Source organism: Mustelus asterias, chromosome 2 (assembly GCF_964213995.1).
Source record: "Mustelus asterias chromosome 2, sMusAst1.hap1.1, whole genome shotgun sequence".
Lineage (NCBI taxonomy): Eukaryota > Metazoa > Chordata > Chondrichthyes > Carcharhiniformes > Triakidae > Mustelus > Mustelus asterias.
The window spans coordinates 50,045,868-50,311,342 of record NC_135802.1 but is presented as its reverse complement, the minus strand read 5'-3'; the positions used below and the strand labels follow the sequence as shown (position 1 = coordinate 50,311,342).

Here is a 265,475-nt window from a genome sequence, read left to right as displayed (position 1 = left end):
ACCTTTTCCAGCATTTTGTGTTTTTTATTTCAGATTTACAATATCTGGTGTTTTACTTTTGTAACAAATTCCTAAAACTTAAATAGAAACATCCAAGGAGGATGTAACAAAGATTCAAGGTATTTCAAATTATTTTAACTGTTGTGTCAACCAGATTAAAACATGCTATGACACAAATGCCAGTTCATGCAGTTAAAACAATGGGCAGCCAAGCCTTATAGTCATCTGACATCTGAAAAGTATGCTCTATTTACCATTGATGTTATATTGCATTTGATTTATCTACTTTTTACTTAATATAACTGAATTCTTGCAATAGTTATATTAAACATTCTAGTCACCTATTCCTTCTAAATTAGTATAAAATATTAAATCTGTAATTAAAGCTGTAATATTAAAAGTTTACAGTTCCTTGAACAACTAAATAAATAGCAGGAAAGTAACCAGCAGGACTGTTACCCACATTTAAATATTTCTTTAAAGCATTGGGTATCTTTTATGAAGGATTGATTTTATAATCTGTTTTCAGAAAGCTGAGCATCATTGTTAACCATTTTCATCAATTTTCCAAAATTTGTGGAGGCTGAAATTATTTAGTATGGGTTCTATAGAATTCTATGCAATGAGGGAAAGTGATGGAAAGAGAAAATGTTAACCTTTTAAAAATTCATTCATGGGATGTGGGTGTCAATATTACCTATTATTAATTACCCTTGAAGTTTTAAAGTTTATTTATCAGTGACACAAGTAGGCTTACATTAACACTGCAATGAAGTTACTGTGAAAATCCCCTAGTCACCACACTCCAGCAGCTGTTTGGGTACACTGAGTGAGAAGTGGCCACAGCACTTAACCACCTAACATTTTTCGGACGGTGGGATGAAATCGAAGCACCCAGAAGAAACCCATGCAGACACGAGAAGTGCAGACTCCGCACAATGATCCAAGCCGGGAATCGAACTCGGGTCCCTGGTGCTGAGAGGCAGCAGTGCTAATCACTGTGCCCTCCTTGAGAAGGTGGTAGTGATGAGCTGCCTTCTTGATTTTCTTCAATTAATATTAATAGATTTAACAATGTAAAAGAGCCTTGTCTAATAGGGCAGAATTCTCCAGTCCCCTCCTCCATGTGTTTTTCCGCAGCAGAAGTGACTTACCATCGGCTGTATTGTCCGGTCCCAGCGAAGTCGATGGTGATTTACATTCCTTACCTGTGTCGCTGTTGGAGAATCCACGTGGAGGTTGACTTTGGCAGGACTGGAAGATCCCACTGGCAGGTAGGGCTGGAGAATTCTGCCCCTAGTAACTCTTGACAGATAGAAAATGTGGTATTCAACACATAACCTATATGAGGACTGTATTCATACAATACCTGTACAGCAAGTGTTGCTGTTAAAATCATCAGCAAGCATCTTCTATGAAGATGTCTCCTTTTTATATCATTGCGTACATTTTGTCCAAGTACAGTAGCTGTTAGCATTTTGATTTGTCAACCTATTTACAAGTTCTGTTCTTTTGGCCCTACAGATGAGAATATTTATAAGTCACATTCACCTAGTTTGCTGTTCATACAGAAGGTTGATTTCTGTTATAAAACTGAATTTCTTGTGGTCTTTTTAAATGAAGGCTCCTGTTTTGATTTATACCTTTTATAATGTTTGAATTACACATTTTTGAGTTGGAAAAAGTACCAAAAAGATGAACTTTTAAAATATATTTTGTATTTTAATACAAAAAGCAACAGTACCCTATTCTTTGGGTACTGGCTATTGGTTAGAATTTTCAGAGGAACCTTTGATGTATATGTTGTAAGTTTTGTACACAAAACTTCAGTGTCAGAATTTAAACAAAAAAAATAAATATGAGATTAATTCCATTGCAAATGAAACTGATATTTATCTCAGTTTGATTGAACTTTGCTGAAACTTGTACCTTTTATGGAATGTGGGTGGATGATCTCCAAGTGTTGATCAAATTGAGAATGTGCAAAATTAAGAGTACCACTTCAAATGTTGCAGTTAAATCTAACCAAACTAAACTTTTCACAATCTTCATGTTGTAATTGAACCTTTTTGCTAACCACATGCTGGACTTCATTCCACTAAATTAAGAGAACTTATATCTTTCTATTGATAACTTGTATCCCTTGAACACTTATTCTGTTCTAGTATTAAAAATCTTACTCTTATTTCCCTCCTGTTACCATTACCCTCCTCCCAGAATCATGATGTTGCCCCCCTTGTCCTTGCTTTCCACCCCACCAGGCTCCATATTCAAACGATCATTTCTGCCATTTCCGTCAACTCCAGCACGATGCTACCGGGAAACTTATCGGCTGGAATTTTACCATCCCACCTGTCACAGGAATCGCAGCAGGCGAGGGGCAGACAACGGGAAGTCCATTGATCTCAGACTTTTGTATCTTTCCCAACGGAAGAAGGTGGAAGAGCGTATGTCCGAGGTGTGTAGGGTCCTTGATTATGCTGGCTGCTTTTCCAAGGCACCAGGAATCTTCCCTCTCCAGAAAAATCTTAGCAATTGACAATACCATTCTGTTGCTCACTAAGTACAATAAAAGTTCACCATTTAAAATTTTGTTAGTTTAAACTCTAACCAACATTGTTACAAACCTGTTAGGGACCGTTAACATTTAAAGAGAAATCCAAACACCCAGCAACTACCCTGCAGAATTACTCCAAGGTTTCATGTTTTTAAACAAAAATATCTTGTATGTCAGTAAAGAATGAAACAAAATAAACATCATTAGCTTTACTCTAGCTTATAAAGACTAATGCTGTACATTTAGTTATATTGTTTACTCCTCCCACCCATGACAAACTGCATCTCCACCCATGCCTGCCTACCACGTGTTCTCTTATCTCACAAATCTTAATCAGGTTTGTTCACTCCTCCTGGGACCAACCCAAAAGTATTCCAGTTATTCCTCAAGATGCACATTACATAGGGACACTTCCATTAGGTTTTGGCTAAGCAATCCCCCCAAGTTTCATTAAAGATCCAATTTTTGTGGACTCTTTAGCACCTTGTCCTGGTTTTGGACATACATACACTGCTTTTTCACTGTATGGTCCCACTGCTTTTGTACAGCTCTTTCAAAGCTGGCTGTTTTCTGCCCCAAGACCATGTGAGGAACACTTTGAATTCTTCCACTAGTTGCATGCTTAAGCAAATTTTCCAACTGCTTTTCCCTCTCAAAATCCAAACTGAACTAAAACGATGTAAAAAAAATAAAAGAACATTTTAGCAAGGCTCCTCACTGAGTCACTGTCTCTATGGCAATGTGGCATGATTTGAGCTAGTTCAACTAGAAATGAAAACTTATTTTACCTTCAACATAACTCTTTGATTCTCTAACCATATGAATGATTTATAACTCTAATGGACTTTTACAATCCACTTTCCCAGGATCGCTAATGTTTAGCTTATTTTATGGAGAAAACAACCGTACCCTGGCCCAATCAAGAGGTCCAGAAATTGGGGTTCAGTGTTTACACTTCTAACTATAATCTCGAAGGTAAGCAGAGGTTAGCAATAAACTCCAAGATTGGCTGCATTTACTTCAGTGTTTATCAGCTTCTCAACTAGATGTCTCCAGTTATCAATAGTCAAAATTTTAATTCAGAAAACTAAAAGTTATATTCTAAAACATGAATTATGAACTAGATATTTGCAGTATCAGAATAATGAGGCAGTTGGTGGATAGGACCGCTACCTACAAGCTCCTCTCCAAGTGCCACGCCATTCTTAGATCCTATTATTATATCTTTGCTGTTGCTGGATCAAAATCTTCCTAATGTCACTGTGGATGTACCTACACTAGATGGGCCTCCACTGGTCAAGAAGGCATTCTCAAAGGCCATCAGGGATGGGCAACAAATTCTGGCCTTGCCAGCAACATTCGCATCCCATGATGGAATAAAAGAATAAATCACAGTGGTCCACCTTGCTACTCACCTGCATGTAAGCAAACACCTGGCTTAACCATCTGAATGTAAGCTTGTAGTTGTTGGTCTGCATCTATAGGGGGCCAGTTAGTTCAGTTGGCTAGCATATGTTTCAGAACAATGCAAACAGCACTGGTTTAATTCCTATTCCATCTGAGTAGACTTAGGGTCTGCTTCCTTACACTGTTCTTGAGAATAAAAGATAATGGCAAAAAGTGCCAACAAAAAGAGCTCAGGATTAAGCATCAACAGGCCTAGGCCCAACCATCTTCAGTTGCTTCATCAATCACTTACCTTTCATCATAAGGTCAGAAGTGGAGATGTTCATTGATGATTGTACAATGTTCACCATTCATGACTCATACTGAAACATCCAACAGATGGTTAAGCCAAGTGTTTGCTTACATGCAGGTGAGTAGCAAGGTGGACCACTGTGATTTATTCATTTATTCCATCATGGGATACGAGTGTTCCTGGCAAGGCCAGAATTTGTTGCCCATCCTTGATGGCCCTTGAGAATGCCTTCTTGACCAGTGGAGGTACATCCACAGTGACATTAGGAAGATTTTGATCCAGCAACAGCAAAGATATAATAGGATCTAAGAATGGCGTGGCACTTGGAGAGGAGCTTGTAGGTAGCGGTCCTATCCACCAACTGCCTCATTATTCTGATACTGCAAATATCGAGTTCATAATTCATGTTTTAGAATATAACTTTTAGTTTTCTGAATTAAAATTTTGACTGTCGATAACTGGAGACATCCAATAGTCCACATCCAAAGGCAACAAGATGGTGACAATATCCAGGCTTGGGCTGACAAGGAGCAAATAACATTCACGCCATACAAGTGCCAGGTAATGACCATCACCAATAAGAGAGGATCTAACATTGCCCCATGATCTTCAATGGCATTACCATTTAAGGTGAGGGGAGAGATACAAAAGTGTCCAGAGGGGCAATTTTTTCACACAGGGTGGTGAGTGTCTGGAACAAGCTGCCAGAGGTAGTAGTAGAGGCGGGTACAATTTTATCTTTTAAAAAGCATTTAGATAGTTACATGGGTATGATAGGTATAGAGGGATTATGGGCCAAATGCGGGCAATTGGGATTAGTTTAGGGGTTTTTAAAAAAAAAAAGGACGGCATGGACAAGTTGGGCCGAAGGGCCTGTTTCCATGCCGTAAACCTCTATGACTCTAAGATTCTATTACCATCGCTGAATCCCCACTATCAACATCCTAGGGGTTCCCATTGAGCAGAAATGGAACTGGACCATATAAATACTGTGGCTACGACAGCAGGTCAGAGGCTTGGAATCCTGAAGCAGGTAATTTACCTCCTGACTTCCCAAAGTCTCCACAATCTACAAGCATAAATCAGGAGTATGCTGGAATACTCTCCACTTGCCTGGATGAGTTCAGCTCCAACAGCTCTCAAGAAAGTTGACACCATCCAGGACAAAGCAGCCCTTTTGATTGGCACCCCGTCCACAAACATTCACTCCCTCCACCACCGACGCATAATAGCAGTAGTGTGTAACATCTGCAATCTGCACTGCAGGAACTCACCAAGGCTCCGTAGACAGCACCTACCAAGTCCACTACCCTCTAGATGGACAAGGGCAGCAGATGCATGGGAACATCACCACCTGGTAGTTCCTTTCCAAACCCCACATCCTCCTGATTTGGAAATATGTTGCTGTTCCTTCACTGCCACTGGGTCAAATTCCTGGACCTCCCTCCCCAACAGCACTGTGGGCGTATCTACACCAAATGGAATGCAGTGATTTAAGAAGGCAGCTCACTACTACCTTCCCAAGGGCAATAATGCTGGCCTGGCCACTGATGCCCACATTCTGTAAATGAATTTTAAAAAGGCAATGAATCAAGAACTTGCAAGCGCACATACCATGTGTTCTCCATTTGTATCAGCCATAAGAACGATGTGCAACTACTGTTTTTCTTTATTTTTCCATTAGTATAATTTTGGTCTTGTCTAGTACTTTTTTTCTAGTTTTCTTCTTCCTTTACAGTGCATATACCATCACTGCAGCTTCTGGTTTCCAGGGCCATTCCAAGGTCTTCCCTGTCCTCAGTCTCTAACCTCAGCAACCTTTCATCTCAGCCTTTTTCCACTATCCCTTTCCAACCACCTATAAACTATCGTACCTTCCCCAGTCCAAATTCCAGCCTATGAATCTCCTCTACCTTCCTGTATTTAATGCAAGTCCATGCTCCCCGATGCCTACCCTTCCATTTCTACTTCTCCCTGCCTGTCACTTCATAGCTAATTGTGCTTTATTTATGCCTATGAACCCTCCGAACTTCTAACCCTGTTCTGCCTGTACCACAGCCTCTAATTATTCTCTACCTTCTCTCTCAGTGAATAGGATGGCAGCCCTCTCTCAGCTCCAGTCCACTTATCCTCCCACTGTCTAACCCCAATCTGAACATAACAATCAGTCTTTAATCCCTGTGCACAATGTTACGGTGGATCGACTAGTGATTTACAAATAAGCAGTCACAGTTAATCAAAACAACCTGAAGAGTGACTATTAACATAAAGGAAGATATTTCATTTTCTTTATGGGTCTCGCTCTTCATCTTGTTTCTTGATCGTAAATCCAGAGATGGGGACATACGAGAAAGGACGGTGTACGGAAAAATCATCTTGCGCCATTAGGACTACCAATCTGCAATTTGTCATTTGTTTTATGTTCCATAGGCTGTCAACAATTCAGTTTAGTTATATTTTTCAAAATTGACATGCCTACTCCATCTGGTGGCCATTTTGTATGGAACAGTATTCATATAACCACTGACAAAGATTAGTTTGAAGTAATTAGTTTGAAGTGTTTATTGTAGATAAATCCATTGGTCTGTGTGCAATGCTATGATATCCTGGTGCAATATCATCTGTCACTGGTTGAAGGGATACATTAGTGTATCTGTGATTGGCGGCTGCTTCCATACCAACCTTCTTCCAGATTTTCTGAGCTTGAATGGCTTCCTGGTCTTCACTAGAAACTGAAAATTGAGAGGAGGCAGGGCTGCTGGGTATTGAATCAGTGAGGACTGAAGACTGCAGATGTGCATTATGGACACTGTTGTATGCAATATGTATCAATTCATGTATATATTTTTAATATTATATGGAGAACATGAGTAAAGTTAAGAATGGTATTATAAATACTGATTTGCTGTCCATTTAATAGTTTAGAGGTAATTTTTGTCCCGGGAAGATTAAAGTTTAACTATAAGAAATAGGATTAAACTAACTTGCACATCTTCTTCCAAATCTATCCTTTTAATTTTTATCAAGGGGGATACATCTTCCTTCCCCTCGATTTCCTGCGGTGGGAGGAAACTGGAGCACCCGGAGGAAACCCACGCAGACACAGGGAGAACGTACAAACTCCACACAGACAGTGACCCAGGCCGGAATCAAACCAGGGTCCCTCGAGCTGTGAGGCAGCAGCTAACCAGTGCGTCACTGTGCCGGAGAGAGAACAGAACTAGCATTTCAAGTCCGGATGACTTTTTATTTAGTTTAGTTTACAACATTCAGTGACCCCTATGTTGTCATAAAGCTTAAGAAAGTTCTGGGGTGTGGTGTTGTTAGCAGGTTCCAGGCAGCATGTGTGTTACTGTTAGCTGGGTCTGTGTAGTTAGGGTTCAGAAGAAATCACAAGGGTTATTTGATAGCTCTAAGAAGCTAGGGCTCAGCAGAAGTCCTGGGAAACTGGGAACATGGCATAAGGTTACAGCCCCCATGCTGGAAAGGGTTAGGGCTCAGAAGAAGCCCTGGGAGCCATTCACTGTGCAGCTGGAGAGATTGGAGCTTGATGAAATTCCAGGGCAGGGCCAGCCCAATGAACAGAGTTTGATACCAAAGAGCTGAAATTGCACCAATAAGTAGAGCCTGGAGTGCAGACTCAGAAATTATGCAGAACTGAATATTGATGAGATTGAGATTGTGAGGTGTACAGTCATTTAAGGCAATCTGGGGAGGAGTGGGTTTGAGGAAATTCAGAAGCTTGATTTTCAAAACTGAAAACTTTGGAGTCCCTTGTGAGGGGGAGAGAGTTTCAATGAGATTGGTTGACTCACAGTGTTTACTGACCCTGGATATGTTGGTGAGAAATCCATGGGATCTGTCATGGTCGCATTTGCTATTTATTGTACAGTGTTGTACTTTTGGCAATAGTCTATCTGTTAATTCACCTGTACTTCATATTAACCCCATGAAGGTTACAGCAGGGTCCCAAATGTTTCCAACCATGGAAATCCTTTGAACCCCCCCAAGATTACTGATGAAACACTTGAGAAATATTCTTTGTGTGTTGAAGAGACAAAGCACAATTTTTGTTTTTGTGCAATAGGCACAAACATACAAAAACCTAATTCATAGAAGTTTTTTCTATTTCTTATATGGATACATTTATTATAATTAGTTCTCTGATTTAAAAGAATATTCAGGTGTTATCTTTTTGTGATTTTTCATGGGAGGAATGATGCTGCTCCTTTGTTTCAATTGGTTAATGGGAGGAGTGCTGCTGGAAAGCTGGAATTTTGTATTACATGCATTCAATGGCCTACTGTATTAATCCATAAACTCAGTTAATGTTCTGGAGACCCAGGTTCGAATCCTGCCACGGCAGATGATGGAATTTGAACTCAATAAACAAAACATATCTGAAATTAATAATCTGCTGATGACCACGAAACCATTGTGACTGTCGGAAAGTCCCATCTGGTTCACTAATGTCCAGTAAGAAGTCTCACAACACCAGGTTAAAGTCCAACAGGTTTATTTGGCAGCACTAGCTTTCGGAGCCCCAAGCCCCTTCTTCAGGTGAGTGAGGACTCGTGTTCACAAACAGGGCATATAAAGACACAAACTCAATTTACAAGATAATGGGTGGAATGTGAGTCTTTACAGGTAATCAAGTCTTAAAGGTACAGACAATGTGAGTGGAGAGAGGGTTAAGCACAGGTTAAAGAGATGTGTATTGTCTGCAGCCAGGACAGTTAGTGAGATTTTGCAAGCCCAGGCAAGTCGTGGGGGTTACAGATAGTGTGACATGAACCCAAGATCCCGGTTGAGGCCGTCCTCGTGTGTGGAACTTGGCTATCAGTCTCTGCTCAGCGATTCTGCGCTGTCGTGTGTCGGGAAGGCCGCCTTGGAGAACGCTTACCCGAAGATCAGAGGCTGAATGCCCATGACTGCTGAAGTGTTCCCCTATTGGAAGGGAACACTCCTGCCTGGTGATTGTTGAGCGGTGTTCATTCATTCATTGTCGTAACGTCTGCATGGTCTCCCCAATGTATCATGCCTCGGGACATCCTTTCCTGCAGCGTATCAGGCAGACAATGTTGGCCGAGTTGCAGGAGTATGTACCGTGTACCTGGTGGATGGTGTTCTCACGTGAGAACACAGTACATAGTCTTGCAATTCGGCCAACGTTGTCTACCTGATACGCTGCAGGAAAGGATGTCCTGAGGCATGGTACATTGGTGAGACCATGCAGACGTTACGACAACGAATGAATGAACACCGCTCAACAATCACCAGGCAGGAGTGTTCCCTTCCAATCGGGGAACACTTCAGCAGTCACGTGCATTCAGCCTCTGATCTTCGGGTAAGCGTTCTCCAAGGCGGCCTTCACGACACACGACAGCGCAGAGTCGCTGAGCAGAGACTGATAGCCAAGTTCCACACACATGAGGACGGCCTCAACCAGGATCTTGGGTTGATGTCACACTATCTGTAACCATCACAACTTGCCTGGGCTTGCAAAATCTCACTAACTGTCCTGGCTGGAGAACAATACACATCTCTTTAACCTGTGCTTAACCCTCTCTCCACTCACATTGTCTGTACCTTTAAGACTTAATTACCTGTAAAGACTCACATTCCACCCATTATCTTGTAAATTGAGTTTGTGTCTTTATATGCCCTGTTTGTGAACACGAGTCCTCACTCACCTGAAGAAGGGGCTTGGGGCTCCGAAAGCTAGTGCTGCCAAATAAACCTGTTGGACTTTAACCTGGTGTTGCGAGACTTCTTACTGTGCTTACCCCAGTCCAATGCCGGCATCTCCACATCATCACTAATGTCCTTCAGGGAAGGAAATCTTCCGTCGTTACCTGGTCTCTCCTACATGTGACTCCAGAGCCACAGCAATGTGCTTGACTCTCAACAGCCCTTGGGCAACTAGCGATGGGCAATAAATGCTGGCCAGCTAGCGATGCCCATATCCCACTAATGAATAAAAAAAATCACATGCACATACATGCTCTCACATGTGTTGTGGAATGGGCTGAATGCAAAGCTAATCATTGAAACAATGACCGTTATAGAAATGTATATATGTTGGGAATAACTTAAAATTATAAGTGTTTCTGACCCCGAACTTCTAGAATAGAAAAATAAATAAAGCACAATGCATCAAACACTCCTTCATTGTTTTTCAAGGGAAGGGAAGTATACAGCGCTGTCCCATAGGGACTGAGTTGAGACCTCTGTTCTTTTTTAATTGTACCTAATGACCTTGATTTTGAAACACATCGAAGCTGATTGATTTTGTCCTGAATTAATGTATCCAAAAGTTTCCCTACCACTGATATTCATCTGACTGACCTGTAGTTGCCAGAATCCTCTCTCTTTCAATATTGTTACTACAGTTGCAATCCTCCAGTCCTCTGGGACCATTCCCATATCTAAGGAGTATTGGTAAATTGTGGCTCTAGACAAGACCCCTTATTTTCCTTGGCAATCTAAAATATATTATATTCAAATCAGGTGACTTATCCACTTAAAAGAGCTGCCTAAATTTTAAGTACATTCTCTTTATTTATCTATTCTTATCATCTCTAATTTTTCTACTGCTTCCTCATTTACAGTGACATTGGCAGTATCCTCTTCAGTGAAGACAGATGTAAAGTACTGATTTAGTGTTTCAACTTCCACAAAAGGTCCAAAATTAACTCCACCCTTCCTCAGACTACCATTTTACTATTTAGACATTGATCATTTTGGGTTTGCTTTTGTGCTACCCACTAGTCTATTCTCACTGCCCTTTCTATTCTCACTGCCCTTTACCCACTTAATTTCTTTCTTCCTGTTTTTGTCACCACACTATTTATGCGGCTGTTCCAGTTAAACTTCTAGTCAATGGTGATTGTCAGGAATGTTGATGGTGGGTTATTCAGCTATGGTAATACTGTTTAATGAGGTTTAACATCAAAGGGAATAGTTAGACTTTCATCTTTTATTCATCTATATTATAGCGTGTTGCAATATGGGATTTGTCTCTTATCAAATAAAAAAACATCATTTATTTGCACAAAGGACCTTCTGAACGTTGTGGGAGTCAGTTAGCTAGATCGCTAGCTTGTGATACAAAATTATGCCAATGACATGGGTTCAATCCCTGTACCAATTGTGGTAATTCATGGAGGCTTACCTGGCACCACATTTGGGAAATGGTGCTCCTCAAGCTATATATACTGTACAGTAATCGTCTCTCTCTAATGGAGAGAGATGCTTCCGGTCCTTGTATTCCAAGCATCAGCCATAACCTTGGTTGCAATTGAGCCCATAAATCATTTTAAAAGCAAGTTTGCTGTCTGAAAAAGAGGAGCATTCAAGGTGTTACAGTCTGAGCTGGAGATTCGGATTAAATTCCTTTGTCAAAAAACACGTGCAGACTTCATGGCCCAAATGGCTTGTTTTCTTGCTGTCATATTTTTGATTCTGAACAGAGCCAAAGTTGTGATGGTACAGTTAAAAGTTTCAACCATGTTTCCTGATTTAAGATTTTCAATTCCTCACACACTAGAAATTTAGTGCATAATCCTGGAAATGGATTCAGTTGCTGTGATACAAATATAGTCAGATTTCAATGTCAGAAGTTCAGATGTGCCAAGCATTTCTTCCACAATTTATTATTGTTCACTTTGAGATTTTCATGTATAATTTTAGCATAATCAAAAACAAGCAATGAACAAATGAAACATTTTAGCTGTTACTTCAGTCTGATGGAACTCAATTACAATACATTCCTACGTATGGAAATTTTATTCATAATTTTTATTAAAGTGCATTGTCCATCTGGATGGTGGGTTTGCAAATGGGAGTGCTTTTCCACCCACAAACTTTAACATTCAAACCAGTTTGTACATTTGTGGATATTTAATCTGTGCAGGAAAACTATGCAGATGAGGAATTACAGTTGAGCGTCTTTTAACTGAATATTAATTATAGCCATTGGTTCAGATCTGTCACTTCACAAATGAGATACTAACAAAATCATTGAGCAACTTATTCCATTCTGACTTGGTGTTTTTTTATTCATTCATGGAATGTGGGCATCATTGTCAAGACCATTGTTCATTGCTCATTCCTAATAGCCCTCAAAAAAACGGTGGAGAACTTCCTTCTTGAACTGTTACAATATGTCTGGTGTAGTTCCTCCCATATTCTTGTTAGGTAGAGAGTTCCAGGATTTTGACTCAGTGATGATGAAGAAACGGCAATATACTTTCTTGGTGTTGGTTCAACATATCCTGGCACGAGGCTGTGATAACGTGAATTTAAGAACTTCTAATCTTCTAATCTCATTCAGGGCTACTTAATTTCCAATCTTTGTTCTGTAATTCTACAGTCAAGGCTTAAATTAAATAGCTTGCTTACTTCTATATTATTCATGCTTAGCATGATAAAAGAGTTGTAATATATCTCTCCAATCATCTTTACAAATAGTGAAAATAAGCCCAACTCTGAGTCACTCTTCATAATTCAGAGCTCCACGTTTTTTCTCAGCACCCCATTCAATGCATGAAGGTAGTTTTGAAGTTGGGTTATCATCAGCTGTCCACAAAATAGTATAAGAGAGTTTCATGGAGTTTGGCAGTGATGTGGAGTAGAAACTACCAGAGAGTCTGATCCTGGGTTTTTGCAGAACTGAGTGGGGATGCTGGTTGCTGCAATGGAGCTCCAAAGGTTTCGCAGTTTGGAGGAGGACTATGCAGATTTGGCATTGTTTGATGAAAGTCCTAAAAAAAATGAAGCAATAAGGAATCTTGGAGTGTATTGGCATGGTTGGAAAGGTCCAGGTTTTTTACATCATTCGTGCACCTGAGGTGGATGGGTCAGCCTGGAGGCTGAATGTGGTGAAACTCTGAGGTTTTGCAGCACAAAGGTGGAAGTCCAAGTTTTTGTTAGCCTTGGTTTGAAGGACACTGGGGTCTTGCTGCTTAACAACATTTTGGTTTGGAAGCACTGAGTTTTGGCAAATGGACAAAGTTTAACTCCATGCTTCCATTATTTTGTATAGCTTTCAATTGACTGATAGGGGATCTAGTTGTTTTGAATGAGGAGCTATGCACTATTGAGTTAACAGAAAAAAGGCAATGCTTTCCTTATTCCCCTGGCCCTGCATTTCTTGAGCTTCAGTGAAGGGATTGGTAGGGTTTGGAATTGGCCAATTTGGAGGTGCATGTGGTCCCAGAATTGCAGGCTTACATCTCGGCCCTGTTTTCCAGTGATATGAACATAGAAGTTAGGGTCAGAGGTAGACTATTCAGACCTTGAGCCTGCTCTGCCATTCAGTAAGATCATGGCTGATCTGTTTGCATTTCAAGTTCTACACTTCCATCTACCCTGATAACCCAGTGGCAGCACGGTAGCACAGTGATTAACACTGCTGCTCCAAAGTGCCAGCGACCCGGGTTCAATTCCCGGCTTGGGTCACTGTCTGTCTGGAGTTTGCACATTCTCCCCGGGTCTGCGTGGGTTTCCTCTGGGTGCTCTGCTTTCCTCCCACATTCTGAAAGACGTGCTGGTTAGGTGCATTGATCCGTACAGGTGCCGGACTGTGGTGACCAGGGAAATTTCATAGTAACTTCATTGCAGTATTAATGTAAGCCTTAGTTGTGACTAATAAATGAACTTTAAACTTTACTTAATCTTTGATTCCCTTACCTAACAATAATCTATCTACATCCACCTTAAAAAACTTCAATGACTCCACCTCCATTGCCTTCTGGGGCAGAGTGTTCCAAAGTCACGCAACCTCTGAGTGAAAATAAATCTCCTCATCTCTAAAAAGGCAACCTCTAATTCTCAATCTGTGCCCCCTAGTTCTGGACTCACGCAGAACAGGAAACATCCTTTCCACATCCACCTTATCAAGACCATTCAGGAACTTACATACTTACAATCAAGTCACCACTTACCCTTCTAGCCCAGTCTGTCTAACCTTTCCTCATAAGACAACCCACTCATTCCAGATATCAATCCAGTAAATGTCCTCTGAGCCATCTCCAATGCATTTTTACATTCTTCGTTAAATAAGGAGACCAAAACTGGACACAATGGGGGCGATTTTACCATTTTGATTCTAAGTGCTGAATCTGGGCGTGATTCAGATCTGACTTGGAAACCTGTTCTCAGCCATCCCCATATACATTCAGCCTAAAACAAAATCGTGAATCTGAATTGTGCTGTGGGTGGGGCTTAACTCACCTGAAACCCTGCTGCTCCGATCGGAGCCTTCAACTGCGCATGTGCAGTGGAAAAAAAAATTGGAAAACGTTCCCCTGTCACATCAGTCCTGGGCCGCGAAAAGCAGATAAAGCGGCCCGGGAGTGATGGCCCCCATAGACATTGCCCCACCCCCACAACATAACTGTCCCCCTTATCCACCCACTCACCCCCCCCCCCAACAGCTACCCAGACCGACTGCGACCCCCTGCCCCCTTCCTCCCCATTGATCGCCCGCAGAGTGGCAGCAGACACCCCTGCCCCCCCCACCCCACCAGAGAATGATTTGGCCTCCCCACCCCCCACCAGAGAACGATTCGGTCTCCACACACCCCCTACACCAGAGAATGATCTGGCCTCCCTCTCCTGCCTCCCCCCCCACCAGAGGTACATCTAGCCTCCCTCCTCTCTCCCCCCCCACCAGAGAATGATCTGGCGTCCGTCCCCCCCCCACCAGAAAACGATCTGGACTCCACAACCCACCAGAGATACGTGTGGCCTCCCTCCTCCCCCCTTCCCCCCCATCAAAGAACGATCGGGCCTCCCACCCCCCCACTACATCTGGCCTCCCTCCTCCCCCTCTCCCCCAGCAGAGAATGATCTGGCCTCCCTCCTCCCCCTCACCATACCAGAGAACCATCTGGCCTCCCTCCTCCTTCCCCCCCCCCCCCCCCCCCCCCCACCAGAGAACAATCTGGCCTCCCTCCTTCCCCCTTGCCAGAGAACGATCGGGCCTCCTTCCCCCCACCCCCACCAGAGAATGATCGGGCCTCCCACCCCACCAACCACCCCCCACCCCACCACCACCATTCTGAGTTAGAGAGCCGCCGGAAGCTCTGAACTTACCACTTCAGAAGCTGGAGCGCCCGAAACAGACTTTGCCGAGCATGTCTGTTTTGCGCCTAATCTGGACGGGCAAACGCAATGGTAAAGGGGGAAATGCCGGTAAGATTGGACATCCAGCTCATTAAGTCAATTTAAATACATGCAAATGCATTTAAATTGACGTTGCGCCCATTTCGGAAACGGTGCCGATTGTGGCCATTTTGGGGCCTTGGTAAAGTGGGAATCTGCGCGGAGGCGGGCGCGGATCATGCTATTCGCCTCATGCCTGACTTTACCAAGTTTACGCACCCGAAAATGGGCTCAACGCAATGGTAAAATCGCCCCCAATATTCGAGATGTGATCTCAGCAATGCCCTCCACAGCTAAAGTATAACATCCTTACTTTTATATTCGGTTCCTCTTGTAATAAAGGATAGCATTCCATTCGCCTTCAAATTACTTGCTGTACCTGCACACTAACCTTTCATGACTCAGCACTAGAACACCTAGATTGCCCTGTATCTCAGAATTCTGCAGCTGTTCTCCATTTAAGAAATACTCTGATTTTCTATTCTTCCTGCCAAAGTGAACAACTTCACACTTTCCCACCTTATTCTTCATCTGCCACATTTTTGTCCACCAACTCAACCCACCTATATCAGTCTCCAACCTCATGTCCTCTCTACAACATACTTTCCAATATACCTTTATATCATCTGCAAATTTAGCTACTATCCCTTCACTCTCCTCATCTAAGTCATTGATATAAATTGTAAAATGTTGAGGCCTCTGTACAGAACTCTCCAGGATTCCACTTGTCACATCCTTCGAATCAGAAAAAGACTTATTTGTGCATGCTGTGTTTCCTGCCAGCCAGCCAATCTTCTATCCAAAGTATAAGTTATCCGTACAACATGAGCTTTTATTTTTCACAGTAACCTTTGACGCCTTTTCAAATTCCTTCTGGAATTCCAAGTTCAGCACGTTTACAGGCTCCCCTTTATCCACAACACATACTCCTTCAAAGAACCCCAACAAGTTTGTTAAACAAATTTACCCTTGCACAAAACCATGCTGGTTGTTCCTAATCAACTTGAGATTCTCTCAGTGCTCAGCTATAATCTCCTGAATGATTTATTCTAGCACCTTCCCCAAGACAGACATCAAGCCAACTAGCCTATAGTTCCCTGTTTTCTGCCTCCCTCCCTTCTTGAATAGAGGAGTCATATTTGCTATTTTCCAGTCTGACAGAATCCTTCCAGAATCTAGTGAATTTTGGAAAATTTACAGCAACGCATCTACTACCTGATTAGCCATTTCTTTTAAGATGCTAAGGTGAAGTCCAACAGGACCCAGAGACTTATCAGCCCACAGTTCCATCAGTTTGCTAAGTACAGCTTCCGTAGTGATTGTAATTTCATCAAGTTTCTCTCTTCCCACCACCTCTTGATTTACAACTATAACTGGAGTGTTTTTGTATCATCTATCGTGAAAAAAAGCAAAATATTTGCTCATTTCATCCACCATTTCCTTATGATCCACTGTTAACTCCCCATTATCACTCTCTAGCTGACCAACACTCACTTTACTTACTTTTTTTTCCTTTTTTAAATACTGTAGAAACTCTTGTTATCCATTTTACATTTCTAGCCAGTGTCAGGAGGTTGGGTAAAATTAAGATTAAAGAATTAGATAAAATGAAACATAAGGATTCAGCTGCACTGAGGACTTTTAATATGTCGATTAGCCTAATAGCAGGGAGGACAGATATTTACTTAAGTGAAGTGGAGAACAATAGGGCATAGATTTGAAGGAGTGAAAATATAGAGGGTAGGAGGTTAGAAGGAGAAATAAGAATGAATGTTAAAAGAGTGACTTCTAAGACTAGTTGTTCAGATTAGGCAATGTAAAAGGAATAAACTATATATATGACTGGCAGAATTAGTCTTGTATTGGAGGAAAATAGCTGACAGGTGACCAAGACCACGCCCAGCTGGAAGCCGAGCTCTACCATAAACAAGCTTTTGTCCTGAAGATTGCTGTTTTAAACCCCAGGTGTGCTATCCTGAAAGAGAAGAAAAGATTCCCAAAAGAAAGATACAGGATGTATGTAATAATTATTCCTGGATTTGACTCATAGTACTAAAACCTACTGGGGATGTTGTTTTGGGGAAGGTAGCTTCTCAGAGTTTAGGAAAGTAGAGAGATTTGGAAACAGGGGTACTTCAAGTATACTGTGTATGTAGCCATTATTGTAGTTGATTGTAATTTTTGTTCTGTATCATTACCTTTCTTGTTTTGTATTTTACAGTTTAATAAACTTTTTAAATTTGAATGATTACAACAAGACTGAACATTTCCTCATTTGTTTTCATCTCTTTCCTCATATTATGCCAAATTGCGAAATAAACAGTTAAGACCGAAGTTCCAAATTTCCCTTCTGACATTTGGGATAACCTTGTATTTAACATCAGTGGGATTTTTTTTAAAAGGGCGGGGGGGGGAGGGGGGCGGTCGACTGGGATATTGAAAGCATAATTCCTTGGTTGTATCGGAATTTGTGATATTAAAGTAATGAGAGTGAAGAGAGTGATGAACAAGCTGAGATATTCTGCCATTTTAAAATACGGTGACTACAGATTAGCCATAGCAATGGCTAAGACTTGTTTGGGAGTAAAGGATATAACACTGGTGGGTTTCAAAAGCGTGACTAAAGCTAGATTAGTGGAATTGGCAGATATGTTAAAAGTAGGATTACCTGCAGGGGTTAATTAAGCAAGTTGATATAATTGGTGGTATAGCTCAGCATTTAAAATTGCGAGGGATGTCTGAGAGACCAAGTTCTCTGATAGGTGAGACAATTGAATTGGTAAAAATTCAATTACAAATGAAGCAATTAGAAATAAAAAGAGAAAAGGAAAACGAAAAAGGGAAAGAGAGGAAAAAATGAGAACTTTTCAAAGAGAAATGGAAAAGAAAATACTTGAATTGGAAGCAAAAGAAACTGAGAGTATTCCAAAGAAAGCAAGACAGCAGGCAGGAGAAAGAAAGAGGACAGGGAAGGAATTATAAATGGAAAAGTTAGCGAGGGCAGAAAGAGAAAAGGAGAAAGAGAATATCAGCTTAAAAAGCTGGTGGTTAAAACTGAAGGAAAGTGTGAGAGGATATATTTCCACAGAGGGACCTAATGGGGAGATGTTTAGATTTATACAGGCACTTCCAAAATTTGATGAAAAGGATGTGGAAGCATTTTCCAATTCATTAAAAATATAACTTAAAAAAACAAAATGGTGACAAGGATGTTGCTCTTACAGAGTTATCTGACAGAGCTAGTGAAGTGTCTGTGCTTTTGTCAGAAGTCTGGGGTGTATGATACAGTGAAGAAAGCTATACTGAGTGCTTATGAGTTAGTATCAGAGGCTTGTAAACAAAAGTTTTGAAATGTAAGAAAACAGTCTGGACAGACTTATGTTGAATTCAAAAGGGTTAAACAGAGTAATTTGGACATGTGGATAAAAACATTAAAGATAGACAGAACTTATGAGGTTCTTAGAAAAATAATTATTTCAGAAAAATTTGAAGATTCAGTACCTTCAGTGATAAGGACACATGTGGAGGAACAAAGGGTTAAAACTGCCAGGCAAGCTTCTGAGCATGCTGATGACTATGGATTATGTTATAGATCAAACCTTTCTTTACACCTTTTTAGGTCTTAGATAGAAAACGGAAAGGTGAGAAAAAAGAACAGTCAGGTAAGAGAAGGAATAGTTGAAAGTTCCAAAGAGATTCTACCTCAGAATAAAAAGGAAGGCGCTGAGGGTGCAAGGGATATAAAAAAGGTTAGATGTTTTCATTGTAATTAATTGGGCCATACGAAGTCAGTGTGCTGGAGATTAATGGACAGAAAAATTGGAATTGTGGGACTTAAGAAAGGGAATATTAAGTTAGAAACAGTGGAACAAGAAAAGTTGGAAGGATTTGTACACAGAGTGGGACAAACAATTGGACTGAATGGAGAGTCAGAGTAAACAGCAGGTAGACAATGTGTTTGAAGACTTTGTGTGTGAAGGAAAAGTCTTTTCATATTTACAGAATGAAGTGGGTAAATGTATTGAAATTTTAAGATATTCTGGACCAAGTCAATCACTAATGCTGGAGGATAAAGATATTTGCTGTCCAGAGGGGATTTTGAAGGAAGAGGTTCTAGTCAGTAGTATTCATGACGAGGTTAAAAGAACTCCTCTGGCTACAGTATACTTGAGGAGCAGTTTGAAGACAGGAGAAATAGTTGTAGGGGGGTTAAAAACATTGCCTATTGCAGGCATTCAATTTCTCTTAGGGAATAATATAGCTGGGTCACAATGATGCCAACTGTAGTTGAACAGCCTGTAGAAAGTCAAACTACAAAAGGATTGCACATGGTTAATCCTGGACTGTTTCCTGATTGTGTGATAATGAGATCATAGACACATAAGATGAAAGAGGAGGAGAAGGGCAGTGAACGGACACTATCTTTAGTGAGATGGGTGAAGATGAAAGGGAAGGAGATAAGGAAACAGATATGTCTAGTTCAAAGAAATTGATAGAGTTGTAGCAAAGAGATGCACACACAAAACAAATTTATCAAACAGCTTACTCAGGATTGGAACCCAATGTAATTCCTGAATGATATTATGTATAGGATAACATAGTAATGAAAAAATTGAAGCCTACTTATGTTACTGCAGCTGAAAAATGGGCAGACTTTCATTAGAATGTACTATTGCCTGAGTATAGGATAGATATTCTAAGAATAGCCCAGGAAATTCCATGAACGGACATTTAAGAATAAGGAAAACTCAAAGTGAAGGCAGAGAAACAGTTTTACTGGCTCTGGTTTTAAGGTCCTGAACCAGAACCCTAAGTTACATTAGGATGCCAGACTAGACCCCAACAATGTTTCTAAATTTTGACATAAATGTGAGGATAGGATGCTTCACTCCAGAGTAATTCCACCGACAAATTAGGGATCTTTTATTTAACAACTTTATTTAATAACCCAGTTTAAGTATAACCCCAACAAAATGAAGCAGCTTAAATCAGTTGAACAATAGCTAAATATTTAATGAATCAACTTTAATTTCTAATGTATCACTGTTTCAGTTCCAAATAAGCAACAATCTCTTTTAGACTTAAAATTCTACTTTAAATAGAGTTAGCAACCATAAATATACTTGCTATAAGGAATGTAGGCAGGTTTAAAGCTATCAGCAAGATTTTGAGTGTCAGAACAGCTTGCAGACCTTTGGATTTAAACAAACTCCACCCAAAACTGAAAGCTGTTTCTCTCTGTTATATACTTATCTTCTCCCATTAACCACATTATCACATGACCCTGTCAACCAACCTAATCAAAAACCCCAGCAGGAATCTTCATCTATAAACAAAAATCCATTAGCGCTCTCGTAAGTAAACTCTGCATGGCTAAAATGAGTAATTATCTTGTTCGCCCAGTACCTGAGCTGCATTCCTTCCAGATATATCAACTGCCTGGAAAAAAAGCTGAATTTTAAAACATTCTCCTTAAACATAAAGGTCGGAATTTTACCATCCTGCCCGCCATGGGAATCGAAGAGGTGAGCGGCAGACCATGGAAAGCTCCGTTGACCTCGGGCAGGATTTGACGGTTTCAGGATGAGCAAGGCCGGAAAATCTCACCTAAAATATATCAATAGCACACTGTCATTACACTGGCTACACAAAGATGCAGAATGGTTTTGTTGAACCTGTTACAGATATCAAGAAATAGGGAAACCAGGAAATAGGGAAATAGGAAAATAGGGAAATGTAATAAAACAGGCACCCTTAATTCCTGTTCTGACTATTGAAGGACCTTTCACAGACATTCCAGTAGATTGTGTGGGGCCGCTTCCTAAAACAAGAAGTGGAAATCAATACTTACCAAAGGTTAGGGGTGTATCCACTGAATTTCCTGAAGCATACTATTAAGAAACATTACAGTGAAGAGAGTTGCAGAAGAATTAACCAAATGTTTTACTAGATACAGGGCTTACCAAATGAAATATAATCAGATCAAGGGTCAAAGTTTGTGTCAGGATTATTTAAGGAAGCCATGAATAGCCTAAAGATAAAACAATATAATTCATCAGCATATCATCCAAAATCACAGGGAACATTAGAGAGATGGCACCAACTTTGATAATGATGAAGAATCATAGAATCCCTACAGCGCAGAAGGAGGCCATTCGGCCCATCAGGCCTGCACCAATAACAATCCCATCCAGGCCCTAGAACAAAGAACAATACAGCACAGGAACAGGCCCTTTGGCCCTCCAAGCCCGCGCCGCTCCCTGGTCCAAACTAGACCATTCTTTTGTATCCCTCCATTCCCACTCCGTTCATGTGGCTATCTAGATAAGTCTTAAACGTTCCCAGTGTGTCCGCCTCCACCACCTTGCCCGGCAGCGCATTCCAGGCCCCCACCACCCTCTGTGTAAAATACGTCCTTCTGATATTCATGTTAAACCTTCCCCTCCTCACCTTGAACCTATGACCTCTCGTGAACGTCACCACCGATCTGGGAAAAAGCTTCCCACCGTTCACCCTATCTATGCCTTTCATAATTTTATACACCTCTATTAGGTCACCCCTCATCCTCCGTCTTTCCAGTGAGAACAGCCCCAGATTACCCAATCTCTCCTCATAACTAAGCCCTTCCATACCAGGCAACATCCTGGTAAACCTCCTCTGCACTCTCTCTAAAGCCTCCATGTCCTTCTGGTAGTGTGGCGACCAGAACTGGGCGCAATATTCCAAATGCGGCCGAACCAACGTTCTATACAACTGCAACATCAGACCCCAACTTTTATACTCTATGCCCCGTCCTATAAAGGCAAGCATGCCATATGCCTTATTCACTACCTTCTCCACCTGTGACGTCACCTTCAAGGATCTGTGGACTTGCACACCCAGGTCCCTCTGCATATCTACACCCTTTATGGTTCTGCTATTTATCGTATAGCTCCCCCCTACGTTAGTTCTACCAAAATGCATCACTTCGCATTTATCTGGATTGAACTCCATCTGCCATTTCTTTGCCCAAATTTCCAGCCTATCTATATCCTTCTGTAGCCTCTGACAATGTTCCTCACTATCTGCAAGTCCAGCCATTTTCTTGCCGTCCGCAAACTTACTGATCACCCCAGTTGCACCTTCTTCCAGATCATTTATATAAATCACAATATAAAGCCCTATCCCAGTAACCCTACATATTTGCCCTGCTAATCCCCCTAACACTAAGGGTCAATTTAGCATAGCCAATCAACCTGGCCTGCACATCTTTGGAGTATGGGAGGGAACCAGAGCACTCGGAGGAAACCTACGCAGACACAGAGAGCATGTGCAAACTCCATACAGGCAGTCACCCGAGCCTGGAATTGAACCCAGGTCTCTGGTGTTGTGAGGCAGCAGTGCTAACCACTGTGCCACAGTGCTGCTCAAGATTATAGGCGGGATTTACCGCCCAACCCACCATGTGTTTCATGCTGGTGGGAGGCTGCTCACCATTGGCCAGTGGCAGGATCTTCTGGTCCCACTGTTGACAATATAGTTTCTGTTGAATGAATCCCGTGAAACCTGTGGCAGGAGTGCACCATCGGCAGGAATTGAAGATCCCGCCAGTGTGAATGGCTGGATAGTTCTGGCTTATGCATCAAATTTCAGAGAGAGACTGAATGGGGCACGTGAATTGGCAAGGAAGCATTTAAAAATCTTAGCAAGAAATGAAAAAAAGAGGCTGCTCAGAAAGCAAAGACCTGTAGTTCCACAACAGGGTTGAAAATGCTTGTTTTATTACCTCGTTCGGGTGAAAGATTAAAACATACATTTAGTGAGTCATAGAGGTTTACAGAATGGAAACAGGCCCTTTGGCCCAACTTGTCCATGCTGTTCTTTTTTTAAAACCCATAAGCTAGTCCCAATTGTCCGCATTTGGCCCATATCCCTATATACCCAACTTACCCATGTAACTGTCTAAACACTATTTAAAAGACAAAATTGTACCTGCCTCTCGTACTACCTCTGGCATCTTGTTCCAGACACTCACCATCCTCTGTGTGAAAAAATTGCCCCTCTGGACCCTTTTGTATCTCTCCCCTCTCACCTTAAACCTATGCCCTCTAGTTTTAGACTCCCCTACCTTTGGGAAAAGATATTGACTATCTAGTTGATCTATGCTCCTCATTATTTTATAGACCTCTATAAGACCCCTCAGCCTTCTACGCTCCAGAGAAAAAAGTCCCAGTCTATCCAGCCTCTCCTTATAACTCAAATCACCAAGTCCCGGTAGCATCCTAGTAAATCTTTTCTGCACTCTTTCTAGCTTAATAATATCCTTTCTATAATAGGGTGACCAGAACTGTACACAGTATTCCGAGTGTGGCCCAGTGGACCGCACCAAATAGAGAAAAAGCTTAGTGAAGTAACTTAACTGATTAGCACTCCAGATAGATGCAAATCTCAAAAGAAATGTCACATTAACAGGCTTAAGAAATATTTTGATGGAAAAGATGAGGACAATAAGTATTTATAGTAATGAAGCAGGAAGATGAAGAAGGGTTAAATTCTGAGAGCGATTTTTCTCTATTTCCATTTGGTAATTAGAAAGTACTTAAAAATTTAACCAGCTTACTAAATTATCATTCAGATAAGAGCCCACGCAAAGTGATAGAATTAATGCAACCTTACAACTGTATTTGTGGGGATAAGTTAGGATGAATGGATGTAGCTATACCTGAAGTAGATGTGAGTGAAATAGTTCAAATGAAACAACATCATATTGGTTGAATCCCGCAAAACTATCACAAGGTATAAAAGAAATTGAATATATGCTGACACCATTGAATTGAGTTCTGGTGATTGGAGTTCACCTATTGTGATGGTGTCAAAGCCAGATGGAAAGCAGAGTCTTTGGGCCCGATTTGACCATCGCGTTGTGTCTGATTTTGGGTGCAAAAACTTGGTAAGTTCGGGCGTGAGGCGCCTGCCTCCACACCAGTTCTCCCTTTACCAAGGCCTGAAAATGGCCACGATCAGGACCATGCCCGAAACGGGTGCGACGGCCATTTAAATGCATTTGCATGCATTTAAATTGACTTAACGGGCTGCATGCCCAACTTTACTGGCACTTCCCCCTTTACCACCGCGTACACCCATCCAGAATCGGCGCAAAACAGATATGCTCCATATAAGTCCGATTTGTAGAGTAGTAAGGGCGTGGAATGCCCTGCCTGCAGCAGTGGTGGACTCGTCAACGTTGAGAGCGTTCAAGTGGTTATTGGATAAACATATGGATGATATTGGAATAGTGTAGATTAGAGGGGCTTTAGATTGGTACCACTGGTCGGCGCAACTTCAAGGGCCGAAGGGCCTGTACTACGCTGAAATGTTCTATGTTCTATGTTTGGGCACTCCGTCAGTGAGGGTTAGTGAGGAGGTAAGTACCGAGTGTCCGGTGGCTCTCTGTTGCTTATGGGGGTCCTTTCGTTGTGGCCATTTTCTTTCACGGGTCGGTGGGGGCTCTGCGAGTGTGTGGGGGGACTGTTGCTCAGCAGAGTGTCTGATGTCCGATTTGCAGCACGGACCTTGGGTCTTGCGGTTCTGCTGGGTCCTAGTGCACTCAGCACTCAGCCAGCTGAAGGATGTGCACAAAGCCCATTGCAAATTGCACTGCTGCAGCCCCTCAACTTTTCAAGGAGCTGTGAATCTGGGGAGCATGTGGCTGGGGGAAGGGGGGGTCCGCTGCCACTCTGCCTGAGATCAGTGGAGGGGAAGGGGGGGGTCCGCTGCCACTCTGCCTGAGATCAGTGGAGGGGAAGGGGGGGGGTCCGCTGCCACTCTGCCTGAGATCATTGGGGGCGAAAGGGGGTCTGCTGCCACTCTGCCTGAGATCAATGGAGGGAAGGGGGGGTCTGCTGCCACTCTGCCTGAGATCAGTGGGGAGGAAGGGGGGAGAGGAGCTTGTGATCGGTCTGGGTGGTGGAGGGGGTGGGGGATAAGGGGATCAGTAATGTTGTGGGGATGAGGCAATGTCTGTGGAGGCCAAGGGGAGGCATTATCCGGCCAGGAGGGATGTGGCAGGGGAGGAGCATGCTATCATTTTTTTCTGCACATGTGCAGTTGGGGGCGCCGATCAAAGCTGTATGGTTTTGGGCGTGTTAAGCTCCACCCACAGGCTTGTGCAGCGTGATTCAGAATTGCTGATATTTTTGCAGACAGAGTGCGAATAGGGGAGCCTGAGAACGGGTCTAAAAGTCGGTTCTGAAACACTCCCAGTTTCAAGTCCGCCCAGCGCTTAGAATCAAAATGGTAAAGTAGGGCCCACTGTGTTCACTACAGGAAAGTGAATTTGTCACCAAGAAGGATTTGTTTCTTATTCCTTGTTGTTTAAAATTTAAAGTTTATTCATTAGTGTCACAAGTAGGCTCACATTAACACTGCAATGAATGTACTGTGAAAATCCCCTAGTCACCACATTCTGGCGCCTGTTCGGGTACATGGAGGGAGAATTTAGCATGGCCAATGCACCTAACCAGCACGCCTTTTGGACTGTGGGAGGAAACCGGAGCACCCGGAGGAAACCTACACAGACACGGGGAGAATGTGCAGACTCCACACAGACAGTGACCCAAGCCGATAATGGAACTGGGGTCCCTGGTGCTGTGAGGCAGCACTGCTAACCACTGTGCCACCGTGCCATCCCTAACTTTAAATGAAGAATGCACCTACAACATTTCAGAGGCTAACTAATAAAATTATTCAGAGACTGAGTCATAATGCCCAATACATTGACGATTTGGTGGCGTTTAGTCAGGGTTGGGATGAACACCTACAACACCTAAAAGAACTGTTTGAACGCTTAAGAAAAGCTAACTTGGTCATGAATTTGATTTTAAAAAGTGAATTTTCTAAAGCCCAAATCTCATATTTAGGCCATATTGGGGAATATGGTCAGATTGCTCCATGAAATGCAAAAATAAAGGACATTTCGGATTCCCCCGAACCTACGATGACAAAATAAATTTTGAGATTTCTGGGAATAAGTGGATTTTACCACAAGTTTGTGCCGATCTTTAGCAGTCTGACGGCACCACTAATGGAACTTGTAAAGAAGAATAAAAAATTTAACTGGACAGTACAATGCCAAACTGCATTTCAACACTTAAAAACTGTATTGGCAACAGTGTCAGTGTTAGTCACATCATATCATGACAAAAAGTTTAAAGTGAATGTTAGGGATATTGGCTGGGGGGGGGGGCTGTGTTTTTGCAAGAAGATGACACCAGAATTAAAAAGCCTTTAGGATATTTTTCAAGTAAATTAAATTCTCATCAACAGAAAACTCTACTAATTTGATATTGTTGGCATTACAGCACTTTGAGATTGATGTGCTAATATACGGCATGGGGCGGCACGGTAGCACAGTGGTTAGCACTGCTGCTTCACAGCTCCAGGGTCCCGGGTTCGATTCCCGGCTCGGGTCACTGTCTGTGTGGAGTTTGCACATTCTCCTCGTGTTTGTGTGGGTTTCCTCCGGGTGCTCCGGTTTCCTCCCACAGTCTAAAGATGTGTGGGTTAGGTTGATTGGCCAGGTTTAAAAAAAAAATTGCCCCTTAGAGTCCTAAGATGCGTAGATTAGTGGGTAAATATGTGGGGGTAGGGCCTGGGTGGGATTGTGGTCGGTGCAGACTCGATGGGCCGAATGGCCTCCTTCTGCACTGTAGGGTTTCTATGATTTCTATGACTCTTTCTATAGTAATACATCAGAGACAATATGAATCATTATCCCCTGAAATTTCTGGAAAAGGTTTGGAATCGGAACATCAGTTTGTTTCGATGGAGTCTATTGCTTTAGCCATTTAACTTGAAAATCATTCACGTGGCTGGGAGAAAGAATATTGCTGATGTCCTATCAAGGACGTAAAAGGACTGATGTGGACCATATTTTTAAAAACCTTGGGATATATTTTATGTTAATGCATGCATTTTTATTTTTGTAACTTTAGATAAGGTAGATCTGGTACCAGTGGCAGGTCAGATGATTGATCAGAATATAAAGAAAGACTAAAAGATTAATCAGGAGAAACAATCATCTGACCTGCCATTCATCTCTGCCAAGTTGTCTGCTTTTTCCTTAAGCTTGATGCTTTCTTTAACTTCTTTACTTAACCACGGATAGTGGATCCTTCCCACAGGATTTTTCTTGATAGTAGGAGTATATTTATTCTGAGTATTCTGAAATATCCCCTTAAATGTCTTCCACTGCTTCCCTATTGATCTATCGCTAGTCTGGTGTCACAGTTCACTACAGTTAGCTCAACTTTCATGCCCACATAGTTGCCCTTATTTAAAACCTAAGAATTAGACCTACACTTTTCCCTTTTTAATGGAATATAAAATTCAATCACATTGTGGTCACTGCTGCCTAGGGGTGCCTTCCATCTCAGGTCATTAATTAATCCATCTAAGATAATCTGCTCTGTGGTTGGTACCAGAACATGCTGCTTTAAAAGGTCCATGCGAACCAGCCTCCCATCCATTAACTGTATCTAACTTCCCACTGCCTCAGCAAAGCAGCCAGCATAATTAAGGACCCCATGCACCCCGGACATTCTCTCTTCCATCTTCTTCCATCGGGAAAAAGATACCATCTGACTCAAGAACAGCTTCTTCCCTGCTGCCAGCAGACTTTTGAATGGACCTACCTTGCATTAAGTTGATCTTTCTCTACACCCTAGCTATAACTATAACACACATTCTGCACTCTCTCATTTCCTTCTCTATGATGGTATGCTTTGTCTGTATAGCACGCAAGAAACAATACTTTTCACTGTACACTAATACATGTAACAATAATAAATCGAATCAAAAATTAAATCTAAGAAATTATCTCAGAAATATTCTAGGAACTCCCCATCCAGGCTACTACTGACAATCTGACATTTCCAGTTTATATGGACAGAAAAATCACCCATAGTTATTGCCATCCCTTTATCACAAGCCCCCAATATTTCTTCTTGTCTACTTTGCCCAATTTGTGGTTCCTGTAGACCACTCCCATGAGAGATTTCTTCCCCCTGCTATTCCTCACCTTCACCCAAACTGATTCTACATTCTGATTGCCTGATTCTGATTGCAAACGCTCCACGAACCAATCCACACCAGTCTTTGACTGGTGCAGATTTATACATGCCTTTGAGGTTCTTCTTCTTAATTTGGTACCTAGCCTCTTTTTTAAATTAATTAGATGTGGAAGTGGGCATCGCTGGCAAGACCTGCACTTATTGCCCATTCCTAATTGTCTTAGTTTCCTATCCCTATGCACCCTTAACGAACAAAAATATTAGCCTGGACTTTACATTTTCAGTTGACCAAACCTCAACAGCATTTAGGGGACCGTGTTCCAGTTTTCCACAATCCTTTGTGTGAAGAAGTGCATCTTGCCATCACTCCTGAACGACCCATCTTTAATCTTAAGATTGTGCCTTCTTGTTCTGGACTCACCACCAGGGGAAATGGGTTTCTCACTATAGCCCTTTCCAATTATTTGATCGTCTTAAACAGATCGAACAGTTAACCCCTCTGTCTTCTATATTCAGAGGAATGCAGGGGTAGTCTGTTCAACCCGTCCTCATAAAAACTCTTGTAATCTTGGTAGCAATCTGGAATCTGTACTGCATCCACCACAAGGTCAATATATCCTTTCTGAGGTGCAGTGCTCAGACTGGTATTACATTTGAGAGGAGGTATTGCAGTAACTAAAACTGAATATGATGATTGCAGAATCAACAATCAGTCATTATGGATGCATTATTTATATAAACACAGTGCATTGTCATCATTCATATTGTTTCGGTACTGTCCAGATCAATTTTAATACTTAGAAAGTGAGGTCAAGAAAGATACTGATTTTATTGCGACCGGAACCGTACTAAATATACTGCAAAAAAAAATCTTGTTACGTGAATTATTATACACGATCAAATCTGTGTGCAATATGGATTAGGGAAACCTTTCAAAATCGGAAAACAACGAGGCTTTTAATCCTCGCAGAGTGTGTCTGTGCCATGTCAGAGCTGGAGCTACAGTTTTAACTGCCTGCAATGCACAGCAAAGTAACACGTTTGGCCTTGAAAGTGAATTCACTCTCCCAAAGTAATGGGTTCAATGGATTAAAATATTAATACGGGGCATTGCGATATATAAACCCTGTTACATTAGGATTACCTCTTGCTGCAGCTCCCCCCACCCCCCAGAGCTTACCGGAGGATACACTGTAGGCCCCCAGTGCTGGGGTTTGGGATGCTGCTGCCCATGCTCAGTGAGTGAGGGAGGGGAGGGGAGGGAGGCAGGGAGGGAGGGTGATGAGGGCCCCTGCAGCCGCGATGTGCGAGCGGATTGACGTGAACGTGGATCAGCAGCAGCAGCAGCAGCAGCAGAGAGCGAATCTGGCTGCTGGAGAGCGGATGAGATAGAGGAGGAAAAAGAGGGGAGGGACGGAGGGAGGTTTTTCCAGATGCTCTCAGCCTGTCACTGCCATCCAGTGCTGCAGCCTGCACTCTGAAGGAAGAGGAGCAAATAATTATTTTTTTTTTAAAACACCCCTCCAAACATCTCAGGGAGGAAATCCTGAAACATTCCGTCGGGTGCTAGTGTGAGCTAAAAAAAAGGCGAAGATTTTTTTATATGATATATATGTATCTCCTGCAGGGTGGTAAAGAATATGAAATATGAAGCCTTTGCCGCCTCAGATTGTTTCGCTGTATCTGTGTGGACTAGTCTACCTCGCTCAATATAGCAGCGCCAATAGAAAAGCTGGTAAGGTTATCGAGCTAAAATCCGCACCTTGATCTTTTGCATGTTAGGCATTTTGCTGGGTGGACTTTTTAACATTTGTATTTGAAAAGAAAGCTGAATAATGATTTAAAAATGGGGTGGTTATTAGAGCTGTTTGTGATGATTTAGGGGGGCTTTTAACTTTAGATCAGTGATGGGCTCAGGTGGGGAGGGTTTTTTTAAAAATTTAAAAATAAAAATGATTCATGCCCAGTACATGGAAGGCACTGACAGCAAGTGTTGTATCCGGGGAACCGTGAACATTGCAGGTTGGCCCGAGGGTGACGACGCCTTGAGGAGGAAGCAGGAGGAGGAGGAGGAGGTGGTGGCCGCCGCCGGCGGCTGGAAGATGCGCAGCTTGGAGTCACCCCAGATCACCACCAGCCCCCTGCGGCTCATCGAGCGGCCGGGGAGCGGGCAGCTCAGCCTGGACACCCGGGTGAAGAGGAGAGCGGAGCAGGCAGCCACACTGCCGGTGAGTGCCTCTCGCGGTTCACTCCCATCTGTTTACCCTGTTGAGGATGTGCAAAATTCTCTGCATCTCCCCATTCCCCAGAGACCTTGGCTGCATCGTTAAAAATAACAAAAACACCGCATCAAAAACATCACTGATCAAAACGATTTAAATAAAAACAAGTAATTCTCAAGTGCGAATGATCTGCATTCATCACGGTTTCTTTATTCATATTGCTCAGCCTTTAAAAATCCTAATTGAGTTTGCAGAGATTTCAGTGCTGCTTTTTCAGGTAGCACTATTTATTTTTATTTTTTGCTGATGGTTATCTATTCTCTCTACGGGACTGCTTACTAATTGTTGGTCTTTGATTTTTGCAGTCCACGCATATAGCCCAGGCTACCTTCCAGGTTGACGCTTTCGACTCATCCTTCATTCTTGACGTTGAACTAAACCAGTAAGTATTAAAAAACAATTCAGAAGTAGCAGCAACCCAACACCGCAGACTTCTGCTTTTGATTTACACATTTCAGTCTTGACACAGGTAATTCTAAGTGGCTGGATGGATAAATTACCGGGGGAGGAGGGGGGCGTTTAGAAGATTGCAGTTTGTTCTTGCTGTTGTCACTGCGATTTTCCCGACACTGATTCAGTTTTCCGAATTATTGATTGATTGATTGATTGGCTGAGTTTCAGAATGACTCCCAGTGCTTTGTTACTGTGAAATTGTCCAGTTACTAATGGTACATTGTGGGTCGATGCAGTGTGATAGAAAGTACCAGGGAATCTACGTGAAATTTTACTTTGAGGGGACTTGACATTATATATGCGTGGCAAGGGTGATCTAGAATAGGCAGACCTTTTAAAAGAAACCTCGCTGGACCTTTAGTTTTTATGTTTATTGTATTAAGTATTTTAAAAAGTTGTTACATATAGAATGTAGGTGATATGTTTTAGCAATCACTGTAAAGAAGTGGCTTGGAGACCACAAAGGTCTAAAAGAGCACTATACATATCCGACAGAAAACATGTGAAAAGATTATGTGAGTTTAGTGCCATTAGTATGAAATGCGGAATAATTCTGACACAAGTACAACAAATACAAATATGTCTTTAACGTAGTTACAGAGCTTTGAATTAATACAGGATCCTGACAATTCCAAAGTAACCTTTGATCATTCAAGGTGTATGCAGACACATAAGGAAATTCACTTTGAAAATTGTTGTGGCCTCTTCCTCTATGGTAATGATTTCCATGCAACCCCATGTAAAAATTGATCCGTTCCCAGGGAACCCATGTCTCCACTTCTGGAAGACACCTACCCAAAGCAAAATAATGTTCCCATTGCATTAACTATTTTATAATTTTATATGGCAGTGGAGGCTGTGCAGCATGGATATATAAAACACAGAATCTGGAATCCTCAAGACATGCTGTGCAAGTCTTGCTGGGACCCTAACTGACACAAACCTGATGATCTTCCTAGTTGTCCTCCCTTTGGTCTAATTTGAAAACTTGTAGTGGACAATCTCCAACTCAAGCACCTTTCTGAAGATCATAGGATCATAGAATCTACATCCAACCCATCGAGTCTGCACCGACCACAATCTCACCCAAGCCCCATTCCCGTAATGGCTCATATTTACCCTACTAATCCCCCTGACACTAGGGGCAATTTACCATGGCCAATCAACCTAACCCACACAGTTTTGGACTGGGGGAGGAAAATGGAGCACCCGGAGGAAACCCACACGGACATGGGGGGAAAGCGCAAACTCCACACAGACAGTCACCCAAGGCTGGAATTGAACCCGGGTCCCTGGCACTGTGAGGCAGCAGTGCTAACCACTGTGCTACCGTGCCACCCCAAGATGAACCATTAACTGTTGTGTGAATTTGAGACAATTAAAAAAGCCCTAAATTGTTAGCTTGGGAGAAAGCAATCTCTCTAAACTTGAACTATAGGCCACCACTATATTTTTAAAGTTGTTTCATGTAACTATCATACGTTTTAGTAAGCTGACATTTTAGATACCATATCTGAAATTGTGAGAAAAAGATTAAGGTGTTGGAATCATTTTTCTTGGTCTCAGTTTGCTTATCAAATAACAATAAATGGGTAGTGACAATAACCAGGTTTCACTCCAAATGTCTTTGTTGCTTTCTTCAAAAGATCAGTTGTGATGAATCATATTACATTAAAGTCAAGATAAAGACAACTTCTTTTTGCTTTGATTACTGTTGTTATTTTGTACAGAACTTGACCATTTTGCCTGTTGGAGGGAGCTGAGGCTCCCTATTGGATTAGTGCAACATGGAAATGATAATAAAATGTTCATGTGCGTATATAGAAAATGGGCATTAACTGAAATTAAATGGTGGTAGCAGTGCAGGGCTAAAAGGAACAATCAGGATCTCAACCATTTGGAAATAGCCTAGGGTTTTACATGTGAATGAAAGCAAAATAGATGGAGATTGTAGGAATAATGGTTTGAGATTTACAATTTGTCTGGAGGTGGTAATGTGATACCTAGATTGGCTCACTTTTGAGTCATCCTGCGTAACTTGTTTAGTTACAAGAATGTATTTAAATCTTGACTTTTCCAATTTGGCTTCACTAAGGAGGACACAAACCTTCCAGAAATACTAGGGGGCAGAGAGTCTAGCATGAAGGAGGAATGGAAGGAAATCCTTATGAGTGAGGAAATTGTATTGGGGACATTGCTGGGATTAAAACCTAATAAGTCCCCAGGGCCCGATGCTCTGCATCCCAGAGTACTCAAGAAAGTGGCCCAAGAAATAGTGGATGCATTTGTGATCATTTTCCAGCATTCTACAGACTCTGGAAGAGTTCCAGTAGATTGAAAGGTAGCGAGTGTAACCCCACTTTTTAAAAAAGGAGGGAGAGAGAAAATAGGAAATTATAGATGGGTTAGCCTGACATCGGTGGTGGGGAAAATGCTGGAGTTAATTATTAAGGATGTAATAACAGCATTTGGAAAGCGGTGACAGGATCGGTCCAAGTCAGTATGGATTCACTAAAGGGAAATAATGCTTGATAAATCTTCTGGAATTTTTTGAGGATGCGACCAGTAGAGTGGACAAGGGTGAACCAGTGGATGTTGTGTACCTGGACTTTCAAAAGACTTTTGACAAGGTCCCACACAAGAGATTAGTGAGCAAGATTAAAGCTCATAGTATCGAGGGTAATGTATTGACGTGGATAGAGAACTGGTTGGTAGACAGGTAAGCCATTCAGCTCTGAGATGAGGAAGAACTTCTTCACTCAGAGAGTTGTGAAGTTGTGGAATTCTCTACCATAGAAAGCTGTTGGGGCCAGTTTGTTAGATATGTTCAAGAGGGAGCTGAATGTGGCCCTTGTGGCTAAAGGGATCAAGGGGTATGGAGAGAAAGTGGGAGTGGGATACTGAATGTGTATGATCAACCACCATCATATTGAATGGTGGTGCAGGCTTGAAGGGCCTGCACCTATTTTCTATGTTTCTATAAATAGCTGTTTTGTTATGTTGCGTCTACGTAGTTAATAGGATATTTATTGACATCATCCTTGAATGGAACAGTACTTCCATTGAGTTACAATAGGAAAACAATTATTGTAGCTTATTTTACTTCAAGAGGCGGCACGGTGGCACAGTGGTTAGCACTGCTGCCTCACAGTGCCAGGGGCCTGGGTTCAATTCTGGCCTTGGATGACTGTCTGTGTGGAACATGTTCTCCCTGTGTCTATGTGGGTTTCCTCTGGGTACTCCGGTTTCCTCCCACAGTCCAAAGATGTGCAGGTTAGGTGGATTGGCCATGCAAAATTGACTCTTAGTGTTGGGAGATTACCAGGGTAAATGCATGGGGTTATGGGAATAGGGCCCGGGTGGGATTGTTGTCAGTGCAGGCTCGATGGGCCGAATGGCCTCCTTCTGCACTGTAGGGATTCTATGGTTCTTTATTTAGCAGAATTCAGAATTGCGATTGTATCTGGGTTCTAAATAACATATCATCATAACGATGTTTAGGTGTTAAGATTATGATATGTGCTTGACAAAGTTGGTGTACAATTCTGGTTGCCACACTACCGGAAGGATGTTGATGCATTGGAAAGGGGACAGAAGAGATTTACCAGGATGTTGCCTAGTTTGGAGGATATGGACTATGAAGAAAGGTTGAACAAACTTGGAGCGTCGGAGGATGAGGAAGGAAGTGATTGCGCTGGAGAATGTGCAGAGGAAATTCACCAGGATGCTGCCTGGAATGGAACATTTAAGTTATGAAGAAAGGTTGGATAGACTTGGATTGTTTTCTTTGGAGTTGAGGAGACTGAGGGCCGACCTGGTTGAGGTGCATAAGATTATGAGGGGCATGGACAGAATGGATAAGGAGGAGCTGTTTCCCTTAGTTGAAGGGTCAGTCATGAGGGGACATGGGTTCAAAATGAGTGGCAGGATGCTTAGGGGGGAAAGTGAGGAAAACGACTCGTGACGGTCTGGAATACGCTGCCTGGGAGGGTGGTGGAGACAGGTTGCCTCACATCCTTTAAAAAGTGCCTGGCATGTCATAACATTTAAAACTATGGGCCAAGTGCTGGTAAATGGGATAAGGTGGGAGGTCAGGTGTTTCTCCCGTGTCGGTGCAGACTTGATGAGCTGAAGGACCTTTTCTGTCCAGTATGATTCTATGAGTGGCAAAATCTAATTATAACTGTGCCTCCGCAGAAAAAGGTAATTGAAATGATTAAGTTCTTATGTTATTTTTATGATGTCAGTGGTACCTTTGTTTCTTTAACTGCCCATAGAATACCTGCTTACATAATTGGCAGTGATTATTTGGAGTGCTCCCATTCACATTATAAGCATACCGGATGGCTTTTATTCCTATTGCCTTTTATTTCACTACATCTGTCATTTGTAAAATGATATCTTGATGTCCTAAGTCTGAAGAGATCCCTGTGGTTGCCTTCCATACATATTTTTTATAGTGAAGGTTTCAGGAGCAAAAGTGCTCATTGGTGACAAAATGGCTTCGCTGAATGCCGATCCTCATGGAATGGTTGTGAAATGCAGCATTATTTTCACACAGTGGAGTGTTTAATAGCGACAACAATTGCGAGCTCCATCCTCACATGGTAATGCATATCAAATCATCCATAATATGTACTTTTGTCAATGCTTTTTCATGAAGTTTACTAGAGAAAAGAAAAATAGGCCTGTCATCAGGCCCATCAAGATTTACTAGGATGCTACCAGGACTTGATGGTTTGAGTTATAAGGAGAGGCTGGATAGACTGGGCGCTCCCATACACACTCAACCTGAAAAAAAAGTTGCGAATCTGAATTGCGCTGTGGGCGGGGCTTATCACAACCGAAACGCTGCTGCCCTGATCGGAGCCTTCAACTGCACATGCGCTGTAAAAAAAATTTGAAAAACACTCCCCTGCCACATTGCTCCAGAGCTGCAAAAAGCAGCCTGGGAGTGATGGTCCCCACAGACATCACCCCACCCCCACAACATAACTATCCCCCTTATCCACCCTCCTCCCCCCGCTACCCAGACCGATCGCGATCCCCTGCCCCACTTCCCCTCCCCCCCCACGGATCGCCCACAGAGTGGCAGGGGAACCCCCTTCCCCCCGCCGATCGCCCGCAGAGTGGCACTGAACCCCCCCTGCTCCTGCCCCCTACACCCCTCCCCACCAGAGATCCATCTGGCCCTCCTCCTCTTCCCCCAAACCGGAGAATGATCTGGCCTCCCTCCTGCGCCCCCCTCCCCCCCCCACCAAAGAACGATCTGGCCTCCCTCCTCCTCCCCACCCTCCCCACCCACCAGAGAACGATCTGGCCTCCCTCCTCCCCCCCGCACCAGAAAACAATCTGGGCCCTCCCCCGACCCCCCACCAGAGAATGATCTGGCCCTCCTTCTCCCCCCCCCCCTCCCCCCCCACCAGAGAACGATCTGGCCAACTCCCCCTGTCCCCCTCACCCCCTCCCAGAGATACATCTGGTCTCCCTCCTTTTCTCCCTCCCACCAGAGAATGATCTGATCCTCCCCCCCCCCCCCATCACCGATCTGAGTCAGAGAGCTACCGGAAGCTCTGAATTTACCTCTTCAGAAGCTGGAGCACCCGCAACAGAATTTTGCTGAGCATGTCTGTTTCGTGCCCGATCTGGACGGGTGAACGTGATAGTAAAGGGGGAAATGCAGATAAGATTGAGCGTCCAGCTTATTGAGCCGCTCCCGTTTCAGGCGTGGTCCCGATCGCGCCCATTTGCGGGCCTTGGTAAACGGTGAATCGGCGCGGGTGCAGATTGCAGTACTCACCTCATGCCCGACTTTACCAAGTTTTTGCGCTCAAAAACAGGCGCAACGCAATGGTAAAATCGAGCCCAGAGAGTGGTGAGTGTTTGAAACAAGCTGCAGAGATAGTAGTAGAGGTGGGTACAATTTTGTCTTTTACAAAGCGTTTAGACAGTTACATGGGTAAGCTGGGTATAGAGGGATATGGGCCAAACACGGGCAATTGTGACTAGCTTTGGGGTTAAAAAAAGGGGTGGCATGGACAAGGCTGAAAAGCCTGTTTCCATGCTGTAAACCTCTATGACTCTATCATAGGCAGGATTTGGTGGCTGTTGATTGGGAGAGACTGTTCGAGGGTAAATCCACATCTGGCATGTGGGAGTCTTTTAAGGAGCAGTTGATAGGACTGCAGGACAGGCATGTGCCTGTAAAGAGGAAGGATAGGGAAGGTAGGATTCGGGAGCCGTGGATAACAAGTGAAATTGTGGGTCTAATCAAAAAGAAAAAAGAGGCATACATGAGGTCCAGGCAGCTAAAAACAGATGGAGCACTGGAGGAATACAGAGAAAGTAGAAAAGAACTCAAACAGGGAGTTAGAAGGGCAAAAAGGGGTCACGAAATGTCCTTCGCAGACAGGATTAAGGAGAATCCTAAGGCATTTTATACATACGTTAGGAACAAGAGGGTTGTTAGGGAAAGAATCGGACCTCTCGGGGACAAAGGAGGGGAATTATGCTTAGAACCAAAGTAAGTAGGAGAGATCCTAAACGAATACTTTGCATCAGTATTCACAAAGGAGAGGGACATGTTGACTGGTAGTGTCTCAGAGAGATGTGTTGACCCGTTAGAAAAAATCTCAATTACAAGGGAGGAAGTGTTAAGGTTTTGTAGGAAACATTAAGACAGACAAATCCCCAGGGCCAGATGGCATCTATCCTAGACTCCTCAGGGAGGCAAGAGATGAAATTGCTGGGCCTCTAACAGAAATCTTTGTCTCTTCACTGGACACAGGTGAGGTCCCAGAGGATTGGAGGATAGCAAATGTGGTCCTGTTATTTAAGAAGGGTAGCAAGGATAACCCGGGTAATTATAGGCCGGTGAGCTTGACGTCCGTGGTCGGGAAATTGTTGGAGAAGAATCTTAGAGATAGGATATATGCGCATTTAGAACTGAATAATCTCATTAGCGATAGACAGCATAGTTTTGTACGAGGGAGGTCATGCCTCACAAATTTGGTTGAGTTTTTTGAGGAGGTGACAAAAACAATTGACGAGGGAAGGGCCGTCGATGTCGTCTATATGGATTTTAGTAGAGCATTTGACAGGTCCCTCATGGCAGGCTGGTACAAAAGGTTTAATCTCACGGGATAAAAGGTGAGCTAGCTAGATGGGTGGAGAACTGGCTTAGCCATGGAAAGAAGTTTAACAACACCAGGTTAAAGTCCAACAGGTTTATTTGGTAGCAAAAGCCACACAAGCCATGGATTAGCCATGGAAGACAGGGGGTAACAGTGGAGGGGTCTTTTTCCGGTTGGAGGTCTGTGACGAGTGGTGTTCCGCAGGGCTCTGTACTGGGACCTCTGCTGTTTGTGATATATATAAATGATTTGGAGGAAGATGTAGCTGGTGTGATCAGTAAGTTTGCGGACGACACAAAGATTGCTGGAGTTGCGAATAGTGATGAACATTGTCAGAGAATACAGCAGGATATAGATAGGCTGGAACATTGGGCGGAGAAATGGCAGATGAAATTTAATCCAGATAAATGCAAAGTGATGCATTTCGGTAGATCTAATGTAAGGGGGAGCTATACAATAAATGGCAGAACCATCAGGAGTATCGACACACAGAGGGACCTGGGAGTACAAGTCTACAGATCCTTAAAGGTGGCAGCACAGGTGGAGAGGGTGGTGAAGAAGACATATGGCATGCTTGCCTCTATTGGACGAGGCATAGAATATAAAAGTTGGCAAATGATGTTGCAGCTGTATAGGATGTTGGTTAGGCCACATTTGGAATACTGCATCCAGTTCTGGTTGCCACACTACCAGAAGGACGTGGAGGCTTTGGAGAGAGTACAGAAAAGGTTTACCAGGATGTTGCCTGGTATGGAGGGTCTTAGCTATGAGGAGAGATTGGGTAAACTGGGGTTCTTCCCCCTGGAAAGATGAAGGATGAGGGGCGACCTAATAGAGGTGTATAAAATTATGAAGGGCATAGTTAGGGTGAACAGTGGGAAGCTTTTTCCCAGGTCGGAGGTGACGAAAACAAGGGGTCACGGGTTCAAGGTGAGGTGGGCAAGGTTCAACACAGATGTCAGGGAGGCGTATTTTACACAGAGGGTGGTGGGGGCCTGGAATGCACTGCCAAGCAAGGTGATTGAGGCGGACACGCTGGGATCGTTTAAGACTTATCTAGATAGCCACATGAACAGACTGGGAATAGAGGGATACAAACGAATGGTCTAGTTGGGCACATGAGCGGCGCAGGCTTGGAGGGCCGAAGGGCCTGTTCCTGTGAACATAGAACATAGAACATAGAAAGCCACAGCACAAACAGGCCCTTCGGCCCACAGGTTGCGCCGATCACATCCCCACCTCTAGGCCTATCTATAGCCCTCAATCCCATTAAATCCCATGTACTCATCCAGAAGTCTCTTAAAAGACCCCAACGAGTTTGCCTCCACCACCACCGACGTCAGCCGATTCCACTCACCCACCACCCTCTGAGTGAAAAACTTACCCCTGACATCTCCTCTGTACCTACCCCCCCGCACCTTAAACCTGTGTCCTCTCGTAGCAACCATTTCAGCCCTTGGAAATAGCCTCTGAGCGTCTACCCTATCCAGACCTCTCAACATCTTGTAAACCTCTATCAGGTCACCTCTCATCCTTCGTCTCTCCAGGGAGAAGAGACCAAGCTCCCTCAACCTATCCTCATAAGGCATGCCCCCCAATCCAGGCAACATCCTTGTAAATCTCCTCTGCACCCTTTCAATGGCTTCAACATCTTTCCTGTAATGAGGTGACCAGAACTGCGCGCAGTACTCCAAGTGGGGTCTAACCAGGGTCCTATAAAGCTGCAGCATTATCTCCCGACTCCTAAACTCAATCCCTCGATTAATGAAGGCCAGTACGCCGTACGCCTTCTTGACCGCATCCTCCACCTGCGAGGCCGATTTAAGAGTCCTATGGACCCGGACCCCAAGGTCCTTCTGATCCTCTACACTGCTAAGAATGGTACCCTTCATATTATATTGCTGCTTCATCCCATTGGATCTGCCAAAATGGATCACCACACACTTATCCGGGTTGAAGTCCATCTGCCACTTCTCCGCCCAGTCTTGCATTCTATCTATGTCTCGCTGCAACTTCTGACATCCCTCCAAACTATCCACAACACCACCTACCTTGGTGTCGTCAGCAAACTTACCAACCCATCCCTCCACTTCCTCATCCAGGTCATTTATGAAAATGACAAACAGCAAGGGTCCCAGAACAGATCCCTGGGGCACTCCACTGGTCACTGACCGCCATGCAGAGAAAGACCCCTCCACAGCCACTCTCTGCCTTCTGCAGGCAAGCCAGTTCTGGATCCACAAGGCAACAGCCCCTTGGATCCCATGCCCTCTCACTTTCTCAAGAAGTCTTGCATGGGGGACCTTATCGAACGCCTTGCTGAAGTCCATATAGACCACATCCACCGCTCTTCCTTCGTCAATGTGTTTGGTCACATTTTCAAAGAACTCAACCAGGCTCGTAAGGCACGACCTGCCCTTGACAAAGCCGTGCTGACTACTTTTGATCATACTAAACTTCTCTAGATGATCATAAATCCTGTCTCTCAGGATCCTCTCCATCAACTTACCAACCACTGAGGTTAGACTCACCGGTCGGTAATTTCCCGGGCTGTCCCTGTTCCCTTTCTTGAATTCTGTGCTGTATTGTTCTTTGTTCTTCTTTGTTCTATCAGTTATCACACTTTTCTCTGACATTTTTATCTGCCTCTGTCCCCCATTGCTCCTCTCTACGTCCTTTTTAAGATATTCACATGCCAAGTTCCATTACCAGAGTGAGAGTGAGTTACATGTCCTTCATTTGGGCTTTTGCTTACATATCAATAGGGGCGTAGAGTACAAAAGCAAGAAAGTTATTTTAAACTGTATAACGCACTGGTTTAACCTCAACTGGAATATTGCATCCAATTCTGGGCATCACACTTCAGGAAGGTGTAAGAGAGGGTGCAGAAAAGATTCACAAGATTGGTTCCAGGGATAAGGAACTTCAGTTGTGCAGATCAGTGGTTCCCAACCTTTTCAGCAACATGGTACACTTCAATGAGACAAACAATGGCACATCCACTTTTTTTTCAGCTGAATTGATGATTCATAAGCGTCACATTTACTTGCATTTCGTTAAGGTCTTGCTAGAGGTTTGCAACATACAATTGAAATTCAAATTAGAAATTGATCAAGAAAGAAGGGAGAGAGAAAACAGGAAACTACATGCCAGTTAGCCTGATATCAGTCTTTGGAAAGTGCTATTTGTTAATGTCTTTACATGCACTTAGAACATGATGATATGATCATCATGGTTATGGAAAGGAAAATTAAGTTTGACAAATTTATTTGAGTGTATTTTTGAGGATGCAACTAATAGGGTGGATAAGGGGAAACCAGTAGATGTAGTATTATTGGATTTCGAAACATATAAACTAGAAACAGGAGAAGGTCATTTGGCCCTTCACTGATGATCAGTCATTTTGATCATGACTGATCATCAAATTCAATATCCTGATCCTGCTTTCCCCTCCCATCCCTTGATCCCTTTAGCCTCAAGATCTATGTCTAATTTCTTCTTGAAATCACACAACGTTTAGGCCTCAACTACTTTCTGTGATAGTGAATTCCACACATTCACCACTCTCTGGGTGAAGAAATTTCTCCTCACCTCAATCCTCAAAGGTTTACCTCTTCTCCTCAAATTATGAGCCCTAGCTCTGGACTCCCCCACCATCGGGAACATTCTTTCTGAATTTACCCTGTCTAACCCTGTTAGAGTTTTATAAGATTCTGAGATCCCTTTTTCATGTTCCAGTCATCTGGATATAAAGGCCAGCATTCCACCATCCTTTTGAATTGTTTCCTGTACCTGTTCATGACTCTCATCTTCCATGTGATGATTTTGTTTCTCCTTCTCTGGGGACAACTCTTGAACATCTTGCTCAATAACATTAACTCCTATCTCCACATTTATCATATGCGCATTCAAGGATTTCTAAGGTCCTGTACTAGCTTTAGATCTACCAAGACCATACCCTAGTGCATTGCTGTGAACTGGAGCTTTGCTGTTTCTTCTACCTGTGCATGCTGGTTGGATATGGCTGACTTTCCCACAGCATATCACTTTGACTGGAGATGGGAACATTTAGATGTTGGCAGCTACCATGGCAACAGTAACATCAAAACAACTAATTCTGAGACTGAATTTGGCTGCTGGGGTCTGGATTTTGTTGAAATCTGGTGATTCTTCCCTGCAAGCTCAGGAAAAGAACTTGCTCGCAATTGTCAACTATCACCACAACCACAAGATGAGGGAGTATATAGTGAATGGCAGGACACTGGGAAGCTCAGAGGAACAGAGGGATCTTGGGGTCCTTATTCACAGATCCCTGAAGTTGGCAGAGCAGGTAAATAGGATAAAAGCAAAATACTGCCAATGCTGCAATCAGAAACAAAAACAAAGAATGCTGGAAAATCTCAGCAGGTCTGACAGCATCTGTGGAGAGAGAATAGAATCAACGTTTTGAGTCTGAATGACCCTTCATCAGAGCTGACAAAGGGTCATCCAGACTCGAAACTTTGGCTCTATTCTCTCTCCACAGTTGCTGTCGGCACTGTTGAGATTTTTCAGCATTTTCTGAGGTGAATAAAATAGTTAAGAGGCATATGGGACACTTGCTTTTAACAGTTGTGGCAGAGAGTATAAGAGCAAGAAGGGAATGTTGGAGTTGTACAGAACATTGGTTAGGCCACAGCTGGAGTACTGTGTGCAGTTCTGGTCACCTCACGATAGGAAGGATGTGATAGCACTAGAGGAGCTACAAAGGAGGTCTACCAGGATGTTGCCTGGGATGGCACATTTGTGTTATTAGGAGAGACTAGATAGGCTTGGATTGTTTTCTTTAGAGCAGAGAAGGTTGAGGAGGAACATGATTGAGGTGAATAAGATTATGAGGGGTGTGAATAGGGAACAGCTGTTCCATGTGGTTGCGGGGCCAATCATGAGGGGGCATTCTTCTCGGGTAAGAGGGAGGAGATTCAGAGGGGATTTGAGAAAAAAATATTTTTCCTCGGGTGGTGGGAATCTGGAATGCACTGCCTGGGAAGGTAGTGAAGGCCAGAAACTTTGCAACCTTTAAAAAATATTTGGATGAGCACTTGAAATATCTTAACATTCAAGGAAAATGGGACAAATGCAGGAAAATGGGATTAGCGCAATTTTAATGGTAGTTATACAGTGCAGAAAAGGCTGCAGGGCCTTTTCTGCACTGTATGACTCTTAAGACTATTTCCATGGCAATGGTCCCTGATGATACTGTGCTATTGATATATTTTATGTTTAAGGGGACTGTTTTAAGATTCAGTTCTTTTTACAGATAGTTGTTACGTCTGGGAAGAATACAGCTCATATATTGGAAAAGCAGGATAATTACTCATTTTAGCCATGTAATGTTTACTGAGAAGAGGCTAATGAACTCTTGTCTACAAAAGAAAAGATCTTCTAGGGTTTTTCTGATTATAGGAATGGGAGCTGAGGTTTTTGTTTCGGTATACAGGGTCATGTGATATTGTGGAAGGAGCTATGTTTGTAGCAGGGAACCTGTTTAAAGTTCACTTTCCTGCTGGGGTAGTTTAAAGACAGAAGTCTGCAAGCTGCTCTGAACATCAAAACTTCTCTGAAAGCTGCAAGGCTGGTAACAGAGTTTACAGCAAGTATATCTGGGTTTGCTCACTGCATTTAAAATGGCATTTGAGTCTAAGAGGATTGTTGCTTATTTGGAACTGAAATAGTGATAAGTTAGAAAATAAAGTTGTTTCCTTACGTTTTTTAAACTATTTTTCAACTGTTAAAAATTAAGCTGCTTCATTTTGTTAGAGTTATATTTGAACCATGTTACAAATAAAGCTTGTTTTGATCAAAAAGTCCCTAATTTGTCAGTAGAATTAATCCTGGAGTGAAGCAGTCAATCCTCGAATTCATGCAAAATGGAGAAATTGTTGGGTTTAGTCTGGCTTCACAATATAGCTTGAGGTTCAGTTCCAGGATCCAACATGCCTTATCCCAAACCTGCTTCCTCATCAGTTTATTACCTTTACCCAAACCTTGGCCTTCATTTTATTGTTCTTTAGGCCTCCTATGAAAATGTCTCTAAGGTTGATTTCTAAGTTTGTGCCATTCCCACAGTGGCAAGAGAGTTTCTTTAACTTGAGAATGTTATCTGTTAAAGACTCACTTGATAATTGCTCCCTTTGGTCTGAATCCAACTTTTAGTGCAATCTCATTCATAATTGCACCATAATATGAGTCCAGAATCTCATTAATTTCACTATATTCCACCATACTTTGGTCTTGTGAGCAGCACTGATTAAATACCAAATCAAAACTCTCTGCCTCCAATTAAGAACAAAGAAAATTACAGTACAGGAACAGCCCATTCAGCCCTCCAAGCTGCACCGACCATGCTGCCCATCTGAACTAAAACCCCTTAACCTTCCGGGGACCATATCCCTCTATTCCCATCCTATTCATGTATTTATCAAGGCACCCCTTAAAATTCACAATCGTATCTGCTTCCGCTACCTCCCCTGCAGCGAGTTCCAGGCACGCACCACCCTCTGTGTAAAAAACTTGCCTCGTACATCTCCTTTAAACCTTGCCCCTCGCACCTTAAACCTATGCCCCCTAGTAATTGACTCTTCCACCCTGGGAAAAAGCTTCTGACTATCCAGCTTCTGCTTCTGCCTCCTGACATGGTGAGGGAAACATTTACTTTAGTCTCATCTCCTATTTTATTCATTTACAAATGTGTGGCCTATGTTTGTAATTATGCCAGTTCTCCTTGTCAGGGTTGAATTTCCCCATTGTCACCAAATATGATTCCAGTGCCATTTCTATCAATCATGATTTGTATTCACTCACTGTACCCCAACATGATGTGCATGTGAAGCAATCTTTCAAACTGCTCAAGCTTCCTCAAAGTTAATTTTAGGAGTTCCAAAACATGTGTTACAATATTCAATCCTTCATTTCACAAATAAAATGTGAAAAGGAATTCCATCCTAGTCTTGTTGCCATCCTTCTGTTGTGTACTGCACTGAGAAAAGATTCAGCTTGTGGTCTGATTGTAAGCAGTCATTATTGAACTATATTTCTAACTTCCTAAACTATATTTCTAACTAAGAGAGGGCAGCAGAGAAGGCAGTATAACAAAATGTGCAGCTCCTATAATCTCCATTTCCCAAAAAGCTTTGGCCTGTTGCTGCTGAAAGATTCATTTATATCTGGTTCATCTATATACAGTTGAACCTTCTGATCATTTTAAAAACCTACCCTCACCATGACTCTCATTCTTTCAGCCCTATCCCACTGATCGTCATCCTTCTCATCCCTCATCGTCACCCCTCTCACCCAATAGCCACTTTCTGATCAGAGCTTACAAACCCTATTATAACAGTTGGAAGCTGTTGAATATCCATAACATTGGCTGTGTAAGCAAACAGACTCTTTAAACCAAATTAAGTAAAGACAATATGCTGATGAAGAAGCAGGTTTGGGATGAGGCCATTGCCTTGAAAATGGCAGAAAGTGAGAGCTGAAAATTGCGACGGAGTTCTATTCCTGACCTAGGTAAATAATGCAAGCACTTGTAAAATGATTAGACAGTTGGATTGCAGCCAAGAATCCATAAAACTCCCTGTGCAAACAAGCAGACTTTAGAACTGCTAACTTAACAGATTTCTGGACTGTTATAAGCAATGAGAAAAATGAAACATTTATCCTTGGTTATTATACTAGGAAACCTGGTTGTTCCCTCCCTTCCCATCAGCAGCAGTGGTCCATTATATATGATGGCAGATATATGCCCATGTGAACCTTGAAGGCTCTTGGATCCCCAGGACAGTTGGGTGGTCGCGGCTGGAAGGCGTTACCCTAACCCTCCTGATGCCCTGCACCAAACCTTCAACCCCTGACCTTAACTTGAAGAATGTGGAAGCTAACATTGGTGAGGGTTAAGTGATAATGGCCTTTTGGTTGCATGAACAAGGCTCATAGAAATGATAGAGGGCACAAGTACTATCTGAACCAGAGAAAGGCACCACCATTAGGCACAATAAATAATCAATCTAATTGTTGTCACGTCTTCACACTTAAGACACCAGGGCAGCCACTGCATTACCTATGACTAAATGTGCAACAGTGCAACTCATATTCCCCCACCTGCACCTCACCCGCCTCCAACCTGAACAGTACTGTCCTGCCTTCTCTCTCTGGATGTCATGCAGCAAGCCCTTAAACTGGCAACCTTCAGTTTTATTACTTCCTTTCCCACACACCATGGGCCTGATTTTACCATTTTCATTCTAAGTGCTGAATCTGGGCGTAATGCAGATCCGACTTAGAAATCTGCTTTCAGGTGCCCCCATACGCTCTCAGCCATCTCCAGTCCCATTCGCGCTGTGGGCGGGGCTTAGCGCGGCCAAAACGATCGGAGCTCTGAACTGCGCATGCGCAGTTGGAAAAAAAATTGAAAAAGCGCGCCCATGTCAGATCGCTCCTGAGTCACAGAAAGCGGCCCGGGAGTGAAAAGCGGGAGCGATGGCCCCCACACACATCACTTGTCCTCCTTATCCACCACCCCCACTACCCACACGCATCACTGTTCCCCTTATCCACCCCCCTCACTACCCACACACATCACTGTCCCCCTTATCCACCCCCCCCCACTACCCACACACATCACTGCCTCCCTTATCCACCCCCCCACTACCCAGACCGATCGCCACCTCTGCCCCCCCTCCCCACCGATTGCCCGCGGACCCCCTTGCCCCCCCACCAGAGTTCCATCTGCCCCCCCCCCCCAACCCCCCACCAGTGAGCGGTCGGGCCTCCCCCCCCGACAACGATCTATCTTCACTCCCCCCACCCCCAGAGAATGGTCTGGTCTCACTCCCCCACCGCCCTCCTCTCTCTCCCCCCCCCGCCAGACGACGATCTAGCCTCACTCCCCCCCCCCTCTCAGAAAATGATCTGGCCTCACTACCCCCCCCCCCTCCAGAGGAACATCTGACCCGCCTCCTCCTCCTCCCCTTCCCCTACCAGACAACGATCTGGCCTCACTCCACCCCCCCCCCAACCAGAGAATGTTCTGACCAGCCTCCCTCCTCCGCCCCACCACTGATCTGAGTCAGAGAGCCATTGGAAACACTGAACGCGCTCTTCAGCAGCTGGAGCACCCAATTCAGACTTTTATTTAGCAGGTCCATTATGGCACGGTTCAGGATTGGCAAACGCGGTGGTAAAGGGGGAAATGCTGATAGAGTTGGGCGGGCAGTTCGTTAATTCAATTTAAATGCATGCAAATGCATTTAAATCGTCGTTGCGCCCGTTTTGGGCGCGAATCGGATCGCCGCCATTCCTGGGTTTCGGTAAAGTGGCGATCTGTGCGGACGCGGGTGCGGATCGCGATAATGGCCTCACACCCGACTTTACCACGTTTTCATGCCCGAAAACAGGCGTGAGGCAATGGTAAAATAGGGCCTCATGAGACACACTGCACCAGACCCCCAGGCCATTAGCAGGCAATATCTGTGAACTTATTCTCGCTTTAGTGCACAGCCTGAAAATTCAATACTGACAGGAAAAAGGTATTCGGACAAGAACCATTTCATTCTAATCTCTAGGGGCTGAGATCAGTCTGGTTGAAAAAAGCCCCTATTAAAAAAAACTGAAGTGAAGCCAGACAGCAGGTATTTAACTGCAGACCTATTCAAACTTCATGGAATGTCAAACGTTGTATAAACAAACAACGTCAAGGGTATCTATGAAGCCAGATCGCAACTGTGTTACCACAGAGCCTGGTCAAACTCCATGGGGTGTGAAATGCTTTTCCAAGAGACAGGCTGCAGAATAGCACTGTCCTTTGAGAAGATTTTAGGACAGATGGGCTGAAGATGTGTTGTGGAATCTTAAAGGGTTTAAAACCTGAAAGACAGCAAGCTTCAAGGCTAAACAAACCAGCGCGACCCCCATCCCGGGCGAGACCTCTGACTTGGCCCCTTCATCCCCAGCATGATCCCCCTCAACCCTTATCTCCCTTGAAGGATGCCCCCCACCCCCGCATGTGGCCAGTGGCTACTTTACCCTTGTGTACCCTGGCACTAAGTAGAGAACAGTCCTCACCGCCTTCCTCCCACTCGGAGTCCATTGCGCCTGGGCCATGCTTTTAAAGTGCAGTAATAATTGGCTCCTGCATGACATCTTGCTGGTGGGCGGGAAGATTCAGTGAGGCTGGGACACCTGACTCTAACCTCGCTTAAGACATTCAAATACGTTCAAATCAGGTTCTCGCCCTTTCTGGGCGTCAACCTAATTACGCCAATGGGAAGGGCTTGGGAAAATTGCATTCAGAGTTCCCACCAGCGCAAATCCTGCTTTTGACTTCTCGGCAGACTTAGCGGCCATAATTGGATTTGCTCCCACGGCGAAGGGCCCGGAAAATCGCGGCCCTACTGAAGTTAAAAATTCCACCCTCTATTTTTATTTTTAATAAATTTATTTTAGGCATGCAAGGCTATCTATTATAGTAATCCAGTATGGGTGCTGGTATCTGAGAAGCATTATTATAACATATTAAAGCCTTATTTCATGGTTGGGAGCCAAGACCAATCCTCTTGATCCCCACCCCCACCAGCATTCCTGTCCCTGAACATCTGCAGTGTGTTTTTTTTTGTTTCAATATCTGCTAGTTTTAAATGATTATTCATCAAGACAGTAAGCATTGTTTGTTGACAGCTTGATAAAGCTTTTTGGGAGAGCAAATCTATGATATTCTTCCTGCTGACTTAGTCCTTCACTAAGTGCATTGTCAACCTTCATTCATTTTTAAAATTCTTAATTACCAAATACTGCTTATTTGATCAGACATAAATAGCCCCAACCAATGCAAGAGTTTGTTGAAGATTAATCCCTCATCACTGCAACTGCACTGCAATGGATAATTCAGCAGATGTGGTCTAATGCTTTACAACGTTTTACGTGTCAAGATTTGACAACATACTAGATCCTGAGGGGCTTGATTGTGTAGATGCTGAGATGATATTTCTCCTCATCTGGGAATCTAGAATTAGGGAGCACAGTTTAAAAAATAGGGGATCTCCCATTTAAAAAGTGGATGAGAAGGAATTTCTTCTCTTAGAGACTTATCAGTGTTTGGAATTCACTTTCCTGTGAACTGCTCGTGCTACCTGATGTGTGATCTATCCAGGACTTTGTATAGCTGAAGCATGACTTCTACCCCATTGCATTCTAGATATAGAGAGAGGCCAGTATTGCTTTAGCCTTTTTGATTATTTTGGGTACCTGTTTATGTGATATTTTAATGATCGGTGTACTTGAGCCTTCAAGTATCCTTGGGTCTTCACAATTTGTAGTTTTTTCAGTATATAGAAAGCTCTGGATGATTCAGCATTAAATCTATTTCATTGAGATTTCAGTTCCTTCTTCCTAATGTGATGGACCTTGGTTTTTGTGCGATGGTGAATTGGAGACCAACTTTACATTTTTCCCCAAATATTATTTCCATTGAAATCAACATGTATAGTGGGCAAATCACATTAATGTCCACATATCCATTATTAGTGCTGGGGATTGTACTAAACCTTCAGCTTCATGGAGTACACAGAAGTGTCCAAAAATATATTTTTAAAAAAATTGGTTCACCCTCTTTTTATTGGCCTATAAATATTTTTATTGCCTATTTTTGACTTATAACTTTTGAACTTAATAATTGGTAGTTTTCATTCCTGTTTACTGTGTGCCGATTGGTAGGGTCTCTATCTGTTCAATTGAGATTTGTGACGTTTCGTATGACAGAGCAGTTTGCACATGCTATCAAAGTGTAACAATCAAGATTATAGATTGCTTTGCTCTTAGCTATCAGCAGCAGAATCATTCTGGAATTCAGAACAGCTATTCCATACATTTAAAAAAAAAGTTGGCCTTTACTATGAACTTAAATTTAAAAGAGAGAGAGAAATTACTTGTGTTCAAATGACATTGGGCAGAATTGGAGGTTTTCCTGCCTGTTTTTTCAGCAAGGTAAGTAATGGTAATTTACAGCACTCAGTGCAGTACAGAGGCTGTGATGTGAATCTCGCCAGTAGGGGGAGGGGTGGAGTGTCAACTCACCTGTGAGGCCGGCTGCTGAGCTCTAGGGTGCCAATGCGCAGGTGCCCCGATCTCCCAGTGTACTGTGTACACAGTGTACACATTATACTGGGAGATCTGTCATCCCCCCCCCGCACCCCACTGATCGCCGCCCCGGCTATTTGCCGGTGTGGACCTCGAGCAGCGAGGGGACTAAGGTAAGTGAGCCCAGACGATTGCATCCCGGACTCATTAATGATATGTAAATATTAATATTTAAATCAGCCTTGCGCCCTTTCCAGTGCAAAGTCAATTTCATCGGCACAATAGGACCAGCAAGATCGTGAGGGGCGAGAAATCGGGCATGAACCCGGTTTTTCGCCTCTTGTCCTATTTAACTGGCTCGCTGATCGACTGGCGTGGCAAGCTGGTAAGATCTTGCCCATTGTGTTCAAATGACATTCTTGAACTTACAAAATAGTTTCTTTTGTTAAACTTCGCAATTAACATTAGCAGTTAATGGCTAACCTCCAGCCCGCTGTTACAAATGATCAGCGGGTAAAGATTGGTTTCGCCAGGAGACTGAACCAAGCTCAGTGAAATAACAACCCATTGATTTCAACTGGAAAGAAAATCAGCTGCAGCACGCAACTGCTGCCAAATTGCTGTGAACCCGTTTATGCACGACTGGCAAAAATTAACTCCACCCCAAAATTTGGAAGCCTCAATAGTATGAGCCCATGTAGACGGGCCTTTGCCAGACTCTTGGCAAATTTAAACTGTGAAGCAGGACCGGCTTTGAAGAAATTCCAGACCAGTCATTTGTTTTGGCTCCTCTGACCTTGACAATCTGCCTTAACCCAGCCAACATCGTTTCCCTCCCCCCCCCCCCCCCCCCCCCCCCCCCCCCACCGCCCGCCCCTCCACCCCCCCCAAGCAAAACAACTAACGACTAATGATTATTAACAGTACCACACTACAAAAAATAACACTCAGAAGCTAGCTTCTAATTGACTTCAAAATTCACTTTGACACCAGCTGACCGAGAAGACGTTTCTCCCACTTTCTCCGAAGCATTCTGCATTCATTACTCAGGTTTCCTGTCCTTCCCTAGGGAGCCAACACCTTCAGCCAAAAGCAGCATCCAAACAGGGACTTGACTCCTGGACTCTCAGATTAAAAGTCTGATTTCCCTGCCGACTGATCTACCTGGGCCTTAAAACGCACCTTGACTGCCAGCGTAACTATTATACAATCTCTGAGCTCCCCATTAGGGAACTGAACCCAGGAAAAGGCCTGATCAAGCATGGTTGCACCTTAGTGGTTAAACATTCTAACCATGCTCCAAGCTGTAAGGAATGATGCAGGTGCTGGAATGTTTAAATAAAGACAGGAAATGCTGCAGATCAGACGGTATCTGTGGCGAGGAAAACAATGTTAACATTTCAGGTCTGTTGAATGCTTTAGGTAGTTTTCCTTTTCGCCGATGGTTCTAAAAACTATAGGATCGCAGTGACAATTTTCAACTATTTTAATTGACTTATGAATTCTATTTAGTATTTTAGTGGCTGATTGGTGGTCCTGTATTTTCACTGTTCTTTTAAATCTTGTTAATTGAGGCTGTCAGTACTGCGGTGATAGATACCTAGGGGTCTAATAGCATTTAACTCTGAATTACTGAAAAACATTTGTTACAGCCAGCAGTTCCTATAATATGTGTACTAAATGACACATATCAAAATAAAAATCACTTAGTGTAAATAATTAAAATGTTTCTCATTTTCATTCATGAGTCTACACATAGACTTTAGCTAAAGATTTTATTTCCTAAAAACTGGAGAACAGTAACTACGCTGCTGGTGCAAAGCCTGCAGGAGCATTGTCAATTATTCAGATCTGTCATTCCTGCAGCAGGCTCATATCATTACTGAGAAGGCGGAGAATGCTTTTCTACATCTTTCAGTGACTGCTTTCACTCTGTAGTGCCTGGTCACTGAATCGCCTATGTTGGAGTCCCATGAAATGTTATTAACAAACGTCAGACCTTTAGCTAAGCCTCAATGTAGATATTGATGAGAAAAATGGGTGTTATTTATTAGTTACAACCGAACAAACTTGGTATATATTATTTATTGCAAATTAAGTATTAGCTATAGCAACTACCTTTAACACATGTCTCCCATCAGGAAGAAGGTGAGTCCTTTAGGCAAAGGTTGTTTTGTAGATATGGTTTAATATCCAAGTAATATATGATGCTTACTCGAAACAGTGGTAACACTGTCTGGAAATTTCCCCACTCAGTAGACCAGTCTTGGTATAAAGTGCCCCTTTGTGTACTATTTTACCCCTAGGTAGGTGTGGGTTAGTTAGAGTCGGACTTGCTACCACAGGAGTAGCTGTTAAAAGGCCCCCTCAGTTCTCTAGTACTTTGTCCCAGTTGTTTGGTTACATTTTTGGCTTTCTAGTCCTCACCCCTCACATCCCATCATCCCCAACTCACTCCCATATCAACTCCATGTCCCCATGCCAACTCATGCCCATCGCCAACCCACCATGGCCCCATATTCCCTCCAATGCCAACTTATGGCTCTCCCATGCCCTTTCATTCGCTATGCTTTAGGTGCAGAACCAATGAACCCTATAGTAACATTGTCATGTGTGAAACTGCTTAGAAAAACATTAATTCATATTTTTTTGAAAAGTAAGACTGGTGATGCTATGGTGCTATTAGAGTGTCAATAAAACAGACCATTAAATTATCAATAGTATGAGCTTAAAGGCTTGACATTCTGAATTTTGTGAAAATAAACATTGAAACATTGACAAAAGATATCACAGAAAAAATAACGTATTATGACCTCAGAGAGATGTCAATCAAGCAGATTTAACAGTTCTCTGCATTTGTGTAAACAAACTCACCCTTATAATCCTTTTATAAGTTTGGCCTGTCAGCATAGCTGTGATCATGTGAATAAGTTTATTTACACAAGTGGAAGGGGGAGACAGGAGTTGTCATTGAATTGGAATGGAGGGGACATGGAGAGCCTGGGTAAGGCATTTTGAACTTACCCTTCAAAAGGTTCCCAAATCCAGGCTATGCAACTGGCACTGAAGTCTGCTCTGCCAAGGCTGCAATGTCAGCACAATAGCCCCCAGTGCATTGGAGGGGGAGTTGTGCCACAGTGAAATGGTCCGATTAATACCCGGGAAGGAGAGATATAGGAGGGATATCTGAGGTAGGTTCTTTACTCAGAGAGTGGTTGGGGTGTGCAATGGACTGCCTGCTGTGATAGTGGAGTCGGACACTTTAGGAACTTTCAAGCGGTTATTGGATAGGCACGTGGAGCACACCAGAATGATAGGGAGTGGGATAGCTTGATTTTGGTTTCGGACAAAGCTCGGCACAATATCGAGGGCCGAAGGGCCTGTACTGTGCTGTACTGTTCTATGTTATCTGGATGAGGATCTTCAGGGATATGGAGTCAGTAGAAGACAAATCACAATGCTGGTGCCTTGTTGGCCATATGAGTCCAGTCACCCTGGATGCGGGGAAACCCAGGCATTGCCTCAGAGCCACCAGCAGAATACACTATTCCCATTGGATCAGATGTAGAGGAGTAGTGCCTTGCAAATGAGGGATCACTGTGCTCCAATCCTCAAAGAAACGTTCCAGGGAAACTGAGGTCCTGAAATGCAGGCCAGAAAAGCTAAAGAATTGCTGAGAAACTCAAAGACAACTCTGTAGTCTTCGATGAACTCACAATGACAAAGAATTGCTGCTGATCTGGGGCCCTTTTTTACCCACCCTTGGATGAGCAAATGCAGAAAACGTGATTAGTGCCCACTCATTTTGCTCATGCTTTGAGCTGAATATCGTATGGTCAACATAAAATCACTGTTCATTGGATTGTTAATGGCTTTAATTAGCCCGTTAATCATCGGCAAGTGCAAATCCAATTCACAGTGCGCCCTCCAACCTCAAAATTGCACGCATGCACGAAGACGTCAGGGAGCCAGGTTGATTGCACCCCGACCCCCAAACATAAAATTCTGGGCTATGGTTTCAGGGTAGTCGGAGTTTGGTCTAAAATGGATTTAATTGCCTATGATGACAATTGCCATATGCTGGCTAAATGGGGTTAATTACTTTGCACGTTCGTATTCACCGAGGAGGCTGACTGAGTTGCATAATGAACAGCCAAGCCGCAGGATGGGAATAGTAATCCAATGTAAATATTTTATACAGCAAACGTGTTGGTGAGTTATATGAGTTTGTGCTGATGGTGAAGTCTCTCTCAGACAAACAGCGAACAAAAAATCAGAACCCGACTTATATGTGTCTGATTTGCTTAGTGCCCAACTTTCTTATATCTAAATTTTGGACTGAACAGAGGGCTCGTGTTGCAAGAATGAATGTGCCTCATTTCAGTGGAATATAAACTATCATATCCCTGAGGATCTCTCTTCATAGAAATCTCAGAATCCGTACAATACAGAAGGAGGTCATTCAGCCCATCGAGCCTGCACCAACAACAGTCCCACTCAGGCCCTATCCCCTTAACACCGCTTATTTGGCCTGCTAATCCCCCTAACCTACACATCTTTAGGGGGCAACTTAGCATGGCCAATCAACCTAACCCACATCATTGGAGTGTGGGGGGAAACTGGAGCATCCGGAGGAAACCCTCGCAAACACGGGGAGAACGTGCCAACTCCACATAGACAGTTACCTGAAGCCGGATTTGAACCCAGGTCCCTGGCGCTGTGAGGCAGCAGTGCTTACCACTGTACCACCGTGCGGCCATCACCAATCTTGCCATTGCATTTTAAATAGATGAGTCAGATGTGCAACAAAGTGAATTTTACAACAAGATCATTGTTATTTAATTTGTCGCTGAAGTCTAGTTTTAATCATTGTGCATTTCTCCAATTGTTCACCAAACAGAATTGGAATCCACTTTCAGGGATAAACTGGGTGTCACTGCAGCAGTGATAGTAATGAGGACACCTACCAAACCATTGCTGATTTATAAATTTGGTTGTTGAAAATTGTGTTGGTGAAATCACTCATCCTTCTTGATCCGCTGTAGCACTGAAGCATGAATTGAGATCATTATCAGTTCTTGGATCAACTCTGTAAAAAATAAAGACTGAGAAATTGGCAAGACAGCCTTTGGACCTCTGACTTCAATCAGTGGCGCAGATCTTTTTTAAAGAGCTATCGGAATGCTTCATTCTCCCTCATAATTGTGCCCATTAGTTTATTACTTTCTGGGTATAAATGTTGTTATTTTAGCAGCGTATTGCTTTGATGCAAATGTTTGTTGCAGCAAAGATCACAATTGTATGTCAGTAAAATCAATCAATAAAGCTCAATAGCTAAGTAGTAACTGACAAGAAGCCCCAGCTGTACATCATCCTAAACATTTGACACAATTTATGTCCAATGGCTTCTCAATCAACTCATTTGATTTTGAGAACAGATGATTCCTGACTGCATATCAGGTTTCAAACTACGATCACTATGCAATTTCACTGAAAACATTACATAGTCCTAACGGGAACAAGTGTAAACTCAGCCATCTGGAGGAAGGGGAACTGTGCCAGATTAGGCCATGGATAGCAAGTAGGAGCAAGTCCAGCGGGTGACAAAGGGGAAATTAGATCAGCTCGTGGGTGGCACTTGGAAAGGTTCTTTGATTTGGGGACAGCTGAGAGATACAAAGCTGAGGGGGTAGAAGGTGGCTAAGGGTATCTTACCCTATGTGAAAGGGGTTGGAAGATGACAACATTCAGGTAGAATTAAGTCTAACCAAATGGGAAAAAAACATGAGTTTTTTTCATCGGTTTCACTGCTTATACCAGTAAACTGTAAAATTAATTCACTATTCAGAGCTTCTACATAGCCTTCTAAATGTGAAAGATGGAGATCCGTGTGAGTATAGCCTGGATGAAGTTTTCCATTTCTGCTGGTTGAAGTGACATTATACATCAGGCGCTACGGCACAGCGGCATGGTGGCCCAGTGGATAGCATTGCTGCCTCAAGGCATTAGGGACCTGGGTTCAATTCCCAGCTTGGTCAGTGTCTATGTGGCATTTGCACGTTCTCCCCGTGTCTGCGTGGGTTTCCTCTGGGTGCTCCAGTTTCCTCCCACAGTCCAAAAGATGTGCTGGTTAGGTACATTGGCCATGCTAAATTCTCCCCTCAGTAAACCAGAACAGGCACCGGAGTATGGTGACTAGGGGATTTTCACAGTAACTTCATTGCAGTGTTGATGTAGGCCTACTTGTGACAATAATAAATAAACTACAAACTGGAAAAATGGCAGTAGTTAGCCTAGCAAAACATGTTGTGAATTGGTAGAGTTCCCAGGAGAGGAAAGCAGAGAGCACAAGAGTCCTGCAGATTCGGAATTGTTTAGACATCAAATACAATCACACAAACTAGAAATAGCAACAGTAACTGCAGCAATGCATGACAAACTGTTACTTATTTGGAATCCAACTCTTAGTTGGGTAATAAACACACCACACGCACACACACACAAATCATCTGCGTGCCCAGAACCCAGAAAATGTTGGAAAGGACAGACCAGAATGGCAACCGGTGACAAGTGGTGTCCCGCAGGGTTCAGTGTTGGGGCCACAGCTGTTCTCTTTATATATTAACGATCTAGATGACGGGACTGGGGGCATTCTGGCCAAGTTTGCCGATGATACAAAGATAGGTGGAGGGGCAGGTAGTATTGAGGAGGTGGGGAGGCTGCAGAAAGATTTAGACAGTTTAGGAGAGTGGTCCAAGAAGTGGCTGATGAAATTCAACGTGGGCAAGTGCGAGGTCGTACACTTTGGAAAAAAGAATAGAGGCATGGACTATTTTCTAAACGGTGACAAAATTCATAATGCTAAAGTGCAAAGGGACTTGGGAGTCCTAGTCCAGGATTCTCTAAAGGTAAACTTGCAGGTTGAGTCCGTAATTAAGAAAGCAAATGTAATGTTGTCATTTATCTCAAGAGGCTTGGAATACAAAAGCAGGGATGTACTTCTGAGGCTTTATAAAGCTCTGGTTAGGCCCCATTTGGAGTACTGTGAGCAATTTTGGGCCCCACACCTCAGGAAGGACATACTGGCACTGGAGCGGGTCCAGCGGAGATTCACACGGATGATCTCAGGAATGGTAGGCCTGACATACGATGAACGTCTGAGGATCGTGGGATTATATTCATTGGAGTTTAGGAGGTTGAGGGGAGATCTGATAGAAACTTACAAGATAATGAACGGCTTAGATAGGATGGACGTAGGGAAGTTGTTTCCATTAACAGGGGAGACTAGGACGCGGGGGCACAGCCTTAGAATAAAAGGGAGTCACTTTAGAACAGAGATGAGGAGAAATTTCTTCAGCCAGAGAGTGGTGGGTCTGTGGAATTCATTGCCACAGAGGGCTGTGGAGGCCGAGACGTTGAGCGTCTTCAAGACAGAAATTGATAAATTCTTGATTTCTCGAGGAATTAAGGGCTATGGGGAGAGAGCGGGTAAATGGAGTTGAAATCAACCATGATTGAATGGTGGAGTGGACTCGATGGGCCGAATGGCCTTACTTCCGCTCCTATGTCTTATGGTCTTATAATCTGGAAACTTTAATCAATGAGAGAGAAATACAGCTGTGAGGAGAAAAACTGTCAAATAAAATGGCTAATTTTATGAGAAAATCTTACCTTACCTTTAGCTGAATACTGAGTGCAGCGAATAGGAAAATGGCCGCAGAACACAGTTCCAAACCATTTTTGAGTGATTTGGTTGATGTTTTGTGAATTATTTGATTCATTGTCTGATTCAGTGATTTGACTGATCGGTTGTCTTGTGGTAGTTGATGGTTGTGGATTGATGGCTGTACTCGTTTGCTGTTAGTAATGTAGGTAGTGCTATGATAGGCGTTTTCACTGTTGAGAGTGTAGTCTGGCTTCCGGGTTTGCAAAGTGTTGACTGATAATTCCTTCAGCCACCATTATTTCCTCAGTAATTGAAAATTGTAATACCCAAATTAACGGTTTGAACAAAATATAACAAAATTATTAATTATATAATTGTATCCGATGACTTGTACTTTATGTATTATTAAAGACTTTCTTTGAAAGCCTCAAAGTGGACTTCTTTGGTTTGATATTTTAGCTATGTCTTTGCAGTGTTTTCCATCAGTGGAGTAATTTACACTACCTCACAGCACTTTCTGCCCAGTAGATTTTTGTTCCCATAAATCATTTCAAAAAAGAAGAGGACAAATTTAAAAAGCTTTCCTTGGGTAAAATATATTTTGTGTTCAGTGATTTGTATTATAGAGCAGTCCTGAGTATGGTGTGTGTGTGCGTGCGTACGTGTGTGTCTGTGTGTGGTCAATGTTCTGGTAACACACTTTTTATCTTTTTATGGGGCGGGGGAGTGGATTCTCCACCTCTGAGGGGCAGGGGTGCTGAGTGTGAGTCGGTGGGGTGGGGGTGTCGAACCACCCTGATGCCTGCGCATTTTGGGGGTTGGTTATTATTTCAGTGATTGGGGGGATGCCCCTCTTTGCTGAGGGCTTGCTGGCTCTCCCCCAGTCAGCAAGGAGGGCACCATTTCAGTTTTGGAGGTGAGGGGGCCCTGTCCGTGAATGCAGAGATGGGGTGCCCTTTGAAAAGGGGTTTGGCCGTTGAGTTTCTTGGGATGGGCTCATTTACATGTTTCAGACGGGTGAATTCCACTTGACAGAAGCTCCCAGTGCCTGTGGGAAACCCTCCTGTTTTCCTTGTTGGTGTGGGCACTTACTTCCAATTTGGGTGAATTGCGCCCATAGTTTCTGTGTTTAATAAACTTCAACTTGTATAAAGCTATAGAAGGGAGAGGGAGAGAGGGCATGAACAATGAATCAGGTAGGAAAATGAGATGGAGCGAGTGTGCTTTCTTCATTTAATATTACTACAAATTTTCTAGTCAAAACATTGTTGAGCCATTTAGTTGGAAACTGTACCTCTTTCAAAGCCCCAGTACAGAAAGAATAGGCTGAATCACCTCCTTCAGTGCTGTAAGATTCTATTACTCTGCGATGAATATCTCCATCTGTATCTTGCTGATAGAAAATGTCACTGATAATCACTTATTTTGGAAAGACAGAGGGCTGGATTTTACTCGCACTCTGAAAACGGGTTGGTATATTACTGGAGCAGGAACCACAGCTTGGGTGGCCAATTGAGATAGTTAAGTGTCCAATTCCTTCCATTTCCTGGTAAGAAGTCTCACAACACCAGGTTAAAGTCCAACAGGTTTATTTGGAATCACGAGCTTTTGGAGCGCTGCTCCTTCATCAGGTGTTGTGAGACTTTTTACTGTGCCCACCCCAGTCTAACGGCGGCATCTCCACATCATGGCTACCATTTCCTATCCCCATTAACATTTTCTCAATTCTGGGGTGGGATGGGGGTGGGAGGAATGGCTACTTTATGGCCATGCTTCATGGCGGGTCCCCCATGGCAGTGGCTGCCCTCGTGGCTATGGCGCCACTGATAGAAATTGTCCTCTGATCCTGGGGTCTGTTTGCATGCCTGCCAGGCCCAGCCGCAAATAAGAAGAAAGCTTACCTATCTTTGAGAGCACCTCAATGCTGAAGCACTCTGTCCTTCTTCCTGCAGCCCCAGCAGCAGCAACCTCTACTGGTTGTGTTGCGGAGGCTGCCTATCTGTCGCCCCTCTTTGCCAGACAGGTTGCCATCCTCCATCAGATGGTAAACATGGTGGCAGCCTTTTAATTGAACCCCTGCCAGTAAAATGCTGCCTAGCATCCCACCCACCCACAGGTCCAGACGACCACACAACTCACCTTTGCATGAAGTTTAACCCAGAGATTCTGTCTTCAAGCATCAAAGATACAAAGCAGAGAGCAACAGAGAGATAGACACAAATAGGAAGATAAGCAGACAGGTCTTCTTTCTGCAATCTAATTTGATTGCTTTTGAATTTGAATTATCAAAGCAAATATATCCTTTTTGAGAGAAATGTTTGAGAAGTAAATGAAAGGCAGCAGAGAAAGTGGTTGGGGTACCTCCTCCTTGCAGAAAATGAGCAGAAGTGGCAGAGATTGCATGGAGGGTTCCCAGTGAAGTGAGAGAGGAACGTTTGAATGTGTCTGTCAAGGAGGAAGAGCTAGGGTAGTGATGGGAGAGATTGTGGGGGAATGTTTGGAAGGGGACTGGGTAATGGGTAGCGTAAGGCATGATGGGGTGAGGGGATAGATAGAAGTCGTAGTAATTGAGGAGTGGAGAAGATGGGACATCCTGAGGGCCACATTTTCGCTATAACTCCCACCATTTTGCAGCTTGGAGCTATTAATGTCTCCATTTCCTACCTCACCATGTCAAACCGTCCATCATTTCCTACCCAAAAGAAAATAAATATCCTATAAGTGAAGCAGAACAGAGAAGCAAAAGAATATAAGGAAAGAGAGAAGCAACATGACCGTAGCAGAAACAAGCAAGATAGGGATTGGATTCTCTGAGCTACTATATGCAGTGCCCAGTGTGTTTATTTCAATCAATATTCATTCATTGCTTTGTTAGAATTTTTTTTACTACTAAATAGCAAAATGTTGAGCAATTTGGAAAGCCAAATAGACTTGACTGAAACACAGGTGTTTCTCTGTAGTACAGACAGTATAGCTGGGAAATGTGAAACATGGAGAGTTATAGGTAGGCCTAAAAGGTAGGGATATGTTCGGCACAACTTGTGGGGCCGAAGGGCCTGTTTTGTGCTGTAGTTTTTCTATGTTTCTATGTCAGGAGGGTGTAATTAGCGTATTGTAATGTTCTGTTTCAATTATTACACATCATTACATAGAATACACAACACAGAAACAGACCAGTCGGACCAACTACTCCACGTTGTTGTTTATGTTCCAAACAAGCTTGCTTCTTCATCTAACCTTATCAGCATAACCTTCTCTTCTTTTCTCACCCGTGTTTACCTGGATTACTTTCAGTTGTATCTATACTATTCACCTCAACTCCTGCTTTTGATAGTAAGTTTTACATTCAAATCTCTGGAAGTATAAATTCCTCCTGAATTCCCTATAGGATTCATTATCGACTATGGTATCTTATCCATTATGAAAAATAAAATCAGGCAGGTTGTGAAACAAGTGGCCAATCTGACTTTCTGTCACTTGCTTGTTTAGTTAAAGGTTTCTCCTGGCCCTGGCTCCCCTTGTACAATACCACAGGATATTGACTATATAAATGTATTTGCTCTAAATTGCCTTGTAGATTAAATGCAGAGTTTTGGGAGCACAGTGGTTAGCACTGCTGATTCACAGCTCCAGGAACCTGAGTTTGATTCCGGCCTTGGGTGATTGCGTGGAGTTTGCACGTTCCCCCCATGTCTGTGTGGGTTTCCTCCCACAGTCCAAAGATGTCTAGGTTAGGTGGATTAGCCATGTTAAGTGCATAGGGTTACGGGATGGATGGGAGGGGGGAGATGGGCCTGGATGAGATGCTCTTTCGGAGAGTCGGTGCAGACTCGATCGGCCAAATGGCCTCCTTCTGCACTGTCGGGATTTGATCTTTCTATGGTTTCCAATTACAAACAGTTCTGTTTTCTTTGTGACCCAAAAAAAATTGCTGACAGCTGAATTCATTGCTTTCTTTTGACCTAGATTCAGGAAAAGTTAAACCATAAATACAGAAAAGCTATTTATTTACTTTTGAGTATGTAGGTTTCCTTGTTTGGCAGACATTTATGAAAGTGGACTGACTAGGGGATTGTTAGATATGAAAGAGATAAAGAGAGTGAAATTGGGCTTTGACCGTATTGCAAAATGAGCGATGGTGAATTGCCATCTCTTTCTACATTCCATTTGATTTTCTTTTGCATTGAAGCCAATGGGAAAAGTAGGTGTAAAACAGGCAGGCAATTCATTATTACACTTTTTGCACTGTTGCCAAAGACCAATTATGCTCCAAATTGTTGGTTGAAGAAGTAATTTGAGCATGGTGAGCAGAGCTGCTGAGTTGCCAATGCCTGCTTCACTTCTTGCCGCTGATCATTTTCAGTCATGTGTTCCAGATCTATTTTGGATGGCCAACTATTTTACTGTGGTTAGAATCTGGTTTGGTTTTGTAAAAATGAGCAGAATGTTTCTCATAGTTTTCAAACTGCTTTGTAAGAACTTTTATACACCAGTTTCTGTTGGTGGACCTTAATTCCCTCTCCCAAAGTAAGTTTGGAGGCAGGGGGCATTTAATCAAGTGAGGTTGTGCCCTGTAGGGATTCTAATGCCTTCCTGACTCTGCCCCAATTAATTAAGAGGCGGGAAGGTTTGTGGGCGATCTTTCCACCAGATACCAATTAAGGTCCTTAAATGGGCAGTTTATTCCCACTTAAGGCCTCATCACTTTGCCACTGGCATTTCCACATGGGGGAAGTCCGGCAAGTGAATATTGTTGAGTTGCTGGCGGGATCCCAGAGGGTATTCCTCATTCAAAGGCTCTCAGTGCCTGATCAAGGGACACAGCATCAGGAAGGAGGGACCACCTCTGAAAGCCAACCCCTGCCCTTTCTTCTGACTTCACCTGTCCATTCCAGCCAGTGATCCTCTACCCTCAACCCTCTGGAAACCCTCATGCATTTGTGCTTTGTGTGCCTCACTGATCTGTCAAAGATGAAGCTGAGCAAAGGGCATCACTAACTGTAAATCCCCCACTGTTTGGAGGTCAGTTTCTTCTGAAAAGAATGGCTGGATTTGACCATGTTGTCGATGTATATGACATTGCTGAGTATCATAAGACTAATGGGAGACCTCATGCCATTGTTTGCAATGATTATCAATGGACATTCAATATTGTGTTATATTCAGTCCTAATGAGGAAAAAGGAGGCTACAGAAAACCATGATGAAATCTTGAATGTGCACGTGCTCCAGCTCCAGGATTTGTATAATAGTAGACGCAAGACCCATTGAACTTGCCTTTGCTTAAAAGAAGTGAGACTAGATTGGCCACTTATGTGTTCTATTGAATGTCCTTCATGGATGATGTGTTGGAGACTATTTTCAAATGAAAGTTTGGAGATAGACATTTCTGAAGGTATTCTGGCAGTTCTTTTCACAGATGATTTTGGTAACTTTAGTGGAAGTAAATCCCAAAGAAATTAAATAAAATGCCATTTACTCATGTGATTTTCTACTGCTGATAAGGCAAAAGATGGCAAAAACCCCACAGAATTTGTAACCCAATGTGTTTTTGGTGAACTTAACTGAGGATTATTAAGTGCAATGAGTACTACTTATGTGGCACAATGCAGTAAATCACAAAGCTTTCTGCAGTAGCATCTCCCAAACCCACAGCTTCCACCATCTAGAAGTACGACAGAAGGTACTTGGAAACACCACCATCTCGAGCTTCCTCTTCAAGTCACAAAAAGTATTGACTTCCACACATTTTGTTCCTTTATTGCCATTGGACCAATGTACTTGAAGTCCCTGTTTAACAAAATTGTAGGAACATCTTCAGTACATAGACTGTAGCAATTCAAAATTAAGGCCCTCCATCATCTTCTCGAGGGAAAATAGGGATTGGCAATGAATGGTAATCTTGCCAGCAAAGCCAACCCAGTCCTCTTGAACCAAAGTAAGCAGAGATGATGGTTACTTTAATCTTTCCCATCTTTCTTCAGTGCCAAAAATCATAATGTACATTAAGCTTCTGGTGTATAAGATTTGCAGTAAATCACGCTCCCTTCATTGTTCAGTATTTCTAGGTATGCAAGGGAAGTACTTCTTTGACCCCATGTGCAAAATACATTATTCAAATAAATTATTTCTGACTTCAAGGGCAGAATCATTGTCGAGACTTAACCAATGGCAAATGCACTTTGGGGAGCTATTAAAAAAAAGCAAGAATTCCTCTGAATGAGGCCATGCTTCAGAACTCATGCTAAGTTGACCCCTTGTGTCCAAAGATGTGTAAGTTAGGTGAATTATCCATGGTAAATGCATGGGGTTATGGGGATAGAACAGAGGGTGGGCCTAGGAAAGATGCTCTTTCAGAAGTTGATGCAGACTTAATGGGTTGAGTGGCCTCCTTCTGCACTGTAGGGATTCTTAACCAATGGCAAATACACTTTGGGAAGCTATTAAAAAAAATAAAGACTTCTTCTGAATGAGGCCATGCTTCAGAACTCATGCTAAGTTGACCCCTTGTGTCCAAAGATGTGTAAGTTATAGAGTCATAGAGGTTTACAGCATGGAAACAGGCCCTTCGGCCCAACTTGTCCATGCCGCCCTTTTTTTTAAAAAACCCCTAAGCTAACCCCAATTGCCGGCATTTGGCCCATATCCCTCTATATCCACCGTACCCATGTAACTATCTAAATGCTTTTTAAAAGATAAAATTATGTTGTGAGAAGTAGTTCCTCCGGTGAATTATCCATGGTAAATGCATGGGGTTATGGGGATAGAACAGAGGGTGAGCCTAGGAAAGATGCTCTTTCAGAAGTTGATGCAGACTCAATGGGTTGAGTGGCCTCCTTCTGCACTGTAGGGATTCTATAGGTGGAATTTTCCCTTCTCATCCTCCATGGGAATCGTAGCAGGTGGGACACGGACCATGCAAAGGTCTGTTGACCTCATGTGGGACTTTCCGGTCTTGGGATGAACACAGCCAGAAAATCCCGCCCAATGATTCAACTTTCTCGGAAACAAATCTCATTTTCAATACTCGTAAATCCCATCAAAATAGTCCATATTTACCTCTGCAGAAAAACGCACTTTGATGTTACTCTGCACCACCAGCAATGGAAAATCAGGTTTAGTTTCTCAGTCCCATGCTTCCATCAGGGAAAGTACGCATGAATTTCAGGGATTACTGACTGGAAATTAACCAGCAACATTGTACTTCCAATTCTCTGACCCACGCTCACTTCAAGGAAGGTGTATCTGCAGCTTACCTTATTACAAGCTCATGTCCCAATATGCTTCGGTTTGAATTTATTAATTCCAGCCTGTATCTTTCTGCTTTTATCGTAGGTTGGAATTTTGGAAATTTTCAGGGTGAAATCTGTGTGATTTCACCTTTCTTAAGGTATTCCCTCCTCCAAATGAGAAATTCTAGAACATAAACAGTAGGATTTATTAACAGGAAGAGGAGTTATTCAGGGTAATTTGAGATGTATGTCTTGCATCGATTGTAGTCCTCTTGCCTTTGAGTTAGTAAGTTGTGTTTTTTTAGCTTCATTCCACCATTTGAGCATGTAACCTAGGTCGATCCTTCTGTGCAGTGACATTTGAGTGCTGTATAGTCAGAGCTCCTGTACTTCAAATGAGAAGGCAAACAGAGGTTCCAGATAAACAGTGAAGGAGAACTCTTCTGGTATCCTGGCTAACATGCATCTCTCAAACAATATGACTACTTTGTTATTAAATTCAGCAGAGTTTGCAAGACCTTATTCTATTGGCTGGCGTAGTTGCATACATTATGGGGTACATTTTATGACTCCGACCTCGCCCCCAGCCAGTGCATTGGAAGACAGGGGGCATGTAAAATAAAGAGGGTTCCCAGCCCACCTGCTTCCTTCCCGCTCACCCTGAATTATTGCCCCCATATTATGGTGAGTGGGAAACGCATCAGAGACAGGTATCTCCCCTACCCAACAACAGCCCACATTTTAAACAACCGCTGTTGTTTAAAAATAAGGTGTCACCCATTTAAGACGGAGATGAGGAGAATTATTTTCTCAGAGGGTTGTGAGTCTTCCCACGGCGGAGGCAATTATTTTTAAGGAAGACAGTTAATTGTCCATTGAGCGGATAGGAGGCATATTAAAAGGGGAAGATAAAGAAACGGATGTCATTATACACATTGGTGGAAATGACGTAGAATCATAGAAATCATAGAAACCCTACAGTGCAGAAGGAGGCCATTCGGCCCATCGAGTCTGCACCGACCACAATCCCACCCAGGCCCTACCCCCACATAATTTACCCGCTAATCCCTCTAACCTATGCATCCCAGGACTCTAAGGGGCAATTTTTTTAACCTGGCCAATCAACTTAACCCGCACATCTTTGGACTGTGGGAGGAAACCGGAGCACCCGGAGGAAACCCACGCAGACACGAGGAGAATGTGCAAACTCCACACAGACAGTGACCCAAGCCGGGAATTGAACCCGGGACCCTGGAGCTGTGAAGCAGCAGTGCTAACCACTGTGCTACCGTGCCGCCCTAGATAGGAAGAGTAGGGGGATCCTAAGGAATAGGAAGATAGGAAGAGTAGGGGGATCCTAAGAGAGCAATTCAGGGAGTTGGGAAATAGGTTAAAAAGTAGGGTCACTAGGGTGGCCATCTCTGGGCTGCTCCCAATGCCTCGTGCCAGTGAGGCTAAGAATAGGGAGTTGGTACAAATGAATGCCTGGCTAAAGGACTGGTCCAGGAGGGAGGGCTTCATTTTCATCGATCAATGGGAGGTTTTCAGGAGAGGATGGCACCTGTACAAGAAGGAGGGGTCACAACTAAGTTGGAAGGGCGCAAATATCCTGGCTGGGAGCTTTGCTAGTGCAGTTTGGGGGGGTTTAAACTAGTATGGCAGGGGGGTGGGGATCAAACTATTAGGTCTAGAAGTGTGGAGGCTGGGGACGAGCTTGGGGCTGGGACAAGGCTGGCAAAGAAGAAGAGCACTCTGGGGGAGGACGACCTCACTGAGCCTGGAGGTCTGGAGTGCTTATACTTCAATGCAAGGAGCGTAGCAGGTAAGACAGACGAACTTGGGGCCTTAATGCGCACGAGGAATTTGGATGTGGTTGCGGTGACAGAGACTTGGTTGAAAGAGGGACAGGACTGGCAGCTGAATATTCCAGGGTACAAGTGTTTTAGGCGAGACAGAGGAGGGGCCAAAAGAGGTGGGGGAGTAGCAGTATTAGTTGGAGAGCATATTACAGCCGTGCATAGGGAGGACTATTCAGAGGGGTCGTGTAACGAGTCACTCTGGGTGGAGCTTAGAAACAGGAAAGGCGCAGTCACTATGTTGGGGGTGTACTACAGGCCCCCCAACAGCCCAAGGGAAGTGGAAGAATGGATATGTCAGGAGATACTGGATAGGTGCAGGAAAAATAGGGTTGTTGTAGTGGGCGACTTCAATTTCCCTGGTATAGACTGGAAATCGCTGAGGGCAGGGACTCTGGATGGGGAGGAATTTGTCAAATGTGTACAGGAGGGTTCGTTGGAACAATATGTAGACAGCCCGACTAGAGAGGGGGCTATACTGGACCTGGTACTGGGGAATGAGCCCGGTCAGGTCTTCAAAGTTTTGGTAGGGGAACAATTGGCAAATAGTGACCACAATTCTGTTAGCTTTAGGATAGTGATGGAAAAGGACGAGTGGTGTCCCAAGGGTAAGGTGTTGGATTGGGGGAAGGCTAACTTTATTGGGATCAGGCAGAAATTGGCAGCTCTTGATTGGGAGAGGCTGTTTGAGGGTAAATCTGGTATGTGGCAGTCTTTTAAGGAACAGTTGTTAGGGCTACAGGACAGGCATGTGCCTGTAAAAAAGAAGGATAGGAAGGGTAGGATTAGAGAACCGTGGATAACCAGGGAAATTGAGGGACTGGTCAAAAAGAAAAGAGAGGCGTATGTTAGGTCCAAGCAGCTAAAAACGGAGGGAGCTCTGGAGGAGTACAAAGAAAGTAGGAAAGTACTCAAACGGGGAATTAGAAGAGCAAAAAGGGGTCACGAAATGTTCTTGGCAGACAGGATTAAGGAGAATCCCAAGGCATTTTATTCATACGTTAGGAACAAAAGGGTTGTTAGGGAAAAAATCGGACCTCTCAGGGACTTATGCTTGGAGCCCAAAGAAGTAGGGGAGATCCTAAATGAATACTTTGCGTCGGTATTCACAAAGGAGAGGGATGTGTTGACTGGGAGTGTCTCTGAGGGGAGTGTTGAACCGTTGGAGAAAATCTCCATTACAAAGGAGGGAGTGTTAGGTTTGTTAGAGAATATAAAGACTGACAAATCCCCAGGGCCTGATGGAATCTATCCAAGGCTGCTCAGGGAGACGAGAGGTGAAATCGTTGGGCCTCTGACGCAAATCTTTGTCTCGTCACTGGACGCAGGTGAGGTCCCAGAGGATTGGAGGATAGCCAATGTGGTCCCGTTATTTAAGAAGGTAGGAAGGATAACCCGGGTAATTATAGGCCGGTGAGCTTGACGTCCGTGGTGGGGAAGTTGTTGGAGAAGATTCTTAGAGATAGGATGTATGCGCATTTAGAAAGGAATAAACTCATTAACGATAGTCAGCATGGTTTTGTGAGAGGGAGGTGATGCCTCACTAACCTGGTGGTGTTTTTTGAAGAAGTGACCAAAATGGTTGACGAAGGAAGGGCCGTGGATGTTGTCTATATGGACTTTAGTAAAGCGTTTGACAAAGTCCCTCATGGTAGGCTAGTGAAAAAGGTTGGATCTCATGGGATAAAGGGGGAGGTGGCTAGATGGGTGGAGAACTGGCTTGGTCATAGAAGACAGAGGGTGGTAGTGGAAGGGTCTTTTTCCGGCTGGAGGCCTGTGACTAGTGGTGTACCGCAGGGCTCTGTATTGGGACCTCTGCTGTTTGTGATTTATATAAATGATCTGGAAGAAGGAGTAACTGGGGTGATCAGTAAGTTTGCGGACGACACAAAACTGGCAGGACTTGCAGATAGTGAGGAACATTGTCAGAGGCTACAGAAGGATATAGATAGGCTGGAAATTTGGGCAAGGAAATGGCAGATGGAGTTCAATCCTGATAAATGCGAAGTGATGCATTTTGGTGGGAATAATGTAGGGAGGAGCTACACGATAAATGGAAGAACCATAAAGGGTGTAGAGACGCAGAGGGACCTGGGTGTGCAAGTCCACAGATCTTTGAAGGTGACGTCACAGGTGGAGAAGGTGGTGAAGAAGGCATATGGCATGCTTGCCTTTATAGGACGGGGCATAGAGTATAAAAGTTGGGGTCTGATGTTGCAGATGTATAGAACGTTGGTTCGGCCGCATTTGGAGTACTGCGTCCAGTTCTGGTCGCCACACTACCAGAAGGACGTGGAGGCTTTGGAGAGAGTACAGAGGAGGTTTACCAGGATGTTGCCTGGTATGGAGGGGCTTGGTTATGAGGAGAGATTGGGGAAACTGGGGTTGTTCTCCTTGGAAAGACGGAGGATGAGGGGAGACTTAATAGAGGTGCATAAAATTATGACAGGCATAGATAGGGTGAACGGTGGGAAGCTTTTCCCCGGGTCGGTGGTGACGTTCACGAGGGGTCATAGGTTCAAGGTGAAGGGGGGGAGGTTTACCACAGATATCAGAAGGACATGTGGGCTGTTGTTGGGTAGGGGAGATACCTGTCTCCTTAGGGGAGGTGTCCTATGGGGCAAGATTTAGCGGTCATAATGGGATTTGTGCCCATGGCGAACAGGCCCGTTAAAGTTTGCCCCTCATTCGGAGTGCTATGTACAATATTGGTGTCCTTATTTAAGGTCGGATGTAAAATGTGTTAGAAGCACTTAAGATGAGTTTGTTACACTAATACCTTATTTGGGCAGGTTGTCTTATGAGGAAAGGTTGGGCAGGCTAGGCTTGTATTCACGGGAGTTTAGAAGAGTACGAGACAACTTGATTGAAATGTATATGATCCTGAGGGGTCTTGAAAGATTCGATGTGGAGAGGATGTTTCCTCTTGTGGGAGAACTTAGTACTGGAGCTGTTGTTTAAAAATAAGGTGTCACCCATTTAAGATGGAGATGAGGAGAATTCTTTTCTCTCAAAGGGTTGTGAGTCTTCCCACAACAGAGGCAATTATTTTTAAGGAAGAGGTGTATAGCTTCTTGATAAGCAACGAGGTGAAGTGTTATCGGGGTAGATGGGATGGTGGAGTTGAGTTTCCAATCAGACCAACCATGGTCTCATTGAATGGTGGAGCAGGCTTGAAGGACTGAGTGCCTACTCCTGCTCCTAATTTGCATGTTCACATATATGTTGGGAATATATCGAAATACATTGTCAGGAACATGCAGAGGCAACACTGAGCCATTGGAGAGAATGCAGAAACCTCCAAACATCTCATCTGCCTGCACCTTCAAGTACCATCAAACTGGAGTGGAAGCAAATCATAGAATCTCTACAGTGCAGAAGGAGGCCATTCGACCCATCAAGTCTGCACCGATCACAATCCCACCCAGGCCCTATCCCTATAACCTCATGCATTTAACCTAGCTAGTCCCGCTGATACTGAGGGACAATTTAGCATGGCCAATCCACCTAACCCGCACATCTTTGGGCTGTGGGAGGAAACCGGAGCACCTGGAGAAAACCCACGCAGGCACGGGGAGAATGTGCAAACTCCATGCAGACAGGGAATCAAACTCGGGTCGCTGGTGCTGTGAGGCGGCACTGCTAACCACTGTGCCACCGTGCCGCCCCAAGTTATCCTTGATCCCGAGATGCTGCTTATAAGAAGAGAAGACCAGCAGTGGTGGAATGAGGCCCTGAAGTGGCCTCTTAAGGGCTTCAATCCGCCTCTGAGTAGTAAGGCCGTTCTCGATCCTTCCCCTAGACTACATTGGAGGGAGGAGATGGTGGCGTCTCCACCCTGCGCCTTCCCACCTCTGAGGTCACCGCCAGAGGTAGGTATTCAATTCCACCCATCATCTTTAAAAGATGCTCTCACCTGGGTAAAGACATTTTTAAGAAGACCCAGATCACCTGGCTCTGAAAGTTTGTGCTACCTTCAACAATAGCTTGAATTGATGTAGCACCGTTAACATAATAAAACCACCCAAAGTGCTTCACAGGAGCATTTTAACCTAAACATTTGACACCAAGTGACAAGGAAATGTCAGAACAGAAGGTGAAAAGCTTGGTCAAAAAAAAGAACATCTTAAAAAGGAGGAAATAGAGGTAGAGATGCAAAGAGGTTTTAGTGAGCAAATTGCTGAGATTAACTCCACCTTGTTCACAGCAAACTGTTTGATGTGCACGAGCAACATGCAATATTAGCCGATGCACCTGTGATGGGATCTTACCAAATCATCAGACCCTCAATTTCAAAGCACTTAGTGAAACATTTGGTTGACAAAATTCCATTCCAATATCTCAGATGTGTCAAAAATTTTGCTTTTTTGTTGTTACATTCATCATACTGTGACATTTCCGTATCATGACATCCCTACAAATAGCACACACAGATCAATCACTGTGTTTTTGACGGTTTCTTCATGACAAACCAAATGGTTGCACTGTTGAGGCTTCTTTTTATCTAAAATGATATAAATACTCATGGTGAAAACATCCTGCTGCATTTCCTTCAGTGCTATTCCCAGAGTCCTATGTTTGAGAAGCTGGTCTGTCCCGACAGTGCTGGGGGGCTGCGGCAAAAGTGACAAAACAGTTTCTGGCAGAAATATTTCCTGTGGCATTTCTAGACAAAAATACCAACTAGACATGGAGATAAATAGTGCAGAATATCTTCTATCAACATTATATCATCAATGATGTTAGCTAATAGCCCATTTCAAAAAGTGATCATTAAATTTACAAATTCTGTCAATTCTGTAGAAAGATCATTCTTTTGGATTTGCTAAACTATAATTAATAACAGGGGCGGCATGGTGGTACAATGGTTAGCACTGCTGCCTCACAGTATCAGGGACCCAGGTTCAATTCCCGGCTTGGCTCACTGTCCATGTGGAGTTTGCACATTCTCCCCGTGTCTGCGTGGGTTTCCTCCGGATGCTCCGGTTTAGAAACATAGAAACATAGAAACCCTACAGTGCAGAAGGAGGCCATTCGGCCCGTCGAGTCTGCACCGACCACAATCCCACCCAGGCCCTACCCCCACACATTTTACCCGCTAATCCCTCTAACCCACGCATCCCAGGGCTCTAAGGGACAATTTTTAACCTGGCCAATCAACCTAACCCGCACATCTTTGGACTGTGGGAGGAAACCGGAGCACCCGGAGGAAACCCACGCAGACACGAGGAGAATGTGCAAACTCCACAGTCCAAAGATGTGCGGGATAGGTGGATTGGCCATGCTAAATTGCCCCTTAGTGTCGGGGGGGGGGGTGCCTGCTAGGGTAAATACATGGCGTTATGAAGATAGGGCCTGGGTGGGATTGTGACTGGTGCAGACTTGATGGGCCAAATGGCCTCCTTCTGCATTGTAGGGATTTTATGATTCTATAACATTCTGTTGACAGTTACAAAATTTGAATGATTTCCTTTTCCTTGCGCTTAAGATAGTGACTGTTCCATAAAGTGGCAGAAATTGCCCTGTGGCAGGAAAACTGATTGATATTTACTTCACAGCAATAGTAAAATGTATTCTAAAAATTTGGTCTGATAGGCAAATATTTTAACCACTTTTTTGCTTCCTTCCTGAGTTTTCACTGTACCATGCTGCAACCCCATCTGAAAGTTTTTTTAAAAAGTTTAAAGTTTATTTATTAATGTCACAAGCAGGCTTACATTAACACTGCAATGAAGTTACTGTGAAAATCCCCTAATCGCCAGGCTCCGGTGCCCGTTTGGGTACACAGAGGGAAAATTTAGCATGGCCAATGCACCTAATCATTGTGTCTCTTGGGCTGTGGGAGGAAACCGGAGTACCTGGAGGAAACCAGGAAATGGTGGAGCAGGCTCGAGGGGCCAGATGACCTACTCCTGCTCCTAGTTCTTATGTTCTTATTAGGAAACGGAGGCTCATTTTAATCAATCACCCAAAGTCAAAATTCTTCCAACCAATGTTCTAATTCTCCTTCCTTTTGCGCCAGACTGCCACAGTTGCATAATGATCTTGCGAATTGAAGTTATGAAGCCACATCATTATATACCAACACATGGGGTTGAATTTTCCTAACCCTTTGAAGATGGACTAGGAGATGGGAAGACTGGTAATATGGTGGAGGATGTTGTCGTATGCCTTCAAGGGATTTCAGCATGGCATCTCTAGAAGGGAAATGTATCATATGATCTAGTCTTAGTTTCACTTTTAGCTTGAGCAAAGCACACACACACAACTCTGTTGCCCTCAAGCTTTGTACCTCTGTATAATCGTTCCTACGTGCCCCGTTTTAATAATTTAACTCACAACATGTTTACCTAATCCATTATGAGTGATTGGTGCCTTGTACAATAAATAAGCCAAAGATACTCTGCCATTATAATAACATAGTAAGGAGTCTAACAACACCAGGTTAAAGTCCAACAGGTTTATTTGGTAGCAAACGCCACTTTAACCTGGTTTTGTTAGACTCCTTACTGTGTTTACCCCAGTCCAACGCCGGCATTTCCACACCATTATAATAACATGACATGGTGATCAATGATGGTAAGATAGATGGCAACAAGGTTAAGTACAGGTATGACATGGTGAACAGCCTTAAAGCATGCAACGTTGTATGAGATGACACTTGAGGTTTTGGTCAGACTGCAGTGAAGTTGCAGCGTGGCGGGTGTTGAAAATGCAGCATGTTAACAGCGCAGAAAAGCTTTGGAGGCACAGTGCTGAATTAGTGCTCAAATAAGCAACTGGTAAGCAGACAGATCCTCATAGTGAGATTAGTAAATAGCATGTAAGTTCCATGAATGAGAGACTGTGTATCAAGAGGACTAGCTCCACGTGAGCTCAGTCGGGAATGACAAGTACCAAGGTGTGGGCGAGTTGATAGCGAGACGGGAAGAGTCAAACAAAAAGAAATCCCCAAAAAAGAGAGAAAAATCAGCCCAGAGAAGTTGCGATTATGGAGGCTTCAGAAGCTGCTGAACGATAAATTGAATAAGAAGCAAAGATGCTGTTACTCCATCATGCTCCCTGCCACAACTCACCATCATGGGCAGAGCTTCAAAAATATGTGCGGAAGGGGCTACAATGACATTTATCCCAGGTACTACAGGAGAGGGAAGGTCAAAGGAATATTGTCAGAATGTTCACAAAATTCCCCAGTTGAATAGGGATGCAGTTGGCCTACTATCCAAATTCAATGCTTATACAGCGTGCAGAGTTACGGTTTCTTGATTCAGGCGTGTCCAAACCAGTCGAACAAGCCATAAAATTTCACCTAACAATTGGGGATGAAGATCTACACAGGCTGAACATGTCAGGATTAACAGCAGAAGGGCTAAATTCTGGCAGCACGGTGGCGCAGTGGTTAGCACTGCTGCTTCACAGCGCCAGGGACCTGGGTTCAATTCCGACCTAGGGTCACTGTCTGTGTGAAGTTTGCACATTCTCCCCGCGCATGGGTTTCCTCCGGGTGCTCTGGTTTCCTCCCACAGTCCAAAGATGTGCAGGTTAGGTGCACTGGGCATGCTAAATTGCCCCTTAGTGTCAGGGGACACTAAGTAAATACTTGGGGTTACGGGGATAGGGCCTGGGTAGGATTGTTGTCGGTGCAGACTCGATGGGCCAAATGGCCTCCTCTGCGCTGTAGGGATTCTATGATTCCATGATGATAAATGATCCCCAAAAGATATGAGCAACATTGGAAGACCAGCTTGAATCAGATTAAACTTCTTTATTCATCGACGAGAATTCATGTCGACTACAGCCGACAGAATCTGTGGACCACTTTGTCAGCAGATGCAGAGAAAAGGGTAAGTAGTGTGTTTTTGCAAGCTCAAAGCTTGCAAACAGAATTGTTGAGTTGCTGATTGCATCCACTCCTGTGACAGCACTCCAGAAAGATCTGCTAGACAAGCTCAAAATGTATAGCATTCAAGTGCTATTCAAGGATGCACGTTAAGTGTGAATTGATCCTTGCAAGTCCACAATGCTTACAGGTCCATTTGTTGACGTACTCACAAGAACACCCAAACTGAGCAAGACGGGGGCGATTCTCCCAAAAAAATTCCAAGTTCCGAATTTGCGTGAAAACTGGAGTAACTCCCGTTGATTTTTTTAGTGTGATTCTCAGAATGAATCTCCCACACTCCGAGCACTGCAGAGTGCCCTAGCAGGATTCACTCTGAAAATCAGTGGGCAGAGATTGGCAGCATTGTGTTGAGCAGGCCACTGTACAACTGCCGGCTCCCGATCGCTGGCCAGCCCCGCGACCCCGCATTGCTGTTCCCCCGACCTCTTCCACCCCCCCCCCCCCCCCCCCGCCCCCCACTCCCCCCCAACACCCGATCGCTGGCCTCCTGGACCTCTCCGGGCCAGCCGCGATGTGATTCCCCACCAGTCCCGATCTCCCTGCCGCCACCCCCCCCGTCCCCCCACCGTCCCCCCCCTCCCAACCGTCCAGATGGCCAGCCCTGATCACCCCCTTCCCTCCCTCTCCCAGCAATCATCTGGCAGAGAGGCAGCAGGAAACCCTCACCCCCACCAATCACCCTCCTCCAGAGACCCTGCCTCAATAGGCCCTGCCCCCTCTGGCCCCACCCTGTTGGCACTGCCCGATGCCCAGTGGGCAATGCCAGTGTGTCTCTTGGGCACTGCCAGCTTGCTGCTTGGGCAGTGCCAGGGGGCCAGGCCATCCCCGTAACCCCAGTTGGATGTGTGGGTGTTATGATCCAGTGGCCAGCTCACCACACAGAAGGTCTTTGGGTATACAGGCATCATCCATCCAATTAAAGTGAATGAGCCATTGCAGACATTAGTGGCTTTGCAATAAGTATAAGGTAATGCAAATTGCACACTCCAGAACCTTTGAGTTGGTGATCTTGTCCTGTCAAGAGATACTGAAGATGAAGGGGATAGATAGAGTGAACGTTCAAAGACTATTTCCTCGGGTGGATGGAGCTATTACAAGGGGGCATAACTATAGGGTTCGTGGTGGGAGATAAAGGAAGGATATCAGAGGTAGGTTCTTTACGCAGAGAGTGGTTGGGGTGTGGAACGGACTGCCTGCAGTGATAGTGGAGTCAGACACTTTAGGAACATTTAGGCGGTTATTGGATAGGCACATGGAGCACACCAGGATGATAGGGAGTGGGATAGCTTGATCTTGGTTTCAGATAAAGCTCGGCACAACATCGTGGGCTGAAGGGCCTGTTCTGTGCTGTACTGTTCTATGTTCTATGTTCTATGTGTCTGAGATAGTGAAGGTGGAAACTGTTCAGCCTTTTCTCCTGCCTAATATGTGTTTCTTTTCATTCATTCACAGAGTGTGGTTGTCACTGGTTAGGCCAGTATTTATTGCCCATCCCTAATTGCCCTTGAGAGGCTGGTGGTGAGCCACCTTCTTGAACCGCCGCAATCCCTGTAATATAGATACGCCCACAGTGCTGTTAGGAAGGGAGTTCCAGGATTTTGACACAGTGGCCGCAAGTTTTCCGCCCCTCCTGCCACAGGAATCAGAGCGGGTAAGGGACAGACCTTGGAAAGGTCTGTTAACCTCAGGCGGGATTTTACAGTTTTGGGATGAGCAACGCCGTAAAATCCCACCCAGTGACAGTGAATGAATAGTGATATGGTTGGATGGTGCGTGGCTTGGAGGAGAACTTGAAGCTGGTGACATTTCCATGGATCTACTGGCCTTCTCCTCCCCATTAGTCATCTGTTTGGAATGTACTGTCAACACAGACTTGGTGAATTGCAGAAATGCATCTTGTCGACAATCTTGTGGGGAATATATACTGCTGCCACTGTTCATCAGTGGTGGAGGGAGTGGAAGTTGAAGATGGTGGATGGGGATGCCAATCAAGTGGGCTGCTTGTCCTGTTGGTGTCAAACTTCTTGAGTGTTGATAGAGCTACACACATCCAAGCAACTGGAGAGTATTCCATCACAGTCCTGTGGATGGTCGGCAGGCTTTGGGGAGTTGTCTAGAAGGCTCTTTCAAAGCCCGCCCGGAACTGTTGCATTGTCATCTGATGGCAGGGCCTCAATGAACACCCACTCCCACCACCTATATCACCTGTGCCCGTGGCTGAGCCCTTAAATTTTAATTGCAGTTGTGTGCGTACAGAACTCTTAGCATGCAAGGGGAAGTGGCACACATGTCTGGTTCTGTCATCGGAATACATATTCCACTTATTAAATTCTGTGCACTATGTGGAAACAAACAGAAACAAGAGAGGCAAGAAAAGAATTGGAAATAAGCTCAGAATGTTGCTTCCTATTTGACTCTTTAGCTGCAATTCTGATAATCCAGGATAGAGATTAGATAACTAAACTCTCTTACTGGAATAAAAACTGGGAATCGGTGTGAAGCTCTGAATTACTTCATCTTGAATGTGATTAACTGCAGTCTATTGTGCACTTTTAACCTACCAGAAAATTAATTATTAAATTGTTAAATGAGTGAAAATCTGGCACCGCAATCACAGAGTCCCTACACTGCAGGAGAAACCATTCAGCCTATTAAGTCCACACCAACTCTCTGACCGAGTATCTTACCCAGGTTCTCTCTCCCACTCTATCCCCATGACCCCACACATTTACCATGGCTAACCCATCTGACCTACACATCTTTGGAAGGAAACCAGAGCACCCGGAGGAAACCCATGCAGACACAGGGAAAATGCGCAAGCTCCTCACAGACAGTGACCCAAGCCGGGAATCGAACCTGATGCAGATAACCGCTGAGTGCTAACCGCTGTGCCACCACGCCACCCTGCAGCTTATTTCTCCAATTGGGTATACAATATTTACACAGGGTAAGACAAATCTAGCCTAGTATACTGGGCTGGAGTGGGGTCTCAAGTTCGGTGCTGCTTTGCATGAATGGAAATAAACAACTTTTGTTTGATCCAGCTATGTTCAATACTCCATCTGAACATTGTAATTGAAGCAAGGCTTGAAAGTATTAGAAAACTGCTACAGGCCAAGGACTCCCATTACATAATCACAGCTTTAAAGTGATTTTGTGTACAGACTGCACCAGAATCGATCCAGGGACCTTAGGGAATAAGAGGTTTACTAAATTGATCAATAATTTTGGACTGCAAAACTGAGTTGATTGTACCAGTATCAAAAGAGTGGCAGTTAATTTTGTTCTGATTAAGCATTATTTAGAATTGGATTTAATTCTTATTATTCAGCAAAACTCCATTGGTCGGTATTCATTTAAACTTTCTCTCAAATTTTCCCAAGCAACATATATCCATATATCAACATGAAGGTAGAATCTGAATCCATGGCAACCACTAGGGGGCCCTGGAAAATCATGGACACTGCTGACGATATTTTAATAAGCATGTGGACATATCCTTGTTGGGGGGGGGGGGGCTCAGAAAGTCTATCTTCACTGTAAACTCACTATATTGAAGACTTAAGGCAAAATATCCTAGGATTTTTCAGGATTTCAAAATTGTGATATTTCTTGTTCATAGAATCCTACAGTGCAGTAGGAGGCCATTCTGCCCATCGAGTCTGCACCGACCACAATCCCACCCAGCCCCTATCCCCGTAACCCCATGCATTTACCTTAACTAGTCCCCCTGACACTAAGGGGCAATTTAGCAAGGCCAATCAACCTAACCCGCACATCTTTGGACTGTGGGAGAAAACCGGAGCACCCGGAGGAAACCCACACAGACACGGGGAAAATGTGCAAACTCCATACAGACAGTGACCCAAGCTGGGAATCGAATCCAGGTCCCTGGCACTGTGAAGCAGCAGTGCTAACCACTGTGCCGCCCTGTCATTTTTGTCCGACAACGTTTAGATGTTTAAAATGCAATCTTAGCAGTCATTTTATTCATCTATGTGTGAATATCCCTGGATAAAGTGTTGATCAGCTGCCTTCTTTAACCACTACAATCCAACTAATATACCTGCACTCAGAGCGCTGACTGCAGGCAGTACAGTAAAGGCTCACTAAATTGGTCCCTGTGAAGAGAGGATGGTCCTATGATCAGCGGCTGAGTAAATTGAGTCTACGTTCTCTGGAGTTTAGAAGGATGAGAAGTGATCTCACTGAAATACACAAGATCCTGAAGGAACCAATTTATTCAACTGCGTGATGCACATCATTGTCATTTTCTGGCTTGTCAGCCACATCATATAAATGTTCCTGACGGGATAACAGATGGTATTCTTACTGCTTGAAGATACCAGTTGTGTACGGTCTATTTCAATCAGTGCAGGGCTCTTTGTAGCTGCATAAACCTTTTCTCCAGTGCACTTGCGCTACCACTGGCCCTTCCTGTCACAAACTTGGCAGGATTGATGAAAAGCTGAGCATTTCCCTTGTACTTGCAGAGGTCCACATCTTCCACATGTCGGAAGCAATTCTCCCAGCCCGCTGTACTGCTCTAGCAGTGCAACGCGCCAGGAGACATCAACGGAGGCCATTTAGCGGGCTCCCCGCTGAGCGCCATGGCCTCCGCGCATCTTCAGCTCCAAGATTTTTGGAGTAATCAGCTCAGTGCGGAGCTGATTTCAGTATTTAAATCGGCATTTAAATATTATTAGTGGGCCCAGGACTGAAGCCTCCGGCCCCACTAGCGTTTCCCTCCCACCCCACCATGAGTGGTTCCCTCCAGTGGGGTTTACAACAGCTCCCCATGAATGGGGAACTGGCAGCCGTTCCCGCTGGAGGGAACAGAGGCCACTGAGGCCACCTCAAGAGGTTGGGGGTAAGGGGAGTGCCAGAGCTAAGCTCCTGAGTCACACCAGGGGATGCTTAAGAGTCAAGCTATCGCCATATGAGATGGAAAGCTGTCATTATGCTTTTGTCTCTCACAATATAATAAACAGTGCAATTCACTAAATAAAATGTCATCACTTGCAATCTACTGCTGCTTTATGTGCTGTAAAGGAGCTCTTTTTTCCCCTGATATGCAGTGAATTGGATAGGATAGTTATGATCTACTCACCCAACTAGTGTAGGAGGCTGAGAGGTGACCTTATAGAGGTCTATAAAATAATGAGGGGCATAGACAAGGTAGATAGTCAATATCTTTTCCCAAAGGTAGGCAATCTAAAACGAGAGGGCAAAGGTTTAAGGTGAGAGGGGAGAGATACAAAAATGTCCAGAGGGGCAATTTTTTCACACAGAAGGGTGATGAGTGTCTGGAACAAGCTGCCAGAGGTAGTAGTAGAGGTGGGTACAATTTTATCTTTTAAAAAGCATTTAGATAGTTACATGGGTACGATGGGTATGGAGGGGTATGGGCCAAATGGGGGCAATTGGGATTAGCTTAGGGGTTTTAAAAAAAAAGGACGGTGTGGACAAGTTGGGCCTGTTTCCATGCTGTAAACCTCTATGACTCCATGACCAGATAAAGCCAATAAGATTTCATGGTCAATGCTTATAAGCATGAAAGTAAAAGTGAAATCTGTGATAGCATGGCCCCTTTAAGGGTGTTTCCTGAGGACCATGTGATCGGGCCAGACCCTATGGAGTGTCAAGGTGGGAAGCCGAGCCTATTGAGTGCAAGGGTGAGTACAATGGGTCAAGGAGCCAGTTGGAGCCAGGGAGGAGTGTTGTACAGTCGTGTAGTCATTCTGTCAGACCCTATTAGTGCAAATTCTTATTAATTCACTAGCAATAGTGACTTTTGTCTCTGAAGCCTCATCCAGTCGCCCTTGATTTATTACAGAATCACTGGTCAATGATCAATTGTAGAATCACAAAATCGTTGCAGCACAGTGAGAAAGGCATTCGGCCTGTTGTGTGTCTGCACTGGCTTTCCCAATGACCAATTCGCCTAGTGCCATTCCCCTGCTTCTGCCCATAATGCTGCATATTCTATCTTTTCAGGTAATAATCCAATTCCTGCTTAACTGCTTCAGTTGAATCTTCCAGGCACTGTATTCCAGATCTTAACAATTCGCTGTGTGAAAAAGTTTCTCCTCATGCCTCCACTGCTCTTTTGCTAATTATCTTAAGTCTGTGCCCGACTTGATTCTTCCATCAGTTGGGACAAGTTTTGCCTATAAGAACATAAGAACATAAGAAATAGGAGCAGGAGTAGGCCATCTGGCCCTTTGAGCCTGCCCCGCCATTCAACAAGATCATGGCTGATCTGAAGCGAATCAGTTCCACTTACCCGCCTGCTCCCCATATCCCCTAATTCCCTTATCGATCAGAAAACTATCTACCCGTGATTTAAACATATTCAACGAGGAAGCCTCCACCACTTCAATGGGCAGAGAATTCCAGAGATTCACTACCCTCTGAGAGAAGAAGTTCCCCCTCAACTCTGTTCTGAACCGGCCCCCCCTTATTTTGAGGCTGTGCCCTCTAGTTCTGGTTTCCCTTCTAAGTGGAAAGAATCTCTCCACCTCTACCCTATCCAGCCCCTTCATTATCTTATATGTCTCTATAAGATCACCCCTCATCCTTCTAAACTCCAACGAGTACAGACCCAATCTGTTTAATCTCTCCTCATAAGCTACACCCCTCATCTCCGGTATCAACCTGGTGAACCTTCTCTGCACTCCCTCCAAGGCCAATATATCCTTTCGCAAATAAGGGGACCAAAACTGTACACTACTCCAGTTGCGGCCTCACCAGTGCCTTGTACAGTTGCAGCAAGACCTCCCTGCTTTTATATTCTATCCCCCTCGCGATAAAGGCCAACATTCCATTTGCCTTCTTGGTCACCTGCTGCACCTGCAGACTGAGTTTCTGCGATTCGTGCACAAGGACCCCCAGGTCCCTCTGCACAGTCGCACGATGTAATTTTTCTCCATTTAAATAATATTCCAATTTACTATTATTTCTTCCAAAGTAGATAACCTCACATTTGCTAACGTTATATTCCATCTGCCAGATCCTCGCCCACTCGTTCAGCCTATCCAAATCTCTCTGCAGACTTTCCGCGTCCTCCACGCAATTCGCTTTCCCACTCACCTTCGTGTCATCAGCAAACTTGAATACCCTACATTCAGTCCCCTCCTCCAGATCATCTATGTAAATGGTAAACAATTGAGGCCCCAGCACCGATCCCTGCGGCACGCCACTGGTCACCAACTGCCAACCAGAAAAGCACCCATTTATCCCAACTCTCTGCTTCCTGTTAGATAGCCAATCCCCAATCCACGCCAACACCTTACCCCTAACTCCGTGTACCCCAATCTTCTGCAGCAACCTTTTGTGAGGGATCTTATTGAACGCCTTCTGGAAATCTAAAAACACCACATCCACCGGTTCCCCTCTGTCAACCGCACTAGTGACATCTTCATAAAAGTCCAGTAGATTCGTCAAACACGACTTTCCCTTCATGAATCCATGCTGCGTCTGCTTGATCGAACCATTCTTATTCAGGTGCTCTGTTATTTCCTCTTTAATAATGGACTCTAGCATCTTCCCAACTACGGACGTTAAGCTAACCGGCCTGTAGTTACCCGCCTTTTGTCTACTTCCTTTTTTAAACTGCGGCGTAACAGTAGCTGTTTTCCAGTCAGCCGGCACTACCCCAGAGTCCAGCGAATTTTGATAAATTACGACTAACGCATCTGCTATTACCTCAGCCATTTCTTTCAGTACCCTGGGATGCATTCCATCCGGGCCCGGGGACTTGTCTACCTTCAGTCCTATTAGTCTACCAAGCACCACCTCCTTAGTAACAGTAATTGTATTAAGGACCTCCCCTCCCACCAACTCTCGATCTCTAATATTCGGCAAACTATTTGTGTCTTCCACCGTGAAGACCGACACAAAGAACTTATTTAAAGTCTCAGCCATTTCCTCGTTTTCCACTATTAAATCCCCCCTCTCATCTTCCAAGGGTCCAACATTCACTCTAGCCACTCTATTCCTTTTTATATACTTGTAAAAACTTTTACTATCATTTTTTATATTTTGAGCTAGTTTAGTTTCATAATCTATCTTTCCTTTCTTAATCGCTTTCTTAGTCGTTCTTTGTTTTTCTTTAAAGCTTTCCCAATCCACTAATTCTCCACTATTTTTGGCCACTCTGTACGCATCTGATTTTATTTTAATATTCTCCTTTATTTCCTTCGTTATCCACGTCCGGTTATCCTTTTTCTTACAGTCCTTCTTTATCACCGGAATATATTTTTGCTGAGTACTTAAAAAAATCTCCTTAAAAATCCTCCACTGTTCCTCAGCTGTCCTACCTACCAGTCTGCTCGCCCAGTCTACATTAGCCAATTCCACCCTCATCCTATCGTACTCCCCTCTGTTCAAGCAGAGGACACTGGTTTGGGATCCTACTTTCTCACCCTCCATCTGTATCAGAAATTCCACCATATTATGATCACTCATCCCAAGAGGATCCTTCACAAGAAGATCCTTAATCCTACCTGTCTCATTGCACAGAACCAGATCCAAGATAGCTCGCTCTCTCGTAGGTTCTGTAACATACTGTTCAATGAAACAATCCCGACAGCATTCCAAGAACACTTCCTCAAGCCCTCCACGCCCAATTTGAGTCGACCAATCAATATGTAGGTTAAAATCCCCCATGATTATTGCCGTTCCACTTTTGCACGCATCCATTATTTGCTTGTTTATAGCCCTCCCCACCTCTAAGTTATTATTTGGGGGCCTATAGACCACGCCTACCAGTGTCTTTCTCCCCCTACTATTCCTTATCTCCACCCACAACGATTCCACGTTTTGCTCCTTAGAGCCTATGTCGTCTCTCACTACCGTCCTGATATTATCCTTTATTAACAAAGCTACCCCACCTCCTTTTTCTACCTGTATATCCTTCCTAAATGCCTGATAACCCTGTATATTCAGTTCCCAGTCCTGGTCACCCTGCAACCACGTTTCTGTGATGGACACTAGATCATATTCATTTGTATGGATTTGTGCCATCAACTCATTTACTTTGTTTCGAATGCTTCGTGCATTCAGGCAAAGTGTCTTTATGCCAGCCTTTATCTGGACCCGGTTTGTTGAAGCGCTACTAACATCTCCCAAGCCCTCTCCTCCTTTAGCTAGTTGTTTATTCACTGTACTCCTGGCATTAGAGTAGACACATCTCAATCCTATGGTCTGACCTCTCCCCTTCTCTGTTCCCAGTCCACCTGCCCTCTTGCACTGCCTATAACCCTTCTCTGTTTGCGAGCTACCTTCCTCACTCTCAGTCACGTCACTTTGATCCCCTCCCCCCAACCTATCTAGTTTAAACTCTCCCCAGTAGCCTTAGCCAACCTTCCTGCCAGGATATTGGTCCCCCTGGGATTCAAGTGCCACCCGTTTTTAGTATACAGGTCACACCTGCCCCTAAAGAGGTCCCAATGGTCCAGGAACCTGAATCCCTGCCCCCTGCACCATTCCCTCAGCCACACGTTCCTCCTCCACCTCACTCCATTCCTTTCCTCACCTTCCCGTGGCACAGGCAGCAATCCCGAGATTACTACCATTGCTTTCCTCCTTCTCAGCTGTCTCCCTAATTCCCTATACTCTTTTTTCATGTTCCCTTCCCCCTTCTTACCCACATTAGCGGTACCAATATGTACCGCTACCTCCGGCTCCTCTCCCTCCCACCTCAGGATTTCTGGGACTCGCCCAGCGACATCCTGGATCCCAGCCCCAGGGAGGCAGACCACCATGCGAGACTCCCGCCTGCCTCCGCAAAATCGCCTGTCCGTCCCCCTGACTGTCGAGTCCCCGATTAATACCGCCTTCCTCCTCCTTTCCTTAGCCCTCTGAGTTACAGGGCCGGACTCCACCCCGGAGACACGGCCACTGCTGCTTCCCCCAGATGGGCTGTCCCCCCCAACAGTACTCAGACAGGAGTACTTGTTATGTAGGGGCACTTCCACCGGGGTGCTCTCAATCACCCGTGTTTTACCCTTCCTGGCTGTCACCCACTTGGCCTCCTCCCGTGGCCCTGGTGTGACCACCTGATGATAGCTCTTGTCTATCACCTCCTCATTCTCCCTCACCTGCCTAAGATCATCAAGCTGCAGTTCCAGCTCCCTAACACGGGCCCTCAGGAACCGCAGCTCGACACACCCCTCACAGATGTGGATGTCCGGGAGGCCAGGTGCCTCCAGGACCTCCCACATACTGCACTGCGAGCAACACACTGGTTAACACTCATATTTCACCCTTTCTTCCAAGGTACACAGAGAAAAGTAAATTATAAATAAAAAAAAAGAAACTCACCCCTACTCGCCCTTTCTGCCTAAGCCCGATGAGCCAAAGCCCCTCAGTTCTCACTCAGCTCCCTCTCACTCCGCTGCCCGCTCCCAACGCTGCCCGTTAGATAGTGGGGCCTGCCTTTTAAACCTCCCGTGCACTAAAAAAACCCTCAAAAGTCCCTTCCCAGTAAACCCCGCGGCCACTGCTGGTTTCGCGCCAAAATTTAAAAATAATTAAATAAATAAATAACACCCGCGAAAAAGTACTTTAAATTAAATCTTACCCCCAAAATCCTGTCACCAGTCACACCTCTGCCTTTCTCCAAAGCAACAATCTATCTACCCCCTGCAGGTCCCCCATGATTATGACACCTCTATCAAAGGGGTGGCATGGTAGCACAGTGGTTAGCACTGCTGCTTCACAGCTCCAGGGTCCCGGGTTCGGTTCCCGGCTCGCGTCACTGTCTGTGTGGAGTTTGCACATTCTCCTCGTGTCTGCGTGGGTTTCCTCCAGGTGCTCCGGTTTCCTCCCACAGTCCAAAAGATGTGCGGGTTAGGTTGATTGGCCAGGTTAAAAATTGCCCCTTAGAGTCCTGAGATGCATAGGTTAGAGGGATTAGTGGGTAAATATGTGGGGGTAGGGCCTGGGTGGGATTGTGGTCGGTGCAGACTCGATTCCTTCTGCACTGTAGGGTTTCTATGATTTCTTTCTATGAAATCTCCACTCAAATTTCTCTTCTCCAAGAAAAGCAGCTCCAACTTGTGAAAAGAATTTGAGTTGTTTTCATGCATTTTTCTCACAGTATACTCCTATTGCCCGTCCAATTCACCTACATCACATACCTTAGCACCTTTGGTGGGGATGGGGATTTATTTTCATACTACAATAATGGAAAGCAATAACAATAAAAATTGCTCTACAATTAATTTGTTTCAATGCAGACTAAATTACAGCATGTAGCTCGAACATTATATTCCATTTCATTATGTTTCAGGCCACAGCTCATTTGTATTCTGAAGGTGTTAGCTACTTAGAATAACACTCTTCAGAGCCATCTTTCTGAAAATTCAACCTGTATTCAAGTGTTCTTTGTATCCCTGGAGATAACAGGGGTGATTTTTCGAACTCTCCATGCCTGGTGCAGATTATGCAAGGGCGGCACGGGTGGTGCAGTGGTTAGCACTGCTGACTCACAGCGTCAGGGACCCAGGTTCAATTGCAGCCTTGGGTCACTGTCTGTGTGGAGTTTGCACTTTCTCCCCATGTCTGCGTGGATTTCCTCCGGGTGCTCCGGTTTCCTCCCACACTCCAAAGATGTGCAAAGGGTTCGGTTAATTGGCCATGCTAAATTGCCGCTAGTATCAGGGGGATTAGCAGGGTAAATGAGGGTTACGGGAATAGGGCCTGAGTGGGATTGTGTTCGGTACAGACTCGATCGGCCGAATGGCCTCCTTCTGTACTGTAGGGATTCTATGCCAGTTCCGGGAAATAGCGTGCGGGCCTAAAAATCGTGTCTGCACCCAGCGCCAAACAGTTTGCAGTTGCCTCAACCCCTTTCTACTGGCGCAAACCAGATTGTGCAGGCTGATTAACATGAGATTGATTTAATTTTGATCTCATTAGCGAGTTTGGTACGTGATCGTTCCCCCCTCGCGGAATATTCCCACCTCTCAAGGGGCAGCACGGTGCCACAGTGGTTAGCACTGCTGCCTCACTGCACCAGGGACTCGGGTTCGATTCCCAGCTTGGGTCACTGTCTGTGCAGAGTCTGCACGTTCTCCCCGTGTCTGCGTGGGTATCCTCCCACAGTCTGAAAGACGTGCTGATTAGGTGCACTGACCATGCTAAATTCTCCCTCAGTGTACCCGAACAGGCGCTGGAGTGTGACGACTAGGGGATTTTCACAGTAACTTCATTGCAGTGTGAATGTAAGCCTATCTGTGACACTAGTAAATACATTTTTAAACTTTAAACTCTGACAGGACGCCACATCATACTGGTCTCCATTAGTGGAGACCAGGTGTGATGGCCATACCAGGGTGGGGGCTCAGAGGACATTAAAGCCCTGGGTAGATGGGGGCAGGGCTGGGCAGTGCCCATCAGGCAGTGCCCACCTGGCACACTGACAGTGGCTGCCAGGCACCATGGCAGTGCCCATCTGACACCCTGGCAGTGCCCACTGTATAGTGCTGGGGCAGTGCCAAGGGGTGGGGCCTGTGTGGGGGTGGGCTCTGAGTGGGGGCTAGGACAGGGGTCCTGAGTGGATGCTACGAAGGGGGTGCCTGAGTGGGGGAAGTGCAGGGGGGGGGGGGGCTATGCAGAGGAGGGTCATGCAAGGGGAGGTGGGGTGTGAAGGGGTGGAAAATTCCAGCCTTAGTTTTTTTGGGGGGGAAAATTCCACCCAACATTTAGCAAACCAAAATGTGAGAAAGCATGTGCTCCAGAGAATTGTTGCATTTAGTAAATGGATGATCTGAAAATGAAATCATATCAGATTGTAACTCATATCCTTTGCAGAGGTGAAAGAATCTAAGTTTAATTAATTCATTTTTGTAAATTGGAACATGCTACGATGCGAGTATAACTTGTACATTGCAATATTGACAAATTATTTAATTACTGTGGCACACAGTGGAGAAAGTCTTGAGCGTGGGAAGTTTAGGAAAAGAAAACCTTTGCGTCTATTACTGAAAATGTAGAGGGAATTAGTTATTTTAGGAATCGTAGTGAGGAAGAGATGGCTACTAAATGGAGGCTTGCAAATGATGTTGCTCTTTCGAGCAGCATTTAAAATGGACGGAAAACTGTGGCCAGGATTCTCACAAAAATATTCAAAGTCCCCAATTTGTGTGAAAATGGGAGTAACTCCTGTAGTTATTTTTAGTGTGATTTTCGCATTGAATCTCCCACACTCTGTGCATCACAGTGTGTCCTAGCGAGACCCGATCTCCCCGACCTCCCCACCCCCGAACTACCCCTGGCAGTCCCAACAGTCCCGACACCCCCGGCAGGCCCAACCACCCACCTCCCACCTGGATGGCCCTTCCCGATCGCCTTCCTCCTTCCCTCTGCCTGCGATCCTGAATGCAGAGTGGCAATGGGACTTCTCACCCCATCAGTCGGCCCCGCCCCACGATAGGCTCTGGCCCCATCCCCTTGACACTGCCAGATGTCCAGTGGGCAGTGCAAAGGTGCCCCTTGGGCATTGGTAGTTGGCCCCTTGGGCAGTGCTGGGGCCAGGCTGGCACTGCCCAAGGGGCACCCCCTCTTACCCTCGACCTTCTGTGAGGCCTCAATGGCCCCTCTTCACTCCAGCGGGCTCGGGCTGCCTGTTCCCTGTTAGTGGGGAGCAGTTGTAAACCCTGCTGGAGTGAACAACTCCCGGCAGTGGAGGGAGACGAGTCCGGAGACTTCAGTCCCGGGCCTGCTCATAAGATGGAAATCCCTATTAGCATATTGAAATCAGCTTCGCACCGATTTCCAGTGCGGAGCTGTTTAGTCTGAAAATCTTGGTCCCGGAGACATGGAGACACCATGGCACCCAGCGGGAAGCCCGCGAAAGGGCCTCCGCTGATGTCGCCCGGCCCATTGCGCTGCTGGAGCAGTGCAGCGGGCTGGGAGAATCGCCTCCTTCAATTCCCGATACCCAATCCCAGTGGCTGAACTCCCAACCTACATTAAGTTGTTCATTGTGGTTCTCATCCAATTATTTTGTAAGTGTTAAAAAAATGGGTTATGGACCGATGTTTGCTGATAGTTTATGTAGCCTAATAGACTAACCAAAAAGGAGGTTACCATTAGAATAATTAAGCAGTGTTTTTGCACTTAACCTCCTCTCTGTGACGAAACCCCATCTTCTCCAAAACAGCTACATCGTGCAATCCTCCTCCAGCATGTAGCTGCCTGTTATGATAGATATTGTGCCCTGTCGTGTGCCTTCTCCTGTTGCACTAGGAGATAGCAGACACCGTGGGTGTGAAAGCTCCTCTGCACTAATCATTTCTGACAATGCCTTGGTAATAATTGATCTCTTACATTTTTTCAGCTAACCGGTCCCTGTTCTGAGTTGTCAGTTTAGGGTGTATTTTTGTTCCTATCCCCTCTCCACAAAGTTATCTCGATGGGTGTTGAGATTTGTAATAAACAGTTTTTTTCTCTGCTAACCACTGTTAATGTATTTTAGGGGAGGACTCGGACGAGCACAGCAGATGGGTGAAAATCCTACTGCTGCTTTTATTTTTCTCAGGCTTGCTTTCATGTCGATACCTGATTACTCTTTTGTTGGAATGAATTGAACAAAGAAGTGTGACCCTTTGTCAGATCACATTTGAAACATCTGAATGATTGTATTTTTAAATGCAGAACATTGGCTAGTGTGTGGATTTTAGTGTGTGGATAAAGAGTTCCAGCATTTAATCAAAAAGTATCAAATGATATTTAATTTTTTTACAAAGAATTCATTCTCGACAGTTAGATGGTGGAGATATAAAATGTCTTCTGTATTTGATTGCAGCAACTTCCAAACATTTTGAATGCCCCACTTACGTTTAGGCTATGTGTTATTTGAAAATGCGAAATAGTGCAAATAATGCAAATAGTCGGAGAGGCGATGGCCTAGTGGTATTATCGTTAGACTATTAATCCAGAAACTCATTCTGGGGACCCGGGTTCGAATCCCACCTCGGCAGATGGTGGAATTCAAAATATCTGGAATTAAGAATCTACAGATGACCATGAAACCATTGTCGATTGTCGGAAAAACTGGTTCATTAATGTCCTTTAGGGAAAGAAACCTGCCACCCTTACCCGGTCTGGCCTACACGTGACTCCAGAGCCACAGCAATGTGGCTGACTCTCAACTGGTTGATTCTCAACTAGGGATGGGCAATAAATGCTGACCAGCCAGCGACGCCCTGTCCCATGAATGAATAAAAAAATAGTTATCTTCAATATGTCACAATTGGTGTGGTATTGATTGCTTGAAACAGAAATTAAGGTAGTTATTTCTGATTAATCACGTGATGAATCTATGTGTATCCACTGCTCCAGAATTGCATTATTTTACTGATTCCATAGAAAAACAAAGATCAGTGCCTTTGTTAGAATTACATCTCAAATAAATCTTGCACAATAGTCTCAATTATTTACCTGACAAATGTTATTACATTAAAGGCGTTACATAAAAGCAAGTTGTTGTTTTTGTTCTGGTTGTTGACAAATATAGCTTGTGCCTGAGGCCCTGATTTCAACTTCAGAACATTTTTTGGCAGGTGAGCAGTGTGTCCACTGCTCCGGAAATAAAGCCTGGTATAAAGGCTCTGGGTCAAGGCACTAAATTACTGGTGCAATGTATCTTTCTTTAACCTCTCCTCAACACCCCTGATTTTCCAAAGTGTCTGCCTATAAGTAACAGGCAAAAAACTTAGACAATTTAATGACAGGTAATTTCATTCATCTCACAGCCATCATCATTATCATCATGTGTGCTCTGCACAAAGGCAGGTTCCTAGTTATAGTTATCTTTCTATCCTGTACCATTCTTTTCATTTGCCAGAAATTCCTTCAATTTTCAAACTGACCAAAATTGATTTTCTTTTTCTTCCTCTCCCTCTCTTTCCTTGAAATCTTCCCTCCATAATGTCCCTTACCAGTCCATTTCCTTTCAAAATATGCCCTACCCAGTCTCTCTGCCTTTTCCTAATTATGTCTTGGTCCATTCACTCTACACAACATTTCATCATTTGTTGCTTCTTCTGGCCAGCAGATCCTTTCCACATTTTAAAGCTATTTTACAGCTTTGTTTTCCCCTTCTGTAATCCATTTCTCACATGCATGCAGAACAACATTCTAAATCAGCTTTCTGGTTAGCAACCATCTCTTCTTACCAAATATGGTCTCTCATGGTTGCAATTGTTTTTATTTCTTTGTTGCATATCTTTGTTGTATCTGCATAGATTATGTTTCCGAAATACTTGAATTCTTGCACCAGTTCTACTTCTCTTCATATGAATATTTCTTCGTGACTTTGAGATATTCATCACTTTGGTTTTCCTGATGCTCACTTTCATTCAAAGTTCATGCCGACTGTTATGCATCTATCTGCTTCTGTGCTTGCTGCAAGTACTTTGACATCTGCAAATTGAACTGATGTTATCATTTGCCACCCTAAACTTAACACCAGATTCTGTGCCCTTGAAACACTTCTTTAATCATTGGTTCTGCATAGACATTGAAGAGGGTGGTGATAAATAACACCCTTGTTGAACACATGGGCCAGGAATTGTAGGATGGCGGGGTTTCCCTGTCTGCCATGCAAGGAGTCCGCGGACAGCACATCCCCACCAATGCTGCCTGCGCCGCAGCCACAATGCTCCAATAAGTGTTAATTGGCTGGAGGTGGGATTTACAGCCCTCAATCTGGAGGAGGTCCCACCTCAAAGAGCTGCCGGCCAGTGAACAGTGTTGTAGGGTATTGGCTACAGTTAATCTTTAGTCATACGTAGGTTAACTAAAAGTCTTTATGGACTCTTAGAATGATTTACAAATATACAATAAAGGGCATGGGCTAGGAGCTGTCTCATAGTTGCTGGTACATATGGCTTTATCCAAGACTTTATCTAGACTGACCCTGGGTGCTCTCTTACATCACTGGGTGGGCAACACTGTACTCAGACCCACATTAACCCTACATGTGCCAGACCCTTATACTACAGACAAGATTGGGACTGTAGCTGTCCCCACAGTGCTGGGAGTTTAGGACCAGATAAGTGTGGGGGGTGTAAGAGCGGGTGGGGAGGTGAGGCCCAGGCATTGGGAAGAGAGGCTGCAGTGGTGGCAGCGTTTGCAGGTGCCAGACCCAGACCTTTTGGTGGGGCGCCCAATGTTAGGAGACCATCTGATATATTTTATAGCCAACGCCTGCTTACAAAACCACTGGAGTGAGGCCATAAAATGTTCCTTATTAGTGACTCAATGTTATTGATTGTCCCATGTATGGATTTATTACGAGTGGTCTATCACTCAAGTGACTCAAAGTCTTTCAGAAATGTCAAGAGCTTAATCCTGTCAACCTGATTGAATGCTTTCTCAAAATCTACAAAACAAACATAGACTTCCTGTCCAAACTCTCAACTGCATTCACTCATTAATCTTGTAACGCTCTTTGCTTCTCTTGTCCCTCTTCTCCTCTGAAACCCAAACTAGTCATTATATGATATATTTACAGCCCATCGTGTTTGCATCAGTTTGCCAAATAAGTAATGCTCCTGCCTCCCCCCTGTGACCCTTTATATTCTTTTTCAGATAACTGTCTAATTCCTTTTTGAATGTTCCAATTGAACCTGTCTCCACCAAAGGAAAGTTATACTTGCCATTGAGGGAGTGTAACGAAGGCTCACTTCACTGATTGCAATATTAGTGGGATTGACCTAGGAGGGAAGATTGAGGAGATAAGGCCTGCATTTTCTTGAGCTTAGAAGAATGAGAGGTGACCTTATTAAGACATACAAAATTCTTATAGGACTTGACAAGGTAGATGCTGGAAGGATGTTTCCCCTGGCTGGTGTGTGGAGAGGCACAGGACACAGCTTTAGAATAAGGAGTAGGCCATTTCTGACTGAGATGAGGAGGAATTTCTTCACTCAGGGTGGTGAATCTTTAGCATTCTATATACAAGAGGGCTATGGGGGCTCAATCATTGAGTATCCATAGATTTCTGGGATGGTGAGACTGAGAGGAGAGATTGAGTCAGTTAGGATTATATTCGCTGGAGTTTAGAAGATTGAAGGAGGATCTCATAGAAACCTATAAAATTCTGATCGGGCCGGACAGGGCAGATGCAGGAAGGATGCTCCCAATAACATAAGTGTCCAGAACCAGGGATCATAGGCTAAGTATACATAGTAACCTTTTAGGACTGAGATGAGGAGTAATTTCTTCACCCAAAGAGTGTTGAGCCAATGGAATTTATGACCACAGAAAGCAGTTGAGGTCAAAATATTGTACGTTTTCAAGGAGTTAAATATAGCTCTTGGGGCTAAAGATATCAAAGCATATGGGGGGAAAGTTGGAACAGGTTACTGAGTTGGATGATCAGCCATGATATTAATAAATGGCGAAGTAGGCATGAAGTGCCGAATGGCCTACTCCCGGTCTTATTTCCTAAGTTTCTAATTATTAAAGAAATCAAAGGGCATTGGATTAGTGCAGGAAAAATTGCACTAGGTGGAAGGTCATCCATGATCTAGTTGAATGGTAGAGCAGGCTGAGGGGCAGAATGGCCTACTTCTGCTTCTATGATCCTAGCTCAGTGCTAACACTGTTGTCACTAGTTGTTTGATGTGAGCTTCTTGTTCTGTGGCCCAGTACCACGGAACATCCTTTGCAGTGAGCTTGCCTGGAAGCCCACATTCTGATGATGTATTGGGCAAGGACTTTGCTAGGTAGTTCATAATTCTGCAAACCACTGAACTGCCTTCTCATCTATTGGTTGCTCCATCTCTGCTGCAGCTCACGCCTTGCTGGGTGTTGGACCGCGAAGGTTATCTTGGTTGAAGCAAAGGCTTTGGGCAGAAGCCATTTTATCCACTACTTGGAACACATTCCACCTCAAATCTGCTCCTATTTAATCTCCACCCTCTTCCCCCACCATCATGAGTTAAAATTGTCAATCGGATGACCATATGCAGAATAGGCCTTTTTGACTGCTGCAATATTTCACAACAAAAGCGGCAAATTTCTATACTTTGCACAGATGTTACCCGAGTATTGGAGTTTTACATAAAATCCTTTGAGGTAATGAAAATACCAGTTTGTATGTGAATCTCATTAATATTAAATTCTTTGCCTTAACGATATTTAGTCTTTTCATGTTGACTAATTTATTTACTTTTCTTAACTCCTAGTGATCTGCTCTCTTCCCAATATGTGGAACACACTGTTGACCCAAGGGGAAAATCTGTCCAGTCGAGGGTGAGTCTGACATTAAATTGTTTTTCTTGTGGTAATCTCCAGAATTCAACAGGTTCTGGTGGATTTTTCAAATGATAGTGTTTGATTTTACTCCCATTTGTTTTTGAGGATAGCTACAAACTATTTGCCCTATTATAGACAAATACTGTGAAAAGTGGAACAAAGTTGAACAGATTCAGCAGTCACTAATGGTTTCTTTTGTTGTGAAATATCTTTTCAAATAGAATCATAGAATCTACAGTGCAGAAAGAGGCCATTTGGCCCATCAAGCCTGCACTGACAACAATCCCACCCAGGTCCTGTCTTATCCCCGTAACCCCACATATTTACCCTCCTAATCCCCCTGACACTATAAGGGGCAATTTAGCATGGCCAAACAACCTGACCCGCACATATTTGGGCTGTGGGAGAAAACCGCAGCACCCGGTGGAGAATGTGTAAACTCCACACAGTCACCAGAGGCCGGAATTGAACCCGGGTCCCTGGCGCTGTGAGGCAGCAGTGCTAACTACCATGCCACTGTGCCGCCCTGGCACATTCACATCTATATTCAATGAAGACATTGTACATATATAGGGGGGGATTTTCTGGCCACCTTGCGGCGCGTTTCTCATGGTGGGAGGTGGCACATCATTTGTCGGTGGCGGGATCGTCTGGTCCTGCCACTGTCAGTGGTATTGCCAGTGAACAGCTAGAAAATTCCTGCCATAAATGTATATAAATACACATTAACATAATTTTAAGCAACTAATATATTTAAATGTACATTGACTTATTTAATTGCACATTTAAAAAATGCAAACTTTTATACACATTTTATGAAGCCACTGACCTGTTTGTACAGTGCTCTGGGATCAATGATATATTCAGTTTTTTGGTATGATTGCTTGCACTGGAAGTAATGTGGGCACCTTGTTTAATCTTGGATTCTGGGGTTATTTCAGCCTGGAGTCAAAGAGGAATTGTCTGGGTCATTGTCTTTCATGTTTATTGGAGAAGTTGAGGGTATTTTCTTTGGAGCAAAGAAGGTTGAGAGAAGATTCCTTATGATTTTGAACAGCTCTCTCAGAACAGAGTAGGGAGAGAGAAACTGTTTCCATTGTCAGAAGCTTTGAGGAGCAGAGGTAACAACTTTAAACTGATTAGCAAAAACCTAGAGGATAACCTTTTTTTTAGCGCAGTTAGAGGTTACAGTCAAGAACTGGCAGAGGGATGGAAGAGGTAGATTCAATTGTGGTTTTCAAAACGGAATTGAATAAGCATCTGAAGGAAACAAATTGCAGGGTTACAAGAAGAAAGCAGATATTGGATCGAGCTAAACTGACCTTGCCTTCTCCTGTGCTGTAACTGTATAATCCTATAACTCTATGGGATCGGTGCGGTGGGAGAAGACCCACCCTGTGTTTAATGAGAACCTTATAGCATAAGAAATATTTTGTACCTGTGTTATCCTTAAAATCAGGGAACATTTGTAAAGATAAATGGGAATTAAGGAGTAGACTGTTTGATAGTTAAACTTTTCATGTTTAACAAATATTTTCCTGGTGTTAAAAGCTAATTGGTCTCCCTGTGACTCTGTTCCACCACCTTTGCTCAAAAAACTAAAAGTTATGGTCTTTTGAGCCAGGGTTCCAGTCTGTGATCTTCCCATCCAGTTATAACAGCAACTGGGATTGTAACAATGGTAAATCTGGAATTTATTTCCCATTGTCTGGCAACATTTGTCAGTATTTTACGACCTCATCCTCCTGAGGCTCATAGGATCCCACTTGAGGCCAATGGAGAATACTGTTCTGCGAGCCTCACCTGCCCCGATCCTGGGATGGGCGAGGCGGTAAAATTCCGGGCATTGTGAGTCTGTGTGTTCTCTATTCCAACCCAAAGAGATTTTAAAATTTCTCTCTTTATATAGCATGTCTATATATTTTTTATATCTCTTGAATTTATTAAACATATGGTTTCTGTGCAGCCAAGAGATCCTATGAATACTGCCAGAGCAGGACATGTATTTTAACATCAGTCAGCGGTACCAATTGAGTTTGCTGTGGATTACTGTACTCTGTGAGTCTGTGGAACACATGGGGCGTCTCATGCAGAAAACATCACTGCAGGAGAATCCTTGAGAGAGACAGATAATACTATACTCATTTGTTTATGTAAATTAAAACTGCCTCATTCAATGTATTTTTTCTCTGCTTCCTTTCTCACCCTGCTAACAATAGATTATTGTGCCTCATGCACTGCTTCAGTCCCTGCCCACTGCCACTCACACCACCATCACTAGCAAACAACCTGAGCACTGAACAGCGGGGTACGTGGTTTCAGTGACCAATATAATTGCTACAGTAGAAATCAGCCGCTGAATTTTGGCAGGCGCCACTTGTCAATTGCTTTAGAAGCCAGAAGGAGGACATATGTATCTACCAACCATCTGGAGTCCTGTGAAAAATGAGATTTGACTGATACAAATTAGCCGCCAGGATAACCAGAAAACATTGGTCTGAACTCCTAACATTCAAAGCAGTGACTGCGACATTGCTAACAATTATTTTTGAAGATGTTGCTTATGCTACTCGATGGCAAGAACAGTTTCAGCTACTCATCGTGTCTTACCTTTCAATATAAAAACAAGGAGATGACATAGTCATTGATTCATAGAGCAATACAGCACGGAAACAGGCCCTACGGCCCAACCAGTCCATGCCGACCATGGTGCTCTCCAAGCTCGTCTCAATTGCCCGTGTTTGCCCCATATCCTTCTAATCTTTTCCCATTCGTGTACTTATCCAAATGCTTTTTAAATGTTGCTATTGTACCTGCCTCAAATACTTTTTCTGGTAGCTCATTCCACATACTCACCACCCTCTGCGTTGGAGAAGACTGGGTGATGGAATGTGCTAAAGCACCAATTGTTTGCTTCTGGCACCTGAGTTTTATTCTGGTTTAAATTGAGGGCAGAAAAATGTCGGGTGGTATTTTCCAGCCTTCCCCGTTGATCAGAACTTCCAGTCCCGCCAAAGGTGAGCCCCCCACATGGTGGGTTTCCTGGTGGTGAGATGGATGAGCCTCACAAAATGCCATTGACATTGGTAGGACTGGAAGCTCTTGTCAGCAGTCAGCGGCGAGCCACCTACATCGCTGGAGAACACATCATGCGGGGGTCTGGAAAATCCAGCCTATCAGCTTCTGACTGTAGTCTGCACGAGTCCAGAGTGAAATGAGCCTTAAGCAATTGCTTTCTGGATCCAAAGTGGGTGAGCTGCCCCACAGACAAATCAAGCAATGGCTTGACATAATCAAATTCACTGACAGCCAATGTCTCTGAGTCCTCTATCAGCCTTCCTCGGTATGTGCTGTCCCAGCAAGAGGTGGTGGCACAGAGGTATATAATTGAGAGGGAGTTGCTCTGGGAGTCCTCAACATTGACGCCAAGCTGTATGAAAGTCTCATGGTATTAGGTCAAATGTGGGCAAGGAAACCTTTGGCTGACTTCCATGTACCAACATTCCTCAGCTGATAAATCAGTACTTCCCTATGTTGAATATCACTTGGAAGAAGCATTGAAGAATCAAGTGCACAGAATGTACTCGAGGTGGGAAACACCAATGATCATCAACACAAGTGGCTCGGTAACACCTCCACTAGCAGAGTTGGCTTAGTCCTGAACAACATATCTGCCAGATTAGGCCTGTGACAGATGGTGAGAGAATCAGCAAGAGGGAAAAACCTTTTTCAGCTGTTTCATCTTTGACTTTCCCTCCATTTTTAGGTCAGGAGTGGGGATGTTCGTTGATGAATACACTTTGTTGAGTGTAATAAATCCACGGAGGTGAAGGCCCCTTCACCAAAAGTTCCTTTATTTACAAGACATGCTACACAACAGAGTGTGCTCCCTGCTTCAGCAGGCAGAGAGATTGACACACCTGCTTTAGATAGGGAACATGAGGCTCCCTGATTGGGCCATCAGTTAGGACATCTTTTGGTGAGGACTCAGTCAGGGACATCATTTGGTGAGGACTCAATCAGGGAATTCATACTCTAGCAGGCCAACCTCATTTGCCTGACTGAAGTCATCACATTGAGTATCATTCGCAACTCCTCAGATACTGAAGTATTCTCTGTCCTTGTGGAGGAGGACCTGGATAACATTTAGGCTTGGGCTGATAGGTGAACTAACTAGATGGATTCAGAACTGGCTTGGCCATAGAAAGAGTTTTAACAACACCAGGTTAAAGTCCAACAGGTGTATTTGGTAGCAAATACCATTAGCTTTCGGAGCGCTGCTCCTTCGTCAGATGGAGTGGAAATGTGCTCTCAAACAGGGCATACAAAGACACAAAATCAAGTTACAGAATACTGATTAGAACAGTTCCGACGCGCCACAGCGAAAAACCCCACCGACCTCCTCAGAAGACAAACACTTGACACGGTGGACAAAGTACCCTTCGTGTTCTTACTGTGTTCACCCCAGTCCAACGCCGGCATCTCCACATCTTGGCCATAGAAGACAGAGGATAGCGATGGAAGGGTGTTTTTCTGAATGGAGCTCTGTAACTAGTGGTGTTCTGCAGGGGTCAGTGCTGGGTCCGCTGCTGTTTGTAATATATATAAATGACTTGGAAGAAAATGTAGCTGGTCTTAGCAAGTTTGCGGATGATACTAAGAGTGGCGGAGCTGCGGGATAGTGATGAAGATTATCAGAGAATACAGAATACAGATAGACTGGAAAATTGGGCGGAGAAATGACAGATGGAATTTAATCCGGACAAATGAGAGGTGATGCATTTTGGTAGATCCAATTCAGGTGAGAGCTATAAGATAAATGGTGGAACCATCAGGAGCATAGATATATAGAGATCAGGGAATACAGGTCCACAGATCCTTAAAAGTGGCAGCACAGGTGGAAAAGCTGATGAAGAAAGCATATGGCATGCTTGCCTTCATCAGACAGGGCATCGAATATAAGAGTTGGTAAATTATGTTACAGTTGATTAAAATGTTGGTTTGGCCACATTTGGAATACTGCGTCCAATTCTGGTCACCACATTACCAGAAGGACGTGGAGGCTTTGGAGAGTGCAGAAAAGGTTTACCAGGATGTTGCCTGGTATGGAGGGTATTAGCTATGAGGAGAGAGTGAATAAACTGGGATTTCACAGTAACTTCATTGCACTGTTAATGTAAGCCTTACTTCTGACTAATCAATAAACTTTTTTTTTCCATGGAAAGACGAAGGCTGAGGGGCGACCTGATAGAAGTTTATAAAATTATGAGAGGTATAGATAGGGTGAACAGTTGGAAGCTTTTTCCCAGGGCAGAAATGACAATTACAAGGGGGCACAAGTTCAAGATAAGGGGAGAAAGGTTCAGTGGAGATGTGTGGGGGAAGTTTTTTTACACAGAGGATGGTGGGGGCCTGGAATGCACTGCCAAGTGAGGTGCAGTTACATTAGCCACATTTAAGACTTATCTTGATAGGCATATGAAAAAACAGGGAATAAAGGGATATAAGCAGTTGGTTTATATAGGTAAATGTGATGGGCGCAGGCTTGGAGGGCCGAAGGGTCTGTTCCTGTGCTGTACTGTTCTTTGTTCTAGTAATATTTGTCCCACTCAAATGCCAGGCAATGACCATCTCCAATAAGAGAGAATCAAGCCATCTCTACAAGCTTGACCACCATCTACAAGACACAATTCAGCTATGTGATGGAATACACTCCACTTAACTGAATGAATGCACCTCCAACTATATTCCAAGTTCGGTACAACCCAGAACAAAACAGCCCACTTGATTGGCACCCCATTTATCAGCTCAAACGTTCACTCTCTCCACCATTGGTATACAGTGGCAGGTGGGCAGCATGGTGGCACAGTGGTTAGCACTGTTGCCTCACAGCACCAGGGACCCATGTTCGATTCCCGGCTTGGGTCGCTGTCTGTGTGGTGCTTGTACGTTCTCCCCATGTCTGCGTGGGTTTCCTCCGGGTGCTCCGGTTTCCTCCCACAGTCCAAAGATGTGTAGGTTAGGTGGATTGGCCATGCTAAATTCTCCCTCAGTGTACCCGAACAGGCGCCAGAGTGTGGCAGCTAGGGGATTTTCATAATAACTTCATTGCAGTGTTAATGTAAGCCTACTTGTGACTAATAAACAACCTTTAAACTTTTCAGTGTACCATATACAAAATGCTCTCCACAACTTGCCAACTGCAACAACTCACTTAAGCCTCTTTTGGTGGCATTTTTCAAACATTGGGCCCTATTTTATCATTTTAGTTGTAAGTGCTGGGCAGACTTGAAAATGGTAGTGTTTCAGATCTGATGTTTAGACCCGTTCTCAGGCTCCCCCATACGCACTCTGCCTGCAAAAATATCAGCAATTCTGAATCGCGCTGCAGAAGCCTGTGGGCGGGGCTTATAGTGCCCAAAATCCTGCAGCTCCGATCGCCGTCTCCAACTGCGCATGTGCAGAAAAAAAAGCTAGAGAAACGCTCTCCTGCCAGATTGCTCCTGGGCTGGATAATGCCTCCCTCTGGCCCTCACAGACATTATCCCACCCCCACAATATAACTGATCCCCTTATCCCCCCACACCCCCGCCACCCAGACCAATCATTGCCCCCTCCCTCCTTTTCTCCCACCGATCACACGCAGAGTGGCAGCAGACCCCCCCACCCCACCACCAGAGAGCCACCTGACCCGCCTCCCTCCCCCACCAGAGAGCCATCTGACCTGCCTCCCTCCCCCCTCACCAAAGAGCCATCTGACCCACCTCCCTCCCGCACCACCAGAGAGCAATCTGACCCGCCTTCCTCCCCCTCCGCACCAGAGAGTCATCAGACCCGCCTGCCTCCCCCACACCAGAGAACAATCTGACCCGCCTGCCTCCCCCATCACCAGAGAGCCATCTGACCCACCTCCCTCCCCCCTCACCAGAGAGCAATCTGACCCGCCTCCCTCCCCCACAACCAGAGAGCAATCTGACCCGCCTCCCTCCTCACCACTAGAGAGCAATAGAACAAAGAACATCGAACAGTACAGCACAGAACAGGCCCTTCGGCCCATGATGTTGTGCCGAGCTTTATCTGAAACCAAGATCAAGCTATCCCACTCCCTATCATCCTGGTGTGCTCCATGTGCCTATCCAATAACCGCTTAAATGTTCCTAAAGTGTCTGACTCCACTATCACTGCAGGCAGTCCATGCCACACCCCAATCTAACCAGCCTCCCTCCCCCATCACCACAGAGTCATCTGACCCACCTCCCTCCCCCACCACCAGAGAGCAATCTGACCTACCTTCCTCCCCCTCCGCACCAGAGAGTAATCTGGCCTGCCTTCCTCGCCCTCCGCACTAGTCATCAGACCCGCCTGCCTCCCCCACACCAGAGAGCAATCTGACCCACCTCCCTCCCCCTTCACCAGAGAGCAATCTGACCCGCCTACCTACTCCCTCACCAGAGAGTCATCTGACTCGCCTTCCTCCCCCTCCGCACCAGAGAGTCATCTGACCCGCCTCCCTCCTCACCACTAGAGAGCAATCTGACCAGCCTGCCTCTCCCATCACCACAGAGTCATCTGACCCACCTCCCTCCCCCACCACCAGAGAGCAATCTGACCCGCCTCCCTCCCCCACCACCAGAGAGCAATCTGACCCGCCTCCCTCCCCCACCACCAGAGAGCAATCTGACCAGCCTCCCTCCCCCACCACCAGAGAGCCATTTGACCCACCTCCCTCCCCCACCACCAGAGAGCAATCTGACCCGCCTCCCTCCCCCACCACCAGAGAGCCATTTGACCCACCTACCTACCCCCTTCACCAGAGAGTCACCCCCTCCCCCCTCCCCCCCTCTCAACCACTGCCGCCGGACGCTCGGAACTTACCTCCTCAGAAGCTGGAGCACCCGAATCGGACCTTTGCGGACCCGTGTCTGTTTTGTGCCAAATCTGAACAGACCAATGTGGTGGTAAAGGTGGAAGTGCTGGTAAGTTTGGACGTGCAGTCCATTAAGTCAATTTAAATGCATGCAAGTGCATTTAAAATGATGTGGCGCCCATTTCAGTCCCGATGGTGGCCATTTGCAGTCATTGGTAAGGGGGGAACCGGCTTGGAGGCGGGCGCAGATCATGGTACCCGCCTCACGCCCGACTTTACCAAGTTTTCGGGTCCATTATCTCTATCATTTACAAAGACAAGGGCAGAAGAAGCATGGGAACATTGCCACCTGCAAGTTCACCTCCAAGTCATATAGCATCTTGACTTGGAACTATTTCACCATTCCTTTCCTGTTGTTGGGTCAAAAACCTGGATCCCCTTCCTAACTACACTGTGAATGTACTTACATTAGACGGACTGCAGCACTTCCAGTCTGCACTTCCCGAAGGCAGCTCACTAGTTTCTGAGGGCACTTAGGGTTGGGCAATAAATGCTAGCCTAGCCACCGACGTTCACATCCCATTAAAGAATTACGAAGAATGGACACAGTTGTGGAGGGCAGATCTATCTACGATCCAACACCATATTAGTACTCTGTCCCCAGGGAGACTAAAAAGAAAGCTGATGTAGGAAATGAAGTATGAGGTGCTTTTTGAGTTTGCTGTTAAGTCAGTGTAGATGGAACTTTACCTCTATCCCAAGCAACGTGATCACAGTAATTCACATTGGTGACATATAGTGCATACAGTATAGACTTCTCTCACATTGATGTATATAAGCTTAACAAAACAAGAAAGACATACTTCTGTATCCATATTACCTGTTTAATAGTTTGGTGAAATTTGGTTATTATTAGACATCTCTGGATCGCAGAAGCACTGTTGTATTGGTCTAGACAAGTGATGTGATTTAGCATCAATTACCATTATGCCAGAAGGCATCTTGTTCTGTATAAATGGTTCAAATGATTCTGTAATCATAATTTTACCATTTATATTTAATGTTCATGTTGATTCCACCTATAAAACCAGCTAGAATCTTCTCGTGTTTTATTTTACTTTGGTGTCTAATGTTTTTGGTTTTGCCACCTGCAAGTTCACCTGCATCCTGACTTGGAACTATTTCACCATTCCTTTCCTGTTGTTGGGTCAAAAACCTGGATCCTCTTCCTAACTGCATTGTGAATGTACTTACATTAGATTTGAGAGTGATGAGGCAAAAAACTCACATATTGTCATAAGGCGAGATTAAATGTTCTCCAGTTCAAATGAAGGGTATCCATTGATGCATGCTGCGAAATTCTGCAAACTGCCCGTGCTCAGAATGCAAAATCTTTTACGTTCAAGTTGGTGATGAATGACTGATGTGGTCATTATTAAGGAGGACACAAATTTCTTCATCTTAAAGGAGCACAAAGAATATACTGTGACAGCATTTGTAAATTGAAACTTAAGTCAAATTAAAATTTGGTTCTGGGGATGGAGGGGGAGAATGGAGTAGGAGAATGGAGTAGATGGTGGTGGTAATGATTTACTCTGTAAATTTGAAATCCCACAACCTTCGAATAATGTTATGATCCTGAACCACCAGGTCCCCAAATTTTTGATATAATCCAATTAGGGACCAGCACGTTTTCATTTAATAAAGGCACAGTTTGAGATCCAAGACACTTGCTAAGAGAATAAAGCCACAGATTCCATGGTTTTTGAACAAACAAAATAAACTTTAGTACACAAGGTCAGAAAGATTTACATTATCTGTCTTATACGCTTGATTCAATTGAATCATACCTGGAGCGAAGTATCTTCTGCTCACCCTAACGCCAAAATCATAAAAGTTGGGGTCTAGGCTAATTTCATACTATACTTTGGAGTTTCAGATCTGCTCTCTAACAAAGACCCTAGCTCAACAATTCCATCTCTAAATGTCTCTGCCTCTCTATTTATTTCTCCTCCTTTAAGAAGCTTTTTAAAACCTACCTCTTTTAAAAAAGGTTTTGGCCATATGCCCCAATATTTCCTTATGAGGTGCAGTGTCAAACTTTACTTCACAATGTTTCTCCGAAGCGCTAAGGAATCATTTATTACATTAAAGGCACAATATAAATGCAAATTATTGTTGCTACTGTTGCTGCCTGAAAGTTGATTCAACAAATAAAATGATGCACAAAGTCCCCACTTTGGTGAGAAATGGATAGCTGACAACCGAAGGCCTCACAAAGAATCCATTTATTTTTCTTATAGTGGTATTATTTGTCTAGCACTCAGACATAAAGAAGATTCACAGGCATCCACTCCTCATGCTTGTTATCCAATAAAACTGTGTTCTATTATTACATGTGAATTACGAGCTGGTGTAAGCTATTCCGTCCCTCGAGCCTGCTCTGCCATTCAGTGAGATCATGGCTGATCTGATTGTGGCCTCAACTCCACTTTCCACCAACCCCCAATCGCCAACTCCCTTGTTAGTTAAGAATCTGTCTACTGCTGCCTCAAAATATTCATTGCCCTTGCTTTCACCATGCTCTTTGGAAGAGTTTCAAAGATTCACGATCCTCTGAGAGAAAAGAAAATCTTCTCATTTTTGTCTTAAACGGGAGACCTCTTATTTTTAAACTCTGTTCACTAGCTCTAGCCTCTCTCACAGATTCAATTCCACACTCAAACTGATATCAGACATTGAGTGGGTGACCAACCCACTGCAAGAAGAGAGATTTGTATTTTTAAAATGATGATAAGACCATAAGATATACGAACAGAAGTAGGCGATTTGGCCCATCGAGTCTGCTCTGCCATTTGATCATTGCTGATATGTTTCTTAGCTCCATTCAACCACCTTTACTCGTAACCTTTGATCCCATTATCAGTCAAGAACCTATCTATCTCTGTCTTAATTACACTCAATGACTTGGCCTCCACAGCCTTCTGCGGCAATGAATTCCATAGATCACCACCCCATGGCTGAAGAAATTTCCCCTCACCTCGGTTCTAAAGGGTCATCCCTTTATTCTGAGGTTGTGCTCACGGATCCTAGTCTCTCCTACGACTGAAAACATTTTCTCCACAGCCGCTCTATCCTGGCCTTTCAGTATTCTGTAAGTTTCAATGAGAACCCCCTCATCTTTCTAAACTCCATTGAGTACAGACTCTTAGTCCTCAAACGCTCCTTATAAATCCTCATACGAGGTTGTGAACCTCATTGCCATTGTACTTTTGGAACTTAACTGTTAGCCAGGTTTCCCAAGTGTTGGAAAGCTTGACCAAGATTAGAACCTGGATCCAGGAGGTAGAAGGTAGATACTTGTACATCTACCTTCTAGATTTGGGTTCCTGTCTGAGGAGTCTCTATGATCAGGCACCTATTCCAAGGGTCTCACAATGACGGTTCCAATACTCTACCTCCCCCAAGCATACTGTTTTCTGCCCACAGCCCCCAGCTGCTCCTGTGGCTTTTACCAACCAGCTCGCTGCCTGCCTGCAGGCCAAACCTGTCAGTGCCACAGGCCTCCAGATGAAAAAGTGATAGGTAAGACGGCATGTGGAGCAATCCCAAATTTCAAAATTCTACATGACTTTGTGACTGACCTGCTCCCTGTTGGTCATCGAATCATAGCATCCTACAGTGCAGAAGGAGGCCATTCAGCCCATCAAGCCTACACTAGACACAATCCCACCCAGGCCCTATCCCTATAATCACACATATTTACCCTGCTAATCCCCCTGATATGAAGGGGCACTTTAGCATTCACCTAACCCGCACATCTTTGGAGTGTGGGAGGAAACCGGAGCACCCGAAGGAACCCACGCAAACACGGGTAGAATAGGCAGACTCCACACAGACAGTAACCCAAGCAGCGAATTGAACCTGGGTCCCTGGTGCTGTGAGGCAGCAGTACTAACCACTATGCCACCGTGCCGCCCACTCGTTGAAGAAAGGAAGGATGAGTTCCTTATTCGAATACATGTGCAGAAATCTACATACCAGTAGATTGTTAAATGTTAAGCCACCACTTTGCAATGATTTAAATGTTCATGGCCATGTAGTGGACTGCATAATTTGTTTTAAATTCCAAAACCTTTTGGCTGGTAGTTTTACCAGTAGCTTTTAGAGCCCAAGCAGCAATTTTTGATGGATTATTGTCCCAAACTGCAGTTTTCAATGGTACCAGGTGATGTGACCTGATGGTTGTAATGATAACTGAATAAAATAAGCAACTTGGAATGATTATAACAATGAATTTAATTTAAGAGACTATCCTATATAGCCCATGCGATGGATGTTGTTTTCAACTTAATTTTTTTTGTGCAAGGCGATTCCTCAGATATGGGTTGCAGTTGAATATCAAGATGTGTTGATCGTGTACAACTCTGGCAATTCTCCTCATGGGTCCCTGGCGCTGTGAGCCAGCAATGCCACCGTGCCACCTTGTTTCAAGATAATTTACAATATTCTGGCCAAAGGTCAAAGTTTAGAGTTCCCCAGCACTCACTAGGATGGATTTTAATATTAATCTTCAAGTCCAAGCTAACCTCTATGTAGCAGCTGGTCTTCCTTACATCCTGTTTTCAAATATTTCTTAAGGGATCAAAGTATCTCCACTGTCAGAGCCATCAGAAAGAACAGTCTGAGCTGTTTTAAAGTTTATTCATTAGTGTCACAAGTAGGCTTACATTAACAATGCAATGAAGTTACTGTGAAAATCCCCTAGTCGCCACATTCCAGCACCTGTTCGGGTACACTGAGGGAGAGTTTAGAATGGCCATTGCACCTCACCAGCACATCTTTCAGACTGTGGGAGGAAACTCGAGCACCTGGAGGAAACCCACGCAGACACATGAAGAACGTACGGACTCCACACAGACAGTGACCCAAGCCAGGAATCGAACCCCAGTCCTTGGTGCTGTGAGGGAGGAGTGCTAACCACTGTGCCACCGTACCATGTTAATTATTTTCCTAATTTAGGATTGTTGCTGCGCCTGCTGCACAGTCTGTTTTAACCGTTATATGGTGGACAAAAAATTGCGAGTAGACTTAATAGTAATATTTATTCACACAATTATTAATCACCCACACAATCAATACACCTTATCTGAAAATGTAAAATAATCCAAAGTGCAGCATGTTGCAGACTTGCAATGCGCATCCTTGGTGCTCTTGGTCCAGTATCAAATTGCAGTTCTTTGGCAAGCAAATGAATTTTAACAGACTGCAACGGGCAAGTGATCTATCCTGAAAAGTGAGTTGTCAACAAGTAACAATTGGCCAAATTTCATTGGAAAATTTCCATCTGTTGACACTGTTCAGCACGAAAACACAACCAGATGTCATCATTTTTCCATTATTGCTACAGTATGAAAATTGCTGGTTATCAAATATTGTTTACCAAATAGTCCCACGGGTTCTGAAGAATGCATATTAACAATGGACAGCACATTTTCATTGCCCTTCACAACTTACCATTAACCTAGTACAACAGCCTGAGGGTCTTCACAGGAATGTTATTAGAATAAAATTGACACTGAGCCGCATAACTCAATATCAGAGCAAGTGTCCAAATGTTCGGCCAAAGAGGTAGGCTTTAAAGAGTGTCTTAAAGGAGCAGTGAGGAGGCAGAGATGTTTAAGGGGGGATTTCCAAACTTGGAGCCTGGGCAGTTGAAGGTACATCCACCTATGGTGGGAGAATGGAAATGAGGGATGCACAGAATCCCAGAAAGAGAGGAATGCAGAGATCTCAAATGTTTGTTGGGATGAAGGAAGTTACAGAGGTAGGGAAGGATGAAGTTATGGAGAGATTCTTTACGAACAGGGGAGGAAAAATAAACTGAGCACCCTAACTCCCTTCCTTACTGAACATATCAATGTAGTTGCTTTGGCAAGATGGAGATGTACGTTTCAAAGTCACTGTTAGCATGTGGTCAATTTAAAGCACCAGCAGCAGACCTTTGTGGGTTTAAAAATGAAGAAGATTTTTTATTCACCCACTTACCCTGAGTTTAAACACTACATTATTCACACACCAAACACTCAAGAAAGATATAATTAAAAAAGATAGTGCTATTTTACAAACGGTAAAGCAAAAATAATAATTAACAGTTCACATGTTAGAGTTGATGTGGGTGGTATGGTGGCACAGTGGTTAGCACTGCTGCCTCACAGCGCCAGGGACCCGGGTTCAATTCCGGCCTCGGGACACTGTGTGGAGTTTGCACTTTGTCCCCGTGTCTGCGTGAGTTTCCTCCGCTCCGGTTTCCTCCCACAGTCCAAAGATATGCAGGCTAGGTTGATTGGCTATGCTAAATTGACCCTGGTGTCAGGGGATTAGCAGGGTAAATATGTGCAGTTATGGAAATAGGGCCTGGGTGGGATTTTGGTCAGTACAGATTCAATGGGCCAAATGGCCTCCTTCTGCACTGTAGGGATTCTAATCAATTATTGCTGGCTCAATATAGAATGGAGTTATTTTTCCAGGCTTGAGTTATAGTTCAGATGGGTCCAAATAGCTAAAGTTAGATATCTGGATTGTTGCAGGATTCCCTCAAAGAGATTAATATTCAGCATAAAAGCAAATTACTGCGGATGCTGGAATCTGAAACCAAAAGAGAAAATGCTGGAAAATTTCAGAAGGTCTGGCAGCATCTGTAAGGAGAGAAAAGAGAGAAAATAGCTGACGTTTCGAGTCAGTGGCAGTCTCCCATAATAGTAAGGGCTGGGCAACAGATGGAAGAGGGGAAGGGAGTGAGCAGTCAGTGGAGGGATCCCCTGTGGCTGCCCTCTAAAATAGGTACATTGTTTTGGATTCTGTGGAGGGGTATGACTCTCCAGGGGTAAGCCACGAGGACCAGATCACCTGCACAGAGAGAGGCTCAAAGGCCCAGAAGAGAAAGAAGGGGATGAGGAGAAAAATAGTGGTGGGGGATGCGATGGTTAGAGGCATGGACAGGTGGTTCTGCGGGCGCGAACGAGGCTCCAGGATAGTAGTCTGCCTCCCTGGTGCCGGGGTACTGGATGTCTCCGAGAGGGTAGGAAGCATATTAAAAAGGGAAGGTAATCAAACAGATGTAATTGTACACATTGGTGAAAATGATGTAGGTAGAAAGAGCAGGGGGGGTCATACGAGAGCAATTCAGGGAGATGGGTGCGAGGCTAAAAAATAAGGCCTCTCGGGTAGCAATCTCTGGACTGCTCCCAGTGCCTAGTGCTAGTGCTAGTGAGGCCAGGAACAGGGAGATTCTACAATTGAGCACGTGGCTAAAGGACTGGTGCAAGAGGGAGGGTTTCAAATTCATAGATCATTGGGAAGTCTTCAAGAGAGGATGGCACCTGTACAGAAAGGATGGGTTACACCTTAACTGGAAGGGCACAAATATCCTGGCTGGGAGTTTTGCTTGAGTGTTTCAGTGGGGTTTAAACTAGTGTGGCAGGGGGGTGGGGATCAAAACAGTAGGTCAGTAAATACTGAGGCTGGGGTCGAGCTGGGGGCCAGGGCAAGGCGAGCTAAGATGAAGAGCATTCTGGAGCAGGATGACCTGAGTGGGCCTGGAAGTCTGGAGTGCATCTGCTTCAATGCGAGGAGCGTAACGGGTAAGACAGACGAACTTAGGGCCTTAATGCTTACTTGGAATTTGGATGTGGTTGCGGAGACGGAGACATGGTTAAAAGAAGGACAGGACTGGCAGCTGAATATTCCGGGGTATAAGTGTTTTAGACGAGACAGAGGAGGGGCTAGAAAAGATGGGGGAGTAGCGGTATTAGTTAGGGAGCATATTACAGCGGTGCAGAGGGTGGACAATTTAGAGGGGTCATGTAATGAGTCGCTGTGGGTGGAGCTCAGAAACAGAAAAGGTGCAATCACTATGCTGGGGGTATACTACAGGCCACCCAACAGCCCACAGGAAGTGGAGGAACGGATATGTCAGGAGATCCTGGATATGTGCAGAGAAAATAGGGTTGTTGTAGTGGGGGACTTTAATTTCCCTGGTATAGACTGGAAAGTGCTTAGGGCTGGGGTTCCAGACGGGGAGGAATTTGTAAAATGCGTACTGGAAGGTTCTTTGGAACAGTATGGAGATAGCCCGACTAGAGAGGGGGCTATACTGGGTCTAGTCCTGGGAAATGAGCCCGGTCAGGTCGTCAAAGTTTCGGTAGGGGAACATGTGGCAAATAGTGACCACAACTCTGTTAACTTTAGGATAGTCATGGACAAGGACGAGTGTCGTCCTAAGGGTAGGGTGCTAAATTGGGGGAAGGCTAACTATCGCCGAATTAGGCAGGAATTGGTGGCCGTTGATTGGGAGAGGCTGTTCGGGGGTAAGTCCACCTCTGGCATGTGGGAGTCTTTTAAGGAACAGTTAATAAGGCTGCAGGACAGGCATGTGCCTGTAAAAAGGAAGGATAGGAAAGGTCGGATTCGAGAGCCGTGGATAACCAGGGAAATTGAGGATCTGATCACAAAGAAAAGAGAGGCCTAGGCAACTGAAAACAGATGGAGCTCCGGAGGAATACAGAGAGAGTAGGAAAGAACTCAAACGGGGAGTTAGAAGGGCAAAAAGAGGTCACGAAATGTTCTTGGCAGACAGGATTAAGGAGAATCCTAAGGCATTTTATTCATATGTCAGGAACAAAATAGTTGTCAGGGACAAAGGAGGGGAATTATGCTTAGAACCCAAGGGAATAGGGGAGATCGTAAAACAAGGGGATTCCAAAGATGTGCGGGTTAGGTTGATTGGCTAGGCTAAAAATTGCCCCTTATGAGATGCATAGGTTAGAGGGATTAGAACAAAGAACAAAGACCAAAGAACAGTACAGCACAGGAAACAGGCCCTTCGGCCCTCCAAGCCTGTGCCGCTCCTTGGTCCAACTAGACCAATCGTTTGTATCCCTCCATTCCCAGGCTGCTCATGTGACTATCCAGGTAAGTATTAAACGATGTCAGCGTGCCTGCCTCCACCACCCTACTTGGCAGCGCATTCCAGGCCCCCACCACCCTCTGTGTAAAAAACGTCCCTCTGATGTCTGAGTTATACTTCGCCCCTCTCAGCTTGAGCCCGTGACCCCTCGTGATCGTCACCTCCGACCTGGGAAAAAGCTTCCCACTGTTCACCCTATCTATACCCTTCATAATCTTGTATACCTCTATTAGATCTCCCCTCATTCTCCGTCTTTCCAAGGAGAACAACCCCAGTCTACCCAATCTCTCCTCATAGCTAAGACCCTCCATACCAGGCAACATCCTGGTAAACCTTCTCTGCACTCTCTCCAATGCCTCCACTTCCTTCTGGTAGTGCGGCGACCAGAACTGGACGCAGTACTCCAAATGTGGCCTAACCAGCGTTCTATACAGCTGCAACATCAGACTCCAGCTTTTATACTCTATACCCCGTCCTATAAAGGCAAGAATACCATATGCCTTCTTCACCACCTTCTCCACCTGTGTTGCCACCTTCAAGGATTTGTGGACTTGCACACCTAGGTCCCTCTGTGTTTCTATACTCCTGATGACTCTGCCATTTATTGTATAACTCCTCCCTACATTATTTCTTCCAAAATGCATCACTTCGCATTTATCCGGATTAAACTCCATCTGCCACCTCTCCGCCCAATTTTCCAGCCTATCTATATCCTGCTGTATTGCCCGACAATGCTCTTCGCTATCCGCAATTCCAGCCATCTTCGTGTCATCCGCAAACTTGCTGATTACACCAGTTACACCTTCTTCCAAATCATTTATATATATCACAAATAGCAGAGGTCCCAGTACAGAGCCCTGCGGAACACCACTGGTCACAGACCTCCAGCCGGAAAAAGACCCTTCGACCACTACCCTCTGTCTCCTATGGCCAAGCCAGTTCTCCACCCATCTAGCCACTTCCCCTTGTATCCCATGAGCCTTAACCTTCTTAACCAACCTGCCATGTGGGACTTTGTCAAATGCCTTACTGAAATCCATATAGACGACATCCACGGCCCTTCCTTCATCAACCGTTTTTGTCACTTCCTCAAAAAACTCCACCAAATTTGTAAGGCACGACCTCCCTCTTACAAAACCATGCTGTCTGTCACTAATGAGATTGTTCCGTTCTAAATGCACATACATCCTGTCTCTAAGAATCCTCTCCAACAACTTCCCTACCACGGACGTCAAGCTCACCGGCCTATAATTTCCTGGGTTATCCCTGCTATCCTTAAACAACGGGACCACATTCGCTATCCTCCAATCCTCAGGGACCTCACCTGTGTCCAAAGAAGCGACAAAGATATGTGGGGGTAGGGCCTGGGTGGGATTGTGGTTGGTGCAGACTCGATGGGCCGAATGGCCTCCTGCTGCACTGTAGGGTTTCTATGATTTCTATGATCGTAAATGAATACTTTGCATCAGTATTCACAAAGGAGAGGGACTTGTTGACTGGGAGTGTCTCAGAGGGAGGTGTTGACCCGTTAGAGAGAACTCCATTGCAAGTGAGGAAGTGTTAGGTTTTTTAGGTAACATTAAAACTGACAAATCCCCAGAGCCTGATGGCATCTATCCTAGACTGCTCAGGGAGACAAAAGATGTAATTGCTGGGCCTCTGACGGAAATCTTTGTCTCTTCATTGGACCCAGGTGAGGTCCCTGAGGATTGGAGGATAGTGAATGTGGTGCCGTTATTTAAGAAGGGTAGCAGGGATAACCCGGATAATTATAGGCCAGTGAGCTTGACGTCCATGGTAGGGAAGTTGTTGGAGAGGATTCTTAGAGACAGGATGTGTGTGCATTTAGAACGGAACAATCTCATTAGTGTCAGACAGCATGGTTTTGTAAGAGGGAGGTTGTGCCTTACAAATTTGGTGGAGTTTTTTGATGAAGTGACAAAAATGGTTGATGAAGGAAGGGCCATGGATGTCGTCTATATGGATTTCAGTAAGGCATTTGACAAAGTCCCCCATGGCAGGTTGGTTAAGAAGGTTAAGGCTCATGGGATACAAGGAGAGGTGGCTAGATGGGTAGAGAACTGGCTTGGCCACATGAGACAGAGGGTAGCAGTTGAAGGGTCTTTTTCCGGCTGGAGGTCTGTGACCAGTGATATTCCGCAGGGCTCTGTACTTGGACCTCTGCTATTTGTGATATATATAAATGATTTGGAAAAAGGTGTAACTGGTGTTATCAGCAAGTTTGCGGATGACACGAAGATGGCTGGACTTGCGGATAGCGAAGAGCATTGTCGGACAATACAGCAGGATATAGATAGGCTGGAAAATTGGGCGGAGAAATGGCAGATGGAATTTAATCCAGATAAATGCGAAGTGATGCATTTTGGAAGAACTAATGTAGGGGGGAGTTATACAATAAATGGCAGAGCCATCAAGAGTATAGAAACACAGAGGGACCTAGGCGTGGAAGTCCACAAATCCTTGAAGGTGGCAGCACAGGTGGAGAAGGTGGTGAAGAAGGCATATGGTATGCTTGCCTTTATAGGACTTTATAGAGTATATAGAGTATAATATATAGAGTATATTTATAGAGTATAAAAGCTGGAATCTGATGTTTCAGCTGTATAGAACACTGGTTAGGCCACATTTGGAGTACTGCGTCCAGTTCTGGTCGCCGCACTACCAGAAGGACGTGGAGGCTTTAGAGAGAGTGCAGAGAAGGTTTACCAGGATGTTGCCTGGTATGGAGGGTCTTAGCTATGAGGAGAGACTGGGTAAACTGGGCTTGTTCTCCCTGGAAAGACGGAGAATGAGGGAGACCTAATAGAGGTGTACAAAATTATGAAGGGTATAGATAGGGTGAACAGTGGGAAGCTTTTTCCCAGGTCGGAGGTGACGATCACGCGGGGTCACGGGCTCAAGGTGAGAGGGGCGAGGTATCACTCAGATATCAGAGGGATGTTTTTTACACAGAGAGTGGTGGGGGCCTGGAATGCGCTGCCAAGTAGGGTGGTGGAGGCAGATATGCTGGCATCGTTTAAGACTTAGCTGGATGAACAGTCTGGGAATGGAGGTATACAAACGAATGGTCTAGTTGGACCAATGAGCGGCACAGGCTTGGAGGGCCGAAGGGCGTGTTTCCTGTGCTGTACTGTTCTTTGTTCTTTGAGTCCAGACGACCCTTTTCCCTTGCTTTTCTAGCATTTTCACTTGTGGTTTAATATTCAGCAGTTCGTGAAGCTAGGGACTTGTGTTTTTCATTTTAGGAGGTCAAACCTTTTTACAGATGACTTGGAGTTTTGGAATCAGACTAGGAGCCTTGGAAAGACTTTACAGCCTCTTGGTTCTTAAAAGGCAAAGATAGCACAGTCGTTTTCTGCAGCTGCTGCCTGGCAGTGGTCTTCTGCAAACTGCTCAGGTCTTTTCTGGGTCTTAAGATTGAAACACATTATCTGTAGCAGGTCACATGACCGATACTGGTAGCAACCAAAGTTTTGAGATGACATGCAGGGGAAAATCGAATGTCAATATTTTTCCCAATCTTGCATTTGAATAGCACCGCCCTGTTGAATTTCCCAAATGGCATTTCAGGTGATTTCACTTGACTGCCTAGATGTATAATTAAGTCAAATTGAGTGCCAAGCTTTCAATTTCATTTCGTAGCATTGTTCAAGCCAAACTGCTCCTTTGCTGTTGTTTGGATGCTATTTGTCTTAAAGGACAGGCTCATATCAAGAAAGGTCACTCTTTAGGTCTTTTGCATTATAAATGATTTCACTGCCTAATCGCTAGAGAATGATGTTAGTCTTTTTCACTCACATGTACAGTTTCTCAAATCCAGCTACCAGAAAACTGGAGTTGTCCAAAAACGGGGCATTTTTATAAGCTGCCATGCATCAATTTTAAATAATAAATGATTAAAATAACTTTTATTTAACCTTGAAAAGTGTGAGGTGATACACTTTGGAAGGAGTAATTTAACAAGGAAATATTCAATGAATGGCAGGACATGAGGAACAAAGGGATCTTGGTGTGTTTGTCCACAGATCTCTGAAGGCGAAAGGGCATGTTAGTAGGGTTGTGAAAAAGGCAAATGGGACACTTGCCTTTATCAATCGAGGCATAGATTAGGGAAGTCATTTTGGAATTGTATAGCACTTTGGTGAGGCCACAGCTATAGGAAGGATAATATTGCACTGGAGGGGCTGCAGAGGAGATTCATCAGGATGCTGCCTGGGATGGAACATTTAAGTTACGAAGAGAGATTGGGTAGGCTTGGGTTGTTTTCATTGGAGCAGAAAAGACTGAGGGAAGGTGACCTGATTGAAGTGTACAAGATTATGAGAGACATGGACAGGGTGGATAAGGAGCAACCATTCCCCTTAGTTAAAGGGTCAGTCACAAAGGGACATAGGTTCAAGCTGACGGGCAGGAAGTTTAAGGAGAATGTGAGGGAAGACATTTTTACCCAGAAGGTGGTGACGGTCTGGAATGCACTGCCTGGGAGGATGGGTAGAGGCGGGTTGCCTCACATCCTTTAAAAAGTACGTGGAGGAGCACTTGGCATGTCATAACATTCAGTGCTATGGGCCAAGTGCTGGGAGATGGGATTAGGTGGGAGTTCAGGCGTTTCCAATGTGTCGGTGCAGACTTGATGGGCTGAAGGGCCTCTTCTGTGTTGTATGATTCTATGATTCTAACTTTCTGAGACAATTCAGCTCGGTGCTGCACTGGTGTAGTGGTGCAACAGACTAGTTAATGGCTTCACAAGCCAGACTTTTCCTGTGCTCCGAGTGACTCTTGACCCCACCCCACTGATAGGTCATGTTTCCATTCATATAGCTGCAGTTCTCTGGTAACTTCACAAGAATGCCTGTACTTTGACTCCAGTACAGCCTCCAGAAAGCCTTATTTATTTTGTTATTTGATTTCATGTGTCTCTTATTAAGGTTCTGATACTATTCTCTGAAAACCGGCAAGATCTGAAATCTGGTATGGACCCAGTCATGAGGTTGCCGGCTATGAGACATTGTCCCTGAACAGTGAAAGGTTGTGTTCAATACTGTGGATTCTTATGTTCATTTAGAGGAGGACCAGCAGCATAGTGGTTAGCACTGTTGCCTCACAGCGCCAGGGACCTGGGTTCAATTCTGGCCTTGGGTCACTGTCTATGTGGAGTTTGCATATTCTCCCCGTGTCTGCGTGGATTTCCTTGGGGTGTTCTGGTTTCCTTTGACAGTCCAAAGATGTGTGGGTTAGGTTGATTGGCAATGCTAAATTGATCCTGGTGTCAGGGGGATTAGTAGGGTAAATATGTGGGGTTACGGGAATAGAGCCTGAGTGGGATTGTGGTCAGTGCAGACTCGATGGGTCGAATGGCCTCCTTCTGCACTGGAGGGATTCTATGAAAATAGGTAATCCCCCTTGACCACAGCTGTAAAAAATTGCCCACACTCATTCCCCTGCCATTGAGCAGGAACCCTCCCCTCCTTCTTATTGTACACCCCTAGGTACCAGAGATCCATCCTTTTCCTTATATTGACGACTCTGTACTGTTTCTGGCTGTCTGGTGGCACACACTTTAGGGCCTGATTTTACCTCTGCATAATCGAATAGCTGTTGAGTGGATTAAAATCGTGTTGTAATATCTCTAGTCAGCACTCACACATCTTTCCGAATGTTTACTGACTGTCATTGTCGCTCTCACATATTTTCACATGTATACTGTTCCCTTCACAAATGGCTAGTTTGCTTTACAAAGCCAGTAGAATAGCTGTCTCTTTAATAAGTTTTCATTGGATTCATCTGAGGACATTCTACACATTTGTGCTATGCATGTGCCCCAGACAGTGTTGCACCTACTTACTACTATCTGATCTAATTGATAGCAGGCTTGCCAAGCGCACTGTCTCCATAAATACATGGAATGTAACTTGAACTGCTTCATTACTGAATTTTAAGTAACCATCCGTAAGGACCTGCAGCTGTTTGTACTTCTAAAATGAGCATATCTGAATTGTTCACTCGGAGCAAGAGGTTTGTATTCATTGTACATTGACAAAATCTGCACAGGCGGCTGCACAACCTGCTGATGTTGGCGAGTAGTTTTTTTAATCTCTTAGCTTGAAACAGGTAATATCACTGCGGGCACTGCCTCATTTCTTAAGCTGCTCAACGAAGCTTTGGGTGGCACGGTGGCACAGTGGTTAGCATTGCTGCCTCACAGTGCCAGGGACCCGGGTTTGATTCCTGGCTGTGTCCACACTGTCTGTGTGGAGTCTGCACGTTCTCCCCATGTCAGCGTTGGTTTCCTCCAGGTGCTCCTGGTATAACGTTGAGAAATGCGAGGTTATACACTTTGGAGGAAATAATAACAAATGGGATTACTATCTCAATGGAAACAAATTAAAACATGCTACCGTGCAAAGGGACTGGGGGTCCTTGTGCATGAGACGCAAAAGCCCAGTCTGCAGGTACAACAGGTGATCAAGAAGGCAAATGGGATGTTGGCCTATATTGCGAAGGGCATAGAATATAAAAGCAGGGATGTCTTGATGCACCTGTACAGGGCATTGGTGAGGCCGCAGCTGGAATACTGTGTGCAGTATTGGTCCCCTTATATGAGGAAGGATATATTGGCATTGGAGGGAGTGCAGAGAAGGTTCACCAGGTTGATACCGGAGATGAGGGGTTTGGATTATGAGGAGAGGCTGAGGAGATTGGGTTTGTACTCGTTGGAGTTTAGAAGGATGAGGGGGGATCTTATGGAGACTTATAAGATAATGCGGGGGCTGGATAGGGTGGAGGCGGAGAGATTCTTTCCACTTAGTAAGGAAGTTAAAACTAGAGGACACAGCCTCAAAATAAAGGGGGGTCGGTTTAAGACAGAGTTGAGGAGGAACTTCTTCTCCCAGAGGGTGGTGAATCTCTGGAATTCTCTGCCCACTGAGGTGGTGGAGGCTACCTCGCTGAATATGTTTAAAGCGCGGATGGACGGATTCCTGATCGGTAAGGGAATTAAGGGTTATGGGGATCAGGCGGGTAAGTGGTACTGATCCACGTCAGATCAGCCATGATCTTATTGAATGGCGGGGCAGGCTCGAGGGGCTAGATGGCCTACTCCTGCTCCTATTTCTTATGTTCTTATGTTCTTATGCTCCAGTTTCCCCCACAGTCTGAAAGACGTGCTGGTTAGGTGCATTGCCCATGCTAAATTCTCCTTCAGTGTACCTGAATAGGCACCGGAGTGTGGCAACCAAGGGATTTTCATAATAACTTCATTGCAGTGTTAATGTAAACCTACTTGTGATAATAGTAAATAAACTTTAAGCACAACCATTCAGGCACCTGGCTGAATGGGAACATGGTTTTGTATTTTTAATACCTCAGGACTCCTCCCCTGTTTTGCTCATGGGTGGAATCTTACGAAAACAATCATGTAAGTTCCACTCATGTGAGACCGAAAAAACATTTGGGTAAAATCAGGATAATGTCAGCAAAATTTCAGTTTCTTGTGCCAGATCCATATTTTGTGTGTCCCCTTGAAGGAAACAATCATGCTCAGCAGTTGAACTGAAAGCATTCTTGCAGAAATTTTCAATCTGTCTTCATGTGAAAGGGGGGCAGTCCCTGCTGCAGAGCAGATGTCTTTGTTAAGTCTTGAGCCAATTTCTATGGGTTGGAAGTAAGTCAATGCTTATATGGAAAAAGCTACAGGCTTGATTTTTATTGTGTGTAGGCCCAGAAAATTAATTGGGCTCTTAGACCTTCATCATAGACATTAAGTAAGCAACATTCTGTGTGGGAAATTCATTTTGCGAAGCTGATATGTTTCTATGTTAAAGTGGAAAGGTCCAAGGAAGCGCACTGCGGGACGCTGCCAGTGAGAGCACATGCAGTTTGTGTTTGCTCATTCACAACCTGGGTGATTTATTTATTTCAGGTTGATTTTGCTTTTGTGAGCCATAATTGTTAATTATAGTTGACATAAATTTCCCCATTTGTCATTTTGGATCGGAAGCCAAATGCTTCACTCATGCTCACTGTGATGATCACTCCTTTAAGGATCAATCGGCAGAGTAAGGTCTCATGACCCAGGGAAATGTAAAGATGCTCGTTCACCAGCTTAGGGAAAACACAACTTGTTTAAAACCAGAGGCTTGCATCCTCATGGCTGCGAGCAGCTCCCGAAATAACTCTGAGCGGGATTTTCTGGCCGTGCTCGTCCCAAGACTAGACAATCCCACCCGAGGTCAACGGACCATTGCATGGTCCTGTCCCGTCCATTACAATTCCGTGGCATTCTCCTTTCCTTCTCTATGAATGGTATGCTTTGTCTGTAAAGCGCGCAAGAAACAATACTTTTCACTGTGTACTAATACGTGTGACAATAATAAATCAAATCAAAAGCGGGCAGGATGGGAAAATTCCACCCTCTGAGTCCAGAAGCCCGCACTTACCAGGGTGATCCCCCCACCCTTCTCCCCGATTGGCTCCCCAGGCCATGTGACCCTTACTCTGCAGTTTGATCCTTAAAGAAACAGTCACTGCATTCATCACAACGATCTTTTCACATTCAGAACTGAACAGGCCAGATTGGGCGTGGAATTCCAGGTGCTGTGGGAATGACCACTGACTGTCTTCAAAATCCACAGTGGTCAAGAGGGGTGGCTGCAGCCTTCAAAACAAAATACATCAGGTTGGAGGCACATTCATGGTTTCTGGCCCCTGGGTGTGTGTAATCCCATCTTGAAGAGGCGGACCACTTCGTTAACATATTAAACTGGACACACATGGTGGATTTGAGAGCCTTATTAAAATGTAATAGTTGCTGACTGTGTTTCCCAGGACTCAGAATACCTGGCAGTAAAATAGAGACAAGCGATGCTGGTTCCGGAAACTAAGCGCTTTACTTGGCATTCCTTATGGGCCAAAAGGAGTGCCTGCCCCAATCCTTCATGCAAACCTTTGGTTTTCCTCATGCCCCTCTTGGCCTCTATGTGATCAATGCCTATCCTTTCCCTGCCCCAATCCAAAGCCTGCCCTCTGTGGGGAACAGTCGGGGAAAATGTAAGGATAAAATTATAATGTGATCTTGCGTTAAATTTTCTGTTGTGCTACTGCACTCTGCCTCCACCTCCTTGTAAATGTAGAGACCAGTATGTGACTGAAACTGACCTTCAAAGTGGCTCCCTTGTGAGCTTAACCATTTACTTTTCAAACTTCAATGCTAAATGATTTTTGCTTAATGTTTAGATATCAATAACAAGCCTTGAATATTTCATGTATTTCTCCAAAAGTTCTTCATATCAGAAGAATGCATTTTCCTGCACTCAGTGGCGTCAGCAGTGAAGTTACTCAGTGTGTTAAATGACCTCCACAGTTGATCCATGTGCAGTCTCATTCACTATGATTAATGAAGGCAGGAAAGTAGACCCCCAGGTAACTAAACTAATTTAAGTATCAGTAGTGTAACTTCATGTAAAACACAGCCTCTAAATAATTGACAAAGTATTTGTGGTATAAATCTTTAGAGCATGTACAGCCATCCTTTTGAAGCTTAAGAGCCAAAGATTGAACATGTACAACAAGATGTATCAATTTTAAATGGAATATAATGACATACTCCAGATATTCTTATTGTAACTACAAGTCTGCCATTAATAAAAGTATTTAAAAATCTTCACTTTGCTTTCCAACAATTTCCAGAAATACAGATAGAGCATTCTTGTTTCTTCTCTTTCAGCGTTTCCTCTTCCATTATCTATCTTATCGTTCCTCTTCCTCTCCCTCTCCTTGCCCCCATGAATGCATTCGTCATATTAAATGGAAGATGTTACTTAGTTGGTGGTGTGTTCTAGCCAGACAGCTGGCCCTAGTTAAATGCATGTGCTATATTGGGTGATAGGAACAAGAGCCATGCCGAAATTACACTGTAAGCTGGATATTTGGGCCAATGATACCTTTGGGATCAAAACTGACATAGATGGACTGGGAAGAGACTCATGTGCTGTATAAACACTAGCACAGACTAGCTGGCCTGTTGCTGTGCTGTATATTCTATGTAATTCACTTTGACAAAAGTCTAACTTGAAGTTTTTTTTTTCAAGTCTCTGGTTCGAGTCTGAAGCCTTGCTTGGTAGCATGGACTGCAGAATCCAGCATGGACTTAAGAACATAAGAACATAAGAAATAGGAGCAGGAGTAGGCCATCTAGCTCCTCGAGCCTGCCCCGCCATTCAATAAGATCATGGCTGATCTGACGTGGATCAGTACCACTTACCCGCCTGATCCCCATAACCCTTAATTCCCTTACCGCTCAGGAATCCATCCATCCGCGCTTTAAACATATTCAGCGAGGTAGCCTCCACCACCTCAGTGGGCAGAGAATTCCAGAGATTCACCACCCTCTGGGAGAAGAAGTTCCTCCTCAACTCTGTCTTAAACCGACCCCCCTTTATTTTGAGGCTGTGTCCTCTAGTTTTAACTTCCTTACTAAGTGGAAAGAATCTCTCCGCCTCCACCCTATCCAGCCCCCGCATTATCTTATAAGTCTCCATAAGATTCCCCCCTCATCCTTCTAAACTCTTCCACCTGCTCACCAAGCCATTCCAGATTTTGGGTGTGTGTTGCTAAAACCAGCATTTTCATTAATGCATCTAGATCTATGAATTGCAGTCTCCTTTTCCTGTAAGCAAAATTGGCAGGGCAGAACATTCTTTTGGGGTTTCGGGGTGTTCTTAGATTTAGAAAATGTCTAGTTCTCAGGGAAATACGGAAAGCAAGCATGTCTACACCTCGGAATTTTTTTTATTCATTCATGGAATGTGGGTCTCACTGGCTAGGTCAGAATTTATTGCTCATCTCTCATTGTCCTTGAACTGATTGGCTTGCTAGACCATTTTAGAGTCAACCACATTACTGTGTATCTAGATTCACGTGTAGGCCAGACCAGGTAAGGATGGCGGATTTCCTTCCTTAAAGGACATTAATGAACAAGATGAGTTTTTATGACAATTATTCACTATAAGAAGGATGTGGAAGCGCTGGAAAGAGTGCAGAGGAGATTTACCAGGATGCTGCCTGGTTTGGAGGGTAGGTCTTATGAGGAAAGGTTGAGGGAGCTAGGGCTGTTCTCTCTGGAGCGGAGGAGGCTGAGGGGAGACTTAATAGAGGTTTATAAAATGATGAAGGGGATAGATATAGTGAACATTCAAAGACTATTTCCTCGGGTGGATGGAGCTATTACAAGGGGGCATAACTATAGGGTTCGTGGTGGGAGATATAGGAAGGATATCAGAGGTAGGTTCTTTACGCAGAGAGTGGTTGGGGTGTGGAATGTACTGCCTGCAGTGATAGTGGAGTCAGACACTTTAGGAACATTTAAGCGGTTATTGGATAGGCACATGGAGCACACCAGGATGATAGGGAGGGGGATAGCTTGATCTTGGTTTCAGATAAAGCTCGGCACAACATCGTGGGCCGAAGGGCCTGTTCTGTGCTGTACTGTTCTATGTTTATTCATGATTTTTAATACAAGCATTTAGTTCCAGATTTTCATTGAATTCAAATTTCACCATCTGCTGTGGTGGGATTCAAACTTGGGTCCCCAGATTATTACTCTCTGTCTCCCGATTACTAGCGCAGTAACAATACAACCGTGTCACTGCTCACCACGTTTACTGATCCTGCCAATCTTTCCTAGGCAGAGGAGATTGCCTCCAGGTACTTCTGCTTAATAAAGGATGCTGTGTCATATGTTGGAAATGGACTTGTAGGCACAGCTTTTAATGCCATTGAATTGTTTTAAGGCACCTCTGATGAAATTGCCAAATTGGTCAATCGATTGTCTGAGTGCACCCAGGAATTCATAGAGGCCTTGTTTACAAGGGGCAATGCATTTATTGCATTTTCTGTGGAAAGAATGACATAGAATATTTCCCAATGGCTGAATTCACAAAACTATGGAGAGTCATAGTTAGCATCCATGTGACTATCTCACCAACAGGCTGCTGCTCCTGCACAACCATCCACACATTTGAACCATTGTCATGCCTCACGCTTACTAACTGTATCTATCCATCAACCCATGTGTGGCTGAATTGATGTTTGCAAACTTGTTATAGAAATGCAGGGTAATGTGTGGTGTTCTGGGTCACTAGCAACATTGAAGACTGCACCTGAAGCAGTTCAAATCCAAATGCAGCAAGACTTGGACAATAGTCAGGTTTGGGCTAATAAGTGGCAAGTATCATTTGTGGCACCCAAGTGCCAGGCAATGGCCATTTTCAACAAGAAACAATCTAACCATTGCCTCTTGACATTCAATGGCATTACCATCATTGAATCCGCCCACTATCAACACCCTGGGGTTTACCATTGACCAGAAACTGAACTGGTCCAACCATATAAATACTGTGGCTGCAAGAGCAGGTCAGCGGTTAGGAATCATGCAGCGAGTAACTTACTTCCTGATTCCCTAAAGCCAGCCAACATCATCAAGACACCAGACATGAGAGTGATGGAAAACTGTCTGCTTTTCTGAATGAGTGCAGCTCCAAAACACTCAAGGAGCTCAATGTCATCCAGGACAAAGCAACCCACTTGATTGGCACCCCATCCATAAACATTCACTCCTTCTACCACTGAATTACAGTTGCTGTCTACAAGATGCATTGCAGGAACTCACCAAGGCTCCTTAGACAACACTTTCCAAACCCATGAGTGCTACTACCTAGAGGACAAGGAAAGCAGGCACACCACCATGGGGGAGTTCTCTTCCAAGCCACTCGCCATCCTGACTTGGAAATATATCGCTGTAGCTTCACTGTCTCTGGGTCAAAACCCAGGAATTCCCTTCTTAACTGCACTGTAAGTGGCCCTATACCACATGGAATGCCGCAAGTAAAGAAGGCAGCTTACTACCGGTTTCTCAAGGGCAATTAGGGATGGACAATAAATGCTGGCCTAGCCAGTGATGCCCACATCCTGTGAATGAATAAAAAACAAATCTTCAGGGGTACAATTATAACAAAAAAACAAATGTTGGAATTCTGTCTCCTAATGACCCTAAAATCAGGTCTCACATTCTCAAATGCAGTGTGTGATGTTTTGTGCTTAAAGTCAAGTGGAATGAAAGAGGAAAAGAGATTTTCATTTATATTGCCTTCCAGAATTACAGGGTATCCCAAAGCACTTTATAGCTAATTTGGTACTTTTGAATTGCAGTCACTGTTGTAATGTAGGAAAAATTGCATAAACTGCATTGTGACAATGACAGATTATCTATTTTGTGATGTTAACTTAGGGATAAATATTGATCAGCGTACCATGGATATCTTCCCTGCTCTTCTTCAAAATAAAACCATGGAATCTTTCACCTCCGCCTGGGAGGGCAGATGGAACATTGGTTTAAAGTCTTGTCTCAGAAATTGCACCTCCAACAATGCTACCCTCCCTCAATATTGCGCTGGAATGCCAGTCTAAATTTTTGTGCTCACTTGAATGCAACTTAAACACACAACTTCTGACTCAGGGGTGAGAGTGCTGCCAAGACCGACACAGAGAAGGGGCAAAACCTATGAGTGTGGTGGTTTAGGCCTGAACTTAGGGAGGTGTGCTGCTCAACTTATACTATTTCCTATATACACTGTTATGAAAGATTTCCAGATTGAACTCTTTGACAGTGCTTGTGATTTGTGAGCTTTTCTTTATTTGTTTCTTGCTCCTTTGAATTTTGCATCATCCTGGTGGGCCAGCAGAAAGCTAGTCTTGAGTTGCTGTAAATTAAATGAACGCGTACAGAACAAGTGAATAGGGCACTCAGTAGAGCACATATCTTCACCACTCAGTGTTAATTCAATGCTATCACAATTACACTTTGATTGGCACCCCATCCACAAACATTCACTCCCTCCAACACTGAAGCACAGTTGCTATCTACACGATGCATTGCATCAACTCACCAAGACTCCCCAATCAAATGAACGCATACACAAGAGAATAGGGCACTCAGTAGATCACATATCTTCACCACACAGTGTTACCTCAAAGCTATCACAATTAGGATTTTTCCTGCTTGGTTGATGCTTCACAGCTACACTGCTGAATAGAGAAGTATTTTTATTAAGAGCCTCCATCTTACTGAGAAGCTTCAGGCTGATCAACATCCAACAAGCTGCTGTGAAAACTCTGCTTACATTTTGACAGATGTGACAAATTTCACTCCAGCAGCTGAGACAATCCACAACATTCTAAGTGAAACAACCCACTGTACTCGAAACAAAAAAGTCAATTCACCCTATCTCACAATGTTAACAGATCCTTAAAAAATTCCAGGATCCAGATCTGAATTCACATGTTTGCCAAAAACCAATCAGGCTGTAGGGCCTGTTCCTGTGCTGTAATTTTCTTTGTTCTTTAGGGTTTTAGTTCAGTCGGGCAGCATGGTCGGTGCAGACCTGGAGAGCCGAAGGGCCTGTTCCTGTGCTGTAATTTTCTTTGTTCTTTGTTCTTTCTAGGCCATACTCTATCCGTGTACCGTATTTCAATGAAATCTGTCCATTAATTATTGAGATAGATATTTCATAAACAAACAGGCTAACAGGGGCACAAAACATTACTTTGCCCACCTTCAGTGGTAGAGGTAATAACAGACATGGTTAACCTGCATGTTAACTTGCATGGGTAAGTAACTACCTATCATACATCTAGGTACCATTACAATGGACATTGTGTGAAGCTAGTGAAACTGTGAATTTAACTAGGCTTTCAGTTCTTCTTTACCTTATGTCCTGCTGAGTTCTGAATTTATATGAGATACAATAACAGAGCCGTAAGGTTGTATGAGGACTTGGCATGAGCAAGTAGCAGATGTCGAACAGATTGACAGGCAGCATGTTGTGCCGCAGAATCTTAGATCAGCTATCGGGTACATAACATTATAGGGTAGGTGACTTGTGAAATTTCTTAAAGTGAAATATTTACAGTATGTTGGGCAACATGAGTCTGGCTGTTACTCTCTATGGGGCATGGTGCACTGTTGTCCTCTGAGGAAGATGCATGGCAGCTTAAAACAAAGTGATCCTCCTTTCACTTACTTTGTGAAGCAAAACATCCATTTCTGTGAAAATCAAACAGCGTCCTGAATTTTCCCCTTCCGCCCACCACGGGAATCAGAGCGGGCGAGGGGCGGATCATGGAAAGGTCCGTTGACCTCGGGCAGGATTTTCCTATTTCGGGGCGAGTTGTTCCACTGCTTATACAAAGGCTCCAAGTGTTGTTCCACTGCTTGTACAAAGGCTCCATTTTAAGCCTCTATTTCAGCTTTGCCTGTCTCTTCTACCTTCCTTCATCATTTATCAACCTTTAAAAGGACTGACAGATTTTCTTTACTTTTCCAAATGTGTCACATTCTCTTAATTAGCTGAGTTCCTTCAAGTTGACGCTTTTCAACACCACAAGCTTCCATGATTTATTTTCCCTATACCCATGCTCCCCTAGGTCCCCCAAGTGCATGCTCCATGTGCAAGACATCGGCGGGGAGCTTTGGTTCAACTATATGTATTTATGTGAAGTGACCTCCATATCAATGTTATGCTGGAGCTAATGATTTGATGATGTTTGTCAGTGTACATTAGTGTAAGTATGAAATTGAAAAAAATTATTTGTGCACACAATGAACAAATTGATATTTGCATTAACACATCTCTAGAAATCAGCCTGTTAATCATAGAAATCATAGAAACCCTACAGTACAGAAAGAGGCCATTCGGCCCATCGAGTCCGCACCGACCACAATCCCACCCAGGCCCTACCCCCACATCCCCACATATTTTACCCACTAATCCCTCTAATCTACGCATCCCAGGACACTAAGGGGCAATTTTAACCTGGCCAATCAACCTAACCCGCACATCTTTGGACTGTGGGAGGAAACCGGAGCACCCGGAGGAAACCCACGCAGACACGAGGAGAATGTGCAAACTCCACACAGACAGTGACCCAAGCCGGGAATCGAACCCAGGTCCCTGGAGCTGTGAAGCAGCAGTGCTAACCACTGTGCTACCGTGCCGCCCACCGTTAAGGAGTTACTGTACGGTACATTCTATGTAATGCACATGCTGCACTTCAGATTAAAAATTATATAAGTTAAGCCTTCAGAGACAGAATAAAGATTTCATTCTCTAGAAGTATGGGTTCTCTTGAAGCCATTTTTACTTACTTGTTCACATGTATAAATAGGAAGAATTATAGATCAAGGAGACATAAGGCTTGGCAAGTTATAATGAATTCACACTTTCGCTTTCATTTGGCATTGCTTAGATCAGTGTGTTAATCAAATATATGGAAATTTCAACAATGCACTAACATGCTATTGTATTTGCCAGAATTTATTTCTGATTAAAGTAACAGATTTACTTTAATATCTCCGAAATAAAATTGGAACAAAGAACAAAGAAAAGCACAGCACAGGAACAGGCTCTTTGGCCTTCCAAGCCCACGCTGATCATGATGCCCTAACCAAACTGAAAAAAATCCTCTGCCCTTAGTTAGACCATATCCCTCGATTCCCTCCCTATTCATGTACCCATCCAGATACCTCTGAAATGTTGCTAATGTGCCTGCTTCCACCACCTCCTCTGGCAGCGTGTTCCAGACACTCGCCACTCTCTGCATGAATAACTTCCCCCGCACATCTCCCTTAAACTTTCCTCTCTCACCTTGCACCTGTGCCCCTTGTAATTGACACTTTCACCCCGGGAAAAAGCCTCTGACTATCCATGCTGTCTATGCCTCTCATAATTTTGTAGACATCTATCAGCTCTCCCCTCAGCCTCCATCTTTCCAGTGAAAACAATCCTAGTTTATTCAACCTCTCCTCATAGTTAACACCCTCAAGACCAGGCAACATCCTGGTGAACCTTCTTTGTATTCTCTCCAAAGCTTCCATTTCAGTGATTTTAAATGAAAATACTCTGAAGTCAATAAAGTCTCAGTACTTCGTTATAGATTTATTTTCAGAAATCACCCATTGTAAAACATTAATTATTTTTAAATGAAATAAAGTACATGGTGAGGTGATCCATAGGGTATTTTTTCTCTTGCTAATGCTTTCAGATACTTGGGTTAAGATTTTGCTGTGTGATAACAAATGTGTCTGCGATAATTTTTTTTCTCTTTTAACAACAGAATTCACCCTTTTATTTCGATTGAGCGACTGCTCTCATTAAACTAGTTAGTAGAATTTCATCCAAACTCTTCACATGTATCATTCACACAAAATAATTCACTTTAACCTCATCATCTATCTCTGTAATTTTACTAAAGGCATGGGTTTTGGATGGGTACAGTGAAATGATGGTGTACTATAACCAACATGTTAATCAGGCCTTTATAATTCATGGTAAGCAATCTTAACAAATTAACTTAAGCTCTCAAAACACAACGAGAGTGAAACTTACTGCAAAAACCTATTAATAACATTATTATGTTATTATGGTGTGATTGCACGTCAGTAAGCATATTTTTCTTTTCTGCTAATGTTTAAGATGCATTGTCATCACAATATTTGCTAGGGAAAGCAATCTTTGGCTACATAGAACAGAGGAATTCTGTATCCTATGATGGCAATGGAGTATTAAATTCTGGTAGACGCGAGAAGTCGAAATAGCCAAGCCTACAGATAGAAACTTCTTTGTGACGTCTACAACTGCTAGAATTAAAGATACCAAGTCAGATTCAAAGTCCCAAATTTTCACACCCTAGTCTGGCACACAGAGTTGGAGAAATTCCTGAAATGTCAAAAGTGACAAGACTATTAATGAGCTACAATCATAGATTCTGGTACTGAAGTGCCAATACTAACTTCTTTTGGCAAGATGTAGTTATGGGTGGGTGGCTAAAGAGGGGAGTGTGAAACTCAGCCACTGCACAGATTTAAGAGTTGGGCTATTTTTACTCTTGGGTTTCATTTATATCTCATGGTTCCACATTGGAAATCATTGGGAAGTGACAGAAAATTGCATGGCATAGCGGTCGCCCACCAACCATAAGTGTGGGGTTCCGGTTCACTCATGTTTGGGAAGAGAGGGGAGTCTGGATCGGGGGACCTGAAGCAACATTGTTGCTTCTCCTGGTCCAACAAGGGAAAGAAAGAAAATGTCTTGTCTATTCTTTCTCCTAGCTGATTCTGACTGGCATTCAGTTGGCAAGAAAGCAGAGGCTCTGGGACCAAAGGCTGGTGAAATGTAACTAGCGGGGTGTCACAGGGGTCAGTCCTGGACCTCAACTGTTTACATTCTATATAAATGATCTGCAGGCAGGGACAGAGTGGAACATAGCAAAATTTGAGGATGATACTAAAATAGGTGGGAAAGCAGTCAGTGAAGAGGATATAAAGATTTTACAGATGGATATAGATAAGCTAGGAGAATGGGCCAAAATTTGGCAGATAGAGTTTAATGTGGATAAGTGTGAGGTTATCCATTTTGACAGAAAAAATAGAAAGGCAAATTATTACCTAAATGGAAAGCAGATTCAAAATGTGTCTGGGCAGAGGGATCTGGGTGTCTATGTTCATGAATCACAGGAAGTCGGAATGCAGGTGCAGCATGTAATATAAAAGGCAAATGGGATGTTGGCATTTATTGTAAAAGGGACTGGAGTATAAAAGTAGAGAAGTGCTGTTGCAACTGTATAGTGTGTTGGTGAGACCACATCTGGAGTATTGTGTTTAGTTTTGGTCTCCTTATTATGGGAAGGATGTGGTGGCATTGGAGGCTGTTCCGAGGAGGTTCACCAGATTGATTCTGGGGGCGAAAGGGTTGACGTATGAGGAGAGATTAAACAGTTTGGGCTTGTACTCACTGGAGTTTAGAAGGATGAGATGGAATCTAATCGAGGTATATAAAATTTTAAAAGGGATTGATAAAGAAAATGCAGACCAAATGTTTCCTCTTATGGGGCAATCTAGAATAAGAGGCCACAGGTATAGATTGAGAGGCGATAGATTTTAAACTGAGATGAGGAGGAACTACTTCTCGCAGAGGGTGGTGAATTTGTGGAACTTGCTGCTCCATAGCGCGGTGGAGTCTGAATCATTGAATGGTTTCAAGAGGGAGGTAGACATATTTCTCATTTTAAAAAAGGGAGAGGTGGGTATGGGGAGCAGGAGGGGAGGTGGATTTGAGACTAGGGAGAGATCAGCCATGATCTGACTGAATGGCGGAGCAGGCTCTAAGGGCTGAATTTGCCTACTTCTGCTTCTAATTCCTGTGTTCCTAAGAATGCAAGTTAGAATTCCATTGAGGCCACATTGATTATGCCAGCTTTCAGTCAGAGTCCTTGCTGCCTGCTCAAGAGAGAATATGAAAAGCTAGCTGGTGGGATCCCTGGTGGCTCTTTGGTGGGCAAATAACCTGGGTAAGTTTAACTGTCTGCCCCTTTTATGCCATCTGGGTAACTAAAACCGCCCCTGAATCTATTTTGGTCTGATACCTCAAGAATCTAGGTTGAGTTGCACCAGATAAACCGGTTTATCTAGGATGATTAATCTCTTTCTGTGTGAGAAGGCAACAGAGAACGCTGGCACCACACTTCCAAAGGCAGGGCTAAGGTAATTGGTCTGCAGCTGACACTTGACAGCTGCAAACAAACCAAGATGAGCGGAAGTCTAATGATAGTAACTACTAGGGATAAATGGACAATTATGTATGACCCTGGACTGATGATTTCTGCAAACATAATCATTAAAGAAAAGCAATTATTGTTTAGACATCAAGTAGAATTTTTAAAAAATATATTGTAGAAATCTGAAATGTGACCTGGAACAGTTCTGAAGAAGCGTTCCATTTAAAACATAGCCAATCTTTTTCTATCACTGCTGACCTGATGTGCATTTCCAGCATTTTCTGTTTTATTTACGTAAAGGCTTCCTATTATAGAACATATAGAAAAACTACAGCACAAACAGGCCCTTCGGCCCACAAGTTGCGCCGATCATGTCCCTACTTACCTAGGCCTATATATAGGCTTACCTATAACCCTCTATCCTATTGAGTCCCATGTACTCATCCAGAAGTCTCTTAAATGACCCTATCAAGTTTGCCTCCACCACCATTGATGGCAGCCGATTCCACTCACCCACCACCCTCTGAGTGAAAAACTTACCCCTGACATCTCCTCTGTACCTACTCCCCAGCACCTTAAACCTGTGTCCTCTCGTAGCAGCCATTTCAGCCCTGGGAAAAAGCCTCTGAGAATCCACCCGATCTATACCTCTCAACATCTTGTACACCTCTATCAGGTCACCTCTCATCCTTCGTCTCTCCAAGGAGAAAAGACCGAGCTCCCTCAACCTATCCTCATAAGGCACGCCACCCAATCCAGGCAACATCCTTGTAAATCTTCTCTGCACCCTTTCAATAATTTCTACATCCTTCCTGTAATAAAACTATTGACTGATCACTTTCTCAATCCCTCCTTGTGCTTTCGTCCAACAGAAAAAGAATGGCCAAAATGTGCATGCCGTGCTCATCTGGGCTACCTTGTCTAACTCTAAGTACTTTAGTGATCAATCCAAAGTCAAGCGTTATTGGGTCAATGAATTTCATTGCAGAAGTATCCTGAGAACAGGTTTTAATATATAAAAGAAACATAAAATAAAAGAACCCCTCTTACCTTCTCTGACACTAATGGCCTCTGATCAAGTACTTATTGATTTATTGTCCCTGGTCCATCACTTTCTATTACTTTGGCTGAGGAATCCTCTCACATTTGGGATTGAATCTTTGGGCTCAGTCGAAATCCCCCAAAATGGTTGAGTTGACATCAGGTGCACTGTTAAAATTTGAAAACTATGAACTCGCCCACCCATCCACCACCCGCCTCCACACCCCGTCTCTTCCAGGATTAATGGAGAAGGGACAAGTGTCCAACCAGCTGCCTGCAGACGGATTGCTAAATTGAATATTTTGATGTGGCTAGAAGCCGCTGATTTAACCTGCTTTTCAGGTTTAACCGTGGCTGCTCTGACTTCCCAGGCTTTGAGAGTTACAGCGGGTGAAGGAAGGTGCTGGAGAGAAGGTACGTGCTTCCCATCAAGTTCAGTCCCCAACGCCTTCATATGGGAACACCTTCCCATGTACCACCACCAGTTCTGTTCCTTTTCATAGCCCCTAATTGTCCCATCTCTCCTCTTATACCCTTTTACTATTTCCATGCCTGTAGAAGACTTTTGGATTCCCCTTTATATTAACAGAGTCTTTCCTCAAACTCAATCTTTGCCTCTCGTACTTCCTTTTTCACTTCCCCTCTGAACTTTCTCCACTCAGCCTAGTTCTCGCATGTAATGTCAGCCTTCTACCATCCACACTTTGTCTGCTTTATCTTACTCACTAGCTCTTTCCATCAGTCACTGGGCTCTGGCTTAATTTGTTTGCCCTGTCTTTCCCTCTTCTGGGGATTTTTTATGATTCAGTCATGGGATATGGGGATTGCTGGCTGGGCCAGCATTTAATGCCTATCACTGAGGGCATTTAAGAGTTCAATCACATTGCTTTGGCTCTGGAATCACATGTAGACCAGACCAGGTGAGGATGGCAAATTTCCTTCAAAGAACAAAGAACAATACAGCACAGGAACAGGCCCTTCGGCACTCCAAGCCCGTGCCGCTCCCTGGTCCAAACTAGACCATTCTTTTGTATTCCTCCATTCCCACTCCGTTCATATAGCTGTCTAGATAAGTCTTAAACGTTCCCAGTGTGTCCGCCTCCACCACCTTGCCTGGCAGCGCATTCCAGGCCCCCACCACCCTCTGTGTAAAATATGTCCTTCTGATATCTGTGGTAAACCTCTCCCCCTTCACCTTGAACCTATGACCCCTCGTGAACGTCACCACCGACCTGGGGAAAAGCTTCCCACCGTTCACCCTATCTATGCCTTTCATAATTTTATACACCTCTATTAAGTCTCCCCTCATCCTCTGTCTTTCCAGGGTGAACAACCCCAGTTTACCCAATCTCTCGCTACTGCGAGTCTGTGATAGGTATGTCCCTGTCAGGCAAGGAGGAATTGGTAGGGCTAGGGAACCGTGGTGCACCAAAAAAGTTTCTTTGTTGGTTAAAAAGAAAAAGGAGGCTTATGTTCGGATGAGACGTGAGCACTCGGGTAGTGCACTAGAAAGCTTTAGATTGGCTAAGAGGGAGTTGAAGAGCGAGCTTAGAAGGGCTAAAAGGGGACATGAGAAGACTTTGGCGGATAGGGTTAAAGAGAATCCTAAGGCGTTCTATAGGTATGTCAAGAACAGAAGGTTGGTTAGGGCAAGTTTAGGGCCAGTTATAGATGGCAGAGGGAAGTTATGTGTGGAACCGGAGGAGATTGGTGAAGCATTGAACCAATATTTCTCTTCGGTGTTCACGCAAGGGGACATGAATATAGCTGAGGAGGACACTGGGTTGCAAGGGAGTAGAATAGACAGTATTACAGTTGATAAGGAGGATGTGCAGGATATTCTGGAGGGTCTGAAAATAGATAAATCCCCTGGTCCGGATGGGATTTATCCAAGGATTCTCTGGGAGGCAAGAGAAGTGATTGCAGAGCCTCTGGCTCTGATCTTCAGGTCGTCGTTGGCCTCTGGTATAGTACCAGAAGATTGGAGGTTAGCGAATGTTGTCCCATTGTTTAAGAAGGGGAACAGAGACTTCCCCGGGAATTATAGACCGGTGAGTCTCACTTCTGTTGTCGGCAAGATGTTGGAAAAAATTATAAGGGATAGGATTTATAGTTATTTGGAGAGTAATGAATTGATAGGTGATAGTCAGCATGGTTTTGTGGCAGGTAGGTCGTGCCTTACTAACCTTATTGAGTTTTTTGAGAAAGTGACCAAGGAGGTGGATGGGGGCAAGGCAGTGGACGTGGTATATATGGATTTTAGTAAGGCGTTTGATAAGGTTCACCATGGTAGGCTTCTGCAGAAAATGCAGATGTATGGGATTGGGGGTGATCTAGGAAATTGGATCAGGAATTGGCTAGCGGATAGGAAACAGAGGGTGGTGGTTGATAGTAAATATTCATCATGGAGTGCGGTTACAAGTGGTGTACCTCAGGGATCTGTTTTGGGGCCACTGCTGTTTGTAATATTTATTAATGATCTGGATGAGGGTATAGTTGGGTGGATTAGCAAATTTGCTGATGACACCAAAGTCGGTGGTGTGGTAGACAGTGAGGAAGGGTGTCGTAGTTTGCAGGAAGACTTAGACAGGTTGCAAAGTTGGGCCGAGAGGTGGCGGATGGAGTTTAATGCGGAGAAGTGTGAGGTAATTCACTTTGGTAGGAATAACAGATGTGTTGAGTATAGGGCTAACGGGAGGACTTTGAATAGTGTGGAGGAGCAGAGGGATCTAGGTGTATGTGTGCATAGATCCCTGAAAGTTGGGAATCAAGTAGATAAGGTTGTTAAGAAGGCATATGGTGTCTTGGCGTTTATTGGTAGGGGGATTGAATTTAGGAGTCGTAGCGTTATGTTGCAACTGTACACAACTCTGGTGCGGCCGCACTTGGAGTACTGTGTGCAGTTCTGGTCCCCACATTACAGGAAGGATGTGGAGGCTTTGGAGAGGGTGCAGAGGAGGTTTACCAGGATGTTGCCTGGTATGGAGGGGAGATCCTATGAGGAGAGGCTGAGGGATTTGGGATTGTTTTCGCTGGAAAGGCGGCGGCTAAGAGGGGATCTTATTGAAACATATAAGATGATTAGAGGTTTAGATAGGGTGGATAGCCTTTTTCCTCTGATGGAGAAATCCAGCACGAGGGGGCATGGCTTTAAATTGAGGGGGGGTAGTTATAGAACCGATGTCAGGGGTAGGTTCTTTACCCAGAGGGTGGTGAGGGATTGGAATGCCCTGCCAGCATCAGTAGTAAATGCGCCTAGTTTGGGGGCGTTTAAGAGATCCGTAGATAGGTTCATGGACGAAAAGAAATTGGTTTAGGTTGGAGGGTCACAGTTTTTTTTTTTAACTGGTCGGTGCAACATCGTGGGCCGAAGGGCCTGTTCTGCGCTGTAATGTTCTATGTTCTATGTTCTCCTCATAACTAAGCCCCTCCATACCAGGCAACATCCTGGTAAACCTCCTCTGTACTCTCTCCAAAGCCTCCACGTCCTTCTGGTAGTGTGGCGACCAGAACTGGACGCAGTATTCCAAATGCGGCCGAACCAATGTTCTATACATCTGCAACATCAGACCCCAACTTTTATACTCTATGCCGCGTCCTATAAAGGCAAGCATGCCATATGCCTTCTTCACCACCTTCTCCACCTGTGACGTCACCTTCAAGGATCTGTGGACTTGCACACCCAGGTCCCTCTGCGTATCTACACCCTTTATGGTTCTGCCATTTATCGTATCGCTCCTCCCTACATTATTTCTACCAAAATGCATCACTTCGCGTTCATCTGGATTGAACTCCATCTGCCATTTCTTTGCCCAAATTTCCAGCCTATCTATATCCTTCTGTAGCTTCTGACAATGCTCCTCACTATCTGCAAGTCCTGCCAATTTTGTGTCGTCCGCAAACTTACTGATCACCCCAGTTACACCTTCTTCCAGATCGTTTATATAAATCACAAACAGCAGAGGTCCCAATACAGACCCCTGCGGAACACCACTAGTCACAGGCCTCCAGCCGGAAAAAGACCCTTCCACTACCACCCTCTGTCTTCTGTGACCAAGCCAGTTCTCCACCCATCTAGCCACCTCCCTCTTTATCCCATGAGATCCAACCTTTTTCACCAGCCTACCATGAGGGACTTTGTCAAACTAAAGGACATTAGTGAAGGACATTAGTGAAGCAGATGATTTTTTACGGCAATCGACAATGGTTTCATGGTCATCTTTAGACTTCTAATGCCAGATTTGTATTGAATTCAAATTTCACCATCTGCCATGGTGGGAATCGATCTTGGATCCCCAGAGTACAACTCTGGGTCTCTGGATTACTAGTGTAGCAAGAATACCATTACACCACTGCCTCCCCAGCAGTCTACCTTGATTGTATTTGAATCACCTCTTTAAAGGCAGCCCATTGTCTGCCAACTTTTCACAACAATTTATTTCATCTCCTGACTCCCCAAAGCCAGTCCTCCATCTCTAAGACAATGTCAGGAGTCTGATGGAATACTCTCCACTTGCCAGTAGCTTCAACAATGCTCAGGAAGCTCGACATCATCCAGGATGAAATAGCCCACTTGATTGGCACCCCATCCACAAACCTTCACTCTCTTCACCACTGACACACAGGCCGGAATTTTACTACCCCCCACGTGAATCGGAGCGGGCGAAGGGCAGACCATGGAAATTTCCATTGACCTTGGGCGGGATTTTACCGTTTCGGGACGAACGAGGCCGTAAAATACCGCCCACAGTGGCAGCAGCGTATATCATCTACAAGATGCACTGCACCAACTCACTAAAGCTGTTTGGACAGAATCTTCCAAACTCACGAGCGCTACCATCTAGATGGACAAGGGCAGCAAATGCTAGGGGACACCACAACCTGCAGATTTCCCTCCAAGCCACAAACCAGCCTAACTTGGAAATATATCACCATTTCTTCACTATTGCTGCATCAAGATCTTGGAACTCCCTACCTAATAGCATGATGGATGGACTGTAGTGAATCACATCTGACTCCCCTCCCAAACACCTCCCTGATCCATTTACCTTTTCCCTGGCTCATCTCACAGTGCTGGAATCTTTAAACCTATCTGGTTTACAGCAGGGGCTATAAAGAGGGTGTCATTTCCCCTGACGTTGCTACCATGCAGTGGAAATAGTCCACAGCTGCTGCACTCCCATCAGGCCCGGCTTGAAAGATCAGATGAGAAATGCCTACTTTCCAAAGTCAAGAAAAATGATTAGCTGAGCTGACAGGGGTAACTTCATCCTGGGAACTTCCCCATCAGAATTGGTCATCGTGTTACGGTGTACAACAGGAAAGGAAATAAAAATTCTGACCAACGCATCAGTCACCATTGTGAAGCAGATGTGGGGAGTGCAGTACCTGACATGGCAGTGCTCACTGGGGCAGGGTTATATGCATAACATTTGGAGGATAATGGTAATCTTGCCAACCACTCATAGTGCCATCCCAATAGTGTTGGGACATTGCTGCAGGTGACAAGCTCTGACCTGGAGCAAGTGAAGGCAGTTATCCTATGTAATTGGTAAATTAATGTGCCAAAGGCTGTAGAATGATCTGAGGCCAGGTGACCTCTCTGACCTACCTTCTTTCAGTTAACTGAGGAGGCTGTTAGCGTACAAGTATCTGGCACATGCAGGGTTAATGCAGGACTGAGTATAGTATCGCCCACACAGTGATGTAAGAAGACATATGACCCAGACCAAGGGCCAGTGTGGGGTTCGCTAGAAACATGATAAGACTTAGACATGAAGATAGCACCTTTCCTGTACTCGTTACCGTATATAGTTACAAGTATTGACTAAAATCTTATTGCTAACATACAAGAACCTCACTAGCAGACACGTTCTATAACCAACTGACTGTCAAATTAACATTTTCATTAATTTCTGAATTATGGAAATATGTCTCACCAAGAACACTGCACCAGCTGTACTGTGACTATTGTTCAAAGACTTCAGAAGCTATTTAAGCGTTGCCACTAAACAACCCCTCCGTTCAAAGCAAAAAAAGCAAATCTAGCAGAAGTCCTGGATAAGTTTTTGATATAAATGGGGAGGCGATGGCCTAGTGGTATTATCGCTTGACTATTAATCCAGAAACCCAGATAATGTTCTGGGGACCTGGGTTCGAATTCCGCCACGGCAGATGGTGGAATTTGAATTCAATAAAAAAAAAATCTGGAATTAAGAATCTGCTGATGACCATGAAACCATTGTCGATTGTCAGAAAAACCCACCTGGTTCACTAATATCCTTTAGGGAAGGAAATCTGCCATCCTTACCTGGTCTGGCCTACATGTGACTCCAGCGCCACAGCAATGTGGTTGACTCTTAACTGCCCTCTGAAATGGCCCAGCAAGCCATTCAGTTCTATCAATCGCTACAAAGTCGCAACAAAGAAATTAAACCGGACGAACCACCTGGCATTGATCTAGGCACTGGAAAAGACAACTGTTAAACAAACAGCCCTGTCGACCCTACAAACTCCTCCTTGCTAACATCTGGGTGCTGGTGCCAAAATTGGGAGAGCTATCTCATCAACTAGTCAAGCAACAGCCTGACATCGTCATTCTCACGGAATCATACCTTACTGATAACACCCCAGACAACACCATTACTATCCCTGGATATGTCCTGTCCCAGCGGCAGGACAGACCCAGCAGAGGTGGTGGCACAGTGGTATACAGTCGGGAGGGAGTTGCCCTGGGAGTCCTTAACATTGATTCTTGACCCCATGAAGTCTCATGGGGTCTCAATTCAGGTTAAACATGGGCAAGGAAACCTCTTACTGGTTACCACGTACCGTTCTCCTTCGGCTGAGAATCAGTACTCCTTCATGTTGAACAACACTTGGAGGAAGCACTGAGGGTGGCAAGGGCAAAATGTACTCTGGATGGGAGATTTCAATGTCCACCACCAAGAGTGGCTCGGCAGCAGCACTACTGATCGAACTGGTCGGGTCCTAAAGATATAACTTCCAAACTGGGTCTGCAGCAGTTGCTGAAGGAACCAACAAGAGGAAATAACCTGCTTGATCTCATCATTGCCAATCTGCCAGCTGCAGATGCATCTGTCCATGACAGTATCGGTAAGAGTGACCACCGCACAGTCCTTGTGGAGACGAAGTCCCGCCTTCACATTGAGAATAACCTCCATTGTGTTGTGTAGCACTATCACCGTGACAAATGGGACAGACTTCGATCTGATCCAGCAACTCAAGACTGGGTATCCATGAGGCACTGTAGGCCATCAACAGCAGCGGAATTGTACCCCAGCACAATCTGTTACCTCATGGCCCGGTATATCCCCCACTCAACCATTACCATCAAACCAGGGGATCAACCCTGGTTCAATGGAGAGTGCAGGAGGGCATGCCAGGAGGAGCATCAGGCATATCTAAAAATGAGGTATCAACCTGGTGAAGCTACCAAACAGGACTACTTGCATGCCAAATGGCAAAAACAGCAAGTGATAGACAGAGCTAAGCGATCCCACAACCAATGGATCAGATCTAAGCTCTGCAGTCCTTCCACATCTAATCGAGAATAGTGGCGGACAATTAAACAAATCACTGGAGGAGGAGGCTCCACAAATATCCCCATTCTCAATGATGGAGGAGCCCAGCACATCAGTGCAAAAGATAAGGCTGAAGTATTCACAGCAATCTTCAGCCAGAAGTGCTGAGTGGATGATCCATCTTGGCCTCCTCTAGTGGTCCCCAGCATCTCAGATGCCAGAACCCAGCCAATTCGATTCATTCCACGTGATATCAAGAAATGGTTGGAGGCACTGGATATTGCAAAGGCAATGGGCCCTGAAAACAGTCCGGCAATAGTACTGAAGACTTGTGCTCCAGAACTTGCTGCTCCCCTAGCCAAGCTCTTCCAGAACAGTTACAACACTGGCATCTACCCAACAATGTGGAAAATTGCCCAGGTATGTCCTATACGCAAAAAGCAGGATAAATCCAACCTGGCCAATTACCGCCCAATCAGTCTACTCTCGATCATCAGTAAAGTGATGGAAGGGGTCACCAACTGTGCTATCAAGCAGCACCTGCTCAGCAATAATCTGCTCAGTGACGCCCAGTTTGGGTTTTGCGAGGGTCACTCAGCTGCTAACCTAATTACAGCCTTGGTTCAAACATGGACAAAAGAGCTGAATTACAGAGGTAAGATAAGAGTGACAGCCCTTGACATCAAGGCCGCATTCGATCGAGTGTGGCATCAAGGAGTCCTAGTGAAACTGGAATCAATGAGTATCAGGGGCAAACTCTCCGCTTGTTGGAATCATACCTGGCACATAGGAAGATGGTTGTGGTTGTGAAGAGTCAGTCATCTCAGCTCCAGGACATCTCTGCAGGCGTTCCTCAGGGTAGTGTCCCAGGCCCAATAATCTTCAGCTGCTTCATCAATGACCTTCCCTCCATCATAAGATCAGAAGTAGGGATGTTCACCGATGATTGCATAATGTTCAGCACCATTCGCGACTCCTCAGATACTGAAGCAGTCCATGTTCAAATGCAACAAGATCTGGACAATATCCAGACTTGGGCTGACAAGTGGCAAGTAACATTTGTGCCACACACATGCCAGGCAATGGCCATCACCAATAAGAGACACTCTAACCACCGCCCCTTGACATTCAATGGTGTAACCATCACTGAATCCCCCTACTGTCAACATCCTTGGGGTTACCATTGACCAGAAACTCAACTGGACTCACCACATAAACGCAGTGGCTACAAGAGCAGGTCAGAGGCTAGGGATATCATCGATAATCACGAGTGAGGTGCCGGAAGATTGGAGAGTGGCAAAAGGGCTGCTGGGAAAAGCCAGGGAACTGCAGGCCAGTGAGCCTCACATCTGTGATGGGTAAGTTGTTGGGAGGTATTTTGAGAGACAGGATCTGCAGGCATTTAGAGATGCAAGGACTGATTAGGGACAGTCAGCATGGCTTTGTGGAAGTGGAGTGGAAAATCATGCCTCACAAATTTGATTGAGTTTTTTGAAGGGGTAACCAAGAAGGTAGATGAGGGCAGTGCAGTTGATGTTGCCTACAAGGACTTTAGCAAGGCCTTTGACAAGGTACCACATGGTAGATTGTTGCATAAGGTTAAATCTCACGGGATCCAGGGTAAGGTATCTAAATGGATACAAAATTGGCTTCTTGACAGAAGCCAGAGGGTGGTTGTAGAGGTTGTTTTTCAAACTGGAGGCCTGTGACCAGCGGTGTGCCTCAGGGATCAGTGCTGGGCCCACTGTTATTTGTCATTTATATTAATGATTTGGATGAGAATATAGGGGGCATGGTTAGTAAGTTTGCAGATGACACCAAGATTGGTGGCATGGTGGACAGTGAGGAAGGTTATCTCCAATTGCAGCGGGATCTTGATCAATTGGGCCAGTGGGCTGACGAATGGCAGATGGAGTTTAATTTAGACAAATGCGAGGTAATGCATTTTGGTAGATTGAACCAGGGCAGGACTTACTCAGTTAATGGTAAGGCGTTGGGGAGAGTTACAGAACAAAGAGATCTGGGGGTGCATGCTCATAGCTCCTTGAAAGTGGAGTCACAGGTGGACAGAATGGTGAAGAAGGCATTCGGCATGCTTGGTTTCATCGATCAGAACATTGAATACAGGAGTTGGGACGTCTTGTTGAAGTTGAACAAGACATTGGTAAGGCCACACTTGGAATACTGTGTGCAATTCTGGTCACCCTATTATAGAAAGGATATTATTAAACTAGAAAGAGTGCAGAAAAGATTTACTAGGATGCTACCGGGACTTGGTGGCTTGAGTTATAAGGAGAGGCTGGATAGAGTGGGACTTTTTTCTCTGGAGCGTAGGAGGCTGAGGGGTGACCTTATAGAGATCTATAAAATAATGAGGGGCATAGATAAAGTAGATAGTCAATATCTTTTCCCAAAGATAGGGGAATCTAAAACTAGAGGGCATAGGTTTAAGGTGAGAGGGGAGAGGTACAAAAGCATCCAGAGGGGCAATTTTGTTCACACAGAGGGTGGTGTCTGGAACAAGCTGCCAGAGGTAGTAGTAGAGGTGGGTACAATGTCTTTTAAAAAGCATTTAGATAGTTACATGGATGAGATGGGTATAGAGGGATATGGGCCAAATGCGAGCAATTGGGATTAGCTTAGGGGTTTTAAAAAAATGGTGGCATGGACAAGTTGGGCTGAAGGGCCTGTTCCATGCTGTAAACCTCTCTGACTCTATGAATACTGCAGCGAGTAACTCACCTCCTGATTTCCCAGAGCCTATCCACCATCTACAAGGCACAAGTCAGGAGTGTGATGGAATACTCCCACTTGCCTGGATGGGTGCAGCTCCAACAACACTCAAGAAGCTTGACACCATCCAGGACAAAGCAGCTCGCTTGTTTGGCACCGCATCCACAAACATTCAATCCCTCCACCACCGACGTTGAGTAACAGCAGTGTCCACTATCTACAAGATGCTCTGCAGCAATTCACCAAAGGTCCTTAGACAGCACCTTCCAAACCCACGACCACTTCCATCTAGAAGGACAAGGACAGCAGATAAATAGGAACACCAGCACTTGCAAGTTCCCCTCTAAGCCACTCACCATCCTGACTTGGAAATATATCGCCATTCCTTCGCAGTCGCTGGGTCAAAATCCTGGAATTCCCTCCTGAACGGCATTGTGGGTCAACCCACAGAACATAGACTACAGCGATTCAAGAAGGCAGCTCACCTTCCCAAGGGCAACTAAGGATGGGCAATAAATGCTGGCCAGCCAACAACATCGATGTCCCACGAATGAATTTAAAAAAAACAAATCTGTGGGATTACCCCGACTAGCGCCTTAAATGTTTGCAAGCATTTCAGCACATTTGAAAAGAATAGCCCTGATCTCAGCCCTGTAAGATGCTGGCACAAGGTTTTCACTTCCAATTCTCCGCTTGCGGACCTGCTGTTGCAACACAAGGCTGGGGAATTGGCCCGTGTATGATGATGGATATTGGAACATGAACCATGACACATTTGCACTCAGCAGATGTGCATCCACTGAAAAACGTGAAAACGACAGATTGGGTGTGCTAATTGGCCACTTGCTGTGAATCTCATTACAAGAAGAGGTGACGAAGAGAAGGCATGGTTAAGATTTTCTAAAGATTCAAATGACATAGGCCATAGAATAAAGCTGTTTATTCAATTTGCATCGTGATCACAATGCAAAATTAAAGATGTGATGAGCGATTAGGAGATTTTGTTTTAGAATTAGTCATTCTCATCAAAAACAGGCACTGCATCAACTCATTTAAAAAAGAGCTGATCAAGTTTTTGTTTTGTAAAGTACTGAAAGCGATAAAAATATTTATAGACACATCAGTGATTCAACAATATTTGAAATGCTGTGGCTGTAGTTCAGTTGGAATTATGAGAATATCCATGGTTGAAGAAATTAGCTTGTAATGTTGCTTTGATATGCTGCAATATTCCTTTGTTTATCATACCGGGTCTGGAAAAAGTTTTAAAATACGTTGTGACAGTTTTACCTGTGGTAATTTGTCTCCTTGGAGGAGCTTAAAGGAGTCGAGGAGAAGATACAAAGTGGAAGAAAACAGACCTGATATTTCTGTAAACTTGAATTTATTTCAAAAAACGTAAAATACAAAACCTTGAAAATGCTGAAGAAACTCAGCGGCCGGGATTTTACCGGCATGCCTGCCTGAGGCTCATAAGAGCGCACCCGAGGCCAATGGAGAATTCCGTTCTGTGAGCCTCGCCTGCCCTGATTTTGGGGCAGGCGTGCCGGTAAAATCAGGGCCAGCAGGTCTGACAGCATCTGTGGAGAGAGAACAGAGCCAACATTTCGAGTCCGGATGACTATTCGCCAGAGTGACGAAGGGTCATCCAGACTCAAAACATTGGCTGTATTCTCTCTCCACAGATACTGTCAGACCTGCTGAGTTTCTCCAGCATTTTCTGTTTTTGTTTCAAATTCCAGCATCCGCAAAATTTTGACTTTATTTAAGTACAAAAGCTTATTAGGGTTGTTGGGAATTCCTCTCCCCTTGTTATAGCTGAGATTATTAAAATTCATTTGTGGGATGGGAGTGCCACTGGCAAGGTCAGCATCTGTTGCCCGTTCCAAATTGCTCTTGAGAAGGTGGTGGTTGGATGGGTTAACAGGTCCCATGGCTTAATTTCTAGACATGATGTGGAGATGCCGGCATTGGACTGGGGTAAACACAGTAAGAACACCAGGTTAAAGTCCAACAGGTTTATTTGGTAGCAAACGCCACTAGCTTTCGGAGCGCTGCTCCTTCGTCAGGTGGAGTGGGAGATCTGCTCACAAACAGGGCACAGAAACACAAACTCAATTTACAGAACAATGATTGGAATGCGAGTCTTTACAGCTAAACAAGTCTTAAAGATACAGACAATGTGAGTGGAGAGAGCATTAAGTACAGGTTGAAGAGATGTGTATTGTCTCCAGACAGGACAGCTAGTGAGATTTTGCAAGTCCAGGCAAGTTGTGGGGGCAAGGCAAGGCGGCCTTCACAATGCACGACAGCGCAGGGTCGCTGAGCAGAAACTGACAGCCAAGTTCTGCACACATGAGGACGGCCTAAACCGGGATCTTGGGTTTATGTCACACTATCAGTAACCCCCACAGCTTGCTTGGACTTGCAAAATCTCACTAGCTGTCCTGTCTGGAGACAATACACATCTCTTTAACCTGTGCTTAACGCTCTCTCCACTCATATTGTCTGTACCTTTAAGACTTGATTAGCTGTAAAGACTCGCATTTCAATCATTATTCTGTAAATTGAGTTTGTGTCTCTGTATGCCCTGTTTGTGAGCAGATCTCCCACTCCACCTGACGAAGGAGCAGCACTCCGAAAGCTAGTGGCGTTTGCTACCAAATAAACCTGTTGGACTGTAACCTGGTGTTGTTAGACTTCTTACTTAATTTCTAGACCTCAGGAGACCGTTAGAAATATTTGTAGTACTGTGCTAATTGCTTGAATTCTTGAAGTTTAATGGCCATGTTTATATTTTTGATTATATAATTGTTTATACTTTTAACTATATAATTTAATTATATAATTGATGGCCTTATGCATATATCCTGTTTTATTTGCTGAGTTTGAGGGATAACCCGGAGCCATTTATATTTTCATAACAGTTGCCAGTGCTTCCTTATTTAAATGAAAGAAGTTTCACCTTGCAGGACTATCAATATCATGTCCATAGCATTAGCATCCAATATCTTTTCCTGTAACTATCAGGAAAGTAGTCCTTTTGACTTGTAAAGAAAAACACTATGATGAGATTTTCTGCCTCAATATAATTCAATGACATGTCAAACTGTGATTTACATTAACTTGGGTAGATATAACCTGAAAGTCTAATGTCAGTTCTGATTGTTTTCAAAGAAATTTCCAACATGCAGAGCACAATGCATAGTAACACTGATTCATTTGAATTGCAGGGTGGAGAACACTGTTATTACCATGGCAAAATCCAAGGAAATGCAGAATCCTCTGTGGCTCTTTCAACGTGTCATGGACTACAGTAAGTGATAAGAAATTTAGAATTTTCGTATTTAATGTTGACTCTAAATTACTTTGTTCTGACCTCCTTCTGGAATGCATCGGAATCATGGACGGAATTTTCCATTCTGGAGACTAAGGGCGGGATTTTCCGGCCACACTTGCCCAAGACTAGAAATTCCCACCCAAGGTCAGCAGACCTTTGCACGGTCCGCCCGCTATGATTCCCGTGGTGGGCGGGACGGGAAAATTCCGCTCCATGAGTGGTGGTGGGTGGGTTTCGCTGGGCTTTATGTGCTGGGTGTGTGTTGGGAAATTGCACCCGATTTCATTCTTGAAAGCTCATTAATTATGCATCTGCGCGTAGCTCTCTGAATCACATGGCAAGGTAGGCAGCGATTCGTCTGCCCCACCATAACTCAACGGCGCTGAAGATCCGGGCCCTGCCTGAGACCCGCAGCACAAACTGAGTGCTCTCCTCCCGGATTATGGAGGCACCCACACCGAGGAGACAAACTCTACACCCTCTCTAGTGTGGCGTCACACTGGCATTGCTGAGAAACTGGAACAGCACTGTTGCAGGTGGGTATTGAATGTTGCACAAGCAAAGTGTAATGAGGCAAAGTCACAGTTGCACACTGCTTTAGTCTGACCGTTATTTAGACCAGCCTAATTTCCTGCCTGCGTGCCTCATAGTTGGGAGGGAGAACATTATTCTGGCGAGGAGTGTTTTCACGTATTCATGACATGGCAATGCACGTAAATGGTGTTCCTCACGTGAATCATTGGAAATGTTTCTCCACCATCGGACCTCCATGGTGAGGGGAATATACCAATTTGATTTCCTGTCAGCAGGATTCCAGTTTTTGGCCTTTCTCTGAATTTTTCACTCCTGCTCACCGAGACGCCCGCCACTGGCAGCAATGTCACAGAATCAGTTGGGTGGATAGTGATGAGTGGGTTGAGGAATGAGGGGTGGGGGGTGGTCTCTTTGAGAACTGTGTTGCTGATGTCAAGGTTTTTACTCATGGGGCAAGTGGGTGAAAAGGATAGGGAGCTGTTCTGATTCTTCAATTCTACCTGTGATTAATTGGGTGTTGAAGTTATTTGATCTTAATCTTGCTTCTGTTTTCCTTGGGTGGAATTTTTAGGATAGATGCTATCCTGAGAGTCAGCATGTAACATGTGACCGCCAACTCTCAGTGGCCCACTGCCATTTAGCACTCCATTGAGTGTTGATTGGCAGTGGACGGGACTTTCATCTGCCCTTGGAAGGCACTCCCACCTTGGAGAGCTGTTGACCAATCCCTCCAAGCACAGTGCTGCAGTGGCCAGAAGAGGTACTGCAGTGCTCTGCCTGGAACTACATCATGTAGAATCATAGAATCATAGAAACCCTACAGTGCATAAGGAGGTCATTCGGCCCATCAAGTCTGCACCGACCACAATCCCACCCAGGCCCTATTCCTGTAACCCCACATATTTACCTGCTAATTCCCTGACACTGGAGTCAATTTAGCATGGCCAATCAACCTAACCCGCACATCTTTGGACTGTGGGAGGAAACCGGAGCACCAGAAGGAAACCCACCCAGACACGGGGAGAATGTATAACCTCTGCACAGGCAGTGACCCGATGGTGGAATTGAACCTGGGTCCCTGGTGGTGTGAGGCAGCAGTGCTATCCACTGTGCCACTCCAAATGAGAGAAACTTGAGCTTTTCAGCCTTGGAAGGAGAAAGTTTTTTTTTTAATTCCACATCTGCCTTGGCGAGATTTGAACCCAGATCCCCAGAACATTAGCTGAGTTTCTGGATTAATAGTCTCGCGATAATACCACTCGGCCATCCCCTCCCCAACCCTGGGACTCTGTGGACGAGTTGGTTGTTGTTGCCTCGGGGTGTCAGGAGGAAGGGTGATCGCTGCATAGGGGAGTGGGGCAGGATGGGAAGGGACAGCCAGAGATCCCAGGTGCTGGAAGGAGGGTGCCCGAAGTCTGAAAAAGCCTTCAACTTGAGGCACCTCCACCCCATTCTGTCAGTGACTGAGACAAGTTGAAAAATGGATTGCCCGCCTGCCCATTCTGCCCATGTGAAGACCTAAAATTTGCAGAGGTAATGTAGTATTCTGGGCAACAGGGCAGATAATCCCTTCAGTTGGCTCCATAACTGTCGGCAGGCGCACTGCCAAACCGGACCTGCGCTCACTAACCAAAATGATGATGTCGAGATGTGCGCCTGACATCATCACGTGTTATTTTACACTCTTCCGGGTTGCCCGCACGCCTGGCTGGGACACGTAAAATTCTGCTCCTTAAGTATTTAGATAGGGGGAAGAAACTTGTTTGTATAATGCCACACAGTTTACATTGATTCCCTGGTGATCGGCAGTAGGTATAATGCGGCTGAGTTAGTCATCTAATTCCTCAAAGTTCTTCCTGAATGGAGCAAGCTTATGAAAATCTTAATTAATTTAGATCCCCATATTCTTAAACACTCAGCACTTAATTTATTTTAAGAACAGATAACAAGCTTAAAACCACATCCATCATATCCATATTGAGTTAATATTGAAATGCCCAGAGACCTGTGAACATTTTTGAGAAGCTATTCTGTTTACTAGGCCATAAAAATTACATACATATTTATTCCTATCTTTTATCTCACTTCAATGACTAATGGCAAGTTACACATTTTATAATAGAAAATAGAGTAGAATTTGAAGTTTGTTGCTTTTACTATGGTCCAAACTCAGCAAGAAGGAGATTTTTACATTAAATGAAGGAGAAATGATCATATGCCTGTTTGAAGATCTTAACATTCCCTTCTGGCCAAAAATATATGTGAGACTTTTATTGAAGATGTACAGCGAAACTGATAAAGCTTAGATTATTCTAATTACACAGCAAATCAAAAGCAGTGTTGTTCTTACAAGTGATTCATTACAAAGGGTTCATTGTAAAGGTTCAGAGATTTAAAAATAACTACACTGCTGCATTAGTATTCACTTTTCAGTCACTGCCACTAAGGATGGGAATGATGAAAGTGCACCATGAGGGATAGCACCCTCATCCTTCTCCATGACATACTCAGCCAGGGAGTGTCTGATGTCTGCCGGAAGGCACCAACTCGGGGAGCTGGCATCCACTCCAAGGATCTCTGCACTGTCAGTGCCACTGACCAGTCCATCTACCCAGTGTCTCATGGATTCAGTAGATGTTAGTGCACAGATCTTGCACCTACTCATTCTGTGGCGATGAAGAAGCACATCTAGTCATAGCCTGAGCCAGGAGCTAGATGGACTCCTCCAACCTCTGCCCAAGACCTTGCACTGCCTCAGGAGCAGATCTGGGAGCACATCTTCTGCTGCTGTTCAATGTAAAGCTTTCTTTCCTGTGATGCCCAAGGCCCTGCACCTGTGCCCACCTCCCTCTGCCTCTGGCATCTCCTTCTGCACATTCGTGAGGGAGAATATTTGCACTGGTGGACGTGTATTCGTAAGGTGTATTGGTGCCACCTTCTTCTCCCTTGTGCAGCTGAGGGCCCACTGACATATAGAGAGATGGCCCCGGCTTGCACATTAGCACCTGCAGGATACAGAAGAAAGGATGATTAGGGCTGATCTAGGATCGTAGGAACCGTTGTAATGTTGAGACAACCTTAAGTTACTCAGTGCACAATGCACTACATTCTCTTAACTATCAATTTATCTTCTGTAATCACTAGATGCAACAGGGGCTCTTGCTCAGTTGTTAGGCCTGACAATCTCTATTCCCATTTCCTGAGCTATCTCCATTGCTGTCCTCACCATGAGAGTTATTCAATGTAGGAATGGTACCCCCCCACACCACTTCCCATTTGGACTCTCTACCTCCCATTATGCATGCAATTTTCCTGCAAGGACTAAGAGAACGGGATAAGCCTCTCTTGTTCTTTGTGTCCATCTGCCCCTATCCATAAGGAATTGTGTGTTTCAGTAGTCATGATGTGGAGATGCCGGCGTTGGACTGAGGTAAGCACAGTAAGAAGTCTCACCACACCAGGTTAAAGTCCAACAGGTTTATTTGCTACCAAATAAACCTGTTGGACTTTAACCTGGTGTTGTGAGACTTCTTACTGTTTCAGTAGTCACAGGTCCTCAGCAGTGCTGCAATACCAGCATTCTGAAGAGCCATTAATCGCCTTGGGAATAGAACCATGTTGAGAAACTGCATGCACCCTTAAGCTCCTCAGGTGCTTTATCTACTGGAGGGTCCAAGCCCTGAGACTTATCTGGAGGGGTGGAGTTTGCATTGTCCTTGTCAGAATGTATGAAATTGTTAAACCTTTCTCAACACTGAACTCATCTTCTCCTTGCCTCACTTCTGCCTCACACTGTAGCAGTAGTCTGAAGCCAGGTCTGCTTGGTCTCAGCGGCTGACCTCCTTCGTGCAACCACTGGGAAAAGTACCTCCCTCCTCTTCCTCACTGCCTCCACCATGAGATTCAGGTCCACATCAATAGGGGGACAGCAATGCACAGGGTGTTAGGTCTCTAGCTAATTTGAGTCATCAAACCTTTCTTTGGTTCTGTGGAAGACTTTGGCACAGTCCACCGTTCTCAGCTTCAGAACACGCAGCAGCCTAAATTTGGTGTGGGAGTGTAAATGAGTCCCAGACTGGAACTGACCCACTTTGTTCTGTCCCCACTGGCTCTAATTGGACAGTAAGACTATATCTATATAAGCTAAAATAGTGAGTTTCCCACTGAAATTGTTTTTCTGATCTGAAAACAAACCTGCCTCTGCAGTGGAAATCCAGCCCAAACTGATTGCAAGACATTTTCGTGTTCATATCCAATGTGCCAGCTGCTGCAAAAGTTATGACACACAACAGTCTCAGTAACTCAACTCGTGATCAAACATTTTGCTGTAACGCAGTAAACTGAACATTACAGGAGCTTTCTCTTGGTGTCCTCTGACCTTTTTTTTTCATTAAATTTTAATAATTTTCTGTAGGTAATTTTAACTCTATATTTTCCAAATTAAATATGGGCAATTGATGAATTAACTGCAATTAGGAATTATAATCTTAAGTGTTTCTGTTGACCGCGTTTAAATGTGGTATGCTAATTAGACAACAAAGCTTGGGAAACTGGTTGGGAGAAGTTACTGAATACATCATTGTGAAGGAGATGAATTAACAGCAGTAGTTACAGTTATTAACCCAGAGCACTTCACAAAACTTGGCACTTCAACCACATATGTTGATTCAGCTCCTTCACACTCTGGTACAATGTCTTGCCTAAGACAGTTCACTAAATGATGTAATCGGCAGTCATTCTTCCAGTCAAAGGGGTTGATTCAGTGGCGCAGTGTATGGGAGATCAGGTGTACAATTGGTGAAGGGAGATGGAGAGGAGGTTCCACAACAATCTCTGACAAAGATGCAATTTATCATTCTTCTGCATTTCATGAGCTCATAAAAGAAATTGTAATTACATTTTAAAACAGTATTGTGCAACCTTTTCATGCGGGGGGGGAGGGGGAGACTCATTTCATTTTTTCCTCATTCAAGGAGTCAATGAGTAAATTTCAGAAAAATAAAGTTTGGCACAACGTTAAACATGTTTCTTTTAAATGCTGACATATGAAAAGAAACAACAATGTCAAAGCAATAAATTGATAGTTAAAAATGATTAATAAATAAAGGTGGCCATTGGAGTGAGTGTGTACGTGTTCAGCTCACCCCCAGTCTCAATGTATTCACTCACTCACTCACCCTAACCCACTGAGAGAGTGGGCAAGAGTGTGTGAACAAAGAACAATACAGCACAGGAACAGGCCCTTCGGCCCTCCAAGCCCGCGCCGCTCCCTGGTCCAAACTAGACCGTTCTTTTGTATCCCTCCATTCCCACTCCGTTCATGTGGCTATCTAGATAAGTCTTAAACGTTCCCAGTGTGTCCGCCTCCACCACCTTGCCCGGCAGCGCATTCCAGGCCCCCACCACCCTCTGTGTAAAATACGTCCTTCTGATATCCGTGTTAAACCTCTCCCCCCTCACCTTGAACCTATGACCCCTTGTGTTGGTGTAGATGTGGCAGGTGGTGAGTGGTGAGGGTGAATGAGAACCCTGAGACTGGGAGTGAGACACCCTCGCTCAAACACATTCTCCCTCTACCCCCCAAACCTCCAAACTCTCTCACAGACACTCTTCCCCCCCCTCTCTCTCTCTCTCTCTCTCACACACACACTCTTCCCTCTCTGTCTCACACATACATACACTCTTCCCTCTCTCACAAACACACACATTCTTCCCTCTCACAAACACACACACTCTTCTCTCTCTCACATACACACACACACTTTTCCCTCTCTCACAAACATACACTCTTCCCTCTCCCATGCACACATACTCACCCTCTCCTCTCTCCCCCTCATACTCTCACTCTAGTAGACTCTGCACTTGCTTCATGCCCTCCTGGCCCCATCTCACCTCAGGGTTTCTTGGCCACGCCATCATCGTCGGCCCTCCAGGGCTCCGTTCTCATCTCGGGCTGCCTCAGCCCCACCTCAGGCTCCATGCATTTCCTCCGAGCCCCGCACCCACCACTGGTCTTACCGCTGTACATACCAGCGTGCTCAGAGCTCTGGAAGCAGAGAACTGAAATTGAAAAAACTTACCTTTTCACTATTCGCTACACAGTCATGGGCTGGTATCTCCCTGCATTTGCTGCTGATATCTGTGATTGGAGCAAGCAGCAATTTCCAAATATGAGTCTTTTCAATAGAGTCTACGTCCAACACTGTTCATTGTGCCGAGTCCATAAGGGTCGCGGGCCACCAGTCAGACAAGCCTGTTTCAAACTGTACGTTGCTCTATGTCTGCATACCCCACGATGATGTGGATATGACAGAGCAACAGAACTTGATGCAAATGAACATTAAATATGAAACTATTTGACACAGAACATACTTTTTTATTGCATGGGAAATGTGCTTTGCTTGCCCATCCCAAATTGCTTTCTTGGAACAGTGCATTTATGTGATGAAGGTACTCCCACATTGCAGTTGGGTAGGGTGTTCCAGGATTTAAACACGGCAGTGATGAAGGGATGAATGAAGAATGAAGGTGATTTATCTTCAGGTTAGGATGGTGCGTGACCTGGAGAGGAACTTGCAGGTGGTGAGGTTCCTGTGGACCTGCTGCCCTTTTCCTCCTCAGTGGCTGAGGTGATGAATTCGAGAGCCATAGCTGAAGAAGCCTTGCTGAGTTGTCGATGGTGCACACTGCAGCCACTGTGAGCCAGAGGTGGATATGTTACTGATGAAGCAGACAGCTTTTTCCTGGATGATATTGAGTTTCTTGAGCATTGTTGGCGTTGCATACATCCAGGCAAGTGGAAAGTATTCCACCGTATTTCTTACTTAAGCTTTGTAAAGTATTGCAAATATCTAATATTTCATAAAAGTTCAGGTGGATAAAGTACTTTCTGCTAATTTGATCTCCTGTCTTAGATCACTAAATCTACCATTTTCTCAGTCAGTATCTAACAGTTTCTTAAATAAATCCAATGTCTTGGCCTTCAGCAGCTTTTCTGGCAACCTATTCTGATGTTGATCACTCTGTGTGTGTGTGTGTATTCTGACAGCTGTTCTACACTTACCTATCACTATTCTGAATGGTTCCATCATATTCTTTTACATTGGTGTATCAAAGAAAAAAATCAGGATTTATCTTCTATACCTTGCATCTTGCATACCTTATTAACACTCTCTCTGAATCATCTCTTTTTAGGGCTGAATGCTCTTAAGCTATTCCTCACAGCTCATCCCAATAATGCACTATTGCTATTCTCTTTTAAGATCTGAATGACCTTCATGTTACCAAATGTGGGCAATACTTAAGATGCATTCTTAACAGAGCAATGTGTAACTTCTGCATGACCTTTGTAGATTTGTGCACAACTGATTTGTCCTTATGATCCAGCTTGTTTTGTTTATTGCACCTTTATGCTATTGGGACACAGGTAACTTCCTGGATCTCCTCCAGAGCTCTGAAGTCTTGCTCTCAAAAGGATGCAGAATGAGCATCACATTTATATGGAGGCACCTAGCTGAATGGAAGGGCTCACAGCAATGCCATTCTCAGTGCCAATAGAAGGATCTGACACTTGCAGCACATCCAGGAGAGATATTTAAACTGTGAACCACTCATAGAATGGCCCCTAGAGAAAGAAAAGTAAATGCTTTGATCATTGCCCTTCAGGCTTTAGTGGATAACTTGGTGAAAATAATGGAAAGTAATTTCTGAGAGCTTCAGAATGACACCTTTAAGGGTCTGGAGGATCCAATTGATACCATTAGGCCTGCTGTCCTATTGATCTGTGGACATTCAGATCCAAGACCCGACCCATTCAAGTACCGTAGCTGGATTCCACCTTCAGCATATACGCTTTCATCAGGAGAGAGTATGATGTGACTTCACCAATCAATCCCTGAGATGTTTGCTCCTGTGCGTGCCAGGATACAGGGCCAGATTCTTACTGACAGCCTTCTAGGACTTAGAAATCCTGAAACAAGGATGAAAGAGATTTCACAGTGCAGCCAAGTACGTCTTGCATCAACCGCTTCAGACAGTGGGTGAGATTTTCTGGCCTCTCCTCAGCAAATTTCTTTGTGGAGGGAGGTGTGCTGTTCATTGGCAGCGGGATAATCAGGTCCTGCAGCTGCCAGTGAGAATTCCCATTGAAGGCACCCCACACCACCAGAAAACCCGTGGCAGGGTTGCACCATCAGTGGGACCTGAGAATCCTACTGGTGTGAAAGGTTGGAAGATTCTGGCTATAAAGCATAACGCCAAGATAGAGTTAGTAACGCAGAGATGCCAAGATTTGACCATGGTAAAAGAAGCACATTGTAAATACAAATGCAAGAAAAAACACTTTGATTCGAATTTTCTAAAATAAGTTTGTACTACGTTTATTGTCTTTGAGAGGATGTTTGGAAATTAGTTTCCAATGAGAGTTCCTCTCTGTCCTTTTACTGAATTGCTGCATCCCTAAGGAGACTTCTTTTAAAATATCAGCAAGATGTAGATCTGTAGATTCTACTGGAATGATAGCTGCTAATCTTGTTCTGTGGGCATCAGTCATTTCCTCTTCCCCTCATTCCTGTTCTGCCTCCATCATGGGAACATTTATTAGTGGATAGCAGAGAAGGGCTGCATAAAAAAGAGTTGGAAGAGAAACCATGCCCAAAAGCAGCTTGTCGAATTCTATTTTAGTTGCGCAGCTGAGATACTTTCTAAATGTTTCTGTCGGCTGATGTTTCAGACAAAGTTTGTGGACCTTCAAAGCCAGTGACCTCAATCACTCCTTGTTTGGCAAATAATAGACAACTTGGTGCTCTCATTTAATTCACGTTGGGTCAATTCTGGTGTAAATGGCAAATTTCAGTCACAGCAGCCCTCATTGCCCTGTGATTGTCTTACACATAAATACATTGCAGGTGGGAACATCTTCAATGAAAAGCTAATTCTATCAGTAATTTAGTCTGTTTTTGAATATAAATTCCTCTCATTTTTGATTTATGCCCTTAATTTCCAGTCCTCTATGCAGCATTATTCTCCACCAAAATAATATTGGAATTTTGGGTCTAGCCTTTTCTTTACTCAGAATGTCAAAACTGCTGCAATGCATCTTGTAGATGGTACACACCGCTGCTACTGTGTACCGATGGTGGAGGGAATGAATGATTGTGGAATTTGATTTATTTGACTTCATTTGATTTATTATTGTCACATGTATTAGTTTACAGTGAAAAGTATTGTTTCTTGCGCGCTATACAGACAAAGCATACCGTTCGTACAGATGGAAAGGAGAGAGTGCAGAATGTAGTGTTACAGTCATAACTAGGGTGTAGAGAATGATCAACTTAGTGCAAGGTAGGTCCATTCAAAAATCTGACGGCAGCAGGAAAGAAGCTGTTCTTGAGTCGGTTGGTACGTGACCTCAGACTTTTGTGTCTTCTTCTCGACAGAAGAAGGTAGAAGAGAGAATGTCCGGGGTGCGTGGGGTCCTTAATTATGCTGTCTGCTTTTCCGAGGCAATGGGAAGTGTAGACAGAGTCAATAGATGGGAGGTTGGTTTGCGTGATGTATTGGGCTAAGTTCATGACCTTTTGTAGTTCATTGCGGTCTTGGGCAGAGCAGGAACCATATCAAGCTTTGATACAACCAAAAAGAATGTTTTCTGTGATGCATCGAAAGGGATGCTAATCAAACAGGCTGCCTTGTCCTGGATGGTGTCGAGCTTCTTGTGTGCTGTTGAAGCTGCAGTCATCCAGGCAAGGGGATATTATTCTATCAAACTCCTGATAGGGTGGCACAGTGGTCAGGGACCTGGGTTTGATTCCCGGCTTGGGTCACTGTCTGTGTGGAGTCTGCACGTTCTCCTCGTGTCTGCGTGGCTTTCCTCTGGGTGCTCCGGTTTCCTCCCACCGTCTGAAAGGCGTGCTGGTTAGATGCATTGGCCATGCTAAATTCTCCCTCAGTGTACCCGAGCAGGCGCCGGAGTGTGGCGACGAGGGAATTTTCACAGTAAATGTGAATTTACTTGTGACTAATAAATAAACTTTACTTTATAAGTGCCTTGTAGATTGTGAACAGGTTTTGATAATCAGGAGGTGAGCTACCTGCCACAGGACTCCTAGCCTCTGACCTGCTTTTGTAGTCATAGCATTTATAGGCTAATCCAGATCAGTTTCTGATCAATGGTAACCCCTAGGATGTTGATGGTGGGGGAATTCACCAATGGTAATGCCATTGGATGCCTATGGAGATGGTCATTGCCTGGCATTGTGTGGCACAAGTGTTACTTACCACTTGTCAGCCCAAACCTGGATATTGTCCAGGTCTTGTTGCATTTGGACATGGGACTGATTCAGTATAATAGAAAGTGGAATGTATTTCCAATGTTCCTTTTCACTTAATGTCTCTTTAATGTTGTTATAATTGATCTAAGTGGTTAAATAGGTTTCAATTAAAAATTGCCCAATTCTATTTAGATTGCGGCGTCATTGGTGTAATGAACAAATCCAAGCACTTTATACACAGACAAATGCTTAGTCAAATTTCAAACTTCTGTTCAGACCCTTTTGACATATTTGCACAAATGATATCCTCTGACTTTGGTGCCACAACATTCAGAAAGTGAAGGATGACTAAATTACTATTGATAGTTGAAAGCTTTTTGTATAATCTCCTTAATCAGCATTTGCACACAGTTACTCTCCTTGGTTGGCTGTGTACATTCACTTATGGCTCAACAACTATGAAATGGCAAAAATCTCAGCACAGGTTTATTCAGGATAACACTAGCACAGGCAAACCAATTCATATATAAGAAATAGAGTTTCAAAGTAGAAATGATTTGGAGAGCTAGGGTGAATTGTTTGAATATTATAGGTGTGGGTAGATTTATTAAAGTGAAGATTGAGTGTTACAAAAGGTCAAGATACTGGATCTTTTATGCTTGCACTCTGGGTTCAACCCAACCCATATTGCTTCATGCAGGCATATTGGTTTTACAGGAAGTAGAACTGGAATCATTTTCTGGAAAGTCACACCAGAGCGAAGGCGGATGGAAAAACCTTCACTTCCCCTCAATGACTTTGTCGTCAGAAAAGGACAGAAACCAGGAAGTAACATGTTCTGGTGCATTTTGCCACTGTGGCAAGCCTGTGGAATTCATAACCACAGAAAGCAGTTGAAGCCAAAATATGTTTTCAAGAATGAGTTAGATATAGTTCTTGGGGCGAAGGGGATCAAAGGATATGGGGGGAAGGTAGGATCGAGCTATTGAGTTGAATGATTGGCCATGATCATAATGAATGGTGGGGCAGGCTCGAAAGGCCAAATAGCCTACTCCTGCTCCTATTTTCTTTATTTCTATGTTTAACTGTTATCTGATAAATTACATTACAAATAAAAAGCACCATAAGGCAAATTTCCATCTATAGTGCATCTTTGTAGATCTTTGCACATTGGGAGAGCTAAGGACAAGACTTTATCCTATAATTCCTCCAATATAAGGCAACAGTAATAAAATGTCATTTGCAGAGTAGTTTCCCTTAGTTTGGATGTCTTCTGGAGTCAGGAATCAACTTAGCAAATAGATGCAGAGAAAAGGATGAGTGCTTTCGTAAGCATGAAACTTATTTTTCTAAATGCAAAAAGAGGCAGCTACAAAGAACAGTAAATTCCATCTGTACTTGTACAGCAGTTGATCCAAGAAATGTGATACTTGCCAAGCTTAATCCAGAGGACTGGATTTGAAAAGATCAGTTTTTCTTTAGTAAATTATGTTTTTGCTTCTTTTATCATACATTGCCTTCATTCAGTTTTTGTGGCAGTTCCTGGCAGAGAAATAAGGGGTGAATTTTTCCTGAAGTTTTCCAGATCGGTCTCGTCTTTATAGCCTCCACTGAAATGACAGTAGGCAAGCGGGAAATCCTCTGGAACATCAATCGCTAAAACTTCCTCCTTACTATGACTTTTCTTGTTTTGTATCCTCAGTGGTATGTTCTACGATGGAAACTATACTTACTTGGTTGAACCAGCACCCAAAAACGATAAGAACCTGTTGGTAAGTCTTGTTTCCTCGACTTATATGAAGTTAAACATTGTTGTGGTACAAAATCCTTCTCTTCTTTGTTCAGACAGTAGCTCTCTTTTTAAGACAAATATAAGTTTTAGCATAAAATGATATTCCTGAATGCTTTCTGCAATAATGGCATCAAGGTTTAAAGGTTTTTCTGTGCTTCACTTCTGTAAAATTGAAATTTATGTTAAGGAAGAATTCTAAAAATAGAGTACTTGTGGATATTTTATGTTCGGGTCCTGGATGAGAACCCCAAGTTACCTTTGGGAGCCAGGCTAGACCCCAACAATTTATTTTCTTTTGGCATAAATGTGAGGATAGGATGTTTCTTTCCAGGAATGATTCCACTGACAAAGCAGGGATCTTCTATCGTGAAATAAACTTTATTTAATAACACAGTTTAAATATAACTCTAAGAAATGAAGCAGGTGTGGGGTGTGAAGAGCTGTAGTCATGGGAGTTGGTGGGCTTGTAATGGATATTGGTGGATAGTTTATCACCCCATCTCCTGTAAGGACTCCATCCCATTATTTCAGTTCCTTCGCCTCCGCTGCATCTGTTCTGATAATGCCACTTTCCAAAATAGCGCTGCGATATGTCTTCCTTCTTCCTCAATCATGGTTTTCCACCCACTGTGGTTGACAGAGCTCTCGGCCGCGTCCAACCCATCCCCCGGGTCACTGCCCTCACCCCCTCCCCTCCCTCCCAGAACCAGGATAGGGTCCCCTTGTCCTCACTTTTTACCCACCAGTCTCCCCCCCCGGCCTCCTCCCCCCCTCCTCTGGTCCATTCCTCCATCACACCCAACTCTTCAACCTCTGCCCATGGCACCTTCTCATGCAATCGTAGAAGTTGCAACACCTGCCCCTTTACCTCATCCCTGCTCACCATCCCAGCTCCTAAGCATCCCTTTCAGGTGAAGCAGTGCTTCACCTGCACCTCCTTCAATCTGGTCTATTGTGTTTGCTGCTCCCAATGCGATCTAATCTATATCGGAGAGACCAAAGGTAGACTGGGTGACTACTTTGCTGAACACCTTCGGTCAGTCTGCAAGCAGGACCCGGACCTTCCTGTCGCTTGCCACTTCAACACACTACCCTGCTCTCCTGCCCACATGTCCCTCCTTCGCCTTTTAGAACATAAGAACATAAGAACTAGGAGCAGGAGTAGGAAATCTGGCCCCTCGAGCCTGCTCTGCCATTCAATAAGATCATGGCTGATCTTTTCATGGACTCAGCTCCACTTACCCGCCCACTCACCATAACCCTTAATTCCTTTACTGTTCAAACATTTATCTATCCTTGCCCTAAAAACATTCAATGAGGTAGCCTCAGCTGCTTCACTGGGCAGGGAATTCCACAGATTCACAACCCTTTGTGTGAAAAAGTTCCTCCTCAACTCAGTCCTAAATCTGCTCCTCCTTATTTTGAGGCCATGCCCCCTACTTCCAATTTCACCTGGCAGTGGAGACAGCTTCACTGCTTCTATCTTATCTATTCCCTTCATAATCTTATATGTTTCTATAAGATCTCCCCTCATTCTTCTGAATTCCAATGAGTATAGCCCCAGTCTACTCAGTCTCTCCTCATAAGCCAACCCTCTCAACTCTGGAATCAACCTCGTGAATCTCCTCTGCACCCCCTCCAGTGCCAGTATGTCCTTTCTCAAGTCAGGAGACCAAAACTGTACACAGTACTTCAGGTGTGGCCTCACCAGCACCTTATACAGCTGCAACATAACCTCGCTGTTTTTAAACTCCATCCCTCTAGCAATGAAGGACAAAATTCCATTTGTCTTCTTAATTAGCTGCTGCACCTGCAAACCAACTCCTTGTGATTCTTGCACAAGGACACCCAGGTCCCTTTGCACAGCGGCATGATGCAATTTTTTGCCATTTAAATAATAGTCCATTTTGCTGTTATTCCTACCAAAATGGATGACCTCACATTTACCAACATTGTACTCCATCTGCCAGACCCTCGCCCACTCACTTAGACTATCTATATCCCTTTGCAGATTTTTGGCGTCCTCTGCACATTTTGCTCTGCCATTCATCTTAGTGTCATCTGTGAATTTTGACACACTACACTTGGTCCCCAACTCCAAATCATCTATGCAAATCGTAAACAATTGCGGTCCCAACACTGATCCCTGAGGCACACCACTAGTCACTGATCGCCAACCAGAAAAACACCAATTTACCCCCACTCTTTGCTTTCTGTTAGTTAACCAATCCTCTATCCATGCTAACATTACCCGTAACACCATGCACCTTTATCTTATGCAGCAGCCTTTGGTGCAGTACCTTGTCAAATGCCTTCTGAAAATCCAGATGCACCACATCCACAGGTTCCCCATTGTCCACTGCGCATGTAATGTTCTCAAAAAATTCCACCAAATTTGGTCAAACATGACCTGCCTTTCATGCTGCATCTTACCAGTGGGACAATTTATATCCAGATGTCTCGCTATTTCTTCCTTGATGATAGATTCAAGCATTTTCCCTACTACAAAAGTTAAGCTAACTGGCCTATAGTTAACTGCCTTTTGTCTATCTCCTTTTTTAAACAATGGCGTCACATTTGCAATGTCCTGGTGAACCCCAACGCAAACTGGAGGAACAGCATCCCATCTTCCTATTGGGCCCTTTACAGCCTTCTGGACTGAACATTGAGTGCAACAACTTCAGAGTGTGAACTCTCCCCTCCACCACTTTCACCCCATTTCCATTTATTTTATTTCATTCTGTTTCTTCTTTTCATCTCATTCATCCATTTTTATCGTTCTTGTTTCTCACTTCCATTTTTCCACTTCTCCATTCCCGCTCTCCTTCTTGCCCCCCCAACCCCTTCAGAGCAACTGCCTTAACCATCTGTACCTCTGTTCTGCCATTCACACATTCTGATCATCTAATGGACACTTTTAGCACCTTCTCAGCCTTCTGTATCCTCAATTACATTCTCTTTGTCCTATTACAGCAACCACCTCCCCTCCCCCCCCCCGCCCCCGCCCCCGACCCTCACAGTGTAAATCTTTTCTGACATTTTTTGCTCTTAGCTGTGATGAAGGGTCATCCAGACTCTCTCTCCACAGATGCTGTCAGAGTTGCTGAGATTTTCCAACGTTTTCAGTTAGAGTTTCTGAAATGTTTTGTTATCTCTTGTTTTGCTACATTTCTCCCTGGCCTGCCGATGCCTTTGCTCTTGAAAACACTATTTCTTGCTGGGATATCATTCCATTGATAGCACTTATCCTATGGCTATATCACTGAAATAGCCATTTTTCAGGTGTCAGCCCAGAGAGTAGGCATCACAGTGAGTTCCAGTCTGTTCTTGCTCACAGTTCAAATATGTGCACTTCCGGTGGAGGTTGATAACGACCAACCATGAGCAAGAACCCTGACAATTATCCCTCGTGTGGATACTGCAATCAATTGTAGGCTATTAAAGTCTGAAAACTCAGTACAAACTAAGGATTGAAGTCAGAGGCTACATTTTATGTTTCACAGGGGTTCAGGCACCACTCTCCCTCCGCCGCCTTCCAAGGAAAAAGTTGGTAGCTCCAAATTGGCAGGCTTCAAACTTGGCTCTGGCCTGTGCTCACCTCTGGAAAAATTGCAGCAGGGTGAGAAGAGGACCATATGGAGCCATTAATTGGCCACTTGGCGGTCTCAATTAGCTAAGGGAGGGTGGGCCATGCGAGGCTTTCCCCACCGCACATAAAATTGCAATGAGATCTGGGCGGGTGGTTAGATAGCCCCATGATATTGCACTCAAATGTATGGCCTCAATGTCTGTACACACCACAGGGGAGCATAAAATTCTGCCCGGGGATCTGTAAAACAGTCACTGTCTCACCAATGTTGTTCCATTGTTATATGAATAGCCTTTCAGTTTCAGAGGTCATGGTATTTTGGAGGTGAATTTCCTGGCCAACTTTGGGGATGAAGTTCTGCTGATAGTTCAGAGGCCATCTGCTATGTGGGATGTAGACAATGTTTTCCTTTAAATCCGTTTTGCTTCACAATTGTGCAACTTTGAAGCTACTTTGAAGCCAAAATGTCAGTGGTGGAGAAGGGCGAAGGTGTAAGGGGGGGTAGGTCAGCAGTGGCTAAAAATTCTCTTGTGTGTCAGGAAGAGTGCATTTGGTTCCTCCTGGTTCAACAAAGAGAAATTTGCCATTTAACCTTTTGTAGCCTTCAGAGCAGTTTTAATTAAATGGGCAGCTGCAGCAGCTAAAAGACCATCATGGGTCTGTTAATGTGGTTATGCTGATCAAGTGGGTGGTACAGGGTCTCTGCAGGGACATCATTATTTGACATTTTAAATTGTTGAAGTAGGGCTGCCACTTTAATTTTCCATCAGCAACTCTTACACATGCAAACCGAACCCTTGGTTATTAACATGACTTTCCTGGGCTTTGGGCCAGCAGCTGAGACAATTGGTGGGTGGAAGTTCCATCATGCTGCACTTCTAATGTTGGAACGAGGGCGCTGCTATCTGGGTGCCAGGTTTTAAATAACTCAGCTTCGAGCTGAGCGTTTTGCTTTGCAGAAATGCTATTTGAACATTACAACCAATAAGAGCAATATCTGCTCCAATGCTTTAACAAAAGCATTCTGATACCATTCTTGATTTATTGCACACCCACCATTGCAGGCACATCTGAAAGTCAACAAACATTTTTGAAGTTCCGCACTTTCAAGCTTCACATAAATATTTGATGCTTTCCCCAAGGTTTTTCAAATATGCATAAAATGGAATATCTATGCACTGCAGACCTGTAGGTGGTAGAGCTTTGCAAGGGCGGAAACAAGAGATTTAAAAATATAAAATGCAAATGGTTTTCATTTAAAAAATAAGCACACCTACAAAAATGATGTCGCAGTTTTGTTGTTCTTCGCATTCATTTGTATTAAAATTACATCAGAAAATGTTCACAGCACAGATATGATAGGATAAATGTCATCCAGCCTGTGTGGTGGTAATGGCTCTTTGCTTCTAATATAGCCCTCACTATTCTGCGAGACATGTTTTCTGTTGTCCTTCATAGGTGGATTTTATAAGGGAAGAAAAGATGCTCTCTACCTTAAAATGGAGAAACAAACCTGCACCCGGCTCTGTCATTTATGATGGTACAGTGGTTAACTCTGCTGCCTCACAGCGGTCGGGACCTGGGATCAATTCCGGGCTTGGGTCACTGTCTGTACAGAGTCTGCATATTCTCCCCGTGTCTGCGTGGGTTTCCTCCGGGTGAACAAAGAACAAAGAACAATACAGCACAGGAACAGGCCCTTCGGCCCTCCAAGCCCGCGCTGCTCCCTGGTCCAAACTAGACCATTCTTTTGTATCCCTCCATTCCCACTCCGTTCATGTGGCTATCTAGATAAGTCTTAAACGTTCCCAGTGTGTCCGCCTCCACCACCTTGCCCGGCAGCGCATTCCAGGCCCCCACCACCCTCTGTGTAAAATACGTCCTTCTGATATCTGTGTTAAACCTCCCCCCCTTCACCTTGAACCTATGACCCCTCGTGAACATCACCACCGACCTGGGAAAAAGCTTCCCACCGTTCACCCTATCTATGCCTTTCATAATTTTATACACCTCTGTTAGGTCACCCCTCATCCTCCGTCTTTCCAGTGAGAACAACCCCAGTTTACCCAATCTCTCCTCATAACTAAGCCCTTCCATACCAGGCAACATCCTGGTAAACCTCCTCTGCACTCTCTCTCTAAAGCCTCCACGCCCTTCTGGTAGTGTGGCGACCAGAACTGGACGCAGTATTCCAAATGCGCCGAACCAACGTTCTATACAACTGCAACATCAGATCCCAACTTTTATACTCTATGCCGCGTCCTATAAAGGCAAGCATGCCATATGCCTTATTCACTCCCTTCTCCACCTGTGACGTCACCTTCAAGGATCTGTGGACTTGCACATCCAGGTCCCTCTGCGTATCTACACCCTTTATGGTTCTGCCATTTATCGGATAGCTCCCCCCTACGTTAGTTCTACCAAAATGCATCACTTCGCATTTATCTGAATTGAACTCCATCTGCCATTTCTTTGCCCAAATTTCCAGCTTATCTATATCCTTCTGTAGCCTCTGACAATGTTCCTCACTATCTGCAAGTCCAGCCATTTTTGTGTCGTCCGCAAACTTACTGATCACCCCAGTTACACCTCCTTCCAGATCGTTTATATAAATCACAAACAGCAGAGATCCCAATACAGACCCCTGCGGAACACCACTAGTCACAGGCATCCAGCCGGAAAAAGACCCTTCCACTACCACCCTCTGTCTTCTGTGACCAAGCCAGTTCTCCGGTTTCCTCTCACATTCCAAAGATGTGCTGGTTAGGTGCATTGGCCATTCTAAAATTTTCCCTCAGTGTACCCGAATAGGCGACTAGGAGACTTTCGCAGTAACTTCATCACAGTGTTAATGTAAGCCTATTTGTGACACTAATAAATAAACTTTAAAACTTTACAGTCATTTCCCAATGCAGGGAGTCTCCTCTCATGGTGACCTCACACCTTTAATACTGATAACTATGTTTCGTGTTGGAAAAGAGCGTTCTGATACCTGTTGAGGAATCTTTGAAGCAAGGCATCTCTGGGTTCCACAGAAAAGAGAGGCCATTAGAGCAGCAGCTAATTTTCAGGGCTGAAGGTTTGGAGTGTGAAAGGTTAACAGTTGCGATATGCCAGTGTATGACATCAAAGATGATGTAGTATGACATCAGTAAGTCACGTGTCAGACTTTCTCTCGAGAGTGAGATTGGAATCATGCCCAGGAACAACTTGATGTTGGGAGGGAGGGAGGTCATGGGGAGAAATCTCACTCCTTAAGTCAGGCATATGAGAGGAGAATGGGACAAAAGAAGACTTGATATATCAGAAATAAAGATTAGACAACACCAAGTGTCACATTTAACAGGCCTTTGCTTGGAAGAGAGGAAGATGGGGATGTAAAAATCACCACAATTTTAAGGTTCTGGGAAAGGATGTATGAAATTTAAGGATAATCCCCGCGTCACCTAATTTTGGGAGGTTTTGCTGAATTAAGTGTCAGCAGCAGACCTTCCCTGGGTTCAAGGACCCTGAGGTGGATATCCTACCCCCCAATCGCACCCCCCCCGCCCCTGAGAGCTGCCATCCAATCAGAGGACAGCAACTGTACATTGCTCGGTAGCGCTACCAAGGAGGCAATGGTTGCTGCTGGTAATGCACCTGCCTCAGGCCCAAGATTGCTGAGGGGCCCAGGCCACAGGTGTACGATACTGGGAGGGAGGGACGTCATGGGGAGATGGTCATGTGGCAGGGAAGTGAATTTGGCAGCAAAGGGCAAATGTCGATGGGTGGCTCTCAGTGCATTCTCCCCCCCTCCCCCTCCCACCCCCACAACCAATGCTGGTCCTTCAATCAGGTTCTGAGTGCCTGACAACAAGGGCGTACCCAAGGGAGTACCACCTTTGCCTCCCCCCTTCACCCTCCACCTCACCCCTGGAAACCTGCAAGCCTTTTCTCTACAATTCACCTGCCATTCTGTTTGCATCTGTTTTATTCCCGTAACCAAAGATGTCCAGGTTGGGTGAATTGGCCACGCTAAATTGTCCCTTAGTGTCAGGGGACTAGCAGGGTAAATATGTGGGCTTACGGGGATAGGGCCTGGGTGGGATTGTTGTCAGTGCAGGTTCTATGGGCCAAATGGCCTCCTTCTGCACTGTAGGGATTCTATGATTCTATGAACCAGGAGGAGACTATAGGGCTTTCCTATTATCCCCATAACACATGGGATGAAAACTTCACTCCTGCTATTTCAGTGAAAATAATGACCAAATTGAGTGAGCTCCGATCTCATTTGAATCGCATATATAAATGGTACTTTTGTTGCTGTATGTAAACGAGGCTCTCAAAATTGACTCCTACGCAATCTGAGAGAAGTTTCACCCACAACTTGAATGCTAATTGGTCTGCGTTAAAACATTTTTTATTGTCAAGATTAGATGACATATTCTGCTAACTTCTGCAATTGCCTCATGATAAATTTGGATTTTTTTAAACTGCTGAATTTGAGGAATGGAGATCTTTAATTTAATCCATGGTTTTAAAAGCATAACAACTTAACCTCAAAGAGGCTTCCAGTGACAGGACCTTTGCGGGTTACTTTTTATCCTTCTTGAGCTTCAGCAGCAGACCTGTACTGCTGAGTCACTAGCTTCAGGTTTTGAATGCTTCAGCTGAGTCAGCACTGGCTGCTGTTCACGACCCATCGTCCGTTTTTGTAGCACTTAAGAATTATCTTACCTAATGCCTCTGTGCCTTTTATTCATTTATCACTCCCAAATCATCTTATGATTCATCCTGTAAAATGATATGGACTTCAATTCTGCAATTATATATTTTTGTTTCTTCTTCCCCGTGGGATGTGGGTGTCACTGACAAGGTCAGCATTTGTTGGCCTGCACTGAGTGACTTGCTCAGCCCTTTCAGATGCCAGTGAAGAATCGACCACATTGCTGTGGGCCTGAAATCGCATCTAGGCCAGAACAGTAAAAAGAGCAAATTTCCTTCCATAAATGGACATGAGTGAAGTTGTGTCTCTCTTTAGTTTCATTTTCACCATTAATGAGACCAGGTTCAAACTGCAGAATTATTATTGAACTGAATTTAAAGTCCCCACCAGCTTCCCATGGTGAGACTTGAACCCATGTCCCCACGCATTAGCTTGGATCTTACAATTACTAGTCCAGCGACATTCCCACTACATCACCATTTCCCCAATTTTGGGGTCAGTATCCTTTGCTTCTCATTTCTTGGTATTCAATATGATCAGTTATACATCTGCAGCGAGTACTTCACCCCCTGACTCCTGCAAACCTGTCCTCCATGTCAGGAGTGTAATGAAATAATTGGCCTGATGAAGACAAAGAGGCAAATGTGGAAGGAGGGTTGTGCAAAGAGGTGGATGAATGAATCAAGGAATGGAAGACAGAGGGAAGACCGAGGGGAGGAAAGCTGAACCCTGACAAGGCTGCACGGAAAGTTCACAAACAAAGGAGTCAAAAGAATGCCACATTGTTTACAGGAAGGGGATGCATGAAGACTCCAGATGAGGCAGGTAGAGGTCCAAGTGAGGCATAGGCGCCTCACAGCTGATGGGCTCGGGGGAAGTGAGTACTTGAATCAAAGAATGGACTTCCTCTTGAGGCTGCTAGCATTTTCCCTCTGGGTTGCTGATGCTCTGCATGGTTTGGTGAAAACAGATGGGCCAGAGAGAGTGAGATGGGTTTGCTGGACTGGTATTTAAATATGACGCCGTGACCTTTGAACCTTGCAGTTGATGGCCGGTGGACAAATCAGCTGCCAGCCCACCAGGTGACTCAGAGGGGAAATTGCTAGTGTATAATTCATGAGATTCCATGTGCAGAATCTGGAGTGGGATCCTGTCATTCTGGCCAGCAGGAAAGGGGCTACCGTAGCTGCCCACCACTGGACCTAGTCTCAAAATGGGAGAATTCTGCCCATAGACTCTTCCAACTCCCCCAGTACCCAGTCTCTTGGAATGAAGGCCTAATACTTCCCAATTGGGGTCAGCTGCTCTTTATTCCCAACTTAAAATATGTACTCTATTGCAGCACAATTCCAACCTTAACAATCCTGACTTGGAAATATATCACCGTTCCTTCACTGTCGCTGGAACTCCCTCCCTAACAGCAGTGTGGGTGTACCTACGCCACAAGGACACCAGCGGTTCAAGAAGGCGGCTCACCACCACCTTCTCAAGGGCACTTGGGGATGGGAAATGAATGCTGGCATAGCCAGAGCTACCCACATCAAGAATAAAAATATATAGTGGTTATTTCTTTGTAGAGAATTTTTAATGTTATATATTTGCTCCACACACTGCTTGCTCATGAAGATTGGTGTCATTTATAAAGATATTGGGTGAGATTCTCCTGCCTCCCAGCCACGAGCTTCCCGCCGGTGGGAGGTGGCGCGTTGTTTGCTGGCGGTGAGATTCCCTGGTCCCAGTGGGAAACCCATAGTTGGTGAGGTTCTCTGCCAGCGGGAAACCCATGGGCGGGGTGCGCTGCTGGCGGGACTGGAGAATCCCGCCGGCGTGAATGGCTGGAGAAATCTAGCCATTTTATTTCCAGGACCCTTAAGTTGGTGAAGTTCAAAGTTTCCATAACTGATCCTTGGCGAATCTATTGATCATCGCTTTCTGATTACGGTTAGAATTCATTGTTATCCACTGGTGCTTATTACCTAGCTGATTATTTGTGCAATTTGCAACACTTGGAATGTTCAGGTATTTAATGGGTAATTTCCTGGCCTTGCATGCCCCGTATGCAGTCGTAGTCACCAAATGAGATTTGGTTGCATCCGTTGTTTTCTGACCATTTAACCTCAGTGTCCAACTCTGACAGAATTCTGCCTTTCATACTGCGAATATATTTGTGTTGGTTTGGATTTATTGGAATGTGATATTCATTTTGATAGTAGTGCAAAATGGAACGTAAATGGAGGGCAGCCAATTTACCATCACCCATTTTGTTGCAACTCAAGACAAATTTCAAGCTCACTTTCTTTATTCCGTGGATTGCTTTTTTAATACAAATGATGTGGAGAAACCGGCGTTGGACTGGGGTAAACACAATAAGAAGTCTCACAACACCAGGTTAAAGTCCAACAGGTTTATTTTGTAGCACAAGCCACTAGCTTTTGGAGCGCTGCTCCTTCATCAGGTGAGTGAGATTTCAGTTCACAAACAGGGCATATAAAGACACAAACTCAATTTACAAAATAATGGTTGGAATGCGAGTCTTTACAGATAATCAAGTCTTAAAGGTACAGACAATGTGAGTGGAGAGAGGGTTAAGCACAGGTTAAAGAGATGTGTATTGTCTCCAGCCAGGACAGTTAGTGAGATTTTGCAAGCCCAGGCAAGTCGTGGGGGTTACAGATAGTGTGACATGAACCCAAGATCCCGGTTGAGGCCGTCCTCATGTGTGCGGAACTTGGCTATCAGTCTCTGCTCAGCGACTCTGCGCTGTCGTGTGTCGTGAAGGCCGCCTTGGAGAACGCTTACCCAAAGATCAGAGGCCGAATGCCCGTGACCGCTGATGTGTTCCCCAACAGGAAGAGAACACTCTTGCCTGGTGATTGTCGAGCGGTGTTCATTCATCCGTTGTCGTAGCGTCTGCATGGTCTCCCCAATGTACCATGCCTCGGGACATCCTTTCCTGCAGCGTATCAGGTAGACAACGCTGGCCGAGTTGCAAGTGTATGTACCGTGTACCTGGTGGATGGTGTTCTCACGTGAGATGATGGCATCTGTGTCGATGATCCGGCATGTCTTGCAGAGGTTGCTGTGGCAGGGTTGTGTGGTGTCGTGGTCACTGTTCTCCTGAAGGCTGGGTCGTTTGCTGCGGACAATGGTCTGTTTGAGGTTGTGCGGTTGTTTGAAAGCAAGAAGTGGGGGTGTGGGGATGGCCTTGGCGAGATGTTCGTCTTCATCAATGACATGTTGAAGGCTCCGGAGAAGATGTCGTAGCTTCTCCGCTCTGGGGAAGTGCTGGACGACGAAGGGTACTCTGTCAGCCGTGTCCCGTGTTTGTCTTCTGAGGAAGTTGGTGTGGTTTTTCACTGTGGCGCAAAGGAACTGTCGATCCAGGAGTCGAGCGCCATGCCCTGTTCTTATGAGGGCATCTTTCAGCGTCTGGAGGTGTCTGTTGCGATCCTCCTCATCTGAGCAGATCCTGTGTATACGGAGGGCTTGTCCGAAGGGGATGGCTTCTTTAACGTGTTTAGGGTGGAAGCTGGAGAAGTGGAGCATCGTGAGGTTCACTCATCATGGACTATTCTCCGGAATCGGTTGTATTCTTGGACACATGCATCTCCATCAAGGATGGTCACCTCAGCACTTCACTGTACCGTGACCATCCTTGATGGAGATGTATGTGTGCAAGAATGCAACCGATTCCGGAGAATAGTCCATGATGAGTCTGATGGTGGGATGGAACTTGTTGATGTCATCATAGAGTTGTTTCAGTGATTGTTCACCATGAGTCCAAAGGAAAAAAATGTCATCGATGTATCTAGTGTATAGCATCGGTTGAAGGTCCTGTGCGGTGAAGAGGTCTTGTTCGAACCTGTGCATGAAGATGTTGGCATATTGAGGTGCGAATTTGGTCCCCATGGCTGTTCCGTGTGTCTGGATGAAGAATTGGTTGTTGAAGGTGAAGACATTGTGATCCAGGATGAAGTGGATGAGTTGTAAAATTGCATCTGGAGAGTGGCAGTTGTTGGCGTTGAGTACTGAGGCAGTTGCAGCAATGCCATCGTCATAGGGGATGCTGGTGTAGAGTGCCGAGACATCCATTGTGACGAGGAGTGCTCCTGGTTCAACTGCTCCATGTGTGCTGAGTTTCTGTAGGAAGTCCGTAGTGTCGCGACAAAAGCTGGGGGTTCTTTGTACATGGGTTTCAGGATGCCCTCGACATAGCCGGAGAGGTTCTCACACAGGGTCCCATTGCCTGATACGATGGGCCATCCCATTGTTCTTAAACACATTAAAGAAGCCATCCCCTATGGACAAGCCCTCCGTATACACAGGATCTGCTCAGATGAGGAGGATCGCAACAGACACCTCCAGACGCTGAAAGATGCCCTCATAAGAACAGGATATGGCGCTCGACTCATCGATCGACAGTTCCTTTGCGCCACAGCGAAAAATCGCACCGACCTCCTCAGAAGACAAACACGGGACACGATGGACAGAGTACCCTTCGTCATCCAGTACTTCCCCGGAGTGGAGAAGCTACGACATCTTCTCCGGAGCCTTCAACATGTCATTGATGAAGACGAACATCTCGCCAAGGCCATCCCCACACCCCCACTTCTTGCCTTCAAACAACCGCACAACCTCAAACAGACCATTGTCCGCAGCAAACTACCCAGTCTTCAGGAGAACAGTGACCACGACAGCACACAACACTGCCAGAGCAACCTCTGCAAGATGTGCCGGATCATCGACACGGATGCCATCATCTCATGTGAGAACACCATCCACCAGGTACACTTGCAACTCAGCCAACGTTGTCTACCTGATACACCGCAGGAAAGGATATCCCGAGGCATGGTACATTGGGAAGACCATGCAGACACTATGACAAACGATGAATGAACACCGCTCGACAATCACCAGGCAAGAGTGTTCTCTTCCTGTTGGGGAACTCTTCAGCGGTCACAGGCATTCGGCCTCTGATTTTTGGGTAAGCGTTCTCCAAGGCGGCCTTCACGACACACGACAGCGCAGAGTCGCTGAGCAGAGACTGATAGCCAAGTTCCGCACACATGAGGACGGCCTCAACCGGGATCTTGGGTTCATGTCACACTATCTGTAACCCCCACGACTTGCCTGGGCTTGCAAAAACTCAGTAACTGTCCTGGCTGGAGACAATACACATCTCTTTAACCTGTGCTTAACCCTCTCTCCACTCACATTGTCTGTACCTTTAAGACTTGATTACCTGTGAAGACTCGCATTTCAACCATTATTTTGTAAATAGAGTTTGTGTCTTTATATGCCCTGTTTGTGAACTGAAATCCCACTCACCTGACGAAGGGGCAGCGCTCCGAAAGCTCGTGGCTTTTGCTACCAAATAAACCTGTTGGACTTTAACCTGGTGTTGTGAGACTTCTTACTGTTTTTAATAGTAAACAGGAATATATTTCCTCCAGGTGATGCAATAGCTCCCAGATGTCCCATGAAGAATTCCATAAGACCATAAGACCATAAGACATAGGAGCGGAAGTAAGGCCATTCGGCCCATCGAGTCCACTCCACCATTCAATCATGGTTGATTTCAACTCCATTTACCCGCTCTCTCCCCATAGCCCTTAATTCCTCGAGAAATCAAGAATTTATCAATTTCTGTCTTGAAGACGCTCAACGTCTCGGCCTCCACAGCCCTCTGTGGCAATGAATTCCACAGACCCACCACTCTCTGGCTGAAGAAATTTCTCCTCATCTCTGTTCTAAAGTGACTCCCTTTTATTCTAAGGCTGTGCCCCCGCGTCCTAGTCTCCCCTGTTAATGGAAACAACTTCCCTACGTCCATCCTATCTAATGCTTTTAAGTGACTCCCATTGCTAGTGGGCTCCTCCATCCAAGCAACCATCAGCAGCACATCATTCAATACAACAGATCACCAGGCACGGCCGCTGTTCATCAATTGCTCCTGTTCACTTGAAACCCTTGTTTACCTTCTGACTCTCCTCTGATATGGTGCTTGGGTGGGACAGAGTGAGGGTGCGTGCTGAAAAATACCAGCATTGCCGGATATTGAAGGCTGCTTTTTTTGTCCTGTGATATATCGAGAGGAGGAAAAGAGGAAGGAAGTTTTGAATTTTTTTGGAAATTTTAAATTACATTTACTTGAAGGAATAACATTAGGGTTTCTAATATAACTTATTGTAACCAAATAATGGACACAATGGGAGCAGAAGTAGTGGCGCTGTTTATTTGCAGCAGGTACAGGCACTTGTACCTTCCAACCTGTAACATCCTTGATGATCTTTCATCCCAGGGTGTTAGTGAGATGATTGACCTCCAACCACCACAACCACCTTTCTTTGTACTAGTTATGACTCCAACCACCAAAGGGTTTCCTTGCTGATTCCCATTGACTCCAGTTTTGCTAGGACGCCACACTCAGTCAAACGCCACACTCAGTCAAATGCTGCCTTGATGTCAAGGGCAGTAACTCTCAACTCGCCTCTGGAATTTAGCTCCTTTGTCCATGTTTGAATCAAGGATCTAATAATGTCAGGGGCTGAGTGACCCTGGTGGAATCCAAACTGAGCAGGTTATGCTGAGAAGCCTCATTTGATTAGCCCTTCACCATTTTAGAATTGACTGATGGGGCGGTAATTGGCTTGGTTGGATTTGCCTTGCTTTTTGTGCACAGGACATACTTTAGCAATATTGTTTGTCCAGTTCAATTCCTGGTCAATAGTAACTGCCAGAATGTTGGAAGGTAGGGAATGCAGTGATTGTAATACTATTGAGTGTCAAGAGAAGATGGATTGGATTCTCTCTAGTTGTAGTTGATCATTGCCTGGTACATGTGTGGTTTGAATGAAACTTGCCACTTAGCCCAAACCTCAATAATTGTCTCTGTCCTGCTGCATAAGCACAGTAAGAAGTCTCACAACACCAGGTTAAAGTCCAACAGGTTTATTTGGTAGCAAATACCATAAGCTTTCGGAGCACAGCTCCTTCGTCAGATGGAGTGGTCTCTGTTCTCAAACAGGGCACAGACACAGAAATCAAATTACAGAATACTGATTAGAATGCAAATCTCTACAGCCAGCCAGGTCTTAAATGTCCAGACAATGTGGGTGGAGGGAGCATTCAACACAGGTTAAAGAGATGTGTATTGTCTCCAGACAGTACAGCTTGTGAAATTGTGCAAGTCCAGGAGGCAAGCTGTGGGGGTTACTGATAATGTGACATAAATCCAACATCCCGGTATAGACCGTCCTCATGTGTGCGGAACTTGGCTATCAGTTTCTGCTCAGTGACTCTGCGCTGTCGTGTGTCGTGAAGGCCGCCTTGGAGAACGCTTACCTGAAGATCCAAGGCTGAATGCCCGTGACTGCTGAAGTGCTTCCCCACAGGAAGAGAACACTCTTGCCTGGTGATTGTCGAGCGGTGTTCATTCATCCGTTGTCGTAGCGTCTGCATGGTTTCCCCACATCACTGTGTTTCTCCACATCACTGCTGCATAAGGACATGGACTGTTTCAGCATCTGAGGAGTTTTGAACAATAATAAATACTGTGCACTCATTAGTGAACATCCCCATTCTGATCTTATGATGGAGGGAAGATCATTGATGAAGCAGCTGAAAATGGTTGTGTCTAAGACACTAACCTGAGGAAAGAATCCAAGGAGTTGTTCAAAATCTGTGTGGGGATGTTATTGGATTCAATAATTAAGGACAGAATGACTTGCATTTAAAGAAATTTGAACTGATAGAAAGAGCCAGCGTGGATTGATAAAGGGTAGATCAGGTTTAAGAAACCTAATTGATTTTTTCAGGATGTAACTAAAGTAGTAGATGGGGAAATGTCCATTGATAAAATGAATTAATAAATTAATAAAATAGAAGAAAACCTCCTAATCATTAACCCACCTTTCCCGTTTTTCGATGCTGACTGACCTGCTGTGTTATTTCCAAAATTTTAGTGCAGAAATAGTGAAGGTGTTTACTTCAGTTTCCTTTTCCCTCACAGAATGAGACTGAGCCTCACTTCGTTTACCAGGTTGCTGGCCGTGATGTTCCTTTGCAGCTTCTACTGCCTGGTAAGATCACAGTGATGTTCAGTATGTTTCAGAATGATCTAACTGAACCTTAGCACATGCATGAAGAATTAATTAACATGATGGTGTATTTTTTAGCAGAATGACACATACAGGCTCATATGAAAGATCAAAGTTAAATCAATGCGTGATGCTCTGAAATAACAAATTGGGGGGACTTCTCTGGATTACATTCATTGGAGTTGAGAAGAATAAGAGGGGATCTCATAGTTAGACAGGGTAGATTCAGAAAGAATGTTCCCAATGGTGGGGAGTCCAGAACAAGGGGTTGTAGTTTGAGGATAAGGGGTAAACCTTTTAGAACTGAGGTGAGGAAAGATTTCTTCACCCAGAGGGTGGTGAATGTGTGGAATTCACTATCACAGAGAGTAGCTGAGGCCAAACGTTGTCTGATTTCAAGAAGAAATTAGATATCGCTCTTGGGGCTAAAGGGATCAAGAGATACTGGAGGAAGGGGGGATCAGGATATTGAATTCGATGATCACCCATGATCAAAATGAATGGTAGAACAGGGCCAAAGGGCTGAATGGCCTCCTCCTGCTTCTAGTTTCTATATTTCTATGCCCACTAGCTCCGATCACGAATCACAATGGCCCGGAGGATGCCAAGCTTATACTATACATATTCACATTAAGTACTTTAAAATATAATTAGCGGGCTTGAAGCCCAATTCAAATAGCTCCTGCTATTAATCCACCTCCCCAGTGGGATCTGCACCAAGCGGGTTTTCGTACGGGTTCTCACAAGCGAGGACTGGCATGGTGGACCCCAAGGGTCGAGGGTGCACCACCAACCCCTCAGCAATGAGGGACATCCGCCCCACACAGGCATGAAGTTTATTTGGCCTGGACCCCCCCCCCCCCCCAACCCGCTGTCCACCTCAGATCCCCCATTCAGGCCTCCATTCAAACCAGTGACACTCTGGTGTAGTGCCTTGGGCCCTGAGGGGGCTCAAGGAGGTAGGTCCAGTGGGCATTTGCCCCTCTGCTGTTGCCAGGCTGCCAAGGACAGGTCCCGGTGGTTTAGTGGGCTCTGGTTGGAAGCAAGGGGTTGACCTCACTACTCACCAGGGGGGGATTTTAACTCATTGCAGCACTCCATTCTGCAACAGAGATTTTCCTTTCTCCCTGTCAGGAGCTGCAGGTGAGAGCAGATCCCTGTGAAGTCCTATGACAGAGAGGAGTTGTCAATTTCACCTGGGGGGGGGGTTCCAGGCTGCACAACTGTACACACAGCTTTGATTTGAAGTTGCTACGAGTGATATTAGTGGGATTAAAGCTTCCACAGAGTGGTCATGGATAAATAGAGCCATTCAATTTTAATTTTAATTCTCCTTGGGAATCCCTCTCACCTTTGAAGAAAGCAATCATAATACTCTTCAAAATAATTCCCATTATGGTTTTCCACATGAATTCAAAGCCATCATCAGAGAAAAATTGTGTTCCATTTGGTGCCTGCAATATATTCAGCGTTTGATGTCAGTGATGCATGCATTAATAATACTGTTACTGCTTCTGACATAACAGCAGTTCTAAAAGCTGACCACTGGTATTCCATAAATCTATTGGTTTATCGTTGTTAACATGAATAATGTTTTGTGATTTATATTTCTTTCAGAAAATGTTGAAAGGAATGATCTCTTTGCTAGGAAAACTACCCTTTTGAGGAAGAAAAGACAGGTATGTTTAATTGTTTTAACAATAAATTCATTAAAATGTGAAGTAGAAAGATTATAGTAAATATCTCTATGGCATTTGATCTATACCCAGAATTTTAGTTCCGTTCAATTTTCCTGTTCAATTGAAACATTGCATTAGAAAGCAGCACAGTATGTGGGCTTGAGAAACGCTGTAGCAATATTCAGCACAACGTGCTGGCTGGCTGAATGTTTAGTATTCAAGATCGTTCAAGATTGGAAAAGGTCTTAGGATCAATTTTCCAATCTTTGTCCCTGGCAATGCTTATTCCTGATGTGGAGATGCCGGCGTTGGACTGGGGTAAACACAGTAAGAAGTTTAACAACACCAGGTTAAAGTCCAACAGGTTCATTTGGTAGCAAAAGCTTGTGTGGCTTTTGCTACCAAATAAACCTGTTGGACTTTAACCTGGTGTTGTTAAACTTCTTACAATGCTTATTCCCCCAGCTGCAAGTGCCAGGCAAAGGGAGTGGAGATTTATTTTACTGAATCTTTTCCCTTTTACTTTGCCTTGGGATTATCAGGATGTTCCTTAAAAGCTTGGCTTTTTCCTACAACTGCTGGATGTCCAGATCAGCAAGATTAATGAGATGGGATGGGTCTTCCTGAATGCCCACCTCAATATTTTGGCAATCATGCCTCAAGGCCCCCAGAGGCAAAGCTGATCAGGAAACTGTCAGTGAATCTGAGTGGGTTTAGAGAGATTCCTGTAGTTAGCCCAGGGGTTATTTTCAAGATTTGTTATATCCAATCATTTCTCCTTATCCTTATATTTTGTTGCACCATCAAAAAAAATCTATTAAATTATCCTGGCATCAGTTCCATTTTGTAAATCCATGCTGACTGTTAACGTTCATTTACACAAAGATGCATTGCTACCTTGTCCTTGATAATTAATGCCATCATTTTACTGGTAGTGATGTCAGACTAATTTGCCTCGCCAACTGGATACTCAGCAGATCCGTTTTGAAACAATTTGCTCTTCTACAGTTCGACAGTGCTACTTTTTTTTAGTGAATTTCTAACTATTTCTGTTCATGTTATTGCTGGCATATCCTTACTTTCCTTAATGTTTTAACAGTTTTTTAACTCTTTTGAACTTTTCCTTAAACAGTCCCACTATCTATTTTACCAAATAACCTAAGTAAGAAGTCTCACAACACCAGGTTGAAGTCCAACAGGTTTATTTGGTAGCACGAACTTTCGGAGCACTGCCCCTTCATCACCTGATGAAGAAGCAGCGCTCCGAAAGCTCGTGCTCCCAAATAAACCTGTTGGACTTTAACCTGGTGCTGTGAGACTTCTTACTGTGCCTACCCCAGTCCAATGCCGGTATCTCCACATCACAAATAACTTGAAATATTGGACTGTCTTTCCTTTGTCTCTACTATTAGCACAATAAATACTTTCTCCATGCTATGTTGCTCATGTTTTCATCATGCAAATGATCAATAAATTGTAACCAAAGAAGTAAATTGTGTCCAAATTTCAACAAAACCATTTACACCATCTACGTTCTGTTTCTCCATTTTACTGCTGTAATGTCTGTATTAGGTTAAATCCAACTTCCCTTTTGTGCCTTCCCTTAAATGTTGATTTACGTCACAGTCTCTTAGCACATCTAGAAATTTGTGACTCTTATTCCTCTTTGCCATACTCCATTGTAATAATGGTTTGAAGTCTCATCATTGTTAGATGCTTTTCTATGTGGAATGTTTGATCACTGCTAGCTGCTTGGCTGAGCAGTGTTTGTGGTGAATCGTTGCCAGTAGTTTCTTCCCACTTGTCTCATTTTACTGTATTTCATAATCCCACCTTCTCTCTGAAAGTCTGCCTTTCCTGCAGCTTTTATGTTTTCTTCCATATATAAGGGATGATGGAGCACATCAGAGGCTGGGCATTCTGCAGCAAGTTGCTAATCTCTTGACTCCCCAAGGCATTTCTACCATCTGCAAACCACAAATCAGGAGTATGATGGAACACAGTTGACTTGTTTGGAGGGGCTCAGTGACAACAAACAAGAAAACTCAAAATCATCCACAGCTCAGTTGACTCAATTAGGAGCACATTCGCTAGCCTAAATGTCCATTCCCTCCCTGACTGGTGTACCATGGTTGAGTGTGTGCTAGCAATTCACCAAAGCTTTTTTGGAAACACATCCCAAACTTGCCACTTCTCCCACCCACTAGGATAAGGGCAGTGGATGGATATCATAGATCATAGAATCATAGAAACCCTACAGTGCAGAAGGAGGCCATTCGGCCCATCGAGTCTGCACCGACCACAATCCCACCCAGGCCCTACCCCCACATATTTACCCGCTAATCCCGCTAACCTACGCATCTCAGGACTCTAAGGGGCAATTTTTAACCTGGCCAATCATCCTAACCCGCACATCTTTGGACTGTGGGAGGAAACCGGAGCACCCGGAGGAAACCCACGCAGACACGAGGAGAATGTGCAAACTCCACACAGACAGTGACCCGAGCCGGGAATCGAACCCGGGACCCTGGAGCTGTGAAACAGCAGTGCTAACCACGGTGCTACCGTGCCGCCCACTATTTAAGTGAAAATGGTAAAGGCATATTATATAGCTCATTACTTAGCCATTCTGTTTCTTATTACAGATACATCGAATACGCCGGAATGTTCAAGACGAGACGAAGTACATTGAGCTTATGGTTGTTAATGACCATTTTATGGTAAAGGCCGCATTTAATGTGATTCAGGATTATTTGACCTTTGATTCTTTGACACAATTTGCAGAATAATGACTCGCATGAATGTAGCTTTCCTCAAGCAATGGGGCACATAGGGCAGAGTTGGACAGCAAACAGGGAGTGAAGGAGTTTATGGGCAGGATTTCCCGGCCACGCTTGCCCTAAGACCGGAAAATCCCACCCAAGGTCAATGAACCTTTGCCTGGTCCACCCCCGGCCTGCTCCAATTCCCATGGAGAGCGGGACGGGAAAATTCCGCCCTATGAGTAAGACTGAAGGCTTTGTTAAAGATGTTGGTTGTTAAAATTGTAGAAAGGAATTGTGGATCAGGAAGAGAATTCTAGAGAGGGAGGATGCAATTGCTAAAGCATTGATTTTTGATTATGGAGCTGAGGAACAAACAGTGCCTGAGAGCAATGGTTAGAGAACATTTCCTAAGGAAAGTGAGAATGAAAACGTTGGTTTCTTCAGGTGGAATAAGCCATGCAATTTGGCAAGGACAGGAACAGTGAGGATGCAGAGTTTTCTGTGACAAAGGGATCAGCTGAAGTTTGTAAAGGAAATCGATAATTTAAAGATTAGACAAATCTTCCCCCGAAGTGGTGAGAATTTCCGAGGAGTGTAACCGGACAATGTTCAGAAGTTAAAGGAAGGCAGCGTTGGAATGAAAAAGATATGGATTTGAAAGTACAGCTCAGAATGAAACAAAGCACCATGGTTTCACATCAGTTGGCTCTTGGGCTTGTGAAACTTACTGCCCTAAACCGTGTTTACCATCAACCCGCTACCACTTTCGGGGTTGCCTATCTTCTTGTTTCTGGCAGGAGATCCTGTTTAATAATCAGATTAAGATAATGACTTGCAGATTAACTGTGTTACCAATTTAGGGCAGAACAGTTTGGAGTTTCACTGGTGATGAAGTTAAATAAGGCCTGGAAAGGCAAGTTTTAAATGATTCTTGTGTGAACAAGAAGAACAGTAACGTTCCTTAGGGACTCCACAAAAGTAATGTTGGCAGCTGTTGCCTTGAGAAATGCCCTCCCTAACTTACCTTGCAGGTGGTCTGATAGTCCCTGGGCTTTCCAATATTGGGTGGCATGGCGGCACAGTGGTTAGCACTGCTGCCTCACAGCGCCAGGGACCTGTGTTCAATTCCGGCCTCAGGTCACTGTGTGTGGAGTTTGCACATTCTCCCCCGTATCTGCGTGGGTTTCCTCCGGGTACTCCGGTTTCCTCCCACAGTCTAAAGATGTACGGGTTAGGTTGATTGGCCATACTAAATTGACCCTAGTGTCAGGGGGATTAGCAGGGTAAATGTATGGGGTTATGGGAATAGGGCCTGGGTGGGATTGTGGTTGGTACAGACTTGATGGGCTGAATGGCCTCCTTCTATACTGTAGGGATTCTATGATTCTGTGACCTGGCCTGAATGCAGCAAACTGCATTGGACCACCCATTTGACATAGCCGGGGCTTCAAAATAGTTGCTGTGGTTTCACTTGGACTGGGCGGGCTCCCAGAGTGCCGCAGCGCTATGCTGAATGGTCATCCTAAAGTTAAAATTGATCCCATGCTTGAGGACGGGTTAGGTGTGGAGCTACCAGTGGATAGATTTAGACCATGAATGAGCAGCAGTGGAACCAAATGAAATACTGTAGTCCATTCCATTGAAGAGGCAGACAGGTCAAAGAGGCCTGGGGAGAACAGCAAGTTGCTGTTGTACTCACAGAAAATGCCATCATAGTTTATTCATGAGACAGATGTATTTCCACACAGTACCAGTAAAGGAAATGAACCTTTCATCTCTTTTGTTTTTGGGGATGCATTCCTTAAAACACGTTCAATGTGGTGAAATTACATTTTTTACTTATACCTTACAGAACCTAAAACCTTGAATATGCAATGTTCGGATATATTACTTGGAATCTAAAGATCAGGAGCCCATTTGGCCCACTGTATCTGTGGTAACTCTTTGCAAGAGCTATCCAGTTCACCCCACTCCACCGTTCTTTCACCACAACTCTGAAATAATTCCTTTTCAAGATCATGGGTGGGACTTTCCAGCTGCGCGCACCCCAAGACCGGTAATTCCCACCCGAGGTCAGCGGCCTTTCAATGGTTCCACCAAATATGTCCCACCAGTTACAATTTCTGCGGAAGGCAGGACCAGAAAATCTCACCCATGTATCCCATTTTTTGGGGGGGGTTTTCAGTTGTCTTTGCAAGGGGGAAGAGTCTAAACCCATCCTGACAAGACCAGTGATGCCAACAACCTGGACAGGGCCATTGTTGGGTCATACTAAACTGGGAGTTCCAGATTTTCCTGTTCAGTAGGCTCTTAGCATATTACAGAATGTTGGTGCAACTAATGAGATGAGGCATACTGGAATCAAGCAGCATGAATCTTTAGGGCAGTGAAGTCAAAAAAAGGATTTTTTTAAAAAAATTGAATTTGTTCCCTGGCGCAGGGAGCTCAGGTAGGCACTGGGACCAAACCTCTGCTTTGTCTGGCAGCAAGACCCAGGGCAGCATATTGCTAGCGGCAGCCAATTAAGAAGCAGCCCTCTCCCAACAGCTGCGAGCCCAATCAGAGGGCCAGCAGTTCCACTGCTCAAGATGGCTATTGCCGTGTCTGCATGACCAGGGAGAGGGCATCTCAGTGACCTCTTCGGAAAGACATAGGCTTGGTTCAGAGTAGCTGGAGTCAGGCAGGGTGGGGGTAATTCCGCTGATTAGTCTCTGTCACCACCCATTAAACCTGAGTGGCCGTGTGATGTATCCTTTAATTGGCCACATAAAGGCCCCATTGGGGTCACGGGTGGTCGGCCACCCAACACCTCCCCAGCCCCTCACAATCAGAGCGGGAGCAGACGGGCCATCAGTGTCCTATCTGCCAAATCTATCTACCAGTTTACCAGTCTGTGGGTGGCTTGGAAAATCCTATCCAAGGTTACTACCGGTACTTTAAAGTTTTAAAGTTAATTTATTAGTGTCACACATAGGCTTACATTAACATTGCAATGAAGTTACTGTGAAAACCCCCAGTCGCCACACTGTGTGCCTGTTCGGGTACACTGTGGAAGAATTCAGCATGGCCAATGCACACCATCAAAACTGTCATGAGCAGGCTGTAGAGGTTCCGAAGAAGTGCGCCATTTTGGTAAGGATTGTGCCCATAAAACTTGGGTTAATTAAATGCTTCTGCAGTCTGAGGATAGGTGGCTAAATCGTTGAAGAAAGAGAGCTTAATTTTACCTGAGGAGATTCAGAGCTTTGAAGGAATTTGCAGCTGAAATTAGTCCCTGAGTGGTCTGCGCACAAATCTGAGATCTATCTTTGTTTAGGCGCTATTTAATGTGCAATTTAAAAAATATATTGGCCATAATTTGCCTGCTGATTCATGTTTCATTTCTGTTGATTTTGGTTTGATTGCTAAAATAGAAGTAATAAAAGTGAAATCTTGTTTTCTTGTTGAGATTGTTCAGTAAATTCAGTTCTTTAGATTTGTTGGCATCCATGGGTATCATATCATAATATCTGCAGAAGAATGAATTCCTGAATTAAGACTCCAGTAATTGCTAATCTGTCTTTTTGGAATTGTCTTGATTTCTTTGTTACAGCAGTAGAGGCTGTTGGTGATAATTACACGGAGGCTTGTGTTTACACATGAATATTTTTTCCATTTCATTTCTTGTTACTGATGCTGATTTTATGTAAAAATGTGTCAAACAACTATTTTACTCAAGAACAGCTTCTTCTCTGCTGCCATCAGACTTGAATGGATCTATCTCGCATTAAGTTGATCTTTCTCTAAACCCTAGCTACATGGACTTCAGTAAAGCCTTTGACAAGGTACCTCATGGTAGACTGGTATGAAAGGTGAAGTCACACAGAATGAGAGAAGAGCTGGCAAGACGAATACAGAACTGGCTTGGCCATAGAAGACAGAGGGTAGCAGTAGAGGTGTGCTTTACTGAATGGAAGGCTTTGACTAGTGGTGTTCCACAGGGATCAGTTCTGGGACCTTTGTTGTTCATAGTACATATATAAATGATTTTGGAGGAAAATGTAGCTGGTCTGATTCGTAAGTTCGCAGACGCCACAAAAATTGGTGGAGTTGTGGATAGTGAAGAGGATTGTCAAGAGGATACAGCAAAATGTAGGCCGATTGGAGACTTGGGCTGAGAAATGACAGATGGAGTTTAATCCGGACAATTGTAAGATAATGCATTTTGGAAGGTCCAATGCATGTAGAAATTATACAGTAAATGGTGGAACCCTTTGGAGTATTGACAGGCAGAGAGATCTGGGCTTACATGTCCACCGATCACTGAAAGTGGCAACGCAGGTAGATAAGGTAGTCAAGAAAGCATACAGCATGTTTGCCTTCATCAGTTGGGGTGTTGAGTATAAAAATTTGCAGGTCATGCTGCAGCTGTACAGAACTTAGGCCTCATTTAGGATATCGTGTACAATTCTGGTTGCCACACTACCAGAAGGATGTGGGTGCTTTGGAGAGGGTACAGAAGAGTTTTACCAGGATGTTGCCTAGTATGGAGGGTATTAGCTATGAGGAGAGGTTGAATAAACTTGATTTGTTCTCACTGGAATGACGGAGGTTGAGGGGTGGCCTGATAGAGGTTTATAAGATTATGAGTGGCATGGACAGTGTGGATAGTCAGATGCTCTTTCTTAGGTAGAAAAGTCAAGTATTAGGGGACATAGGTTTAAGGTGCATGGGAAAAGTTTAGAGGAGATGTGCGAGGCAAGTTTTTTTACACAGAGGGTGGTGAATGTCTGGAACGCGCTGCCCGGGGAGGTGGTGGGAACAGATACGATAGTGGCATTTAAGTGGCAACTAGACAAATACATGAATAGGATGGGAATGGAAGGATATGGACTCTGTAAGTGCATGCGGCTTTAGATTAGGCAGGCATCATGATCGGCGCAGGCTTGGAGGGCCAATGGGTCTGTTCCTGTGCTGTATTGATCTTTGTTCTTTGACTGTAACACTACATTTTGCACTCCCTCCCTTCCTTCTCTATTTATGGTATGCTTTGTCTGTATAGCGCGCAAGAAATAATACTTTTCACTGTATACTAATACATGTGACAATAAATCAAATCAAAATTAACTATTGGATAATAAAAAAAATAGAATTGCGTGGTCTGATTTGGCCAATTTCTGTCGCATGCTGTGTTGTTTTACACATTAACATATTTTTCCCTTTGTAGTTTAAAAAGCATCGTTTATCAGTGGGCCTCACCAACAACTTCGCAAAATCAATTGTGAACATGGTGGACATGGTAAGTGCTGGTTACTGTTCTGTCTGTTCTCACAAAATGCATGAAGAGAGAGTCAAAGCTGAGACGGAATCATTGAATGGTTAAAGGAGGCTATTCGGCCTGTTGAGCCTGTGGTGCGCCTCTGAAACCGTAATCCACCTACTCCCACTCCCCTGTCTTTTCCCTGTAGTCCTGCCATATTTTCCTTTTCTAATAACAATCCAATTTCCTTTTGAAAGTCTCAATCGATCCTGCATCCACCACACTCTAAGACAGTGTATTCCAAATCCTAGTCACTCGCTGCATGCAAATGTTTTTCTCCATGTCATCATTGTTTCTTTTGCCAATTAAATCTGTGTCCTCTGATTCTCGATACTTCCATTAATAGGAACAATTTTTCCCTGTCTACGCTATCCAGATCCCTCATGATTTTGAATACTTTTAGCAAATCTCATCTCTACCCAGTTGCTGGGTTTATCTTTAAGCCCTTTTCTGAACAAGGGTTGCAATTTTCCAGTCCTCTGGCACCATCCCTGAATCTGAGGGAAATTATGACCAGGCAGTATATCCAATATATTTTCCCTTATCAACTTTAAACTCTTCAAGTGTTTGTACTTCCTCTATCACCATGGCTTCGGGAGCATCTTCTTCCTTTATAAAGACAGATGCCCTCATCTTCATGCATAAATCCCATTTTTGATCCCTTATCAGCCCTACTCCTCTTCTTACAACCCTTTTACAATGTGTATGTCTGTTGAAGACTTTTAGATTCCCTCTTCTTATTCTCATATTTGCTTTTTCAATTATGCTGTGGGATCTTCTATATTTGGCCTGCTTCTCAACTGTATTATCCACCTGATGTATGTCATAAACACACATTTTCTGCTTGTCTTAATCTCTATTTCATCATCCAGGGAGCTCTGGATTTGTTTGCACTTCATGGGAATATACCTTGACTGTACTTGAATGATTTCTTCTTTAAAGACAGTTTTATTGTTCAGTTACAGTTTTGCCTGCTGATATTTGATTCCCATTTATCTGGGTCAGATCCATACTTATCCCATTGAAAATGGCTTCCCCCCAGTTAGTTATTAGTACTCTGGATTGTTCCTTTCACTTTTCCACAGCCAACTTAAACCTTACAACATGATGATCACTGTCCACTAGATGGTCCCCTACTGACAGTTGATCCTCATTCCCAAGAACCAGGTACAGTAAAGCCTCCTTACTTATTGGACTGGGAACATACTACTGTTGAAAACTTTCCCTGAACACCTGCTTGCCAATTCCCTACCTTGCTCCCTCTTTCTACCTTTGTTGTTGGTACCCATGTGGACCACAACCACTGGCTGCTCACTCTCTCTCCTCAGAGGTAGGTGGCATCCTTGACCCTGGCACCAGACAGGCAACATACATTGTGGATTCACATCGGCGGCTGCACAAATGCCTATCTATTTTCCTAACTATCGGATCTCCAGTCACTATTGCTCTTACAGTCTTTTCCCTTTACAGTTCTGTCAGACATGGTGCCATGGGCTTGGCTCTGGCTGCACTCCCCAGATGAACGATCCCTTTCATCCTTATTCAGAACTGAATACTGGTTGGAGAGTGAGGTGTACTCGTATACTGCTGCACTACCTGCCTATTTCTTCTTGACTGCTTGTTGTTCACTCATTCCCTCTCTCTCGGCATACTCTGAAGCTGCGGCAACACCGCATCTATAAATATGTGATCCACAAAGCTCTCAATTTTATGGATGTGCTGCAGTGCTGCCATCTGCTGCTCAGTCTTCAAAACCCGGAGCTTGATCTGCTGCAGCTGATGACACCTACTGCACATATAGTTAGTCAGGGTGCAGGGAATGTCCTGTAGTTCCCACACGGAACAGGATATGCACTCCAGAGATCAGAGTTGTCTTGTCAATCCTGTATCTCAGTGGTGGGTAACCTGCGGCTCGGGGGCCACAGTGCAGCCCATAAGACATTTTGTTGACCGTTGCCAATGGGCAGAGTTGCCTCATAACACTGATTTCCGTCTGCGTAGTTTTTTTTCCTACTGTTATGACTGAAGTGATACGTATGTAAAGCAAGGGCATGTGAAGTGAGGTGTGAGCTGATTGCACACAACATTGACCATGAGAGCCATGTGCTCCCTCTGCATCCAAAGCATTAACGTTTCTTTTATTTTTACCATTTGAAGTTGAGTGATTAAGCACTTTCTGTAACTTATGAAATATTGGGTGTGTATTAAATGTATTCAATCTTATTCATTGGGTCATGGTCAGTTAACAAGCCCAATTTCAGCCATGTGTTCCACTGAGATGCAGGAGGGCCACTCATGTGGCCAACTCACTCTCACTGCTCTATCTAATAGATAATGAAACCTAGTACTTAAAAAATAAAGACACACCAGCTACTCATTGTATAAAGGAAGATTAATGACTTTCATCTTTAATCAGGTGGAAGATCTTTGGTAACTCAGGAAATTGCTTAGGTGGCATTTCTACCATTTTCCCCTCATCTCTTTGCCAGTGTTAGAGTGGATGTTTGATACCCCTAAAAGAAATTAAACTTACAGGTGGAGAAATTGTGGCTTATATTGATTTCAGGTAATTTTAATGTACTTAACTGCACTTAATGTACTCTTGAATGACTTGGCATTTTACTACAGAGTGGGCCTTGTTTATGTTTTAATTTGTTTTCTCGTGCTGTACATTAGATATTCAAGGAACAGCTTAACACCAGAATTGTGCTAGTTGCTATGGAAACCTGGTCAGTCGACAACAAGTTCACCATAGATGTGAACCCTCAGGTAACTCTACGAGAGTTTATGAAATACAGAAGAGATTTCATTAACGTGAAGAGTGATGCCATTCATCTATTCTCGTAAGTAGCTCATTAAAACGTTTTGCTCAAATATACTAAAAGTTAAACCTTCATTCCATTTTTATGGATCTTTAAGAAGTCTAAATTTCATACAGTAAGATTTATTTTTCTGTTGGATGAAAGGAGTTACATACTGATGTCATTCAGATATCATGTGTTTGGAACATGGGGTGGAATTTTCCCATCCCACCTGCCATGGGAATCATAGCAGGCCATGCTAAGGTCTGTTGATTTTGGGTGGGATTTTTCAGTTTTGAGGCGAGCGTGGCCAGAAAATCTCAACCATGGTTTCCAACAGCAGTAGATGGTTGTTTTATTGGTGATTTTCTTTTAGTTCTTGTGCTTGTACACTAACCTAAAAGATGGCCTTCTCCCTGTAACCAAGGTCAGCAATAGAACATCTAATCAGCAAACGGGGCCTATGAGGAAACAACTTTCAAACTAATCTGGAGATTGTGTGTTTGTTGTGGGTCTTTTGAGAAGTCTAAGAGCAGTACATTGGACATTTTCCTGAGATAAAGTCCAGATATGATTGTGATGTTCTGACTAAACCACCAGTGCCTGGTTCAGAACAATTGCTAATTCAGGAAGATGCTAGCTTTTACACTACAACAAAAGAATAATTTTGACGTCAGCTAATAGTTCTGGGAGGTAGCTGTGACTTGCACAACAAGTTGGATTTATGTATGGCTTTTAACACAGAAGTTGCCGTAAATTGCTTTACAAATGAATAATAAAAAGGGATAGATAGACCTTGTGAACTAAGTTAGAGAAGTTGATAGAAGGAGGAGTTTGTGGATTTTGAGTAAGTTTGCAAAGGAAAAATCGAGCTTTTTGGGAGGTAAAGGAATTTTGGGTGGGAGCTCCAGAGAGGAGGTGAGAGAGATGCATAGGACGGTGGATCAGGAGGAGTAAAGAGTCTAGGAAGGGATGGGTATCTCAAGGAGGTTGCAAAGGTAGGGAACTGCAATGTCATGGATAGATTTTAATCTGATAAAAGGGATTTTCAATTGGATGGATTAGGGGACAGGTATCTCTGTAGGTGAATGGAGGCAGCAATGATGGCCAAGCAGATTTTTAGTGCACAATTGAATGCTGATGACTGTGCTATGGATCCATTTGAATTCCTGCAGTTTGGACAATAGAAGACCAACAAGAGAAATATTGGAGTAATTGACTCTGGTGTGACAAAAATGTGGATGAGCTTTTTACCCTGGAGTGTGGACTCGGGCAGGAGTGGAGATAGGCAATGTCACAGATATATAGACAAAGATATGCGGGGTAGGTTGATTGGCCATGCTAAATTGCCCCTTAGTGTCCTGGGATGCATGGGTTAGCGGGATTAGTGGGGTAAATATGTGGGGTGACAGAGATAGGGCCCGGGTGGGATTGTTGTCAGTGCAGTCTCGATGGGCTGAATGGCCTCCTTCTGCACTGTAGGATTTCTATGATTCTATGAGAGGATGTGAAGTGTATACAAAACCAACCATGATGCCGAGGTTGTGCACAGGTTAGTTCTAAGTGAGTGGTTGTGGAGGGAATTGACATCAATGGCAAAGCAGCAGAATTTGTGTCTAGCGCTGAAAAAATGCTTGGGGTCTCCAAATGTTTAACTGAAGGAAATTATGGCTCACTCAGGATTTTATGTCAGACTCAAAGTAAGCTGCAAATCATTTTATGCCATCAATAATATCAGGAGTTTAATAACTACCTCCATCACAATTATTTTTATAAAAAGCATACTGGATATGGATTTGGGAGTCCTTTGCTTAGCCATTGTGAGATTAGTATAGCATAATTTATCATCCTTTCCTGGGAAGGACAGAACCTTCTGTACAAAATAGATGATATGTGTAATTGAGTTAGCATCATTGTTATATTTTATAAATGATGCTCAGTTCCACAAGGAAATTTCTTGTGGCGAGTGGTAGAGATTTTTTAAAATCAGTTTTCCCTCTCCATCCCTTGACTGCATCCTTTCCTTTTTTCTGGTTTTCAGCTTTGATGAGTAAGTTGCTTCATCTTGCTTTCTCAATAATGAATAAAATCCTCATTAGTAACAAGAAAGAGCTGTCATTACTCTTTAGCCCCGTAGGATTTCTGTGTTAAACTGATATCTTCGTAGTGTGATGTTTCAAGAAAGATATTGGTAAATATACTTCAGGTTTACAAATAATGGGCCGGATTCTCCGACTTTGCCCACGGCTGGGATTCCCCGGTTCCACTGCACTGAACGGAGATTTGTCTAAGTGCCAAATTCTCCATTCTCCCTGGCAGCAATAGCAGAGCGTGCGAGACCTGAGAATTCTGACCAATTCATCTCCAAATCAATTGCAAAGAACTTGGCAACTCAATATATGATTAAAGATAGAATTATGTTTTTTTTTAAAATTGGAAAGTAGTTAGTCTCCCAGCTCATTAAATGTGATATGCTGTCAAAGAGAACTGTCATACTAATCACGAGAAGACTGCTGAACCCACTAAACTCTGCTGTCATGAATTATTGAAGTGGTTTGTGAATGTCCTTATGCCTTGTCTCTTCTTCCTTACACGTATATTTTTCCAAACATTTATTACTTCTTGAGTAAAATAATTAGTTTAAGCCCTCAGTTTCTGCAATACTGGTTTACTTTGAAGTGATATTGTACTTGAAATGAAATCTGATTGTAGTATTATATGACATCAAAATAATCCTTGAAGATTCATACTCTGCCTCCTTGTATCACAGAATGTGGTTTGCTTTTTTTTTAATTACTCATCACGTTGCCTAGATTTGGAAAATGCTGAGTTAGCTGTCGTTCTCTTAATTTTCCCTTTGCCAATTCAATGACTTTCAGTGTTGCTGATTCTTATAATCAATATACATATATGGGGAACTTAATCTACTCTTTGTCTACTTCAATCTTCAGTAAAGCATCTGCCTCTATATGTAGTTACAGCTGTCCCTATAGTGCTCCTATTTTTGTATCATTAGTAAAGTTGACAAGCTTATTTCCACAGGCAAGTCATTAATGTACAACAGTTACAGCGGGATTCTAAGCATTGACACCTTTCGGGCTATAACCAACCACTCCCCATTATGCTACTAACCATGGTGTATGATATATATCCATATATTTATTTCTGTCAGGGACTGATTTTCAGTTCTGAGTTTCGACCTCTGCTTAGTGCACCATGTAACTGTTTCTTTCACAGTCAAATGCATTAGTTTATGAATAAAACAACAGTGATATCACCAGCTTGAATCGAATGCAATCTCTGGCATCTTTCGATCTTTTGAGCATCTGACTACAATTGTCATATGCCTTTCAGTTATGCTGCCGCTTTCTTTAGTGCCTGTTCCTTTTTGAATCCTGGCAGTTTCATAGATCAAAAATAACATTCTTTCCAATGATTACTAATGTTGTTGTGTTGTATTTCACGAGAGTCAACAATGGTTTTGCTTATGATCCCAACAATGGCTTTGCTGATAGAGAGAAAAGAAATGCAATTGTTAGCAATCTGAAATGGTGGAAATACATGGGAGAATCATGTATTGTGGTCTGTGAAGAAGAGTCATTTTTAATTTGAGAGATGAGTGCCTTTGAAGATTTATACTACTGGGTGGCATGGTGGAATTTAATATGCCTCTGTAGGAACGTTTTCAGAGACTATGTATTAAGCTGGCTTTCACGTGAGGGATTCCCCTTCTTAATTACGGCTCTACTGACACAATGACTCACAGAGATAGTATTCAGGTAAAAGACATTTCTTTATTTTCCAAGCTTGGTCAATGTACGGAGGAGAGAGATGTGGGGCAGTTCTAAATCTACTCTGAGATTACATCACTTTCAGTACTGCAAATATACAATTTTTGAAAGCCATTTGCCCACCCCTTGCTCACCCCAACTGGGTATGAGCCAATCATTATTAGTATAGATTTATCTTGTCCAATAACATTTACCTTCTGACAGCATGTGACTACGTGATCAGTTTATGAACCTTAAGAGTCTTTTTCACAGTCTCCTGATACTTTCCAGACCCTGTTATCTGGTGCAATGTATATCCCATTCATTAGGACTGTCTGGGACCCCTGGTGTGTCCTTGGTTCAATGTATATCCTATTCATTAGGACTGTCTGGCCCTTGATAAAGGTTGCTTTTCCCTTTGTTCAGTAGCTGCATTGTTCCGAGGAATGTGGTTCTTTTTACTTAACTGTGCCCCATCATGCCTTATGAGCATTGTGTTATTAACCAAGGTTTTTGCTTTTAGTACAGAATATGTTTTCAAAAATACATGTCTAAATTCTCTAACAGTCGTTATAGGTGCCTCTATGCAAACAGTATTTTTCGGGCACTTTGTAACTTCTCTATATTCTATTCACTCTGATCTAATCTACCCTAATCTGTTAGTCTTTTAATCCCAAGTTATTCTAAATTCCCTCTTACAACCTCCTGCCTCAAGAAATTGATTTCAGATCCAGTCTAGGCTTAAACCTTTAAAATATGTATCTGTTTCAATCATGGAGGGACTTGATATGAAATTAGTCAATCAGTCTCAGTCTAAATTGTGCTGGGTGCACATCATCCAGATGAAGACATCTCTAATGTCATGAAGTGGTATGAATTGAAAATCTCATTCATCAAGCCCACAAGAATGCTAAGTGTGAGAAATGGTGTGATAGAGTAGGACTATTGAAAATGAGGTACAGAGTAGATTGTTGCTGTAGTGTAAAGAAAGCCCTACCTTGCAATGAAACATTCCTGCAAGAATGCTTCATGCTGACAGAACCCCATAGTAAACATTGTCCATTCTAATGAGTCTGATAAAATCTATATCACACCCCTCATAATTTTTAATTATATTTGAATTCATGCTAACCTCAATAGAAGGAGTTGGAGGAATAAGGGAGAAGAGCTGGGAGATTGGATGCAGGAGATGGGAAGCCACCTTGGTGGCGAGGCTGGCAAATTCTCAGTGGTGAAAATAGAGAGGGAGGGAGTGGAAATAGAGAAGAATGGAGAGGAATAGGGAGTGACAAGGAAGGGGAGGGTGATGGGAGGAAAAGGGATGAAAGAGAGGGGGACCAAGAGAGGGAATGGTAATGAGGGACCAAGGATGGAAGATGTCAGCAAACTCTCACAATGCAGGGTGTGCAGTGTAGCTTACTCCCCACAGTGCTTGGCTTTCTGTATCCAGTGGGCCACACATTTGCTGGAGGGCTAAAGGAGTCTTCCAGATGCAGGAAAATTAAATCCCAGTGGGAAGTTTGGGTGAGAGCATGGCAGGGAAGGAATGGTGCCATTGGGTTCCTGGTGAGTGAGAAGACATGGGGGTGGCATTCCAAGATGGTTTCAATGTTAAAGCTGGCAAAAGCAGGGAAAGGCTGCATTATAATGGGGTGAGATCAGGGAAATGTCAACCTCAGGAAAGGTTAACAGGCACTAGGGGTGGCTGAGAATAATTCACAGAATCATCAGAAATATGTATAAATTAGTTAGGGTAAAATATTGATCTGTTAATGTATAAAGTATTGATTACTAACTTAGGGGTAATGCAATTACATTTTGGATTAAATTCTGTTCAGGGATAGGATGAGAATGAGAGAGGTTAGGCAAAGAATATATTTAGAGTGAAAAATGTTACCTATACAAAAAAAACCTGATAAACAGCTATGTGGTTTAAAAAAAAAGTTAAAATTCACCTAACCTACAGATTACTGAACTGGCGCAGGCTTGGCCTTTTGGCTAAGATCAAGTGTAGTAATAATCGGATGCTGCAGGATGCTGCTGGTTGAGGTCATTAGGTTACATTTAAGCTTCATTTTCATATGAAGCAATTTTTAAAAGTGGCATCTCGGCCTTTTGGCTAAGATGCAAATGAGATCAAGCCTTGGAGGAGGTGAGTCTGCACCTACTCCAATCAGCTTGGCTCATGTAGATCAGGCCCAAGACAGGTGTGAAGGCCCTGTCTTGTCAGCTTGGATCGGAAATGTCTCAACTTTTTGAGACTCTGAATTGGACTTGATTTGATTGAATTGGAAAAGTTTTTTAAAAATCCAGCACAGCAAAGATTCTGTGCTGCTCCACACAACCACCCAGTGGCCAGGGTATGGCAGTGCAGGCAGAACCAAATAATTCTTCAAGTATTCTATCTCGCACCACAACCTGTCATATTCATGGAAATATATGAACGCAGTTCCCACAAAGCATTAAAATCATGTTATAATTTATACTCATCTGCACACATTATATTAAGTTTTGTTTTATTGCATTTTCCGCAGGTATTTTAGATATGATAGATTGGTGGAATCCCTGGAGTTATGGCCAAAAAGGCCGTTTTGCATTATTTCCCCAGGGTTTCCATCAATCTTCCACTAAAGTCACAGAGGGAGATTGGGAGAATGTCTGCAGCCATTTCAGCCCTCCAGCTATAAACCAACAGCGAATGTGGGTCACAAAGTATGAGACCTTTAACAACACAATTATGTATCACCGCTTCACCTACAAGAGTTACAGGCACTTAGTGAGGTTCCAATGAAACATGCGCCTCATACACTGAACTTAGAATATAATTCATGTGGACACTGGAATTTATGATGGTAAAGGTTAACAGAAAATGTGACGGAAATACTAAGTGACACATACAGAAATTGCATGCAGACAGAAGAAGTTTATTAGGTTAGACATATAAAATGTGTATATATAAGTTGAATGCAGAGAGTGAATAAATAATATCTTACTCCTGGTCGGGGGCTCATGAAATTGCTACAGTGCCACCTAATAGAGCTGTCAGCAGTCATTCTTGAATCCATGTAGTGTGTTCACCAAATTTCTGTTCATTGAATAGATAAAGGTAATGACACTTGCAATGTTAAATCATTATTGCTCTGGTATGCCTTTTGATATATGTTTGAAGTTAAAGACTGTTTTCTTTATTTTAAGGGGAACTATGTTTAAAAGTGGCCAGAGTGGAGTAGCATACGTTGGTGGAATCTGTACACAATCTAAAGGTGGCGGAGTGAATGAGGTAATCTTCTGTTCTAATAAAAATTGCATTTAGGTCGTGATAGGGAAATTGCAAGGTGGGCTATACAAGCGCAATGATGAGATGTTGGTTCAGCTTCTTGCCACACTGAGCTTTGCTGCTTTGGTGAATGTTAAAACTGAGACCAACTTCCTCCCAGTGAACCACTAAGAGCAGCACTACAAATATAGAATCATAGAATGATAGAATCTGCAGTGCAGAAAGAGGCCATTTGGCCCTTCGAGCCTGCACCGACAACAATCCCACCCAGGTCCAATCTCCGTAACCCATATATTTACCCTCCTAATCCCCTTGACACGAAGGGGCAATTTAGCATGGGGGCCTGGTTTGCTCAGTTGGCTGGATGACTAGTTATGTGTGTGGTTCAGAATAATGCCAACAGTGTGGGTTCAATTCTGGCTTCCGGCTGAGGTAGACTTTGGATCTACCTTTTTGCCCTACCCTTGAGAATGGAAGGCAGTGGCAAACTACCATCTCAAAAACTACCAAGGAAAGCATCTCAGGATGAAGTATTGGCAGACAAAGAGTCAAGGATGTATTTTTTGGCACAGCACTTCTGGAATGGACCTGTTGGTGACAATTTAACAATCTATATACACTGGCCCCTGAATCTTTTCTGAGAGTAGCTTTTACACTTGCCTGGGTACTAGATGTGACCACTGTAGACCTGTGGAGGGAAAAATAATACCTAGCGATCATATGCTAACGACACCAGTAAAATCTGTGTTTATTTTATGAATATTTGATGCCTTTTATTTTAACAAGTACGGTTTGTTAAAATATGCTTTTATATTTTAGATAGTTAATTACCTAGCAGCTCCCTCTAAGTCAGTTTGTTATACTGCCTACTGCACTGAAAGCTGGTAGGCAGAAGTCAGCTCTTATCTCCTCCTTTCACCTGTAATATGACACCACCTGTAATATGACACAAGGCAATAATGCTATTTGTTATCTATTATTATTTTTAAATTGACATTTTTAATTTGTTGATTATTGCTAGGAGAGTTGCAATATTAGCAGTTCAGTGCTTAGTGTGCCAAAGGAATACATCTATTTAGCAGAAGATTACAGGCCACAGGGGAATTTCAGTATATTCTGTTTAATGAAACAGTAGCAGGCAGTCCAGTGGTATGTGACTGGAAAGTCTAAGCATAGTCCGGGAAATCTAAAATACACTTTTGCTGTAAAAAGGTAACGTTATGCGAGCTGTAGTAAGTGGCATGCAGGATTATCTACTACAGCTTCGCAATGTACAATCTAAGCAGCGTGTAGACTTTCTGCAGACATGCAGATAAAACTACTTCTATTATTGACAGTTGCAAAAAATGTCTTCTCTGTTCCAAAGAAAACAGCCCCAGCCTCAGCAATCTTCCCTCATAGCTAAAATTCTCCATTTCTGGCAACATCTTTGTAAATTTCCTCTGTACTCCTACTAGTTCAATCACATCCTCCCTGTAATATGGTGAGTAGAATTATATGTAGTTCTCTAGCTATTGTGTAACTAGCATGTTATGCAGTTTTTGCACAACCTCCTTGCTTTTATGCTCTAGGTCTCGGTCAGTAAAGGAAAGTATTCCAAATGCTTTTTGATCAACTTATCTATCTGTCCTGCTACCTTCAGGGATATGTGGATATGCACTCCAAGATCCATCCATCCTACACTTCTCAGAATCCTAACAGTCATCGTGTGTTCACTTGCCTTGTTTGTCCTCCTCAAAATGCAATGCCTCACAATTTCCTCTTGATGTTATTTGCAGTAAATAAACTGAAAACTGAAGAGCTCATTAAAGATTAGTTTTCAATTGGAGAGTCATTTCAGACAATGTCTAATGCTTTGTTTCAGTTTGGAGGTGTTGGTGCAATGACTGTAACACTTGCTCAGAGTCTGGCCCAGAACATTGGCATCTTCCCAGATAAACGGATGAATGGTAAGTTTCTACAGTGACACGTGAATTAATTCATTGAATTGCCTTTTTATAAATACATGATCTGTGTGCACCAAATCTTTATTTCAGAGAAATTAAAATGGTCTTTCTTCTTAATGCTCAATTATGTATGATTTTGTCAAGGGAGAAGGAAAACATTTTTCTGACTGTAAAAAGCAATGTATATAAGATAAAGCAGTATATATAGGATAAATCTGTGCATTCTGAAATGTGAAGAATTGTCAAGAATATGCACTAAAGTTTAAGTTAATTTATTAGTTACGATTAAGGCTTGCATTAACACTGCAAAGAAGTTACTGTGAAATTCCCCTAGTCGCCACACTCCAACGCCTGTTCGGGTCAATGCACCTAACCAGCACGTCTTTCAGACTGTGGGAGGAAACCGGAGCTCCCAGAGAAAACCTACACAGACACGGGGAGAACGTGCAAACTCCACACAGACAGTGACCCAAGCCAGGAATCGAATCCAGGTCCCTGGTGCTGTGAGGCAGCAGTGCTAACCACTGTGCCACCTTGCCACCCCACTAGATAGTGCAACCACATGCACTGCACTCAAAGTTTATTTATTAGTGTCACAAGTAGGCTTACATTAACAATGTAATGAAGTTACTATGAAAATCCTCTTGTCGCCACACTCCGGCACCTGTTCGGGTACACTGAGGGAGAACTTAGCATGGCCAATGTACCTAACCAGCACGTCTTTCGGACTGTGGGAGGAAACTGGAGCACCCAGAGGAAACCCATGAAAACAAGGAGAGAACATGCAGACTCCGCATAGACAGTGACCCAAGCCAGGAATTGAACCTGGGTCCTCGGTGCTGTGAGACAACAGTGCTTGTCACTGTGCCACCCCCCAGCAACCGTTCTGAACAATATGAACTCCTGGGACTGGCAAAGTGAAGCTACAGAGAATAACAATTGTTGGCAATTGGAAGAAAATTCAGAGAAATTTGTGCCTGACAACATTAAAGAATTGAAAATGCTGCAGGAGACAATGATTATTTATGACACCTCACGGGGCAAAATTACACTCCCAATATGTGAAAATGTCCATCTAATTCAGGAGTTTGTCAAATATCTTCTCAAAAATGTAGTAGCCCTGTGCGTAACACATCCATCATTAACCCTTTCCAGTGGAGGATAATGTTCTAAAGACAGGTGTACTTCCTGCCAACTGCTCTATCTCCAGCCACTTCTGAAGCATGCCCTTGTGTCCTACTCTGAGTATCCATCTCAAATCTTTAAATCTACTGCATCTATTCCTTCCATACTTCAAAAAAATTAAACCATATTCCCACTGAGTTTAGTTTTTCTCCTCAATGAATGAGATAAACTGGTCCTATCCTTCTATGTGATTTAACTTTGAGGTATTATCCTAGTTTCACTCTTCTACATCCTCTCTGGAATCTCAAAACCCATCACCCAGCCCAAAACTGGACAAAATGGGATGAAACCTGTCTCGGATGCTAATGCAAATGGGTGATAGAGAATCAGAAACCAATGGTATATTCCAGCCAGTTTTAGTTTTTATTGAAGTCAGTGGAAAAGAAAATTGGATGGAGTATTAAATGGATTACTAATTCCCTATTGCCTGAGCCTCAAAATACTTCCTCTTTCTGGAACTTTGCAAAGTTTTTTCCTCTCAAAAAAAACATTTTCACGATTGTTCCATTTCTTTCCACATTTTAACGATGATTACCCAATACCATTCTACAGTGCAATGCTCCAAGTCGTCCTTCATACCTTTAAACAAAGTTATAATGAAAATAATATACCGCAGGTGCTGAAAATCAGAAATATGAACAGAGAACGCTGAAAATATTCAGGCAGCATCAGTAGGAACAGAGTTAATAAATGTTTCAGATCTTTTGTCAGAACTGGAAGAGGTTACGGATGTAAGGGGTTTTAAACAAGTGAGAAAGGAGGGAAAGGTCAAATACTGTGGATGCTGGCATCTGAAACAAAAACAGAAAATGCTGGATGTCGTCCAGACTTGCAACATTGGCTCTGCTCTCTCTCCACAGATGCTGTTAAACTTGCTGAGTTTCTCCAGCATTTTCTATTTTTGAAAAAGGAGGGAAAGATGGGAAGGGGTAAAAGTACAAAATGAAAGGTCTGTGATCGGGATCTACACCAAGTGAAGAGGATCGCCAAGAAGATCGCGCATATCGACACAGACATTATTCATGTAAATTGAGTCTGTGTCTTTATAAGTTCTGTTTGTGAACAGAATTCCCACTCACCTGAAGAAGGGGCTTAGAGCCTCGAAAGCTTGTGTGGCTTTTGCTACCAAATAAACCTGTTGGACTTTAACCTGGTGTTGTTAAACTTCTGGATTCAGGATTCAATCCTGGACCGGGGAGCGGCGCGGGCTTGGAGGGCCGAAGGGCCTGTTCCTGTGCTGTATTGTTCTTTGTTCTCTTTGTTCTCTTTGTTCTTATCGGGGTGGAAGACAGGGAGATTGAATAACAAACGGAATGCTGTTGTAAGCAGAAGGGAATTATTATGGGATAGCTAAAGACACAAAAGATGGGTCTAAAGGAGGTAGAAATTGTGAAATACTGCAGCAGAATCTTTACTAAGAACTCCTGTCTGAAAAAAATGGGGACAGAGATTATGATCTGAAATTGTTGAACTCAATTTGAGTCCAGAAGGCTGTAAAAGTCCATAATTGTGTCTCAGGTGTCTTCCTCAACTTTAATGTAACATTGCAAGAGGCTGAGGACAGAGTTCAGAGTGGAATAAAGGTGACCAGAAGCTTTGGGTTACACTTGCAGACTGGAAGGAGGTGGTTCTACACTGAACAGTGACTACACCATGCTATATTTAAAGAAGAACAAGTTAATCACAGTTTCACCTCGAAAGGTTTGTGGGACTCTGGAGATGGGAAAGTTGGAGGTAGAGGACAGGCTTGCACAGGAAGGTGTGGTGGAAAGGAGTATGTGTTGGGAATGATCACAGAATAGGACAGGATTTCACAGTTAATTATCTGCTTTTTTTTTGGTTTTTACTTCCTTATTTGTATTTGTTGTAAAACAATTAGGTGAAACAAGGAATATAAACCCTCATCACCAACACTCGGAAGATTATAGACGAGGTAGGAACAAAAGGAGACATTTGGACCGCCATATAATTAAGCGAGCACCAAGTGGAGGGACAAGTGAAATACAGTACAAATTAATGATGAATGCAAAAGGCACAGATAATTGAACAGTAAATGTATGAGCAGAGGCTGAGGATTGTGTTGAAAATAATTGTAATCTTTTATTCAAGAGCCAAGTGCAATGAGATAACATACAATTTTAATACATTAATTTTTTCCCAGAGGGCTTTTTTATGAGACCCAAATGTAGTTTAATGCAAGAACAATACAGTCACATAATCCAGAAATGCTCTTATCACTATTTAAGCATTTGAAAAGAATTTATTTCATGGGATGTCAGCATCACTGAAAAGGTCAGCATTTGTTGACCATCCCTAATTGCCCTTGAGAAGAGGGTGCTGAGCTGCCTTCTGGAGCAGCTGCAGACTATTTAAGTGTCTTTCCATTTTTTTCTTCCCTAATTTAGTGCTTTCCCTACTAATTGTGTTTAATCCTATTTCAGTTTTCTTACTTGCCCATTTCGTTAGACGGGCACCAGTGAACATTTTCAGAAAAGATATATTGTAAATTTTGTAGGCAAACTTTGTACATAAATTTCAAATTTCTCTGACCAAAAAACAAGTGTCCGCATGCACAGATCTTATGTCCCTTTGTGAGGTACTTCCTTCTACTCTTGACCTAAAAAGTGGGTCTTGTATTTGTACCGGCTTTTGTAATCTTTACACCCTATCTACAAGGCTTCTGGTCCACTAGTTTCCTCAATTAGTTATATAATTGGAGAAACTACCTTCTGACCGTACAATTGTAGATCTTTCAGTCAGTCACAAAATTTGAAACTAAGTCACTCTGCAAGCTCTTGACTATATTCTGTTTATTTCTTCATGGAATGTGGATATCGCTGACTAGTCAAGCATTTGTTTCTCATCTCTAATTGCCCTTGAGAAGGTGGTGGTGGAGCTGCCTCCTCAAACCGCTGAAGTCCCTGTGGCATAGGTACACCCACAGCGCTGTTAGGGAGGGTGTTCCAGAGTTTTGATTCAGTGAGAGTGAAGGAATGCTGATATTGTTCCAAGTCAGGATGGTGGGTGGCATAGAGAGGAATTTGCAGGTGGTGGCCTTCCCATGTGTCTGTTGCCTTTCTAGTTGATGGAGGTCAGGAAGATAAAGGTACTGTCAAAGGAGTCTTCGCAAGTCGTTGCAGTGCATCTTGTTTGCTGGCGGTAGAGGGAATGAATGTTTATGATGGTGGATGGAGTGCCAATCAATTGGGCTGCTTTGTCCTGGATGGTGTTAAGATTGTTAAATGTTGTTGATGCTGTCCTCATCCAGGTAAGTGAAGAGTATTCCTTCACACTCCTGACTTGTGCCTTGTTGATGATGACAGGCTTTGGAGCCGGCAGATGAGTTGCAGATGAGCTGCAGAATTCCCAGAATTTGACCTGCTTCTGGAGCCATAGTATTTTTATTGTGAATCCAGTTCAGGTATGGTCAATAGAAACCTCCAGGATGTTGAGAATAGGGGATTCAACGATGATAATGCTGTTCAAGGTCAAAGGGTGATGGTTAGATTCTCTCTTGTTGGAGCTGGTCACTGCGTGGCGCTAGTGCGGCATCTAGAAGAGGTCTCAAGGGCCTCAATTGACGAGAGGGCAGGCAGGTCACCCGAGGCCTTGTCCGGCATTCATTAAATTGTGGCCAGATAAGGGGCACGTGAGTAGGCAGTGGGAAACGCACTCATCATTTTACGGGTCCCCCATGTGCAAGCCTGCCTGCAGGGGACTGCAAAATGATGACCCATGTGAAGTGAATGGAATTAGCTGAAGACTGACATCTGTGATGCTGGGGTCCTCAGAAAGAGCCCAAGATGGATCATTCATTCAGCACTTCTAGATGAAGATGGTTGCAAATGCTTCAGTTTTGTCTTTTTCACTGTCATGCTGCCTCCCCGTCATTGAGGATGGTGACATTTATGGAACCTTCTTCATCAGTCAGATGTTTAATTTTCCACCACTATTCACAATATTTTAATTGGATCGTAGAATCCTGCAGAGCAGAAGGAGGCCATTTGGCCCATCGAGCTGCACCGATAACAATCCCACCCAGTCCCTATCCCTGTAACCTCGCGTTTTTAATCTGCTAGTCCCCCTGAAACTAAGGGGCAATTTAGCATGGCCAAACAACTAACCTAATCAGCTCTGGAGTGTGGGAGGAAACCGGAGCACCTGGAGGAAACCCATGCTGACATGGGGAGAATGTGCAAACTCCACACAGACAGTCACCCAAAGTCAGAATTAAACCCACGTCTTTGGTGCTGTGAGGCAGCAGTGCTAACCACTGTGTCACCCAATGGTAGAGTGGGTGATATGCTGGTTACAGGTTGTTGTTGAATACAATTCTGCTGCTGATGACCCACAGCACTCCCAGGATGCCCCATTTTGAGCTACTTGACCTGTTCTAATCTACTCCAGCCATTTTTGAAAGTTAAAATATCCCCCCAGTGTTTTTCAGCATTGGCCAATTTTATAACAAAATTAAATTTAATGAGCACTCATTTTCATTCTCACTTTTAATTTTAGCCAGGACTGTGCAAAAGAAGAAAAATATTTACAGATATAATGCAGATTTTTTTATTCGTTCGTGGGACATGGGCGTCGTTGGCTGGCCAGCATTTATTGTCTATCCCAAGTTGCCCTTGAGAAGATGATAGTGAACAGCCTTCTTGAAATGCTGCAGTCCACATGTTGTGAGTGGATGCACAATGCCGTTCGGGATTTTGACCCAGCAACTGCGGAGGAACGGCGATATATTTTCAAATCAGAATGATGAGTGGCAGTGAGGAGAACTTGCAGATGGTGGTGTTCCCATGTTTCTGCTGCCCTTGTCTCTGTAGATAGAAGTGGTCATGGGTGTCAAAGGTGCTGTTTAAAGATCTTTGGTGAATTGAATGAATTGAATTTGAAGACCACCCCCCCTCCCCCTCCTGCCCCCATTGGAAGGCAAACTTCAATACTGTTACGACGCGGAGGTTATGTGTCCCTCTGCACAAATCTGGAACCACCCAAAGGGATATACTTTGCCTCGTAATCTTATACGAATGTATGTGAGGTCACAGGAAGCTACTGGTTTTGGTAAATTAATGCAGGATCTGCCGCTCTCTATATCATGAACAATTAACAGGTCTTTATTTTTTATAACTGGTGACAACCTTATTAAACAATTAACAAACTAAATAAAACCCAAATATTACAAGACTCATTCAAGAATAATGAAATAAATCCTTATAGAATACAGTCACTCTCAAAGAATATACAACCAGGCGTCTTTTGTAAGTATGAACATTCTTCAGTGATGCTCTCGTCTGGAATACTTTGAGCTGGTATCTTCAGTTTAGAAGGTGATTTTCTGAAGATACATATAACTGCAGGATTCTATATGAGGGCCTCGCCTCGCCTCCCCGCCTTCCGACTAAAGAGGTGGCAAACTTCCACTCTAACAGTTATCCCCCCTTGTCCGGGTTTATATACCTGGAATTACCTCACAGTATTCCTGCAATCTGAGTGGCTTGAGGCTGTCAACAAACTTCACATTTGAATTCCATTGGTCCTGTGTCTCTGTGTGCTTGCTTTAAACTCATTGGTTCAATTTAAAAGCCTGTTTTGTTATGTTGGAACCCTGACTGCTGCTTTGGAGACAAATGTTGCAAACCTGCTGCTGCAATTTAAAATCCACTGACAGACACATGCTTTTTAAAGAGACAATGCTGGATGAATTCTTCTTTTGGTTTCAGCATTTCTTTTCAATATTTACACTTTCAAACACCATAGTTTTAACCTTACACATGCAACTTCATAACAATACACATTGATAAAGACTACAATCAGTACAGGATTGAATTTTCTACCTATGGTGTGCACTACTTATTTAAACGTCAGCATTCAGTAACACTGGTGGGAGAGCACATGCACATCTATCTCTAAATGGGCTGCGTAAATGTGAGGAGCTAAAAATCCCCATTTTTATGTGTGCAGTGTTTCTAACACACTTTGAGGAAAACATGCATTGCCCTCGCCTCCAGTGGTCAAATTCATGGGGCAAACACTGATATAAAGAAAATAGCAGATAAACAATGTTGAACATTTTTCAGAAGATAGGAATTGTCACAGAGGAAAGCCAAGGCTATCTCAATGAAAAGACGTCAATACCAGGGAGAGTGCAACATCTATAGACAAACGATGTGCATCACCAAAGTTCAATTCTTTACATCTGGATGTGAATCAAGAGCTTCAACAGTGACTGTTATTTGAATTCTTTGCTCTTTGTCCTAACTCATTTGGTAGCTGCAAGGGATTGAACTTCCATTGTGACATCTAAAATCAAGATCCGTGTATGACATGGTTAATAATAAGCTCTGATTTGTTAACCAGTTTTCTCAACAGTGCTGTGAAGAATAGTGATGTGAGATTTATTACTGAACTCTCTTGGAAAGAGAACATTTCTTTTGCAAACTGATTCCAAACTGTCATAGAACATAGAACAGTACAGCACAGAACAGGCCCTTCGGCCCACGATGTTGTGCCGAGCTTTATCTGAAACCAAGATCAAGCTATCCCACTCCCTATCATCCTGGTGTGCTCCATGTGCCTATCCAATAACCGCTTAAATGTTCCTAAAGTGTCTGACTCCACTATCACTGCAGGCAGTCCGTTCCACACCCCAACCACTCTCTGCGTAAAGAACCTACCTCTGATATCCTTCCTGTATCTCCCACCATGAACCCTATAGTTATGCCCCCTTGTAATAGCTCCATCCACCCGAGGAAATAGTCTTTGAACGTTCACTCTATCTATCCCCTTCATCATTTTATAAACCTCTATTAAGTCTCCCCTCAGCCTCCTCCGCTCCAGAGAGAACAGCCCGAGCTCCCGCAACCTTTCCTCATAAGACCTACCCTCCAAACCAGGCAACATCCTGGTAAATCTCCTCTGCACTCTTTCCAGCGCTTCCACATCCTTCCTATAGTGAGGTGACCAGAACTGCACACACTACTCCAAATGTGGTCTCACCAAGGTCCTGTACAGTTGCAGCATAACCCCACGGCTCTTAAACTCCAACCCCCTGTTAATAAAAGCTAACACACTATGGGCCTTCTTCACAGCTCTATCCACTTGAGTGGCAACCTTTAGAGATCTGTGGATATGAACCCCAAGATCTCTCTGTTCCTCCACAGTCTTCAGAACCCTACCTTTGACCCTGTAATCCACATTTAAATTAGTCCTACCAAAATGAATCACCTCACATTTATCAGGGTTAAACTCCATTTGCCATTTTTCAGCCCAGCTTTGCATCCTATCTATGTCTCTTTACAGCCTACAACAGCCCTCCACCTCATCCACTACTCCACCAATCTTGGTGTCATCAGCAAATTTACTGATCCACCCTTCAGCCCCCTCCTCTAAGTCATTAATAAAAATCACAAAGAGCAGAGGACCAAGCACTGATCCCTGCGGCACTCCGCTAGCAACCTGCCTCCAATCCGAAAATTTTCCATCGACCACCACCCTCTGTCTTCGATCAGACAGCCAGTTACCTATCCAATCGGCCAACTTTCCCTCTATCCCACACCTCCTCACTTTCATCATAAGCCGACCATGGGGGACCTTATCAAACACCTTACTAAAATCCATGTATATGACATCAACTGCCCTACCTTCATCAACACACATCAAAAACGAATGCTGCATATTTAAACAAAAAGGAACTTTTAAGATGCAGAATGCCATTCTTTGTATTAATCTTTGAAATTATTAGAATGATGCCATATATAGTTATGGATATAAGTAGTTTTATTTTTTCTTGCAGGTGATTGCAACTGTGAAGATAAATGGATCGGGTGCATTATGCAAGATTCCGGGTAGGAAACCTGTACTGGAATTCTGTACAAACAGTATCTATCGTGCTGTCTGATTTCTGTGAGAAGAAAGAAAGAGTGATGCATTTATATATCACTTTCATGACCTCATGACCTCCCAAAACACTTTATAACCAATGAAATACTTTTAAAGTGTGAGTGGACCCTGTTGTAATACAAAAATAGCAGCAAAGTGATACAAACAGCAATTCTCATTCGCAGGATATAAAAATCACTAACAAGGAAACATTTATTGCCCATTCCTAATTGCCTTTAAATGGGTGGCTTGCTTGGCAGAGGGCAGTTAAGAATCAACCATTTTACTGTGGGTCAGGACAAATATTTAGGTTAGGGCAGGCAAAGATAGCAGGTTTCACTCCCGAAAGGACACTAGTGAACCAAATGGGCTTTTACAACAATCTGATAGTTCCATGGTCACTATTTCTGAGACTAGGGGCGGGATTTTCTGGCCACGCTCACCTCAAGACTGGAAAATCCCACCCGAAGTCAACGGACCTTTGCATTGTTCACCCCCTGCCCGCTACGATTCCCGTGACGAGCAGGATGGGAAAATTCCACCTTAATATTCTATTTCAGATTTATTTAATTAATTGCACTGAAAGATAGGGAGGCATGGTGGCACACACTATTGCCTCACAGTGTCAGGGACCCATTTTGATTCCAGCTTTGGGTGACTGTATGGAGTTTGCATGTTTTCGCCATGCCTGCGTTGGTTTCCTACAGATGCTCCGGTTTCCCCTCATAGACTAAAGATGTGCAGCTTAAGTGGGTTGGCCATGCTGAATTGCCCTGTAGTGTCCCAAGTGATGTAGGTTAGGGGGATTAGCGGGGCAAATATGTGGAATTAGGGCCTGGGTACGATGCTCTGTCGGAGAGCTGGTGCAGACTCAATGGGCCAAATGGCCTCCTTCTGCACTGTAGGGATTCTTTGATTCTATGAAATACCTCAGATGCTGTGTTGGAATATGAGCTTATATCTCTAGATTACTTTGGATTACTAACCACTACACTACCACTCCTTGGCCTGTGAGGTAATGATAAGATAAACCGTTTCGAGTGATGTTAGTTGAAAGACCTGAAAGAACAGTTGGCACTCATTTTAATCTCTTACTCAAACACCAGTATCTGTGACAGTGTAGCTCATCCTCAGTTCCGAACTGGGAGCATCAGCCTAAATTTCCTCTCTTTATGTTGCATCCCTTTCGTATAAGGATTGCTAATCATGGTTAATTGATGCCATAACAACAGGGCAAGTAAAAGAGATATGCAAGAACTAGTTCAGCTAGTACAGGGATTGAACCTGTGTGATCATTATTGTAAAGGACCACACTCTAACTAGTTTGGAATTGTGAAACAACTGTGATGTTGGGATGGCGTCATGAGTATCGGCTCTCACTGTGTCCAATATGAACAGGTCCCCGGTGCTTCCTTCTCTTTCTCCTTCTCCTCCAGAGATGGTCTCCAAATGCCTGGTGGCAATGGCTGCACCTTCATGAGAGTTAGGGTGCAGCAGATGGCTCTAGTGAGTGCTGGAGTGCTCTGGTGCCTACCGAGTGGTCCAGGTGGCTGATCCACTGTCTCAGGAAGCCAATGGTTTGCTCCACAAAGCTTCTTGCTGCTGAAGATGTGGAGATGCCAGTGTTAGACTACAGTGGACAAGATGGGAGGTCACACGACACCAGGTTATAGTCCAACAGGTTTATTTGAAATCACAAGCTTTCAGAGCTGCTCCTTTGTCAGGTGAAGTCCTGGACTTCATAGAGTGGCAGCCCTTGAGATCATGGAACATTTCCATGTTAAAATGTGGACCCCACAGAGCCATGTGTGTACTGTTGATTGCATCCTGTGCCATTGAGAATCCCACTAGCCTGACAGATGCACGTGCTCTGTCCTCCTGCTTCAATGGATGGAAAGCTGTGAAATGTTAAGGATTTTGCCTGTTTCCACCTAGCATAAAAATAGGGGAGGATGGTGACTTTGACTCGTTAGGCTGCAAGAGATGGTACGGATCGGTGTTACGGGGATGGGTGGAATGGCCTCCATCTTTTCTGTAGGGATTCTATGATTTAGATTGATAAAATACTACTTCGAAAACAATATTTGCATTCAAGGCAGTGTGGAATATTCAAATTATTGGCTGACAAAATATGTGTTCATGTTGTGTGAGACAAACACCAGTAGGTGGCAGTGTGTCCCTGTCTATGTTAATAAAGTGTATTTATTAATAGACCCATTGAGAACTTCAGTGATGAATAACTCTGCAGTCTAAAGACTGCCACAAGGTGGAGGTGAAGTCATACAGTTGTAGCATGAGGTCAAAAAATGATTCCTTACCCACTGCTGCCCTTCTGCCTTCCTGTAATGGAAAATGGGGTAAATGTTTCCGCTAGAATGAGCCATACATCTGACCAGCCTTATCTCCAGCACCTCCCAAGTGGGTTCAGGAGTTAAATGCAACATCAGTTAATATGTGGCGCACAGACACATTAGGCAGATCAATGAGGCATTATATATCAGGCCAATCAACTTCATGAAGTTTGCCATGGTAAACTATTGGCCGTTTTGACAAGAGACTGAAATTCTTCCACATTGCTGGATTGTTCAGAACTTAATGAATGGCACCCGTGTGGCCATCCAGGCCTCGACGCCACAGCCCTATTAGTAATGAACTATAAGAATCAACATGCAATCAGTGATCAGCAATGGAATTATTCAAGTGAAGCCCCATTAACCAGCAGTCAGGATTCCTTTATTTTAAGAAAGTTCTTGGTGCCTGCATTATTTGAAAAAAAGAAGCAGAGCTGAAAAATATCTTCTAGGAGACACCTCTACCTTGGTCCGTGCCACCCATGAATAGAGATACGCTGTGACTGCAGAATGTGGGTGCTCCTGGATGCCAGTGTGACCCAGGGCAAACATGTCTGCAGCATCTGTGGCTTGAGGAACTGAGGAGTCGTTGAGGTGGAGGCTGAGCTGCACACACTGTGACACATCAAGAAGCTGGCTAATTCCCTGGACACTCTCTATCATGAGACTGTCACATTCCTTAGGATAGTGTTTTGGTCCCTTCTCCAGGACAGAAGGATCTGACCGCGAGTGAGGCATGTATAGGGATTCAGAAGGTAGAAGAGGAAGAACCTCAGCCATTGCAATTGTCCAACAGGTTCAAGGAGCTTGCAACCTGTATGGGTGAAAGTGGTGGTTGCAAAGTGGATGAATGAAGTGACCATGGCACCATGTTACATTACCCTTCCATTTCCTGATGTACAACTATTTCTGGGATGTTACCTGTGTCCTCTATAGTGAAGACCAATGCAAAATATCTGCTTAATTCATCCATTGTTGCCCTGCGTTCCATTATCAATTCCTCAGACGCACTTTCTATCGGACCAATGCTCACTTTGTTAACTCTTAGTTATCTATAGAAATTCTTACTACCTTTATATAACTAGCTAGCATTCCCTTATACTCTGGTTTTTCCCTCCTTATCAATTTTCTTGTCATTCTTTGCGGTTCTTTATATTCTTTCCAATCTTCTGACCTGTCACCATCTTTGTGCAGATCTATATTAATGACTTGGATGAAGTGACTGAATGTATAGTTACTAAATTTGCAGATGATGCAAATGTGGGTCAGAAAGTAAATTTTGAAGAGGACATAAAGAGTCTATAAGAGATTTGGGTAGGTTACGTGAGTGGGCAAAAAAATGGCAGATGGAGTATAATGTGGGAAAATGCAAATTTGGCCCTTTTTAGCACAAAGAATCAAAAAGCAGAATACTATTTAAATGGGGAGAATTGCAGAACTCTGAGGTACAGAGGGATCTGGATGTCCTGGTACATGAATCACAAAACTTTAGAATGCAGGTACAGCAAGCCAAGAGGAAGGCAAATTAAATATTGTCATTTATTGCAAGAGTAATGAAATATAAATGTAGGGAAGTTCAGCTACAATTGTATGAGGCTTGGTGAAACCACACCTGGAGTACCGTGGCAAGTTTTGGGGGTCTCCTGACTTAAGAAAGGATATAATTGTAATTAGAAGCAGTTCAGAGGAGGTTCATTTGACTGATTCCTGGGCTGAGGGGGTTATCCTATGAGAAAAGTTTGGACAGCTGGGGCTGTATCCATTGGCGCATGGAAGAATGCCAAGCACTCTTATTGAAACATATAAGATCCTGAGGGGACTTGACAGGCTGAGAGAATGTTTCCCTTTCTGGGAGAGACTATAACTAGTGGACACATTTTAAAAGCAAGGGGTCTCCCATTTAAGACGTCGAAGAGGATAATTTCTATTCTCTCAAAGGGTCATGAGTTTGTGGCACTCTCTTCCCCAGATATTGGTGGAGACTGCGTCTTTGAATATTTTTAAGACTGAATTAGATAGATTCTTGATGGACAATGGTTTCAAAGAGTCTAGGGTTAGGAAGAAAAGTGGAGTTGAGGCCACAATCGGTACAACTATCTGGAGGGGCTGAATGGCCTACTCCTATTCATAATTTGTATGTTTACAATAGTAGGTAAATGCAGATACAAGGACAGCCAATGAGCCACCAGAAACATAATTGTGCATACTGTAGGCATTTGAAACAAAGTGAAAGATGTGTCAATATATTATAAGATAGCACTGCCCAAACTCATCATTGCTGCATACCACGTTGTTCTCATCCAGAGAGGCCTAGCCATGGAAGAGGAGGAAGTGGAGGAGGTAGATGCGTGTCTCCAAAAGAGCAAAAGACTGCTCATCATCATGAAGATAGCCCCACTGAAATGCCTTTGCAACAGCAAATAGTACGTCAGGCTGTCATGGATGGAAGTGTATATGATCAGACCTGAATGCCTGAGCTATCCTCTTGTCTAACAGCTGCATAGATGTGAACACTATTCATTAGCTCAGTACTCCTTCACCAACATTATTCTCTGGGTTACTTCAGTTAGCGTGACTGCTCACCCTTTGATCTGCTGAAATAAAGTGAACCCAAATCTAATATTGCGGAAGCAGATCATGCAGCATTTGTGGAGGGAAGCAGAGTTAATGTTTCAGGTGGATAAGCTAATGAAAGGTCATCAGTCAAATTTAACACTGATGCACTCGGGGGTTTCAGAATTGCACAGATCCTTTCTGGAGTGCAGCAGGGCAGTAATTCTGCCTGTCATTTTTCAAACCTGATGACTCCATTTCAAATATCAAGGATAGAGCCATTTCAGTATTTGGAACAGGCAGCCCATGTCTGCAGACCAACCAGGGGTTCCCATTCCACAATGCTGGCTGAAACGTGGAATGGAGACATGTCAGTGGACCTCATCTAACCAAAGGCCAAGGCACCAACAAAATTATTTTGGCCTCAAATCAGGAGGTAACAGAGCACATTTGTTTTATTCATGCGTGGGACATTAGCATAGCTAACTGGCCAGTATTTATTGCCCATTCCTAATTGTCCGAGGGCAGTAAAGAGTCAACCACATTGCTGTGTGTCTGGAGTCACATGTAGGCCAGACCATGTAAGGACGGCAGATTTCCTTCCCTAAAAGACATTAGTGAACAAGATGGGTTTTTCCGACAATTGACAATGGATTCATGGTCATCAGTAGATTCTTAATTCCAGATATTTTTTATTGAATTCAAATTCTACCATCTGCTGTGGCGGGTTTTGAACCTGGATCCCCAGAACATTAGCTGAGTTTCTGGATAAATAGTCTTATGATAATACCACTAGGCCATCACCTCCCGTTTAATCACAAATGGTAATTCATTCTTCTGGGAGCAATGACAATATTTTTTCATTGGCTTCATTTAAGTCAGACAACAAAACTCGTGCCTAATCTCAAATGGCGGTTACTTGGGAACAGTCATAGACATTGTCCAATGACACCCACCCCTACACGCCCCAGTCACCCCCTAGCAGCTGCTTCTGGGATATGGAGGAATGTGTATAAGAAACATCAGTGCACTAGATCAAGATTTCCAATGCAAGGTAAATTTGAGGGGAAACTCAGTGGATTCAGATTTTGCCCCAGCAAAGCCATGCTGCGTTTTCACCCGCTTTGATCTCCAGATCTTCACTTTCAGTGAGTTTTACCTCAGTGATGATGAAATACATTATGGGCGGGATTTTCCGGCTGCGCTTACCCCAAAACGGGAAAATCCCACCCGAGGTCAACAGACCTTTGCATGGTCGGCCCCCCCCCACCTGCTACGATTCCCGTGGCGAGCGGGACGGGAAAATTCCCCCCTATGTCTTTGAGAAAACAATTTGATGTTCTTTCCAGATACTTCCAACGTGGGAGGAGTAAGTGAAATAGCTGGCCACTGTGCTTCAGTGGACGATGCTTGGATTTATATCTCCTTGTTCTGGATCATGAGATGACTATAGTCCTGCTCCTGCTATATTCAAAGCCCTGGTGACGGCCTCCACCTCCCTGCTTTCTGACAAATTTATTCTTTGGGCTGTAATTTATTTAGCGGATACAAATTCCTGAACCAATCCATAGCCCCCTCAATTTAAAGTGATTTATTCACCACTTAGTCTGTAGAGTTGACACTCCTCAGTAATGTGCAGCATTGTTTATATCTCTGTGAAAATGCATAAGGGATTTGTACGGAGGCCCCAGTGGTGGAGGTTGGCTGCACGAGGGCCTTGGCCTGTCCTGAACATGTTTAGCAAGGAACATTATCACCATATTAGTTCAAAGTCTCTTATTTGATAGGTGGGGTTTGTAACATGGAACTGGTTAGTGATTCCCTCAATCAGCACAGTACCTATCCCTGGATAAAGCCTCGCATAGTCAACACAGGCCATTGGGTCACTCACATTGATCTTTGCCTTACAGTCATCAACAGTGTAAGAAAGATGTGATGGAGATTTTATGAAGCAAATTTTCCAAAAGACAGCAAGATCTTTGATGGCATCATTGTGACTACACCCAAAAGCTAGTGCCAGTGAACCAGCCGTTCCTGTAACCATATGAATTTTTACTCTTAAGGTCCTTAAATAATTCCCATTTGAAAGCAAAAATGTTTCTGCCTCACCACACCCTCATTCCAGGGCATTCCAGATCCGAGCCACTTGCTGTGCTAATAGTTTTTCCTTTTGCCACCCTTGGTTCCTTTCCAATCACCTTAAATCAGGGTCCACCAGTTCTTAAAACTCTTTATTAACTCTATCGAGACCCCCTCATTTGAATACTTCTTTCATATCTCCTCTCCTCCTTGTCTCGAAGGACAACAGTCCCAGCTTCATCAATCTAACCATATAAGTGAAGTCGCCTAGAACCAACCCCACATCTGATGATGATGATAGGATGATTATGGTCAGGATTTGTGTAAATGCCATGCTTACTTCAGTCAACATTCTCTGTTACATCCCATCAGCTTCTGGAGATATTTCAACTTCATATAAAGCCAACGTTTATAATACAGACAGTTTATCAATTTTTAGCTCATCCAGTATTCAATCACTATCGCTTTCACGCTGCCTCCGGCAGCACCTTCTTCATTCATAAAGTCAAAGTGCTCGTTCAGTACCTCCGTCATACCCGCTGCTTGACATGTCAACCTCCGCCTTCCTGTTTTAGTGGTTGAGAGCTATTTTGTGAGCCAATAAATTACACTGACACAGCCAGTTCACTGTTGCAGAACTGGTTGGCTGTTTAATTACTTTGTTAAGAGTGCCCACCCACCTGTCGCGGTTGAGAGCAATTTTGAGAGTCGGTGGAATTACACTAACTCCAGTGTTGCCGAATTGATTTGCCATTGGATATTTGTGGGGAGTGTGTCACCTTCAGTTGTGAAAAAAACACTTTGCCGGCATTTCCTCCCAAGACATCTCATTTGAATGTTTATACTTTATAAATGGAAACCTAGAATTTCCTGTGACATATGTTCCCATCACTTCAGCCTTTGCTTCCAGTCTCTCAGATTTACAGCTTTGCATGCGCAGAGCAATGAAATGATTGGCCAAAAAGTTGATCTTACCCTAGTAGAGAATGGTTTTGATCCATTGACCTCTGGGTTATGGGCCCAGCATGTTTCTGTTCTGCTCACATGAAAATTTGTGCATTCCACGTGATCTACAATGCAGTTTATGCCATGTGGCTACCTTTCTCTTCCACTGAAAGTCATCTTTCTTTCTGAGTTGTGTGTGGACATTCACATCCATCTAGATGCCAACATGTCCTGCCAAAGCCACTCTCAGCCTTCCTCTTCTGCTTCCCTACAACAGTATACTCTCGCAACTACAAACAGTTTGCCACTATTTCCTACAAAATGCTCCTCATCATGTTTTTTGACACTAACTTTCACTCCAAACCTCGCAATGCTAAAGCAATTTTCATCTCTTTGCAATTAGCACATTTCCTCAGCTTTTCATCCCACCTTTCAGAGTTACACTCAATAAATTCTTTGAAAAATCTCATTGGTCTCTGGACAGACAATATTATCGTTCAGTTCACTGCTGCATTATGACTGACTACTTCTGCACCGCTATGATTTTCAGCATTGACCAGTCTACAAGTCTTCCATCTCCTTTGTGCAGTACTCATTCTGCCATCTTAACTTTTTTCCATTTTGTTTGTGTGGTAAATGGAAACAGCCGTTACACAAGGAATGAATCATAGAATGATTACAGCACAGAAGGAGACCAGTCAGCCTGTTGCGTCCATTCCAGCTCTCAGCAAATGCAAATCAGCTCTGCTTTACCTGTAATCCTGTAAATACTTTCTTTTCCAGTATTTATCGAATTTCCTTTTGAAAGCTGTATTTAAGTCTTCGGAGGCAGAAGTCCCTTCACTGAAATTCCTTTATTTACAAACTCTAACAGCAGTACACAGAGCGCTATCAGTTAGCAGTCTATCTCCAGGGGTGTCAGAGGAACTGACACTCCCGGTTAAGTGCAAGGCAAAGACTCTCTGATTGACCCATCAATTGGATCCTTAATCAGGGAGTACATACTCCAATAGGCCAACTTCAATGGCCTGATTGAAGTCATTACAAAAGCCCAATTATATCTGTACCCAGTGCACCTTCCAGATCCTAACCACTCAGTATGCAAAAAAGCTTTTCCTCTTGTTGCCCTTACCAATGGACTTAATCCAGTGTCCTCTGTTCCTCAATCCTACTGCTAATAGAATGGTTTCTCTCTCTCCATCTACTCAGGTAAGACCACACCCAAGTTTGAACTGAAATCAAATCTCTTCTCAACCTTCTCTTCATGAAGGATAACAACACATACTAATCCAATCTGTTCGTCTAACTGAAGTCCCCAGGCGGCAGCCCGAAAACTGAGGATGGTGGGGAGGTTTTGACCAACGGCTGCGCCATTGCCACCCTTACTTCCCTCCGCATCCTCGGCTATATCCCATCTGGCTCTGATGACTTATCAAGTTTAAATACAACCAGCTCTTCATCAAGTTTGTGCCCAAGCAGAATCTCATCTACCTCCACTTTGACAATAACTTCTTCTTTGGTAAAGATAGATGTGAAATGCTCAAATAGTACATTAGCCATACTGTCTGTCCCAGTGCCACAAGTCAAATTCCACTTTTCACTTGTGGCTGAGAGCCATTTTGAGAGTCAATGAAATAACACTAGCAAGATCAATTCAAAATCCAGTGTTGTAGAACTGGTTTTCCATTGAATTTCTATGATGAGTGTACTCCCTCACTTGTGAGAAAGCTACTAACCCAACATATTTTCTCGAGACATTGGGTAGGATTTTCCGGCCGTGCCCGTCCCTAAACCGGAAAATCCCGTCCGAGGTCAATGGACCTTTGCATGATCCGCCCCCCCCCCCGCCCGCTGCGCTTCCCATGGCGGGTAGGACAATTGCCCCCATCATGTATGATTGTTTGTACTCTAGAAATGAAAAATTAGAATTACCTGTGACACTTGTTTCCATTTCTTTACCTTTTGTTTCCACCCTCTCAGGTTTGCAGCTTTGCATGCAGAGAGAAATTAAATGACTGGCCAAGGAGTTAACTTTGCCCTATTAGAGGATGATTTTGATCCATTGACCCCTTTGGCTGCACCACTCTGCTCACGTAAAAGGTTGTGCCTTCCATGTGGTCTGCAATGCAATTCATCCTATGTTGTTGCCTTTCTCTTCTTCTGAAGGTCATCTTTCTTCCCAAGCTGTTTGTGGACATTTACATACAGCTAGTTGCCAGCTTGTCCACCAAAGTCAGCCTTCCTCCACTATTTCCCTACAATAGTATACTCTCTCAAGTACAAATCTTTCCTGCAAACATGCTCTTCTTCATATTTTTTGACACTTGTTTTCACCCCAAATCACACAGTACCTACAAAGCACTGTTACCCCACAGTGCCAGGGACCCGGGTTCGATTCCCGGCTTGGGTCACTGTCTATATGGAGTTTGCATATTCTCCCTGTTTCTGCGTGGGTTTCCTCCGGGTGCTCCTTTCCCTCCCACATTCTGAAAGACGTGCTGGTTAGGTGCATTGACCCAAACAGGCGCTGGACTGTGGCGACTAGGATAATTTCACAGTAACTTCATTGCAGTGTTAATGTAAGCCTTACTTGTGACTAATAAATAATAAATAAACTTACTTACTTAAACTAAACCAATGATCATCTCTTTGCAATTCAAACTTTGCATTTACTTAACTTTAGATCCCACTGTTCAGTGTTACATTCAACAAATACTTTGAAAAAAGCTCATTGGTGTCCAGGCAGAGAACATTTTCATTCTCTTGCTGATTCCCATGAACTGTCCCCCCTAAGCTGATGAATCAGTGCTTCTCCATGTAGAACATTACTTGGAGGGAGCACTGAGAGTGCTTAGGATATAGAATGGGTGGGGATCTTAAATGTCCATCACCAAGAGTGGCTCAGTAGCACCTCCACAAACTGACCGTCTTAGAGGACCTTGTTGCTAAACTTCTTTTGCAGCAGGTGGCAAGGGAACCAACAAGAGGGAAAAACATACTTGACCCCACCCACACCAACCTGCCAGCCACAGATGCATCTGTCTATGACAGTATCGGGAGGAATGACCTTTACACAGTCGTTGTGCAATTGAAATCCCATCCTCACATTGAGGAAGTCCTCCATTGTGTTGTGTGGCACTAACACTGTGTAAAATGGAGTAGGCTTTGAACAGATCTAGCCACTCAAGACTGGGCGTTGTGGACTATCAGCTGCAGCAGAATTGTACTCAAACACAATTTGTAATCTCATGGTCCAGCATATTCCCCTTTCTAGCATTACCACCAAGTCATGGGATTAACCCTGCTTCATTGCAGAATGCAGGAGGGCATACTTGCAGCAGCACCAAGCATACTTAAAAGTGAGGTGTCAACCTGGTGATGCTACACACAGAACTACTTGCATGCCAAAAAGCATAAGCAGCAAGTGATAGACAGAGTTATGTAGTCCCACTACCAATAGAGCAGATCTAAGCTCTGCAGTCCTGCCACATCCAGTCATGAATGGTGCTGGACAATTAATCAACTCATTGGAGCAAGACGCTCCACAAATATCCCCATCCTCAATGATGGAGGAAGCTAGCACATCAGTGCAAAAGATAAGGCTGAAGCATTTGCAACAATCTTCAGTCAGAAGTGTCAAGTGGATGATGTATCTCGGCCTCCTCTGGAGGCCCCCAACATTTTAGATGCCAGTCTTCAACCAATTTGGGATTCAGCTGAAAGCTCTGGATATTGTAAAGGCTCTGACAGTATTCTGGTAATAGTACTGAAGATCTGTGTTCCAGAACTTGCCGTGCCCCGAGACAATCTGTTCTAGTACAGCTACACTCTCCTGGTATCTACCCAGCAATGTGGAAATTTGCCCAGATATGTCCTGTTCATAAAAAGTAGGACAAATCCAAGCCAATCAATTACTACCACATCAGTCTACTCTCAGTCATCAATAAAGTACTGGAGGGGATCATCAACAGTGGTATCAAGCAGCACTTGCTCAGCAATAACCTGCTCACTGACGCTTAGTTTGGTTCCATCAGGGTTGCCCAGCTCCTGACCTCACGGCAGCCTTGGCTCAAACATGGACAAAAGAGCTGAATTCCAGAGGTGAGATGAGAGTGACTGCCCTTGACATCAGTGTAGCATTTGACCGGATGTGGCATCAAGGAGCTCCAGTAAAACTGGAGTCAGTGGGAATCGGGGGGGATCTCTTTGCAGGTTGGAGTCATAGCTGGTTGTGATGGTTGGAGGTCAATCATGTCAGTTCCAGGACATCATTGCAGGAGTTCCTCAGGACAGTGTTCAAGGCCCAACCATCTTCAGCTGCTTCATCAATGACCTCCCTTCCATCATAAGTGGGGATGTTTGCTGCTGATTGTCAATGTTCAGCACCATTCGCAACTTCTCAGATACTGAAGCAATCTATGTCCAAAATCCAGCAAGACCTGGACAAGATCTAGACTTGGGCTGACAAGTGGTAAGTAACATTTGGCCACACAAGTAAGAGGCAATGACCCTCTTCAACAAGAGAGAATCTAACCATCGCCCCATGACATTCGACGGCATCATCATTGCTAAATCCCCTATTACCAACATCTTGGGGGTTACCATTGACTAGAAATTTAACTGGACTAACCATATAAATACTGTAGCTACAAGAACAAGTCAGAGGAATCCTACAGTGAATAACTCATTTGCTGACTCCCCATAACCTGCCCACCATGTACGAGACACAAATCAGGAGTGTGGTGAAATATTCCACTTGCCTGAATGAGTGCAGCTCTGGCAACACCCCAAGAAGCTCGACACCATCTAGGACAATGCAGCCTGCTCGATTGGTATCCCATTACAAACATTCACTCCTTCCATCACCAGCGAACAGTGGCAGCAGTGTGTACCATCTACAAAATGCACTGCAGAAACTTACCAAGGCTTCTTTGGCAGCGCCTTCCAAATCCAAATACTATCTAGAAGGACCAGCGAAACAGGTACATGGGAACACCATCACCTGGAGGTTCCCCGCCAAGCCACTCACCATCCTGACTTAGAAATATATCACCGTTGCTTCACTGTCACTCGGTTAAAGTCCTAGAACTCATTCCCTAACAGCGCTATGGGTGTACCTACACCACATGAACTGCAATGGTTCAAAAAGGCAGCTCATCCACCACCATCACCAGGGCAAAATAGAGGTGGGCAATAAATGCTGGCCTAGCCAGTGACACCCACATCCTGTAAATGAATAAGAAAATAACAGAGTGTAGAGTTTTGAGAATAAATCTCTCAAATGGCAACAAAATCATTGCAAACCTGTCACTAAAGTGTGACTAATAAGGGAGACATTGCGTTGTTCATTTGCAGGAAATCACAAGTACGTCCATCAATCTGCTAACAACAAAAGAGGGTAATAAAGTAGATTTGAATATGAAAGAAACAAGCTTGAAAGCACATCAACGTGACATCACTTTACCTGTGGAACAATCATTTGTAGATTTCAATTAGACAAGGTTGATTTTGCAATTTGCCTAATCAGAAAATATAAATGAGCTCTAATTAGCATAACTATTTAATATCATATTATTTAGTCATCAAATAACTCAATTTACATGTGAGAATTAATGTAAGTAAGAAATGCATTTACATCTTTATTTGCCTCCAGAATCTCTAGCTAGGATTAGAATCATAGAATCTTACAGCACAGAGGCAGGCGATTTGGCCCATTAGGTCTGTACTTATTTCTTTCTCCACATGAGCTTCCTTGGAAATTGAATAACACACTGAATAAGAAATTGCAATTCATTCTCTTCTATTACCACATGTAGTGAATTGGCCACGGACATGCAACAAAATTGATGCTGTTTATTTCTAGTGCCATACACTACTGCGTTGTGCTAAAGTTGCACTGGTGGATATGAAAATGGGTGTCACTCACCAGACCACTATTTGTCATCCATCCTGAATTGAGCAACGGAGAATCAACAACATTGCTGTCAGACAGGAGTCACGTGTTGGTCAGACCGTAACTATGTTTATCAGGTTTCTACAGAGTTGAAGGGGCTCTTGCTCAATGATAAAAGGGAAATAATCCACCATTCATTACCTTCTTTTTTCTTGTTCTCTCATGGTGTCTGTAAATGATGGTGCATTTAGATCTATGGGACTGCCTGTGAAATGCTGTGAAAGCAGTGCTGGCCTTTGGAAGGTCCGATTACTCTACATTTTCTCAGGAATTTTGTAGCAATTGCTCATATCTTAGCTCCCCAAATCCTTCCCAGCATCTAGAAGGCACAAGGAGTGTGGTAGATTACTCTCCACTTGCCTGGAGGAGTTAGAACTTCAACAATACTCAAGAAGCTCAGCACCATTCAGGGTAAAGCTCACTTGATTGAGAGTGCCAGACTGCACAACATTCACTCCCAACATCACTAGTGCACTGTGTACCATCTAGAAAATGCAATACAGCATCTTATCAAGGCCTCTTTGTCAGTATGTCCTAAACCCACGACCTCTACCACTAAGAAGGCACGTATTGGGAGAGGGTTGGTTACAGATCATTGTGTCTTAAAGAAGCCTCCGTGCTCTTCTGTAGCTTAACTGTACTACTAGAATTGTTTACACGTGTGCAGTAAAGGGGACAAACTGTCTCCATGCCTAGGCCTATGTGCACCTCTGCTCAATACCATACTGACCCTGGGTCTGCATCATGCGCCTTCTTACATCACTGTGTGGACGGTACTGTACTCAATCCACATTGATTTTGTATATGCCAGACCATTATACTACACCTCCCCTGAAGTCTTTATCCAAAATATTTGGAGTTATACTAGTTTACTTCATGTCTTACATTGTTATCAGTCCCATACAATTACCTTGTTTTTACTACTTTATCACTATTATTACCTTAGCTCTGATTATGACATTATCACTATTATTACGTTATCAGTATCCCATCTCCCTCCCCCTTCAAGTCCTTGAATTTAAAGGTTCAGGTGGTCTGGAGGTCTTCCACATCTCATTCATTGCTCTGTTTGAGGAGTGGTAGGCTCTGTCGTTCTGGTTCTTCCTGTTAGTCTGAAGGTCGAGCTGGCATCTGGCAACCTTTGTTGATAGCACTCCACTGCGCAGTGGGAGCAGCCAGTCGAGAGAGCGTGTGGAGTCTCCTCCTGTTTCATCTGACCATGCCTTCTGAGTGCCAACCTGGTAGGACCAGGTTGGCCCTTGATCTTTCTTATAACAGTAACCTCTCTCTTGAGGTCTTTAATCAAGAACTTGTCCCTTTCTATAGTTGAGGCAGGTATCTGGTGCAGTGCCTTCTGTTGTAGGCAGAAACTTGCTTCTGTCTGTATGACTGCTCTCTTGTTTGAATGCCCAAGCTATCCTTGGTTACCAACTTTGCCATTATTTTTTTGTGGCAGGCTATGGAGGTTGGTGTGGAGTTTAAATTGGGACAGATCACGTTGTAAGGGTGACCTGTATATGAGCAGTACTATGGCAAAGTCCTCATTGTTTTTCAGGAGGGCTTTCACTGCGCGGGCCCCTTTTTCAACTTTTCTGTTTGACTGTGAGTATCTTAGGGTATTGGTGTGGTAGTGGAGGCCAGATGTGTTAGCAAAGTGTGCAAAGTATTCATTGGAAAACTGTGGTATGTTATCGGACATACTCTCATCCTGGATGCTGTGGCTCACAAACATCAATTTTGGTGCCTTAGTTACTACCTCTATGGTAGTCATGTATAGTTGCTTCACCTCCACCCATCTGGAAAAGTAGTCCACTGTTATAAGAGGTGATTTCCTGTTGCAGACAAATAGGTCAATACCCAGCCTTTCCCAAGGCCTGTTAGGGAATTATGTGGGGATGAGGGGTTCCTTTTGACTCTGCCTATGCAATGCACAAACCTGCCAATTGTCAGAGGTCTTTTAGATCACCTTGGAGATGCCTGGCCACCAGACAAGCGGATTGAGCCTGTACTCTGCACTTGGTGATGCTCAGGTGGCCCTGGTGTATTTTTTTGAAGGCTGCGAGAAGACTGGGATGACCAGCCGTTCGTCGTAGACCAGGAGGTCATCGATAGCTGTGAAGTGTTTTTGTTATTTAAATCCAATTTTTGTAGTACCTCCGTTCGGTCTCTGTTGAGGCCATCCTTTTTTGGCAGCATCTGCAGATGCAGGCACAGACCTCATCATGAATTTGCTCCTGGAGGATCTGTTGGAGTTCATTTGTGGTTGCTGTCAGGTGTCTTCTTTTTGAGTGGGAGTAACCTTCACGTTCTTCAATGAAGTCGACATCTGTTTTGTTGTGAGGCCCTTGAAAGTATGCCTGCTGTTGTCTGATTTTTACCCTGAACGTACACTGTACTTCTTAAGGATTTTTGTGGGGTTCATGATGTTTGCAAAAACTCACCAATTGTAAGTCACACCAGGTTCTACAGACTTAACCATCCGCACGAATAAACACTTTAAAGGGTGAATTCAGGAAGTTTATTAACCATTAAAAAGTAACAAGCCCGAAAGATAGGAAGCCAACGTCAATTAACAGTAATTAACAATAATCAGCAGAAAGGAGGAAGATTAACTTTAACAATTGAAAAGACTTCTCACTACTAACCTCGGTTGATCTGACCAAGATGTGAAGTGTTAGTTATGAAAATGTGGATAACATGTTAACAACAATGGTTTTGCAAACCTTAATTTTATACGTTAAAGATGTTGAAAGCCCACTTTAGCCAATTGTTGGAAATAGCCAGTTGGTCTGTAATTTGTCAATAATGAAATAAGAGCTAGCCCATTAGTTTCAGTTAATTATTTACTTTGTCTTAACCTTAAGACAAACGCTTCTCTTATAGCTTAAGTGTTGAACAATAATTGGTTAGCTTAACTGTCTGTCAATTTATAACTGAGGCAGCTGTGGGTGCATTTACCCTACATGGATTGCAAGCAGTTAGGATCTGACAATAAATAAACTGGTCTTGCGAGCCCCTGGCGGGAATCCTGATGGCCCACTGTATCAGGCATTGGGCCTAAAACAAGATTCCTGCGATGCACCCGGCCGGCTACACCGGCACTGATCAGATTCCCCCCAAAGCGGGTAGGAACCCAATAAATAAAATGGATACCTGCCCTCAGGACCCCCAGTGCCAACATTGCATTGCCCCTTTGCATCCTGGCAGTGACATCCTGACCTGGCATCTTGTACTTTGAGGGGGGTAGGGCAGGGAAGTAAGTGGTGTGCTGTGTGCCCCTCTGCACTGACTGGCTACAGAAAGAACATCCCCCAAAGGTCGTGGGGCTTGGGTGCACTCGGGCTGGGGAAAAGGACTTGAGCTAGGGACTCTCCTCCAGGATGGGGGTCTAGTGGCTGCACTTGTCCGAATTGCCCTGTGAAAGATGTTGCTCAGTTTCAATTCTGGTGAATTCTGACGCCATTCTCAGATAAGAAAGTCATGCATGCCTCTGTCCTCTAAAATCTTTGAAGTGCCCTACCCTACCCGTCAAAGTGACCTGGAGTGGAGGCTGAGGGGGGGGTGTCTCTCTTTCGGGTGTGGGGTTGATTTGATTTGATTTAATTTGATTTCTTATTGTCACATGTATTAGTATGCAGTGAAAAGTATTGTTTCTTGCACGCTATACAGACAGAGCATACCATTCATAGAGAAGGAAGAGAGACAGTTCAGAATGTAGTGTTACAGTCAAAGCTAGGGTGTAGAGAAACATCAACTTAATGTGAGGTAGGTCTATTCAAAAGTCTGATGGCAGCAGGGAAGAAGCTGTTCTTGAGTCAGTTGGTACGTGACCTCAGACTTTTGTATCTTTTTCCCAACGGAAGAAGGTGGAAGAGAGAATGTCTGGGGTGCGTGAAGTCCTTAATTATGCTGGCTGCTTTGCTGAGGCAGCAGGAAGTGTAGACAGAGTCAATGGATGGGAGGCTGATTTGCGTGATTGATTGGGCTACATTCATGACCTTTTTGTAGTTCCTTGCGGTCTTGGGCAGAGCAGGAGCCATACCAAGCTGTGATACAACCAGAAAGAATGCTTTCTGTGATGCATCTGTAAAAGTTGGTGAGAGTCGTAGCTGACATGCCAAATTTCCTTAGTCTTCTGAGAAAGTAGAGGCATTGGTGGGCTTTCTTAACTATAGTGTCGGCATGGAGGACCAGGACAGGTTGTTGGTGATCTGAACACCTAAAAACTTGAAGCACTCGACCCTTTTATTTCGTCCCCATTGACGCAGATAGGGGCATGTTCTCCTTTACGCTTCCTGAAGTCGATGACAATCTCCTTAATTTTGTTGACATTGAGGGAGAGATTATTGTTGCCGCACCCGTTCACCACATTCTCTATCTGAAGCCTCTGGGTGGAGGGGTATTGGGTCACCCTCATGCCTGCGTGGTGTGTGTGTGTGGAGGGTCGGGTGGGAGGTTGGGTGACCTGTTCTTTCATTGGTGGAGGGGGAGGATGCCCCTCTGTGCTGAGGTGTTGGGGCTGCTCCCATTGTCAGCAGGGTTTGCCTTCTGCTGTCGGGAGGGAAAAGGGCCTATCTGTCAGTGTGGAGATCAAGGCGCCCTTTAACAGTGGTGTCCCGATCTCTGTAAAGCCAGGCTGACAGGCGCTGCTAATGCCAGTGAGAAATATTCCGGGTTTCCCGCTAACGAGGACATTTGGAGAGCAAATGGGGGTGAATTGCACCAGCCCGAGCAACCCCACCCTAACCTACCTTTTCCCAGCTAGGTGAGCTGCGCGATATCATGGCGGCCAGGAGGCTATCCTGGGACGTGTGTTTTCGATTCACGGTCCCCGATCCACCCCTGACAAGGCTTGGTTCAATGGAATAACCAGGTTGTCACCCAACACCCTGAGCCAACTGGCTGCTAAAACAGAAAACCTACCCCTTGTATCTTTTTAAATGACACTTCGATTCTGGAATGATATGTCTGATAAGAATTTCACAAATGCGTGTTGTATACTTTATGATATGTTGGGTTTTATTATTTCTTTATTTGTTAGTCTAGTTCACTCCGATATATCATAAAAATGCATGCTCCGCTTCTCCTGCCAATGGTTTAGTTAAGAGATTTATTTACTAACATCAAAAGGGGACATTTTATTTTAATTGTTTTATCCAGTTAACTTGCTTCATCACAAAATTTTACATTTATTTTCCATTCATCGAGCGTAATATCTAGTTCCTAAAATACAAGCGATTAAGTGGTTGTTAATTGAATTTGAATACAGTACAATGATGAAAGGGTTATAGTGTACAATAGTTAATTATGCTGCTCCCTAGCAGATAACAAGTGGTTCCATGAATGTTCAGCAATTAGTTGCTTTGATAATTTTCAACCTTGTTACACAGTGCACCCATAATCAAATTTGTAAGTACAATTCCAATTGATATTCACAGTAACTTCAGCTGCACGATGTCTTCTGAGAGATGGAAGAGATAGATCAACAGGTTCAATTCCACAAAAGATTTTTGTTCTTATTTGTTGTTTGCTTAATCCCTGTTGCGAGGTTGTTCAAATTTATGATACATTTTTTTACTACTGAAACTGCTTGAACAGACTTCATCTACTTCAGAACTCTTTCTTGGCCATGTTTTTTTGTATCTTCCTGTAAAATGCCAATCAGGATTTACTGTTTTTCCCATCCACAGATGTTGTTAATACAGTTGAGGGTTTAGAGGTGGATATTTATTAAATTCATTAATACTACTAACATTCATGGTAAACCCATTGACAGGCATTTTTAAGCATCGATGGAACATAGGGCTCTCAAATAAGGACGCTTAACTTCTCTGAAGAAGAGTGGGTAGTTCTGATATCTTAATATTAGTATCTTAGTCAACATCCCTTTTTAACCACAATACTAAAAATAGATCTACTGAGTATTCATCCTATTTGTTGTTTATGAAACCATCGAGATGGTGAGAATTTTACCAGCCAACAGAAGACGAGTTGGGAGGCAGGAACAGCAGAAAAATGATGGTGAAAAACCTCGAATCATAGAATCCTACAGTGCAGAAAGAGGCCATTTGGCCCATCGAGTCTGCACCGACCACAATTCCACCCAGGCGCTATCCCCATAACACTATGCATTTATCCTAGCTAGTCCCCCTGACACTAAAGAGCAACCTAGAATCACCAATCCACCGAACCTGCACATCTTTGGACTGAGGAAAGAATCCAGAGCACCCGGAGGAACCCCACGCAGACACGGGGAGAATGTGCAAACTCCACACAAACAGTGACCCAAGTCAGGAATCGAACCCAGGCCCCTGGCGCTGTGAGGCCGTAGTACTAACCACTGTGTCACCGTGCCATCAGGATGGATGTCCGATATGTTTACATTGCTGGGGGTATTCCCAGCAGTGGGAATGGCAGCGGATAGACTACTCACCGACCAGAGAAAGGGTGCCAAATAAGACCATTAATTAACTTATTCTCAGCTATTTTGCTAGCATCGGAATAACTCATGGAGGGAAAATCCTAGCCGATATCTATGAAGTCGATTGCACTCCCTAAGTAATCAATTCCGAATTGGTTTGCGATGTCCTGAGAATGTGACAAGTTGCTACACAAATGCAAGTTTCTTTCTTAAGATGGACCTGTGTCCCATTAATATCCCAAGATTGATCTGCTGGAAATAGGCATCTCCTGAGGTCAAAGTAGAGGCAGTGAATTTAATCTTCAGATTAGCAGGTGTTTATAAATCCTGAGCTCCTCCCGTGGGGAAGAGGGTAGGTTAACATGATCGGAACTGCCCTTTCTAATTACTTATGTTTTAATGATTCAATTATTGTTGCTGTTTCCTGAATATTTGAGCCTGACAAGTGACACAAACCAGGGGTGTGACTTTGGTGTGGAACCAAATGTATATAAAAACATATTACAAGGGTAAAACATGAAGGTAAATTCGCGCTGTTTTAAGTTTTATTAAGCATGACATATTGGTCTCTCGTAAACACTTTACATTGATGGGAACAATAAATGTTTCTTGCCGACGTTAGCAGTCTGTATAAGATATGTAAGAGCAGATTGTCTTTAATGCTGGCATGGAAAGCATCACATGGGTGGAACATTAATAAGCAAATCAGACAAGGAGGTTCACTTGCCCGTAATATAGTCAAGCCAATTTTCCTCTATTTACATTAATGTTTGGAAAATGAGGTGGGCTTGTTTTTGGGAATGTGATTTTTCATGTCTTATTTTCTTATGTTGCTTTATGCAAGCTCTATGTTGCTTTATGCCCAAATGCTAAAGTTGAAAAATCTAGCTCATGGTGTTCCAAGTTTTCCACTGATTCCTGTTATTAGGATCAATAGCTATAATCATTGTATTTTACTTCCTGCTTCCTTCCTAAGACATAAATATATCTTGCTAATACCTGCAGGTTTTATCTTCCACGGAAGTTTTCTAAGTGCAACATTGAAGATTATCAGGCATTTTTGAACAATGGTGGTGGTCACTGTCTCTTCAATAAACCTACCCGCGTAAGTATCAGGAATAACTTCATTTTGCTGTGGTGCCTATTGTTTGCCAGCTCTTCCGTTCCTCATAAGGTGAATTGAAGAAGTACAAACTCAGATGATCCATTCGTGGTTTACTAAGGAAGGTTAGGCTAGTATCATACTAATGGGTTAGGATCAGAAAGCACTGCCTGAAGTTGAGGGTGTGGATGTGAAGTTGAAGTTGAGTTCTCTAAGATCTGGCATGAACATGGCAAGCTGTGCTGTAATCATTCTATGATTCTATGAATTTTTAAAGTTTTTGTTATATTTTGTGTTATACTTCATGGACAATAATTTGATCAGAAACCATTTACTTTTATGCTTTGACTCATAAGTAAACAGTTTTAGATACACAGAACTACAGCTTTTTATGTTTGAAGGTTGACTGGTATCGTTTCTGTGCACAGATATTATTGACCTTCAGAGGTGCAGAGCCAATCAACAATGATCATTGTGGATATCAGGAAGGATGTTATAAGGAAACTGTAAGAAGTCTCACAACACTAGGTTAAAGTCCAACAGGTTTATTTGGAATCATGAGCTTTCGGAGCGCTGCTTCTTCACCAGCTGAGCGGAGAGGTAGATTCACAAACACGGCATATGCAGGCAAAGGTACATTCTTCACATTCCAATCTGTAATTATCTTGCAAATGTGTCTTTGCCACATATGCCGTGTTAGTGAACCTACTTCTCCACTCACCTGATGAAGGAGCAGCTCTGAAAGCTCATAATTCTAAATAAACCTGTTGGACTTTAACCTGGTGTTGTGAGACTTCTTACTGTGCCCACCCCAGTCCCAACGCCGGCATCTCCACATCATTGTTATGAGGAAAGGTTAAGGATGCTGAACTCCTTTTCTTTGGAAAAATTGAGACTTTGAAGCAATAAATGAAAAGAATTTGACAATAAGAATACAGATAAAGTGTTCATTATTGTGAGACATCTAAACTGACAGATGGAAACCGAACATTGGAAATAAGAAGGGAATTTGGTCAGAAGCCTTTTGACCCAAAGGGTAATCAAATTAGGGAATAAACTCGCAGGGAAGCCCATTGACATGACTGTATGTAAATGGGTTCAAAGCATTTTTGGAGGGAGAGGAATTTGAGGGATGTGCTGAGAATGTGGCTCAGTGGGCTGAGAATAGGGCAGGCTGCTGGGTTCAATGGTCTTTTCCTTTTCCTTAAACTTTCTACTGTCCTTACTGGAAAGATTTATCAGTAATTTTCAGTTCTGCTAAATTACCCTGTTGAAATGTTATTATTTACTATTATTTACAGAAAAGGAGCAGCAACGCCCACTACCTCAGAATTGTTGCCTTACCACTGCACCAAACATTTCCTTGTATTAATAGTATAAAAGCAAAATTCTGTGGATGCTGGAATCTGAAACAAAAACAGAAAATGCTGGAAAATCTAAGCAGGTCTGACAACATCTGTGGAGAGAGAATAGAATCCCCCACAACGTTTTGAGTCTGGCTGACCCTTTGTCTGAGTTCTGACGAAGGGTCATTCAGACTCAAAACATTGGCTCCAATCTCTCTCCACATATGTTGTCAGACCTGCTGAGATTTTCCAGCATTTTCCATTTTTGTATTGTGTTAATAGTGGTATGAATACCACTAAGATATCACAGACAGGGCCACTCCATTGAGGAGGCAATATTGTGTGGTTAATTCAGTGGTGCATTTAAAGTTTTCAGAGCACTGCCTCAGGACCCAGCCATGAAAAATAATATCCTCTCTCCAACCCCCCCCCCCCCCCCCCACCCCCACTCCCCCAACTCAGGCTGAGACAGTGCAGCACTCCCTCAATACCCGACCCTCTGACAATGCAGCAAGTATTGACTTGATTCCTAAACCTCAAGCATCTCGAATCTGCAACTTTCAGACACAGAAATGAGAGGGAGAGGTGCTTCCCACTGAATGAGTGTAAACAGATAAAAGAAAGAAAGGGCTCCCATTTCTGTGCTGCCTTTTATCACCTCAGAACATTCAAATGCCCTTCCCAGACCAAGAATCTCTTTCAGTGTGTAGTCACTGTTGTAACACAGCAATGAATGTGTGCAAAGCAAGATCCCCCAATTAACAGTGTGTTAAATGAGCATCAGGATATCTTCAGAAAGCAGTTCTGCTAAATTACCCTGTTGAAATGTTATTATTTACTATTATTTACAGAAAAGGAGCAGCAACGCCCACTACCTTCTGACTTAGTAAAACCATTTCTCCTCACTTGCTGCACATTCTTCTTCTCGATTCAGATGAATGAGGGGGATCTCATAGAGACTTATAAAATTCTAACAGGACTAGACAGGGTAGATGCAGGGAAGATATTCCTGATGGTGGGGGAGTCCAGAACCAGGGGTCACAGTCTTAGGATACAGGGTAGACCATTTAGGACAGAGGTGAGGAGACATTTCTTCACCCAAAGAGTGGTGAACCTGTGGAATTCATTGCCACAGGAAGTAGCCAAACATTGAATGTATTCAAGAGGCGGCTGGATCTAGCACTTGGGGCGAATGGGATCAAAAGTTATGGGAGAAAAACAGGATTAGGCTATTGAGTTGGATGATCAGCCATGATTGTGATGAATGGTGGAGCAGGCTCAAAGGGCCAAATGGCCTCTGCCTGCTCCCATCTTCTATGATTCCATGCTCTTAACCAGTCTGGAAAGAAATCACCCAAACATTTGTGTGTTGTCTGCTTGAATGTTGCTGGGCACAGAAATGTATTAGATACAAACAAATGCTGAGGATAGAGAACATAGAACAGTACAGCACAGAACAGACCCTTCGGCCCACGATGTTGTGCCGAGCTTTGTCCGAAACCAAGATCAAGCTATCCCACTCCCTATCATTCTGGTGTGCTCCATGTGCCTATCCAATAACCGCTTGAATGTTCCTAAAGTGTCTGACTCCACTATCACAGCAGGCAGTCCATTCCACACCCCAACCACTCTCTGAGTAAAGAACCTACCTCGGACATCCCTCCTATATCTCCCACCATGAACCCTATAGTTATGCCCCCTAGTAACAGCTCCATCCACCCGAGGAAATAGTCTCTGAACGTCCACTCTATCTATCCCCTTTATCATTTTATAAACCTCTATTAAGTCGCCTCTCAACCTCCTCCACTCTAAAGAGAAAAGCCCTAGCTCCCTCAACCTTTCCTCATAAGACCTACCCTCTAAACCAGGCAGCATCCTGGTAAATCTCCTTTGCACTCTTCCCAGTGCTTCCACATCCTTCTTATAGTGAGGTGACCAGAACTGCACACAATATTCCAAATGTGGTCTCACCAAGGTCCTGTACAGTTGCAGCATAACCCCACGGCTCTTAAACTCAAACCCCCTATTAATAAACGCTAACACACTATAGGCCTTCTTCACGGCTCTATCCACTTGAGTGGCAACCTTCAGAGATCTGTGGATATGAACCCCAAGATCTCTCTGTTCCTCCACATTCTTCAGAACCCTACCTTTGACCCTGTAATCCGCATTCAAATTTGTCCTACCAAAATGAATCACCTCGCACTTATCAGGGTTAAACTCCAACTGCCATTTTTCGGCCCAGCTCTGCATCCTATCAATGTCTCTTTGCAGCCTACAACAGCCCTCCACCTCATCTACTACTCCACCAATCTTGGTGTCATCAGCAAATTTACTGATTCACCCTTCAGCCCCCTCCTCCAAGTCATTTATAAAAATCACAAATAGCAGAGCACCAAGCACTGATCCTTGTGGTACACCGCTGGTAACTGGTCTCCAGTCTGAAAATTTTCCATCCACCACCACCCTCTGTCTTCTATGAGATAGCCAGTTACTTATCCAATCGGCCAAATTTCCCTCTATCACGCACATCCTTACTTTCTTCATAAGCCGACCATGGGGGACCTTATCAAACGCCTTACTAGAATCCATGTATATGACATCAACTGCTCTACCTTCATCGACATACTTAGTTACCTCCTCAAAAAATTCTATCAAATTTGTGAGGCAAGACTTACCCTTCACGAATCCGTGCTGACTATCCCGGATTAAGCTGCATCTTTCTAAATGGTCGTAAGTCTTATCCCTCAGGACCTTTTCCATCAACTTACCGACCACCGAAGTAAGACTAACCGGCCTATAATTACCAGGGTCATTCCTATTTCCTTTCTTGAACAGAGGAACAACATTCACCACTCTCCAGTCCTCTGGCACTATCCCCGTGGACAGTGAGGACCCAAAGATCAAAGCCAAAGGCTCTGCAATCTCATCCCTTGCCTCCCAAAGAATCCTAAAATATATTTCATCTGGGCCAGAGGACTTATCGACCTTCAGTTTATTCAAAATTGCTAGTACATCTTCCCTCCAAACATCTACCTCCTCCAGCCTATCAGCCTGTAACACCTTCTCATCCTCAAAAACATGGCCCCTCTCCTTGGTGAACACTGAAGAAAAGTATTCATTCATCGCCTCTCCTATCTCTACTGACTCCATGCACAAGTTCCCACTACTGTCCTTGACCGGCCCTAACCTCACCCTGGTCATTCTTTTATTCATAGAAATCATAGAAATCATAGAAACCCTACAGTACAGAAAGAGGCCATTTGGCCCATCGAGTCTGCACCGACCACAATCCCACCCAGGCCCTATCCCTACATATTTACCCACTAATCCCTCTAACCTACGCATCTCAGGACTCTAAGGGGCAATTTTTAACCTGGCCAATCAACCTAACCCCCACACAAATTTCTCACATAAGAGTAAAAAGCCTTGGGGTTTTCCTTGATCCGACCCGCCAAAGACTTCTCATGCCCCCTCCTAGCTCTCCTAAGCCTATTTTTCAGCTCATTCCTTGCTAACTTGTAACCCTCAATCAATCCAACTGAACCTTGTTTTCTCATCCTTACATACGCTTCCTTCTTCCTCCTGACAAGACATTCACCCACTTTTGTGAACCATGGTTCCCTCTCTCGGCCATTTCCTCCCTGCCTGACAGGGACATACCTATCAAGGACACGCAGTATTTGTTCCTTGAACAAGCTCCACTTTTCATTTGTGCCTTTCCCTGACAGTTTCTGTTCCCATCTTATGCTCCCTAATGTAGGGATGTAGTAGTTCACAGGGACACAGTGAAGCTACAATGACTGTATTGCTATCTGTTTACACGGGAGATTTACATTATCATTACTCACATTATATTTGCAATGATCACAGAATCATGGATCTTACAGCACAGTAGGAGACCATTTATCCAGTCAGGACTTTATTGGCTGTTTGAAAGAACTCTATCTTAATCCAGCCTACCCCAGCAGTTTCTCCAGCACCCGATAAATTCATTCACTCCAAATGCATGACAATTGTTCTTTGAAATTTCTTATTCAATCTGCTTCTACTGTCCGTTCAGCCAGAGAGCTCCAGTTCAAACAGCCCTCTGTGTGGAAATAATTATCTTCATCCCATTCTCTGTCTTATTTGCCAATTATTTGAAATCCTTGTTACTGACAATCTTGCCACAGGAAAACGTTTCTGTTTCTTTACTCTATCAAACACTATAATTACGTATATGTCAATTTTTTCACTCCTATATTAAGCCTCCATTACCCCTCCCCAATTCATACCCTACTGAATGAGTCATCTGGGTCACTCATTCCCCCTTCCCATTCTGTTACTCCCCTTCTCACCCTGTTATCCCCTCCTTCATTCTCCTCTTCCCTCCTGCATTTCCCCTCTCTCATCTCCCCTTCTCAATTCCGCTTCCACTATCGATCCCCCTCCAATTCCCAACCATAATTCCCCTTCCCACATTCTCCCCTCCACACACCAATACACTATTCCCCCTCCCCTATTCACCTATTCCCATTGTTCCTTTGATCTCATATTGTGTGCATTTTGAGATCCAGAGACAGTGATAAATATGATGGTACCCGACATGGCAGTTTGCAGTTGCCCAACTGGTTGCCCTGTTGTGTTATGTGTAACTTATTAACTTCCAGCATATAGAAACGTAGAAAGATAGAAGATAGGAATAGGAGGAGGCCAATTGGTCTTTTGAGCCTGCTCCGCCATTCATCACTATCATGGCTGATCGTCCAACTCCGTAGCCTAATTCTGCTTTCTCCCCATAACCTTTGATCCTAATAGAAACATATCCACAAACCTCCAACAACAGGTTGCCCCACCAGCCATTCAACTATTTGTGTTTTATTGACAAGATAGCAAACAATTTACAGAGAGTTTACAATCACCTTGCACAAACCTATCATGCAAACCATTAGTTCTGTTTACACAAATGTCAGTTTCCCTTGCATGACTGGCCATATTTCTATTTCAGCTCATGGAAGTGACAAAATTCTGTAACTGATCTAACTGACAAATAATACTAGAAGCAGATGTGCTAATTTCCAAAAATAAGATATGAATGGTGCCAAGTGTAATTGCAGCAGCAAAAATCTGAATACTAACAATATGCTGAAACAAAGGAAAATGAGTATCCTCTTTACAAATTAATTCCTCTAGTTTATGGCAGCTGGTCATTTTTGTTCAGCAGTTGACGTTTGTGTTGTCGAGTTCACAAGCTTATGTTAAACATTGACTGATCAGAGTTGATTGCAGCCCAACACTTCAATCATAAAATATTCCTTCAGGTATAATTGTAATCGCAGTAAATTCACTATAGATTTGAATAATTAGCCAAAAGTATTTTTCTATGAAATAGCGCAGATTGGAGCTTTGCATTGCTAGATCCATTTGAAATGCATTTCATTTAGTACCATGGTAGTATTGCACAACATAATGAAGGGTATCCTCAATGTGGAGGCAGGATTTTGTCTAATTGTTGTGTTAAAACTTGACTATTAAAGGCACTGTGATTTATAATTATTATGTTCTTTGACCAATGCAGCTTCTTGATCCTCCGGAGTGTGGCAATGGATTTGTTGAGGCTGGAGAAGAATGTGACTGTGGTTCACAAACAGTAAGTACCAACACTCAAGCCCAACACTCTCTATGCTTGTTCTTCATCAAATTTGTCAGTCAATTTGCTGAATAATCAGTTTTTATTCTGAAAGTTGAAATAATGATGTGTTAAAGAGGAAGCTGTATGTGTAATGTCTGTTTTAAAAGTAGCCAGTCAGAGGTAGATAATCAGACCACTGTCGGCAGGTCAGACTATCAGTAAAAGCTTTTGTGGATGTTCTGTGCCTCCATTTTAAGAAGGGTTACACGTGGGGTTAGGGTGGAGGGGAGGGCTTGGGAATGCTCTTTCGGAGAGTTGGTACAGACTCAATGGCCAAAACTCTACCACCTCGCCCGCCACGGAATCGGAGCGGGCAAGGGTCCAACAACGGAAATCTCCGTTGACCTCAGGCGGGAATTTCCAGTCTCGCCCGTGTGAGGCTGTAAAATCTCATCCAATGGGTCTTTCTGGACTATAGGGATTCAGTGGTTATGGTTCTATGGATATATGTCCTTTCTCCAAGCAATTACGCAACTCTCCTTGGACTTAAAACCTTTATCTTTCAGTAAGGCAGATGAAACGGTTGAACACTTCAACCTCAACCTTGAACAGAATGAATATGATATGACCCAGCAAATCATGTGAACAAGGCTCCTTACACAAGCAGACTTGACATTAAGCACGAGGCATCTCCGGTGTACGAAATAATCTGAGAGCAAACACACAATGTGGGGATATAGAAATTGGTAAAATCAACCAGAAGCACAACATGGTAACATCTGGAATATGTAGGGGGAGGGGCCACGAGGGTCACACTTGACAAACAACAACATAGCTCACCATTCGCAGGAGGAATTGCAAAATGGATGCGATTCTATTTACTTGGATGAAAATTATATACATGTGATTAACATCCATGCCACCATTGTGCTTCTAATATTTCTTAAATTTCTTAATCCTATCGCTACGTCTACCAATAACTGACAACTTTAGTAGACCATATCATGGAAAATACCAAGTGGTATGTAACCATGTTGCGGCTGGAGGCCTGGCGTGGATCTGATGGGCCTTACACAAGTCAATCTTTTCAGCAATCACTTTGATGAAGTCAAAAGGATAGGACAAAAACCTATAAGTTACATTAAACGGCGACATCTTGTTGAGGCATCAGGGTTTTGCCTGCCCACTGGAGAGACTCACGCTCTGTCACTTTTTCCGGAAGGCTCATCGAGCCACAAGCTAATCAGGTAGTGGCGAGACTAGTGGCAGGCCTTCCCCTGGAATCTAAACCCTCAGGTGCATGTCTTGCTGAGTGAGAGTTGAGGTCAGTCAGAGGCTCAACACTGCCACAGGGGAGGCCATGGTTCCTAAAGGAAAAATACCTACTAGAGTCCCAGAATTACAGAGCCACCTAGGCCACAGGTAAGTAATGTTTTGGGGGTGGGTGGGAGGGTTTTGTGGGGTGGGGTTGTCAGGGGATTGGTACTCAATGCCCCCCTCCCCATCTCCCTGATTTCCACGCTCTCAATCAGACAGTGAGTGCTTTGATCAAGGGCCCTTCTCCCCACTGCCCCCCCCCCGGCACCAAGAGGTGACAGTTTTACCTGGTGACAGCAGTTGACTTAATACCAGAGGTGGGCAGCAGGATGAGGCCCATAAATGGTCATTAATTGGCCACTTAAAGGCCTCAATTGGCAGCAGGGTAGAAACGTTGACCCATGGGCCTTCCGCCCAGAATGTAATTCAGGCAGAGACAGTGTTCCAGTATGCCACCATCCCACCTCGGTACATGTGGCCTTTTTGACTCCAAACACACTACCCGTGAGTGCATAAGATTCTGGCCAAGATGTGTGTGCCTGCTAAATCCATGCAAAGTTACAAAAGGTAACAATGTAGAAAGGTGAATGCAAGAGAAAGACCACACTGAATCATGGTGGATGTTGAATATTAATTTGGAGTAAATTTCACCTGCATTTTCTGGGAAGTATTTTCAAATAAAAGCAAAGCATGTGTTGAAATGGTGCCATCATAGCCACATCTGTGGCAAGTCAGTAATTTCTGTTGGACAACACTGTTCTGTTACACTGCGTAACTCGCCCTGAGCAATACTCACTGGTGTGTATGTATTTATAAATTATTCCATTTAAATTGTCTCTGCATAATACAAAGTTATTTCACATCTGCACAGGAATGTAGCAAGGAAGGAGGAAGCTGCTGTATCAAATGTACTCTTACGAAAGAAGCCAAATGCAGCAATGGACTCTGTTGTGAAGAATGTCAGGTAAACGATTTCACGCGTGGATTTTGTGATTAATACATTGGCTAAAATGAATATAATAGCCCAAAATTGCCTGGGCCAATAGAGATGGGCAATAAATCCTGGCCTTTCCAGCGACGCTCATATCTTATGATGAGCCAAAGAAATGTTACAGCAGGATCATGCCCACTGGTGACCTCCATCATTTGTCATTGCCTGGTGGCAAGATCTTCTGGTCCTGCCGCTATCAATGGGATTTCCCATTGAATCCACCCCAGGCTGCTGGGAAACAGTGTGGCACTTCCTGGGTGCTGCACTGGAGTGTTAGCCCAAGTTTCTATGCTCAAGTCCTGGAATAGAAGTTGAACCCACAACTTCCTGACTCAGAAGTGAGAGCCTGACAAACTGCTGATACTGTAACAACAATAAAGTCAATGACGTCAGCTGTCTAATCTCTCAGTTCCATCTGAAACAGTCAAAATGAATGAATCCCTCAAACAGCTATCCAGAGACTTAACAGAATGGGGCTGGTGATCATTTTCATCTTGATGCTTCAGCCTGGTTTCTGAGTGTTTATGCCAGTTTTTTCTGGATGTGCTCAGAACTGGGTGAATCAAGTGTTTACAGGCAACAATTTTACAAAATGTGACCTGATCCAAGCAGAGGACTCTTATTAACATATCTTAATGAGGTTAGCCTTAATCAATGCAGCTGCTGGCACGTTTTTGCACAGATCCTGCATGGGACGCCCCCACTCAGAATTAGTAAGTGGAATGTCGATTTCTCACACAAAAATTTAATGAAAGACAAAGGAATTTCTATCTCATAGAATATCGTTCCAGCTTTTGGATGCAAGACCATTCCAAGTTGTGCTGCTGTCCTGGAGGGCAATGTTGCGGGGGGGAGGGGATGTGATATTTAAGCAAGGACACAAGTACAAAGTGGTTTACATCCCTTCAGGCTGAGCAGACCAGGGGGACTCAACTGTGTGATTGCTGGACTGGAGTGGCGAGAACAATGTGCTAAACAATATGTTTAATCAAGATGCAAGTTTCACCTTTTGGGTTTTAAAAACCCAAGCTCCTGCTCGGGAAACTTGAAAGCAGAAAATAAGCAAATCTGTCACACAGGCTTCATCGTTTTTCTAAGTAGCTTATCAAAATAATGTTTTCGTACAAATATTGATTTTAAGTCCTTGCCTATTTAAGTGTTCAGGTGCAGCTACTTGGAGCTAATTGGGTTCCTTTTATTGCGAGCGCTGTTACTGTTCAAAAGTACATGTGCGAGCACATTCAGAATGTTTGAATAGATATGGAGCCACAATGAGATGTGAAGGTTAGCACAGAACAACAGCGAAGATTCATTCGGATTCTCAGATATACTGTTCAGTTAAAGCTTCATTATTTGGTTAATAGAGTTAGTTTTATATTGAAATCTTTTCAATGTCGTCATTCGATATTCTTCATTCAAAGTACAGCTAGATCCCAAGAAATACTGCATTTACACACAACAGGATTCTAATCCATTCATACCCACTTGTGATCTTTTAGAAAAACAACCTCAATCTGAGTGAGCTGATTGTATCTAAATTCTGAATGCTCCCTCCAAGTGACTTAACAAGTTTAAACAGTAAGTTGAGCCAGGGTTGGACCATCACCGGTCTGTGCTGAGTTAATTCTTAGAAGAATCTTAGAAAGATCTCAGATGGGTAATGGGACAGTACAATCAGCTTCAATGCCCTTCAGCCAGACAATGGAAAAATCAGTTAGAGGTGAACTCCTCCAAGTCACTACTCCTTGCTGGAAGTGCTGGGTCTGGATTTTTTCTAATGAGGCAGGAAGTTCGAGTCAGGATATTTTCCAATGCAGCAGACACATCTCCATGTAAATGACCTCTCCACATGCACTAATTCTGCTCCGGAGGGGTTATGTTGCATGCTTGTCCGATTCACACCTTTGACGGCAAAAATGGAATCTGCCTGAAATGGCAGTGGGATCCATTTTACAGTGCTGCCCCTCATGTACAAATTTCAGGTAGCGACAGAATACGGCCAGTTCCCTTCAGAGCATATAAGCCGCCAACAACCAATGTCACGTTACTCCTTCTTAATGGCCACTTGGATGAATTAGTAAAGGGCTGTGGAACTGACCCTTAACAAGAAAGAGGGAAGAAGAGAAAATTGGTGAGATTAAAAATAAATGATTCGATTCCGTTTGAAAATTTGAAGTAATTTCATCCAGTTTCACTGTCTTTATATCTATGAACTCTCGAGTAGAATAGGTTTCTAAACTCTGAGATCACACTATCGTATTTCTGCAATTATTCCCTGTACTCAACGTCTTGCTCTAGATGGCAGAGGGATGGGAACCATCTACTGCAAAACTTTTCACACCATCGTAAAACCTTCCACTTAACCCAATAACTGAGGATTGATTTAAGGATCAGTTAATTGAATTAATTAATTTGAGGAGTTCCAAGAATATTTGTCGTTATTATCTAAACAACTTTGAACAAATTTCCCAAATTGTCGTCATATGGGAAAAGCTTTGATCTGGGAGCACAGCTTCATTATTTACCTCAGGATCAAGTTAATATTAAGGTAATTAGCAGAAGCACTATAGGCAAAATTAGGAGAAACCTTTTTCCCAAAGTGAGTTGTTACAATTTTGAGTGCATTGCCTGAAACAAGTGATGGTAGCAGATTCAATGATAACTTTTGAAAAGGAATTGGGGAAGGGGAAAATTACATTGCAAGGCTATGGGAAAAGGGCAGGAGAGTGGGACTAATTGGACAGCTCTTTCAAAGGGCAGACACTGGTGGATTTGGCTTCTTTCTATGTCGTGTCATTCTACAATTCTGTGATTTGTTTACCTTGTACCGATCTTTCATTCCTTGATTTGATTTGATTTATTATTGTCACATTTATTAGTATGCAGTGAATAGTATTGTTTCTTGTGCATTATACAGACAAAGCATACCATAAATAGAGAAGGAAAGGAGAGGGTGCAGAATGTAGTGTTACAGTCATAGCTAGGGTGTAGAGAAAGATCAGCTTAATGCGAGGTAGGTCCATTCAAAAGTCTGATGGCAGCAGGGAAGAAGCTGTTTTTGAGTCAGTTGCTACATGTTCTCAGACTTTTGTATCTTTTTCCCAATGGAAGAAGGCAGCGGGAATTGTAGACAGTGTCAGTGGATAGGAGACTGATTTGAGTGATGGACTGGACTTCGTTCATGACCCTTTGTAGTTTATTGTGGTCTTGGACAGAGCAGGAACCATACCAAGCTGTGATACAACCGGAAAGAATGCTTTCTATGGTGCATCTGTCAAAGTTAGTGAGAGTTGTAGTAGACATGCCAAGTTTCTTTAGCCTCCTGAGCAAGTAGAGGCATTGGTGGGCTTTCTCAACTATAATACTCCATGCAGTTGGAAATTATACAAAAAACAGCAATTGATCCTCTGGCAAAGCAAGAAGATAGTTATGGGTGAGGAAAGCCATTTAGTGTTTACTAGCACACTCGAGCAGGAAATGACTCAAATGTCCAGAATTTACTGGTCTCTGAAAGGATTTTGAGGCTTCTACCTCCAGAATACCACCTGGGGATCTATTCCTCACATTGATTCCTGCTGTGAAGAGATTACTCACTGATGTTTGCATTTGCAGCTCGTTGCTTGAATCGATGCCATAGCCCATTGTTGAAAACTGCCTCATACTAATATAGAGTAATAATTGCAAACAATTTAATTTTGTATACAGCTTCTCGGTAAATCTCTTGTTTTCTGAATCATGCCAAATCAGCATGAAATTTGTCGACATTCAGAAGAATTTTCCTGATCTAATTGAAATTCAAGCATTGACCATTGTTTATTACTTTTGCAGTTTCAACAAAATGGATTTGTATGTCGCAAAGAAGTAAATGATTGTGACATTTCCGAGACCTGCACTGGAAATTCTAGTGAGGTGATTACTTCTCACATATTTAATATTAAATCTATGTTATGAAAATCCCTAAAAACTAAAGGGGAAAAAAATTGCATTTATTTAACACCAAGGGATTGATTAAGAAGGGAAAAATAGAGTATGAAAGTAAGCTCGTGGGGAACATAAAAACTGACTGTAAAAGTTTCTATAGCTATATAAAGAGGGAAAGATTGACAAAAACTAATGTAGTCCCCTTACAGTCAAAAACTGCAAAATTCATAATGGGGAAGAAAGAAATAGCCAAGAAATTAAATTCATACTTTGCTTCAGTCTTCGCAAAGGAAGACATGAATAATGTACCAGAAGTTCTGAGAGAAACAAGGTTTAGTGAGGAAGGAAATCAACATTAGTAGAGAAATGGCTTTGGGGAAATCGATGGGATTGTAGGTGGATAAATCTCCAGGTCCTGATGATCTTCATTCCAGAGTACTTAAAGTGGCTCTGGAAATAGTACATCCATTAGTAGTTATTTTTCAAAATTCTTTGGACTCTGGACTGGTTCCCACAGATTGGAGGGTAGCTAATGTAAGCCCGCTATTCAAAAAGGGAGGTAGAGAGAAAACAGAGAACGATGGACCAGTGAGTCTAAAGTTGTCAGTACTGGGGAAGTTGCTATTGTATAGGAAGTTGGTGAGGCCACACCTGAGGTACTGTGTGCAATTTTGGTGTCCTTATCTGGGGAAGGATGTCCTTGCTATAAAAGGAGTACAGCGAAGGTTTACCAAGCTGATTCCTCGGATGGCAAGTCTGCCATATGAAGAGAGACTAAGTCGGTTAGAATTATATTCACTGGAGTTTAGAAGAGTGAGAGGGACCTCATAGAAACTTATAAAATTCTAACAGGGTTAGACAGGGTAGATTCAGAAAGAATGTTCCCAATGGTGGGTGAGTCCAGAACTAGGAGTCAAAGTTTGAGGATAAGGGGCAAACCTTTCAGTACTGAGGTGAGGAGAAATTTCTTCACCCAGAGGGTGGTAAGTGTGTGGAATTCACTACCACAGAAAGTAGTTAAGGCCAAAATGTTGTGTTTTCAAAAAGAAATTAGATATAGCTCCTGTTGATAAAGGGATCAAGGGATATGGGGGTAAGTGGGGATCAGGATATTGAATTTGATGATGAACCATGATCAAAATGAATGGCAGAGCATGCTCTAAGGGCCGAATGGCCTATTCCTGCTTCTAGTTTCTATCCCAACCTTAGGATGTCGCAAAGAGTTTTCCAGCCAGCAAGGTACTTTTCAAGTGTTGTCTCTGTTATAATGTAGGAAACGTGTCAGCCAATTTGAGAACAGCAAGCTCTCACAAATAGCAATGTGATATTGGCCAGATAATCTGTTTTTGGGATGATGATTGAGGGGTAAATATTGGCCATGACACCAGGGATATCTCCCATGTTCTTCCTCATAATAGCACCATGGGATTATTTATGTCCATTTGAGAGAGAAGATGGGACCACAGTTTAACATCACATCCAATAGACACACCTATGACAGTCCAGCACTCCCTCATGACCGCACTGGTGTTTTAGCCTGGATTACTGGGCTCAAATCCTGCAGTGGGACTTGGACCCACAACCTTCTAGGCTTTCCAAAGATTACTGTATGACTGCTTAACATATTTGTATGAACTTTATATCTGTTAATCTCTGTCCTGAGGTTCGCGGAGGTGAAGTTCCCACAAAATCTCGCAAAGAGTGAAATCACAAACATGTTTTGACACGTTTTTCAATGGGAGTCAGTTAGATAAATTCCAGCCATATGGGGGTAGCATTGGTTTGTGCAGTTACTGTACAGCAGATTGTGGTTCAGTACCTGTATACAACAGATGGGGGGAGTCTCTGACAATACAAGGCATATTGGAAATTTGAAAAAAGGGACAATCCTCATTTAAGAAAATAAAGAATCACCTCAAAACTTGCAGAAAATATTAGTGAACATTTCAAAATTGAACAGGGTCAGTATTTCAGTTCTGGATCGAGAGATTCAAACATTTCCAAATCAATCTCTCCGTTGGGGCTGCACTTGAGCTCCAACCATACCAGACACTGCTTTGTCCTAAAGCTGCTTTAAAAAAAGAGAACTAAATGCCCACAGCCTGGACTAATGGAAGGAATTCGCTACAGGACCTCAACACCATTTCCCCTTTTAAATGTGTCCCGGTCTCTGCTCTGTCATGTCTGCCATTTCCTTAGGGAAAGAGGGGAAGGAAAACATGGATAAGCAAACATGCTTGCGCGATGCAATATGCAAATGTTTGTAAACGAATACCTGGTCAAGGAAGTGACAAAAGACAGGACTTTACTGTCTACCTGCCTTCCTTGTGATGAAAGCAAAACATTAGCTAAGTATAAAACAAAAACAGAAAATGCTGGAAAATCTCAGCAGGTCTGACAGCATCTGTGGGGAGAGAATAGAGCCAACATTTTGAGCCTAGATGACTTTGTCAGAGCTGAGAGCAAAGAGAATCAGCAGAGATTTATACTATGGGAGTGGGGGGTTGGGGGGGGGGGGGGTGGTGCGGAATGGGACAAAGGGAATGTAAATGAGGATACAGAAGGCTGAGGAGGTGCGAAAAGTGTCCATTAAGTGATCAGAATGTGTGAATGGCAGAACAGAGGTACAGATGGTTAAGGGACTGCCTGAAGAATGTGGCAGTTGCCCTGAGGGGGGAGCTAGGAGAGCTGGAATGGAGAAGTGGAAAAATGGAAGTGAGAAAGAAGTATGCTAAAATGGACGGATGAGATTAAATGAAATGAAATGAAATAAATGAAAATGGGGTGAAGGGTGGAGGAGAGAGTTCATCCTCTGAAGTTGTTGAACTCAATGTTCAGTCCGGAAGGCTGTAAAGTGCCCAATTGGAAGATGAGGTGCTGTTCCTACAGTTTGCACTGGGGTTCGCTAGAACAGTGCAAAAGGCCAAGGACGGACATGTGGACAGGACAGCAGGTTGGTGTGTTGAAGGTGGATACTAATAGGCAGTTTACCACCAGAAATGGAGACATAGGTCAAGGAAGGGAAGAGAAGTGTCAGAGATGGACCATGTGAAGGTGATAGAGGGGTGGAAATTGGAAGCAAGATTGATACATTTTTCCAGGTCCAGACGAGAACATGAAGTGGTATCAAAATAGTAATTGATGTACCGATAAAGGAGTTGTGGGAGGGGGCCAGAGTAGGACTGGAACAGGGAATGCTCTACATAACCCATAAAGAGACAGGCATAACTGGGAGCCATGCGAGTGCCCATAGCCACACCTTTTATTTGGAGGAAGTGAGACGAGTTAAAAGAGAAGTTGTTGAGTGAGAGAACCAGTTCAGCCAAACGAAGGGGAGTGGTGGTGGATGGGGATTGTTCAGACCTCTGTTTGAGGAAGAAGCAAAGAGCTAAGTATACCTTGCTAACTAAGAGCTAACTACATATATAATGCGGCACGGTGGCACAATGGTTAGCACTGCTGCCTCACAGTGCCAGGCACCTGGGTTCAATTCTGGCCCTGTGCGGGTTAGGTTAATTGACCATGCTAAATTGCCGCTTAGTGTCAGGGGGAGTAGCAGGGTAAATACGTGAGGTCACAGGGATAGGGTCTGGGTGGGATTGTTGTCAGGTGGAGACTCGATGGGCCGAATGACCTTCTGCACTGTAGGGATTCTGTGAATCTATGAATTCTATAATATGTATAAATACCAAACCATCTTGGTCCTATCATATCACCTCTGAAAATATTTAAGCAGCATAACGCTAACCATTCTCTGTTCATTTTTTCTGAAGTGCCCACCAAATATGCATAAAATGGATGGCTACGTTTGTGACAACGATCAGGTATATAATGGAATTTGATTTCTCCTTTGGTGAGTGGATTGCTCTCTAAAGATTATCTACTCTGTATTTACCTCATTGCATTTCTTTCAGGGACTTTGTTATGGTGGGAGATGTAAGACTAGAGAGCGGCAATGCAAATATGTATGGGGAGAAAGTAAGTAGAATGTCAATATTAAGACAGAAATAAAGCCTTTCATATTTTGGTTTATTCATTCATCTGTATTTTTGCTTTGCATTTGCAGCTTTACCTCAGTATTTTGAACTGTCAGTTTGGGGAATGAATTAAGTGTGGAGATGCCGGCATTGGACTGGGGTGGGCACAGTAAGAAGTCTCGTAACACAGGTTAAAGTCCAACAGGTTTATTTGGTATCACGAGCTATTGGAGCGCTGTTCCTTCATCAGATGAGTGGAGAGTTGGGTTCACAAACAGGCATATGTAGACATATAACGGACACCGCACGACAATCACTAGGCAGGAGTGTTCCCTTCCTGTCAGGGAACACTTCAGCCGTCAAGGGCCTCCGATCTTCGGGTAAGTGTCTTCCAAGGCGGCCTTCAAGACACACGACAACGCAGAATCGCCGGGCAGAAACTGATAGCCACGTTCTGCATGCATGAGGACAGCCTCAACTGGTATCTTGGGTTCATGTCACACTATGCGTAACATTTGGCCTGGGCTTGCAAAATCTTACTAACTGTCCTGGCTTGAGACAATTCACACCTCTTTAACCTGTGCTTAACCCTCTCTCCACATTGCATTGTCTGTACCTGTAAAGACTTGATTACCTATAAAGAACTTGCATTCCAACCATTATCTTGCAATTGAGTCTTTGGCTATATATGCCCTGTTTGTGAAACCAACTCTCCATTCACCTGATGAAGGAGCAGCACTCCGAAAGCTTGTGATACCAAATAAACCTGTTGGACTTTAACGAGGTATTGTGAGACTTCTTACTATATTTTATAGGCAATTGGTTTTCACCTTATACTTTAGAAATAGTAGTTTCATTTGTAAAGTTTTCAGAATATTCAATATTTATATTTATTTTGTATTTATTATTCCATCTACTTTACAGGGCTGCCTCTAATGTTAAGCGTGCCCACTGGGTTAACAATGAAAACAATCCAAAAATCGCTTTCAAAGCTGGAGACACCTCTTATTCAAATGTGGGTTTTCAGGGTCCACCAGGGGATGGCACGGTGGCACAGTGGTTAACACTGCTGCCTCACAGCGCCAGGGACCCAGGTTCGATTCCCGGCTTGGGTCACTGTTTGTGTGGAGTTTGTACATTCTCCCCGTGTCTGCATGGGTTTCCTCCGGGTGCTCCGGTTTTCTCCCCCAGTCCAAATATGTGCAGTTAGGTGGATTGACCATGCTAAATTGCCCCTTAGTGTCTGGAGATGTGTAGGTTAGGGGGGATTAGCAGGGTAAATACTTGGGGTTACGGGGAGGGGGTGGGGGTAAGATGCTCTACTGGAGAGTTGGTGCACACTCGATGGACTGAATGGCCTCCTTCTACACTGTAGGGATTCTTTGATTCTATGGTGGTCAGATAGTTAACAACTACCACTGACAGTACTTAAACTGGGTTTGTCATTTTGGACTTGGCCACAAACAGAAAGACCTCTATCTGCACCAAGCACATAGTCTTCATATGGGTCTGTGTGGAACCTCACCCACATGGGGAAGGAGCCTCTTCAGACTGTCAAAGTCACAGTCATGACTAAACTCAGTGCGTGTATCTTGTTGCTGTAATGTCATGTTTGTGACTTTGGAGCAATAGTAAATGTGCTGTTCCTTTATGGTCGTAAATATCAGCAGAACAGTTTCAGCAGCAATGGAACCAAGGCCAAACAGGGAATTCCGTGTCAGGAATTCATTGCTTGCCAGCAAGAAATTCTTTTTGAAAATGAGTCCTTCGTAACATAATGAGTAGTGTTTTTAATACAATAGAACGTTGAATATCCAATCTGCCACGAGGAAGGTATATAAGCAGATATATTACAAGCTCAGATAAACACTGGTTTCATTTTTTCTCTTTGTTCTTTCTCTTTTTGTGTGTCAGGCTGTATTTATTGCACGTGAGTGTTGTACAAATGAAAGCTAGTGTTCCGTGTGTTTTACTTCTCTTTCTCTGCTGTTTCCCCATCTCGCTCCACACCCAGCTGGCAAAACTGGGAAGGGGCATTTAAAATGAGGGCAAACACAAGTCTTCTCTAATCCCACTGCCTCACCAACAAGTTACAAAATTAACTGGCAGCTTTGAGAAGGTGGGCAGAACATTCATCCCAAGCTGGCGGATCCGCTGTTTAAAAATGCAGAAGAAGCCCCAAAGATATCATTGGGGCCCATTCTGCAATTGTTGTTGGATGCCTGTGTGGTGATGTCTTTCTCATCTGGCCAAACACTGACCAGAGGGAGGGAGGGAGAGCCAAAATATGCCTTAGTTGGTAAATCTTTCTTTGATTCACTCTCTGCGTATGTTTCTTCTTGTTTTGTTTCCCTTCAATATCACTAATCTGCTTCTAATCACTATGTGTTTCTCTCGATTCGTCTCCCCTAACCCACCCTCATATTTTTCCCTATGCTGCCTCCTCCTTTCCCAAAGGCACCAAATGGTGTTGGAGGTGTCTGGGACAAGGATAAGTCTTGAGTGTTAACATAAAAGTAGTGATTTAAACAAGATGCTGGTAACGGTAAGCCCGTTAGTTGTCTGCAACTCAATCAGTGGTGGTGAGTTTCACAGTCTTTATTACTGTATGGATAAACTCTTTCATTCCAGAATTCTGAAATATCTTGGATAGGTAGGAAATGGCACAGTGAAAATCTATTTTTGACAGGTTGTTGGCCAGTGGATTTTTCTTAGGGTTGGAAATAGGTATGGAATTTTAGAGGCACAATTGTCAGCAACTGTCTGCAGCCTCAGAAGAAGGAAAATAGAGGGGAGGCTGGGAGAGGGGAGACCTAAGCTTTCCGATCAGGGCCATTGTGATCTCCTGGACTCGTTTCGATCGCCTCAGGGGGTCGGAGAGGAATTTCCCAGATTTTTTTTTCCCCATATTGGCCCTGGGGTTTTTCACTCTGGGTTTTCGCCTCTCCCTGGAGATCACATGGTCTGGAATGGGGAGGTGGGGGTGAGTTAATAGGTTGTAATGAACAAAGCATCGTAGCTGTGAGGGACAGCTCGGTGGATAGGATATTGGTATGTAGATAGGCTGGGAAATTGGGCGGGGATCCTGGATTCAGGATTCAATCCTGGACCGGGGAGCGGCGCGGGCTTGGAGGGCCGAAGGGCCTGTTCCTGTGCTGTATTGTTCTTTGTTCTTTGTTCTTTCCTGTTCAGGCCACCAATTAAACTACAGGCAGACCCCATTGGAATGATCGAATCTCAAACGCCGTACTGAAAGAAGGATCCCAGTGGCTAATGATAGATCTCCAAGGGGCCTGTTCAGAAAAGCAAGTTAAAATTCAGCACATCAGGATGGGTGCAGGGCATTAGCAAGTTAGTCAGCTGACCTGACAGAATTTCAGTTGACTACCAACCTGCTTTCCCCAGGGTAGATATAGTTAAAATCACCTCTCTAATGTTGATAGCATTTTATTTGGAAAAGTTATGAGCTCCCATTTTTGAAATCTTGAGTTGAATTTTATGTGCCCCCGATGGGCTTTTTTCCCACGGGGGAGGCACAGAAAATAGGGTGGAAGCCTATCCCACCACCTTTTTGTCCACCTCCGAGTTCAACTCCATAATAACAGGGTGTGGGTGGGTACTGAAATCAGCAGTTGACCCGCCATATTTAAATGAACAATTGATCCTGATAATATGCTGTCCAATGAGCAGAAGGGCAGTAGCAGGAAGACCCATGTTTAAGCAGAAATGTTTAAGGGTGGTGGTGAGGGTTGCCCTTTGCTGATTGTGGGGCAGCACCCCCTTTAGTTTGAAACCCTCCTTTCCTACCCATTCCCTCTCTTAAATACACCCTCTAGCCCCCATTACGCTTCTCCCTAATCTTCCCAAACCCTCGTGACCCTGAACTGCTCCTTGCCCTCCCCCATTCCCCCCCCACCCCAATTTATTCCGCCCCTTGTGTTAGTAGGTGGACAGGTGTGAGCAGTGCCAAGGAATACCAATCATGTCCCTTAACATTGAATTATACGCCATTAAAGGACACATGGTCATTTGTACGTCTATTTTAAACCCAGCCTAAAACAGCAAGTGTATATTGGCAGATATCCAGTATTTAGGCATGCTACTTTTGACAACTGAAATCTTTGAAATCCTATAATCTTGAAAATTAGTGATGGGCAGATCTCAACACAACTGCCAACGTGTGCCTGCTGGGAAGCTCTGTCAATGATCCTTGTATGCTTTCCAGAACAAAGGGAAGGTGCAATGATTTTCACACCACCAGAGACACATCATAGGTTCCTGGTCCTCAAAATTAGTCTAGCTCTAATTGTGGTGCTCAGCCCCTCCCACATCCACTAAAAGCAACAGAGAGGTGCTACCATGAAATTTGAACATTACAATTGTTATTTTTTCTTCTCCCTTTTATATTCAGGCCATGAGTTGGCTTAACTTCCTAATGTGGTTCCCATACCTACCAGTCAGGTATAGTCTGTTCTCAGGTGTAGCTCTGCTGAGCAGGTTCCATCAAAGGCCTGTGACATGGGAACCCCTGACATAGGGATTCTATGTCTGTGTCTTTATAAGTTCTGTTTGTGAACAGAATTCCCACTCACCTGAAGAAGGGGCTTAGAGCCTCGAAAGCTTGTGTGGCTTTTGCTACCAAATAAACCTGTTGGACTTTAACCTGGTGTTGTTAAACTTCTTACTAGGGATTCTCTGCCCTACCTTATGATAGTGAACATGCTTGGTGTGGATGGGTGCTTCCTGCTCCGCCCCCCCCCCCCCCCCCCGCCCCAAACTCCCTAGTCCCCGACACAACTAGCCATACATACATCCTCGATTTAATGCCAGTCCAAAGATGTGCAGGTTAGGTGGATTGCCTTTGCTAAATTGCCCTTTAGTGCCCAGGAATTTGTAGGTTACGAGGATTATGAGGTGGGACGGGGGTGTAGGCCTGGATGAGATGCTCTTTCAGAGAGTCGGTGCAGACATGATGGGCTGAATGGCCTCCTTCTGTACTGTAGGAGTTCTGTGGTTCTATGATACTGAAATAGCTGCAGATTTTCATGGCCTGCGTGTATATTTTTGCATGGTTATATTTTTCTTACATAAATCACTAACCCTTGAATTCTGTAAAGTTATTTTTACATATTTGCATTCAGTTTGCATGGATCTTTTGCAAAGTTTGTCTAACAATAGGTCATTCTATAATCCTCCACTCTTTCTCTTTTCATGATGTGAATATTTTTTGTGCTTTTGGGTTTTGATGGCATTTGTTTTCTTCCTTTGATTTCTTTTAATGGTTTTTGTTAGCAACTAAAATACAACCATTTATTTCTTAGGAGCAAGAGCTGCGGACAAATTGTGTTATGAAAAGCTTAACATTGAAGGAACTGAGAAAGGAAACTGTGGCAAAAACAAGGACACCTGGATCCAGTGCAATAAACAGTAAGTAAATTCCTCACCCTACACCATTTCATATATAATAATATTGCCATTGAAATTTTTTGTTAACAGACCAGAATCTTTCAAAACACTTCACACAATAAATTCGTTTGGGAGTGAAAAGATTGTTGTCATTTAGACAAACATCAACCACCACTCTTACCTGGATTATTCTTTTTTGTCAGGACATTAATTATTCCTGTCTCATTACACATTACCACGTCTAACATAGCCTATTCTCTAGTTGCTTCCAGAGTGCATTATTCTAAGAAAACCTGATCCATATACACTCTGTGAGCTCATCCTCTGGGCTCCCTTTCCCAATTTGATTCATCCAATCTATATGAAGTTAAAAATCTGCCACAATTATCCACAAATCCCCCGTTGATTCTTGATTTATATACGGAAAGCCCAGATCGCCATTAATTTGTTGAAACTGCACACAAAGGAAAACATTATTCAATTAGATTTTTTCCTTACATTTATTTTGTCAATGCCTCAATGTTTACTTACACCCTGTTGAAATGGTGTCAAGTGCTTATAGTTTCTGCTATCGATACTTTAAAGATCTGGCTGATTGAAACTTTTTTAGAATTGTAGTAACATCAGACTTTTGAAGAAATATATGAATGGCTGATTTTTAAAAGCTTTTTAACCCCACATGCCATTGTTACTATAGGATTCATTGTTTTTTACAGAATATATACTGGGTGAATGGAATGAATGTTATTGTCACATTAATGTCACCTGTTAGTGATGTAATGTTGTATTTCACTGCAATCTATATTACTGTAAAAGAAACAAAAGTTGCAAAAGTTAATTAAGTAAATGAATCCACTCATTACACAATATTCAACAACATTCACAACTCTTCAGATACTGAAGCAATCCATGTTCAAATGCAGCAAGATCTAGGAAATATCCTGGCTTGTGCTGAAAAGCGGCAAGTAATGTTCACACCACATAGTGCCAAGCAATGACCATCTCCAACGAAAGAGAATCTAACCATCGCCCCATGTCATTCAAGGGAATTACCATCACTAAATCTCCCATGATCAACATCCTGGAGCTTACTATTGACAGAAACAGAACTAGACTAACCATATAAATCCTGTGGCGAGAGACTCATCTCCTAACTCACCAAAGCTTCGCTACCATCTGCAAGGCACAAGTCAGGAGTGTGATAAAATATTCTCCCCTTGCCTGATAAGTGCAGCTCCAACTACACTCAAGAAGCTCGACACCATCCAGGACAAAGCAGCCTGTTTGATTGACACCCCATCCACAAACATTCAATCCCTCCACCACCAACGCACCCTGGTAGCAGTGTATATCATCTACAAGATGTACTGCAGGGACTCACCAAGGCTCCTTAGGCAGTACTTTCCAAACCCACAACCATCTAGAACGGCATAGATACATGGGTACACCACCACCTGTAGATTTCGCTCCAAGCCACTCAACTATCCTGACTTGGAAATATATCACCTTTCCTTCTCTAACACTGGGTTAAAATCCTGGAACTCGCTCCCCAACAGCACAGTAGATGTACCTCCACCACATGTACTGCAGCAGTTCAAGAAGGCAGCTCACCACCACCTACACCAGGGCAATTGGGGATGGGCAATAAATGCCGGCCTAATGCCCACATCCCTTTAATCAATAAAAAAAACTTCCTTGACTATTTTGAATTTTAATGCCATTTGTTTACTTCAAATTCTACCAATGTTACAAGCAGGTCATAATTACTGCTACATGGTTCCAAAAGATGCATTTGAACTTGAAGCAAAATGCGCAAAATGTAACAATCCGTTTGTATATATGAGCAATCAGATACTGTGTACAAAATTAATATTGCATTTAGAATGAACCAGACTGCCTTTCATTTAATGCAGAGATGTACTATGTGGCTATCTGCTGTGCGATGATACAACTGGTGTGCCAAGAATAGGCGAGCTCTCAGGTGATGTGACCATCTCTACCTTCCTACAGAAACACAAACATTACAACTGCAGGTAATTTACTATATATCTGATGTACAAGCTACAAAATAACCAGGCCAAGAAGTTTCCTTCCTGTGATTGTGTGTTATATATTTATAATGAGTTGGGCTTCCAGGAATAAAGTTACCTTGGATGACGATAGTGAAAATGAATTAACAAAAGAACATACCAACATGCAGATTAGGAGCAGGAGTAGGCCACTCGGCCACTCGGCCCCTCGAGCTTGCTTCACCATTCTCTAAGATCATGGCTGATCTAATTTTAACCTCAACTCCATCTTCCTCCCTTCCTCTTGAAAAACTTTTGCCCTGCCTTGCAACAAAATTGTAAAATAAATTCACAGTATTATTTTCCTCATAAATAGTTCATAGTGCAACAAGGTAAATTGTCCAATCCAGAGCCCTCGCAAACAATCGTAAATTGGTAAATCGGGCACTTCATTTTCCAGTAAACAATTTGAGCTAATTCAGCCTTCTCTGAAGTTTGGAAGAATGATCTTATTGATATGTTTAACTCTTCGAGGGCTTGACAGGATAGATCCCGAGAGACTGATTCCCCTGGCTGGATACTACTGACCATTGGATCAAAATCTCAGCAAAAAGGGTCAGCCATTTAGATCTGACATGAAGAGTAATCCTTTCATTCAGAGATCTGTGAATCTTTGAGATTCCCTACCCCCGAGGGTTCTTGATGTTAAGTCATTGTGCGGGATTTTCCACCCCCGTTTTCAGTGGTAGGGAAGGCCGGGGAATCCAACCAGAATACCAATATGGTTTTTACACCAGCGGGATTCCCCATTGATATAGTGCCCAACCCTACCAATTACACAATGAGATAGAGAATCTGGTGAACTGGTGCAGCGACAATAATCTTTCCCTCAGTGTCAACAAAACGAAGGAGATTGTCATCGACTTCAGGAAGCGTAAAGGAGAACATGCCCCTGTCTACATCAACGGGGACGAAGTAGAAAGGGTCGAGAGCTTCAAGTTTTTAGGTGTCCAGATCACCAACAACCTGGCTTGGTCCCCCCATGTCGACACTATAGTTAAGAAAGCCCACCAATGCCTCTACTTTCTCAGGAGACTAAGGAAATTTGGCATGTCAGCTACAACTCTCACCAACCTTTACAGATGCACCATAGAAAGCATTCTTTCTGGTTGTATCACAGCTTGGTATGGCTCTTGCTCTGCCCAAGATGCAAGAAACTACAAAAGGTCGTGAATGTAGCCCAATCCATCACGCAAACCAGCCTCCCATCCATTGACTCTGTTTACACTTCCTGCTACCTCGTCAAAGCAGCCAGCATAATTAAGGACCCCACACACCCCGGACCTTCTCTCTTCCACCTTCTTCCGTCGGGAAAAAGATACAAAAGTTTGAGGTCATGTACCAACCGACTCAAGAATAGCTTCTTTCCAGCTGCCGTCAGACTTTTGAATGGACTTACCTCGCATTAAGTTGATCTTTCTCTACACCCTAGCTATGACTGTAACACTGCATTCTGCACTCTCTCATTTCCTTCTCTATGAACGGTATGCTTTGTCTGGATTGCCTGCAAGAAATAATACTTTTCACTGTATGCTAATACGTGTAACAATACTAAATCAAATCAAAAATAGGGTTGCTGCCATGAAAGGTTGGGAACCCCATTAACATCCACAAAGCAGACCTCCCTGCTGCAACATCATCCCCACATCCCCACATTCCCACATTGGGAATTCCACCCCCACCTGCTGGCGTGATGTCATATTGATGGGGTTTACAAGTTTTTGACAAACAGATCTGGCAAACAGAACCTGCTGGGGACGCACAGGTAGGTACAACTTCCAGGGGAGGGAGGGTCATGCCTGGGCAGTACCCTGGCAGTGATTGGGCACTGCAGTGCCAGGAGGGGTTTCTGTTAAGGAGGTTTGTGGGTGGGGGCTGTGTCAGGGAGCATCTGTAGGCCAAACCAGGTAAGGACAGCAGATTTCCTTCCCTAAAGGACATTAGGGAAACGGATAGGTTTTTCCGACAATCGACAATGGTTTCACGGTCATCAGTAAATTTTTAATTCTAGATTTTTTAAAATTGAATTCAAATTCTACCATCTGCCGTGATGGGAGTCGAACCCAGAACATTAGCTGAGTTTCTGGATTAATAGTCCAGCAATAATACCACTAGGCCATCACCTTCCCATTATCTTCTTCATCTATAACTTAATCCTGGGCATTGGGATACAAAGTGTAGCACAGTTTCTCCACACAATGCAGGCTACAAGCGCATCTGCATTACAATTGTGTACATAGCCCATTTTTCTAATAGTAAATCTTTTTCCTTTTACGAAAAAGCCGGGCATAATTTTTACTTGCAGCTAGGACAGTAAATCGGGAATACTGATTGACTTGCCCAATTTAATACCACCCTAACCTCAAGGAAAAGAAATATTTGAGTGGGGTAAATAATTGTAACTGCTGGTGTTCAGGCCCTAATGAAAATGAAAGCCTCTTTTCGACTGCCTGTAGTCATCAATGATAACATTTAATAGTGACTGCCTATAGTTTAACTGTGGGGTCAAATCATTTCCTATAATTTGCCTATTTAGTCATTTTAATTGAATTCATTGTCAAGCTTGATTGGGTATTTATTGTATTGTATAGTGTTTGCAATTAATTACACATGAGATGATTATTAAACATTTACTTTACAATTCCACTCCATTGTTATGTTTTGTGCAGTGACATCATTAAATTTAATTTTACCCTCATGTTTTTAAATGAACTATTGGTCATTCGAGCTTAACTTCCCACACAGTTTTTACAAAATGGGAAGCAGAAAGAGCACTTTTTTTTGCAAATAAAGCATAAAATGTATTTAAATGTTTTTAAACGTGTAAGAAATATAGTAACAAGAAAAAGATAATTAGGCAGAACAGCTGCTTTTTAAAATTCTCATAATATTCCTTAATTCCCTTTCTTCTTGAGAAAGACATATAAAATGTCCCTTGAGCCCACAGACTCTGCCCCACTTCAATGGTCTTCCCTGGTAACTCATCCCACAATTCTATTACTCCTAGGATGATAAAATGTCTGCCTACTTATCCATAATTGTTGAGTTGTTACTTGATATTTGAAACCTTGACTACAAATGAAGACTCTGACCAATCTGGACCGTTCCCTTTACAATTGTGAAAATTTGAACAAAATAATCTTGAAATCTTCTTTGCCAAAGGTACAAGCTCAGTGACCTTAGCTGCAGCTATCGATCTCTCCTGTTCAGCTGGCAAACTCAAGTCATGCTGCTGACTGCACCTTGCATAGTATTAAGGGCAAAGGACAACTAATTTGTAAAGTCAGAAGAGTAGGTGGGACCGTCCACGTACTCAGATATTGGAAAGAATGAAAAATAAATTCATGAATTTATGTGGATGTTCAGAAAATGTGGCTTGACACAGAACTGGACACAATAACTTGCATGTCTATCCCCAGTGTAAAGTCCAAGTACTTGGAGCGATCTAATTTAAATATTGTATCTCTCACTTCAATGCACCAGGAAGTCCCCCAAATTATATTGCCTTCTTTTCACTTCAATACACAGTTTATGCAGGTTTCTAATAATGTAAAATTAGACGTTTAACTGCAGCCTTAAGTTTCTGATACTTGGATCATTTTAACTGTGCTGTCTATACCCTTTTAAGTGTATTACTTATGATTTCATGATAAGAGGTATTTCCAATACTCCAGCCGGCCTGGCTTTCTACAACAGCAGAAGAACCACTTTTGATTTGTATCTTCCCTATCTGTTAATAGAACCAAGCAACTAATTGTTTTATTTTACTTCGTCCTAGCTCTCTAATATACTCATGGCTTCAAACGTTTATGTATCACCATAATTGAATGAATATCCTTCATTGGCTCCTGCCTTTCTTGCCAATTATTCTATAACTACCCACATCGAAATGTATCTTCCATCTATTGGTCTAGTTACTTGAAAGATCTAACTACTCTGCATCTGGTTCATATTTTACCTTCTATGCCCAGCCAATTTTTTTCTACATAATATAAATATATAACGTTTCCATGTATGACAACTGTATTGATGTCAGTTAATATCTGCTTTCACACTTCACCTCCATCACTCATCAGTAATCACAATTGTGAAAAGTTATCAAGAGGTCTCTGAAAATCTGAATGTATTGAAACAACCATCTTTCCCCTGCCCACTAATTCAGTAAGATTATAAAAAGCAGTTAGTTTAACACGATGGGAAGGATTCTCTGGTCCTTCTGGAGTCAGGAAACCTCAGGATAGGCAGATTGCTGGTTTCTGGATCCTATTCACCATGTTGGTCATTTTGGCGAAGGTGGATTTGAAGTCCAACAAGGCCACCTGTCCACACGCGGCAAACAGTTAATCTCATTAAGAGCATGGTTAAGAGTGGGCATTGGTGGACGATGGGGTGCTGTTCAACTGCTGGGAGGCAAACGCTCAGTAACGGGCTAGGCTGTCAGCACTTCAGGCTCGACACTCTACCTGGGTGGGGGTACTACTGAAAGGCAGTCCTGTAAAGGGATTCAACCCCCCTCTCCCTCAGCCCCCCATCCACCCTCACAGCAACATAGCTCTGCTATTTCTATTTCTTAAACGATTTCTTAGAAAAGTTGCTAAGGAGGAACCTCTCAGTCAACCCGCCATTCATTGCAGCCACTGCTCCTCTTAAGCTGGAAGGTCACTGATTAGCCCTCCAGCTTTGAGAACCTGCTCACAGCGCATAACTGGACAGGAAAGCTATCTCCATGCCAATTGAGGGGGTTTCCCCAGTCAAACTCCCAAAGAGTGATCGTTTCCCTCTGGGGTGTGGATGGGGCCCTGTTTTCAGCTCCTGAGTGAGAATTCAGTCCAACATCTTCTTTGAATCCATACCAATTGTTTTTTCAGCAAGATCTCCAATATACTTGTATTTGTAGATTCAATATATTTATATTATGTAGAAAAAGTTGTTCAACTCCTGTTTCTTATGCTGTACTTTTCCTATGCTCTACTGCACAATACAACATCAAGTCAGGATGTTTGAAGTAAATCTCCTGGGCTGGGAATTTCCACCCCTGTTCACATCAGGTGGATTCAGCAATGGGAGCGGAAAATATGGCTAGAAGTCCAAAGTCGCATTTCATGTTGACATGAAAGTATGAAGTGATCGTCTCCTTCCCCTCTCAGCGGTTGGTCACATTTCTCACCCTTCAATGTTGAGACCCTTACTGGAATATATTTGCATCTCATTATTGGGCCCATTCCGTAGAATCATACCCCTCTGCCTAAAAATCCATCCACAGCGGTCCGTTACTTAGCAGAATTTCTTCATAGATTTTGCCATTGTGAATTTAGGCTGGGGACTTACTTTGGAATATTTGTTTAAATCTCTTGAGATTATTTTGAATCTGAAATGCCTGATTTAAAGATTTTGTTACAAATTTGTAAAATTTAAAAATTTTTTAATTAAAATTAAATTTACAATTCAAAAATTTGTAAAAAAAATTCAGTGTTTGACATGGACATCTTTGCCAATGTGCCAAGAAACCCGACTACTTTGTAATATTGTTCTGTTGTGTTTTCTAGCGGTGGCCATGTCATATTAGATGAAGTCACAGATCTGGGATACGTGCAAGATGGTACCCCTTGCGGACAGGACAGGATGTGCATCAATCACAAGTGTCTTCCTCTGAAAGCATTTAATTTCAGTACCTGCCCTGGAGCTAGTGGTGCAAGAAAATGTTCAGGACATGGGGTAGGTTCATAAAAAAGTTCCATTATTCAACAATTAGTGGCTGTGCTGGAGACTGAGTAATTACCATCACCAGTTGTACTGGTGCCTGATTCTTTGTATTACTTCTGTTAACATGAATCTAGAAGTTATCCTGTCTTTCTTGACCCAGATAAATGGCAATAACTGACTGGATGAGGAATAATGTAGCTACTGCCTCTAATAATTTATGGGAAAAAGTAGTCTATTCACTAGTAAGCCTTGATGACTGATTTCAATTTTACATATTTTGAATTTAAACACTCCTAACAAAGCAGGTAAGTTAGCTAGACAAGTTCACTCGAAAAACAATGAAACTCATGAAATTCTAACAATGAGAAATACATTTTTAACTTATTTCATGAGAGTTTCAGACCATAAGATTAGATGTTGTTTGGAATTCATGCAAGTCATTCTATTTCATTACCTTTACTTGTAAAACTGTCAATTAATATTCCTCTCTACATATATATGTGAAAAATGTATTTGGATTATAAACTCATACTGTATAAAGAAATAAAAAGATACACTTCTGGTGAATTCAAACCTTTAGTAAAATTAATATATAATGCACAAATTTAAGATTATTTTGGTAATGGTGAGCTTCCCAATTGCCTGCTATCAGTCTGATGTTCCTAAACATGGTTTTATACTTTTGCCTTCGGAGTTTTTCTCTTCACTCTGGGAATCTCACTACCATATATGTCGTTCATTTTTTTTCAAAATCTAGTGTTGTTGCACTGTAGATATCTACTCGTTGAAGACTTCCAATGACACATTAAACCTGCCTTTTAAGTTCACAAGTGGAGTTTTGTTTTTGCCTTCATACTTCTGTTATTAATTACTGAAAGGCTAATCGAAATATTCTTTATCGGCGAAGTTGTGCATCTGTTTAAGAAATGTGTTCACTTAAAATACAAACATGAACTGTTTCATGCAAAATGGTCACCAATTCTTCATTCATCATTTGTTACAGGACGATCACTCACGGTTCTATTTGGTGATACTACTTGCTCTCCTGATATGCGGACATTGGTAGTCCAGGATAATAGAACATAGCAGCTTTCTAATTTTAACCTGCAGTGAGAGTGACTCATGTTTAAAATGTTGCAAATATATAGCCTGAATTATCATGTCATTTTTAAAGTTTTTTATCATTATTTTGGACCTGTCTTGCCTGTTGTTTATATATGCTCTCTGTGTTCATAATTGCATTTTTCAAAAATTATTTTGTTATGCTGATTTTTTTATGTTACATGAAATGAATATAAACGATCAGATTCACAATCAAAGTTAAAACAAGTACCACAGATGTACATCGGGCAGGATGTTTGGGCTTCCCCGTGGCATGTTTTCCGGAAGTGGCTCACCACTGGCTGCCGGCAGGATCTTCCAGTCCCGCCAATGTCTGTGATGTTTTGTGTGGCTCACCTGTCACAACACCAGAGAACCCGCCGTGGAGGCGTCACCTTCAGCAGGACCAGAATATCCTGCCGGTGGGAAGAGCGCGAAAATCCCACCCATGGACTGCGCATTATAGCATTTATCTTAATCTTTCTAACTGAGAGTCCTATTGCCAAAATAATTGTCCCAAACAAATGCTTTAATTTATTTACAAAAGCTTTAATTAGAACATAGAACATAGAACAGTACAGCACAGAACAGGCCCTTCGGCCCACGATGTTGTGCCGAGCTTTATCTGAAACCAAGATCAAGCTATCCCACTCTCTATCATCCTGGTGTGCTCCATGTGCCTATCCAATAACCGCTTAAATGTTCCTAAAGTGTCTGACTCCACTATCACTGCAGGCAGTCCATTCCACACCCCAACCACTCTCTGCGTAAAGAACCTACCTCTGATATCCTTCCTATATCTCCCACCATGAATTAGTACAGACATTGAAGAATCTTAAACAGCCCTCCCTTAGTTGCTGATGTTAAAAAAATATGTTTAGAAGTAACAGAATTTTCCGACCTAATGATTGCTACTTCCATTGCAAAATAGAATTAATTTTCCAAAGAAGGTGCATGTGCAGAAAATGGTACGTATTGTTTGAGCCGAATTTATAAGACTGATAATTATAATTATAATTTGCTGTTGTTTGCAATGAGACACAACGAATATCTTCCCAAATGACTAACTTCCTTTTAACAATGATATATTCTATTCACCATGTACACTTAAATAAATGTTTTAATTTATTATGTTTTCACTAAAGTGATGGTTAATCGCACAAATGAATGGAGCTGAATAACATGGGGTTTAAAAATACAGGCGACATTGTGTATGAATTATGCTTTCAGTGGTTTACCATCACCTTTGTGCCTTAAGTGAAATATCAAAGATTTTATTAACAGAAAAGTTTATTTTATATCAGCCTATATTAATACTTCCAATCCACATGTCCACGTGGAGAAATTTTTACTTTATCTGGACTTTGTCCATTATTTGAAAATACCACAAGTGAAGATTATAGTGTATATAGAAATGCTGTGTAGGTTGACTTGGCAAAACAAGATACTTCATTAATTTCCTAATTTATAATTAATGTGCTTCATGTTAGAAAAATAGAAACAGATTTTCCCAGTGTAGGCAGCAGGTTTCACTGCCGAGCAGTAGTGTTCTGACGCAAGGTTATCTGAAATGTTAACTCTGCTTCTCATTCCACAGATGTTGCCTGAGCTGCTGTATATTTCCAACACTTTCTGTTTTTATTTCAGATTTCCAGTATCTGCAGGATATTTTCTTTTATTTTGCGGCTATTCATTCAGTTATAGGAATATCCTCCACTTCAGAGCTTTCTGTAGTACTTCCATATCTAACAGTCACGGTGATCCAACCTGAGAGCAGCAATGCCACCATAACAGAAAAACTTCAATTCTAGAGAAATACCAAGGCAGTTCTAAGAACTGAGTGTGTATAATAGATTTCTATGTACAATGTTTTAAAATATTGTGCACCAAATAATCTATTATTAAAGGTTCTAAAATGCTATTAACTTGAGAATAGTTCATTACCCAGCTACCATACTGATACAAAACGTATCAACCTGGATTTTTAAAATATTTTTTTATGAGTTGTGAGCATTTCTTGCAAGGTCAGCATATGTTGCAAAGCCCTAGTTGCTCTTGAGGAGGTGGTGGTGAGCTGCCTTCTTGAACTACTGCAGTCCATTTGGTGTGGTTTTACCCACGGTGCTGTTAGGAAGGGGGTTCAAGGTTTCTGATCTGATGACTGCAAAGGAATGGCAATACATTTCCAAGTCAGGATGGTGTGCTGTCTTTATCTTTTTGGGTGGGGTGGCAGGGATTGCACATTTGGAAGGTCTGGCAAAGGAGGCAGTGTATGTTGTATATGCATTAGTACACATTGCTGCCATGCACTGGTGGTGGAGAGAATGAAGTATAATGTGGTGGATGGGTGGCAATCAATGGGTGGCTGCTTGGTCGTGCATGGTGTTGAGCTTCTTGTGTGCTATTGGAGTTGCAAGTGAAGAGTATTCCATTACGCTCCTGGTTTGTGCCTTGTAGATGGTGGACAGGCTTTGATGATTCTGGATGTGAGTTACCCATCAAGATAGAGAGTGAAATAACTGATTCTAAGACTAGGCTCCTCAATCTAAATAAAGAAAACTACAATGGTATGTGGTGCAAGTTGGTTATGATGGCTTGGGAAATGCTACTTAAAGGGATGACAGTGAATAGGCAATGGCAAACATTAAAAGAGCGCGTGGGTGAACTGCAACAGTTGTTTATTCCTGTCTGATGTAAAAATAAAATGGGAAAGGTGGCCAAACCATGGCTTACAAACAAAATTAGAGATAACATTAAATCAAAGGAAGAGGCATACAGATTGGCCAGCAGAAAACAGCAGACTTGAGGATTGGAAGCAGTTTAGAATTCAGCAAAGGAGGACAAAGGGATGTCCAAAGTCCAAAGATGTGCAGGTTAGGTTGATTGGCCAGGTTAAAAATTGCCCCTTAGAGTCCTGAGATGTGTAGGTTAGAGGGATTAGCGGGTAAATATGTGGGGGTAGGGCCTGGGTGGGATTGTGGTCGGTGCAGACTCGATGGGCCGAATGGCCTCCTTCTGCACTGTAGGGTTTCTATGATTCTATGAAGAAGGGGAAAATAGAGTACAAGAGTAAGCTTGTGGGTAGCATAAAAACTGACTGTACAATCTTTTATAGATATGTGAAGAGAAAAAGATTGGTGAAGACAAATGTAGGTCCCTTGCAGTCAGAAACAGGGGAATTTATAATGGGGAACAAAGAAATGGCAGACCAACTAACTGCATACTTAAGTTCTGTATTGGCAAAGGAGGACATAAATAATGTACCAGAAATGTTGGGGAACACAGGGTTTAGTGAAAGGGAGGAACTGAAAGAAATCAGTATTAATAGGAAAATGGCGTTGGGAATAGTGATGGGATTGAAGGCTGATAAATCCCCAGGGCCTGATAATTTACTTCCCAGAGTACTTAAGGAAGTGAGCCAAGAAATAGTGGATGCATTGGTGGTCATCTTACAAGATTCTATAGGCAAGGTCTCACATAAGAGTGTGTATAACTAAAGTGCATGAGATTGGGGTAGTGTATTGAGATAATTAGAAAACAGGTTGCAGACAGAAAACAAAGAATAGGAATAAAAGGGTGTTTTTCCAAACAGCAGGCAGTGACGAGTGGGGTACCACAGGGATCAGTGCCAGGAGCCCAGCTATTTATCATGTATATTAATGATCTAGATGAGGGAATTAAATGTAATGTCTCCAAATTTGCAGGTATCACCAGGGTGAGCTGTGAGGAGGATGCAGAGATGCTTCAATGTGATTTGGATAAATTGAGTGTGTAGACAAATACATGGCAGCTGCAGTATAACATGGAAAAATGTGAGGTTATCCACTTTGGTAGCAAATTTAGATTTGGGCAGCACGGTAGCACAGTGGTTAGCACACAGCTCCAGGGACCAGGGTTCGATTCTGGCTTGGGTCACTGTCTGTGTGGAGTTTGCACATTCTCCTCGTGTCTGCGTGGGTTTCCTCCGGGTGCTCCGGTTTCCTCCCACAGTCCAAAGATGTGCGGGTTAGGTTGATTGGCCAAGCTAAAATTGCCCTTAGTGTCCTGGGATGTGTAGGTTAGAGGGATTAATGGGTAAATATATGGGGGTAGGGCCTGGGTGGGATTTGGTCGGTGCAGACTCGATGGGCCGAATGGCCTGTTTCTGTGCTGTAGGGATTCTAAGATTCTAAGAAAAACAGGAAGGCAGATTACTAATTGAGTGGCTATAGATTGAGAGAAGGGAATGTGCAACGAGACCTGGGTGTCCTTGTACACCAGTCTCTGAAAGTAGGCATGCAGGTGCAGCAGGTGGTGAAGAAGTCAAATGATATGTTGGCCTTCATAGCGAGAGGACTTGAGTGTAGGAGCAGGGATATCTTGCTGCAGTTATAGAGGGCCTTGGTGAGACCAGACCTGGAACATTGTGTGCAGTTTTGGTCTCCTTATCTGAGGAAGGATGTTCTTGCTATGAAAGGAATTAAGTGAATGTTTATCAGACTGATTCCTGGGATGGCAGGACTGACAAATGGGGAGAGATTGAGTCGGTTAGGATTATATTCACTGGTTTAGAAGAATGAGGGAGGAATCTCATAAAACCTATAAAACTCTAACAGGACTAGACAGGGTAGATGCAGGAAGGATGTTCCTGATGGCGAGAGAGTCTAGAACTAGGGATCATAGTCATGCGATGTAAACCATTTAAAACTGAGATGAGGAGAAATGTCTTCACCCGAGAGTTGTGAGCCTGTGGAATTCTCTACCACAGAAAGGTGTTGAGGCCAATGTTTTAAAGGAGTTAGATATAGCTTTTGGGATTAAAAGGATCAAAGGATATGGGAAAGTAGGAACAAGTTACTGAGTTGGATGATCAGCCATGATCATAATGAATGGGTGAGCAGGCTCAAAGGGCCGAAGGGCCTAATCCTGCTCCTATTTTCTCTGTGGTCAGTTACTCATCGCACAGTTCACTGACAAAGGGTTGTCCAGACTCGAAACATTGGCTCTATTCTCTCTCCACAGATGCTGTCAGACCTGCTGAGATTTTCCAGCATTTTCTGTTTTTGTAGCACAATTCTCTCATCTGTTCGTGAAGCCACTGTGTTTATATGGCTGGTCCAGTCCAGTTTCTGATCAATAATAATCCCCAGGATGTCAATGGTAGGGGTTTCAGTGATGGTAATGCCATTGAATGTCAAGGTTAGATCCTCTCTTGTTGCAGATGGTCATTGCCTGGCACTTGTGTGGCATGAATGTTATTTGTCACTTATCAACCCAAGCAGGGATGTTGTCCAAGGTTTGCTACCAATGGACATGGACTACTTCAGCTGTAATGATGGCAATATTGTCAGTGCTCAACATCATCACCATGTGAAGCAGACAGCAAGTTTTTTTTGTTCTCAGTTGCACAATTAAACATGGAAATTTCAAAGTTGCTTTCAGTGATCCCTTTCTTCGCCAGCCCATCGAGTCTGTACCGATTCTCCAGCAGAGCATCTTACCCAGGCCCTATCCCCATAACCCCACGTATTTACCCCACTAATCCCCTAACCTGCACATCGTGAGACATGTGGGGGGGCAATTCTTAGCATGTCTAATTCACCTAACCTGCACATCTTTGGATTGTGGGAGGAAACCGGAGCACCTGGGGAGAATGTGCAAGCTCCACACAGTCACCCAAGGCTGGAATCTCTGGCACTGTGGGGCAACAGTGCTAACCACTGTGCTACTGTAAGAATAGTAGTACATTCAATGTACATGCTGAGACTTTTTAAAGAACTAAGTTATAGCTTCACAGAACAAAATGCTTTTGATTTTGCAAAACAAAATTGGCAGAAGTTCCCCAAACAATATTGTTCATTTAGCTATTATGCCATATTGAGACTGGGGAAAAATGTTTGCCATCATAAAATAGCCCAGAGAGCAAGGCAAAGTGTAATTAATGGTAATCTGTTAACAATTGCTAATTTGTATTTTGCCTCAATCTTTTGCACTGATTTAAAGCCTTATTCCAGAAAAATTGCTTATTTGTGGTATTTGCCCTATAGGGAAAAATAGTTTTGTCATTTCTTAATATGTTCAGCTGCCTAACTGAATTTATAGAAACATGTAAAAGTTCACAGCCAATTGCTAGCGATTGGTGAGTGGCATTTAACCAATCATATACCGATAGTGACAGCAAATTTTGAACAAAATAGTTGAATGTAAAGAACATATTCATTTGGATGCTGCTAGATTTGTCATGTGAACCCACAGATTTGTACAGACCTTTGGCAGTGCCATTCTTCTGAATCCAAGATAATGCTTGGTAAATCTATATTACATTATATTAATAAACTTATTACTAAGTACAAACACACATGAAAATACAAGCTGTAGTGCAGTCAAAATATTTTTCCTACAGCATTGAATACATTCAATGTTTGCCCTTGTGCAGTTCTTTCAATCATATGGATTTTGTATCTTAGCCCAGTATTATAGACCAACTAACTGGAATGCCAGTCAGCTGTAGAATAGAATAAAATAAAATAGAATAGAATAGCTCTGTGTTGAATGAGATCATTTTAAGCAGCCGGATTGGTAACAGGCCAAAAATAATAAAGTATGTAGAAGAAATCTACTTCCGTGGATTGATTGGAAAGAAAAGGGGAAATTTAACCACAAATGAATGTGGGCAGGATAAACACATAAAACTGCTTGATGTTGGCAGCAGGCAGTCTGGTGATGTTAACAGGCCTCGCCACAACCCCCTTCCCCCTTGCCCCCAACCTGCCCGGAGAGGCCTCTAAGGCCTCCGGTTCTACCGGCTAGGCCATCATGACTGGTCCACGTTGCAGGGGACCAGCTGTGATTCTTGCCGGAGAGAACCTCTCCCAGCGAGGCCACAGAGGCAAGTGAGCCCGGACGATAGCGTTCTGGGCTCATTAATCCAATGAAAAAAACATTTCAATATAGTTTAAATAAATTATTCAGCCTCGTGCCCATTTCCGGCGCGAGGCTGATCATGCCGGATATCCGGTGCCGGTAAGATCGCGAGAAGCGAAGGTTGGGCGTGAGCCTGATTTCTCGCCTCTCGTGTGATCTTACCAGCTTGCCCCGCCCATCGGCTGGCGCAACAGTAAGGTCACCCCACCTGCTTGGAAGTGCATGACCATTTTTCAGTCTGGAACCCAATACTCTGAATTGTGCATCCTTCTGTTACTCTTTACCCAATCAAATAAATTATCATCCCATCCCAGGTTGCCTGACCAATTGGGAAGGCTGACATATCCAAATAGTCAAATCTTGGACAACAAAAACACAAAATCCTGGAGAAACTCAGAGGCTCGTGGACTCTATCTCTCTCCACGGACACTGTCAGACCTGCTGAGTTTCTCCAGCATTTTCTGCTTTTGTTTCAGATTCCAGCATCCGCAGTATTTTGCCTTAGTCAAATCTACGATATCTATTTAAAGCAACAGCCATATGGGACAGCAATGTTCACCAGCACATGAATTTCTGAGGCTTAAGTAACCACAGGAATGGAGCAGAGACCTGGGATTG

At 43.6% G+C, this 265,475-nt stretch overlaps 1 protein-coding gene across 1 annotated transcript; it reads left to right on the top strand.

The window, feature by feature from the left end:
- Positions 1 to 29,890: 29,890 nt before the first annotated feature.
- Positions 29,891 to 257,673, top strand: LOC144507755 (disintegrin and metalloproteinase domain-containing protein 22-like). Its single transcript, XM_078235028.1, has 22 exons — positions 29,891 to 30,209; positions 30,497 to 30,702; positions 31,062 to 31,138; positions 94,318 to 94,384; positions 145,403 to 145,485; positions 158,017 to 158,086; positions 174,412 to 174,481; positions 176,117 to 176,178; positions 178,824 to 178,898; positions 184,150 to 184,221; positions 186,919 to 187,085; positions 194,009 to 194,093; positions 195,955 to 196,039; positions 205,020 to 205,071; positions 226,413 to 226,512; positions 233,416 to 233,487; positions 235,658 to 235,750; positions 239,606 to 239,686; positions 243,613 to 243,676; positions 248,997 to 249,102; positions 250,995 to 251,114; positions 256,697 to 257,673. Exons 1-22 carry the CDS (start codon positions 30,122 to 30,124, stop codon positions 256,875 to 256,877), a joined length of 2,076 nt encoding a protein of 691 aa, XP_078091154.1. The 5' UTR covers positions 29,891 to 30,121; the 3' UTR covers positions 256,878 to 257,673.
- Positions 257,674 to 265,475: the final 7,802 nt, after the last annotated feature.

Excerpts from the sequence above, each read along its gene's own strand:
- LOC144507755 (XM_078235028.1), top strand. The coding sequence starts at position 30,122 with ATGAAGCCTTTGCCGCCTCAGATTGTTTCGCTGTATCTGTGTGGACTA. Across the intron at positions 176,179-178,823 it reads TTTTGAGGAAGAAAAGACAG|ATACATCGAATACGCCGGAA; the intron begins GTATGTTTAATT and ends TTCTTATTACAG. Across the intron at positions 194,094-195,954 it reads AAGGTGGCGGAGTGAATGAG|TTTGGAGGTGTTGGTGCAAT; the intron begins GTAATCTTCTGT and ends GCTTTGTTTCAG.